At 42.6% G+C, this 212,010-nt stretch overlaps 2 protein-coding genes across 2 annotated transcripts; one reads left to right on the forward strand and one right to left on the reverse strand.

Moving 5' to 3' along the window:
- Nucleotides 1–36,702: 36,702 nt before the first annotated feature.
- Nucleotides 36,703–98,419, forward strand: ERO1B (endoplasmic reticulum oxidoreductase 1 beta). The gene is made up of 16 exons (XM_065893812.1): nt 36,703–36,804; nt 49,200–49,319; nt 56,964–57,047; nt 62,210–62,251; nt 64,063–64,145; nt 69,362–69,435; nt 75,091–75,211; nt 75,344–75,390; nt 82,765–82,776; nt 84,645–84,671; nt 88,229–88,321; nt 88,433–88,679; nt 89,718–89,787; nt 91,999–92,085; nt 93,073–93,206; nt 97,904–98,419. Exons 1-16 carry the CDS (start codon nt 36,703–36,705, stop codon nt 97,962–97,964), a joined length of 1,404 nt encoding a protein of 467 aa, XP_065749884.1. The 3' UTR covers nt 97,965–98,419.
- Nucleotides 98,420–107,842: 9,423 nt separating this feature from the next.
- On the reverse strand, nt 107,843–158,396 carry GPR137B (G protein-coupled receptor 137B). Its single transcript, XM_065894256.1, has 7 exons — nt 157,904–158,396; nt 130,804–130,853; nt 121,932–122,154; nt 118,988–119,137; nt 116,446–116,574; nt 110,728–110,852; nt 107,843–108,713 (listed from the first exon to the last, which is right to left on the reverse strand). Exons 1-7 carry the CDS (start codon nt 158,270–158,272, stop codon nt 108,602–108,604), a joined length of 1,158 nt encoding a protein of 385 aa, XP_065750328.1. The 5' UTR covers nt 158,273–158,396; the 3' UTR covers nt 107,843–108,601.
- Between the last annotated feature and the right edge of the window lie 53,614 nt (nt 158,397–212,010).

The following is a 212,010-nucleotide window of genomic DNA, read 5'->3' on the forward strand; positions in this document are numbered from 1 at the left end:
GTTTCCGATTCTATTATTGTGAGGCCAGTGGAATCACCATATTTGAATAGACTAAACAGGACGCCTCTCTGTGGCTGGGAATGGGATTATTACCTCTGAAATCACATGAGTCATAAGGGGCATAAATGGAGGATGGATGGAAATTGGGGTTCTGATGCAAAGGAGGAAAGGAGAAATAGATGCTAGGGAAAGAGTGTCCACGAGGAGTGAAACTCTCCTTCCCTTGTAGAGAGAGTCAAGGTCACATCCCCTCCAACACTTACACCTCCCTTCTCGTCTGTTTTCTGGGTTGTGCAAAAAGCCGAACACAGCCAAATGACAGTGTCAACTTCTGTTTCAGCAACAAACTTATTATGTCTTGGAGATGGGGTGGGAAGGAGGGAGAACAGTAAAACCTTCAGATCTACAGAACCAAGAGTCCGGGGAAAGAAAGCAAGTGGTTCATGAGCTGTAATGTTGTGAAGAATCCTCTTATCCATCACTCAGCTCTACTCTTGGGTTCCTGTATCTGTGCATTCTGCTGTGGGAAATATAATATATGCCACTAATTCAAAGCATATATTGCATCTGAAAGGCAGCAGCCAATCCCCATTGCATTGCTTTTGTTAGCACAGATAAACCTGACCCACGGAGGAGGGCAGAGCCGAGAGAAGATGTGAGAAATTAAGCAGGACCTTTGATCAAAATGTGCCTGAAACCCAAACTACCTTCTGACTTCATGTTCCTGAGAAAATAAAGTTCATTGGTTTTGATTCCGTTTTTTTTAATTTTATTTTTTTATTGAAGTAGAGTTGATTTACAGTGTTGTGTTAATTTCTGCTGTACAGCAAAGTGATTCAGTTATATACATATATATTTATATATACATTCCTTTCCATTATGGTTTATCATATGATATTGAATATAGTTCCCTGTGCTATACAGTAGGACCTTGTTGTTTATCCATTCTGTGTATAAAAACTTACATCTGCTGATCCCAGCCTCCCACTCCATCCCTCCCCCAGCCCCTCCCCCTTGGCCACCAGTCTGTTCTCTGTCCCTGATTCTGTTTCTGTTTCCTAGATAGGTTCATTTGTGTCATATTTTAGATTCCATATATAAGTGATACCATATGGTATTTGTCTTTCTCTCTCTGAGTTACTTCACTTAGTAGGATAATCTCTAGGTTCATCCATGTTGCTGCAAATGGCATTATTTCATTCTTTTTTATGGCTGACTAATATTCCATTGTACATACGTACCACATCTTCTTTATCCATTCATCTGTCGATGGACATTTAGGTTGTTTCCATGTCTCGGCCATTGTGAATAGTGCTGCTATGAATATAGGGGTGCATGTGTCTTTTTGAATTATAGTTTTGTCTGGATATATGCCCAGGAGTGGGATTGCTGGATCATATGGTAACTCTATTTTTAGTTTTCTGAGGAACATCCGTGCTGTTTACAACAGTGGCTGCACCAACTTACATTTCCACCAACAGTACAGGAGGGTTCCCTGTTCTCCACACCCTGTCCAGCATTTGTTATTTGTAGACTTTTTAACGATGGCCATTCTGACCGGTGTGAGGTGATACCTGACTGTAGTTTTGATGTGTATTTCTCTAATAATCAGTGATGTTGAGCGGTTTTGATTCAATTTTAAATGGAGTTTGTGTTATTTATTTTCCCCCCAAAGCATCCAAATAGATACACTCTGATACAGTGGAGGCCATGAGGAGAGTGATGAGAATCTGAGGTTCACTCTGGGCTCTTCCTTAATTACTATTTCTAATGGCAAAGGTGCATGAAGACCACTCTCCCCCTACACTGGCAGGACCGTGGAATATGATGGTGCTGGAAGAGAAGTGTATTTTTCCTGCCCAGCACCCATTATTTGGAGATCTGTCTTCACCTACTCTACATGGTACTTGGTATTTTAATCCAGTTTCTTCAAGATTAGATGGCAAGATGGAATTAAATGTGCAAGAAATTTATTGGGAAAGTGCTTATCAGGGAAAATGAGGAGGGGGGCTGGAGAGGCTGGGAGCGTGGTCAGACTTGGATGCAGGTCTGATTAAAGAAGAGGGAAGATGGGAAGGAGATGGAGGCGTATGGGGTCTGTGCTAACCTACTGATGGCCTTCAGAGCACAGTATCAGGGACCTGCAGTTGGAGACCTGAGCGGTGCCTTCCCCTTGGCTGCGCAACCAGCGATAGGAGGGAGCATGCTGGACTACGCACGCCCACTGCAAGGGCAGTGGGACTAGGCTGGGTCAATGACATACCCTTTCAGGAATTTTAATATGAGGGAGAAAACCCACAAAGGACTTAAGGTGTCAGAAGCAGAGTCACACAATGGCAGGGACCACAGGGAAGCGTCTTCTGCTGACGACTTCAGTGCTGCCTTGATTGCATTTCAAGGTTTTATGGTTCAGCATTTTCTTTGACTGCATGGATTGTTCAGTATAATTGCAATACATCCTTTTGTTTTGAATTTAGAGTTGTTTTCTATTGCTTGTAGACGTCAAAGAACCCTAGCTGAGGTGGGAGGAATATTATTATTTTAGTTTTAAAAACTAAAATAATAATAACTAAATAATAACTAAATATTAATAACTAAATATTAATAATATTTTATATTAAATATTAATATTTAATATAAAATATTAAATATTATATTTAATGGGAGGAATATTATTATTTTAGTTTTAAAAACTAAAATAATAATAACTAAATAATAACTAAATATTAATAACTAAATATTAATAATATTTTATATTAAATATTAATAACTAAATAACTAAATAAATAAACTAAATAAATAAACTAAATAAACTAAATAAACTAAAATAAACTAAATAAACTAAATAAACTAAATAAATAAATAAATAAACTAAATAACTAAATAACTAAATAAATATTAATAACTAAATAATAACTAAATAATAATAACTAAATTATTTTAGTTTTTAAAATAAGTAAATGTGGGGACTTCTCTGGTGGCACAGTGGTTAAGAATCTGCCTGCCAATGAAGGGGACACGGGTTTGAGCCCTGGTTCTAGAGGATCCCACATACCGCGGAGCAACTAAGCCCGTGTGCCACAACTACTGAGCCTGTGCTCTAGAGCCCACAAGCCACAACTACTGAGCCCATGTGCCACAACTACTGAAGCTCGCACACCTAGAGTCCGTGCTCCACAACAAGAGAAGCCACCACCATGAGAAGCCCGTGCACCGCAACGAAGAGTAGCCCCCACTTGCCACAACTAGAGAAAGCCCGCGTGCAGCAACAAGGACCCAACACAGCCAAAAATAAATAAATTAATTAATTAAAAATAAGTAAATGCTTTTAGAGAAATAAAAGTAGGTATTAGTATTGTTTAAAATTTTTTAAAGTACATACATGATTTTATATTGAATATGTTCTGGAAAGTTGCTTTTTTGTTTAAAATTATGTCTAAAATTTCATCCATGGCTACAGTTCAGTATGGAACATTCCATTAAATGAATATGGTTATTCCATTGAAAGATTACAGTATTTTGCAGTTACATAGGTGAATGTATGTGTATGTGTCTCTTGTGCACCTCTGAAAGCATTTCTACAGAATACGTACCTAAGAGTATAATTGCTGTGTCCTGAGGTAACCACTTCTTTAACTATGATCATATTGCCAATTGCTCTTCATAGTGGTGGTAACAATTTACTCCCCTGTCAGGAATACCGAAGATTTCTCATTGCTTCACATCACTGAAATACTTGGTATCTTTAGATTCTTTTTTTTTTAAGCAAGAAGTAGATTTATTAATATAGGATGCTTGCTTGTGAAGGTTACAAGCGGGAAGGCAAGAGGACTCTGCCTTCTAGATTCTTAAGTGTGGTATAGCCATAAAATATTACTTGGCAGTAAGAAATAGTGAAGTACTGATACATACTACAACATGGATGAACCTTGAAAATATGCTAAGGGAAAGATTCCATTCATATAAAATGTCCAGGAGAGGCAAAGCTACAGAGACAGAAAGCAGATTAGTGATTGCCAGGGGCTGAGTAGGCTGGAGGGAAATGCAGGATGAATGCCAGAAAGTATACAGTTTCTTTGGGGGGAAATGGAAATATTCTAAAATTTATTGTGGTGATGGTTTCACAGTTTTGCAAATATGCTAAAGCCATTGAATTGTACACTTTAAATGGGTGAAGCAGATGATATGTAAGTTATATCTCAATAAAGCTATTGCCAAAAAAAAAGTTTGGAGACCACTGGTCTAAACAGAGTAGAAAATATTAGTAGTAGTTAACAAAGTGGATGATGGAGTAATATGAAGTAAAGAAGCCACATTTTTTGATTGCTTATTGGAGATGGCATAAAATTAGAGGTGACAGATTGCAACCCAGGTAGACTTGCAGACATGTTGTATTATGAATTGAGATGATACCAACATAGAGAGGGTGTAGACAGCACCATGTGTCTCCAACGGCTGTGATTTCGGAGACTGTCAGAGCCTAGTGATGTTGCAGAGAGCTTTGGGGCTCCTATAACATATAATAAGTGCATGGCTGCCTTCTATCTTTCTGATGTACTGCGATTAAAGTATTATGTGAAAATTCAAGGTAAACAAAGACCATGAGTTGCTATGTAAATATTTTAAAAGACAGAAAGTTACTTTTTTTTTTTTGCGGTACGCGGGCCTCTTACTGTGGCAGCCTCTCCCATTGCGGAGCACAGGCTCCAGACGCGCAGGCTCAGCGGCCATGGCTCACGGGCTCAGCCGCTCCACGGCATGTGGGATCTTCCCGGACTAGGGCACAAACCCGTGTCCCCTGCATCGGCAAGCGGACTCTCAACCACTGCGCCACCAGGGAAGCCCGACAGAAAGTAATTTTAATTGTGTCAATGTGGTACAGCAAGGACTGGGATTGCACATATAAGACTTCAAACTACCATGTATACTTATTGTTCTTTTGGATAGCACACCTGCTTGTCAGCAATGCTTTCTCATTCCCAGTAGAAAAATGATGAATACTTATATGGTACAGTACATGCCCTAAGAGATGCTAAATATAACATAAATCTGTAATTACTGATTATACTCAATTCTGGCTTTGATGATACTGCTGTCTTCGTTCACATCCACTTATATCTAAATGGACTTTCCTTATAGATGGGGCTATAGTTCTAGATTTTCCAGAGATCTTGATTTAGTATGGTTTAACTATTGTCAAGAATAATGAGTTGTGAAGTATATCTAAAAATAATCCAGAGTAGGATATACTCTGAGAAGGTATCAAAACATAAAAAAAAAAAAATCTCAGACCACATGTCCCAATGTGGAGGATTGAAAAACTTTTCATAAAGAATTATCATGAAGGGACTTTCTGACTCCACGCTTCCACTGCGGGGGGCATGGGTTCGGTCCCTGGCAGGGGAGAGAAGATCCCACATGCCACAGGGCACAGCCAATAAACAAACAAACAAATAAATAAATAAAAAGACACAAACCGAAAAAAAAAATCACATTAAAAAAAAGAATTATCATGAAGAAAATTCCCTCTATGAAGGGTTTTCTTATTCACTTATGCATATTCTATTTCAAGAGTTTTCAAGTAATAGTCCCTTCCTAAGTTAGCTATACGTTGATCATCATCACAGCTTTCTGCAGGTATGACATTTGGAGCTAATTATCTATATAATTCTGGTACTTTGTGAAATGAAAACTTAAAAAAAAACTAAGTCTTAAAATGTATATATTTTATGCTCTGAAAATGCTTTATCATCAAGCAAGTCCTGACAAAAGGCTTTTTGATAAAATGGATTTTCTGCATGTCTGAAATCCTCATTATTAACACCATTCCCTTAATGGCTTCTAAGGAGATGTTTGCATTTTAGCAAGGCTAAGTTTTTGTTTGTTTTTTTAACCTGGAAATAGCCCCTAATTGAGTAAATGACCTGAACTGACTTCAACCAGAAAAGTGCTAGACATCTGGTGAAAGGGACTGACATCAGGGAAAAGCCCTAAGAGGCTAGAATAGGGGTGGCCACTTTGGTTGCTATTAGGAGTGCGGGAGGTATGAACATTAGTGAAATGGGCTGCTGGGGGTGGAAAGTGGTGTTCAGGTGTGTTCCAATGGCAGCAGCATCCCCTGAGCTCCAGGTAATGGCTGACTGTGGGACTGTTGTCAGACCTTCAGATTTTTCAATAGGCCAGCAACTTGGATACAACTGTGAACTCTTCTTATTGCTAAATGTTGACAGCTAATTACATTTAAAAAAAAAAAAATCTGTAAGTCAGCCATTTGTAAGCCAGAAAGTTTAGTTCTGCAGGCTGTATGAGGCCACAGACCACCAATCTGAAATTTTCACAATAGAACATTTGCCAAAGGAAGCTGAGGAATATTGAGGACAAAAGTTGGCCACTTCTCAGTTGAACCTAGAGTTAGCAGCACCAGGAATTCTCACCTCTGCTCTTTGCACAGTAGGTGTCTCTATGGACTAGGCCAGCTCCCTCCCTGAAGATGGAGTTCAAAGGCGATTCTCAACTCTCTCAACATTTTTAGAACAAGCAGAGGCCCCATCCTTTCCCAAAAGTCACAAGCCAATCTTCTGAGTTGAATAAAATCATGGGGGATACTGCTGTTACTTCTACCAGGGATTTAAGAGCATAAACGTTCTTAGATATTTACCTTACTCCTCATTCCTCCCATATACTGGTTAGTACTTGGCCTCTTCAATGACAAATCACTGGGAGCTTAGAGTATGAAAGTCCGGCCAGGATGTTGGGAGTTGGTGTTCTATACATGACTAAGCCAATCAAGCTTCTGCTATGGTTAAGAGCATGAGTCTGCAACCAATTGCCTGGTCAAATTCTGACTCTACTACTGACTTAATAACTGAGCTTAACCTATCTGTAAAATGGGGATAATAAAATACCTGTACCTGAGGCTGTTGTGAGGATGAAGTACATTGATACTTAGTGCTCTATACAGTTGTTTGCAATTATAGGAAAAATATTATTTTGGAAATTTGGAGGAAACTGAGGCTCCAAGAAGCTAATTGATTTGTCCAAAGTCACACTACTTTTTAAAAAAGTAAGTGCTGGGATTTGAACTACAGTCTCTCTAATTCCAAATTCTGGTCTATTTAGCCCACCCCAGATTTTCTCAGAATAATGTGGGGTTTGTCTGTTCGCTCAATAGAAGTGATTTGTACAAAACCAGCTTTTGCTGCAAATCCTGGTTGCATTGGAATGCAATATTATAGAAATCAATGGTGGTATTTCTAGGCAAATCACCTTCTAAATGATTAAGTTTGAGTTCTTCAAAGAGGAAAACAGGTTCAGGCAATAAGAGAAAATTCACAAGGCAAAGCTGGTCCCAAAACCAGAGGGCAGTGGACAAAAGAAGTGTCCCTAGAAATAGTGGACTCCAGATTAAAAGATTTGTCCAAAAGCAGAGAAAACTAAAAATTTATCTTTTGGTGCTTGTTTTGGGACATAGTAGGTCGATTCAGGGTTGAGTAGTAAACTAGGCAGTAAAGCCTAGTGATCAAAAGAGGCCTCCTGGGGCTTCCCTGGTGGCGCAGTGGTTGAGAGTCCGCCTCCCGATGCGGGGGACGCGGGTTCGTGCCCCTGTCCGGGAAGATCCCACATGCCGCGGAGCGGCTGGGCCCGTGAGCCATGGCCGCTGAGCCTGCGCGTCCGGAGCCTGTGCTCCGCAACGGGAGAGGCCGCAGCAGTGAGAGGCCCGCGTACCGCAAAAAAAAAAAAAAAAAAAAAAAAAAAAAAAGAGGCCTCCTGAATTAAGTGGCCTTGCAAAATTCACCTATATCCAAAAGTTCATTCAGAAACATTTTTATTAATTCAATATCTATCTCACAAGCAGCTTGATGACCACTGACAGGTAAGGAAAGCAAGGCCTGACTTTAACGAATGAGTTACCCGAGGTCACATGGGGAGTTGCAGCAGAATGAGAACTAGACCCCAGGAACATGTATGTCGGTGGTGAGGCCAGGACCCTGGACTGGCACACAGCCCAGTCCTACACAGATGGCTTTATCTAGCTGAGACAGAAAGGTACTTTCAGACCTTTTCAGCCCTGCCCCGCATCAGCTCACAGCAGCAGAAGCCCCAGGCAACTCACACCTGCTAGATCTTGCCAGGCCTAAGATGAGGCTTCTCAGAAAACAGGCTCACTCAGGTACCCCGAATCCAGCAAAAATCGGTGGCAAGTAGGGTTTCTGTTGGGTAGTCAGTCTCTGTGGACACGTTAATCTGGGTGCCTTTGGGCTAACACGCTGCAACTCCTTTTGGAGGCTGAGGGGAGAAAAACCAGCCAAGAGGACCACCATTCAGCCTGCATCTTCCCCTTGCTTTGCAGGCCCCTTGACTCCCTCCCTTTTTTTGCCCCAGGTCATGGGCTCCCTGTGCTTACTACTCTCACAGCAAATCTCCTACTCTGCTGTGGGACCCTGAGACCCTGAGAAAAGATGCCAACTGCCCCCATGCAACTACCCTGGAAAGGCCTGGCTGGGAAAGAAGCGGGGAGGCCAGGGCTTCCCTGGTGGCACAGTGGTTGAGAGTCTGCCTGCCGATGCAGGGGACACGGGTTCTGTGCCCCGGTCCGGGAAGATCCCACATGCTACGGAGCGGCTGGGCCCGTGAGCCATGGCCGCTGAGCCTGCGCGTCCGGAGCCTGTGCTCCGCAACGGGAGAGGCCACAACAGTGAGAGGCCCGCATGCCGCAAAAAAAAAAAAAAAAAGAAGGGGGAGGCCAGGGCCCCGTGGAGGAAGAAGGGAGGGTGCTGGACTTTACGGCTTTCACCTAGGGCTACTGGAAGCTGGAGGAAGGTTTTTCTGGCCTTTCTGAATGATCGAATCACTGATTCTGCAGTCTCTCATCTTCTGAGACCGACGCTCTAGAAGGAGACAGCCTGGGCCATGGTTGCCAAGAGGCTGCTGGTGGCAGCGAGATCCCTGGGGAGCTCCTCCGAGGCACCCACTGGGAGGTGCAGGTGAGCACAGGTGTTGGCCAGGGTACAAGGCCAGGTGCCCAGAACAGCCAGTGCAGCCTAGCTGGGGCCTATGGGGTGGGTGGGAATGGGCTGGGCCACTTACAGTGATTTCTCTGCTAGAGAAGTTGATGAGGAATGATGATATATAAAATATATGTGGGTCAATATTAGAACTTTTAAATGTATCCACCATGCCTCTTTGGCTGAAATTCTTCATCAGCTGCTATCCTCATTAACCTATGTTACCCAAAGTGATTTTTTTTTTTTTTTTTTTTTTTTTTTTGCGGTACGCAGGCCTCTCACAGCTGTGGCCTCTCCCGTTGCGGAGCACAGGCTCCGGACGCACAGGCTCAGCGGCCATGGCTCACGGGCCCAGCCGCTCCGCAGCATGCGGGATCTTCCCGGACCGGGGCACAAACCCATGTCCTCTGCATTGGCAGGCGGACTCTCAACCACTGTGCCACCAGGGAAGCCCGATTTTTTTTTTATTGTGGTAAAATATATACAACATAAAAGTTACCTTTTTAACCATTTTTAAGTACACAATTCAGTGGCTTTAAGTACATCCATAATGTTGTCTAACCATTGTCACTATTCATTTCCAGAACTTTACATCATCCCAAACAGAAGCCCCACACCCATTAAATGATAACTCCCCATTTCCCGCCCCACCCCCCGCCCCAACCCCTGGAAATCTCTATTATACTTCCTGTCTCTATGTAATTGCCTATTCTAGGTACCTCATATAACAGGGGTCATAAAGTATTTGTCTTTTTGTGTCCGGCTTATTTTACTTAGCATAATGTTCTCAAAGTTCAGCCACGTTGTAGCATGTGTCAGAATTTCATTCCTTTCTAAGGCTGAAAAATATTCCATTGTATGTCTATACCACATTCAGTTAATCCATTCATCTGTTGATGGCCCCAGGGAATTTTTAAACAACTAGATATTTCATTTCTAACATCTCCAAAAATTTAAAAATATGTAATAATCTTTCATGTATATGATCTCTTCTTTTAAATGCTTGAAGACATTAATTATACTTTCAAAATATCCCTGCCCTGTAGGCTCTGCTACCTTCGTGTTCTCTCAAGTCAGTAAGTCCCTTTATTTTCTCTCTTCCATAGTGTCAGCTTGCCCCAGGTATCTGGTCATTTTAGATCACAGGCTCATCTTCCTAGATGAGACTCTCTGTAGAATATCTGTTGCCTTTATTTGTACATCTCTCGGGAGAGGGGGACTGGGAATCCAGAGGAGCATCACAGACTTTTATCCTGGCCAAATTCTAGTGGGAATAAGGGAGAAGCAGGGTGTATTACCCACACTCACACCTCCAACCTAGAGGCACATCCCCTCCCCTCTTAATGCCCCAAGCCAGAAGAGGGACAGGGGAGAGCCTAGGGGACGGGACTACCTTTGCTTCAGTCTCCCAGCTAATCAGCTTGGCTGTTGTCCCGGGTCCTCCTCCTGTGATGCTTTCTCCCACCTCCATTTCCACCTCTGTAAAATGGGTGTGAAAATAGAAAGAATTATTCTAGTAGATTAACATTAAATTTTTATCCTCTTTTCTTCAATATTTCCATTAGAGAGAATCTTTTCTGGCTATATCAAGGATGAATAATTAACTCTTTTAAAGAAACTACATTGCACCTACGCATGTGTGACTGTGTGTGTGATTTTAAGTAATGCCATGTAAAAAGGAAGCGCGATTTTTAAATTATGTTTAGAATGTGACATTACTTGAAAAGGAGGCATTAAAATATTTCCATAGGGGCTTCCCTGGTGGCGCAGTGGTTGAGAATTTGCCTGCTAATGCAGGGGACACGGGTTCGAGCCCTGGTCTGGGAGGATCCCACATGCCGCGGAGCAACTAGGCCCGTGAGCCACAACTACTGAGCCTGCGTGTCTGGAGCCTGTGCTCCACAACAAGAGAGGTCGCAATAGTGAGAGGCCCGTGCACCGCGATGAAGAGTGGCCCCCCACTTGCCACAACTAGAGAAAGCCCTTGCACAGAAATGAAGACCCAACACAGCAAAAATAAATAAATAAATATTTCCATAGTGCTAGGGACTGACGGGTCATATTGTAACTTAAACTAAAAATAAGACAATGATCCATTCTTAGGTAAAAATAATTTTCTTAAAGTGTGTAAAGAAGTTAACACCAGATACGTAACATAAATAAATAAGTAAATAAATATATATATATATATATATATATATATATATATAGAAGAGAGAGAGAGAACATTGGTCCAATATAATTATCAAAATTGTTCTTATCTGATACAATCACTATAATTTTAAAATGGAACCAATATCTTTAATAGAGAACTCTTATGTGGATAAAGATTTACTCCTAAGCAAGAAAAGGCAGGCAGAAAAGACAAATATGAAATTTCTAAACCTCATATACAATCTAATGAAAAATAAAAGTAACTGATGATGGAGGAGAAGGCTACAAACTAACAGGTTTTTAATACTGTATTCCTATTTTAAGTTACCATAATTTGGGGATGAATATATTGTTGTAAGACATTATAAAGTCCTGGCTGGGGGGGCTTCCCTGGTGGTGCAGTGGTTAAGAATCCGCCTGCCAGTGCAGGGGACACGGGTTCGAGCCCTTGTCGGGGAAGATCCCACATGCCGTGGAGCAACTAAGCCCGTGCGCCACAGCTACTGAGCCTGTGCTCTAGAGCCCGTGAGCCACAACTGCTGAGCCCACGTGCCACAACTACTGAAGCCCATGCGCCTAGAGCCCGTGCTCCGCAACAAGAGAAGCCACTGCAATGAGAAGCCCGCGCACCGCAACGAAGAGTAGCCCCCGCTCGCCGCAACTAGAGAAAGCCCGCGTGCAGTAGCAAAGACCCAACACAGTACCCCAAAATAAATGAATAAATAAATAAAATAAAAAGTCCTGGCTGTTTCTAAACCTGCCTTCAAGAAAGCAGGGATTCCTCAGTTCCCGGGCTCTCTGGCCAGGCTCAGCTCAGTACAACCAATGCCAGGATCAGATTTCGCTCAAATTATAAAATGTAATCTTTCTCTTCCCTATTTTCCCTCTTTCTTTTCAGGTGAAGGAAATGTTTGCTCCAAGGATCCTAAGTGTATTTGTCTGGTTCCTAAGATAGAGAGACACAGGACTTTTAACAAAATGACCCAGAAATGACAAAATTTAAATCATTCTAAGGAGGCACATTCAACCCGTCCTTTATTATACAACCATATAACCTGGTAAAAAGAATGGTTACTAGAACCAAAACTGAATGAACCATGAACAACAGTCCATCCAGCAAACACTCTAACTTGTACCAAACTACAGTCTACTACCTTCCTAATAAGGCTTGAAGAGCCAGTGATTTCCTTAACTCCATATAATACACCAAGTAATACGTTGCTATTTTGTATAATCTCTAACCGCACTGCTCATATCTACAGCTATACAATGTGTAGGGTTCAAAGTCAAACATAGAATACTGCTTAAGCAAGCAAGTAGAGAGCATTAGTATACATTTCCCCAATTCCTCTCTCTTTGGCTGCCTTCCATATCAGGTAGAACATTACTGTACTCAGACCCTACATATGGGCAACTTTCTCAATTGGCTTCTCCAAACGGATAATCACGAGGGCCAATCTTCATGGCCATTTGACTGACTCCTTTTTTTTTTTTTTTTTAATTTATTCTTGGCTGCGTTGGATCTTGGTTGCAGTGCACGGGCTTTCTCTAGTTGTGGCGAGCGGGGGCTACTCTTCATAGTGGTGCGCAGGCTTCTCATTGCAGTGGCTTCTCTTGTTGCAGAGCATGGGCTCTAAGCGTGCAGGCTTCAGTAGTAGTGGCACGCAGGCTTAGTTGCTCCGCAGCATGTGGGATCTTCCCAGACCTGGGATCGAACCTGTGTCCCCTGCATTGGCAGGCAGATTCTTAACCACTGAGCCACCAGGGAAGTCCCCTGACTGACTGCTTTTGAATTAGCCTCTTGGCCTGGGGCTGAGCATTTAGTTAGGATCAACACAGACCCCTGTTCCTGCCTTCATGAAGGTTAAAGTTTGGTGTCATTAGGAAAGTTTTGCCATTCTTACTTTTGCAATTCTGATAATCCAAAATATGGTTTTAGTTCTAAGCCCTTGTCTTGTAGTATGAAGTTGGAACCTCCAATGAAGCGTCATTGAAATTAAAGGAAAAGTGCCTGGAGATAGCAAGGAGGCAGCACCAACAAATCTTATTTTTTATTTCATTTTACTCTTGCAGCAGCCTTATCAGGCTTAAAGTAGGCACGTAATATTGACCTCACTTTCCAGGTGAGCGTATATAAAGGGAGGTTATAGATGACTTGATCAGAGTCATAAAAGCTACTAGGGGGTAGAAAACGGGACTGCAACTTTAGTTCCCTGCCAAGCAGGCTACCAGTGAGTGGCATTGCTATTCTTTGCTCCTTTTGAGTAAAACCTCCTTTGTACTTCCTCCAAAGTGTCCAGCTTTGCCTGAAAAAAAAAAAAAATTTTTTTTCGAGTGCATTACATCCCAATGAAAATTAGGCATTATCAGAATTAGTGTTCCTTAAGGCCCCTTTAGTCAGTTGTCTCATCAAATTCCCACTTTAAGACATCTTTTCCAGAGACTTGCACAAGTCCTGAAACTCTGGACTTAGGGCTGTTTCCTAGAGCTGGTAGTAAAACTTCAAGAACAGAAAAGGGCATATGGATACCTAGAAGTTTACCTAGGTTTGAAAGATCATAATCTTCATAAAAAGATTTGGTCAGAACTACCTACCTGCCCCCATCCAATCTTCCTCTCTAGCCAGTAGATCTTTAGTGTCATCCCTAACCTTAATATCTTTACAAATTTATTTCACATATAAGGTAGCTATATTAACATACATTTAACTAAAAATATTAAATATACCTACATTCTTGCAAGCATATCAAACTGCTTTCATTTGTCTGTATTTTCTGTCCAGATCTTATCTATGTGCATACAAATGCCATGTAGTTTTTAATCATGGCCCATCTTTTATTTTTTTAATGGATATAAATAATAATACCCTAGCTGACTTAAAACATTCATTTTATTCACTTAAAAGCTTTCGGATTGTTCTAAAGGAAGGAAAATCAAAGACCATCGCTCTATACTTGAACCCTCAACTGAAGAATAAAGTCTTTTTAAGATATTCTTTCCTTCATAGATTAGAGGGAATAGAAGAGAGAGGTGCATCAGTTTTTGCATTTAGCCATGGGAAGTACTTTAAGGTGAGATTACACGTGGAAGTAGAACAAGAAAAAAAAATCCTTGGGGAAGAAAGGGAATAAATGACTCATTAAAAATTATTCTAAAAAAATTTTTTTAAAAAGGAAAGATCAATTTAAATGCTCCCTTACAACACAGATAATCTTATAAAAATGACAAATGTAGTAGAGCATAATATTATTTTCATCAGAATATATACTTTTGAACATTTGTTGGCTTGTAATAAATTACCTATGTAGCTCCATGATGAAAATAGCCATTTAACAGAAAAAAAAGTCATGTTTGACATGAAAGGATACCAGAACACAGAACACAGGATGCTGATGACTTTTTCACAATCTTTTTTTTTTTTTGCGGCCCGCGGGCCTCTCACTGTTGTGGCCTCTCCCGTTGCGGAGCACAGGCTCCGGACGCGCAGGCTCAGCGGCCATGGCTCACGGGCCCAGCTGCTCCGCGGCATGTGGGATCCTCTCGGACCAGAGCACGAACCCGTGTTCCCTGCATTGGCAGGCGGACTCTCAACCACTGCGCCACCAAGGAAGCCCTCACAATCTATTTTTATCCCCTGAGGTTTCTCTCTCTTTTTAGTTGACCATTCTCCCCATTAAGAAACTTAGATAAGATGTAAATTCAAGAAGTAAATACGGTTAGCTCAGTGCTGCCAAAGCATATGTCTTGAATCTTCAGAGTCTAAAACCTTCCCCATAAAATGCCTAACATAATGGTGAGTAAAATGGAGAAGGCTCCCTGAGCTGTGGATGCTATGCTCATTCATTATATGTAACGCACTCCCACACTGTACTCTCAAGTGCACTAGATTTTAGATTTGTTCCTCCAAAAGACTGAATATGATTAACCTCTGAGGCTCTTCACAGCCCTTCAGGCCGCTCCAAACCACACCTGGTAAAATCAAGAACTGGAAGATTGACTGGGACCTTGCTATTCAAAGTGGAGTTCAGGGACTGGCAGCATCAGTAGCACCTGAGAGCCTGTTAGAAATGCAAAATCTTAGGCTCACTGCTGACCTCCTGAATCTGAATCTGCATTTTAACAAGATTCCTGGTGACTGATATGCTCAAGAGTTTGAGAAACATGTGGCTAAAACACGTCCCAATGTCTTAGGATTCGCACATCTGGAACCTGCTTCCACGCTCTGGCTGGAACTATGTAGGTAGTTCCTAGTCCTTATGGAAGGATTCTTCCTTGAGTTTCCCTATTGAATGGAGACAAAGGAGTGAGAGATTTCTTGAGACCTGGTACAATCTCATATTGGTCTGTATTTATAGCAAATTTAGGGGGCGCATGTTTACCTGACTTGACAACAAAGAACAAAATAATAACTGCTAATATAATAATAATTCAGAATTTCTAGGTAACAGTGTATTGGTCCAACAGTTTGGAGATGACTATTCACCATTCCAAATTTGTCCCTAATTTGTATATTTGCCTGGTGGTTTAAGTTTTTGTTGAGCAAGTGACACGGATGGTTTATTTTCAGAAGTCTGAACACTTCTGCCCACTGCGTCTTGGTGTGGGAGCTGCCAAGGAAAACAAAATACAGTCAAAGCACTGGATGGAACAACGCTTTACTCACATGAAGAGCAAGATGGGCTTCAGTAGAGGGCGTCGGTCTCCCATGGCCAGTGGTTGCCCCCTGGCAGCCTATGCAGGGCAGTTGGCTCTCATGCCCCGCTCCTGAGCTGTGTACCAGAAGGACCCCATGCCCTTCCCATATGGGATCGTAGAGCAGTGGGGTTGGCCAAGTGCCGTATGACACACATGCTGAAGCAGAACAAAGGAGTACATATTGAGTCTGAAACAGAGAAAGATGTTCCCACACAGGGTGACAAGGGCAGCACAGGCGGTAAGGACCCTACCTCTTTGGAAGGAAGTGTTCCAGGCTTACTGGGGCCGAGCGGGGTTGAGAAACTGCACACAGGAGACCCCTTTTAACAGTTTTAATTTTAGTATCCCTCCACCTTAGATTAAGTTTGTATAAAGCTATTTCATGTAACAGTAACCTAAATGGAGAAGGTTCACAAACTGAGATCAATCCCATTTTCCCTCATTACGTTGGCCTGGGAATACTATTCCTGTTTCTCTTGAATGCTGACCCAAGAACCACAGCCTCTGAAGATACTTTTTAGGAGATCAGAAAATGCCATTAATAACTGCCTGAGTACATACTGTGTGCCTTATGGTGGCACTAACAAGTGAATTACATCATACACATCATTCCTAGATCGACTGTTAGGTTTTGGTTTTGATCTTTTTTCCACTGAGTGGCTGCACTAGAACAGTACATGCTGTTGCTTGGCATCATGAAATATTTTTATAGAATTTCCAGTGAACAGGATCCCAGGGCTCCTGGGCTGTTGCTAATGAGCTGGACCCATGACAGCCTAACCATGTAACCACGGTGGTACTGAATGGCTACACCCTTAGTACACATGGTCAGGAAAAATAAAAACAAACTGACAATTTGTGATGCTTACATTTAGATGTAACAAATCTTGTCAGATTGCTCTTACTTTTCATACTCTATCGGGACTCTGAGGATAACGTGTTTTGTGATGTACCGCAACTTTGTTGATGGTATCCTTCATTGAACAGAAATCATTAATTTTGTTGTAATAAAATGTATCAGTTAAGTTTGTTTTGAAGTTGCGTTTAATAATTCCTTTTCCAAGGATGTTCCAAAGATGTTCTCCTGTATCATTTTCTGTTCACTTTAAAGTTTTGCCTTTCAAATTTATATATTTAATCCATCCAGAGCCCTTTTGTATGGTGTCATGTAGAAGTAATTTAATTTTCTTCATATAGTAAATTGTTTTTTTTCTAACAACCTGTAGTAAGTAATCTGTCCTTTCTCCATTGATTTGTGGTACTACTTTTATGGTATACTTGGTTCCCATCTACACACAAATCTATCTCAAAGCTCTCTCTTCTGCTCCATGGGGCTATTTATCTGTTCTTTGGCCACTATCACCATTTTAAAGTTTATTTAAATGACTTTGAGGTATGTCTTAATATCTGAAACTTTACTGAATAAAGGATGTTCCTTTCCTATTATTAATTTGCTAAGAGTTTTTTCCCCTTAATTATAGTTACTGAGTTTAATATTTTTCTGCATCCTTTGATGACTATATAGATTTTCCTCTCCTGATCTGTTGAATTGTATTGATTGTTTACTGTTATTCCACTCATATTCCTGGTATATACTCAACTTTGTTGTCTTCTTTGTATGCTGCTGGATTCAGTTTGCTAATATTTGGTTTGATGTTTTTGACATCTTATGCATGAGTAACACTGCCTGTCATTTTCCTTTCCTAAACTGTCTTTATCTGGTTTCACTTTTAAGCTTATACTAGTCTAATAGAATGAATTGGAGACTATTTCCAGAGGAGGTTTTATAAGTTTGAAATGATATATTCCTTTCAAATTCGGTAGAATTTGCTTTTAAATTGGCCCGATGTAGACATTTTTCTTTTCTTTTCTTTTCTTTTTGGCAGCCCCACGTGGCTTGTGGGATCTTAGTTCCCCCACCAGGGATTGAACCTGGGCCCTGGGCAGTGAAAGCATGGAGTCCTAACCACTGGACCACCAGAGAATTCCAACATTTTTCTTTCTTAAAAAAAAATGTGTATATATATATATATATTTCACATATAAATATATTTATATATTTCATATATATATGAAAATGTATATGTATATATACATATATATGTGTGTATGTTTACTGAACTATAACATACATCCCCAAAAGTGCAAATGACATAAATGTATACCTTGACTTTCACAAAGTAATTTTACTGTGTAATCACTACATTGATCAAGAAATAGAGTACTGGACTTCCCTGGTGGCACAGTGGTTAAGAATCCACCTGCCAATGCAGGGGACAGGGGTTCAATCCCTGGTCTGGGAAGATCCCAAATGTCATGGAGCAACTAAGCCAGTGTGCCACAACTACTGAGCCTGCGCTCTAGAGCCTGTGCGCCACGCCTACTGAAGTCCATGCTTCGCAACAAGAGAAGCCACTGCAATGAGAAGCCTGCGCACTGCAACAAAGAGTAGCCCCCGCTCACCACAACTAGAGAAAGCCTGTGCATGGCAATGAAGACCCAACGCAGCCAAAAATATTCATTAATTAATTTTTTTAAAAAGCTTTAAAAAAAAAGAGAGTACTGATTACCCATTTCCAGTTTACTTGCTATTACTATCTTTTAAAACTCTTGATTAGACATTAATGGTATTGGTTTTTTTAATGTACAGAATGTATTTATATTAATTTGTATTGATTTCTTTACTCATCAACCATTTTTTTTTAACTTTTATGGAGTATAGTTGATTTACAATATTGTGTTAGGTTCACGTGTACAGCTAAGTGAATCAGTTATACGTATACATATATCCACTTTTTTTTTTTTTTAAGATTCTTTTCCCATATAGGCCATTACAGAGTATTGAGTGGAGTTCCCTGTGCTATACAGCAGGTTCTTATTAGTTATCTATTTTATATATAGTAGTGCATATATGTCAATTCCACTCTCCCAATTTATCCCTCCCCCCCTTTTCCCCTGGTAACCATAAGTTTGTTTTCTACATCCGTGACTCTACTTCTGTTTTGTAAATAAGTTCACTTGTACCCATTTTTTTATCGCTTATCCACGTATAAGCGATATCATATGATATTTGTCTTTCTGTGTCTGACTTACTTCACTCAGTGTGACAATCTCCAGGCCCATCCATGTTACTGCAAATGGCATTATTTTGTTCTTTTTTATGGCTGAGTAATATATTGTATATATGTTCCACATCTTTATCCATTCCTCTGTTGATGGACATTTAGGTTGCTTCCATGTCTTGGCTCTTGTAAATAGTGCTGCAATGAACATTGGGGTGCATGTATCTTTTTTAATTATGGTTTTCTCCAGGTATATGCCCAGGAGTGGGATTGCTGGGTCATATGGTAGTTCTATTTTTAGGTTTCTAAGGAACCTCCATACTGTTCGCCATAGTGGTGGCACAAATTTACATTCCCACCAACAGTGTAGGAGGGTTCCTCATAAACCAGTTTTATATTTCAGACTTTCATTTTTAGAAGGTTTTTTCTTTTTTTTGAAAGTATATAGTCTATGGATTTTTTGTTGTTGTTGTTTTAGTATCTGTTACAGATAATCTCTGGCTTTAGTTAATATGAAAATGTTTTTATTTTGCCCTCATTTTTGAAAGATAAGTTTGATGGTACGTAATTCTTAGTTGGCACTTATTTTTCTCTCAGACTTTGAAGTTGTTTATTGTCATCCCTCTTAACATTGTTGCTTTGAGAAGTCTGCAGTATATTTAATTGTCTTTCCTTCAGAAGTGATCTGCCTTTTCTTCATGGTTGCTTTAGAGATTTTTTCTTTGACTTTCTATTCTGCAATTTCCCTACATGTGGATTTCTTTTTGTTCATCCTGTTTGAGATTCACTGTGGTTCTTAAATTTGTAAATAAAAGACTTTTATCATTCCTAGAAAATTGTTTCCCATTACCTACTTGAATACTGCCTTTCTTTCATTTTCTCTTTTCTCTCCTCTAGGGATTTTGATTCAGCGTCTGTTCTACCTCCTCATTCTAGATTTCATGTCTCTTATTTCTTTGTCATCTTTGGGTTTCTCCATCTTCTAGTTTCTATGCTGAAATCTGGGTAATTTTTGCAGAAATATTTTCCAGTTAACTAATTCTCTCACCTGCATCTAGTTAACTTTTTAATCTATCTTGAAATGTAGATTGAAATATCCGTGATTATATTTTTCATTTTTCAATGTTGTTTCTTATTCTTTTTTTACATCTACTTTAATACTCCCTTGCTATTTCTTCACTTTTAAAATTTGGCCTTCTTTCAATGTGATCATACTTTAACCATGTCTTACACAGTTATTTTAAACTCAGAATCTGATAATTCCCATACAGGCATACCTCATTTTATTGTGCTTTGCAGATATTGCTTTTTTTACAAATTGAAGGTTTGTGGCAACCCTGCATCCAGCAAGTCTATCAGTGTCATTTTTTCCAACAGCATTTGCTCACTTTGTGTTTCTGTGTCACATTTTGGTAAATTTTGCAATACTTCAAACTTTTTCACTATTATTCTGTTTGTTATGGTGATCTGTGATCAGTGATCCTTTTTTTTTTAATTTTTTTTTTTTTTGGCTGCATCGGGTCTTTGTTGCTGCGCGCGGGCTTTCTCTACTTGCAGTGAGTGGGGGCTACTCTTCGTCGCAATGCACAGGCTTCTTACTGTAGTGGCTTCTCTTGTTGCAGAGCATGGGCTCTAGGCGTGTGGGTTTCAGTAATTGTGGCTTGAGGGCTCAGTAGCTGTGGCTCGTGGGCTCTAGAGCGCAGGCTCAGTAGTTGTGGTGCAGGGGCTTAGTTGCTCTGTGGCATGTGGGATCCTCCAGGACCAGGGCTCGAACCCGTGTCCCCTGCATTGGCAGGCGGATTCTTACACCACGCCAGCAGGGAAGTCCCTGATCAGTGATCTTTGATGCTACTACTATGACTTGCTGAAACCTCAGATGATGGTTAGCATTTTTTTAGCAATAAAGTACTATTTAATTAAGGTATATACATTGTTGTTTTTTTAGATATAATGCTATTGCACACTTAATGGGCTACAGTATAGTGTAAACATAACTTTTATATGCACTGGGAAACCAAAAAATGGGTGTGACTTGCTTTATTGCGACATTCACTTTATTGTGGTGGTCCGGAACTGAACTCACAATATCTGGGGTATGCCTGGAGTTGGAATCCTCAGAGGCTTAAATCTGTTATTTACTGTTTCTGCTGACTCTTACTGAACAGGTGATTCCTGTATGCTTGGTGATTTTTTTCAAAATTGTGAGTTCACATTTGACTGAAGTTAACCTGTGGGAATCCAGAGTGCCTAATTTGGAGGGTTTTTTTTCCTCCTTGTCTGCGAGGAGCAGACAAGACTACCAGCATGAGATCCTTTTAGTCTGACTTGAGGGTGTTGGCTACATGGGAGCCTTAGACTAGACTGCTTCTTTATGCCAAGGGCCACAGGTTTAGCCTAATAATCATAGTAATGTTGTTTACAGTTGCCCTAAGGAAAGCACATGTTTTCCTTTGTTTTCTGCTCATCAATCAGCTTTCAACTCACTAGGCCTTTTAACATCTTTATTTTCCTTGGTTCCTAGTCTATTAGTTGAAATAACTTCTTCCCAGTATAAAGCATAGAACTGTTTCCTCTTCCTCACAGGATAAGACCTTGTTTTGTTTTGATTATATCAGAGCTCTCCAACCTTGGATTAAGAGAGGCTACTTTCCCTTTCCTCTGGAGAAGAGAAGTGGACTCACAGGGCAATGAAGCACTGAGGAAAGGTTAACCAAGGCCCTGAAAGGAGATGTTTGGAATAGTGTACCCTGATAGAAAAATCTCAAAGTGAAATTGAGACCAATCAGGGTTCTTGGCCTCCTTAATCAATAGAAATTAATGAGGCCAGACAAGAAATTCAGGCAAGGCTTTACTGGGGCCCCTGCCGCAGCAAGGGGGGAGTAAAAACAAGTAACAGGTTCCCCTGCTCACTCCCCAAGGGGAGTAAGCCTAATATGTTCCTTATATGGGGTGAGGGTAGAGGTGTGTCCAGGGGTCAGGCCTGAGGGGTGGCTTAGGTAGTGGTGCTGTGTGCAGGGGGCATGCACTGTTCCCTCCTTTTGCTCCCAGCTCCTCAGAAGTGGCAGTTGGGTTTCTGGTCCTTTTGTATCTTCTTGTCGATAATTTGCCCCACTTTACAGGCAAGCAGTTACTTATAGCCCCTTATAGTTTCTTTGTATTTTGTTGCTTGAGGAGGTGTTTGTCCAGGTGCAAGCACTGCAGCAAAGTGTCCCAGGTCCTTATAAGCCAAAAAGAAGCAGGTTTGAGAGAAAGATGGAGTGGTGCGGCTACAGCAACATTTACAGTGCTCATTTCTGGTAGGAGCTGCTGTCTTCCATCAAGTAAAACAAGCGTAGGTTGTTTTTGTTACTGTATTTTATTTAGTTATTTTTTGCCACACCACAGGGCTTGCAGGATCTTAGTTCCCTGATCGGGTATCAAACCCAGGCCACGCGGGCCACAGCAGTGAAAGTGCTGAGTCCCAACCACTGGACTGCTAGGGAATTCCCATGTTACTGTTTCTGTTGATGAGCCAAATGTGAGAGGGAAATTAAGCCAAGGGTAATCACTAATGATATTTGATCTTTTGTTTCAGACGTCTGTTTATTGTGATAAGCATGCATACAAGAATGAAAAGGAAAATCCTATCCCAGACTGCAAACACAGCTTGAAAGAATGTAGAGAGATTGACACCCTAGCCATCTCTGGAGAGACTGACTTGATGGACACAAGAGACTGGTAGTTGACAAGTCTATTTAGGATCGTTGAAATATACCAGGGCTTAGGTAATACAGATCTTCTTTAGCTATTTATTCATTCTGTGGCAGTGGTCCCTACTAATGTCAGATCCTCCTGGGTATTGTCAGTTGCTACCACTACAACATGTTTTGGTTCTGTAACAAGGTCAGAGAAACTAAAATATCTGTGCCCTTTAAGGCTTTTACTGAGGTCAGCAGTATTCAATGAGTTTTGTTGGGTCCTTATTGTAACAGTAACAACTGACATTAACAGTCCTTATCCCAGGCTTAATAGGAAATGGGGATTTAGTAGTGAACAAGCCAAGCATGATCCTTGACTCAAAGTGCTCAAGGTAAAAATGGTTGCCCCAATCTTGCCATAAAATACTTACTACTTTTGAGAAATCAGACTGAACCTTAGCGGAGGGGTAAGAGAAAAGTTAGTATGGTAAATATAACACTTTATCAGGAACTTCCAAGAAACCTAAGTAAAGTAGAGATCTGCTGGGTTGCCTCAATCAATCTGCGCCCACTCCTAAGTATTCTTGCAATGGGCCACTTTCATCTATACAGTTCAAATAGCATACATGTTTATACAAATCTGGTGCATCTGTGGGGGGGTACCCCGCTCAAGCAGTTTCTGAGAATTTGGAATTGGGACCAAGAGATTATATTCTCATTCTAGAAAGGAAGAGAAGTAAATCTTAGAGAAAATGGCTGCCATGTTCTGCTTATGTGGACAGATAAGCAGAGAAAGCTGCTATGCAGTGAAAAGGAAAAGTTGACACCCAGAAAAGGCAGAGATGAGATTCGCTGAGATTCCTGAGGAATCTGAGCCCCTAATTCCAGTTTATTCCTACAGCTGTAATAGGGAAGAACAAATATGACTCCATATTGGACCTGTTTCTTTTACTTTAACCTGTGCATTCTATTGCTTTTGCTTTGAGTTGAGAATGTTGCCTATAGCCTGAAAAATACAGAATAGCGCATTCTCAAGGCTCTGACCTTTAAGGGTGTAACACATTTCTTTTCATATAGAGATAAAAAGTTGCAGAGCAGAGACTAACATCCTGTTGGAGGTTTACAGGAACATGGTGACCTAACCTACCTGGACAGTTTCAAGAACAAAGGATTGCAACACCAAGAAGTTTGCAGCAACCAACCATGCCCCTCCCTCATCTTTGCCTTTAAAAATGCTTTGCTGAAACCGTTTGGGGAGTTCGGAGTTTTGGGGGCATGAGCCACCTGTTCTCCTTGCATGGCCCTGCAGTAAACCTTTCTCTGCTCCAAACTCTGTCATTTCGGTATCATTTGGCCTCAACTATGCATCAGACGCATGAACTTGTGTTCGGTAACACAGCCTGGCTGCTTCCTTGCTCCTGTGGCCCCCGAGTCACTCCTGCTTATAGCTATATCCTTATAGCACATTGCTCCTTTCTGTTTAAATTAGTCCAGGTGGATTTCTATTAATTTTTCACTAAGTTATAAATTTGCAATAGATCCGTACAACTATAGGGAATGTTTTTCTGTTTGCTAAAGGCTGGAAATAAAGATGAAAACTAGAAACATTTGCTTTTTGATCAACTCTGGGCTTTCTAAGAACCATCAGCAGGGTAAGTAATTTTGGCAAAACTTACTGTGCTTCATGGGTCAATCTGACCTTTGCAACTGTTCCTTTTCTGCCTCAATCCATTTGTTTGCCCACCAGATGAGTCCCTATTCTGAGAGAACCTGAAGAAGTACAGCAGGGAGGCACTAATCATTTATTGGTTAACAAACGATGCACTTTGGGTTAATTATACTTATGCTGTGATTTTACCTTTTACTTCTTGAATCTGAACCAGCAATAGTATAGAATACTTTTCCCTAGTACTTTCCTGGTGCCTGGAGCACCAGAAAAATCATTCATGGGTTACTTTCACTGTTTGTCTCTGATACATTGTTTTAATTATGCTGAACAGGAACTATGGTCTTATCCTCAGCCAGGGCAATTGTATTATCCTTACTGATCACAAGGTTACTGTAAGGAATGGCACCAAAAACCGAGGAGAGCTTAAACAAGCTTTATTTGGGAACGCTCCAGGGCAAGGTTCACTGGTCCGAGAGAAAGGGGCCAGAGAAGTCGCGCTCGGGCCAGGGTTTGGGCAGAATTTATAGGGGAAGAAGGGAAAGGGGTGTGGTGAATCTGGGAGGGCGCAGGGTATTCCTTATTTGGTGGTCTTTTCGGGTATCGTGCGGGACCGTTAGTCCCGCCCCTCGAAAGGCGGGAAGGCTGGGCTGGGTGGAAAGTCCCCAGGTCAGTTCCTGGAACTGGGTGGTCCGGAAAGTCTCCAGGTCAGTTTCAACCTGTGAGTCTGATTGCGTTCCCCTGACTCGGGCCAGTTGGCCTTACAGTTACTTTTGTAACTGAGGATTGTAGGACATTTATTCAGCATGGATTAGAAAGTACTTGACATAAAGTCTACAGTGTTATTCATTCATTCAACAAATATTTATTGAGTGACTACTAGGGGTGCAGAGGAGGAATCAAATAAATATTCCCACCCCCATGGAGCTTACACTCCAGCTGAAAAGGAAAGAAATAAGCAAGATAAGTAAAATTGTATTTTCAAATAGTGCTAAGGAGAAAATAAAACAGAGGAAAGACAGGAAATACCAGGGAAAGGGGGATTACAATTCTAGATATGGAAAGCTCACCAAGAAGTTGAATTTTGAGTGCAGATCTGGAGCAGGTGAAGGAGTGAGTTACATAGATATTTGGAGGAGAGTATGCCAGGCAGAGACCAACGGTTGCAAAGGCCCTTAGTGGAAGCTTGCTCACTATGTCTGAAGAAAGCAAGGAGGCAAATATGGCTGAAGATGAATGAGCCAAGGAGAAAGTAAGTGGAGATGAGGTTAAAGAAATAATGCAAACACACCATTGTAAAGCAATTATACTCCAATAAAGATGTAAAAAAATAAAAATAAAAAAATAAAATGACAAGGAATGCGGGTTAGATGCTCTAGGGTCTTGTCGTACTCTGCAATTTACTAATAAACCATTATGTGCTCCAAAAAAAAAAAAAAAAGAAAAAAGAAAGAAATAACGCAGGCAGATTACATAGGGCCTCACAGGTCACTGTGAAAACTTGGGCTTTTATGAGAAGTGAAAAGGGAGCCGTTGAAGGTTGAGGAATGACATGATTGACGTATGCTTTAACATGAGTACTACAGTTGTTTTGTTGAAAAAAATAAAGCTGGGCAAGGAAAGAAGTAAGAACAATTTGGAGGCTGTTACAGTAAAATCCACACGAGAGATGGTGGTGGTGTAGTGGAAACGGTGACAAGTGATCAGATTCTGGATGTATTTTGACGAGAGAGCCAGCAGGATTTGCTATTGGATCAGCTTGGAGTGGGCGAGAAAAAAAACAATGAAACGCCAAGGATTTTGGCCTGAATAACGGGAAGAAGGGAGTTGCCATTTACTGAGATGGGGACCATGGCAAGAGGAGCATCCCAGGGCAGGGATGCTTGTCAGACATCAAAGTGAATGTGTCAAGTAGGCAGGTGGACGTGAGTCTGGAGCTGAATGCAGAGATCCGGGCTGGAGACAGAAATTTGGGAGTCACTCTCATTTGATGGCATGTAAAGTGACGAGGAAATCTCCAAGGGAGTGAAAATAAATAATAAAAAAGAAGAGCATATTAGGAGGTTGTGGAGATGAGGAAGAACCAGCAAAGGAGACAGAGGGAGGAAAACCAGGGCTGTGGTATTCCGGAAGTCAAGGGAGGAATGTGTTTCAAGGGGAGAGCGATCAACTGTACTGCTTTAGGTCACGTACGTGAGAACTGAGATGTGACCTCTGGATACAGCAATCTAGAGGTCTGTGGTGAGCTCTGATAAGGGCAGTTTTGGTGGAGTAGTGAGGACAAAAACTTAATGGGTGTGGGTCAATGAGAAAATAGAATGAGCAGAATTGGACACAAGTGAATATAGAGAACTATTTCATGGAGTGTTCTGTAAAAAGAAAGGTGTGGCAGAAATAGGGTCAAGAAAGTGTTCTTAAAGGCTGGGCATAATTACAACACGTTTTTATATACTGATGGAGGAAGGCTGCAGAGTGGCAAGTTGGCACGCCGGAAACAGAGGAGAGAACTGTTAGGGCAACGCTCTTAAATTGGCCAAAGGAATAGGGCTAGTGTGTAAGGGGAGGGTGGGCAATGAGGAAAGGTAGATGCAGGCCAGGTACATGTGGTCGTAGGAGATATATGCCTCCCCTTTGGTTTCTGTATGCTTTTTGCAAATGAAACAATTTTTTTTTTTATTTTTTTTTTTGCGGTACGCAGCCCTCTCACTGCTGTGGCCTCTCCCGTTGCGGAGCACAGGCTCTGGACGCGCAGGCTCAGCGGCCATGGCTCACGGGTCCAGCTGCTCCGCGGCATGTGGGATCTTCCCGGACCGGGGCACGAACCCGTGTTCCCTGCATCGGCAGGCGGACTGTCAACCACTGTGCCACCAGGGAAGCCCCCGAAACAAAATTTTTGGTTATCATACTTACATATAATGATAGTGATGGGTGACATACTCACTTTGGGATGACAAGGTTATTTTTAAAATCTGAAAAGTCCAAATGTTGCTAATGCTGTTGCTGTGAACATTGAGGGAAATGGTACGCTAATATTCCAAGACAGTCTGGTGTCCTTTCTCCCAAATAGTTCTTTCTGACACGGCTATGTGGATGTTTTAAAGTGTTTCCTAAATAATCAGCTCTATTAAAATAACCCCACAATAATTAGCCCCCTTCCTCTAAACACCAGCTATTGTTTTAGTTTGGATCTTTGAATCATGAGGCTTTTCTTGTTATTTTTTTTTTCCTCAAAGTATCCTACATTCCTGTTTCCTGGGCATTATTATAGATAGTCTAGTATCGACATACATACACTACCGAATGTAAAATAGTTAGCTAGTGGGAAGCAGCAGCATAGCACAGGGAGATCAGCTCCGTGCTTTGTGACCGCCTAGAGGGGTGGGGTAGGGAGGGTGGGAGGGAGGGAGGCTCAAGAGGGAGGGGATATGGGAACATACGTATACATGTGGCTGATTCACTTTGTTGTACAACAGAAACTAACACAGTATTGTGAATCAATTATACTCCAATAAAGATCTATTTTAAAAAATCAGGAAAATATGGCTGCTGACTGCTCTATTCACTGAATTTGCAACTTATAGCTACTTTCCAGTTCAAACTATTAAATGTGGGTACATGGGATAATGGGTCATTTATTGAGTTGCTCATACTGAAAATCAGAGGGATCATTCTAAAATGTTTAAAATATGTTAGAAGAAGCTTTTTGCTGGTTGGTTAGTTGGTTGGTTGGTGACAAAAGGCTTGGCAGAGCTCTCTGTTTTCTAGGTGGGATCACTGAAAGTGAAGATTGAAAAACTCTTAAAAATCATCTGGCCCAATCATTCATTTGATGCTTAAACTCCCCTATAACACCTCTGCTGAATGTGTGTCCACACTTTCCTGAGCTCTAGTGCCAGGGGACTGACCACTTCACTCCTCTGTGTCGTAGACATTAACAAGCAAGGACGCATTCGTAAGTTTCTACTTAAAATGATGATGAATTGTATGAAACTTTTCAGGACAGGCAAGAGATTTTTCAGTTGTTACTCAAAGAATTATAAGTCAGAATTATGCTTTTACATAGATACAGAATGGGGAAATGCAGGTGGCATAAGAACCTTATGCAACAGGCTGAGCTGCAAAGGATCCTAAGCTAATTCTTGTCTGAAGCACCAGTCGCTTCACAGGTGAGGGCAGAGGATAATATCGGAAGTCTGAGCTGGAGGCTGCTATCCCAAAGCTATCCTGTATCTTAATTTTCTTCCCTAACCTTGACAGCGTGGCAGATGCTTTTCTTGTCTCTGACTTAGCTCTGGGTACCTGGTTTTACTGCAAGATTTAAGATCCCACCCTTCTGGTCATCGTTTTGGTCAGAAGATCGAGTTCATAATCATTAATGTTTAATAAGATAACTGAACACAACTATGCATTTTGTTTTCTCTTAAAAGCACACAATGCAGACAGAGTGAAATCATTACAGGTTAATGATTCTGATGTTTCACTTTTGTTTTAATCTACCTGTTAGAATTAATTCCAGCTGAAGTAGACTTGGCCATTTTTGACATAAACCTCAGGATAGTAAGTTTACTAAAAAACTGATTTCACTGGGGAGAGAGGAATGAATAGGTGGAGAATAGGGGATTTTTAAGGGCCACCAAATGATGGATACATGTCATTATACGTTTATCAAAACTCATAGAATGTGCAACACCGAGTGAAGCCTAATATAAATTATGGACCTTGGGTAAGTCCGATGTGTCGGTGTTGGTTCATTGTTGGTTCATTGATTGTAACAAATGTACCACTGTGGTGGGTGATGTTGACAGCAGGGTGGGCTGTGCTTTTAAGGGGCGGGGGTATAAGGGAACTCTACTTGCTGCTCAGTTTTGCTGTAAACCTAAAACTATTCTAAAAAAATTAAGTCTATTAAAAAATGATTTCACAAAGCCTTCAGGTATAAACACAAGTTTTTGAATAAGCGCAACTACTCATTTCCAAAATGTTCTTTTGTTATTAGAAAACTTGGAACCATTTTTGATAAATTGTTACCCATTGCAATGAAAAAAACTACAGTGGGGACTTCCCCGGTGGTCCAGTGGTTAAGACTCCATGCTTCCACGGCAGGGGGACACAGGTTAGATCCCTGGTTGGGGAGCTAAGTTCCCGCATGCAGTGTGGCTCGGCCAAAGAAACAAACAAACGCCGACAGTGAAGACATTTACTTCTTCGGTAAATTATTTTGTACACTGAAGCATCACTCTAATTCAGTTGTATGATAAATCCAGGGATGTCTGAAAAAAGTACCACAGGCTAGGAACATCAGATTTTCAGACATTTTTTAAAGCAGAACCTGAAAACTGGGGGGAAAGGTTCTCTCAAGTAATTGTAAAGTAATCTCTGAGATAACTGGATATTTTCTCCGGGTTTTCTGATGGTTTTATAACCTGGTGGCAACTTCAGACTGATAAAAATAGGTAGTATTTTCTAAGAAATAGTTAGTTGATTTTATTGTTTAGCACAATGGAAAGTGAATCCCTGGGATTATGGAAGAAAAGAGAGGCATAAATGACCTGTTTCATTCTTGGGGTACTGGAATCCCGAGAATGCAGTTTAGTATGGTGGTTCATCCTGCTTCTGTGGGTGACCATGGACAACTGTCACAGACAATAAGAATTCCACTCGGATTCCAACCCTACGAGATATTAGGTAAGGGGCACTTACAGTGTCCTGCAGAGTATGTGTTATGCTCATCTTTTCTCCAGAAAAGAGCACAGGATTTTTATGTAACATCTCAAATGCAAGATCATCCTGCTCCAGTAGAAGGAGAAGGTCCTTGAAGAATGTGTATCTATGAGAGATTATCAAAAATAAATAAGCTACAAGGACAGCACTGTACGAGCTACATTGTACAGCACAGGGAATGTAGCCAACATTTTACAATAACGTTACTTTCTTAAATAAATAAATTAGTTAATTTTTATTTTTGGCTGCACTGTTGGGCATACGGGATCTTAGTTCCCCAACCAGGGATCAAACCTGCTGCACCTGCAGTGGATGCACAGAGTCTTAACCACTAGACTGCCAGGGAAGTCCCTACAACAACTTTAAATGGAGTATAATCTATAAAAAAAAAAAAAAAAAGAATAACTATGTTGTACACTTGAAACTGATACAATATCGTAAATCAACTATACCTCATGAAAAAACAAAAAGATTTCCTAAATAGAAGAAAGGAAATCATATGAAGTGGAAACAAGCAAGTATGTGATTCTGTTAAGGCCAAATGAAATCTGTATCTGAGTCAAGATGTTGGCAAGTGAGAGAGAGTGATGCACAGGTGGTCAAGCTTCTTCCCAACTGATACTGGACAATCAAAACCAGATTCTGGGCTTCCCTGGTGGCGCAGTGGTTGAGAGTCTGCCTGCCGATGCAGGGGACACGGGTTCGTGCCCTGGTCCGGGAAGATCCCACATGTCGCGGAGCGGCTGGGCCCGTGAGCCATGGCCGCTGAGCCTGCGCGTCCGGAGCCTGTGCTCCGCAACGGGAGAGGCCACAGCGGTGAGATGCCCGCGTACCGCAAAAAAAAAAAAAAAGAAAAAAAAAAAAAAAACCAGATTCTACTGGGGGAAGGGGTTGGAGAAGGGGGACAGTAGGGCAGTAGTGGGGGAGGAATGGGGAATGTGCCCATTGGAGAAGCAGCAGGAACACAAAAGATGAAGCAGCTGACTGAACTCCATATATGGAGCAACTGAATTTGGAGAAACTAAACTTCTTGAGGTTCCCAACGGCTGGGGGTCCATATTGACAGGAGGGAAGAACTCAGTCGTTGCCGACACAGAAACACCTCCAACAGGCATTGAATGACCGTCTGTGACCTTCTCTGCCTTTCCCTGTCTGCAATCACCATCTCCACGACCTTGTCCCTCTCTCCTTCCTCGCATGTTTGTTTTTATGTCATGCAAACATTCTTTCTCGGTGTTAGCACTCACTGTCGTGTACCCTGGACACTTTGTGGAACGGACTGGAGTAGGAAAGTGGATAGAAGTCAGACAGTCCCAATGTGTAGGAAGCGGTTAAGAACTTCATGATTATGTGAAATCTTTTGCCTTCTAGAAATTAGGTAGGAGGATGAAATTGGCAGAATCATAATTATGACTATGTGAAATCTTTTGCCTTCTAGAAATTAGGTAGGAGGATGAAATTGGCAGAATTATGATTCTAGGTTTTCCAATTATTTACATTTAATAGGTGTTTCCCCTGATCACATGATATATGAACTTCTAGCACAATACCATAATATGTTTGTTATATAAAATAAAGTTTTATCCAAACTGCATGTATCACTATGTAAACTCCTTTAGAAATGGAAATAATTCTAACTTAAGTTTATCAGCTTTAATGCTGTTAAGTGAAAATACTTGAGTGTCACAGCTGAGTAAATATTCAAGAAAAAGCAATGAATACTTTAGGTAGGTAACTAACAAGCCACAGGCCAGCCAAATTCTTTTGTTTTGATTGCATTTCATCCCTATTGTGAAAAGAAAAGGGGAAGAAGTGCCCCCAGTAAAATTCAGAAATCCTATCATCAAGCAAAAATTCCCTTTATAACTAGTTACAAGTAGAAATCCACTTAAAAAAATGCCATGGCCGGTTGTTAACACACCAGTGCTGTCTACAAATACAGTTGTTTAAACACACCAGATTGCTGTCATTATTCAGCAGGTGCATTAATCACAATTCAGCTTGCTATCAGGAGTGAAAATTACTGGTGTGTAAATTTCCACCCCATTCCCTTGACTTTTACAGGCTCCGGACACGCAGGCTCAGCGGCCATGGCTCACTGGCCCAGCCGCTCCATGGCATGTGGGACCCTCCTGGACCAGGGCACAAACCCACATCCCCTGCATCGGCATGCGGACTCTCAACCACTGCGCCACCAGGGAAGCCCTTCCCTTGACTTTTATTTTGAGCCATTCGTCAACAATTTCCTCCTTCATTAGAAGTCACAAGTTAACCAAGCTATAAAAAAAAAAATCAAAGAAACACAATTTGATGATATCTCAGAAATGTAAATACTTAGTGCAATTTGGTTAATTCACAAAATCTCTTAAGCATTACAGTCATCTACTAAGAAAATTCTCAAGCCTTTGTTTCAACCATTAGCTATGGACATATCAAGAAGTGCTTGAGAAAAAAACAGAACTCTTGAAGTAGTAAATTTCCAGTAACTGGTTTCAACCAGTCCTCTGACAAGTGTGTTACTCCCTCAGTTTTTTTGCCAATCCCCCAATACACTTCTAAAGAACTGTCATCCATTGCCTTAAAGAAAGGCTGCCAGTTACATCTTACTGCCTTCACCAGAAATGTTCCGGCCCAAGGAAGCCAGGTCCCAGCTGTCCATAGGAAATGTTCAGAGGGCACCATACCCAGGATTGGTTGTGAGATAGATGTCTTCCAAGATAAATTAAGATCCTAGATAATATTAACCAGTCAATCAACAAATATTTATCAATTACTGTTCATAGGAACTGAGATAGTTATTAAAGAGAACATAGAATAAGAAGAGCTAGTCCTCTATAACGTTACACACTAGATGTCAATAATACACGTATTCACAGGAAAAGCCAGCTTCTAATACAGAGCAGCAGATTGTTGGTGCTAAATGAATGTGGTGATAGGAACCGCCATAGACTCTGGATGACTCACTCCAGACTACAGGGATGAGATAATTCGGCCATCGACTCAGAGAAGAAGAGAGATGTGGAGTGGAAAGTAGGGGAGGTGAAACAAAGGGACGAGAGATGGGGGAATCATTTGTACTTGAGAGCAAAACGGAATCTGCAACAAATATAAATCTGTCTTTGCGCATGGTGTCAGTGTGACTACATTTCAAATATGACTATTATTCATCTTGACTTAAGCACATTTTGACACTATTCGTTCGAAAAGCCGAAGCACACTGAGGTCATCCATGGCTGATTCTGATTTTGGTTCCATTAAGAATCACGGGAAATACAGTCATAGCTGGCCCTAGTGGAATTACTATCTATACTAAGATTGTTCCTCCAGGTTAACCCTCTCCAATAATCTGTCCCAACCAAATCAATTATAAATTGTCATTGTTTGCAATGAGAGAGTTGTACTGATTGACTTCCTAGCCGGCCCTTCTCAGATTAATAGATCTGGAAGGTCTATAAATTCTTCCATTTGAGCAATGTGGTCAACTTTTCTATACCTTAGTTCCAGGTAATTAGGTTCATCTAATCCAGGTGATGTTAAGTAAATCAAAAATTACATAAACTACAGGATGCATATTGTTGCTATTTCTGGGCTGCCAGTGTCCAGAGGTGTGCTTCTTGGTTTTCTGCACTCAGGACATCTGGGACAATTTAATGAATGTGTGAATATATGCTGAGGTTAAAAAAAGAAGTATGTGCAAAGGGAGTACTCGAATAAAAGCATGACTTCCTGAAGGGGACATCTGTCACTTTTGTCTGACCAGCGTCTTTTTCCCTTCTTTTAATGATTGAAGGCAGTAGCACTCACTGTTCATCTGTGTAATTACGTCTTGCTCATTTTGTGTGGTATTGTGTGGTTGTCAATCAAAGAGCTTGCTCCCTCCCCTGAAGCTAAACTCTAGAAGAAATCTGAATTTTGATAGGAGAGACAATGACTAAAATGATTGGAACTGATCAGTCCAATGGCAGTGTCCTAGGTAAGACTCTCCTTGGAGTCCCTGAATGCTGTCCTGATGGACTTGCATTTCCGGAGGTGTGAGTGGTGAAATCTTCCTCAGTACTATAAGCTATTCCACACTTTTAAAATCTGCTATTATTAAAAAAAAATTTTTTTTTAGCTAGAGCTGATTTTTGTGGGTTGCAACCAAAGGGAATTAGCGCATACACTTTACTTCTGTTACAACTTCCAACCATAGCATTAGGGATGGAAAGGTTCAAACTGCGCATCCAAGAGAGGACCCAAGAATAAAGATTTATTCAAGGACCTGAGATTTTATAACAAGTAAATTTATAATCCACTCTTTTTAACAACAACAAAAATTTCCCAGCATTTTTTTATAACATCATCCCAGGATGTATGTGTTACCAGTAACATAAAACGCTGAACAGAGACAAGGACTCTTGAGGAAAGTCCACTGGACTTGATAAGAGCAAAGCTTTAGCAGACTGATGGGGACAGAGTACGTTTATATGAGGGAAAGAAGGAAACGGGAGGATAGAAAATATAGGTTTGGCAAAGAAAAAAAGAGGAGGGATGGAAAAGTAGTTGGAAGAATCAAGTAAAAATTCTTTTTGTTTTTAAGTTAGGGATGAGCTAGACATGTATGGAGGCAGGAGAAAGAGGTGCTGAAAAGGAATAGGACAGCAGGGCTGGCTTCTGGGCATGTGACCTGTGCTCAGAAGGGCCCTTGGCCTTAATGCTCTGCTGTCGCTCTCTTGAAATTCTTACTATTTTTTGAGCCAGGACCCTGCATTTTCATTTTGCACTATGAAAGTGCTTCATAAGATATATGTAGGCTGATTAATGCCCCCCAAAGGTGCTCACGCCCTAATCCCCAGATCCTGAAAGTATGTTACCCTATGTGGCGAAAAGGACTTAGCAGATGTGATTATGTTAAGGATTTTGAGTTGGGAAGATTATTTTTGATTGTCTGGTGGGCCCAATGGAATCACAGGGATCTTTACAAGAGGGAGGCGGTAGAGTTAGGTTTAGAAAGAGAAGGCATGTGACAACAGAAGCAGAGGGAGTGAGTGACAACAGAAGCAGAGGGAGTGAAACGTGACAATATGATGCACGGTCATGAGCTAAGGAATGCCTGGCCTCTAGAAGCTGGAAAATGCAAGAAAACATATTGTCCCCTAGAGAAAGCCTCTAGAAAGAATGTAGCTCTGCTGATCCAGTTTGGACTCTTGACCTCCAGAACTGTAAGATGATACATTTGTTTTAAGCCACTAAATCTGTGGTAATTTGTTATACAAACGGTGGGAAACTAATACACACTGCATAAATGTAAGGTGATGTATTACTAGTTTACTAGAAATCAAGAATATTAATAAAGCTAATAGCAGCTGTCATTTATTGAACATTTTTTTTTTTTTCCCGTACACGGGCCTCTCACTGTTGTGGCCTCTCCCATTGCGGAGCACAGGCTCCGGACGTGCAGGCTCAGCAGCCATGGCTCACGGGCCCAGCCACTCCGCGGCATGTGGGATCTTCCTGGACCAGGGCACGAACCCGTGTCCCCTGTATCGGTAGAGGGACTCTCAACCACTGCGCCACCAGGGAGGCCCTGAACATTTCTTTTATACTAGGCACCATACTAAGTCCTTTATGTTTATAATCTTATGCAATGCTAGAACCATGTTTCAGGTGGGTATTAGTGTGTTTACTTTATAGACGGACAAACTGAGGCTCAGAGAGGTTAAGTAACTTGTCTAAAGCCACATAACAAACTAGGATGTTTTAGAGGTGGGAGCTGAACCCAGTTATCACTCCAAAATTTTCTGTGTGTTCATCCCCATTCCCAGATTTTATTATGAACTTGGGTTACGCCCCATCCTTTGTGTTTGTAATTATGTAGTTATGTATGTAATTATGTATATAATTATGTTTGTACGTGTCAGCATAGGAGTGGGAGCTGGACGAGGCAGAGGACGACATCCACTTCTGGGGCGTATAAGATGAAGGAGGAGCCGAAGCCATCTCCACAAGTCGCAGGTGGCTCATCCAGGCACCCGCGGTAGATGTGAGGCTACAGAAAAGTGGGTGAGACAAAGAAAGCGCCCGACACTTAAAGTCGAAGAGCCCTCGTTTCTCATTTGCGTAGATCCTGGAGCCTCGCGGCCGTGCGGTGTCAGGGGGCGAAGACACAGGGTGGGGCCCCTTCGCTCCGTTTCCAGGAGCAACTGCCAAGGGAAGGGGCGCAGCGGGCGGCCGGCTGCGAATGAGGACGCTCCTCCGCCCGCACCGCCCGCACCTCCCGCACCTCCCGCACCTCCCGCACAGCCTCTTGTTTTGGAGGCCCGCGTGGTCCCCAGTCATTGGCCGCCTTGGACTCCGAAGCCCCGGGGAGGCGGAGCGGTCTCCGCAGTTGTAGTTCCCGGGTTCCCCTGCCGCCGGCCCCGCCTTCCGGCCTGAGGCGCCCTCCCGGCCGCGCGGGACCACAACTCCCAAAAGGCCTCGCGGTCGGAGGGGGCGGGGCCGGCGCAGGGGAGGCCGGGGGCGGGGCCGCCTGGGGGATGAAGTCGGGGGCACTCGACTCATCAGCCTCGCTCACAGCTGCCGGGCGCCAGGCAGAGCGTCCCCTACCTCCCGACGGGCGTGCAGACCTCTGACCCTGGAGTCTCTCGACCGCCAGGAGTCGTCCCCTTGGGTCGTCGCCCGGGCCGCCCGCCGTTCTCCGGCCCCGAGGGGCCCGGCCGGCCGCGGCGAGGGGAGAGGTCAGCATGAGCCGTGGGGTCGGGCGGGCCGGCGCAGGGCAGGGGGCGGCGGCCGCGTTGCAGCTGCTGGTCACCCTGAGCTTCCTCCCGAGCGTCGTCGAGGCCCAGGTGAGCCCGAGTGATGGCGGCGCGGGGACCCCCGGCCGAAAGCCGGCGGCTGCAGCGGCGGCGACCGGGCCGCGGCTGAGGCGCGGGAGGGCCGGAGCCGGAGCCCGGCGTGGTTTCTGGCGAGCGGAAAAGATGGGGGGGGCGGGGAGGGGGGCTGAAACCGTGATCGTTGAACCCAGGAAACGCCTGCGAGCCGCTCGCGGCGTACGGGGCTGGCGACACTCCTGGGGTGATGGCAGGAGAATGAGGAAGATGGTGACGGTCCCCGGAGGTGTTTTCGTTTCTGTTTTTCTGATGTTTAAGCGGCTGAGAGTGTGGCGGGAGATGGGACGGGAATGAAAACCTCCGCGGCTGTTTTGGGAAGAGAGCACCTAGAGAAATGGGAAAGCCCTCCCCGCGGCGAGCTCAGGGGGTCGGCGGGCAGGTGGAGAGGAGGTGACAGACCCCGCGGGCCTGCAACAGCCGTGTGGATCGCGAGGGGGACGAGACTTAACTTCCTCGACTTTCGGACTAGAGAACCCCTCGCATCTTCCCTCGTTCAGGACCGCCGTATTTTTACCCAGCTTGTACTTGGTCTGCTAAGTGGCGTCGCCAGGTGAGCCCAAGTACGAGACCGGAGGTCTGTGTCTGATCTTGTGGCTCCAGCAGCAGTGAGGTGCTGGCTGGTTAAATTAGGGTTTGGGGGTTGTCTTTGTGAGGCGTATCTTAAGGAAGGGTTCTCAATATGCTGGAAATCAGAGCGTTAGCTTCCCGCAGCCTTTTGCCTTAAGAAAGGTGTTTGCTTCTTTTTCATACAGGAGAATTTGAGTAGACCTCTGCCAGGTGCTCTCTTGCCTGCACCTGCTCCAAAGTGGCAAAACTGCTAAAAGCAAAAAACACAAAAGGTGTCTCAGGTGGCCCGATAATGAGGGAGACGTTGATTGAAGCAATTAACAAGCTTGCTGATTGTTAAGTAAAATTGAAGATAACTGAGGGTAACCGTGTAAACATGTTTTTCTCACTTTTTATTCAGACAGTGTCATAGTGTTATGGTGTTCTGAATCCCGAATGCCCGAATATTCAGTTTCTGTCCCTGTTTGAAGTTTTTTTTTAAGATTTTTTTTTTTGGATGTGGACCATTTTTTAAGTCTTTATTGAATTTCTTACAATGTTGCTTCTGTTATGTTGTGGTTTTTCAGCTGCGAGGCGTGTGGGATCTTAGCTCCCCGACCAGGGATCAAACCCGCACCCCCTGCCCTGGAAGGTGAGGTCTTAACCACTGGACCTCCAGGGAGGTCCCTGAATATTTTTTAAATGAAAGATTTGACAAAAATAAAAGGGGCAAAAAATAAATAAATAAATAAAAGGGGCAGACTTTTGGTTTGGGTGGGGAGGAAGGATGTTAAAAATGCAGATTCTCTGGGTCCATTACCAGATGTTCTGATTTAAGGGATCTGGATGTGAACCAGGAATCAGCATTTTAAACCAGCCTTGCAAGTAACTAATGCAGTTACCCTTGTAACTATCTTTTAACCCCACTTGGAAACACTGAAATAGATAGTGGCCATCTGGGCATATCTACCAGACTTACGAAAAGTATATTTTCCGAATTGTCTTTGGCAAAATTATTTTCTAGTTATTAGTGGGTCGTTTCTTTTTGAGTAGAATTTACATTTAGCTATTTTTAAAATTTTTGATTTTTCTCATTTTCTCTTTATATAGCATATATTAATTGTATACTTTATTACCAATGTAGAAGTTTTGTTTTCGGTTCCTATCACTAATTATGTGTATTAATGCTTTATAATTCCATGTGTACTTTAAGTTTTATTATATCCAAGTGAATATATGTAATTTAAGTTTCATTATGTCCAAATGAATATATATAGTTCAATAGTTAAAGATTTGCACATATTCAAGGTAGCATTGTACCAAACAGTCCTCAAAAATGAATATATGTTTTTTGTTTCCAGTGGTACTTTCTAATATAGTGTTGGATCATATTTTAGATAGTACTTTAATCTGTAACATGTTTAAATATACATTATCTCATTTTATTTGACATATCTGTGGGCCCATTGAGGTAACTGATGTTAAGAGAGCTTACTTGATAAATATCACACTTGTTAAGTGAACAAGATTAGACTGGAGCCCCAGTATGCTTCTTTCTGGTTTATCCAGTGCATCTCAGCGTGCTTGCTTCTTTGCGGTATAGAAATAGAGCAGAGGGAGACCCAGGAAAATAAAAAGATGGAACCAAGCCAGTTCTTTCTCTTCTCTTTCATACACTAAATTGGAAGAAAAATGGTAAAGAATAAAGGGAAGAATTAGATTTTTTAAAAAGTACTTCTATTCAGAAGAACTTAGTTAAGGAGATGAATATTTTGAATATTATCTCCTTACATTAAAAGCATAAAATTATTTTTAAGCACACGAAATGATAGGCATTTGTACACCACATACCCCATGTTTTATAAATGAAATGCAAATGTGCTTTGTATTATGGCAAAACATAGGAACTAAAAACATAGTGCATACAAGTGATATAACAAGTTAATCTTCCTGTAAAGAAATAACTTCAGTCAGATATATTTTTAAATTTTTTAAAATGCATTTCTGAGGTGGCAGGAAATCAAGGAATACATAAAGCCGCCCCGTACCCCCCCAGGTTGGAAAGCCAGAACCTTGAGACTCAAACAGTGCTGCTTCAGTCCCATTACCTTGAGGACTTCCCCCGAACTCTGAACACCTTGAGCCTTCTGCTTTAACAACTGCATGGAGTGGAGTGAACAAATAAAGCGTGTGTCTGCCCAAAGAGAGGGAAATAAAAGGAGGCCCCACCATAAAGATTGGGCTCCACAGAGCTACATCTTCAATACAAGGGTAAATGAGAAATGAAACCCACCACAAGTAAGGGGAAAGTGAAGAAACTCGCTAGGGGAAGGGAAAAAAAAACTGCCTTGAGAATTTGTAACCATGAACCAGCCCTTATACAGGGCAAATTCATGCCACCTGTACTGGGAAAAGCTTTAAGTGGGAAATTTAATTTGTAGCAGCCTCAGGTTGGTACGCTCCCAGTTTACTGGTAAAAGCAAATATCCAAATATACTGGGATTTATTTTCAACCCAGGCCCTAAAGAATTCTTGAAGATAAAGTGTCAGGAAGAATAAGCTAATAGTCAAAACACACAAAGGCACCATGAATGAGATGTTAGAAATATAGATTATAGAAATAGACCTATAATGACCTTAGATTTTGAAAATATCAGACATAATTTAAAATCACTGTTTAATGTGTTTAAATAAAAAGCCTTGAAAGTATGAAAAAGAACAAGAAATTTTAAAGAATTACCCAAAAGATTAAAACATAATGAAATAGAAGTTCTAGAAATGAAATTAAGAAATCAATGGATGGATTAAATAGCTGATTATACCTAGCAGAAAAAAATGATTATTGAATCAGACATCCATTTAATGTACTTTTCTTTCTACTTGACCCTCCAACACCTCCTTTTCCATCATTTTTAGCTTCATACTTCACTAACAAAGTTGGAGTAATCAGAATAATCCACATCTGTCCACCTACTAGTCTCTGACACACATAATTTGACTTCCTGTAGATTACCATGGATGAACTGTTTGTGCTCTTATCAAAGGTCAATCCGTCTACTTGTATTTTAGTCCCATTCTTTCCAATTCAAGGACATGGCTTGAGCAAATCTTCCCTTTCTCTCCTGGATCATTGATTTTTCCTGCTCTAATGGACTGTTACTGTCATCATAAAACATGCTGTTAATTCTATTTTAAATTTCTCTCTTGAGCCACCCATCTCTTCTGACTCTGCTCAGTTTTTCTTTTCCCCTCTATAGAAAAACTCCTCAAAAGAGTTACCTTTATCTTTCCTCTTCTGATCATTCAGCCCATTCCAGCCTGACTTTTGGCTCTACCACTTCTTTAAAACTGCTCTTGTCAAGGTCACTAATGTCTTCCTTGCTGCTAAAGCCAGTAGTTTAAAAAGCTAAGGTTTAAAAACTATCGGCAGGGTTTCCCTGGTGGCACAGTGGTTGGGAGTCCGCCTGCTGATGCAGGGGACGCGGGTTCATGCCCCGGTCCGGGAGGATCCCACATGCCGTGGAGCGGCTGGGCCCGTGAGCCATGGCTGCTGAGCCTGCATGTCTGGAGCCTGTGCTCCGCAATGGGAGAGGCCACCGCCCCCCCCAAAAAAAACAAAAACAATCGGCAGACTTTTTCACAGCTCACCACTCACTGTCCTTGAAATATGTTTCTTGGTTTTTTTTTTTCTTTTTTTGGTTTCCAGGATAGTATACTTTTCTGATTTTTTTCCCTGTCATTCTGCAGGCCAGTCTTTCTTAGAATCCTTTGCTTGTTCCTCCTCTGTCCCTAACCGCTAATGTTGAACCTCAGGGTTCAAATCTTGTAGTCTTTCTTCTCTCCACCTTTGTCATCTCATTTAGTCTCTTGATTTTAAATACCATCTATATAACTGACTTTCAGAATCTCCAGACTAGGATTCTCAGCTCTAGAACCATACATCCAACTACCTTTTCAACCTCTCCACTTGGATAATTAATAGGTATCACGAACTTGATGTATCAGGAACCAAATTCCTGATTTTTTTTTCCCCCTCAAATCTGTTCTTCCTACAGTCTACTCCCACTTAAACCTATGCTGCAGCCAAGCTGACTTCCCAGCTGTTCCTCAAACACGGCAAATGTGTTCTTGCATTGAGACTCTTGGACTAGCAGTTTCCTCTGCCGAGCTAACACTCTTCTCATATATTCATGGGGTTCACTCGCTCACTTTCTTAGGTTTCTGCTAAAGCGTCACCTTATCTGCCATGTCCACTTACCTAAATTGTCACCTTCCCTGACCATACAATATAAAAGAGAAACCCTTCATCCTTGCCTTGTACTCCATGTTCCTTTTAGGCTTTGCTTAAAGCTCTTCCAGTGGCTTCCTGCCTCACTCAGTGTTGTGCACGGTACAAAAACATACTTGCTCTTTATCCCGTATTCCTGGCACGAAGCTCCTAAAAGCCTTGGAATTTCCTGAGAAATAGGGGTGCCCCTTTCAGTCGTAGCTGAGTTTATGCTAATGAGGTGACTTAGGTGGGAACCCCTAGAGAGCTTCAGGATGAGCCTGGTGCAGAAAGGCCAAGTGCTTAGAGGACTGGAACTTTCGGCCCTACCCACTGATCTCCAGGTTCGGGCAAGGGGTGCTGTAGATTGAGCTCTGTAAAAACTCATAGAACAGTGAGATTCGATGAGCTCCCAGGTTGATGAACGCATAGACTTGCTGGGAGAGCAGTGCAGAGGCACAGAACTTCTGCATGCTGCCCCCTCCCCCCATACGCCAATCAGTACCTTGCCCTGTGCATCTCTTCCGTTTGGCTGTTTCTGAGTTGTACCCTTTGCAGTAAACCAGTAAACGTAAGTAAAGTGTTTTCCTGAGTTCTATAGGCCATTCTAGCAAATTATCAAACCTGAGAAGGAAGTTGTGGGAACCCCTCTCTATAGCCGGTCTGTCAGTTACAGGTGGCTTGGGGCTGGCATCTTAAGTCTGGGCAGTCCTGTGTGTCTACACCCTTAATCTTTGGGGTCTGCTCTAATTCCATGTGATATCAGAATTGAATTGGGCACCCAGTTAATGTTGGAGAGGTGGAGAATTGGTTGGTGTGAGAAAACACCAGACTCAGAAAAGCCACAATCTTAATAAAGGTCCTCTAATTCTCCTTTTACCTACTATGTAGTCCTCCTTATTGTTTCTCTGAGCCGATGGGCAAGCTTACTGCCTCAGGGCCTTCGCATTTAGTATTCCCAATGCCTGGAATGCTTCTTCCTCTCCCGGCCCCCCTCACCACCACCCCCCCACCAAAAAAGCATTGGTTTGCTCCTTCCCTTCTAAGTTTTGCTGAAATTTCAGTTGGACCTTCTATAATTATCCCTGTTTAAAAATTTAGCAGCCCCGATTCTGTAACACCTGTCTCAATTCTCTAGTTTTCCTCCATATCACTTTATTACTATCTGACAGACTCTATACTTCGGTCATTCATTTGTTTTTCTCTTCTATGAGAATTCTTTCTTCTAATATTACATTCCCAGTAATTAGAACAGTGCAGGGCTTATGTTAGGCTCTCAATAAATATGTTGGATAAATGAATAAATGAATGGAAGAGAAGTGCAAGTAAGTTATTCAGAATGAACCCCAGAAAGATAACAGGATGGTAAATGTTTAAGAGAGCTTAAGAGATGTGAAGAATAGAGTAAGAAGGTCTGATATGATAACTGGAGTTCCAGAAGGTTAAAACAGAATAGGGAAAAAGCAGTATTTTTACTGCATGTCAATATGAAAAAGACAACCCAATAGAAAAATGAACAAAAGGTATAAACAGACATTTTACACAAGAATAGAAATGTTTTATAAAACATTAGAACTTTGTACCTCATTAGTGCAAAAAAAAATCAGAGACCCTTTCATGCTTACTAGATTGGCAAAAATGAAAACAGATTAATATAAAATACTGGTGAGGATATGATTCAACAATAACTCCCATCCGCTGTTGGTAGGGTTGTAAACTGGTACAACTGTTTTGGAAATAAGCCTGTCATTCCCTAGTAAAACTGAACACGTACTTCTAGTAATTCTACTCCTAAGCATATAACCTGGAGGAAGTCTTACACACACATAACAGGAGATATGTACAAAAATGTTTGTATGACATTGTTCTTTAGCTGATTCTGGAAATAACCTAAATATGAATTGTATTAGTTTCCTATTGCTGCTGTAACAAATTACAAACTTGGTGGCTTAATATAACACAAAGTTATTATCTTATAATTCTATGCCCAGAAGTCTGAAAATTGGTCTTAAAGGTGTGATAAAGGTGTGAACAAGTCTTCTTTCTCCCTTTCTCTAGGGGAGAACTGTTCCTTCCCTTTTCCAGGCTTCTAAAAGCTGCTGTGTTCCTTGGCTTGTGGCCTCTTCCTCCGTCTTCAAAGCCAGCAGTGTAGAATTTTCCAATCTTCCTCTGACACACCTGTCTCCCTCTTATAAAGAACTTTGTATTGGTTCCACCTGAATAATCCAGTGTACTCTCACCATCTTAAATTCCTTAACTTAATCACATCTGCTAAGTCCCTTTTAACATAGTCACAGGTTTCAGAAATTAGAGCATGGACATCTGGGGGGCCATCTCTCTGCTTACCGTATACAATAGATCAACAATAGAACAAATAAATTGTGACATTTTCAGATAATGTAACATTTACAGCAGTGAAAATAAATGAGCTACTATAAAATTCATCATCTTGGATAAATGCCAAAGTAAAATGTTAGCAAAAGAAGCACATCACAGAAGAAGTCACACATTAGATTACGTTCATGTTAAAGTTCAAAAACAGGAAAGAATAACCTAAGTACATTGTTTAGGGATACATATGTGATGAAATTATAAAGAAAAGAAACGAAAGTAAAATTTTTACCTCTAAGAGGAGGGAGATGGATATAATTAAAAAGGGACTTCAAAGATACTGGTGGTATTCCATTTCTATTTATTTATAAATTTTATTTAGATATGATTGACATAATACTGTATCAATGTTAGATGTACAACATAATGATTTGGTATCTCTATATATTGTGAAATGATCACCAGAATAAGTCTAGTTAAAACCCATCACCATACATTATTAGAATATCTTTTTCTTGTGATAAAAACTTTTAAGATTTACTTTGTTAGGAAGTTTCAAATATATAATACAGTCTTATTAACTGTAGTCACTGTGCTGTACATTACATCCCCCTGACTTTATAGCTGGAAGCTTATACTTTTTAACCCCCTTCCCACATTTCCCTGAACCTCCTACCCCAGCGCCTCTGACAGCACTAATCTGTTCTCTGTATGCATACGCTTAGATTTCTTTTTGGTTTTTGTTGTTGTTGTGTTTTGTTTAGACTCCACGTGCAAGTGAGACTGGTATTTATCTTTCTCTCCCTTAGTTCAGTAAGCATTATGTCCTCAAGTTCCATCCATGTTGCAAATGGCCAGGTTTTATTCATTTTCATGAATGGATATATTGTGTATATATACCACATTTTCTTTATTCATCCATCAATGGATACTTGGATCGCTTCCGTACTTGGTTATTGTAAATAATGCTCCAGTGAACATGGAGCTACATATATCTTTTCAAGTTAGTATATTTGTTTTCTTCAGTTAAATACCAAGAAGTGAAATTGTTGGATCTTGTGGTAGTTCCATTTTTAATTTTTTTCTGGGCCCTCCATACAGTTCTCCATGGTGGCTGCACCAATTTACATTCCCACCAACAGTGCCCAAGGGTTTTCTTTTCTCCACATCCTCACCAACACTTGTTACTTCTTGTCTTTTTGATAATAGCCATGCTGACAGGTGTGGTTTTGATTTTCATTTCCCTGATGATTGGTGATACTGAGCACCTTTTCGTGTACCTGTTGGCCATCCATATGTCTTCTTTGGAAAAAGGTCTATTCAGATTCTCTGTTCATATTTTAATCAGATTATTCTTTGCTGTTAAGTTGTGTGAATTCTTTATATATTTTGGGTATTAACCCCTTACTGCATATGATTTGCAAATATTTTCTTCCATTCCATAGGTTGTCTCTTCATTTTGTTAGTGGTTTTGCTGTGCTGTGCAGAAGCTTTTTTTTTTGAAGTTTTTCTTTTTTTTAATTAATTAATTAACTTATTTTTGGCTGTGTTGGGTCTTCGTTTCTGTGCGAGGGCTTTCTCTAGTTGTGGCAAGTGGGGGCCACTCTTCATCGCGGTGCACGGGCCTCTCACTATCGCGGCCTCTCTTGTTGCGGAGCACAGGCTCCAGACGCGCAGGCTCAGTAGTTGTGGCTCACGGGCCTAGTTGCTCCACGGCATGTGGGATCTTCCTGGACCAGGGCTTGAACCCGTGTCCCCTGCATTGGCAGGCAGATTTTTAACCACTGTGCCACCAAGGAAGCCCTGTGCAGAAGCTTTTTAGTTTGATGTAGTCCCACTAGTTTGTTTTTACTTTTGTTGCCTTTGCTTTTGGTGTCAAATCCAAAAAATCATCACTAAGACTGATGTCAAGGAGCTTAACACTTGTGTTTTCTTGTAGCAGTTTTAGGGTATCAGGTCTTATGTTCAAATCTTTAATCCACTTGAGTTAAGTTTTGTGTATGCTGTAAGATAATGGTCCACTTTTCATTCTTGTGCATGTGGCTGTATGTCTGGTTTTCCCAACACTGTTTATTGAAAAGACTATCCTTTCCCCATTGTGTATTCTTGGCTCTGTTGTCATAAATTAATTGTATATTTATGGGTTTCTTTCTGGGCTTCTTATTCTGTTTTGTTGGTCTGTGTGTTTTTGTTTTTCTAGGTTTGTAATATAGTTTGAAATTGGGGCATATGATGCCTCCAGCTTTGTTTTTTCTCAAGATTGCTTTGGCTGTTCTGGGTCTTTTATGATTCCACACAAATTTTTAGGACTCTTCTATTTCTGTGAAAAATGCTGTTGGGATTTTGATAGGGATTGTATTGAACCTTTATACTGCTTTGAGTACTATGGACATTTTAACAATATTCTTCTAATCCATGAGTATGGAATAGCCTTCCATTTATTGTGTCTTCTTTCATATTTTCCATAATAAATTATAGTTTCTAGGTCTTAAACCTCTTGGTTAAATTTTTTCCTAGGTGTTATTTTATTCTTTTTGTTGCAATGGTAAATGAATTGTTTCTTAATTTCTCTTTCTGATAGTTTGTTATTAGTGTATGGAAGCACTACACATGATTTTTGTGTATTGATTTTGTATCCTGGAACTTGTTTATTAGTTCTAACAGTGTTTAGTCTAAAATTCTTTAGGATTTTCTGTGTATAATATCATATCATCTACAAATAGTGAAAATTTTACTTCTTCCTCTTCAACTTGGGTGCCTTTTATTTCTTCCTGTCTAATTTCTATTTTTTAAAATTTGGTTATATACAGTGTTTGTCTTAGTAGCAGCCTTTAGCAGTTGGAAATAAGCTCACGGTAATTTTGTATGCCTTACTCCAGCCCCTACGCAATTAAAATTTTTAAAAATACTGTGGTTTACTAACTAAAAGTTAACAATTTAAGAAGAATTTGTAAGAATGAGCAGTCAGTGGGTATAATATTTTTAAAGCCTAGAAAGATTTTTGGTGTGTATTTTGTTTCCTCTTTTCCCCACTTTTATTATTTAGGGGCCTAGAATTTGAAGTTTTGTAAGCAGTAAGCTCAGAGCAATGGAATGAAATTTGGTGGAGTTAGTGACAGGATCTTAGTAAGTGCGATAGCAAAGCATAGTAGAACTTCAGAGCCACAATTATTGATAATGATTCTTTTTCTTTATCTCAAGATAATATAGCTCTAACTCTTCATGTTGTAGGGAGTTTGGTGACACAGTTATACTCCTAGGGAAAAAGCGTGAGACAGCAACAACTGGGAAGTTTCCATTTTTTGATCGTTGTTCGCATATATTCCTCTTGTGGATCACATGAATAACCTTTAACAGGCTGAGTCCCATTTTTTTTTAATTTTAATTGCGATAATTGTAGGTTCCATGCAGTTGTGAGAAATAATACGTAAAAATGTCATTTACCCTTTATCTAGTTTTTTAGAATGGTAACATTTTGTAAACATATAGTATAATATTATAAATAGGACATAGACATTGATACAATCATATGTATCTGTTTTACTTGTTTCATTTGTGTACCTATGGATTAGTTCTGTACTCTTTTATCACATGTATAGGTTTGTGTGTCCACCACCAGTCAAGATACTGAAAAATTTCATCACTGCAAGGATCCTTTCTGTTGCCCTTTTATAACCACACCTACCTCCTTCCTACCTTACTCCCCCCATCAAGCTCCCATCCCCTTCTCCAGTCTCTAAGCGCTGGCAACCAGTAAGCTGTTCTCCATTTCTAAACTTTTGTCATTTCAAAAATGTTCTATCGGGCTTCCCTGATGGCTCAGTGGTTAAGAATCTTCCTGCCAATGCAGGGGACATCTATTCAAGCCCTGGTCTGGGAAGATCCCACATGCCATGGAGCAATTAAGCCCGTGCACCACAACTACTGAGCCTGCGCTCTAGAGCCCACGAGCCACAACTCCTGAGCCCGCGTGCCTAGAGCCCATGCTCCACAACGAGAGAAGCCGCCGCAGTGAGAAGCCTGCGCACCGCAACGAAGAGTAGCCCCCTCTCAACGCAACTAGAGGAAGCCCATGCATGGCAACGAAGACACAACATGGCCAAAAATAAAATAGATAAAATAAAATAGTTATTAAAAAAATGTTACATGAATGAAATCATATGGTATGTAACCTTTTGGGATTGGTGCTTTTTCACTCAGCTTAATTCCATAAAGATTCATCCAAGTTGTGCATATTAATGAGCCCCGTTTTTAAATTTAGCTGAAGAATGTTTTATGGAATTTTTAGACTCAACTCACTTTGTAAATATCAGTTTCTCTTCGATTAATGTATACTTTGAGTAGTGGATAAAAGCATAGCTTTTAAAGTGCAATAGACTTGTGACTTAAGTCTCATGTCTACTTTGGAAAAATTATTTTAACCTTGCTAAGCCTTAATATCCTTACATGTAAAATGAGGATAATAATACCATTTCTTAGGGTATTTAAAGAATAAATGAGTTAACATATGTAGTGGTCTTAGCATCATGCCTGTCACGTAAGTGTTCCATAAATGGCAGTCTAAAAGAAAGAGTTACTACAGCAATATTATTATAGCCTGTGATTTCTATGTTAATCTTGGAAGAAGTTGCCTTAGCATTCCAATGACTGTTTGGATTTTATATATGTTTAGTCAAGGGAGAAAGCATTCAATAGCTTTCTTTTTGACCGCTGAACAAAATGTTTAGTTCTTCAGAATGGGTATATCTAATCCTTCTATTGCATTGTATCAATTGACCATTGTAAAAAAGTGACTGATTGGGCTTCCCTGGTGGCGCAGTGGTTGAGAATCTGCCTGCTAATGCAGGGGACACGGGTTCGAGCCCTGGTCTGGGAGGATCCCACATGCCGTGGAGCAACTAGGCCCGTGAGCCACAACTACTGAGCCTGCGCTCCGCAACGAGAGAGGCCGTGATAGTGAGAGGCCCGCGCACCGCGATGAAGAGTGGCCCCCTGCTTGCCACAACTAGAGAAAGCCCTCGCACAGAAACTCAGACCCAACACAGCAAAAAAAAAAAAGTGACTGATTTAAATGTTATATATCTTAATCAGCAAATACTAACTAAGTTGAATGCATAATTTAGCTTTTTATGTAATACTACAGATTTGTTAAGATTGAAACATCAGTAGTTTACATCTTTTCAATTATATACATGTTTCCCCCTAGGTCACCGGTGTCCTGGATGACTGCTTGTGTGATGTTGATAGCATCGATAACTTCAACACCTTCAAAATCTTCCCCAAAATAAAAAAGCTGCAAGAACGAGACTATTTCCGTTATTACAAGGTATGGTTATAATTTCAGATTCCGTTGGTACTAAAGATTTTTTTTTTTTTTTTTTTTTTTTAAATTTATGTATGTATGTATGTATGTATTTATTATTGGTTGCGTTGGGTCTTCGTTGCTGTGCGCGGGCATTCTGTAGTTGCGCCGAGCGGGGGCTACTCTTCATTGCGGTGCACGTGCTTCTCACTGCGGTGGCTTCTCTTGTTGCGGGGCATGGGCTCTAGGCGTGCAGCCTTCAGTAGTTGTGGCTGGCGGGCTCTAGAGCGCAGGCTCAGTAGTTGTGGTGCACAGGCTCAGTTGCTCCGCGGCATGTGGGATCTTCCTGGACCAGGGCTCGAACCCGTGTCTCCTGCATTGGCAGGCGGATTCTTAACCACTGCGCCACCAGGGAAGCCCGGTACTAAAGATTTTTATATAGCTCTCTGCAGGTGCGACTCTTGCGACTCTTTTGGAGACCCATTTCTACTCAGCACCCTGTGTGTATCCTTTATCATTGGAATGTATTAAGTATTGCAGTGAAAATCTATTAGTCTTTTTGAACCCTAAGAATCTGAACTCCCTTCTTATGTTTGGGAAATTTCTCATTGTTCAATTTGGGTTTTGAGGGAGAGACTCCTTCCTCTAAAGAAGTTGAAAATGCCCAGGACTTATTTTATCAGTCTCCCTTGTAACTTAGGTTCTGTTATCTAGACACATCTACCCAGGCTCTGAGTTGTGCTGATGGCATTGTCGTGTGCTGTCGTTGTTAGTGGTACACGGTTCCACAGCAGCATTTGTTGGGTAGCTCACTGTGACAGGTGGCAAAGCGGCCTGAGGATAGAAGCAGAACACCATCCATAGTAAGACTGCAGAATTGGTTCTTAAGTCTAACAATAGTCCACGCTGGACCGTTTCAGAATAACCAATGGTAGTTTAAAGGCAGTAGCAATAACACAAATTCAAAAGAACAGTGGTTTAAAAGCTGCTGTTGTGTTCTTGCTCTCAGTATTTGGTTGGGTTTATAATTTCTTTGATTTTCATTTTTAGTTTATTTTAAAAAGTAAGCATGATTTCCTTTTTTATCCTGTTACTGTATAGGTTATCTTAGTCCTTTAAATATATTTTATACATTTATTTATGTATTTATTTTTGGCTGTGTTGGGTCTTCGTTGCTGTGTGCGGGCTTTCTCTAGTTGCTGTGAGCAGGGGCTACTCTTCGTTGCGGTGCACAGGCTTCTTATTGCGGTGGCTTCTCTCTGCGGAGCATGGACTCTAGACGCAGGGCTTCACTAGTTGGGGCACTTGGGCTCAGTAGTTGTGGCTTGCGGGCTCAGTAGTTGTGGCTCACGGGCTCTAGAGCACAGGCTCAGTAGTTGTGGCGCATGGGCTTAGTTGCTCCTCGGCATGTGGGATCTTCCCAGGTCAGGGATCAAATCCATGTCCCCTGCATTGGCAGGTGGATTCTTAACCACTGTGCCACCAGGGAAGTCCCCAGTCCTTTAAATATTTTTGAAGGTTAAAAAATAAAACTTCCCAAATAATGTAAGTTGTGCAGAAAGATAACAAAGTCAAGACCTAAAGATTTGGGAACCCATCCCCTTTTCCCATCAGCCCCAAGAATATACAAAAAAGTGAATGTTTCTCCTCTATACAAAATCCTTTAGGAATACAGTTGCCATAAACTTACTTCAAAAAGAAATCTATATCTAAGCAAACTATTGTCTAACATTCTAGACAGTTTACATACAAACAACACAGGTTCCAGTAGCTTCTTCAGATTCCCACTCCTATGTCTCTTAAGTCTGTCTGCATTTGTAACTGCTTTCTCTTGCTTCCTTTCTACTGCTAGGCTTAACCATATGAAATTGTTGCTTTTAGAGATCAGAATGGTTGAATGTTGCCAGTTTCATATGGTTCAGTCTAATACAGAGAAGGAAGTGTTCCTTCTATCAAAGACCATCCCTTCACAGAACGTCCAGATCACATGTCCACTCAATATGTCATGGCCCTCACTCTTTCACACTTACCTTTTGGGATTATATCTTCTGTTTCTGTATCCCCATAGATCTGGTCAATAGTAGGCACTCAAATATTTGAATAAATGAATGAATATCTCATTGAATCTTTATACTGAAATCCTGTTAGGTCAACATTATCCACATTTTCCAGAGAGTAAACAATGGTTTAGGTATCCTAAGGTAGGGTAGTTTTGTTGGCTTACAAACGAAAGAGAAGTTTTATTAAGAAAAGGTGTGGAGCAGCTCACAAAATTGAAAAATAAGCTGAAGAAGCATATTTCAGAAAAGACAGAAATTATAGCAGGAACTAATGGCCATTCTCTTTATGATACTGCCAAAATTTTGGATCAAATTAACCATTTCCCCATATTTTAATATTACACAAGAGTCAGGTTTCTGGGAGAGAGGGTCTAAATTGGTCTAGGCAGGGTCATATAACCCCACCACTTGACCAAAGGACAATTTGGTTAATAGTCCTATTTGCATTTGCATATTGTTTCTCCAAGAGAAATTAGGGGATGTTACAGAAGGAGGAAAAATGAAAGTTGAGTAGGCAAAAATAACAATGTGGTCATTGGCTAGCCAACATACAATTCATCGTCATACATGCAATTTAAAAAATGTTCCAACCAACATAATGAAATTACTGTGTATGTAACCGGAATATATTCGTACCCTTTCCCAAAGGAGGGTAATGCAATGATCTAGTTAATCCAGTTATCTTCAAGTCTAGGATATGTGGGTACTATCTACTCGTCTTGTAGTTCTGTCAACCTGTGAATTCAAAAAAAAAAAAAGGAAATTTGACGTGGAGTACATTAGTGGTGGAAGAGGAAAGATAAGAGAAGAGGTTAATTTTAAACACACATACATGCTTATGATTCAGCAAGCAAGGAAATACAGGTAGAAGTAACAGTCTACCTCTATCAACCGGTCACTTTGCTGCTGTAGCTTGTATTTATATTTTCTCTCTTCTATCCGTTACATTCCTTTATTTGCCAAGTATTTATCGAATAATTACTCTGTAGCAGAGTGTATTCTAGGTGCTGTGGATACAATAGTGAATAAAAGAAAGCCTCTCACCTTATGAAACTTTTTATATGATTAGGGAGACAGACAATAAACAAGGAAACAATAAAATAGCATTTACTTTATAATCATAGGAAATTACATGGAGAAAAATAAAATTGGAGTTAGAGGATAATGGGAATGGCGAAGGTAGGTAGCCCTATTTTAAAGAAGGTGGTCAGGAAAGGAAGACATTCCTGCTGTGCCATTTGAGCAAAGAGCTGCCTAATGTGAAAGAGTCACCCGTGACAATCTGGAGAAAGAACATTCCAGGGAAGGGGAGTTGAACTGCAGGTATAAAGGCACAGAGTGTTTGAAGACCAGTATAGCTGGAGGAAAGTGAATGAGAGGGAGAGTTGGAGAGGTAGGTAGAGGCCAGATTAAAAAAAAAAAAAAGAATTCCCTGGTGGTCCAGTGGTTTGGACTCCACACTCTCCCTGCCAAGGGCTGGGTTTGATCCCTGGTCGGGGAACTAAGATCCCACAAGCCACTTGGGGTGGCCAAAAACAAACAAACAAGAAAACCCCTATGCTTTCATCTAAGCATTTAAATCAAAATTTGAGAATTAAACAATGACTTAATAAGGCCCTGTAGTTTTTGGGTTTTTTTTTTTTTTTTTAAACCACAGTAAGGCTTTTGGATCCAAAGTGTGATAAGAAGCTATTGGAGGAATTTGTACAAAAGAGACTGTATGGGTGTGAGGCAGGAAAAAGAGAAAGCACTTCTGAGGCTATTGCAGTAGTCCAGCTGAAAGATGATACAGATTTGAAATAGGCTGGTAGAGTTGGAAAAGGTGAAAATGATCGAATTAGTGCCATATATGAAAGGTAACACAGCAAGCTCTTCTGATGGATTGAATGTAAGGTGTGAGGGTAAAAGTGAACTCAAAGATGATGCCTAAGTTTTGAGCATGTTACCAAAAGTAAAATATATATATCATGGCCAAGTGGATTTCATTCCAAGAATGTAAAGATGAGGGCTTCCCTGGTGGCGCAGTGGTTGAGAATCTGCCTGCTAATGCAGGGGACACGGGTTCGAGCCCTGGTCTGGGAGGATCCCACATGCCGCGGAGCACCTGAGCCCGTGAGCCACAGCTCCTGAGCCTGCGCGTCTGGAGCCTGTGCTCCGCGGCAGGAGGGGCCGCGATAGTGAGAGGCCCGCGCACCGCGATGGTGCGCGATGAGGAGTGGCTCCCGCTCACCGCAGCTGGAGGAAGCCCTCACGCAGAAACAAAGACCCAACACAGCATAAATAAATAAATTTATAAAAAAAAAAAAATGTAAAGATGAGGCTTTTAGGTCTTCAATAAGATTCAGTACACATTCCTGATTTTTTAAAACGTTGACCAAGTGAGATTGACGGATACTTCCTTAACATGATAATTTCAACCCTAACATCAGCACTGCCAGCACCTTACTTCTGGGGAAACACTAGAGCAATTCTCCCTTAGGTCAGGAACCATGAGGAGGGGGTACCTACTGTCTCCTTTACTGTTGGACCAAATTGGCCAGTATAGTCAAACAAGAAAAAGCAACTAGAAGCATAAAAATTTTAAAAGAATAAATAAAGCTATCTCCATTTATAAATGACAAAGTAGACCTAGAAAACTCTAAATTATTAAATGAACACAAATAATAAAAAATGCATTAAGATAGCAGGTTATAAATTTAATATTGAAAAATCAATATCTGCATAAATATAAACAATAACAAGTTAGAAGATATAATGGAGAAGAAATCCCCATTTCCATTAGCAAAAAGATAAAATATATAGGAATAAATGTATCAAGAAATGTGCAAAATCTAAAGGAAGAACGCTTCTAAACACTCCTGAAAGACATAAAACTAGGCTCGAACAAATGGACAGATGTCTTTCGTAGCATAAAGATGTTAATTCTCCCCCAAGTTAATATATAAATTTAATGTGAACCCAATAAAAATACATGTAGTTTTTTTCTGGAGCCGGACAAGTTGTCACAGGTTAAGTTCCCTGGGAAGCTGACTCTGAGACAGTGATTAGTGTCCAAGAGGTTAATTAGGGACAACTCCTGGAACCAACAACATAGGGAAGGAAAAGGAAGGGAGAACATCAGGACTGGGCAAAGGGAGAAGTAAAGCTGTGATGCAGCCTCAGAGAAACCTCAGGTGACCCTTTGGGGCGGGTAGTTCTTAAGATGGAATAACCCCCCAGAGCTGTCCCTACTTCAGGGGGATGTCTAGGCCTTTATATCCTTACACCAGTCATTGAATGAAGGGCATTGTAGGAAGGGGTGGTGCCACCTTGGGCAAAGTGGCTCTCTTTGGCTGCAGTGTTTCCAGGGCTGGGGTTGAGCCTTTCCTTCCTGAAGGGTGACCTGAGTAGTGTGTTGCAGCGTCTATCACAACCCACTCCTTAACACTGTGTATTAGTTATCTATTGCTACGTAACAAATTAGCCTAAAATTTAGCAACCTAAGCAAACCGAGAAGGTGACATTTGAGGAAGACCTAAAGGGAATGAGAAAGCAAGCCATGTGGATATCTGGAGAAAGAACATTCTAGGCAGAGGGAACAGCAAGAGCAAAGGCCCCGAGACCATGGTGTGCCTCATGTATTTGAGGAACAACAGAAGGGGCAGGAAACTAGGGAACCAGCCCACGGAAGGGGTTCTCAGCCATTGAATTGGATTTTGAACTGAGCTGATTTTCAGAGGTATCGTATGTGGGGTGACAAAGAGAAGAGTCAAGGATGATGCCATGATTTTGGCCTGAAGAACTAGAATAATGGAGTTGCTGTTTACTGAGATGGCAAGAATTACTAGAGGGTAGAGCACTGTTTGGGAGGTGATAATAAGTTTGAGGTGCCTGTGTGTGTCCTGTGGAGATGCCAGGGAGGAGGTGGATTTACAAGCCAGGAGCTCAGGGGAACCTGCAATTCCCAAGCGTGCCAGGCTATCTTAAGCTTCTTTGCCTTTAGGCATCCGGATCCCTGTGCCTAGAAATCTCTTCCTCTAGGAAACTTCTAGTCATACCCATTTTACGTGCTACCAAGAAGGCCTTCCTGAGACCCCGCAGGCACAGTTGACCATTCTCTCCTCATGTTGCCAGTCTCTACCTCTTTTTGCCTCTTCCTTGTAATGTGCTTATTCTTTACTTCACCTAGCATGTATTTACTGAGGTGTCTATTATGTGTGCTAGGCACTGCGATAAAATAATGAATCAGGCAAAATGCCCATCCTTACAGTCAGGGGTGCAGACAATAAATAATATTCAAGTAGTGATAAGTGCTATAAAAGCATGTGAAACAGCGTGTGGGGTGCGTATCGAGCACTACTTGAGAGAGTCTGGTCAGAAATGTCTCTCTGCTGAGGTGATATTTGAGAGAGCCCTGGAGGAGGTGAGGGGATTGAGCCATAAAAGACCTGGAGGAGCCACCAGCACAGGCACAGAGAACAGCCACCGTAAAGCCCTGAGACAGGAAGGAGCTGATGTGTCTCCAGCAAGGCCGTTGTGCCTGGAGGGCTTTGGGAGGAGATAGGTCAGACAGGTGGACCAGGCAATGGAGTGCCTGTGGATTTACTCTAAAGGTGAGAGGAAGCCACGGGATGGTTTTGAGCAGGGATTGGTATGCTCTGAGTTGGTTCAAAGAGATGATTATGGCTACTGTGTAGAGAATAGATGGTGGTAGGAGTAGGGAGACTCGCAGTAGTCGGGGCAGGGGCAGGTGGTGACAGAAGAGGTGGTGAGAAGTGAGTAATGAATTGTTTGCAGGGGATAAAAAAGGGAGGAAACAAGAATAAAACTTTTATTTTTGGCTTGGGCAATGCATGTGGATGTCCTATTGAATTACCGTCTTGCTGTTAGGTTTAGAATATGAAAATCCAGAGTTTGTAGTGTGGTAAAATGTCCTGCATGATCTTGTCTATCTCTACCCTCATTCCCTGTCACCCTCCGCCTTCCCTACTAAAAGTCAGCTAAACTAAGTCAGCGCCTTGTCACCTTTCCGCATACACGCTTCCACCAGCTAAAACACTACCTCCTCAGAGACCTGCATCCACCAGCCCCGTTATTTTCCATCACAGAACTCTGATTTTCCTTTGTAGCACTTGCAACAATTTGTAATTAAATGAACATGCAAATATATAATCCCTGTTCCCTCCAGGAAACTGTAAGTTGCAGGGGAAAAGTGCTTTTTCTGCCTCTTTTTCCCCTAGAGCTTACACAGTGCCTGATGCATGGTGGGTGCTCTGGGCACATCTGTTAGGTGAGTGGGTGCCTGGGAGAACTCAGTCAGTGAGGTGATGGTAGGGGCTAGGAGACATTAGAGTGTCCCGAGATGCTTTCCAGGCTCTGAGCAGTGTGCCTGGACTTGATTCCCTTTTGAAGCGTCCGAGGACTAATAGCAGTCATTTATTTTAAAAAATAAGTATTATACCTGGGGTGTCTGAAAGACTTCAGTCATTTTAACTTCTGAGCTATATAGATGCCTCAGGATAGGATGCTTTTCCTTCACCACTGGGTCCCTGGAGCCCAGCACAGTGATACTTAGCAGTGTAGGACTGTGACACACACTGACTAATGCTCATTCATTCTTTCTCTCAAGGTCAACCTGAAGCGACCGTGTCCTTTCTGGGCAGAAGATGGCCATTGTTCAATAAAAGACTGTCATGTAGAGCCTTGTCCAGAGGTAAAATCAAATTTTTAAAAAATGAGAGAAGAAATGCTTTCTCTTAGACTTTTAGATAAGCACGAACTGTGCATTTTAGGCTAATGTCAAAGCATTTGGACTTGTCATCAAGTTCATATGCTCAGCTCTCTTCTTTTTAACCAGGTTACAGAAGATTTATTCTGTACTTGCCACCAAAATGGGTTTGTAGGCAGTCTTGTATCCAGTGGTGTTGGTGACTGGATGTGGAAACATAGTCTGATTCTAAAATGGAGGCCTGTTCTAGGACTGGATCTGCAGTTGGCTCTTATTTCATGCTTCACTGAATCTGCATCTTGTTTCATGGGCAAAGAAAATGCTACTGCACCTTAAGTTTCAAATTTAGAGTGGGAAATAGAGTGCAAAAACTTGGGAAATTCAAGGCTTGGAGTTAGATCTTGCGTTGGTCTTGTTACATTGGGGGGGGAAGGGCTGTACTTGTTAGTAAGGGAAAGCTACATTTTAGACTTCGTTTTTTGACATCTAGCATAATTAATTATATCCCTCTTCAACAGTAATTAGCTATTTCCATTTTACTTTTTGCTTTTCTCACCTAACCAGTAAGTCTAGTTTTTTGCCTTTAAAAACAGGAAAAAAAATCTGAACCAATATTGTTTCTAAACGGAAAATTAAAAAAAAAAAAATTTACGTTTTCCTTTAAGAATAAAATGTTTTAACTTTTTAGTTTGAAATAATTTGAGACATACAGAAAAGTTGCAAGAATAGTACAAACGATTCCCATATACTTTTTATCCAGATTCCCCAAATGTTAATGTTTATCAAGTTTGTTTTATTATTCCCTCTATATGTATATATTAATATTATTATTTTTTGAACCATTTAGGTATGTAACCAACATGATGATCTTTTACCCCTAAATACTCCAGTGTGTATTTCTTTAGAAACAAGATTATTAACCACAGCATAATTAGCAAAATCAGGAAATTAACATTTCTGCAATACCAAAGTCTACTCTGTAGACCTTAAGCACCCATTGCCAGTTGACTTAATAAGGTGTTTTCAGAGCAGCAGCAGCAGCAACAAACCTTCTGATCCAGAATCGTGCCTTGCATTTGGATGTCACATCTCTTTAGTCTTCTTTTAATCTGGAAGAGTCCCTCAGTATTTCTTTGTCTTTCGTTGTCTTGACTTTAATGAACTCCCTCCCGCCCTTCCTTCCTTTTTTCCTCCCTCCTTTCCTTAAAATACACCAGTTATTTTGTAGAATCCCCCTTATTTGGGGTTTTCCTGGTCTTTCCTAATTATTAGATTAAGGTCATGCACTTTGGGCAGGTACACCATAGAAGTGATGTGTCCTTCTCAGTGCCATATCAGGAGGCACGTGATGTCGTCTTGATCATGTGGTTGTGGTGGTGTTTGCCATATTTCTTCATGGTAAAGTGGGAAAATTTTTTGAGACTATGAACTATGAAAATATCTCATTTTTTATCATATTTTTGCCATCATAAGTTTTAGCATCCATTGATGATTCTTGCCTGAATTAATTATATGATAGTTGTCAAATAGTGATTTTCTGATTCCATTTCTTCTACATTTATTAGTTGGCATTCTACTGCAAGTGAGAGCTTTTTATTTATTGTATGTTTATGTCAATATATATCGTTACCATCATTTTTTTAATAACAGCTTTATTGAGACATACTTCATTCACATACCGTAAAATTCACTCATTCTAAAGTGCACAATTCAGTGTTTTAGTATATTACAGAATTGTGCAACCATCACCACTATCTAGTTGTAATGCATTTTCATCACCCCAAAATAGAAACCCCTGCCCATTAGCAGTCACCCTGTTTCCTACTCCCTCCTCCTGCTGGAAACCACTAATCCACTCTCTGTCTCTACGAATTTGCCTGTTATGGACACTTCATGTGAATAAAATCGTACAATATATGATCATTTGTGACTGACTTCTTTTGCTTTGCATAATGTCTTGAAGGTCCATCCATGTTGTAGCATGTATCAGTACTTCATTCTATTGCTGAATAATATTCCATTGTATGGATATACCTCATCTTGTTTATTCATCAGTTGATGGACATTTGGGTTGTTTCTACTTTTTGGCTACTATGAATAATGAGTAAATATCCAGGCACAAATATTTGTGTGGACATATGTTTTCAATTCTCAAATATACTTTGGAGTGAAATTGCTAGATCATATAGTAACTTTAACTCTTGAGGAACTGCCAAACTCTTACCATTGTGCTGTACAATTTTACATTGCCTCTAGCAATGTATGTATCATGGTTCCAGTTTCTCTACATACTTGTCAACACTTACACTGTCTTGTCTTTTATTTTAGCCATGCTTACAAATGGCATCTCATTTTGGTTTTGATTTGCATTTCCCTGATATCAAGCATCTTTTCAGGTGCTTATTGGCCATTTGTATATATTTGTCAGAAAAATGTCTATTCAGATCCTTTGCCCATTTTTGAATTTGAGTTGCCTTTTTATTGCTCAGTTGTGAGAGTTACTTGGTTTTGCACAATATGTGTTTCTAAGTTGTTTTTTTTGCGGTACGCGGGCCTCTCACTGTTGTGGCCTCTCCCGTTGCGGAGCACAGGCTCCGGACGCGCAGGTTCAGCGGCCATGGCTCACGGGCCCATCCACTCTGCGGCATGTGGGATCTTCCCGGACCGGGGCACGAACCTGTGTCCCCTGCATCGGCAGGCGGACTCTCAACTACTGCACCACCAGGGAAGCCCCTCTAAGTTGTTTTTATGTTAAAATAATCAGTTATTTATTGTCTACAGTGGATTATCCTCTGTAGTCTTAAATTTCTAATAAGAATAAATGAAGGTGTTTATTTGCATGTGAATCCCCAACATAAGAAATCTAACGTAAGTATTTAAAAATTTCTGTCTATTCCCTTCCCAGTGTCGTTCTCTTTCCTTTCTTTCCAGAGATGAAAACTATCCCTTTATGTTGGTTCTTTGAACTAATGTGAGGATATTTGTATTTCTCTCTCTGGGGAAAATTCAGTAGGCGTTTCATATTGAACCCAAACTTGTCATGATACAGAGTTACAATTTGCATTCTATAACTTGAAGTCTAATTTAATCGTGAGGCTCACTTAATTTTATAATTTGCAGATTGCTTCATATTGTTAGTGGCAACAACTAGGTTTATTTCATGTTTGATTTTAGTTATTAACTTTACATTTATCATTACTTTTTAAAAAATATTTATTTACTTGGCTGCGTCGGGTCTTAGTTGGGGCATGCAGGCTCAGTAACTGTGGCTTGCGGGCTCTAGAGCGCAGGCTGCGTAGCTGTGGCACACAGGCTTAGTTGCCCTGTGGCGTGTGGGATCTTAGTTCCCCAACCAGGGATCGAACCGGCATCCCCTGCATTGCAAGGCAGATTCTTAACTATTGGACCGCCAGGAAAGTCCCCTATCATTACTTTTAATAATTCTTTTTTGTGATTTTTATGTTATTCATGATGATCATCTGTGGTGCCTATCCCCATATTTCTCAATAGCCTGTATTAAGATTTACTTAAGTCAGGTTACTGCATTCAGCATCAAACCTTTTAAAAAGCTGCTAGTACTTTAGTTTTAGCATATTATACTTGTTAGAGGACAACAGTAATGAGAGGGCATTTTAATAAGTATTCCATATTTTAAGTTCAGGGTCTGATAACTATAACTGCTACATTTGACTTGAGTTTTATACTTTTCTCTCTTCTGCCTTCTGTTAGTGGTGCTAAAAAACACTGAGATGATAAAATATTGGCAGCAAGTAACGTTTTAGCTATATGTTATTGGGGGAAATTTCTTATCATTATTATTTACATTCTTCAACCTGACAGAAAAATATTTATTCTGAATATTTGACTAAACTTTATCTATGAAACATGAAAAAGTTTTAATGGGTAATTTGCAATTAATTTGATAGCCCATAGATTCAGATGTTGGAAATCAGTTCCCTGGGTTGATCAGAGGATCAACCTGGGATTGCCTCTTTCAGATATGATTTTTGCTCGATTGTGTTTGATAAACCAGCTGTAATAATTCATAGATTTATTTAAGCCTGAAACTAATTATTGGTTTTACAGAAAAGAAAGACCTACGTGAATTTCTTACATTGGTAAACCCTAGATTACCTAGATTGGTAAGCCCTAGGTTAATCATATGAGCCAAGGAAACTTTTTTAAAAATCTTATTGAAGTGTGGCTGATCTACAATGTTGTTAATTTCTGCTGCACAGCAAAGTGGCTCAGTTATACGTATATATACTTTTTCATATTCTTTTCCACTTTGTTTATTTTATTTTATTTTCTATTTGTTTTTGTGGTACGCGGGCCTCTCCCTGCTGTGGCCTCTCCCGTTGCGGAGCACAGGCTCCGGACGCGCAGGCTCAGCGGCCATGGCTCACAGGCCCAGCCGCTCCGCGGCATGTGGGATCTTCCCGGACCGGGGCACGAACCCGTGTCCCCTGCATTGGCAGGCGGACTCTCAACCACTGCGCCACCAGGGAAGCCCCCATTTTGTTTTTTCGCAGGATATTGAATATAGTTCCCTGTGCTGTACAGTAGGACCTTGTTGTTTATCCATCCTATATATAATCATTTGCATCTGCTAATCCCAAACTCCCAGTCCATCCCTCCCCCACCCCCCCTTCCCCTTGGCAACCACAGGTCTGGCAAAGAACTTACTCTTGCTTTCTAGTATTAATTCAAAAGTATGTAAATTTCAGATGTCTACTTAGAGCGGAAATTTAAATTAAGCATAATATATTTCAAATAATTTTTAATTTTTAAAAAGTTGTTTCTGTGGAAAGAAAATTTATGGAAAAAGTGGTTTTGCTAGGTTTTTTTTTAAACCTAAAAATTATGTAACCTATTAATTACTGCATTGAGAGTTATTAGAGCTGATTTTGACACTCTTTGTTTCAGTTTTCTATACTGTGATTTACAAGCCTGTAAATTGGGATAGTTGTTTACCTTTCATCTCAGGAGGTAGTATGAAAACAGAATTTGAATGAATGTATATTTTCTCCTCATGGACTAAAATAAAATAGCCTTTGAATTAGAACAGTGGCATTAATAATTCATGAAGAAATCTCAAAAAATGAAAATATCATTTTCTAAATTTTTGTTTTTGTTCTTCTTTTAAGAGTAAAATTCCAGTTGGAATTAAAGCTGGGAGTTCTAATAAGGTGAGTCACTTTTCTTCATTAAATACTTCTGCTTTACATAGTGAAACTTGCCCCTTACTGCTTGTTGTAGTTGCTGAAGAGAACCATGATATGGTTAGTTAGGAATGGACACATTTTTGTCTGAGAATCCCAAATCCTTAATTTTGTAGCAAGCAGTGAGGTGTAGTGTATTCTTTACAATTAAACTATGTAGCTTCTTTTGAAATACTTTAGTTGTTTTTAGAACTTCTAGAATAACTATAAAGTACTGTAGTCAGTGTCAGTTTACCTAATCAACAGGCATTTTGTCAGGCATGTATTTTTACTCTTCTGTTTCAGCTGTTTTCAACTATTTCAGTCATATTCAGGATTATATTGTATAAGAGTAAACAATTATCAAGATATTTTGAGCATAGTACTTTTCAATGGCATTAAAAGGTTATCCTTTTCCTTTTATGGGGTATGTCATAATCTACTTGGCCATTCATATGTTTTTTTTTTTTTTTTTTTTTTTTTTTTTGCGGTACACGGGGCTCTCACTGCTGTGGTCCCTCCCGCTGTGGAGCACAGGCTCCGGACGCCAGCGGCCATGGCTCACGGGCCCAGCCGCTCCTGCGGCATGTGGGATCTTCCCGCACCGGGGCACGAACCCAGGTCCCCCGCATCAGCAGGCGGACTCTCAACCACTGCGCCACCAGGGAAGCCCCATTCATATGTTTTTAAATAACAGTGTGTTTCTAGCTTTTCACTATCATACATATGTAATAAAGATCATCCTACCCTCTCTCTCTGCTTCCCTATGCATCCTCTCTCCATTTTCTTGTGTTCTCTACCTTTGCAGTCTTTGGTTTACACTCCCTCTTTTATTTATTTTTGTTTCAGATCTACAATAAATAGTATAAAGACAATTGAAATCCCTTCTGAACTCCTTCCCAATCCCATTATATTTCCTTCCTCCCTAGAGCTAGCCACTTTGCTGAAGTTGATGTCTATCCTTCTGTGATACTTTTTCTTTTTATATTGTATTATACATGTATCCCCAAGTAATATATAGATCTGTTATACAAAATTTAAAACAATTTTTAATATTATATTTTGTATTTCTTCAAGTTAAAAACATTTTTTTTTACTTTACATTTTTACGTGGTATTGTGCTTTTGAAATTTTGTCTCTGCTAATATATGTAGATTTTGTTATTTTTAATAGCTGCAAAATATTCAGTTGTATAGATATTTCTATAATTGTGTGAATAGCCATTCCTCTGTTGATGGACATTTCAATTGTTTTCAGGTTTTTGCTATCACAAACAATGACGCACTGGCATCTTTGTCTTTCGTCGAATTGTGCACATATGTAAGAGTTTCTCTAGGTCTATATTTAGAAGTAAGATTGCTGGGCCAAAGGGGATGCCTATCTCAACATTACAGGAGAGTACCAAATAACTTTCTAAAGTGGTTTTGGTTTTTGTTTTTAAATGTTGCTCTGGATATGGATTCAGCAGTGGGACTGCTGGCTCAAGGGTTTATTCATATTTACAGCTCTCCATAAATATTGTTAAATTACTTTCCCAAGAGGGTCTTCTCAGTTCACATCATCACCAACATACCAATGCAAATTGCTACATTTTTAATGTCTTTGCTTATTTATTAGGTGGAAATTTGTGACACATTTTCATTTGCATTTCTTCCATGTGTTAGGGATTCTGATAATAGGATGTATCTATATTTAGTATACATCATCATTGACAAACTGACTCTTCTGCCAATGGAACCTGAAATAAAGACAAAGGTAATAATTGATACTAAACTTACATATTATGAATTTCTTTTCAGTACTTGAAAGTGGCAAACAATACCAAAGAATTAGAAGATTGTGAACAAGCTAGTAAACTGGGAGCAATTAACAGCACATTAAGGTAAATTTCATTTTAGTAGTATTAAGAAAATATTCCCTTGTTTAATTTATTTATGATAGAAATCTTTGGTTTTTCTTGTGATTTAGATTAAACATTAAAGTTTCAACTAATCTTTGAAAGGAAAAAGTTACTCTTTATCCTAAATTTCATGATAGCTTTGCTTCCTCTTAGCTTATTCTGAAATTTCTAAGTCATCAATAATGACTATTAAAAAGGAAAAATTTAGGTGATTTCTCATTTAGCAGGGTTTATGGGTCCATTCTTCCTGATTATTACGGGAAAAGGAACTTGAATCTCTTAGTCTTTTTAAAATAGTAATTCAATCTATATGTTACATTTTGAACGGTAAAGGTTTCTATTAACATAACTGTTAATGTTTCATAGATTTTTTTTTCCTGTTGACTTTATTTGCTCTAAGTACAAACCTGCTTTTGAATGCCAACATGAGTAATTTGTAAGTGGTCTCAGATTATGCAGTGTAAAATGAGCAGATCTGTAGTTGTGAGTGGGGAAGGGAATATTACAGAAATTCTTTTTAATTTCCCTGTTAAGATTTGTAATTATGTACTATAATTGTTAAAGACAATAAAGTTAGTAGTTTTATGTATCTTATTTATTGATGAAAAATTCTAATATATAAAAGTAGAAAGGATAATATAATAAACACCCATATATCCTCTACTCCAAATGAATAAATGTTAACATTTTCTACCATGTTTATGAGAAAAGAGAAATGCCAAAGATGAATTTGAAATCCCCCATGTTTATTCCCCAATCCTGTTTTCTTCCCTCTTTCCTTTGAGATAACTGAATTTGGTATGTATCCAAGTCCATGTTTTTGTTTTTAATTTATATATATATAGTTTGTGTATATGATTTTATTTTTCCTTTATGTAAATGATGTAATGTGATCATTAACATTCTGCAACTCTTTTTACACTGCACATTTTGCTTTCTAGATACATCCATGTTAGAATGAGACAAATCTCTATGATTTTTTAGCTGATAAATGGTTTTCATCATATAAATATGCCATATTTTGCTTATCTATTCCCCTACTGATGGCCATTTAGGTTGTTTCAAATTTCTTACTTCTACAGATGATGCCACCTTGAGCGTCCTTGCTAATGTTTTTTGTATACACTGGAAATAAAATTGCTGAACCCTAAGCTTGCCCTCTTGCCGCTGTTCTTCATATGGCCTGGTGGCTTTTCTAAAACACTTGTGTGGCTAGGTATGGCCTCCAGCACTGAGAACTTGCTCTGTTCTCCACATCCTTGCCAAAAATTGGTAATGTTTGATAAGTGTGGAATAGCATCTCATTTTTCCTTAATTATATTTTGTTGATTATTAGTGAGTTTGGGCATTGTTTCCTCTTGTTTATTCGGCATTCCGGTTTCTTATTCATTCAACAAACGAATGCCTACAATATGCCAGGTGCTATTCTAGGATTATAGCGGTGTAAGTGGGAAACAAATTCCAGCGCTCCTGCAGCTTAATCCTAGGCAGAGATGTGCAAGAAACAGGTAAAGTTAGTGCTAAGTAATAAAATGATGATGAGTGCCGGGCAGAAAAATGATGCAGGGAAGAGTGAGAGAGAGGGCTGGGGTGAAGGTGGTTGCACTGTTTTAAATTGTTGGTCCAAGAAGGCCAGAGTGATAACAGGCAAAGCGCTCATGAAGGCCTGAGTCATAATATGGCTGCCTGGGCATGTAGCAGGTGGGGAACAGTATTCCAGGCATGCACAATGGTTAGTAAAAGGCCCAGAGGCCAGAGCTTGCCTAGACTGCTTGAGGAAGCACAAGGCCAGTGTGGCTGGAGTATAGTGAACAAGGACAAAGGAATGGAAGACAAAATCAGAAGATGCTAGGGATGGGAGGGGGCAGGAGTAAGGTGAGGTGGAGATCTTGTAGCATCTTGAAGACACTTATTATGAATATTGCTTTTAAAACTGAGTGGAATGAAAAGTCACTGGAGGATTTTGAGAGTGTGTGGGGAGCCAGGTGTTATGTCGTGGAAGCCTGCTTTATGTGGTTATTGTAGTAATCCTTGTAAGACATGACGGTGGTTTAGTTTAGGCTGGGGTGATGGCAGTGGAAATGATGAGAGGTGGTCAGATTCTGGATAGATTTTGGAGGTAGAGCTGAGAGTATTTGCTGAAGGATTGGATGTAGGGTATGAAAACAGAGAGGAGCTAAGAATGATTACAAGATTTGGTTGTAAAAAAAAAAGGAGCTGCCATTTATTGAACTGGGGGCACCTACCAGAGGAGCAAGTTTGATGGGAAATTTTAGTTCAGCCTTGGACTTGTTAAGTTTGAGCTGCCTGTGAAATGTCCAGCAGGCAGTTGGATATACAAGTCTCAATTTCAGGGGAGGGGTCTGGGCTATAGATAAAATGTGGGAGTCATTCAGTGAATGTGTGATATTTAAAAACCATAAACCTGAGTGAGATTACCAAGGAGAGAATATAAATAGAGAAGTGATCCAGGGACTGGGCCTTAAGTTATCATAAGATTTTGAGGTAGATTGCCTGTTAATAGTCTTTGCTATCTTTTCCTCCATTGGAGAAGGGGTGCATTTTAAAATCATTCTGTAGGCATTCTTCATATAATCTGATAATAATTCTTTGTTGCCTGTATGGGTTGTTAGGGCTTGTCTTTTAATTTTGCTTATGGATTTTTGTTGTTAAACTGAAGTTATTAATTTTTTAAACTTTTAAGTTTAACACACACATAATAAAGTATACACATCTTAAGTATAAAGGCCAATTTAATTTTACAAAGTAAACCAGCTCTATTATTCACCATCCAGAACAATATACTTGCTACCCAGAAGATCACATTATGTACTTTCCTAGCCATTACCACCTTCCAGAGTTAATCATGATTTTGAGTTATGTTAGTAAAGATTAGTTTTGCCCATTTATATACATGGAATAATATAGTGTGTATTCTTTTGTATCTGGCTTATTTTATTTAACATTATGTTGAATAATATTATGCTGGATGTCTTGGCCATTTCACAAAATACTTAGGTGGATATTTGCTGGTACATTTGGCATGCATTTCTGTGGCGAATATACCTAGGAGTGGAATTAAGAACTGCCAAATGGTTTTCCAAAATGACTGTACCAAAATGCATTGCTGCTAGTAGTAGTGTACAGGAGTTCCTCATTCCACAGCTTCTCGGACAATTGGTAGTGTAATTTTTAAACAGCTTTATGGAAGTGTAATTGACACACAGTAAACAGTATTCAAAATGTACAATGTGGTGTTTTGACATGTGTACGTTCACAAAAATCAGCACAGTCAAGATGGTTATGTCTGCACTCCCCAAAGCTCTCATGCCCTAGTGTGATCCCTCCATCCCACCCCTTCCTGTCCCTGTCTCCCACTTCAAAGATGACTACTTTAACTCACGGCACTGTCTTGATAGAAAACCCTAGGTTAAGCCCAAGAGATTCTTCTTTAAGTACCGTGGCATCTATCTTCATACTGACTTTTTTTTTTTTTTTCCATACTGACTTTTAGAAAAGCTGGACTAGATGACCTCTAAGGTTCCTTATAACTTGTTTATAAACCAAACTGGGCCAGCTCTATTAGCATTAGATTAACATTCCATATCTTTTCTGCTACCATGGCTTTAGGCAAGGGTTAGATGAAACAATCCAGAAAACTTCATCAAATAAGTGTGCTGAAAGTTCCTCTAAGTTAGTCATATTGCTCATAAGAAAATAGGCATTTATATCAAAATCGCTTTGTTCTTTACTATTTTCAGCAGAAGACTTACCTGATTAACGTAACTGTAGTTATCATTTTAGCTCTAACTAGAGCTTAGGCATTCTTGTTTTATGGCATCATATATTTCAGCTGAGTCACCTATGATATAAAATTTTCCATTAACTTTTATGAAGTTAGTTATATATTCCCATAGGAGAAAAAAAGTCCCATGGTAAATTGAATCGGAAATTTTTATTGGTAAAGTTGTCGTGGTGCGGCCAGCCTTATATACTTCCTGTAGTCGTTATGCTATGCAGCAGCTTCTCAAATACAAAATAAGTTATTGGCTGTGACAGTACCACATTTATGAATACCTGATTTATACTTGGTACATCTTTTTTTTTTGCCTCATTTTTTTTCCTTTAGGAAATAAAGATGGTATATATGCTACCATCATGTATTTAAGACAGAGAAGGTCTGAATATAGGTTAAAGTGAATATAGGTCAAAGTTTATTTGAATGAGTGTAGTTGTTCCTTTATCAGTCCTCCAGGTCAGAAATCTTGATCATAGGACTTCCCTGGTAGTGCAGTGGTTAAGCATCTGCCTGCCAATGCAGGGGACACAGGTTTGAGCTCTGGTCCAGGAAGATCCCACATGCCGCGGAGCAGCTAAGCCCGTGCGCACAACTACTGAGCCTGTACTCTAGAACCCACGAGCCACAACTACTGAGCCCGCAAGGCACAACTACTGAAGCCCACGCACCTAGAGCCTGTGCTCTGCAACAAGAGAAGCCACCGCATTGAGAAGCCCAGGCACCACAACGAAGAGTAGCCCCCGCTTGCCGCAACTAGAGAAAGCCCGCGCACAGCAATGAAGGCCCAATGCAGCCAAAAATAAATAAATACATCTATTTATTAAAAAAAAGAAATCTTGAACATAGATTTTGTTAAATGTGACATAATGTGTAAAATGAATGATATACTGTGATGAAAGTGACATTGGTGTTTCTAGGGAATAGCACATTGGATGGAAGATCCTAGAAATGCATTTTTTAGTATTTTGGGTTGTATAAGTAGAGAAGCAATTTAAATTAAAAGAATTATGAAAGTCAATTTAATTCCTACTTTAGGAAAAAATAATACATAGTTAACTACAATTTCTAAGTCAGTTAAAAAGACCAGCCTGAATTTCGTGTTTAACTACGTCTTATATATATTTGTAAGTTAGTTTTCTGGTCAAAGTAGTTATCATTGAACTAGGGCTAAAATAGTTTTAATATAGTTAAGAAATATAAATCACTCACAGAAATAAATATGTCTTTCATATAACTTGTTTTAATCATTCCTTCATGTGACTGCTAACTGAATTTGTAACACCATCTAATTAATAAAGATGTGATCTCAGATTATCTATTTTTAGTACACTAGAATACAGTGTTAAAGTTTTCAACTCCAGATTTAATCCTTTTTCTTTTTTATTCCTCCTTCCCATAGTAATCAAAGCAGAGAAGCTTTCATTGACTGGGCAAGATATGATGATTCACAGGATCACTTTTGTGAACTTGATGGTAATAAAAGAAACTATTGTAATTACATTATTTTAACTTTAACCCTTTTAAGACCCTTAAATCAGTGAAGTTACAGTCAGAGTTATAGCTTAAAGACACAGGATGTTGTATGTGGATCTTATTATTCATAATGGTGTTTATTGAGAACCGATGTTCCAGGCCCCGTGCTAAGTGCCTTAAGTACATTATTTCTTAGCTTTACAACTACCCTAATAGGTGTGTATTATTTTATATCTGGGGAAACTGTCTCAAAAAGACAAAGTAACTTGCCCAAGATCACACAGTAGCAAGAGGCTGAGACAGGATTTAATCCCAGATCTGACTGAATCCCAAACCTGTCTTCTTTCCATTGTGACACCCCACCTCCTATGGACCTCTAATTCAAGCCACTTAGTTATAGGTCTGTGACCATGTTATAGAAACGTTCACACTCGAATTAGTTGGAGGTCTCAACAAACTAACATAAAGACACCTTCCAACATCGTGGAGGACTCTAATTTGACTTCCCCACAGCCCTCTTTCCAAGAGTCCCCTGGAATGGAATAAATGGCAGTTCAGTAGTAACTACCACTTCTTTTAACAGAAAATAATTGACGTGACTCAAAATTTTTTATCTATAGGAGAATACTCCCAATAATTGTGTTGAGTAGGCTTAAATCATTCATTTGACCTCTCTTTACCTTTTACCTTGGTATTGTTATTTTCTGGTGGTAGAAAAGAATTTGGGGTTCAACCATGCATAGCTGAAAACAGGCAGCAGAAGTTCTTCTGAATTTTTAAAGCATCTGGCATGGTTTGCTTTCTAAAGACTTGTTTTAAAGATTCTTATGTAGAATTGTGTTTTTAATGCTGTCTGTAATGGAATAAATTACAGGGCGCTTCTACAATAGTATGGTAAATTGAGAAGATGCTGGGAGAGGGAGTGTTATTACCATGTTTTGTATGGTTTCAGCAAGGAAATTGTTAAGAAATCTGAACAAAGTTTTTTTGATATGATAATGGGCAATTCATAAATACCCCTATTATGATATTTGGAATTGGCAACGGTTTTATCAGAGCAAACAGTTGTTCCTGGGTAAGCACTCACGTGACTGACTGCTCTCATTTGCTTTTTGGTTGTCAATCTAATTATATTTGAGTGTTTAACACTCATAGTCACTTCTTTCCAACTTCTCATGTATTCTTTTATTAAAATATTCTGGATAGTGCTTATTTAACAGGTTTTCAGATTAAAAAATCATTTCTGTGAGTATATATTTCTCTTTAGGTATTTAGTAAAAAATACTACTCAATTGTAGAGATTGCTTGCTATGATTAAATTGATGTGTTCTATTATCTGTCATCAGTATAAATAGTGTTAATTAATTTTTCAGTAGTAGCTTCTTAAATCGTAAAAGTGGAAGAGGTGTCCTATAAAAATTTCCATAAAATCATCCTTTAAAAATTTTAGGATTACATATTAAAATAACTAGTTGTTTTTATATTTTTTAAATTAATTAATTTTTGGCTGTGTTGGGTCTTCATTGCTGTGCGTGGGCTTTCTCTAGTTGTGGCGAGCTGGGGCTACTCTTCGTTGTGGTATGCAGGCTTCTCACTGTGGTGGCTTCTCTTGTTGCGGAGCATGGGTTCTAGGCGCATGGGCTTCAGTAGTTGTGGCACGTGGGCTCAGTAGTTGTGGCTCGTGGGCTCTAGAGCGCAGGCTCAGTAGTTGTGGCGCACGGGCTTAGTTGCTCCGCAGCATGTAGGATCTTCCCGGACCAGGGCTCAAACCTGTGTCCCCTGCACTGGCAGGCAGATTCCTAACCGCTGTGCCACCTGTTTTTATATTTTATGTAATTCTTAAACACGTGAAACCATGCTACTAGTTGGATTACCACGATTCTCCTGGGTAGTAATGTTCATGTGCGTCCCAAAGATTTTTACCTACAGTTGAAAAAAAATACTATCAGAGTAGCTTTGGAGTCATTGTTTAGTTATTTCAGTAATCTAAAATCGTTAGATTAGGGACTTCCCTGGTGGTCCAGTGGCTAGGACTCTGTGCTCCCAGTGCAGGGGGCCTGGGTTCGATCACTGGTCAGGGAACTAGATCCTGCATGCCGCAACTAAGACCCGACGCAGCTAAATAAATAAATAAATACTTAAAAAGAAAATAAAATCATTGGATTAAAACAAAAAGTCTGAAGAATATTCACCCCAGTTATTGGAATATAGTCAAACACCCTTGCTCTCTGCTGTTTTGTTTTTGGTTTTATCATTATTTGAAAGGAAAGATGATCCTCATAGATCAAATAATAGGTTTTTAAATAATTCAGTGGTTTAAGGTAAGCCGCTCTCCCTACCTCTATTCTTTTTTTTTTTTGATATTTTTATGCATGGCTTGCTGCTTCCTTTGCTTCAGGTTTCTGCTCAAATGTCACCTCCTCAGAGAAGCCTGCTGTCATAAAAGAGTAACCACTTTCACTTTCTATCTCTTTGCACTGCTGCCTGCTCCCAGAGTACTAAGAACTATGTGAGAAGCACTATTTAGTTTATCTGTATGTTGTCTGTCTTCATCTAGATTGTGAGCGACTTGAGAGCAAGGACCGTGTCTTTTTCTTCACGACTGTATCCCTAGTGCCTAGAACACTGCCTGGCCATGGTTCATGCCCAGTAAATATTTGCTCAATGAAGTAGTTAGTTCATAAATAACCTGAACAGTGTGATAGATTTTTACTTTTTCCCCTTAAAACAGGTTCATTGATACATTAAAAATATTGCTTAAAACACTGGTTTCTAAATCTGCCTGTGTATCAGAATTACTTGGATGCTTTATAAACTATAGATTCTCCTTGACTGAGGAAATTATGTTTTAATAGTGCGTTAGTGGCAGTTTGGGGTAGCGTTGGAGATGGAGGCTTGAAGACTCAATCCTGAGTCTGTAACCTTATATTTTTTGTCTGTGTCCGTAAGCAAAAAGCTTACACGCCAAGTTGTCCTATGCAACCATTACGTATTAAGAGATATATGGGTTAGAAGGTGGGAAGGATGCCTGGCACCATAGAGCATGCAGTGTGGCCTCGTAACTCTAACACTAAATTAGGACAGTGAAAAGAAAATTCAACTGGGGAAAAAAGGTGTACTTGAGGAGGAGGAAAAAATATTGGTTCGAGGTGATGAATTCCCAGAATTAGGTATTTTGATTCAGTAGTAATTCTTTGAATCCTTAGGTATTGGTTAGCATGGTCAAAAAGAAAGAATAGCTTTGGAGCAGGTTTGTAGAGGGAGGAAAAAGAGAAAACTTTTTGAGGGGAGGACTTAATAGGGATCCAAGAGCATTACCTGAACGTATGATACAGCTGTACAAATGGAAAGAAGTTATAGTTTGGGAACAATTTAATTATGATCATGTCACAGGTGGCCCTGGGACTAAGGATGGATGTGTTTATAGGGAACCTCAGCCTGTGTATGCTTTCTCCCACATACGTTCCTCACTGTGGATGTCATGAAATTCTTGTCAGTATAGGTCAGGGGTTGACAAACTTTTTCTTCTGTAAATGGGCAGACAGTAAATATTTTAGGCTTTGTGAACCATATGGTCTCTCTTACAACTGCTCAACTCTGCCATAATAATGTGAAAGTGGCACATAAGCAAATGAACATGACTTGTGTTCCCATAAAACTTTCTTTACAAAAATACACAGCAGACCAGACTTGGCCTGTGGGCCATAGTTTGCTGATACCTTCTGTAGGGTTAACAAAACACCTTTTTCATGATTTGAAAAAGTATTAAATTTTTTAAAACAACTTTTGATTTGGGAATTAAGGGAATACACACTAAAAACATTAAGAACGTAAGTTTACTTAAGTACTTTAAAAACTGATATAATTGATTTTACTCATGTGACTTTCTACTCCCTTAGAGTATATTTTAAATCCATATACTTTAATATTTGAATCCAGGGTTTTTTTTTTTCTTTGTTGGTTGTTTAATTGGGCGAAGAGGTTGATACTAATTCAATCTTCACATTCATAGATGACTGTACGTAGTGTAGGCTTATGTTTGTGCACATACGTTCTTTATACATGTGTGTATACATGTATATGTCAATGGGTATATATTTACGATATTAATATTTCTAAAGCTTATATATATAACTGAGTCAATTTTGCAAGGGAACTTGAGAACAGCTCAAAGAAATTTGAAATATATAACAGAAATTAGTGAATTGTAAAACTTAAAATTTTACTGTAAAATCCATATTTTATTAACTAAATGATTTGAATTTTTATTTTTCAATTAAGATTTTTTAAATTATTGTTTTAAGTCCTGATCAATAAATGTCCTTCAACAGTTTCTGTTCATCCATCTGTAAGTTAGCGTTTTCTGTGCTTTAACTTATTTAGTGGAATATCTATATAATGTTAGTACTGGAAATAGAGCCAGTATTCTTCAAAATCATGTTTTCATTGTAAGTTAGACACCACTCATTTAGTAATGATAAGTTATGATTATCTTCATACTCTTTATACATCACAAAAGTATCAGGTAGTTTTTGAAAGGTATGGATCAGGATGCTGCTTTTTTTTCCCTTAAGATTATGGATCATCTCAATCTACGGTCATTGAATGGCCAATGAATATTTTTGACTGATAGGTAATGAAAGCAAGAGGGCCCATATTTTAATGACCATGTTTGTCCCTGTTTCAAGTCAGGTGTCCATATACCATTGATTTAATACCGTGACACCAAAAATTACGACACATATACATAAAAGAATACATCCATGCCAACATACATAGCATTTCAGCTTATAGGTGGTATTAGCATAGATGTGTGAGGCACAGTCATTATAATTTTTCTGTAGATCGCAGAGCTTGTGCTTCTTTTCTACCCAGAATGTGACCATTAAGACCATTTTTCTTCATCTTTTGTATCCCCCAGAGATCTCTATCAAAATGTTGTCCAAATAGTGGGGATCTAGTAAATACTAATTTGAGTTTCAACACAGAAAATGGTTATTTAATTTTAAATGTGTTAATAAATTCTTGAAGTTGTGCCTACTCACCAATATGTTAACCAATTAATATGTTAACCAATATATTAACATTGGTAAAAATAAATTTGTAACTTTTTTTTTTACTACAACATTATGTAACTCTATGAATGATCGAATTTGAATCACAAAGTTACTACACCATTTACTTCCTAAGTCCAAGTAGAAAGTATCAGGGAAATCTTTTCTTTTTTTTTTAGATACAATATATGCAAACAAAATAAACGTTTCAAGTATGTGTTTAGGTAGATATATACATAGGGAGGCAATCACATAAAATATTAAGAACAGGTTATGATTCTGTTAGGTCTTTTCAGTCCTAGTGGTTAAAACTTAAGAAATGATTAATGCCTCTAATAAGGTAAAGCCTGTTACATTCCGTAAGAGGGCATTGAGCGTCCAAAAGAAAGGGAGCAGTTATATTTCCTCTCTCAAGTTCAAGTTATTTTAAGTCCTGGGTCAAGGACAGTCACAAGTGTGCTAACCACTCTACCATTTAAGTTGGAGATGACTTGAAAGCGTAGCATTTCTCTAACCTTTGGATAGTCCTGTTTGCTTTGTAATGGTAAATTTTAGATAAATAGTGAAATGTGGATGGTTTCATGAATTGTTTCTTGTTCAGATGAGAGATCTCCAGCTGCTCAGTATGTAGACCTTTTGCTGAATCCTGAACGTTACACTGGCTATAAAGGGCCCTCTGCGTGGAGAGTGTGGAACAGCATCTACGAAGAAAACTGTTTCAAGTAACTGGAGGGGGTAGGGGAAAGAGGAGGATTGACTAGAGGGAGGGTGGAAGAAGGGGAATACTTGTTTCTCTTGGAAAAAATTACATCAAAATGTCAAACCATTTTACGTTTGAGTTTTGTATTTTTCAGGCCTCGATCTGTTTATCGTCCTTTAAATCCTCTGGCACCCAGCCGAGGTGGGTTTTTGATACATTTTCATGCTTTTAGAAATTGTTTACACGATACCTTTGTAATTATATGTTGAGAAAATTTTCAGCTATTTATATTTTTGCTTAATTTGAATGATCAAAAGTATAAGATTAGTTCATAGTTAGGTCTCAAGATTTCCACATTTTATACAATTACTGTCATTTATTGACTGCCTGATACGTGCCAGGCCCTAAACTAGGAGCTGTATATAAAATAAATTAGAATATATGAGTAATCCATATATATTAGAGGTTCCTGGGGAACTGGTAAAAATCTGAATGCCCAGGCCCTGTCCCATACCAGTTGTCACAGTCTGTGGAATTCGGACCCAGGCGTTGGTCTTTTTTAAGCTCTCCAGATGATTCCAGTTTGCAGCTGCTTTCAGAACCAGTGACTCATAGCATGCTTCTCTGACTTCAGTACGCATACAGATCACCTAGGAGCCTTGTTGAATACAGGTTCTGATTCTGTAAGTCGTGGGTGAGACTCCCAGGTGATGCCCAAGTGCTGATCAATGCATGACTCTGATTCAGAAGGCTGCAGAGGAGCATCAGAAAGCTAGGTGGCCACTCTGCCACATCAGGCTGTTGAGCACATGAAATGTGGCGGGTGTGAAACTACATTTACGTCATTTTAGTTCATTTCAATTTAAAAACTGAAGCGCAGTATAAAATATTTTTGCCATTGAACGGAACCTGATTGTCTTGGTAGAACTACTTTAACTCTTGCATCACAAAACAAATTGTTGATGTACTGCAGTGCGTGTATACCTTTTACTTTTTAAAATGTGGATATTAGAAAACATTACAAATTTTTATTAGAAAAAAATTTAAATTACATATATGGCTGTTGTTATGGTTCCGTGGGACAGCATTGTCTCACATAGTTGGAGTTTATTCAATATAAAATTATTAGGCGTATCCTCAATCTATTCTCAGCGAGGACTCAAACCCTGGGAGCAGCCCTGTGATTGACGTGCCATTCTAATGCTTTCTTTAGACCAGGATTGATTTAGGAACTTGTATTTCCTGGCCTAGATTCATCTCTTTAGGCATTTCTCAGAACCAGAGTGACTTAGGAAGTTTGATGAATGGACTGCTCTCAGATGTGCACTCACAGTGTGGCCAGTAGTTTTCCCAAATTCATCCTGAAACTGCTTAGGCAAGATAATCGGAGTGTGAAGAAGGTGTGCATGGCTTCTTATCCTTTGTCTCTTTTACTACTTTAACCTCATAACTTTTCCATTTTCAACTTAAATGTTTTTATTATACAAGATTTTGTAAAAATTGAAACAATGCAAAAGTTACATAAAGTAAAAAGGGAATGCTTCCCCCACCCCTACCTCCACACACTTTTTCTTTTCCATAGTACAGAGTTTGGAAGGTATCCTTTCAGACCTTTTCTGTGATCACTTACTCTTTTTTTGGGGGGGGGGGGCGGTACGCGGGCCTCTCACTGTTGTGGCCTCTCCTGTTGCGGAGCACAGGCTCCAGACGCGCAGGCCCAGCGGCCATGGCTCGCGGGCGCAGCTGCTCTGCAGCATGTGGGATCTTCCCGGACCGGGGCATGAACCCGTGTGCCCTGCATCGGCAGGCGGACTTCAACCACTGCACCACCAGGGAAGCCCTCTTTTTTTTTTGGCTGTGCTGGGTCATCATTACTGTGCGCAGGCCTTCTCTAGTTGTGGCGAATGGGGGCTACTGTTCGTTGCAATGCACAGGCTTGTCATTGTGGTGGCCTCTGGTTGCGGAGCACGGGCTCTAGGTGTGCAGGCTTCAGTAGTTGTGGCTCGCGGGTTCTAGAGCGCAGGCTCAGTTGTGGCGCACGGGCTTTGTTGCTCCGCGGCATGTGGGATCTTACCAACCAGGGCTTGAACCCGTGTCCCCTGCACTGGCAGGCGGATTCCTAACCACTACATCACCAGGGAAGCCCTTTTTTTTATCTTTATTGGAGTATAATTGCTTTATAGTGTTGTGTTAGTTTCTGCTGTATAACAAAGTGAATCAGCTATATGTATACATATCTCCCCATATCCCCTCCCTCTTGTGTCTCCCTCCCACCCTCCCTATCCCACCCCTTTAGGTGGGCACAAAGCATGGAGCTGATCTCCCTGTGCTATGCTGCTGCTTCCCACTAGCTAGCTATTTTACATTTGGCAGTGTATATATGTCCAGGCTACTCTCTCACTTCGTCCCAGCTTACCCTTCTCCCTACCTGTAGCCTCAAGTCCATTCTCTACGTCTGCATCTTTATTTCTGTCCTGCCCCTAGGACAGGACCAGTTTTTTTTTTTTAGATTCCGTATATATGGATCACTTACTCTTAAAGCAGAAAATGTAATTGTTCATTTAATAAAAGCATCAAGTCCTAAGAAATACTTCACTTCTATATTATGATAAACTAGAGACATGAGGCTGTAGGAAAGCTGAAGAAAGGAAGGAAAGTGCATAGAGAAAAGGATAGAGGGAGGAAAGAGGAGCAGAGAAAAAACAAGTGTAGAAGAGGGAGACAAAAGACTAGGTAAGGGAGAGAATGGTTCCTGGGTGATAAGTGGGTACCCCAGGAAGTAATGCAACAGTTCTCACTAATGCTGTTTATATGCTTTCTCCACTGAAACTGCCAATTGTCGATTAACAGCTGTTTAATATTTTTTTTTAATTTTACTTTTTTATACAGCATGTTCTTATTAGTCATCCATTTTATACACATCAGTGTATACATGTCAGTCCCAGTCTCCCAATTCATCACACACACCCCCCACCCCCTGCTGCTTTCCTCCCTTGGTGTCCATACATTTGTTCTCTACATCTGTGTCTCACTTTCTGCCCTGCAAACTGGTTCATCTGTACCATTTTTCTAGGTTCCACATATATGCGTTAATATACGATACTTGTTTTTTTTCTTTCTGTCTTACTTCACTCTGTATGACAGTCTCTAGATCCATCCACGTCTCTACAAATGACCCAATTTCGTTCCTTTTTATGGCTGAGTAATATTCCTTTGTATATATGTACCACATCTTCTTTATCCATTCGTCTGTCGACGGGCATTTAGGTTGCTTCCATGACCTGGCTATTGTAAATAGTGCTGCAATGAACATTGGGGTGTATGTCTCTTTCTGAATTATGGTTTTCTCTGGGTTTAGGCCCAGTAGTGAGATTGCTGGGTAATATGGTAATTCTATTTTTAGTTTTTTGAGGAACCTCCATACTGTTCTCCACAGTGGCTGTTATCAATTTACATTTCCACCAAGAGTGCAAGAGGGTTCCCTTTTATCCACACTCTCCAGCATTTGTTGTTTGTAGATTTTCTGATGATGCCCATTCTAACTGGTGTGAGGTGATACCTCACTGTAGTTTTGATTTGCATTTCTCTAATAATTAGTGATGTTGAGCAGCTTTTCATGTGCTTCTTGGCCATCTGTATGTCTTCTTTGGAGAAATGTCTGTTTAGGTCTTCTGCCCATTTTTGGATTGGGTTGTTTTTTTAATATTGAGCTGCATGAGCTGTTTATATATTTTGGAGATTAATCCTTTGTCCGTTGATTTGTTTGCAAATATTTTATCCCATTCTGAGGGTTGTCTTCTCATCTTGTTTATGGTTTCCTTTGCTGTGCAGAAGGTTTTAAGTTTCATTAGGTCCCATTTGTTTATTTTTGTTTTTATTTCCATTACTCTGGGAGGCAATCAAAAAAGATATTGCTGTGATTTACATCAAAGAGTGTTCTTCCTGTGTTATCCTCTTAAGAGTTTTATAGTGTCCGGTCTTACATTTAGGTCTCTCATCCATTTTGAGTTTATTTTTGTGTATGGTGTTAGGGAGTGTTCTAATTTCATTCTTTTACATGTAGCTGTCCAGTTTTCCCAGCACCACTTATTGAAGAGACTGTCTTTTCTCCATTGTATATCCTTGCTTCCCTTGTCATAGATTAGTTGACCATAGGTGCATGGGTTTATCTCTGGGCTTTCTGTCTTGTTCCATAGATCTATATTTCTGTTTTTGTGCCAGTACCATATTGTCTCGATTACTGTAGCTTTGTAGTATAGTCTGAAGTCAGGGAGTCTGATTCCTCCAGCTCCACTTTTTTCCCCTCAAGACTGGTTTGGCTATTCGGGGTCTTTGTGTCTCCATACAAATTTTAAGATTTTTTTGTTCTAGTTCTATAAAAAATGCCATTGGTAATTTGATAGGGATTGCATTGAATCTGTAGGTTGTTTTGGGTGGTATAGTCATTTTCACAATATTGATTCTTCTAGTCCAAGAATATGGTGTATATTTCCATCTGTTGGTATTATCTTTAATTTCTTTCATCAGTGTCTTATAGTTTTCTGCATACAAGTCTTTTGTCTCCCTAGGTAGATTTATTCCTAGGTATTTTATTCTTTTTGTTGCAGTGGTAAATGGGAGTGTTTCCTTAATTTCTCTTTCAGATTTTTCATCGTTAGCGTATAGGAATGCAAGAGATTTCTGTGCATTAATTTTCTATCCTGCAACTTTACCAAATCATTGATTAGCTCTAGTAGTTTTCTGGTGGCATCTTTAGGATTCTCTGTATGTAGTATCATGTCATCTGCAAACAGTGACAGTTTTACTTCTTCTTTTCCAATTTGTATTCCTTTTATTTCTTTTTCTTCTCTGATGCTGTGGCTAGGACTTCCAAAACTATGTTCAATAATAGTGGTGAGAGTGGGCAGCCTTGTCTTGTTCCTGATCTTAGAGGAAATGCTTTCAGGTTTTCACTGTTGCAAATGATGTTTGCTGTGGGTTTGTCATATATGGCCTTTATTATGTTGAGGTAGGTTCCCTCTGTGCTCACTTTCTGGAGAGTTTTTATCATAAAAGGGTGTTGAATTTTGTCAAAAGCTTTTTCTGCATCTGTTGAGATGATCATATGGTTTTTACTCTTCAGTTTGTTAATATGGTGTATCACATTGATTGATTTGCGTATATTGAAGAATCCTTGCATCCCTGGGATAAATCCCACTTGATCATGGTGTTTCATCCTTTTAATGTATTGTTGGATTGTGTTATTTTTGTTGAGGATTTTTGCATCTATATTCATCAGTTATATTGGTCTGTAATTTTCTTTTTTTGTAGTATCTTTGTTTGATTTTTGTGTCAGGGTGATGGTGGCCTCATAGAATGAGTTTGGGAGTGTTCCTTCCTCTGCAGTTTTTTGGAAGAGATTGAGAAGGATGGGTGTTAGCTCTTCTCTAAATTTTTGATAGAATTCACCTGTGATGGCATCTTCTCCTGGATTTTTGTTTCTTGGAAGATTTTTAATCACAGTTTCAATTTTATTACTTGTGGTTGGTCTGTTCATACTTTCTATTTCTTCCTGATTCCATCTTGGAAGGTTATACCTTTTTAAGAATTTGTCCATTTCTTCCAGGTTGTCCATATTATTGGCATAGAGTTGCTTGTAGTAGTCTCTTAGGATGCTTTGTATTTCTGCAGTGTCTGTTGTAACTTCTCCTTTTTCATTTCTAATTTTGATTTGAGTCCTCTCCCTCTTTTTCTTGATGAGGCTGGCTAATGGTTTATTAATTTTGTTTATCTTCTCAAAGAACCAGCTTTTAGTTTTATTGATCTTTGCTATTGTTTTCTTTGTTTCGATTTCATTGATTTCTGCTCTGATCTTTATGATTTTTTTCTTTCTGTTAACTTAGGGTTTTGTTTGTTCTTTTTTCTCTAGTTCCTTTAGGTGTAAGGTTAGATTGTTTATTGGAGATTTTTCTTGTTTCTTGAGGTAGGCTTGTATAGCTATAAACTTCCCTCTTAGAACTGCTTTTGCCACATCCCGTAGGTTTTAGATCATCGTGTTTTCATTGTCGTTTGTCTCTAGGTATATTTTGATTTCCTCTTTGATTTCTTCAGTGATCTCTTGGTTATTTAGTAACATATTGTTTAGCCTCCATGTGATTGTGTTTTTTTCCCTGTAATTCATTTCTAATCTCATAGCTTTGTGGTCAGAAAAGATGCTTGATATGATTTCAGTTTTCTTAAATTTACTGAGACTTGATTTGTGACCCAAGATGTGATCTTTCCTGGAGAATGTTCCATGCGCACTTGAGAAGAAAGTGTAATCTGCTGTTTTGGATGGAATGTCCTATAAATATCAATTAAATCTATCTGGTCTATTGTGTCATTTAAAGCTTGTGTTTCCTTATTAATTTTCCGTTTGGAAGATCTGTCCGTTGGTGTAGGTGAGGTGTTATCTGTCCGTTGGTGTAAGTGAGGTGTTAAAGTCCCCCACTATTATTGTGTTACTGTCGATTTCCTCTTTTATAGCTGTTAGCAGTTGCCTTATGTATTGCGGTGCTCCGATGTTGGGTGTCAATCTTCTTGGATTGACACTACATTATGTAGTGTCCTTCCTTGTCTCTTGTAACATTCTTTATTTTAAAGTCTGTTTTATATGAGTATTGCTACTCCAGCTTTCTTTTGATTTTCATTTGCATAGAATATCTTTTTGTATCCCCTCACTTTTAGTCTTAATGTGTCCCTAGGTCTGAAGTGGGTCCCTTGTTGACAGCATGTATATGGGTCTTGTTTTTGTATCCATTCAGCAAGCCCGTGTCATTTGGTTGGAGCATTTAATCTATTCACGTTTAATGTAATTATCAATATGTATGTTCTTAGTACCATTTTCTTAACTGTTTTGGGTTTGTTTTTGTAGGTCCTTTTCTTCTCTGTGTTTCCCACTTACAGAAGTTCCTTTAGCATTTGTTGTAGAGCTGGTTTGGTGGTTAATATTCTTAACTGTGTTTCTTCCACACTATTCCTGGCTTCCACAGCTAGCTTTCCAACAGCTTTTTTCCAAAAATGAAATTTTCTGTCAGAATTCCACATGTAAAGTTAATCAAGACAGCGCTGCTGTGGAGCCTGAAAGCCCAGCCTTCTGGCCTCTCCCCCACATCTAGGCAGCCCCATAACCCCTGCAGGGCTGTTTTCACTGACTAGAGTTTGGGAAGTGCTTTTATTAAGGTGACTATGTGCTGAGGAGCAGTAGCTTAAAAAAGAAAAGTACTCCAGTCTGGAAACACAGGTTCAGAGAGTTGTGTGCATAATGATTAAAGGAGTGACTGTATATTTGTTAATTATTGAAGCGAGTGGTCTTTATGATTGTTCAGTTACTCTCTGATACTGATTATTGCATAAAACATATGTGAAAATCTTGTACTCTTTGGCCTATATTCTTATTAAGAAGTCTTATTTACAGGGTAACTATACACTGAGCAAGGTTCATGGTATAATTAATAGTTTAACACATAGTAAGTTTTAATCCCATAAATAAATAGGATTGGAATCTGAAATGTGTAAGACATTTTCTAAAATCCTGTCTATTATTTTCTCTTTCAGGAGAAGATGATGGTAAGTTAAAAGTCTCATGTTTGTTTAAAATGTAGAAGAAATGCCTTTAATGATCAAAATTTGATTTTTTTCCTGTTTTTAATTCAAAAGAAAGTATCCTATTTTTTTTTTTCCAGAAAATAGCTACCAATCAATGGTGACCAAAAAAAGAAGAGTGTTTTTTATAATTTAAAGTTACCCTATGTTAGGGACTTCCCTGGTGGCGCAGTGGTTAAGAACCTGCCTGCCAGTGCAGGGAACATGGGTTCGATCTCTGATCCACGAAAATCCCACGTGCTGTGGAGCAGCTAAGCCTGTGCGCCACAGCTATTGAGCCTGTGCTCTAGAGCCCACGAGGCACAACTACTGAAGCCTGCGTGCCTGGAGCCCGTGCTCCACAACAAGAGCAGGCACCGCAATGAGAAGCCCGTGTACTGCAACAAAGAGTAGCCCCTGCTCGCCGCAACTAGGGAAAGCCCGCGCACAGCAACAAAGACCCAACACAGTCAAAAATAAATAAATAAATGTATTTATTAAAAAAAATAAAGTTACCCTATGTGTCAAGGGCACTGTGATGGGCATTGTAAAGGATAGAAAGATGTATAAAACATGCCTTCCCTCTAGGAGCTAAAAATATGTATAGTGGGAATGATCAGCACTGTACATAAGTGATAATAAAGAAGTATTACGTACATAGTACAACAGTAGGTGGTGTAGCTCTTCAGAGGTAGAACAGATCCTGCCTCACTGGGAAAATTTACTGGAGGAGGTCGCATTTGAGATGGAGTTGAATGATGGACTGATTTACAGCCTGAAGAATTGGATAGTGTGTGCTACTTGGATGACAGCATGGACCAAGGGGTTGAGAAAGGAAAAACAAGGCATGTTTGGGGAGAGTGGGAAAGACTTCATATATGGGGTAATTTAAAATTCGATGAGTAGAGGCCAGATTATTGAGGACCTTAGGAGCTAGACTTTTCCTGTTAGCAGCTGGGGCTTTTTGAGTAAACAAGTGAGATAATGAATGATGTTTTGTGTAAGAGTATCATCTAAGTAAGAGTATGTTGAATGAATGATTCTCTAGGAAGATGTTTGTGTTGTTTTGCTAAGGATGAAGACTCTCAGGAGACAAAGTAATTCCCCACCATCTAATTTATCCCCTGGACTCCTTGCTCAACTCACCTATGTGTTGAGTTTTTATCATCATGCTTTGCTTTTCACAATTAAAATAAGGATGAGTATAGGAACTATATTAACTTTTTTTATCTTTACTGACTGCCATTTTTCTTTTCACTCAGAACAATATTGGGCTAGAAATAGTTCTTTTAGCATAGTACACAAGGGGAAGGCCCCTTCATATTCTGGTCGTTAACTTTTCTGAAGAATTATTTTGAAAATTTAGGGAACTTTTTTATTATCTCTTAAAACTTAGTAGTTTTAGATAATTGAGGAAATATACTTAGGTTTATTGCTCAGGAAAAATGGAATTAATAATTTTCATACTCACTTTTTTCTGGAAGTTTTGAATAATGCTGTGGTTATCAAAAGCAAATTTAAGATTGTTTCTCCTCATACTTATGGATATTTAAGCCTTCAAGTGAATAAGGTTTACATAATATTTTGACTGGAAGTTTTCTCAAAAATTTTACAAGTCAAAATGTCATTTATAAGAACTTTTTCCCAAAACTACTTCAGTAACTTTTGGACTTTATTTTCTAGAACCATATGCCTGTTTTTCCATTACACATGAGCAGTAGACATATTCCTTAATCTGTCATGAGGAACGTTTTATAGACTTAATTTATTCTTATTTATGAATGACCATTTAAACATTTTAACCCAGTTCTGTGTGTGTGTATAATTTTGATTGTTTTTGTTTTGTTTTTTAGGAGAATCATTCTACACGTGGCTAGAAGGTAAATTTAATGTCTGCATTTTAAATTTATTGGCATCTTGCAAAAAATGAATTGATTTATTTAATATATATTTGTAAGTTTTAGGATTCATTAAATCTTGACAGTGTTTGAAAGAAAATAACATGTTTTAGGTTATTATAGTTTAGGATAAAATTATTTGAAAATTTTGAGGATATTGGTCAGCTAAAAACCAGTGTTATGGAAATATACAGGGCAGATGCGGTCATCAGGGTTCCAGAACTGGTTCCCAGTCTTATTTCCATTCTGTATGTAATACTCATCCAAACTACTTTTCTAGTAACCACTATGCAAGTCTGTTTTTTTAAGTAGAGGCATTCTTTTTGGAAGGAAGTACTTTTTTATATATATGAAATTAAGGGAAGATGAATTTTAATTCAGAAGGTTTTAAACATGTTTACACATATAGTCTAAACTTGTCTAACTGAAGGATAAAGTAATGTAGATCCCAATATATCACATACCTTCACATTCTTATATTTTCTAGTGTTGAAATTATGAAACGTTATTAATGGAAAGCTGAAACATTCTAGGATTTTAACAACTTTGGTTAATAACTGGATATATGCTGCTTTTAAAAAATTTACCAAATTGCCATTAATTTATGAAACCAAAAGTTCAAATGTATTAATGAAAGATAAGCAAGTTGAATGACACTGGAAAATGGATATTTCATAGCCATAACCTTATAGGAACTCTACTGAGTTAAACTAAGCACTTAATTCCATTTTATCTTTGTTAATCAGTCGTGTTAACTTATGAACGTGATTTCTCTTTGTTTTTTAATGAGCTATTTTTTTTTTTTTGGCTGTGTTGGGCCTTCGTTGCTGCACACAGGCTTTCTCTAGTTGTGGAGCGTGGGCTTCTCATTGCGGTGGCTTCTCTTGTGGAGCACGGGCTCTAGGCACGTGGGCTTCAGGTAGTTGTGGCACGTGGGCTCAGTAGTTGTGGCTCGCGGGCTCTAGAGCTCAGGCTCAGTAGTTGTGGCACCCGGGCTTAGTTGTTCCATGACATGTGGGCTCTTCCTGGACCAGGGATCGAACCTGTGTCCCCCGCATTGGCAGGCAGATTCCTATCTACTGCGCCACCAGGGAAGCCCAATGAACTATTTTTGATGTGCAGATACTGCTAGGAATTATATTGATAAATGGCCAATGTGGGAAGAGATGGTTATCTTTGTTTAATTAACTTTATTTTACGAGCACAAATTGTGGAAAGTAGTATTTAGGTTAAAAGAGGTGGTCAGAGACTCTGCATATTGATAATGGAGGATGAGAATGAAATTTATGGGCAGTATCAGATTCTAGGGTATACTATATCAACCACTCTCCTTGTATCCTATTGATGAGAGTCTCTGAATATTGATACACAGTCCAGCGATAACTCCTATTTGTAGGCAACTTTTCTGAAATTCAGTTTCCTGATCTGGGGCACGAGAGTGGCACTAGCCACCCAGCTTACCTACACTGTGAGTGTAGATGATGCCTGTGAAAACTGCTTCGAAAATCACTAAACGGTGTACAAATGCCAAATAATAGTGTTAACAATATATCTAGCCCTTTTGTGAGAGAAAAAGTTATATATTGGTGTCCTGTAGTTCAGTTGATGAAAATGAATTTGAATGAAATTAAATCCAGAAGAGGAAGAGGAGAACCACTTTCTAAATTGAATAGTTGGATTTGCCAGGCATTAGGGCTGGCAGCAGACCGCAGGCAGGGAGCACCTCTCCAGCACTTTCTGCTAAGAGTGTTGTGTGTCTTCTTGGTGCATTCACTTGGCTCATCTTTTATTATTAAGATTTTGCTTGAAGTTACCTAATTTTCACAGTTTACAGAAGTACATATCTACTCCTTCCTTCCCTCTTACAACCCATCCCCTTTTAGGTAAGGGGCTTTGTGGGCTTTGCAAATTAGAATTCCCTCCTAGTTTTCATTTTCTCATTTTTAGGCATATGAATTTTCATGAGCTTTGCTTTGCCTGTTTTCCCTTCCCTTGGCTTTAGATATTTTACTGCTTAGAGAAGTAGATTGGAAGGAAGAGGAAGTGAACTTCAAATCTGATCATTTTGGTACTTGATAACAGATTTGATTAAAAGTTTTACTAGAGAAGTTAATACCTAATGTTTTATCAAAGTTGTTCATATTGTTTATATTCCTTGTTTACCATAAACATTCAAATTTGGCCATATACTTTTATGAAGAAGCCACAAAATAGAACTGAATTTCTACCTTTTGGTCTCTATCCGTGGTGATGAGAATGTTCTAGGAAGAATTCTGAATTAGGGAATGAGATCTCAAAATAATTATTTTTTCCTATTAGAAGCTACTTGCTTCAGAGCCATCTGTGGTAGAACATAAAGGGAAAGTAAGTTGAAGATCTAAAAGATCCTGAAAGGATGCAAAGTAAGCCACATACATACTCTTAAAAAATCCTTCAGCATATAAATGAGATTGTTTCTTAGTTTCCACTGTTGAAGCCCATTTTTCCCCATAGGGAGAGTAAAAAAACCAAAAAGCAAAAAAGACAAAAACAAACTCTGTTGGGTGGTAGGAAAGGGGAAAAACTAATTGTTCTGCATCTAGTGTAGATTCTTAAAACTTTTTGCATTTTTATCTATTTTTAAATTTTTCTATGAAGAATATTTTCTAAAAATGTTTCTCTTTTTTCGTTGTGGTTAAATATACACAGTATAAAATTTACCTTAAGCACTTCAGAATTTAATAGCATTAAGTTCATTCACAATGTGTATTACTCTTATAATAGAAAATATTTTTAAATGGAGGCAGGGGTTGGATAGGATGGCGAAATTATCTTGACCTCTGTTCTGAGCAAAAGCCTGTGTGGCTTAAGAAGGCTACATAAAATAAATTTCCATCACATTACTGAACTCCATCTTGATATGGTTTTACTCACATAGTAAATAATCAGCACACATTTTTTTTTTTAATTGGCTGAAACTCCTGGATGTCTGTTTTCCAAGTTTTTGCTCCTTACCTGTGGAACATACAGTTAAGTAGAATTAGAGAATTCCAGGGCAAAGGATTAATAAGAACCACTAAAGAATCTGGAGGAAGGAAAGAAACAGAATTCAGTCTCTTCTTCCTCCACTAACAAGTAGGTTCAAATAAAGAACATCTATAGGGAAGGGAAAAGACGAAACAGCTATTGTTACGCCAAAGCAGTGACTTTATATGTGCTTTAGTTTAGCCTAAACCACAAAAAATCTGTGCTGTTGCCATCTGGGTAACATGAGGACTTTTCCAAGTGCATCCATAGTGTTTGGACCTCCAGTAGCCCAGACATTTGTATCTTATTCTGCACTAAGTTATCATACTCAGTTAACTCCATTCTGAAGTCAGAATCTTATTTTATCTTCTAGTGATAGTAACTCAATCTAATTATTTTATATTAGTCCTTGATTTGTTTTTAATGTCCTCGAATGTTAACTTTAAAAATAAGCCCATGTACCTAATCCTCTTGATTCAGTATTTTTGTTATCTAAATGGATGTGATTTCTTTTTCAATATTTTTCTGAATAGGTTTGTGTTTGGAGAAAAGAGTCTTCTATAAGCTTATATCGGGACTTCATGCTAGTATCAATTTACATCTATGCGCAAATTATCTTTTGGAAGGTAATCAGATTTTTTCTATTAGTATAAGAATTGTTGGGGAAAATACATATTCTCAATAGAGCAAAAATCCTGTTTATTAAGAGTGTATAATATATTTCCCTTTCTCTTTAGAAACCTGGGGTAAACCTACCTGGGGACCTAATATGAAAGAATTTAAACGCCGCTTCGACCCTGTGGAAACCAAGGGAGAAGGCCCAAGAAGGCTAAAGAATCTGTACTTTTTATATTTAATTGAGCTTCGAGCTTTATCAAAGGTGGCCCCTTACTTTGAGCGCTCAATTGTCGATCTTTACACTGGAAATGTAAAAGAGGATGCTGACACAAAAACCCTTCTACTGAATATCTTTCAAGATACAAAGTAAGAATTGAATTGTCAGTGATCTGAAATTCTCCACTCTGTAGTTGAGTGAGGTAGTTCTTGAAATATTGATAAAACAAAAACTGACTCCTGAAAGTTAGGAAAAGGGAGAATTAGAACTGAGAAGAAAGTGTTCCATAGAATGGCAGCATTTTAAAAATATTTCTAAAAATGTTGACTGAAAAGCGTCTATAAAGCTTTGTTGCATAAACTTTCACACTTGAGAATAGGCTGTATTTTTTTTTTTTTTTTTTTGCGGTACGCGGGCCTCTCACGGTTGTGGCCTCTCCCATTGCGGAGCAGAGGCTCCGGACGCGCAGGCTCGGCGGCCATGGCTCACGGGCCTAGCCGCTCCGCGGCATGTGGGATCTTCCCAGACCGGGGCATGAACCTGTGTCCCCTGCAATGGCAGGCGGACTCTCAACCACTGCGCCACCAGGGAAGCCTCTAGGCTGTATTTTTAAATATAACTTTAAATTTTATGTAGTACCAAAATTTAATGCTACTTTAATGTTCTTTCTACCAATATTGTATTCTTCCAGTTGCTACTTAAATTCAGATGGTAATAGGTGCTAGCATAAGGATAGATTACCTAAGAGGACATTAGCCTTACGTTCTACAATATAACCTTTAAAAAAAATCCTGGGTGTATAAAACTGCACTTTACTGATTGTTAAAAATGAGCACAGAGGAGAGTTGGGTTAAGAAATGTCTAAGGTAAATTATGCATTAAATTTTAAAAAATGTTTTAAAATGTTAAAGAGTTTTGTACATTTTTTCACACAAAATTGTTTTTAGTTAATTTTTTAGGTTATTTTTGTCACGTAATTTCTTCAAAACATTACACTCTCATAAATTACAAAGCCCTCTTTATCTTGCTTTACTCTTTGATTGAATAGTTTAAACTCTTTGCCACCTTCCCATGTTACCAAACCTTACACATGAGTAAATTCTGAATTTTAAATATTTGTAGGGATAGAAAATTCTACCAGAGCTTGAATTTTTCATCTGTAGCTTATAATATTTTCATTTCATTAGGTCCTTTCCCATGCACTTTGACGAGAAATCCATGTTTGCAGGTGACAAAAAGGGGGCCAAATCGTTAAAGGTAAAAAGTTCTTGACTGGGGGACCGGGTGGGGAACAGTTTACTGGTTGTATTTTAATCCTGTTCATCTAAACTTTCTTTCCCAGTTCACCACCTTGTTGGTCTGATTGGATTTTACTATACATGATACAAAAAGCTCTTTCTCAATTCCTTTCTCCTTTCTAGTTTGCCCAGCTGCTTAGTGAATCCTCAGTCATACCTCTGACTAATGACACCTTTGTAAATGTCTTTTCAAAAGGCTTTATTTTGAAAGTTTTCTTACTTTCTTTTCTTTCATTTACTTATTGCTGTTTTGATGCGTCTTAAAAAAAATCATGCACTATTAGCCACTTTGAAGGCAGTAAATAGTATATTTTCTAATGTTTACTTTACAAAATGTTACAGTTTTGAAACTATTATGTTTTTGTCCTAATGGACTAACATATAAGACAAAAATTACCTGTTGACCTGTGATGTCACAAGGAGACTATATTTTAGGAACATTATGCAACTTGATGTTACAAGCACTTGGTTTTCATTTGCTTACAGTAATTAAGGAATACGTTGTACCCTTACAGTGTTCATAAAAGTATTTGAAATTGACTGGCAAATAGTCTTGTACCACAGCTCCACAATTTTTTATATGCGATTCTGAAATCCAAAAAGCTCCAAAAACTTGAACATTTTTCTTATGTTTGGTACAAATTAATTTGTTAGCAAAACCTAACCTGAACTGGTGTAAGGATATTTGTAGTGTTTTTAAAAAAATTCTGCTTGGTATGAATATTCTTACATTTTGTTGCAAAAACAATCATGTATTTGATTACAGGGTGTTGCCATACACTCTGGTGGGGTGTTACATAATATATAGTGTGTGTACTATATTTCTAAAATCTCAAAAATTCTGAATTCTGAAACACATTTGGCCCCGAGATGTTTTAGATGTGGATATGCTACAAGAATGAATACATTAGTAAGAGTTCCTTGGTATTTCTGAAATGAAGTAATTTAGCCACAACTATATTTTAGTTTTGGAAGGTCGTTTTGTTTTATGGTTGTTTTAGAGGTATATTAGTATTACAGTATTTAACATAATGCTAATTCATTTTTGTAATGCTTCCTATTTTCTTAGTGTTTATACAAATATTATACTTCCGATCAAGACAACTATAATTACGTATCTTTTTATAGATGAGGAAGGTAAGACTGAGAGCAGAGTAGGGTTTCACAGCTAGCTTTCAAGTTATAAAATGCTGGAAATTTGGTTTCCCATTTTTCAAAGGTGTAGAAAGGGGAATATAAGTCCATTTTTCCATCTGCTCCAAAGAACATGAATTACATGAGAATGGAGAGCAAAGGAGTTTTTCTGTTCTATTTATGTTGTCTTTCTTTTGGCCAAGGTATTGATTCCTCCAAACGCTTCAAGTTTTCGGGTGACTCACTCCAGCTCTTTGCAATAAAATGTTTACCTCAGTGCAATAAAATGATTTTTATTTTCTATGTTTACCCTGTGGAAAAGATGAGGAAACTTCCTCTTAGCTAGTTTTGTCCTCAGAGAAGGTGAGACTGACCTTAGAGTCACAGAAACCCATGCACAGATGCTCACAGGCATCTAACTGTGTGGGAAACGAATACAGCAAAACTCAAGGATCCAGTAAGCAAGCGTCCCTGGAGAAGCTGCATTAGCAAATGTGGGGGACTGTGAGATCACAGACCCCTTGTATAGCCCTGTGATCATCGGTGCTGATGGGGAATACATGTTATAAACATGGTGTGGTCCTAAGGAGAGATACGGACACTGATTATTGTTCTAGGACTAGCTTTCTGATTTAGACTCACACAAAACAATGTATCAAAAATAAATGAAACATAATATAGATGTATTTACCACTGGTTGTACACAGATATCAAATGGAAGCAGCAGTTAAGCTCCTTCAAAGTAAAAACCGTGTATTATTTACTTTGGTGTCCCCTGTAGGGTACATGTTGGTGCTTTGTGTGGAGTGGCCCCTCAATCAAAAGTTTGTTGAATTAATATATAGAATGAATTTTATAAACTGCCATTAATGTTAGCTGTTTTTATGTGCCGTGTTGTGCTATACAAATTCAAATACTTCATTGTTGAAAAAAACAACTCATTCATTAATAAGCTTTGAAACTTTTATTATAATTCAGACAAATGCAGTTTAATTTTAAATGTCTGATTAGAATGAACATGTGTTCTGCTTGTTAGGAGGAATTCCGGTTACATTTCAAGAATATCTCCCGTATAATGGACTGTGTTGGATGTGACAAATGCAGGTTATGGGGGAAATTACAGGTTTGTGTGTTGTCTTCTGTTTTGAAACTATTACTAACCTTAAATTTCTCCACTGAGAAGTTGAAAGTTTTTACTAAAATGTCCTCATTGTTCATTGAATTAGAAATCCAAAGTGTGGTTTTTCTGTTTTATTTATAAAAACAATATTAGACTCTGTGTGTTATATGTGTATGTATTAAGATGTTTTTCCTATTGTAGGTTAATGATTTTAGTTTTATTGTATCTGTTTCTGTTGGTACAATCTCAGATTCATTTTTGGAGTTGGTTATAAATAGAGTATATTGGTATTTTATATACCTATATAAAAGGTAAAATATAATTATATAAGAAATTTAATTATCAAATTTTGGTCACTGAGTTTGTATCAATGATCAAAAGAAGGAGGCCCCCTAGTCACAAAATGGGAAAGTTCTGCCCAGCAGGCCCATTTACCTAAATATTTCAGTGTAAAAAGGATTGTGTGACTGTTTTATCTTTTACGAAGATGATATTAAGTCATAGAAAGTCAAGAGACAGAATTTTTTTAATGGAGGCTACACTGAAATCAGATTTTTCTTTTACTCTGTTGCTAATAATTGAGAAATTATTAAGTGTAGGTATCACTATACCTATAAACTGATACTTATTTCTAAGTTTTGAATTGTTAGGGGCTATAAAGAATGCTTTCAGAGTTACATACTGAACACTGTAATCCTAATGTGATATTTTCTACGTTAAAAAAAGGCATTTTAGTAATTTGGAATAGTAGGATATGTATCCAAAAAGTGTTAAACTATTCAGATTTCCTTAACAGCTTAGATAAATTTATCATATGCATAATCTGTGAGGAAGTAGAAACTGTGTTTTACCTAGTTGAACATCTTGGTGAAAAGTTCAGTTCATGTGAATTTCCTGACTTCTCATCACAGTGACTGAGTATTCCTTTAAACCTTTATAGCAGTTATTATTATATGAATTTAATTAAAAGTTTATCACTATTTTCTTTAGACTCAGGGTTTAGGAACTGCCCTGAAGATATTATTCTCAGAAAAAGAAATCCAAAAGCTTCCAGAGAACAGCCCATCTAAAGGCTTCCAACTCACTCGACAGGAAATAGTTGCTCTTTTAAATGCTTTTGGAAGGTAAGAACTGTTTTCATAGTGAAGACTTTTGATTCCCCTGCTGGTTTCAACAAACTGCAAAGATCATCTTCTTTGCTAAAGTAGTCTGTTTTGCTTTGTTTTGTTGACAAAGAGGGAGCATTATTGTCATATAGCATCGTACCTGCACTCACAAGCCAGTTTCTCTACAGGTTGCAGGAAAAAGTAATAGTTTCAAATTGCCGGCATTTCCCAGTTTGCCTTCTCAATTTTGTGGGGAAATATTCTCCTAATAAAATTCTCTTTAGCTGGTTTTAACTCATTCAAGTACAATAGCAGGAGTAAGGAGAGTTTGGCTCAGAAGGTGAGGAAAGAAAAAGACATTAAACCTTTCAGCTGCTCTGTGTCTTAATCTGAGGAGGCATTTTTCTTTCACTCATGCTTCCCCCATTGTTTCCTGTGTACATACATACAGTTTGCTTTTTGTTTATACCACAGATGGTTTCAAAAATAATTTGAATTTGCCTACAGAGATACATGCAGTACCAACTAAGTGAAGAATACAGGAGAGAAGGAAAAGAATCATAGAAAATCAGAGAAAACAATACTATACTGCCCTGGGAAAAAAGGCAAAGTCAAATCAAGGAAGAATTAAAAAAAGAAAGAAAGAACAAAGTAATACAGAGATTATAATGTTTTCTTAACGTGCATTTTTAAGTTAAAAAGAGGCAGTTAAATTAAAAATAAATTAATTGCCCCTTCCCCATCTTAATAGCAAAGATTTCACCTGTTGTTCCCCTGTATTTAAAGATGACCATGTAGGTTGAGATTTCAAACACAAGATAAACATAGCATGACCACTAGTAATTGGTGTTTCGTGAAAAATTCAGTCCACCCACTTATGAGGCTTTGTAGTAAGATAAAATAGGAGAAGCTGAATTAAAATTAAATTATTTGAAATTTAAATGAAAAAATATTTTAATCAATTTAAACACTTTGAACTGAAGAATAGTTGATGTACAGTATTATGTTACAGGTGTACAGTATAGTGATTCAGTTTTTAAAGGTTATACTCCTTTTATAGTTATTATAAAATGTTGGCTATATCCCCTGTGTTGTACAATGTATCCTTGTAGCTTATTTTATACATAGTAGTTTGTACCTCTTAACCCCCTTACCCCTATTTTGCCTCTCCCCAGTGGTAACCACTAGTTCTCTATATCTGGGACTCTCCTTCTTAAAACGTATTTAAATCTAAATAAAATTAAATTGAGAAAGAAGCAGATGTTAACTTCCTCAAAATTTCTCTGCCTCTCACAAGGAATTATTCACAAATGCAACCCTTCCAGCTAAGTTCTCTAACTAGAGCCTGCTAGTACCTTTTATTGCTCCCTAGAGAGTACTGGACTCAGAATCAGGTCCTAGCGTTCTGCAATCCTGGCCCTGCCATTTACTGGCCGCATGAGCTCAGGTACATCACTCCTTTCTCCCAGTTTGTTTCCTTTCTCTGTATAATGAAGAGGAGTAAAAACCTTTCTCACAGAGTTAACATGAGGATAAAACGAGGTCCTGTGTGACACTTTTAAATCACAAGACGCTACCTGAAGTCCATGGCAGTGGTGGGCGTGGGGATGGTGATTTACAAACACCATTGGATGTTTAGTGCCCCAGTATTTTCAGTACTTAAAAAATTGTCTTATTGTTTTTATGGCTAGACTAGATGTGGGAAACCTTTCTTTTCTTAAGGGTAATGACACTCAGGGTGGGATGGTTACACAAACAAGGTACAGCCTAATTTAATCTCCCTTTTCCTCCCCACGGAAAACAAATGGCAGCCATCTGCTTTTCAAATTTCTTTTAAAATATTCATCTTTCTTTCCCCCTAATATTAAAGTAATTCATAGTCATTATAGAAAATCTGGAAAAACATGTGAAAGTGTTATTTAGAAAATAAATTTTAAAATCACTCATAACCCTACCACCTAGGACGATTTCAACATTTGGCGTATTTTTTTTTATTAATTAATTAATTAATTTATGGCTGTGTTGGGTCTTTGTTTCTGTGCAAGGGCTTTCTCTAGTTTGTGGCAAGCGGGGGCCACTCTTCATCACGGTGCGCGGGCTTCTCGCTATCGCGGCCTCTGTTGTTGCGGAGCACAGGCTCCAGACGTGCAGGCTCAGTAGCTGTGGCTCATGGACCTAGTTGCTCTGCGGCATGTGGGATCCTCCCAGACCAGGGCTCAAACCTGTGTCCCCTGCATTAGCAGGCAGATTCTCAACCACTGCGCCACCAGGGAAGCCCTTGGCCTATTTTTAATGTGTATTTTCCCACTACTTATACGTAAAAAATTTACGTACGTGTGTGTGTGTGTACATATTTACAGAGTTGAAACCATACATTTTGTATGCTTTCTTATCCTGTTTTACTTGGCATTACATTTAATCATTTCCCAATATTATTAAAATTTTTTTGTGTTATTTTTTTCGTTTTTATTGAGGTATAATTGACATACAGCATTGTATTAGTTTCAGGTGTCCAACATAATGACTCACTATTTGTATATGTTGCAAAATGATCACCACAGTAAGTCTAGGTAGCATCCATCACCACACGTACAGAGTTTTTCTTCTTGTGATGAGAACTTTTGAGATTTACTCTTTTAGCAACTTTTAAATACATAAGCACTATTTTTAATATAGGCCAATATTCTATTACATGGACATACCACAATTTAGTCATTCTGTTATTTCTTAGTCGAATTTAACTGTTTCCTTCATATGTATTCTATACATTTCTTACTTTTTCCTTAAAAAATATTACAGTTCTTAATAATTGTTAATGAGATGTTCATTGTATCTTCCACCTGATTATCAGTCCATTTAAATAATAAATGATTTTGGCTGCACTAACACAAAAAATTATTGTGTTACACTTTGGGAGGGTTTGTGCATTTGTTCTTGTTAAGTGAATTGGTAGTTTTCTTGGTCTGACAACCTATGTAATACAATTCTGCCTCAATTAGGGCAGCTAGGACAGCATTGCTTTGTCATGTGATGCTAGTGGGCAGAGACATACAGTGAGCATTGTCTTTGGTTCTGGCCAAGGAAGGCTGGGAAATGTGGTTTCTTTATCTTGAATACTCTGCAAATGTCTTTCCTACACTAACAGCCATTTTTTGATGGTTTCAACATTTATATCAAAGGGCTTATTTTCCAGGGAACAAATTAATATACCTGTTGGCTATTAAAATATATTTTAGTATCCCTCTAAAAGTATCAGTAAAGCAGTAGGTAAATGCAGGTACACTCTGTGCCTTCCTGTGTCTGTCTTAGAATAATAATAGGGAATGTGGAAAATCTCTCTTGTGTAATAAATTGTGAGGTCTGGAATGCATCTTTACAGAGATTCTGGTCCCATATAGTGCTGGCGAGTTTGTACTCCCCACGTAAAAGGTAACCTACAGTTAATTTGTATCATAACCTTTGAGTTTTCTGACACTCTCCATTCTGTATCTAAATCAGACTTTGAGCATACGTTTTTCATTGTTTTTTTCAGCTGCTGCTCTTTACTAAGCTCTCTTTTCTTTAGTTATATGGACCTTGGTTTCTACCGTATCTTCATATGTATTTTGATAGGTTTTTTTAAAAACAGGTACTTTGAGGTACAGCATATGATTTTACACATTTATTTTGTTTAATAATCATAATGTTTTTTCGTAATAAGTAAACACTGTTTCAGTCCTCTAATATTCTGAGGATTAGAGTAAGAATTCATTTTCTGTTAATCCTACAGCTTGTAAGAATATAAAGAAAATGTTTTTGAGACCATACGGACATAGATTTTTTTTTGAGAGGACATATGGTCTTGGGATCTGATGAACTGGTTAGAACCCACCTACTCTACTAGCTGAGCAGCCCTGGGAAAATTACTTGATTTATTTGAGGCTCAGTTTTCCTAAAATGTAAAATCAGGGTTAATTTTATCTACCTTGTGGAATTTTTTTAAGCAATTAATGAGATTATATCTGTGATGAGCTTAGAACGTTGCCTACCATACTTTAAGCTCTCAATATAAGAAAAGCTATTATTTATTAAGTTCTTAAAGAAATGAGCTCAGTACTGCATTCTACATTATCTTAAGCTATAGAAAGAAAAACATTAGATTTTTATTGTATCAACCCTGAATTGCACCTAAGGATAATTGAGCTTACAGAATTTTTTTTTTATGATTTCCATTCTAGAGTTTTACTTCTGGGTCTGGGCTCAGAAGCATTTCATTCATTTATTCACTCAATAATAATTTATTGAACACTATAAATATGGGTGGATGGAGGGCACAGGGATTCATCAATAGAATAAACAGAACCTGTACCTTTGTGTTAAAACAAATCCGTGTTTGGGGAACAACAAAAAAGAAGCGGATTTGGAGAGTAGTGTGCAAAATGAATTTATAAGGCTAATGTAAATGATTTGAGATTCTTTATTGTAATGAATTATCATACCACTGTTCCCGTCATTAATCTAGAATCTGTTGATAATATGAAGTAACTGGCTTCCTTTGCCCCTTTAATAATAATAGCATACGCATTTAAAAATGGAAGCTTCACTGCTTAGTGTTGTTTACGTCATTTTATTTTCGATTTTGCTTTCAAATTGTAGCCCATATAACAGCATCAATAATTTGAAATGTGTACACATCATATTAGCTGTGCTAATATGCTTCCTTTTTTCTCTTGTAGGCTTTCTACAAGTATAAAAGAGTTACAGAATTTCAAAGTCTTATTACAACACAGTAGGTAATAGAGGCTTTTATATGTCTAATTAGAGACATAAAGTGACTGTGTGAAGCCTTTTTAGTCTTGGACATTTCAGCAGAAGGAGACTAATCTTCAGACTTCAAGAATTCTGAACTCTTAAAGAGAAAATTCAAATGTTCACTTGAATATTTATACTTCTTAATAGATTATCAATTAGAGGTATTTGTAAAGGAAGTATATACTTTTAAAACATGTAAACTATACTAATTCTGTATTTAATTCCATGTGTTTCCATCTGTTGAATATTCTGCTATTCCATTTGTTTAGAATTGGCTTTGTGCTTATTCTGTTCTTTATTTCCAGCTGTCAAACTTAAATGACTATGTCTCCATCTGAATAGTACTGTTAACTAGTCTATTATGGAAAAGGAGAGCTAGGGAGCAAATGTTGCTTAGGGCAGGTATCAGTGACAAAAATTCGTCAGTTATCTTTAAATGTATTTTTAGCCTTGCCTAGCTCTGTGTAACCTTCTGTAATATGGATGTGTCAGCGTGATCAATGACCCTTTCAATGTATAGTTATAACTTAGAATCCCCAAGGCTTCGGTTTCATTGGTTTTTATTGAAGATTTTAGGTGGTGGTGGTTGTGTTTTGCTTTGGTCTAAAGGACCTGCTTCAGCAAAGGTGAATAAGTAATATCCCCATGCTACCCAGCCAGATTTCATGCGCCTGCGGTGGGCTGGCTCAAGAGGATTCTTTACTTAGAACCTGTAAATCAGTTTCTATTGATTGTGTGTTTCTTTGCCCCACTCCAATTTTAGAAATTTTTGTTTAATAAGCCAAAAAAAAATCACATAAATACTTATTTAACAGTTTCCATCTTGATAAAATTTGAATGGAATTGTATGGATTTATAACACCAAATGAAAACATTATATACACAAAACTTACTATTTTAAAGTAAGCATTTTTAAAGGACTTTATTTCAGAATACAGTCTATGCAATGCTCTTTCAATCTGATTTTCTTTGGTAGGGTATTTAAGTAGATAAATTAATTCATACCTTCTCTAAGCTTCCCCTTTCCCCACCTTTTCTTTTTTAGTTCTTTGTATATAAATAGTACTTCATGTGACTTGTACCAACAGATGACTTCATAAGTCCTAAACTGTCATTTTTTAAACCTAGGATTTAAATATCCTTAATATTTAAAATATTATTTTAAAAGGTGTTAGTATATATAATGTGATTAATTCGGAAGGTTGCATCTGTGTAGAAGTCACGCGGGTATCAGTCTTTCATGAAGTAAATAAGTGCTCTTAAACCCATATATTATCCTGCCAAAGTCTGAATGTGTTCACTGATGATTTTTAGTGACATATTTTAACTTGTATTTAGTTGGCTTATCCCTTTTAAAAATACTTAGCCGTCCCTTGGAGGGCTATGGTTTGAGGGAGTAAGATCTCACTATTTAATTATTTTCTTACCCCATTTCTAACCTTTATAGACCTGGAGTTTTCATGTTGTTGTTGACAGTGGTGGCATTTTTTTTAAGTTGAATAAAACAGGCTGACTTGGTTGGAGGCTCCTCTACTTTTTCTTTTCATTTTTAGGGATGCAAGTTATTGTCTGGTGGGAGAGGGGGACCTTCAGGTAAATTTATCTAAAAAGTGAATATCTAAGTAATCTTGCCGGTAAATTAATAAGAATTATACTTAGTGTTTTTCAGAGTCTAAGAAAATGTGAATGTTTTGCACTTTGTCTATTATTACTGTAAGTTTAAAAACCTTTTTGGTAGTGTCACTTCGTCGTTCCCTCAGTTAAAGATAAAGGCTATTATTTAAGCTCTGTTTCCTGGAGAAGATCTTTGGTCATTTCCATTTCTTGCTTCTTTCCTTTACTGTGATTTGTTTCCAGATTAGTTACAATTGTGTATTAGAGTGAGTTCTAGGAATTAAAAGATCTAGTTAGGGTAAAAAGTTCTTTTAAAGGTTTTAACAGATCTTTCACTACCAAGAAAATAAACAAATGAAGTATTCTTAAGCTGAAATCTATTTGATTAACTTTATTTTACCATAAATTAGATTGTGGCAGGCAGCCTACATTTTTGTGTATGTGTGTGCTTTTCAAATGAATGTGTATGTGATAGGAATCTTTGTTTTGCAAGCCTGGTGATGTTTTATGGTCCTTGTGATATAAACTTTTTTCCAACTCACATACCTTTTTGTTGTCAAGTGATACTAGAGTACCGACTGCATTGTGAAAATGCTTGCCTGGCAATAATACCTCTTGGCATTTTGTCTTTATCTCATCACCTAATTTAAAAGTCCAACACTTGATAATGTAACTTGACAGAAATGATTGTGCCAGCTGATAAAGTAATGAAAAGGAAGAAAAGGAAAATATTCCTTCCTTCAATGGCATGAGTTTATTTTTTTTCTTAAGTGGCATCTATGTAAGTTAGAAATACTGTATATTAAAACTGGTAAATTTAAATGTTTCTCTTCTGTTGATTCTTAGATTATGAGGAGGATCAGACAATATTAGTAATAGTTTTTACAGTTTTGAAATCTGATAAACCCAGCGTTTTATTTTGACATTTTAACATTGTGAGTTACTCAGTACTTATAATCTCTGTACGTATATGAAACACTGTGCCATGTTTTACAGCTTTATCTAGGTGCCACTGTATGTAAAAAAGGACAGCTGTTTTGATCTCCGTCAGCATTGCCTTCATCTGGAAATTTGGGAACAGTTCACAGTAAACCTCTCAGTTTGCAAACTGAAGTACCTGCAGAAACCATAGCTATTCACCAAAATACAGACTGGGTGCATGGTACCATGGAAATTATTTGGTAAAACAAAACAGCATAGACACACACCAAATTTACGTGTACTCTAAGTAACATCTACAGGCGCAGCTTTGATTTTGAACAGAATTCCAAATAATTGGCTGTTGTACCCACCAGATTATAGAAAATGTGAATTAAATGTTTCTGCCATCTTCCTATCTTGTTCTTTTTTTTTTTTAACCCCCTTTTAAATGTTTCCTTTTATGAGATGAAAACTTGGTTATAATTTGGGTGAAGGGAAAAACTAAGTAGTCTGTGGTTGTTTCTTTTTAAAATCATAATTGCACTCATTGGCAGCCACTGTTGAAGGGCTTTGCATGGATTTATCTTCTCAGTAACGCTAGCAGGTAAGTACAATTACTTCTCTGTTTTTAAATACGAAAACTGAGGATAAGAGAGGCTAAGTAACTTATCCATAGTCAGAAATTCTAGGTTGTAGAGTCTCGGCTCAGAAGTTGGTGTATTTGTGTCAGTTTATAAATTGGCTTATTACCATTCAACTAAACACTGGGGACTTCTGGCGTCTTTTGATTGGTATTGAGTCATAAAGCTTTTTAAATATACTTACTTTATTTTTTGAAAAGGTAATAACATTCACATGGTTCAAAAACCAAAAAATATACAAAGCTCTACAGTGGAACGTTGTCTTTCTTGGGCCCAACTTTCCGTACTGGGCATCCTTCCCCTGCCCTCACCATCAGTAACCTCTGTGCTTGGCTTCTTATGTTTCCATCCATACATCTTTAAGGCATATACCAACAAATACAAAAAGTCTTATTTTTTCTCTCATTTTTACCCAAAGAGTGGCATCATATACGTACTGTTTGCTTTTTATTCCCCCCACTTAGGTTTTCTTGGCAGTCTTCCCATGTCAGTAGATAGCTTAATCACTTTTTTTTTTTTTTAGTAACTGCTTGGTATCCCATTATATGACTATGCAATCGTTTAATTAGCTAATCTCCTATTAATGGGCATTTGGATTGTTTCCAGACATTGTATTTATGCCATTTTACACATATGTAAATATGTACTTGTAAGTCTAAATTCCCCCAAATGGAATTTTTGGGTCAAAGACCATGTGCAATCATAATTTTGAAAGATATTAGAATATTGCTCTCCACAGGGGACGGCTGCCAATTCACATGCCCACCTTCAGTTGAAGGCAGTATCTGTTCCTCCACCAATACCAGTGTTATTAAAAACCTGGATTCTTGCTCTCCTGATAAGGTGCAAAATTATGTATCTGTGTATTTTAGCTTGTATTTTTCCTATCATGAGTAAGGCTGACTACCTTTAATATGTTCAAGAGCCATATTTCCTTTTGTGTTCATAACTTTTACCCATCTTTCTACTGCACTGTTGATCTTATCAATTTATAGGAGTGCTTTATTTATTAGAGATGTTCATACTTTGACTGTAATAAGCTGTACTTTTTTTTTTTTTTCCATTCTGTCTTTTGACTTTGCTCATGGTGCTTTAGCCATGGAGATTTGTCTTTATGCAGTCTAATTTATTGTTTTAGTGGCTTCCGGACTTTTTGATAATTAAGAAGGCCCTCTTCACAGCAATAATTCACCTGTATTTTCTTCTAAAACTTTTATGATTTTATTTTTTTAGATCTAAATTTTGACTCCTTGGAGTGTATCCTGGCATAAAGTGCAAGGATCCAACCTAATTTTTTCCCAGACGATTACCCAGTTAATCCAGTACCATTTATCGAACAGCTCATCTTTTTTCCTCACTAGTTTGAGATGCTATGTGTATCTCATCTAAAATCCTGGGTTCTCTATTTCATGGATCTCTTCACTCCTGTACCTGTACCACATTGTTTTAACTACTCGGGGCCTATGTTTTAATACCTGGTACATTGGCCCCCTCTTATCTCCCCTGTCCCCTTTCAAAATTTTTAAATGATTTTTTTAGCTGTTCTTGTTTGTTCCGTAGGAGCTTTAAAAAAAAAAAAAGTCCTTTAACATAAGAATCATGCTAAAAACTCTGCCCACCTCAGTGTTTTCTCTGGAGGGTTGCCCTTTTAGCAACATAATGTGTCACTGTTCTTTTAATTTGATACTTCACCTGATAAAAATCTACTTTTTATTATCTGTTGTGTTAATCATTTCAGTATTCTACTTGCCAGCGCCCAAACAGGTGAGAGCAAAGAGACAGAACGTGAGGTGCCTGTGTAGACAGAATTTCATCTCAGTGCTTCCGTTTTAAGACTTAGTTCTCAAATCATTCTTAGAAGCTGTCTTGCTATACAATCCTCATTTCCTTTTTTACTCCATTATGCATTCTTTGTCCAAAAGTTGGATGTCTGTCAAAGATTCATAACAAAACAGGGAGGGGCCCTTAAATGAGTATTAATCTTCTAAAATTAATATGCAGTGGATAAAAGTGCAAGTGCAGGAAGTCACCTTAAAAAAGCCCCGGTGATATATACCAGAAGAAACGGGATTTGAATATTCACTCACTGTTCTAGGAGCTGGGCATATAGCAGTGAACGAAACAGACATATCCCTGCCATCGTGTGACTTATGAATTCTGTAACCTCACTAGGTTATATCTAGTTGACAGCGAGAATGCACCCAGAGGAAGAATACAGTTGACCCTTGAACAACATGGGTTTGAACTGCACAGGTCTACTTAACATGCAGATTTTCTTCAATATATACATATTACAGTACTACGTGATGCGTGGTTGGTTGAATCTGCAGATTTAGAACCGGAGATACGGAGAGCTGATTACAAAGTTACATGTGGATTTCTGACTGCCTGGGGGTCAGCCCCCCTAACCTTCACGATGTTCAGTAATCAACTGTGTATCAGTCGAAGAGGAATAGGTAACACAGAAACCTGTCTAGTGGAGAAGGTCCCCTCGATGTGAATGAATCTTATTTGCTTGACAGTGCCATCAAGTCGTCACAGGCTGATTAAAATCATCTACCTACCACCCCTTGGTCAGGGCAGAGTCTGCGTTCACCATGCATCGTTCTGATATCATTTAACTTTTCCGTGCGGATTTCCTTCACAGAATATATCTCCAAATGGGTAAGTGTTCTGCTGTCCTTTAACAGGTTTTCAGTCTTCAGACCTGAAGCCCAGACTCTAGGCTAGTGAACGCACCAAGGGAATAGCACACCAAGGATATACAGTAGCACAAATTGAATGGCGCTGGTAAAGCATTATTTGGTTATCCTAAACTCACCCTTTCTATACCTCAATCAGTGCCTTCAAGGAGCACGTATGACTTGGGACTGCAAAGAAACGGGAGGGACTGTTGGAGGTTAGCAAGGGTCATGGGAAATTGAGGGTCAGAGTCAAGAAAGGTCAGAGTGACAGGGATCAGCAGAGAAAAGAGAGATTTTGAAGCTCATACAGGCTGAAAAGAAACAGGTCATGGATCCAGCTGAAGAGAGCAGGCAGCTCATCTCTAGTTCTGACTAGGCTCTTAAAGTTCAGAGACAGAAAACATATTCTGGAGATAAAAGACTCTAATATTCTGAGTGGTAGGGCACCAAGCTCCAAAAGGACAGATCAGGTTTGGAGGCTAAAGAATGAATGCTGGCAAGGTATGATTAGTCTCTAGGTAAACGGGGTAGGTCCCAGCGACAGGTCAAGGGATAGAGATAGAGGTACGAATCCAGCTTTAGAGGAACCAGGTAGATACCATTAGGAGCTGCTGAGTCAACAGGTTTGGATCTGAGGACTTTGAAACCCCTGCTTGATGACCTGACAGCCAAGTCTCAGAACCCCACACTGAATGAACCCACATCAGTGCCCAGGCCCAGAGGAGCTGAGTGACAGGTACGGGGAATGAACCCAGAGATCTAGGTTGGAGGCACACGAACATCAGCTGACTTTTAAGGTATTTTGACCCTTTGGTGCAAGGGCTCTTCATAAATACATACCTGCTAAGCGCCAAGAGTAGGGTTAACGTAAGGGTGGTGGTGTGTCCACAGACTGGGCCCACAGACACAAGTACTGAGCCCAGGGTCTAGCACATAGTAGGTGCTCAATAAACACTGACTGAATTCCACTTCCTTATCCTCATGGTCCCTTTAAAAAAATGTTTCCTCACTTTAATCAGTTTGTTTATAGTCTTTGAGAAGAACTCCACTATTTAGCTTGATCCTTTCCAAAAGCTCCTCCATCTGGACTATATAGTCTTAAGTAGCATTATGCATAGTTAGAAATGCTTCCAATTAAAAAAAATTCTCACCTATATGGAATAAAAATTAGAAATGCATATTAGATGTGTCTTTGATCAGCCCTATACTTTATCATGCAGTAATCTAAAGACACGAGAGCAAGTTGTTTTTTTTAAAAAAAACAAAGTTTCTTTATTTGGAAATCTTGATAGTTTCAAATATTTAGGCCCATTTAGTTCTAATATAAGTTCATCTTTATGGTTAAAAAATAAAAGCAATATTCTTGTAATACTATGTAAATGTAAATGAGGACCTTTTTCTCAAAGCACTTCTCACACTCTAGGATTTACTAACACATTCCTTTCCTCTTAATAGGGGTTAATTGTTCAAGGCCAACAGAGAGCAGTTCTTCTGGATTTTGGTAAGAGAGAAAATTGGGGGGTGCATCAGCAAGTGTGCCTGATGTAAGCAGCTAGACACAATAACCAGCAGTCACTAGCAGTGTGCCCGACACATTCAAGACGGAACCGGCCTAGCTAAATGTGACTGGTGTGTGTATACGTTAAGAATCAAAACCTCTTAGAGCCCACAGCTCTGTGTGTGACTCTCCGGGGGTTTTAATCATCAGCCCAGTTAAATGGGTTAATTGCAGAAAGGAAAAAGAGCCACTGAAGGACATCTTACAGGCAGACCTCGTTTTACTGTGCTTTACTGCACCTCAGATGCTGCATCTTCTACAAATTGAAGGTCTGGGGCAACCCTGCATTGCACAAGTCTGTCGGCACCGTTTTTTCAACAGCATGTGCTCACTTTGTGACTCTGGCACATTTTGGTAATTCTCCCACTATTTCAAACTTTTTTCATTATTACTATATTTGTTAAGGGGATCCATGATCTTTGATGTTACTTCTATGACTTGAAGGCTCAGCTAATGGTTAACACTTTTTAGCAATATTTTTAAATTAAGGTATGTACATTGCTTTGTAAGATAGAACGCTACTGCACACTTCACAGACTACAGTGCACTGGGAAACCAGAACACGTCATGTGATTCAGTTCATTGCAATGTTTTGCTTTATTGCAGTGATCTGGAACCAAACTGCAGTTATCTCCAAGGTCTGCCTGTACACAAATCAGTTGGAATTCTTTAGAAAATTAACTCCATAATTAACTCCGTTACGCATATTTCCAGTGGATGCACAGGGACATTCACATGCAGCCTTTTAGTGTTGAATCGGACTTAGCTAAGTGATGGCACAAAACTGTCAGTGATACTGCCATACTTCCCCATACTTCTTTAACGTTCAAATTATGGGAGTTTTAATTTCGTCATGTTGCCTTGAAACAAGAGGACAGTTGGGCATTTTAGAACCAGTAATCACATTCCTTGCCTTCTCTTGGCCTTTAGTATTTCACCCAGGAGTAGCTTTGTTAGTGTACTTGGCAAGACAAGTAAATTAGGACGTTAAAGGAAATTTTAATTTTCCTTTCCACACCATACACACCACATTTCAGAATATACGTGCTCATTTACTATGAGAGTTTGTTACAATCATAGTTTTTCACATTCTAGATGTGTTTACATTACTTGTACTTTAAGGCATTACTTTTCAAAAAGGGAAGAAGAGAAAAATAGGCACTTAAAACATTTTCATCGTTTCTGATAAAAAAATAATAGTTCAAATAATACTAGCAGCTTAATCATAAAAATAGATTACGGCTTTTATCAGTTAATGCTGAGTATTTCAATTTTCTTGCCAATAATAATAATAAGATATTTGTATGTCATAGGATGAGTATAATAATTGCATGATGTTTTGACCTAATATTGAAGAACTGCAGTACTTCCTGAAAGCATGATTTAAAGGATTTTTAAGCATTTGCTGAGTCTGCCTTTAAATTCTTCTAAGTATCACTAACAAAGATAGTATGACAAGTAGGGTGTTCTTAGAGCTATTTAGAATAACAGCTTATAATATTTTAAGGTAACCTGAATAATCAGTGCAAATTTTGCTTCAGTGTAGAATTTTCCCTGGCAGTAACTGTTTTAAATATGTGACCCAAATTCTTCCATATACTGAAAAGCAAGAATGTTGTTGTGTGTGATTATGCAGGGTGAAGGTGTTGGTACACATGAAAAACCCAATCATGACCCACTGAAAACTTGAGATCCTGATTTTTAAATACCATCAAGATAAGAGAAGCAGACTTGATCACTGTGAAATCAGTGCCCAGAGACAAGTTATTCCTGAAGGCCAAACTGGGAAGGAAGACATCAGAAATGGGTTTCATCACGTGGGCAGAACTTGCTAATATAAGTTCCTTTTCATCTGCCCCTCCCTCTGTCCCTAGATGTGAGATTTCCTAGGCAGAGCAGAAAGATACTTTCTCTCTGGTAACAATACTTCCTCTAGTACTCCAGCCTTCCTGACAGAGCCATGTACAGTCTCCTATTATAGGCAGTTTTACAACTGCAGGCCACATATATATGTATATATATAGACTTGGAGATTTTAGAATGGCATTTATGGTTGGGGAACTAGTATTTCATGACGTGTTTCACTTAAATGAAATACTACTTACAAGCAGCTGTCTGGAATGCCCTTTTACATGGCCGAGAGGCAGGACTCATGCTATAGGATACGGCAGTGCTACTACCATTTTAAACATGCAGCTTCCAGTGGGCTGCTTTCAGAGCTACTTAAAAAGTATTATTTTAAATATGGTTGGAAACTGTAAGAAAACTGTTAGGATTCCACATAGTCTTTTGGCTCAAGGACTCAGGGTTACCTGTTATTAAACCCCTTTTGAGAACCTCTTCGTTGTTCAGTAATGAATGTTCAGTGAGCTGGGAAAGGTGCAGTCTTGAAGTCCTGAGGTAATGGGTATTAGATTCACTGGGCTAACAAACTGTGCAAAAATCTCTGAACACAGCAGAGGAAGTTTAATAGTGTAAGTCAATTCTATCAGTGTTTTTATTAACTTTATCAACTTATCACTGATGGTATACATTAGTGCCCTGTTAACAGGAGTACTAAATTTTGGCAAAATTTAGGAGATTCTCTGAGGAACCAACCATCTATGCCTCCAACAACTCTTAAGGAGCCAATTTACGTACTATGCGGTCTGTTGATGTTCTGCTACATTGTAACTTTCAACACTGGAGCTGCAATCGGCTTTCTAGATGTCAACTGTACTTAGAGTCTACCAGAATCTGAGCGATCTGAAGAGGTAAGGATTTGAGGAATACTTTAGTCCAAAAGCCTTTAAAACAAAACAACAAAACAAAAAACCATCAGACCATATACTGTATACTTCTAAAGTGAATTATGCATAAAAGTCTGTGCAAATTACAACATATATTGCAGTAACATTCTCAAAAAATCCTAGTATATTTTAGCATTAAGTTATATAAAATACATCTTTATAAAAGTACAGATTTTTTTTGAAGTTTAAATTATACTCACTGAAACAGGCAGCCAGGCTCACTTTTTAGTACTAAAATAAGGTTTTTATCAATCTAAATTATTGCTTAGTCCTATGGAGCCATCAGAAACCTGTAACAAAGAAAAATCAAGTCCTATTTCTTAAGGAAACGTGCCCTAAAAATTCAGCTGTCATTAAATTAGTCTTTCTGAAGATTTTCAACAGGCATCGTCCATACAACTGTTAACTGATACCGCTACCCATGGCTTGGTTTGTCAGGATCCAAAATTGAGTCTGGTTGTAAAGTCCCTACTTGAGCCAGGAAGCTGTTAGTTTGTTGTCCCCAGTCATAGCAGTCCGGAGCAAAACTTGAAAAGAGAGAGAGAGATTTCAGTGGCGTGAAACATTATGCTGACTGTGGACGACATGCCAATTTTAGGTGGACAGAACTAGGGTTTTGTATAAACCAGACAATCCCGAAGCTGTTGAAAGCTTCTTGAAGCCCGTTTTCCCACTGAACAGCGCTGTGCACAGTGGCTAGAAGACCACCCACAACACCTGAACGCTGTACAGCCCAGAAGTGTAGTGATACTGCAGCCAATCACTGTGTATAACAAGACGCTTTAGCAACAAATTGTATCTGAATCCTAATGGAGAGTATAGCTCACTACCTGTGTTTTTGTTTTTTTTTAACATCCTTACTGGAGTATAATTGCTTTACAGTGGTGTGTTAGTTTCTGCTTTTTAACAAAGTGAATCAGTTATACATATGTTCCCATATCTCTTCCCTCTTGCGCCTCCCTCCCTATCCGACCCCTCTAGGTGGTCACAAAGCACCGAGCTGATCTCCCCGTGCTATGCGGCTGCTTCCCACTAGCTATCTGTTTTACGTTTGGTAGTGTATATATGTCCGTGCCAGTCTCTCACTTTGTCCCAGCTTACCCTTCCCCCTCCCCGTGTCCTCAAGTCCATGCTCTAGTAGGTGTCTTTATTCCCGTCTTGCCCCTAGGTTCTTCATGACCTTTTTTTTCCCCCTTAGATTCCATATATATGTGTTAGCATACGGTATTTGTTTTTCTCTTTCTGACTTACTTCACTCTGTATGTCAGACTCTAGGGCCATCCTACCTGTGTGTCTTTGGACAAATAACTTCTGTGCCTTGATTTAAAAAAATTTTTTTTTTCCTGTACCTCAATTTTATTATGTTAGAATGGGAGTAATATTGGTAACTACCTTGTTGGGCTTTTGTGAGTTAATACCTGTAAAATGTTTATAACAGAATATTACTATATAATTAGCTCTCAATAATGTACATTATTGTTGTTTTATCATTATTTTCCTGTGTAATGGAAAGGGGATCTTTTCTTCTTCCACAGAGGCAGTGAGGGCACCCTTAGCTGTGTCTCTTCCGGCACGTGAGAGGTTAGGGCTGCTCCAGCAGGTTACAGAGGGACATACATAGCGAACAGGCAATGCCGTGGGGACTGGAGAAGAGAACAGTTTTAGGGAAGAGAGATGGGACACCTTTTGACCTCAAAGGCCTGGAGTTCACTGACTACTTTCCCAATTATCTGTGTTCTTTACACCTGCTGGCTGAGTGGACTGTTCTCTCTTTTTCCCCCAGCACTATATTTTATTCTATCATCTGACCAGGATTTCTCTGCTCCCTGATCCACTGAAAAAGCAGGTATTCTCCCAGCTTTTTATGACCCTATAACAAGGACTCCTTTCAGACCTCTTTTAAGGTTTTCTAAGGATTTTACTGTAGTAGTAAAGAGCAGAAAAGCAAGCATATCTTTATCATTTTGCCCCAGGGGGAAAAAGAATTTACCTTAATATGTAACGGTAGGTCTTTAAATTCACAAAGGGTTTCATAAGATAAGCTTTCACTTCTAAAAAACAGCCTGAAGCTACCCTTTCACAGGAACAGTCCAGGGGTCCTGGGAGGATGGGCAGAGTGAAGAGAGGAGCCTGGCAAGCACTAGGTCATCCCTTTCTGCCCCTCTCGCCCCTGCTGGCCTTGAGGGTCCCAGATTCACAGGTTGAAAGAAGGGACAGGATGATCGCTGAGCAGTGGAGTGTGGCTGAAGCGTCCCTGGGCTGAAGAGTGGGAAGGGAATCCAGTAGCTACCCCACCTCCTGTTTGCAGACCACGACCGTGGCCTTGGCAGAGGTCGCGAAGCGCATATCTCAGGAGGTGGGTCTCGACTCTGGCTGCAGTTAGTCTTACTACTCAGATGCTTCCCCTACTTTTTCTGTTGGCCTCACCCTACCTCCAGCTCCGGGGTTTGATGCAGGCATTTCCGTTTAGTTTGAATCCATTTCATTGGCTCGGCCCTCAGCCTCCTAACCACGCCCCTCCAGCATGAACTAGGGTCTTACCTTCCCTGAAGTCCCTGAGGGGTAATGTTCCAGGCAAGGTCATCATCACTGTCGTATCTTCGAGGGTTGTCAAAGAAATAAGATCTGGGACCAAATCCATGGCTGGGGACCATTCCAGGGTTGGTCTACAAAGACAGTGTAATGGTTCAGTGTATTTTCAGACACTGTGCCTTGCACGAGGCAAAGATAAATAACATCTCTTTCTTGCAAGAGACTAAAGATGCTCTATCCACCTGGATGGAGGCACTTGTTCAGCTGGAGTGTTCATTTCAGTTACTTTTTTTTTTTTTTTTTTTTTTTTTTTGCGGTACGCGGGCCTCTCACTGTTGTGGCCTCTCCTGTTGCGGAGCACAGGCTCCGGACGCGTAAACTCAGCGGCCATGGCTCACAGGCCCAGCCTCTCCGCGGCATGTGGGATCTTCCCGGACCGGGGCACGAACCCGTGTCCCCTGCATCGGCAGGCGGACTCTCAACCACTGCGCCACCAGGGAAGCCCTCAGTTACTTTTTAATTTAAGAGGTATTAACTTTTTCTCATCAGTATGGACAAAATCTTCTTTCAGAGTTCTGCTTGCAGCAGTGAATGATCACCGTTTTAATCTCTTACAGAAAAATTAGACAATACCCAAATCAGCCAAACTAGACAGTCCCAAATTAGATATAAACCTGTATAATGATGTGGGCATTCACAACAAATTAAAATAATGAAATGATGAAATTTTGAGAGTTTCTTATCCAGTTTCTATAATCTGCCTCTCCTGTTTCTGTCCCCAAGCTGAGTTCACCTCTCAAAAAAAATTACAGCTGTCCACAGGGGACTGGTTCTAGGACCCCCCCCCCCAACAGATACCAAAATCCGAGGATGCTCAAGTCCCTAATATAAAATGATACAGTACAGTCAGTCCTCTGTATATGCGGATTTCGCGTTTGTGGATTCAACCTGGCATAAAATCCCACGTTTGTTTGACATCTTTGTACATATCATTAGTGGTCTTTTTTTTTTTTTTGGCCACAGGGTGCAGCATGTGGGATCTTAGTTCCCCGATCAGGAACTGAACCCGCACTCCCTTCAGTGGAAGCACGGAGTCTTAACCACTGGACCACCAGGGAAGTCTCTAGTGGTCTATTTAAAAGTTAACCAATAGAGTATGAAAAAAGGTTATTATAGGATGGATATCTATATGTGAATTTCTGCTTTTCTAAGACTCACCTAGCCAAACATAGGAAGCAAAGCGGAACTTGTACAAGGTGGGACACCTTCAAGTTTACTGTTTATAGCAGTTCAAGAATGTCTATACAAAGAATGAAGTTGGACCCTTACCTCACACATAAACAAAAAGTAAGTCAAAATAGATCAAAGACCTAAAGGGAAGAGTAAAAATTATAAAACTCTTAAAATATAGGGGCAAATCTTCATGACCTACAATTTAGCAAAGGATTCTTAGATATGACACCAAAAACATGAGCAGCAAACCAAAAAAACAGATAAACTGGACTTCAAAATTAAAAACGTTTTTCCGTCAAAAGATACCATCAAGTGAAAAGACAGCCACAGAATGAAAAAATATTTGCAAATCATATATCTTTACAAGGGACATATCTAAAATATATAAAGGACTCATAACTCAATGGTAAAAAGACAACTCAATTTAAAAGTGGGCAGGGAATTCCCTGGTGGTCCAGTGGTTAGGACTCTGCACTCACTGCTAAGCACCCAGGTTCAATCCCTGGTTGGGGAACGAAGATCCCACAAGCCATGCACTGCAGCCAAAGAAAAATAAATTTTTTAAAAAGTGGGCAAAATATCTGAATAGACATTTTTCCAAGGAAGATATACAAATGGCCCATAAGTACATAAGAAATGCTTGACATCATTAGTCATCAGGGAAATACAAATCAAAAGCCACAGTGAGATCTCTATCAGGGCATCCTGAATCAAAAAGATAGATAACAGGGGCTTCCCTGGTGGCGCAGTGGTTGAGAGTCCGCCTGCCGATGCAGGGGACACGGGTTCATGCCCCGGTCCGGAAGGGTCCCACATGCTGTGGAGCAGCTGGGCCCGTGAGCCATGGCCGCTGAGCCTGTGCGTCTGGAGCCTGTGCTCCGCAACGGGAGAGGCCACAACAGTGAGAGGCCCGCGTACTGCAAAAAAAAAAAAAAAAAAGAATCCGCCTGCCAGTGCAGGGGACATGGGTTCGAGCCCTGGTCTGGGAAGATCCCACATGCCGCAGAGCAACTAAGCCCGTGTGCCACAACTACTGAGCCTGTGCGCCACAACTACTGAAGCCCATGCGCCTAGAGCCCGTGCTCCGCAACAAGAGAAGCCACTGCAATGAGAAGCCCGTGCACCGCAACGAAGAGTAGCCTCTGCTCACAACTAGAGAAAGCCCACGCGCAGCAACAAAGACCCAACGCAGCCAAAAATAAATAATTTTTTTTAAAGGGATGAAAGACTTGAAACCATAAAACTCCTAGAAAAAACATAGGCAATAACGTCCTTGACATCAGTCTTGACGATTTTTGGATCTGACTCCAAAAGCAAAGGAAATAAAAGCAAAAATATACAAGTGGGACTACATGAAACTAAAAAGCTTCTGCACACCAGAGGAAACCATCAACAAAATGAAAAGGCTACCTACTGAATGGTAGAAAATACTGGCAAATCCTAGATCTGATAAGGGGTTGATATACAAAATATATAAAGAACTCATACAACTCAATAGCAAAACAAAAAACAAAAAAACCCACCACAATCTGATTTTAAAATGGGCAGAGGATCTGAACATTCTTCCAAAGAAGATGGCCAACTGGTTACATGAAAAGATGCTCAATGTCATTAATGATCAGGGAAATAAAAATCAAAACCACAATCAGTATCTCTGCATACCTGTCAGAATGGCTATAATCAAAAAAAAAGTGTTGGCAAGGACGTGGAGGAAAGGGAATCCTTGAATCCACGTGCACTGCTGGTGGGAATGTAAATTGGTGCAGCCACTATGGAGGTTCCTCAAAAAATTAAAAACATTACTACCACGATCCAGCAATTTCTCTTCTGTATATTTATCTGAAGAAAACGAAAACACTAATTCAAAAAGATATATATACCCCCATGTTCACTGCAGCATTATTTACAATAGCCAAGCTATGGGAACAACCCAAGTGTCCACCAATGCATGGATGGATAAAGAAAATGTGGTAACACACACACAATATTCAGCCATAAAAAGAATGAAATCTCCTGGTAAACCATAATGGAAAAGAATATGAAAAAGAATACATATATGTATAACTGAGTCACTGCTGTACAGCAGAAATTAACACAACATTGTAAATCAACTATACTTCAATAAAATTTTAAAAAAAGAAAAAAGAATGAAATCTCGCCATTTGCAAAAATATGGTTGGACCTTGAGGGCATTATGTTGTGAAATAAGTCAACTAGAAAAAGAAAAAGGTCAATACCATATGATCTCACTTATATGTGGAATCTAAAAACAAAGAAACCCCAAGCTCACAAATACAGAGAACAGACTAGTGGTTGCCTGAGGTTGGAGGTGGGTGAAATGGGTGAAGAAAGTCAAAAGATACAAACTCCCAGTTATAAAATGAATAAGTCATGGGGATCCATGTACAACATGGTGACTATAGTTAATACTGTATTGCATATTTGAAATTAGTTATAAGAATGGATCTTGAAAGTTCCTACTGCAAGAAAAATAATTGATAAGCTATGTGTGGTGACACATTAGTTGGACGTATTGTGGTGATTTTGCAATATATATAAACATCAAATCGTTACACTGTAAACTAAAACGAATATAATGTTATATCAGTTATACCTCAATAAAAACAAACAAAACAGCAAATAATAATGCAACTGTAAAGTGTCCTGACGCCAAAATGTTTGGGAACCACTGCTCTAGATAATACCCTAAACAGTAAATATATTCAAACACAATAGCCAAGTAACTCTATACACATACACACAGAGTGTGTTAAGGCTGACACGTTTCCCTGGACAATGAGACCTAAGAGTACAAATGAGACTATCCCTATTATTCTGTATTCACTTAATAAAATAGTACTTTGCTATTTTGTGCTTTTTTTTTTGTTTTCTTTTTTGCTGTACGCGGGCCTCTCACTGCTGTGGCCTCTCCCGTTGCGGAGCACAGGCTCCAGATGCGCAGGCCCAGTGGCCATGGCTCACGGGCCCAGCCGCTCCGCGGCACATGGGATCTTCCCGGACCGGGGCATGAACCCGTGTCCCCTGCATTGGCAGGTGGACTCCAACCACTGCGCCACCGGGGAAGCCCAATAAAATAGTACTTTGAAACCCAACCAGGATGATTCTTTATACTATTTTTTTTTCTTTCATTTTAATCAACAGAGATGTGATGGAAAGAACACTAAATATCAAGAGAACAAAAAATAGTACTTTGAACAACAGTCTTTCACCCCTTAGGACTCAGATGTGCACTCTCTCCTTCAGGCTGCCTTGGGTTTAGGGAGTGTAGTTCCTAAGCCTCTGTCACACTAGGAAGTGGTGAGAAGGCCCACGGAGCCGAGGAGAAGCACAGTGAGCACAGGGATGTTAAGAGGCTCTTTCCAGAAAGCTTCAACTGTCTGTCTTCAGAGAAGGAAAGAAAACAAGGCACTAGACTCTGGCCTGGAGTCCCTTGCCCACCTTCCCCATGTTTCTCTGCCACTGATGGGGAAGCATTTGGGTCTGACTTTACAGAAGCCTCCAGGTGTTCCCAATGCCAGTAAAGGTCAGACAGAGCACAGAACTGCTGTCCTGAAGCTAAAAATAATAAAAGGCGAGGAAACTGACTCTCAGATCTAGAAAACAGTGCCCACACACTCTGTCTTCAAGGGCCCATTGGTCAGGCTGTGCTTCTCCACTACCCACCCTGCTCCAGTATGACTTTTTTTTTTTTTTTCCTATTCCTGGCTCACTAGTGACTATCCAGAGATGAATAAGAAAACAAAAGACAAGATAAAACACAAAACAGGTTAGTTACTGTATCTATGCTTTCCCTGCCACCCACACTTTGCTTCCATTGGCCAAAAACCGTTCACTATATTTTTCTGTGGGCTTCACAGATGAGTGATTCAAAATCCTACCACTAGTTCCTATGGATGGGCTAATTCAGGGAGCAAAGCTTCCAGGAGCCTCCCCACTCCACCGGGTTTGGCATTTTTCTGCCCCGCCCCCATAAAGACATTTATATGAAGCTGGTTGAGCAGAAACGTGACCAAATTGGGGGAGTGACTTTAGCATTCTTCACAATAAGGCTGTATCTCCCCATCACTCCACCCCCTAATCACCATCCAGCACAACACAGGGGTGAAGAGCTGAATTACCATTCTCTATTTTCCTTTGCTAAAATAAAGTTTCCACCTTTGGTTCACAGCAAGTCAAGTCTCAAATACTAGTGAGGTGGCTGTTTCATTAGAATAAAAAGTTAATCGCTATCTCCAGGCCTCAAGATGCAACTTAAATTTTTTTTTTTTTGTAAAATAAAGCTAAACCGAAAAACAAATTTCCCTCAAACGATAATTAAGGGAAAAGAAAGTCTCAATTAAATAGACAAGAAACTTTTCATATCAGAATAGGATGGAAGAGGCTCTCTATTGAAAAATCTAAGAAAAACTTCCAACTGTATGCTTTGTGATTAGAATTAGGACGTTTTCTGCAAATACAAAGTGGTTTACTTACAAGGTCCTTCGTAGAATTTCTAACTCGAAAGAAGTAGACCACTAAGGTGGTAGGTAAGAGTTCCCACACAAAGAGGACCACTCCGAATACTATGTATCCGGCATCTCCCAGCTGATTCTTCAAGTCTGCCTGTTGAAAAGAGAAGAAAATAAGAGAGTCGCTAGCTTGAGAGCAGAGCAAATAAGTTTGATGCGATTCTTTCTAACATGACAGAGACTAATAAATCTAATACAGTGTAATTCTTTCCCCCAAAAATGTGCATGTTGAAATCAGATACTACTAATGGTCCAGACCTCAGGTGGGGAGTTATTTGAATCAGACAGGATAGATAATTATCTTCTCCAAAATATTCAAAGACAGATACTGCCAATCTCTGAGGTTTTATTCCTATACCCTCCAAGAACCTTCCTTACATCCAAATTAAGTCTCTAAGCTGATTTTCTTTTCTTCAACAACTGAGTAATGAGAATGTTCTGTTGCCTTCTCGTGATTCTTAAGAGCAGCGTATTGTGTGTTACCCTTGGTCTCATCCTTGGGATGAACGTGTCAGTTTTTAAACTTCTCTTCACATTAACCACATCCTATGATTTACCCTTTAAAGCTTTACTGCAGGCTAGATTGTCTAGAAAAAAATTCTCGAGTCCAGGATGTTAACCTGCCGGACCCGTGAGATGGCTGAGTGGATGTGGCGTAGCAGTGCTCTCCTCTCTGTAGGGCAGAGGGAAGGTGTGTGAGGTTGTCTCTGGGCAAGTCGATCAGAAAGGCCATCATTTCAAAGGAAGACTGCACCAACATCAAACCATAAAGGGCCAGTCCCGTGAACGGAATCCTTTCGCCTTCTCTACTACATCGCGTGTAAAGTACAGTAACCGAACCAATCAGGCTCTCCTTCGGAAAGATCACTCACACTCTGCATCTCAAATTCTACTTACATGTCTCAAAAGTGTGTTGTGTGTGCTTCTTCCATTCTACATAAATAACCCGCAACTCGGGGCCGTCTGTTTTGCTTGCTCCTAGATCATTTTGGTTGCAACACATAGATCTAGATGTGTATAAATAAATAGATATCCCCAAAACAACAGAATTTTTTAAATTGTGATATTTTAAGTTCGTTATAATTATAAGCTCTTAATTGAAAGAAACGTTGAAATAATTATTTTGTTTTAAAACCAAATCTCTGTTGCTTAATGGGGACAGAGTCTCAGTTTGAGAAGATGAAGAAGTTCTGGAGATGGATGGTGGTGATGGCTGTACGACAGTGTCAATGTACTGAATGCCTCTGAACTGGACACTTACAAATGATTAAAACGGTCGATTGTGCTGTATATTTTACCACAATAAAAATCCTCGATGTATTATGAGTAAGTTTCTAGTTTATCATTGTTGAACGTTTAGATCTTTATGTGTTTGATTTCTCACAACAGGACAGAGCTTCAGCAGTGCTTCGCCCACCTTCCCCCCATCCTATATTTGTGCTGTTCATTTGGGTGAGGGGCGGCGGTGTTCATTGTAGCGGTTTGTATCCTTTCTAATTATAACATCTTGCATGTGCCTCTTCTGGATTTCATCTTGTCCTCACAGTTTTAACTTATCATGGTCATTTTATTCTTTCCTCCAGAGTCACAATTCAGTGCAAAGTTTGAGCACTGTTGGGATTTTAGAAGTGGATTTGTCTAGAGTTGGGTATTCAGTGTTTTTCCAGGAACATCTCAAGGAGCGTTTGCCATTCAATCCAATAGACTCCTACTACAGACGTTTCTATTTCTTTGTTGTAATGGCTTATCTGCGTGGCTGTTTTCCTCAGCAGACAAACTCCTACTGGGAGGCTTAGGTCTGTTCTTTTTTGTGTCCCCAGCACTTTGCCCAGGGCTGGAGACAAAGAATCGATATTTCTCTAATGAGAGAACACTAATTCTCATTCTTTTTTATTTTGAGCTTTTGCGAAGATGGATGCCATATTATATTTCACTACCTTTGTTCATTTGTTTTATAATTTATGAATTTCTAGAATACATTATAAAAAACAGAGTTTCATATTGAGATATAAAATGGGCTCTTACTAACACCTTAATATTCTTGGTCACGTTTGTCTAGATTTCCTCAAATGCTATTAGTTTACATGCTCCATTAAAAAAAACTTCATAATTTTATGTATTTGCTGAAACCTGGATACAATGTTTTTACCTTTGCAAATTTCACCCTTTAATAACATATTACATTTATATGAAAGCACTTAAAAAATTTACGTACTACTTGACAAAAGCCCCAGAAAGTCAAAAGGAGAAGTGTGTGTGTGTGTGTGTGTGTGTGTGTGTGTGTGTGTGTGTGTTTCCTAGTTTTCTCAGAAGACATGTGAGCTGGAATAAGGCAGGAACTATGATCCCACTTTACAGGTGAGGGTGCAGACACCACCCAGGTAAGTGATTCTCAAGGTCACCCAGCTATTTAGCGGCAGAATCAAGGAGCTTACACCTCTCTGCCACGTGGGATGCTGCAAAGCAAAGAGCCACCGATCAGGTGGCCCTCGTCGGCGCCCACTGACCTGGTCTGACACATTGTACCAGTCGTAATCAAAGGAATGGACATTCTTGCTCTGAGAAAACGACAGGATGAACAGGTTGTAGCAGGCTCGGGAGGCGTAGAGCAGGATGACGGTCACACCGACGGCAGTCACCTGACACACGGAGGAGCCCTGGAAGAGAACGAGCCATGAAGGGGGCGCCTGTTCCGGGCCCTGGACCCCAGCCCCCTCCCAGAACACGGGCTGTGTTCGGACCTGCTAAAGCTTCGATCTCAGAGGCACTGCCGTCTCCTCCAAGCTTCTCCTCCACCCTCAGACCTTAAACCCAACTGCAAACCTCACCTCACACCACACCCATCCCAAACTTCAAATTATCTTCATAGAGATGCTTCAAAATCTGGGACTTGATCTGGAGATGCCTGAAAACAGGAGCCATTTGCCTAAGGCCTGGGTTTGGAAGAACAAGAAAGTCAGATGGCTTATTTGGTTAAATCTCTAAACGCCGCTGGCTCAGCTCCAAGGGCCCTCTCAGCTTGTGAGCCCAGCGCCCGGCCCCTGGCTTGAGGACAACAAAACCACCTCAGAGGGATGGCGGCTGGCAGACAGCGCTGCTGTGGACAGTGGCTCTGGGCGGTGAGCACTTTCTCAAGACCCAGCATCCTCTAGGCAGGAGTGCTGGAGTCCCCACGTGACTCAGGGCTTGCAATTCTGTGAAAATGCGTCATCTGTGCCCCCATTTACGAAGCTATCAATTTCCAAAAGTCAGTTAGATGACCCCTGGCTAGAAACAGTTAACTAAAAACCTGACATCGATTTTTGAGTTTTGTGTTTGAAAGTCATTAACTAAATCTAAGCTAGTGTTTTATTTTGCCAGTGGTAGTTTATTATTAGCTTGTTTGCCATAGGGGTCATCTGAATGGTACTTTGACAATCTAAACTGTGACCCCTCCTATAAAAATCATAATCCTGTCTTTAAAAAGCCTTCGCTAGCCCTTATACACAAGACACTATAAATAATAAAGTCAGGCAAAGTGACGTTTAAAATTTGCCGACTTTTCTCAATCAGAAAACAACGCTGCCACAGTAACTTCTGGGATTCGGCAAGAGTTCAGTCACATCACAGGACGCCCTGATGAAGGCTTTGTATTTTTGAAGTTGGAGGCACAGACTTTAATCTACTGATCACTCCTGAAGACACAGGATCGTGGAAGGCACGGCTGCTCAAGTCTTCAGACCAAAGATGTTAACAGCCACACGGGCTGCGAGGCAAGGAAGGCAGGGGGGTGCCCCGGGGCACAGCGTCACTGAATTTCCGAAGCAGAGGAGCTGTGAAATCACTCAACTGCTTTACACATGAGAAAACCCAGGCTCCGTGGGGCGACACGCTGGTGGGCCTGGGGTCCTGCGGCCAGCCAGAGACCAGGGCGTCTCTCCTGACCTCCACTCGCCACCAGGCTTCTCAGTGAGGGAGAGTCGGGGACCAGGCTGGTGAGGGGCACCTCAGAATCCCTGCTCCAGGTAGTGGACCTGCCCCTCTTTGTTTTTGGGTTTTTTTGCAGTACACGGGCCTCTCACTGTTGTGGCCTCTCCTGTTGTGGAGCACAGGCTCCGGAGGCGCAGGCTCAGCGGCCATGGCTCACGGGCCCAGTGGGATCTTCCCGGACTGGGGCACGAACCCACGTCCCCTGCATCGGCAGGCGGACTCTCAACCACTGCGCCACCAGGGAAGCCCCCCTCTTTGTAACTCTGGGGGAAGAAAAGGAGAAGACAGGAACCCTAGGGTGGGGGGCACAGCAGCTAAACAAGAGGACGGGCAGGAGCTGCCCTCTCCCAGTGTACGGTCAGCCCACTCAGGGTGGCTGTTCTCTTGCCCTCTGTCCATCCCCTGCCTGACCAGGGCCCGCTCACCTACACCTACTCACAGGACTGACCTGCCTACATACTTGCTCCCAGGGCCCAGCTGGTGATTGTTCTTATCAAGGGGGCGGTGAGGGGCAGGCCCCTCTGCTGGTTTCCCTGGTAACTAAGGAGCCCACCGGATGTCAATCCCCCCACCTTAACTGGTAATCTCCCCTTCCCCCGCCTCGGGAGCGAAGACCACCACCAAGTCCTGCCTGCGGTCCACAGCACTCGGTGGGATGTTTCTGCAGGACCTTGCTTCACACGTGTAAGCTCCCCCATCTATTAAACCACTGCTGACTCCGGGCTCTTTCTTTGGTCTTGAAGCTGGTTATGCACAGGGATTGTAGGTCTGTGGGCTGCAGCCCAACACACAGCCTGTCTGGCTCCATCTCTGAACTGTCACCATGAGAGGCCTGATGTCCTGAACCCCAGGAGCAGTTCCCTCTCTTAAGGGGGACCCTCTCATGGACACAGCCAAGGCAGGGGTGAGCCTGGATCTGAGTCTCCCTGCACTACGACAGGGTGGTGGAGAGGAGAGACCCCAGACCCCGGAGCCAGGCTGCAGAGACCAAATCTTGGCTCTGCATCTCCTGGCTGTGTAACCCGGGGTGAGCCTCTGACCTCTTTTTGCCTCAGTTTCAAGTGAGTGATACCTACTCCCATAGAGTTGTGAGGGTTACGGTCGTTTCCACATGCAGAGTGCTTATAAAAGTGCTGGGAACGCAGGGAACACTAGATGTGTGTTTCTGTTAATATTAGTGGCACAATCAATGCCACTGGTCCTTTAAGATGTCACTTAAACCGCTGTATCCATAAACCAGAGTCTTAGCTCTCTGCCAGTAACTCTGCACACCCCCATACGCCGCAAGCCACCCAGAGCCAACTCTTCTCACATACATAATTCAAGGAACTACAAGGCTTCCTGTTTTGGCAACCACAACCCGGCTCACCATTTGCAGGGGGTCAGGTGTGAGAGGCATTGGTTGAGTTCTGTTCGCAAACCAGGGAACTCTTCTGAGAACCAGGGGGAACCAGCGGGATCTCGACCACATGTCCACCTTACCTTAGACTCCAAGTAAATGTTGGCTAAGGACATCTTGGAGATTTTGTAGAGACAGATGGACAGGGAGACGGCACACAGCACGAAGAGCGAGTCGTTGATGGCCACACGCACGGAGACGATCCCTTTCCTCTCCCAGGTGCCCGTTTTCACCAGCACTGCACAGGTTAAATTCACCAGCAGGAAAACGAGGCTGATGAAGAGCGAGGCCAGGTAGAGGGGTAACCTAGGAAGGACCAGAGAAGAGACTGAAGGCACCCTTCCACGCATGCTGCCAGTACATTCTAGATCAATCCACAGGAAACTGTGATTTTTTCTTTTTTCTTTTTTTTGGTTAAATGCTAGAAGCAGAACATGCCAAAGTTAACACTTAAGAGCTCAGAGTTTGGGGCTGGTAGATGCAAACGATTACATTTAGAATGGATAAACAACAAAGTCCTACTGTAGAGCACAGGGAACTATATTCAATATCCTGTGATAAATCATAATGGGAAAGAATATAAAAAGAATGTGTATATGTGTATAACTGACCCACTTTGCTGTACAGCTGAGACCGGCACAACATTGTACATCAACTATATTTCAATCAAAAAAATCAAAAAAAAGAAAAAAAAAAAGAAGAGCTCGGTCTTTGGAGGGTTCCCAATCTAAAAGATGAATCAACTACAAACTGTGCTCTCAGGAAGGTCCTTTACCCGAGCCCCGCTTCCCCTGTCCCTGGGAGGCTGTGAGGATCAGAGGGGCTGTATGTACATGGGCTGATGCACCTGCTACTCACAAGGATGCAGAGAGCAGAGCCGGGCTCAGAGGCAGGGCTGGGTGTCGGGGAGAGTGGGAAGCATCCTGCACTCTGAGGACCTGGGCAAGATCGCCCTGGGTGAGCCTCAGTGTCACCATCCGAACGCAGACTAAATAATACCCACCTTGCTGGCTCTTTTTGCAGATCAAGTGAGATAATGCTTAAAAAGGATTTTAGGGAATTTCCTGGTGGTCCAGTGGTTAGGGCTCTGCGCTTTCACTGCCGAGGGCCAGGGTTCCACCCCTGGTAGGGGAAGTAAGATCCTGCAAGTGGCGCAGCCGAAAAAGAAAGGGTTTTACCACCCCCCCAAAGTCATCGAGTCTGGGCAGCACCCCCTTTTGCGTGGGAACACTCACTAGTGGACAGTCTGCAGTGAGTAAGCCTCAGCCTCAGCACTTTCCCTGGGCCGGAAGGGGACAGGCCACGCCACTGGCCGTTTTTTGTGTTTTTTTTTTCGGTACGCGGGCCTTTCACTGTTGTGGCCTCTCCCGTTGCGGAGCACAGGCTCCAGACGCACAGGCTCAGCGGCCATGGCTCACGGGCCTCTCACTGTTGTGGCCTCTCCCGCTGCGGAGCACAGGCTCCGGACACACAGGCTCAGCGGCCATGGCTCACGGGCCCAGCCGCTCCGCGGCATGTGGGATCTTCCCGGACCGGGGCACGAACCCGCGTCCCCTGCATCGGCAGGTGGACTCCCAACCACTGCGCCACCAGGGAAGCCCCCACTGGCCGTTTTTGACTTGTGGTTTCTCAGAGCTACACGCCGCCTGCGTGACCTGTGCAAGGTCTAGAGAGAGGTTTCTCAGATTTACCAAAACCGAAATCAGTTCAAGTTTCCCTCTAGGACTGTCCATATCGTGTTTACTTCAGGTAAATATCACTCAAGAGGCAAATAAGGAACAGACTGGTTTGGCTCAAAAATAGACCATTTAAGTTGAATATGTCCGCAAGTCCCAAAGCAGAAAACCAGCAACTAAAAGCGGGCTTGAAGCTAGAAGATAGTGTTGGGGTCTTCCAAAGCCATCACAGACTGGGTCCTGGTCCCAGCTCCAGCCATCAGCCACTGACAGTAGCCGGTGCAGTGACTGCTGGGAGGCGAAGCACAGCGATGGGGCAGCTGCAGTTTGCTTTCCTGCCATCAGATGTCAGGGTGATGGAATAAACCCCCCACTTACCCAAGCTAATCTGAATGGGATTTTATGTCTTGCAATGAATGATTTACTATCCACTGGCAAAGGCTCTCACGTACTTTTTCTACCAAAGGAACTTGGCCTACCCCACCCCTCCTCAGCCTTCAGATCTTAGCTCAAACATCACTGCTTCCAAGAAGCCTTTCCTGACACCTCCTGCACCCCCAGCCCTCATCAGACGCACACGATCAGGTCTCCCTGAGGTCCGCTTCCCGGTCCCCCCCACTTGAACTTCGCAGACTTATCACCAGTTTATATTGAAGCATACGGACAGTGATCTGACCACATGCTGCTTCTACCCAGGCAGTTCGCTCCACGAGGGTCGAGATTTCGGCTCTTTCCTTCCCCCGTCTATCCACACTGTATACCGCAGGAGCTCAATAAATGTCAAGGAGGAAGAGAGGGAAGGAGTCAGCCAGATGAAATGTGCACTCTGAATCCAGGAAGCGGCAGCTGACTAAACGAGGGCTGCCCTTTCTCTCCTACACACGCTACTGCAGCAGATACTAGATCCTCCCCCTTCTTGTGGAGACAATCTAAACTTGAGGGACTGACTCAAAGTTAGAGAGAAAGAACCGCGGTTCTTCCCACCCGAGCCCTGTGCTGGGGGGCCGAGGTAACAAGATGGACAAGAGGTGGCCCGGGTCCCCTGCTCAGGGTGGCCGGGAAGACACTGGAGGGACGGACAAAGCACACGGAAGACAGAGTATGATCGGTACAAAGTCAGAGATGCAGGAAAGAGTATGCTTCGTTTGGGCTGAAGGGTGTTTGTAGGACTGAGCACCAGCCCTGCAGGGGAGACAGACGGGGGTGGGAGAGAGACCGGAGGGGTGGGCAGGACAGCCGGGGAACACTCGAGGTTGATAAGCAAAGGAGTGACCGACGTGGCCATGTCTGTCTTTGAGAAAGACGGGCTGGCAGAGCAGGGAAGGGGTGAAGAGCCCGCAGTCGGCAGACAACGGCCCAGGGGAGATGAGCAGGGAGGCGTGCCAGAAGCAGGGGGGCGGGGGGGCCGTGGGGATGGACACAGGGTGATGCCATTAAAGGAGATGAGAGATGTGCACAGGGGTGGTGAGAGCTGCCGCCCACCGGCCCAGGGCAAGGTCCAGCGTGACCCTCGCCCCTGGAGTTGTGCCACGTGAGGCTGGCGGTGGGCAGCTCTTTGAAAGCTCAGAGATCCATCTTCACGTGTAGTCACGCATTCAAAGCTTTTCACACAGAAACAGGTTTGGGGCAGGGGGGATGCACGTGAATTAGTTGCCAAGGACAGGTTCCTTTATAGGACGTGATCACTAATCCAGGCCCTTGCAATCCACCTCATCTGCTCTGTACCATGTTCTCACGGTGATGGGGGAAATCAGGGGCATGGAGAGAGAGACAAAGGCAGGACCAATGGGGAGTCACCAAAAATCTGCATTCTGGTTCCTCGAAAGCCCTATTTTTTTATTGTTTTATTATTATCTGCTGTGCTTTTGTGAAGAACACAATTTAGAAACATCCAGAACACTCTGGAATCAGCCCTACCGTTCCCAGCCCCTTGGTGGTATGTGCGCACACTCTGTATACACGTGACGGCGACGAGCCTCCGGAAAAAGCACCATCTGGACATTCAGCTTTTCCAGAGGACTCCTCCTGGGTATTGTTTTAAATACTATGGTGGATATAAATTCTTACTACTCTTTACTACAGTAAATAATACAGGACCCCTAGAGGACACTGGGGACAGGGAAAGCAAAAGCCAACCAGGCCCAGCTCACCACCCAGACACACTGCTGGTGTGTGCCCCCGGCCACCCTCTCTGTCTTGAATGGTCACACGACAGCCACCGAGCCTCCGCTCCCCCCATACCCTCCCCAGCTCTGCTCTCATCTGCTGGGCGTGACCCAGAGAGCTTGGGTCACAGAGCCACGACACCAGACGGGTCCTTGGCCGCTCGGGGCTGCCATGTCCTCCTCCTCTGTAAAACGGAGCTGATCCTTCCTTCCTGCCTCAAAGAGACGCCGTGAGAATTCAAGGGACCCTGAGCTTCTCCTCTGACATCACCCAGGGAGTAGTGAGGCCTCACCCTCGTCAAGAGCAACTTTTGGAAAAAGGCGTCACCTCCTGCTCCATCACCTCCTCCGCAGGTACCCCTGCTGCCTCAAGTCCTCCCACCACCTACTCACCGACCTCAAAGACGTGACCCTCGCCCCATCCTTCCCCCGTCTGAGCCTGTCCCTGGAGGCCCCTGGTCCCTCTTCCCCCTCTTCTTCCCCCAGGGTGACAGCACCTATGGCTCCTGCTCTGCACCCTATTCCTCGGGAAACACGTTCCCTCCTCCGGCCTCAGTTACAGCTCCTGTACGACCATGTTCAAAAGCGCTTTTCTCACCAACCGGACCATCCCCTCAGTGGACGACGCTTAGAATTACCTCCGGCCTGCATTCCAAGATGTCAACAGTGGCTGCGCGGGAAAGACCCTCCTCCTGAGGCCTGATGTCACCACGGAGGACGTGTGTCGGCTCTGTGCCGAGAAGTTCCAGGGGGCCGACCCCGAGGAGTACAGGGCAGAAGAGCCCACCGCCTCCTAGGAGACACGTGAGGCTTCCCAGTGGTGCATCCAAAGAGAGGAGGTAGGAACCTGGCCTCTGGCTTCCACGTGCTCGTGCTTGAAAAGCAGTCACCTCCTTGGGGACCGCTCGGTTCAGTGATGGAGCCATCCACAGGCCGACGTGGCCAAGGGCACCTTTAGCCACGACGCCCAAGCAGGGTAGCTGAGGTTCATGTAACAGTAGGATCCATCCTTCGGAGCTGGAGAATTGCATCTGATGGTTCAGGTGCCCCAAGATCGTTTGCTGCCTATGCCCAGCCAGGTTCTGGGTTGGCTCACGTGTATGTATACGTACTAAATAAACATTTAAGGGACAAGTTCTTGAGTCCAACAGCAGGCTTCTGAGAAGCCTGTCCGACGCGGCGCATGAAAGACCTCTCAGTTCAGTGTCTCCATCCATTCCTCCCTCCCTCCCTTCCTTCCTTCTTTTTTTAATGAAGAGCCTTTGTGTTTTTATATCTTTCATAGAAATTTTTATAGCAGTTGCAGGTAAACTGTCAGGATTGGTTTTTAAAATATTTTTGTAACTTTAAGATATTCTATAATTATGCAGGTGCTTTTAACATTTAATATGCATGTGATTTTAACATTTAATATGCAAAAAGAAATCTCTTGCTGGATTTGAGAGTACTGCATTTTAAAAGTCTCTCTTCTGTAACCGGATGTTTGGGCAACTTTGTGGGGAGAGACTGCTGGGTTTCTTACAGCCATGTATTACTGACACTGGCCACAGAATGCCTTTGGAAATCTGACGTACTGTTATCACCTTATTCACGCTCAGTGGTATCGCATTGTTTTGTGTTTTCACCAAGTGATGCTGAGGATGAGGAAAGAAATGAATGTAGAGAGAGGTCGAGAGGGAAATACAGACGCTAACAGAGGACTGAGGGGTGGAGTCTGCTGGTTCAGGCTCCTTGAAGGAAGTGGGAAAAGGAGATAGAAGGAACCACCTATGCTGAAAATACTGTGAATATGCAGTGAGATTTGCAGAATCTGTCCCATGTTATTTGCTTTCGGAAGCAATTTTGAAAACCCCACGAGGAAGAAAACATAAGAACAATGCTTTTTTTTTTCCTTTTCCACATAAAACAAACGACATCAAATTATTTTCGGCAGAAACCACATAATGTGAGTTTCATTGAGTTAAATAAACTCAATGAAACTCACATTACGTGAGTTTGGAAAGGAGTTTGCAAATGCACCAAAAAGCCCACCTGTGTTGTAGAATGTGTGGTGAAGTTAAATTTCTGTTTTACGAAACCTCCTTGGGCGGGGGGCAGTTTGCACAGAGGATGAGGGTCTCGTATCAACGTAACACAGGTAGTTACAAAAACATGTTATTGTACTGTGTAAAGATGCATAGTCATCTTATTTGGTTGGCTTTGTACCTTGTCCCTTTCTAAGCTTTTGCTGTACATCTAGAACCCTCAATACATACCGTGTCGTACTTCCTTTTGTAAATGATTTTTTAATGGAATTTTGCACATAATACATTATAATACTGTATGATAATCATCTGTGAAAATAATCCTTGAAATATTTTTTTTTTAAAAGCGCTTGTCGGGCTTCCCTGGTGGCGCAGAGGATGAGCCTCTGCACATCCGGAGCCTGTGCTCTGCAGCAGGAGAGGCCACAAAAAAAAAAAAGAAAGAAAGCGCTTGTCTCGAGCCACTGCCTCTGTCCAAGTCGACTCATGTTCCAAACAGCCTCCACTGAGGCCCGTGTGCAAGCTTAATTTCTAATGTTCCTGCTGCTGCACGTCCCCAAGTTTTCCTAATATAGCTGTCCCCCGGTATCTGCAAGGGACAGCTTCCAGGATCACCAGCCAATACCAAAATCCAAGGATGCTCAAGTCCACTACAGAGAATAGTGTAGTACATGTCACATAAGGGACTGTCCGCCCCCTCCCACCCTCCAGATCTGCAGGTGCGGAATCTGTGGATACGGAGGGCTGACTGTAAAGTATTGCTACTTTAAACTGTCCTTCTTAGAAGCAACATCATTTCATGGTAGACTCTGAAGTCCCAGACAAACAGTCTGGCAGAAACATGAACTGAACTCCTCAAAAGTAGTGAAGGGACAGACACAGAGAACAGACTTGTGATTGTCAAGGTGGGTTGGGGGAGGGATGGATCGGGAGTTTGGGACTAGCAGATGCAAGCTATTACATACAGAACGGATAAACAAGGTCCTACTGTATAGTACAAGGAACTATTTTCAATATCCTGTGATAAACCATAATGGAGACGAATATGAAAAAGAATGTGTATATGTATAACGGAGTCACTTTGCTGTACAGCAGAAATTAACACATCATAAATCAAATATACCTCAATAAAATTTTTTTAAAAAGCAGTGAAGGGCTTCCCTGGTGACGCAGTGGTTAAAAAGCCGCCTGCCAATGCAGGGGACGTGGGTTCGAGCCCTGGTCTGGGAAGATCCCACATGCCGCGGAGCAACTAAGCCCGTGCGCCACAACTACTGAACCTGCACTCTAGAGCCCACAAGTGACAACTACTGAGCCCACGTGCCACAACTGCTGAAGTCCGTGCTCCGCAACAAGAGAAGCCACCACAATGAGAAGCCCGCGCACCGCAATGAAGAGTAGCCCCCGCTCGCCGCAACTAGAGAAAACCCGCGCGCAGCAACGAGAACCCAACGCAGCCAAAAATAAATAAGTAAATTTTTTTTAAAAAGCATTGAAGGGAAACATCAAGATCAGATGAAAAACAAACACACAGCACACAAGTCTCATCACTTGTATCTTGGCCCATGTACTATCACCTAACTTTCTGAACTTCAGCTTCCTGGGATACAAAAGGAGGATCAAAACATACACTTCCAGGGCTTCCCTGGTGGCGCAGTAGTTGAGGGTCCACCTGCCGATGCAGGGGACACAGGCTCGTGCCCCAGTCTGGGAGGATCCCGCATGCCGCGGAGCGGCTGGGCCTGTGGGCCATGGCTGCTGAGCCTGTGCGTCCGGAGCCTGTGCTCCGCAGCGGGAGAGGCCACAGCAGTGAGAGGCCCGCGTACCGCAAAAAAAAAAGGAAAGAAAAACATATACTTTCAGAATTTTAAATAAAAGTCTTTGTAAATTTAAGATGATACATGTTTAAATAAAATATGTATACATTTTTACATGTTTGTAAAGTAACAAAATAACTAAAATTTCACTTTGACTCTAGAAGGTAAGTGGCCAAAGCCACCTTTCCAGAAATGTTTACCTAGGCAGCCGAGCTCTCCCAGGCAGGGAAATCAGGACACCTTGGCTCAGGTGGTGCCCATCTCACACCTTCTGAACACCTTGTCTCCCTTCCCCCTCTGCCCAAGGTTGACCATTCTTGAATTTTCTTTTATGTTTTTTCCTATACAGCAGGTTCTTATTAGTTCTCTATTTTATACATATTAGTGTATACATGTCAATCCCAATCTCCCAATTCATCCCACCACCACCACCCTGCCCCCAGGGAAGTCCCCCAAGGCTGACCATTCTTGAAGCCACTGGGGTTCTTTGCTGCTGGGAAGTCAATAGGCCTCTTTGAAAACTTGGGGAAAGCGATGGACCCGCGCCCGCACCCCCAGGAAAAACATGCATATCTACCTCCTGCCATCAATTCGGCATGTGATTTAAAGCCTCCCCTTCCAGATTATAAGCCTCTCCTGCTCAGCCCTGCATGGGCCTCACTGGTGAGTTCCAGAAACAGAGCCCGCCAGCAGTCGGCAGCCAGGGACTAGGGGTCAGGCCACCAGGGGGAGGGGGCAGGGCCTGGGGACAAGGCTCTACCAGAGCTGCACCTGCACCCAGAGGGTAGGAAGGGGGATGTCTGGCCCCGTGGGCATCTTTAGGGAGCTCGCCTTCCTTCTGCTGAGGCCCTTGACCTTGCAAGCGCCTCGCAAAGGTTTAGATGCAGCATGCACGACTTAGACTTATTTCCCCTCTCCGTTCTCCCTGGTTAGGAAAGGCACCAGACTCTTGTTTCTCTTTTTTTTTTTGGCCGTGCCACGCGGCATGTGGGATCTTAGTTCCCCGACCACGGATCAAACCCACGCTCCCTGCAGTGGAAGCTGGGAGTCTTAACCACTGGACCGCCAGGGAAGTCCCTACCAGACTCTTGTTTCTTCTAATCATGGCCAATATGCTGCAAGGCCTGCTAAGCGGTGATTCAGTGAGCAGTGAACGCAACACCCGGCAAGCAGGCCGGTTTCGGGCAGCTCACAGAGGAGTGATGTGTGCAAACCTTGAGGTCACCTGCTGTCACACAGAGAAATGTCCCGGGGGGTGGGGGGGTGAACTTACCGGTATTTGAGTAATTCTGGAGAATATTTTGACTTGGCTTTAAAAATCACCTGCAATGACAAAAAAACATGGCAAGTTGGGTACACAATCTGCTGACACTGACAAACTGATATCATTGCTTAGAACTCCCCTTTCCCGTGGTGCCTGGGCGCTGGGGCACGGCCTCTGAAATTGAGACGTCTGCTTTGTGAGAAAGTTTGTGAAGCTAAACATTGTTTAAGCTGTGCATACAATTTAAATTTAATTTGAAACTTAAAAGGAAAAGTATTTACAAATGGTTAAAATGTTTTGTTTTTTTAAGGTATTACTGGTCTACCACTAGCCGGTACGTCCCTTATTTTAAGATTTATATTTGAGGGACTTCCCTGGTGGTCCAGTGGTTAAGACTCCACGCTTCCAATGCAGGGGGCGTGGGCTCAATCCCTGGTCGGGGAACTAAGATCCCACATGCTGCACAGTGTGGCCAAAAAAAAAAAAAAAAATTTGTATTTCAGTCCATACTTCCCCCAGAGATAAACAGTTCACTCTCACTTTATTAGGACTTTCACTGGCACCAAAAGAATGTGGTTTGAATGTACGTGTGTCCATCGACCCAGGCCTCAAACTCTGCAGCCCACTGGACTACAGGAGTGTCAAACTCGATGACATGCTGCCTGTTGGAATTTCCCCAGATTTTCGCAGCCTGCAGTCTGTTAACAGGCCCATGTGGGGGGCAGAGGCTAGCCTGGCAGAGCCTGTGAGAAGGCGAAGGGGAGACGGAAAGCAGGTGTCAGCACAGGCTCCAGCCCCACGAGACACGCGGCTCTTCCCACGGGGTGGGTGTGTGCTCGTGGGAGCCCTGAGGGCGGTCACCGGTCAGGGTCTGGCTCGGGGTGCATTGGAGCAGCCGTGCAGGTGCCCACACGCTTGCTCTCCTGACCCCCGGTGTCTGCGAGCGGGTGGCGGCAGCACGGGCAGGAGGAAAGGAAGGGTGTGGAAGAGGAGAGGAGTGAGGACATTTTTTCAGAGATGCTCCTGCCGTGGACAGCGAGGGTCAGACGACCTGCGCTCCCTGCATCCAGGCTCTCCCTCTGCATGGAGCTCCCAAACACGCCCTGGGCACCCCACCTTTCCTCCTGCTGGCCCTGAGGGCTGCGATGTCCCGCTGGGAGCCCACCATCCTCCGCCACGCGCTGTTCCTCTCTCCTCAGCCCTCTGGGCCCTTGGTACTTGCCTTGGGATTTACTCAGCCCCCAGACACCTGTCTAAGGGGGAGAAACCCTGCCTGAGTGGTAAGGAGGGAAGGACAAGGGGAAAACAGGGTGGGGAGTGAGAGCACGGTCCTGGCGACAGGGGAGGAGGGGACAGGCAGCCCTGGAACCCATGGGGGCTCACGGGGTTTCCATACTGTCGCCCTCCTGTCTGAGGAGCAAGCAGTGAGAAATCAGTCTGCTGGAGGGTTATGCGAACATAATGCTGGGAAAGCCTTCAGTGGATCCAAGTGCCCTGCCGTGTCTGCAGATGTAGACAGATGTCACGAGGGGCAGCGAGCCTCCAAGTGACCCTAGGGGCCGATTCCCACAAAACAAACCACGTGCAATAGAAGCAGCCATTCCCCCGGGAACCTTTTCAAAGACACTCTTCTGAGGACCCTCAGTAGTAATTCTCAGACTTATCCGTGCATAGGAATCACCCAGGGAACCTGCTAAAGATGCAAATCCCAGAGCTCCACCCTCCGAGGTGCCAAGGTGATGGGTCTGGGCCAGGGCCCAGGAATCTGCATTTTAATAGACTGCCCAACCCGAGCGAGTGATTTGGATTCGGGTTTGGCTAGCACAAAGACCGCCTCGTAGGAAATACGAAAGAGATGAAAACTGCCTGACCTATTATTCTTGAGAAGCTTTGCAATCATTCATTTCAAACGCACTGAAATAGCTGATCACAGCAATGAGATGACACCACAAGAGTCCACGTACAGTGCCAAGAACAGAGATCAGGGGACGCTCCAAGTCCACGGACAGCACCCCACGACGTTCACGCTCACGCCTGCCTCAAACTTACAACGTGCCACCAACTGAGGACTCTAATCCTCAGAATCAACATCTGGGTGAGAGGGGAACCGTAGACATTCCTACAGACTTTACAATAAGCAAACCCATGCCCCGCTTTTTAAAAACACATTTTCAGGGCTTCACAGAGGAGCATTCCAAACTTATGGAGGAAATTATTTTGTTTGTGACATGAGTTTTGTCTCTGTCCTAAATCCCTTTGGGAAGGAGGTAAGAAGTAGGGGTTCACATCACAAATAAAGTACCTGGTAAAAACACAAAGAGATGGCGTGAGTACACTGCCCTTACGTCAAAGGGGCCCTGAGCTCAGCTTTCTCTGACAAGCTCCCGTGGGATTTTAGGCAAGTCACGTCACCTTTGGTAGTTCTCTGCAGTCCATGAGAAGGAGAAAAGTTATAAAACAACCTCCCTTAGGAATAAGACATAGATTAATACATCACTCCAAAGTTCTGTTACTGATAATACTGAATAATACTGATTCATACAACCTATAACAATGCTCTCAGAAAAACGCTCTTATGATACATAGTACTTGAGGATCTTGCTTTTAAATAATCAAGAGAATTCTTGGGGCTTCCCTGGTGGCACAGTGGTTAAGAATCCTCCTGCCAGTGCAGGGGACACAGGTTCAAGTCCTGGTCCAGGAAGATTCCACATGCCGTGGCGCAACCAAGCCCGTGCACCACAACTACTGAGCCTGCGCTCTAGAGCCTGCGAGCCACAACTACTGAGCCCGCATGCCACAACTACTGAAGCCCGTGCTCCGCAACAAGAGAAGTCACCACAATGAGAAGCCGGTGCACAGCAACGAAGACCCAACGCAGCCAAAAATAAATAACTTTAAAAAAAGAAAAAAGAGAATTCTTCACAGATATCAAAGTAAGGAGACGGGCGGGAGAGGGGGAAAATGGTGTTAGAGTAAGACGCAGAGATCACCATCCTCCCCACAGATACATCAGAAATACATCTACACGTGGAACAACTCCTACAGAACACCCACTGAACGCTGGCAGAAGACCTCAGACCTCCCAAAAGGCAAGAAACTCCCCACGTACCTGGGTAGGGCAAAAGAAAAAAGAATAAACAGAGACAAAAGAATAGGGACGGGACCTGCGCCAGTGGGAGGGAGCTGTGAAGGAGGAAAGATTTCCACATTCTAGGAAGCCCCTTCGCGGGCGGAGACTGCGGGTGGCGGAGGGGGGAAGCTTCGGAACTGCGGAGGAGAGCCCAAGAACAGGGGTGCGGAGGGCAAAGCGGGGAGATTCCCGCACCGAAGGTCAGTGCCGACCATCACTCACCAGCCCGAGAGGCTTGTCTGCTCCCCCGCCGGGGCGGGCGGGGCTGGAAGCTGAGGGTCGGGCTTCGGTCTGTCCACCGCAGGGAGAGGACTGGGGTTGGCGGCGTGAACACAGCCTGAAGGGGGCTAGTGCACCACAGCTAGACGGGAGGGAGTCCGCGGAGATGTCTGGACCTGCCGAAGGGGCAAGAGACTTTTTCTTCCCTCTTTGTTTCCTGGGGCGCGAGGAGAGGGGATTAAGAGCGCTGCTTAAAGGAGCTCCAGAGACGGGCGCGAGCGCGGCTAACAGCGCGGACCCCAGAGACGGGCATGAGACGCTAAGGCTGCTTCTACGGCCACCAGGAAGCCTGTGTGCGAGCACAGGTCGCTATCCACACCCCCCTCCCGGGAGCCTGTGCAGCCCGCCACCGCCAGTGTCCCGGGATCCAGGGACAACTCCCCCGGGGAGAACGCACAGCGCGCCTCGGGCTGGTGCAACATCACATGGGCCTCTGCCGCCGCAGGCTCGCCCCGCACTCCGTGACCCTCCCTACCCCAGGCCTGAGTGAGCCAGAGCCCCCGAAGCAGCTGCTCCTTTAACCCCGTCCTGTTTGAGAGAACAGATGCCCTCAGGTGACCTACACGCAGAGGCGGGTCCAAATCCAAAGCTGAACACCTGGAGCTGTGTGAACAAAGAAGAGAAAGGGAAATTTCTCCCAGCAGCCTCAGGAGCAGCGGATTAAATCTCCACAATCAACCTGATGTGCCCTGCATCTGTGGAATACCTGAATAGACAACGAGTCATCCTGAATTGAGGAGGTGGACATTGAGAGCAAGATTTATTATTTTTTCCCCTTTTCCTCTTTTTGTGAGTGTGTCTGTATATGCTTCTGTGTGAGATTTTGTCTGTATAGCTTTGCTTCCACCATTTGTCCTAGGGTCCTGTCCGTTCGTTTTTGTTTAGTTTTGTTTTTAATTAAAAACAATTTTTTTCTTAATAATTATTTTTTATTTTAATAACTATTTTATTTTGTTACTTTATTTTATTTTATCCTCTTTCTTTTTTTCTACTTTTTCTCCCTTTTATTCTGAGCCGTGTGGATGAAAGGCTCTTGGTGATGCTGCCAGGAGTCAGTGCTGTGCCTCTGAGGTGGGAGAGCCAACTTCAGGACACTGGTCCACAAGAGACCTCCCAGCTGCACATAATATTAAACGGTGGAAATATCCCAGAGATCTCCATCTTAACACCAGCACCCAGCTTCACTCAACGACCAGCAAGCCACAGTGCTGGACAACCTATGCCAAACAACTAGCAAAACAGGAACACAACCCCACCCATTAGCAGAGAGGCTGCCTAAAATCATAATAAGGCCACAGACACCCCAAAACACACCACCAGACGTGAACCTGCCCACTAGAGAGACAAGATCCAGCCTCATCCAGCACAACACAGGCACTAGTCCCCTCCACCAGGAAGCCTACACAACCCACTGAAACAACCTTAGCCACTGGAGACAGACATCAAAAACAACGGGAACTACGAACCTGCAGCCTGCAAAAAGGAGACCCCAAACACAGTAAGATAAGCAAAATGAGAAGACAGAAAAACACACAGCAGATGAAGGAGCAAGATAAAAACCCACCAGACCTAACAAATGAAGAGGAAATAGGCAATCTACCTGAAAAAGAATTCAGAATAATGATAGTAAGGATGATCCAAAATCTTGGAAGTAGAATGGACAAAATGCAAGAAACAGTTAACAAGGACCTACAAGAACTAAAGATGAAACAAGCAACGATGAACAATGTAATAAATGAAATTAAAATCACTCTAGATAGGATCAATAGCAGAATAACTGAGGCAGAAGAACGGATAAGTGACCTGGAAGATAAAGTAGTGGAAATAACTACTGCAGAGCAGAATAAAGAAAAAAGAATGAAAAGAACTGAGGACAGTCTCAGAGACCTCTGGGACAACATGAAACGCACCAACATTCGAATTATAGGGGTTCCAGAAGAAGAAGAGAAAAAGAAGGGAATGAGAAAATATTTGAAGAGATTATAGTTGAAATTTTCCCTAATATGGAAAAGGAAATAGTTACTCAAGTCCAGGAAGCACAGAGAGTCCCATACAGGATAAATCCAAGGAGAAACACACCAAGACACATATTAATCAAACTGTCAAAAATTAAATACACAGTGTTCCCTGGTGGCACAGTGGTTGAGAGTCTGCCTGCCGATGCAGGGGACATGGTTTTGTGTCCCGGTCCGGGAAGATCCCACATGCTGCGGAGTGGCTGGGCCCGTGAGCCATGGCCGCTGAGCCTGCGTGTCCGGAGCCTGTGCTCCGCAACGGGAGAGGCCACAACAGTAAGAGGCCCACATACCACAAAAAAAAAAAAAAAAAAAAAAGTTAAATACACAGAAAATATATTAAAAGCAGCAAGGGAAAAACAACAAATAACACACAAGGGAATCCCCATAAGGTTAACAGCTGATCTTTCAGCAGAAACTCTGCAAGCCAGAAGGGACTGGCAGGACATATTTAAAGTGATGAAGGAGGAAAACCTGCAACCAAGATTACTCTACCCAGCAAGGATCTCATTCAGATTTGATGGAGAAATTAAAACCTTTACAGACAAGCAAAAGCTGAGAGAGTTCAGCACTACCAAACCAGCTCTACAAAAACTGCTAAAGGAACTTCTCTAGGCAAGAAACACAAGAGAAGGAAAAGACGTACAATAACGAACGCAAAACAATTAAGAAAATGGGAATAGGAACATACATATCAATAATTATCTTAAATGTAAATGGATTAAATGCTCCCACCAAAAGCCACAGACTGGCTGAATGGATACAAAAAAAAAAGACCCATATATACGCTGCCTACAAGAGACCCACTTCAGACCTAGAGACACATACAGACTGAAAGTAAGGGGATGGCAAAAGATATTCCATGCAAATGGAAATCAAAAAAAAGCTGGAAAAAAAAAAAAAGAAAGCTGGAGTAGCAATTCTCGTATCAGACAAAATACACTTTAAAATAAAAACTATTAGAAGAGACAAAGAAGGACACTACATAATGATCAAGGGATTGATCCAAGAAGAAGATATAACAATTGTAAATATTTATGCACCCAACATAGGAGCACCTCAATACATAAGGCAAATACTAACAGCCATAAAAGGGGAAATTGACAGTAACACATTCATATTAGGGGACTTTAACACCCCACTTTCACCAATGGACAGATCATCCAAAATGAAAATAAATAAGGAAACACAAGCTTTAAAGGATACATTAAACAAGATGGACTTAATTGATATTTATAGGACATTCCATCCAAAAACAATAGAATACACATTTTTCTCAAGTGCTCATGGAACATTCTCCAGGATAGATCATATCTTGGGTCACAAATCAAGCCTTGGTAAATTTAAGAAAATTGAAATTGTATCAAGTATCTTTTCCGACCACAACACTATGAGACTAGATATCAATTACAGGAAAAGATCTGTAAAAAATACAAACACATGGAGGCTAAACAATACACTACTTAATAACGAAGTGATCACTGAAGAAATCAAAGAGGAAATCAAAAAATACCTAGAAACAAATGACAATGGAGACACGACGACCCAAAACCTATGGGATGCAGCAAAAGCAGTTCTAAGAGGGGAGTTTATAGCAATACAATCCTACCTTAAGAAACAGGAAACATCTCAAATAAACAACCTAACCTTGCACCTAAAGCAATTAGAGAAAGAAGAACAAAAAAACCCCAAAGTTAGCAGAAGGAAAGAAATCATAAAAATCAGATCAGAAATAAATGAAAAAGAAATGAAGGAAACGATAGCAAAGATCAATAACACTAAAAGCTGGATCCTTGAGAAGATAAAAAAAATTGATAAACCATTAGCCAGACTCATCAAGAAAAAAAGGGAGAAGACCAAATCAATAGAATTAGAAATGAAAAAGGAGAAGTAACAAATGACACTGCAGAAATACAAAAGATCATGAGAGATTACTACAAGCAACTCTATGCCAATAAAATTAACAACCTGGAAGAAATGGACAAATTCTTAGAAATGCACAACGTGCCAAGACTGAATCAGGAAGAAATAGAAAATATGAACAGACCAATCACAAGCACTGAAATTGAAACTGTGATTAAAAATCTTCCAACAAACAAAAGCCCAGGACCAGATGGCTTCACAGGCGAATTCTATCAAACATTTAGAGAAGAGCTAACACCTATCCTTCTCAAACTCTTCCAAAATGTAGCAGAGGGAGGAACACTCCCAAACTCATTCTACAAGGCCACCATCACCCTGATACCAAAACCAGACAAGGATGTCACAAAGAAAGAAAACTACAGACCAATATCACTGATGAACATAGATGCAAAAATCCTCAACAAAATACTTGCAGACAGAATCCAGCAGCACATTAAGAGGATCATACACCATGATCAAGTGGGGTTTATTCCAGGAATGCAAGGATTCTTCAATATATGCAAATCAATCAATGTGATACACCATATTAACATACTGAAGGAGAAAAACCATATGGTCATCTCAATAGATGCAGAGAAAGCTTTCGACAAAATTCAACACCGATTTATGATAAAAACCCTGCAGAAACTAGGCATAGAGGGAACTTTCCTCAACATAATAAAGGCCATATATGACAAACCCACAGCCACCATCATCCTCAGTGGTGAAAAACTGAAACCATTTCCACTAAGATCAGGAAAAAGACAAGGTTGTCCACTCTCACCACTATTATTCAACATAGTTTTGGAATTTTTAGCCACAGCAATCAGAGAAGAAAAAGAAATAAACGAAATCCAAATTGGAAAAGAAGTAAAGCTGTCACTGTTTGCAGATGACATGATACTATACATAGAGAATCCTAAAGATGCTACCAGAAAACTTCTAGAGCTAATCAATGAATTTGGTAAAGTAGCAGGACACAAAATTAATGCACAGAAATCTCTTGCATTCCTATACACTAATGATGAAAAATCTGAAAGTGAAATCAAGAAAACACTCCCATTTACCACTGCAACAAAAAGAATAAAATATCTAGGAATAAACCTACCTAAGGAGACAAAAGACCTGTATGCAGAAAATTATCAGACACTGATGAAGGAAATTAAAGATGATACAAATAGATGAAGAGATATACCATGTTCTTGGAATGGAAGAATCAACATTGTGAAAATGACTCTACTACCCAAAGCAATCTACAGATTCAATGCAATCCCTATCAAACTATCACTGGCATTTTTCACAGAATTAGAACAAAAAATTTCACAATTTGTATGGAAACACAAAAGACCCCGAATAGCCAAAGCAATCTTGAGAACGAAAAATGGAGCTGGAGGAATCAGGCTCCCTGACTTCAGACTATACTACAAAGCTACAGTAATCAAGACAGTATGGTACTGGCACAAAAACAGAAAGATAGATCAATGGAACAGGGTAGAAAGCCCAGAGATAAACCCACACACACATGGTCACATATGGTCACCTTATATTTGATAAAGGAGGCAGGAATGTACAATGGAGAAAGGACAGCCTCTTCAATAAGTGGTGCTGGGAAAACTGGACAGCTACATGTAAAAGTATGAGATTAGAACACTCCCTAACACCATACAGAAAAATAAGCTCAAAATGGATTAAAGACCTAAATGTAAGGCCAGACACTATCAAACTCTTAGAGGAAAACATAGGCAGAACACTCTATGACATAAATCACAGCAAGATCCTTTTTGACCCACCTCCTAGAGAAATGGAAATAAAAACAAAAATAAACAAATGGGACCTAATGAAACTTCAAAGCTTTTGCACAGCAAAGGAAACCATAAACAAGACCAAAAGACAACCCTCAGAATGGGAGAAAATATTTGCAAATGAAGCAACTGACAAAGGATCAATCTCCAAAATTTACAAGCAGCTCATGCAGCTCAATAACAAAAAAATAAACAACCCAATCCAAAAACGGGCAGCTCTAAACAGACATTTCTCCACAGAAGATATACAGATTGCCAACAAACACATGAAAGAATGCTCAACATCATTAATCATTAGAGAAATGCAAATCAAAACTACAATGAGATATCATCTCACACCAGTCAGAATGGCCATCATTAAAAAATCTAGAAACAATAAATGCTGGAGAGAGTGTGGAGAAAAGGGAACTCTCTTGCACTGCTGGTGGGAATGTGAATTGGTACAGCCACTATGGAGAACAGTATGGAGGTTCCTTATAAAACTACAAATAGAACTACCATATGACCCAGCAATCCCATTACTGGGCATATACCCTGAGAAAACCATAATTCAAAAAGAGTCATGTACCAAAATGTTCATTGTAGCTCTGTTTACAATAGCCAGGACATGGAAGCAACCTAAGTGCCCATGATCGGATGAACTGATAAAGAAGATGTGGCAAAAAAAAAAAAAAAAAAAAAAAAAAAAAGATGTGGCACATATATACAATGGAATATTACTCAGCCATAAAAAGATACGAAATTGAGTTATTTGTAGTGAGGTGCATGGACCTAGACTCTGTCATACAGAGTGAAGTAAGTCAGAAAGAGAAAGACAAATACCATATGCTAACACATATATATGGAATCTAAGAAAAATAAAATGTCATGAAGAACCTAGGGGTAAGATGGGAATAAAGACACAGACCTACTAGAGAAGGGACTTGAGGATACGGGGAGGGGGAAGGGTAAGCTTGACAAAGTGAGAGAGTGGCATGGACATATATACACTACCAAACATAAAATAGCTAGTGGGAAGCAGCCGCGTAGCACAGGGAGATCAGCTCAGTGCTTTGTTACCACCTAGAGGGGTGGAATAGGGAGGGTGGAAGGGAGGGAGATGCAAGAGGGAAGAGATATGGGAACATATGTATATGTATAACTGATTCACTTTGTTATAAAGCAGAAACTAACACACAATTGTAATGCAATTATACTCCAATAAAGATGTAAAAAATAAATAAATAAATAAATAAAAATTCAAATTTCATCAGGAAGTTAAAAAAAAGGGAGGAGAAGAAACTATAGTATTTTTTAAACCATATTTAAATTGAAGTATAGTTAATTTACAATGTTGTATTAGTTTCAGGTGTACAGCAAAGTGATTAAGTTACACATACACATACGTGTGTGTGTGTATATATATATATATATATATATATATATATATATATCCATTATAGGTTTTTATAAGATGTGAATATAGTTCCCTGTGCTATACTGTATGTCCTTGTTGTTTATCTGTTTTACATATAGTAGCTTGTATGTGTTAATTCCAAACTCCTAATTTATCCCCCCGCTTTCCTCTTCAGTAACCATGTTTGTGTTCTATGTCTGTGAGTGTATTTATGTTTTGTAAATAAGTTAAATTGTCCCATTTTTTTAGACTCCACACATAAGTGATATCATATGATATTGAAACTACAGTATTTTTTAAAAAGTGTTTGAAATTGTCAACGAAATATACAAATATCGTTTTACTATTTCGCCACCCTTGGGAGACTTACTCGGTGGCAGGTAACTCAGTTGATTCTCATACGCCAGGGCCATCGCTGGGCTCCCAGAAACCACCCACAGGTCGTACCGTCCTATGGACTCAGCTCGGTGCAAAGTGCTGTCACGGATGCGAGAAAAATTTGACCCGTTCTGCCTTCAACAGGGTTATGGTCCCTACTGGTGAGGGAAAACCTGGACTGGGCAAATGACAAGAGGAGATGCAACCCAGAAAGGCCATGGGCTCAGGTGGTCTGGGCACAGGGGGCTGATCTGCAGGTCAGGGGCTCGGCCGCGTGATGAGCACATCAACTCTTCCTGTTCCTTGGCCACATCCTGCCTTGTCTCACCCAGGCGGCTCCTGGTCCCACCAGGACGGCACGAGAGCACATGCACGGATCAGGGTCAACCCGTGGCCCATGGGGCACCCAGCTCACTAACACCACTCGGCCAGCGCTGGGTCTTCAGGGCCTGGGACCTGCAGATCCACACCCCCAGCCAAGAGTTGCAAAAGCAGTGAACCCTCCCAAGTGGAAGCATAGCCCACCTGTGCACCATCCTCCTCCATAAATAAAATAAGAGACGTTTCTTTACTCCCCATGGTCCCTGCAGCCCCGAATGTACATGCCATATGGACGATGAACTGAAAGGAGTCAGGGATGGGAGGCCAGCCTGGACCCCAGAAGCCCCTTCCTGGAACACAGCGAAGGTCAGGGTTCCCAGCCATGAGTATCAAATATCTGGTCCAGGACTCGAGCTTTATAAACAATCACATGCTTTGCCCCCATAATTCTCCTTGTAAGAACTGATTCTGAGGCTGGGTTTCTCAAGGTGCGCCCACAGAACTGGGAATTCATAAAGGTGACTGGAAATAGGCGTTAGGTCAGCGAACAAATTTAGAAACTGCTAGGCTACCTAGATTTTCCCTGCAAGAATTCCCAGAGCCTTTAAAAAGCTAATTACTCTATGTTGTAAATCTTCAAGGGAAACGCAAGGTATGCAGCAATTTTCCAAACTTATTTGGCCGCTGAAGGTGTACCTAATGAGTATTCCAGGGAACAGTTTGGGAAACACTGCCCTTAAAGGAGCTAAGCACAGGTAGGATGTTCACTGCAGCCTTAATAACAGCAATAATAATAATAATAATCACAACAAGAAAAAATGACAACTTTAAAATCATACTCAGCCTTCACCCCCGTGAACACCAATCAAGGGGTTCCCCAGGTCAAAGCATTCTACCCCAAAAGGAACCCAAAGCCCCATCCTGTAAAAGATGGGGAGACCCCGCAAAACTTAGATCCTCATTAAGTCCACCTCGCAGCCTGGAGGAGAAAAGTCATCACCAGGTAAGGGGACAGTCTGATACGAAATAAACCATTTGATCCTCTCTAAGCTGAAAGCCACGGTGACAGATAACGACATCAAAATCAAAGCCTCAACCATGATTTGTAAAAGCTCTGTCCACTCTTTATAATTTGTGGCAATTACGGTTGACCCCTGAACGACGAGGGGGTCAGGGACTCCCTGACCCTCCATGCAGGTGAAAATCCAAGTAGAATTTATCATGGGCCTACAGCATAAAGGCGGCTTCCTTGTAACCACAGATTCAACCAACCGCAGATCATGTAGTTCTGTAGTATCCACTGTGGAAAAAAAATCCACATCTAGGCGGACCCATGTTGTTCAAGGGTCAACTGCTTATGTCTTGAATTCACCTGGGCCTTTGCAAGTTGTGCTTAGAAACTCTGCCCTGTCCTCAAGTTAATCCTTAAACCTAAGTTGCTCAAAGTTGCATTTAAATTCCTGGCATTTTAAACTGACACAGTATACATTTAATTGCAGCGTCATTTTTGCCCTCATTAAATACAGGACATAAATGTCTGGACCAAGTTTTCAAAAAAAGAAAATTCTAAACTCTCCTACTCACCCCTCCCCCACTCCTGTCTGTGTTCCAGGGAAATTCACTGAAGATTGATTAGTGCCCAGAAGTGGAGCTAACCCTCCGGGGCTGACTCCTGCTCTCTTATCGGGCTGCCCATCTCCTAGAGTCTGCGTTGGCTCCCACTGACCTCAGCAGGAATCCGGCTGGGAGGAGGACAGGGCTCCTGAGGGGGAGGCAGACAAGGACGAATTACTCCTTCATATCTTACAGCCCCTGCTACGGACAGTGCGGGCTCCGCCGGCTCCCTGCAAAACCAGACCTGCCAGATGGGAGGGCAGGACGACAGGGACCTGTGAGTGGCTGGGGAACAAGTGAGGTCAGACAAAAATTCATATTCTCCCCACATTCAGACTGGTGGTATTGGTGACGGGTCAGCTGACACTGAGCGCCAGATCTGGAACCGAGAATTGTGAAAATAAGGAAACGTTGGTCCTGACCTCCAGAAACTACAACCAGATACAGACATGGTGTGAGGGTGGTGTGAGTTGTGAGGAAGTGAGACAGCCTGAGGGGAAGCTGGACCCCCTGGGGTGGGCCAGGTGGGCAGCAGGCTAGGCTAGGATACAAGTCCAGGCAGCAGCCTTTAGTCAGGAAAGGCACATGCACTTCCCTGTAAGAGAATCAGAAAGCTTTCAGTAGAAGCCACACAATCTGAAATCAGAGCTGTGCTTTTTAGAGGGGGGCAGGGGTGGGGGACCAGAGACAAAGGGCCTGGACTAGGGGTTCAGAGAGAAGGTGAGAACAGAGGTGTATGCTTACAGGGAAAACAAAGGCAGAATGTAGCTTAGCGGTTGCCTGGGTCTGGGGGGTTGGGGAGAAGTGTGGGTGACTGCTAAGGGCTCCAGGGTTCCTTCTGGGGGTGACAAAAAAATGTTCTGAACTTTTATGAACCAGAAACAGACTCACAGACATAGAGAACAGACCTGTGGTTGCCAAGCGGGGGTGAGGGTGAGGGAGGGATGGATTGGGAGTCTGGGGTTAGCAGATGCAAACTATTATCTGTAGGATGGATAAACAACAGGTCCTACTGTAGAGCACAGGGAACTATAGTCAATATCCTGTGATAAACCATAATGGAAAAGAATATGAAAAAGAATGTGTATATATGCATAACTGAATCACTGTGCTGTACAGCAGAAATGAACACAACCTTGTAAATCAATTATACTTCAATAAAAAAAATGTTCTGAAATTGATGGTGGTGATGGTTGGGCAAGTCTGTGGATGTAGAGCTTTAAATGGAGAACAGTACAGAGTGCGAACTGGTCTCAGTCAACATAAAGGAGCAGAACAGCAGGCAAGGAGCTGGCCCGGGGGTGCCAGTGGCACGTAGGCGGGCAAAGGGGGAGAGAGAGGCCTGGGTGCGGGACCATCAGGGTGCCAGACGCTGCTCATAAGTAGGACTGTATAACCGTGGGGAGCTGGGCAGATGGGGAGGGGCCTGGAGGGGAAGTGGGGGGAGGCAGGAGGAAGTGGCAGCGGGGAGTCTATTCTAGAGCATCAGCTACTCTTTAAAAATGTGTTTGTGAAATGCGAGAGAGATTATTCAAGGGCACTAGGACCTGGTTTAAGATCAGGAGCCTGGGCCCCGGGACCCCCTCCCCCCCCCCCCCATGGCAGAGCAGAGGGAGGGAGAGGCAGGAGGCAGGGGTGCGGCCAAGAGAGAGGGGCAGAGCAGCAGTTTCCATGGAAACTCCCATCCTGTTGTGGGACTAAAGCATCTTCCCCGCACCCATTCCTGTCGGTCTCAGCATCATTTCCACGGCCTTGCGGAGTCCTACCTAGAACTGACGCCCAGGACAGGAAAGCCAAGTGACTTTCTGAAGGTTTAATTCCAGTTTGGGGAAGCGGGAGGACGTCCCCACCCCCAAGCTGGCCCCAGGGAGGGAGGCTGGGGTGGGGAGAGCCCGCCTCTGTTCCCAGCCCCCCTCCCGCCCACCCGTGGGGCTCTGTGCCCTCTGGGCAACCCCAGGCCCTTCCCGCCACCTCCGGATGACGCAGGAGGGCCCAGAGAGCCGCCTATGACGTACACGGGTGACAGAAGTACAAAGGTTCTAGAAGCAGCTGCTGCCCTCGGCCTCCCTCCCCTCATAAATTACAGCCCCTGAATGGCTCACCCCTTCTGTTCCCACCCTTTGAAGTCCTGCTTGCCTGTGTTTTCCTCCTACCAACCCCGGCTGGTCTTTGCTGCTTTACAACCATTCTTCCTAATGAAGCATGCTGGCTGCTTCTGGCAGAAACGTCCCAGGCTCTTCCTCGTGGGGATGACAGTGACCCTTGTGCATTCAGAGAAACTAAACAAAAGTAACCTCTTCTGTCCCCAGAGGCAGCGTCCGTGACAGCTCAATGAAGCACTATGCCTCCAGACCTGCACTTTATTCACAATTTCTCTATGTGGCCATTTTGCTTTATAAATTCCACACCCCACCCCCACCCCCCCAGAGCACGACCCGTGTCACCGAGTCTCCGCTTCGGTGCCACCTCTTCCTGAAGCGCTGCCCCTTTAGAAGAAAACAGGCAGGTGGACACTTCACAACCCTCCCATCCTGAACAGGCTCCAGACCCCAGGCCCAGGCTGCACACCTGCTTCTGTGTCTGTGGTCCCGCCCGGGGGGCTGAGGCCCCTGGAGACCCTCACAGTAACCAAGAAGGTCTGTAACTCTGTGTGCACCAAGCACAGACGCATGTCTAAACCAGTCTCTGCCTCCTCCTCCTCTCTCTCTCACATACTATTTTTAAATGTATATATGCAAATTTGTTTGAAAATGTTACACATTTATAGTAGGTTTAAACTTTACTATAAACTATGTCACATATACGCAAAGAAATAAAGTAACCAAAATTCACTACCCACCATGCAGTCAGTCACCTTTGACACTGCCCTGTTTGCTCCAGTTCATTTTATTTCTAATAAAGAAAAAGACACCATTGAAGCCCCCAGTGTCTCTCTCCTTGGTTCTGATCCCTCCCTCCTCTGCAGAGGGAATGGCCACCTGACTTTGGTGTTCTGATAGCCAGCAGGCTTCTACTTTTACGAGGATAAACAATATATAGTCCCATCTTGCATGGTTTCTCACTTTGTTCGAATCAATGCCTTCCATATGCTTCTGCAACTTGTCTGTTCACCTGTCACAAGGTATTTACAATGTATCGATGCTGAGACACTTGGCTCTCATTCATGCGTTCTCACTAAGGCTGGGTATTCCACCGTCTGCAGGTCACAGCTGTGTGTCCATCTCCAGCAGAGAGACGCCTAAAGATGGTTAAGAGTGTGGACTCTGGGGAATTCCCTGGCGGTCCAGTGGTTAGGACTCCGTTCATGGAGGAGCTGCCATGGCCCTGGTTTGATCCCTGGTCAGGAAACTAAGATCCTGCAACCCATGCTGGGCGGGTTATAAATACATAAATAAATAAATAAATAAATAAATAAATAAATAAATGTATGTATATGTATATATTATAAAAACTTGGAGGAAAAAAAAGAGTGTGGACTCCGGAGCTGGCTCTCCTGGGCTTGAATCTTGGCTCCACCAATAATCAGCTGTGTGACTTTAGAAAAGTTACCTAACCTCTCTGTGCTTCAAGTACCTCATCTGTAAAATGAGACTAATAATAGTGCCCATCTCATAGGTTTTTGTGAAAATTAGGTGAATTTCCACAGATAAGAGTACTCAGCCAAATGCCTGCCACCTACCAGACACTATCTCAGCATTTATGTGTTTGCTGCCCCTCCTGCTGCTATATTATTACTACCAGTCCCTGCAAACGCTCTCAAACCACGATTCTAAATGCACAGCTACTGAACTGTGATCATAAATGCTCTCTTTTTTTTTTTTTTTTTTTTTTTCGGTACGTGGGCCTCTCACTGTTGTGGCCTCTCCCGTCGCGGAGCGCAGGCTCCGGACGCGCAGGCTCAGCGGCCATGGCTCACAGGCATAGCCGCTCCGCGGCACATGGGATCCTCCTGGACCGGGGCACGAACCTGTGTCCCCTGCATTGGCAAGCAGACTCGCAACCACTGCACCACCAGGGAAGCCCCATAAATGCTCTCTTGACCATAAAAGGAACTTTCGTACTCAAGAAGTTTAGGAACCACTGACACATTCACGATTTGTGCTTGTGATCCCTCTCTGTTGGCCACTTCCTGATATATTGGGGAAATTATGCAAACCCTGAGGCCCTGGTCGCCCTGGGTGACAGTCATTAGTCTGTGTTTCCACAGGCTAAGCATCCTCATTCACCAGAGCAGGGTGACTCAACCTGCAGTTTTTAAATTTTTGGAGCCCGCTGAATTCAAATGCAGGACGTCTCCCTTTGCATAGCAATCCCCCGCAAGGTCAACTCTCTAAGACAGCGAGGGCGGCGATGTCTCTACGTCTGCAGACACTGACCCTGTTTTTAAAGCCACAGAATACGTAAAATAGATAACCAACAAGGACCAACTGTACAGCTCAGGGAACTCTACTCCCCATAAGGGAAAGGAAGCTGAAAAAGAATAGATTTATGTATATGTATAACTGAATCACTTGGCTGGATACCTGAAACTAACACAACACCGTGAATCAACTATGCTTCAATGAAAAGTAAAATTTCCTCAAAAAAAGCCACGGAACCCCATGATAGAAAAAGGAGTATGCTGTCCATGCCAAGTCATTCTGGGTGCAGCAGCCTGGAGCCAAGGCATGCTCTGTGTCCCCACCTGGGCAGGTGTGACAGGCCCCCAGGGAGGTGACTGGCTCCCAAGGTCAGGTCTTCACCCTGTCATCTCCTGTCTTTGAACTTGGCAAGTGCGTGGTTCAGGGAGCAAGTCCTACTCACTGCCTGGCCTCACGCTGACCGTCGGGACAGAGGCCCCCCAGCACTTAGGCGAGCTGCTTTCATTTATGATCTCGGGACCAACAATGATGCTGCCTCTCCTCTGAACTTCTGTAAAGCCCAGAACTCCCTGGAAGCATCCTCAGCCTTCTCCCGCTCTCCTGAGAGCTCTGGTGCTCTGCCCTGTAGTCTCAGGATCCCTTTGCAAATGAAGGGATGAGCTCTCGCGGGATACAGGCGTCTCCACCTGCCCCCTCCTTTCCTGAAGGCTCCTCTCCTGCTCCAGTTCCCAGGGGTCCAGCCCAGCCCCTCTCTCCTCCACCCGCCCCGGCGGCTCACCAGAGCCTCTCTGTCCCTATCAACTGAACTGCACCTCCATCCAACATCCCCAGCACCCGCCAGGCCACCCCGCAGGCTCTGGGCTCCACACTGGTCAAGTCAGGCCCACGGGTACCACCCACGACGGGCAGCAGCACCCTGGAGGGCACGCCTGTCCAAAGGCCCTCAAGGCCACCTGACGACACACTGAACGCTGGCCTTCAGGCGCCCTGATTTTTCCTGTGTCATCTCTTGCTACCCGAGCATCTGGGTTCAGGGGCGCACAGCTGGCCAGACTGCCATGAACCTGCCTTTTCTTTTTTTTCGGCCGCGCTCGGCTGGTGGGATCTTAGTTCCCGGACCAGGGACTGAATCCAGGCCCACGGCAGTGAAAGCACCAAGCCCTGACCACTGGACCACCAGGGAACTCCCTGAACCTGCTTCTTTGCTCACCCCTGATAAACTCTCTTTACACTCCTGGGCCTCAGGGTCCCCCTGTAAGATAAGAGGGTCAGTACAAATGTTCATCACGGTAACTTCTCCTTTCAAAACGATGACACGAAGTTCCCAGAGGGATCCCAGCCCCACAGGGATCGCTGCAGCCTTGCTTCTAAGTGGGGGTGGGCCTGACTTGTAGGGGAGGGACGTGGGCCCAGCCGCCCCCCCAGGGCAGCCCGGGTCACCTCACTGGTGCAGGTGGAGGTGAACAACGCCCATCAGCCTCCCCGGCAGGCGCCTCCCTCTGCGGGAGAGAGGGCTGTGGCCACACAAGGTACCATGTTCGGTATGATGTTTCTGAACTGCTCCTGCCACGATGGCAGTTCACAGTTTACCTGCCAGGGCCCTGCCCATAATTGTTCTAAACGCTTAAATAAGGTAAAGGCTTAAATAAGGTAACACACCATAGCACGGAAGATATATTTCTCCACCTAGGAAGCTTTGCTGGGTTACCAGCCAGCTGGGCCCCAAGGCTTCAGGCTTTCGTGTGGCTGCAGCAGCATCGGGCCATGGCTCGCCACTGGACCCCAATGCTCTTGGCAAATGATGTACGAACTACAGAATAGGTAGTGAAGATGCCTCAGGGTTTTTTTTCCCTCCAGAAAATAACTTTCTGCCTCGGAAGGAAGGACAATTCTGAGGTTTCCTGGAACTCTTGCCCTTGCTGGGAGCAGTGTGGTATTTTTTATGAACTACATGTTTGTGTCCGCCCCAAATTCACAGGTTGAAATCCTAACCCCCACTGTGATGGTATTAGGAGGTGAGGCCTCTGAACACTTAGGTCAAGAGGGTGGAGTCCTCGTGGGTGGGATTGATGCTCTTATCAAAGGGACCCCAAGGAGCCTCCCTCTGTTCCCTACCACGTGAGGACGCAAGGGGAAGCCGGCTGTCTGCAAGCAGGAAGAGGCCCTTGCCAGAGCCCGACCCTACCGACACCCTGCCCTCAGGCGACCAGCCTCCTGAGAGAGCGAAGTGTCTAGTGTTAGTCAGAACAGCCATCATCAAAAAGTCTACAAACAATAAATGCTGGAGAGGGTGTGGAGAAAAGGGAACCCTCCTACACTGTTGGTGGGAATGTAAACTGGTGCAGCCACTATGGAGAACAGTATGGAGGTTCCTTAAAAAACTACAAATAGAGCTACCACACAATCCAGCAATCCCACTCCTGGGCATATATCCAGAGAAAACTATAATTCGAAAAGGTACACGCACCCCAATGTTCATAGCAGCACTATTTACAATAGCCAAGACATAGAAGTAACCTAAATGTCCATCAACAGATGAATGGATAAAGAAGATGTAGTACATATATACAATGGAATAGTACTCAGCCATAAAAAAGAATGAAATAATGCCATTTGCAGCAACATGGATGGACCCAGAGATTATCATACTAAGCGAAGTAAGTCAGACAGAGAAAGACAAATATATCACTCATATGTGAAATCTAAAAAAAATGATACAGAAGAACTTATTTACAAAAGAGAAACAGACTCACAGGCATAGAAAACAAACTTATGGTTACCAAAGGGGAGAGGTGGAGCGGGGGGATAAATTAGGAGTTTGGGACTGACAAATACACACCACTATAGATAAAACAGACAACCAACAAGGACCTACTGTATAGCACAGGGGACTCAATATCTTGTAATAATCCTAAATGTGAAAAGAATTTGAAAAAGAACCGATATCTGTATAACTGAATTACTCCGCTGCATACCTGAAATTAACAACACTGTAAATCAACTAGACTCCAATATAAAATAAAAATTTTTTAAAGAAAGAAAAGAAAGCAATGGATTGTTAAAAAGAAAAAAAGAAAGAAAGAAAAGGAAAAAGAAATTCCTGGTGTCGAAGCTGCCCAGTCTGTCGTGTTCCATTGTAGCAGCCACAGACTCAGACAAGGTCAGAGGACGCTCCTGTATCCTGCCCAAGAGGACTGCCGGCGGTACCTCCTCCAGGGGAAGGAACGTGGTGACAGAAACTGCTCTCGGGGAGCGAGACGCGTGTCTGCTGCTGCGCTGCCCCCAACTCACTGAAGGACACTGGATGGAGACACCTGGGATAATGACCAGGATGGTGAGGGACAAACCCGCATCCCATCAGAAGCAATGAAGGGAACTGAGAATGTCCCATCCCGAGCAGGGAGAACCCAAGAGGAAGCAACATATGCCACCAAGTCTGTCGTGGGAGGGGTGACACAGCTCCGCATGGCCCCAAGGGTCGGGGCCAGCCCTCCCCCAGCTTCACTTTTCCACCCTGGTGGTGGCCTGGACCCCAAGAGGCTGCCGTGAACAAAGCAGGGCGAAAGGATTTGACTTACACTTAAATACTAGCAAAGCCATTGGTTCTGTTTAAAGCATGTGTCCTAGAGGGAGAATTACAGAGATGACGGAGTGAATTAAGCCCCCAATCTTCTATCAGAAACATCTCGCACCTGGTGTCACCACTGTAAGGGCTGTCACTAAGTCACATGGGCCACTGGCACCATGGAGATGGAATTTACGTGGTCTCTTCTTCTCCCTGTTCAACGCCAAGTTCCCTGAAAGCAGGAACTACGTGTGACCTTCACCCAATCTGCACAGCCTCCAGGGAATAACAGACACTCAGAAACACGTGCTGAAGCAACCTTAGTGTCCCTCTGCAGATGAGTGGGTAAGCGAACTGTGGAACACACCTGTGATGGAACGTCAGCCAGCCTTAAAAAGGAATGGGCTAGTGACACACCCTACGACACGGATGAACCTCGAAAACGTCATGCTGAGTGAAAGAAGCCAGACACGAAAGGCCACTTAGTGTATGATTCTTTTGATGTGAAGTATCCAGGACAGGCCAGTCCACAGAAAGTAGATCAGTGTCCGCCAGGGACTGGGGTGAGCGGGGGAAAGGGAGTGACTGCTCAATGGGCGTGGAGGGTCTTTTTGGAGGGATGAAAATGTTCTGGAACTGAACAGAGGTGATCGTTGCATAATAACGTGAATGTACTAAATGCCACTACGTCATACATATTAAAATGGTTAACTTTACGGGACGTGAATTTCACCCCAATTTTAAGGACATACTTGTCGAGTGAGTGAAATGTGTCTCCAAGTTCATGTCAGTAGACTGTGCGACTGAAAGTTGGGAGGACCAGGGCCTCTGTGCAGACAGTGATGCCGTCTCATCAGGACAGGGCTGTGGTCCTGCTGGGGCTGGGCCCACAGGAGCCAGCCGGGCTCACATTCGGCCCACGTCCCTCCCTGTCTGCCCCCAGTCACACACAACCAACAGACCGTCACATGGCCTGATGGGCAACGTGACCTCTGACGGCTCTTAGGTCTGGGGAGCGAGGAGAGCAGTGTGTGCACACGTTTACCCTGTGCTTTACACACTATGTAGCCTGACCGGTGTGTCTGTCATTAAAGGTGACATCACAAGATGTCCAGCCCAAGGCCCCTTGCCTGTGTCTCCCCAGCTCCCCCGCGCCTCGCAGGCCGGACAGGTACCCCCTCCCCCCCCCCCCCCCCCCCCCCCCCCCCCCCCCGGTGCTGTGGGTGGCATGTGGCTCCCGGCAGTGCCGCCTCAGTTTGTCTGTCTTTCCCTAGAGTCTGTGGCCCCTCAGGGCACAAATTCCAGCTTACTGTCTCTGAGCCCAGACACCTGTGTGCAGGTGATTGCTGAGATCTGTTCGCGGAGTGAAGGACACTCTAACCACAAGCTGAGACGCCACGGCCTGTTTCCAACGTGCCCGAAGGACCTGTCCCAGTAAAAATAACAGCAAGGTGGGAGGGAGCTTGGTGACACACGCCAGCTTTGTCCTAACCTTGTGCTGAGGACCAAGTTCAGCCTGCAGCCTGTTACCGTATGGCCTGTGAGCTAAGAATCGTTTTTATGTTTTTAAAGAGATGTCTAAAAAAGAAAAAAACAACATGCAACAGAGACCATATGTGACACACAAGGTTTAAAATACTGACTCGGGCACTGTCTGGACTTCCTTTCCCGTGTCCTCCACGCCCAAGTTTGAGGAAATAACCCACTCAAGAGTAAAACCACTCGGACCTCCTCTGTCCTCAGAGGTTAACAGGCTCTAAACTTTAGCCACAGGATGAATCAAAAGTAAAATATTTACAAGCCTCTGCGGACCTCTGGGGGTGCCTACGTGCCAGGTATGGTCACCTGTGTGCTGAGGCCATTTCCGTCCTGAGATAACAGACGCGCCAGACCTAGAACAGGGAAGAGGCTTCTCTCCTCTCCCTGGAACTGCAAGGCGATCAGGAATCAGTGGATGAAAACAGATCCTGGGATCACACATTATGATGCTTCCAAAAACCTGACACTCTTAGGGATGTCATTCGGATGAGTGGCATCAATTTCATCAACGCTCTTATCCAATCAGACCAGTCCTCACTGCTCCACCCGGAACCTCCGAGCTGAAGTCTCTGGGGGCTGGAAGATGGGGGCGCATCACAGCCCTCTGGCGGGAAGGGCACTGCCGCACACGACCCACCTGAGCAATGAAAAGGGCCTTACGATGATGCTCTCTTTCTGCCTCCCTGCTAGTCCCTGCTCGTCTGACCCAGGGAAAGGCAGGGGAGCAAAAGGATGCAGCAAAAACCTACAGGCGTGAGGGTGTGTGGGACCAAACCCAGGCTCCAATGGGAATGGGAGCCACAGGTCTGGGCTCACAGCACAGGGACAACACAGGGAAAACGCTGACCGTTCTCAGCTCAGCCTCTGCTGTTGAGAATTCACGGCTTCCTGGTCAATGGGCTGGAGCTCAGATACGCTGAGAAGAGGCTAACTGTTCCCACGAGTGCGGAGGCCGTGAAGGAAATTTGGTTCCCCTGACGTTGGCAGGTGAGCCCTTCGGCATTGAAGCTACAAGAGTGGGGGACAGAGAGAACAAAGAGCTAGTGCTTGGAGGACAGATCTTGCGAAATCGGGCTGTTAAAATTGGAAAGCTTCTTCTTGGGGGGCAGTTTTTAGAAGTAAAATCAGGAAGTGACTTCCTGGGGAGTGCTGGTGGTAGATGGTAGACTGAACGTTAATAAAGAAACTTCTCCTGGTCCTGCATGTGTGTGTGTGTGTACACACACACACACAGCTTTGGCAGCTGTGAGTCCACTGAGTGACCACGAGGAGCCGCTGCCAGGGGCCGGGCAGCCACGGTTGGTGCAGAGGTGAGGATTCCCGGCCCCTGTGCAACTGTGTGCTCCTAGCTTTGAAATAAGGTACTTGGGGACCAGCAAAGGCTTCCTAAGTGTGTGTTCCTAAGCTTCTTACTTCTTCATAATCATCAAGAGGCCTAGAAGCTTCCCTCTTCACAACTCCTAGCTTAGGACCTGGCACACAACAGATTCGGTAAACATTTCTTGATTAACTTGACTGCCAAGAGCCATAGCGAGATCCACTTATGCCTGAGGTCACCACCTCCCTTTTCCCGGTGGGGTGGAGAAGACAGGGTCCCTGGATTAGCCTTCCAGCTGCCTCCTCGTTCCCGGACCAGGATGCATTGAGTTGCAGGGTGTTGTGTGCAGCAAGCACTCTTCCTGGCTCTGTGTGCCTGGCTGGGGGACCCAGCACAAGTCACCAGAATCCCCGAGGCCTCGGCTGCCTCATCTGCAGAATGAAGGGCTGGACCCCCCAGTCCCTTCGACTCTCAGCGTTGCGAGCTACAGCTGTGAGGAACTGGTGACTTCTATCCTCCCCGCAATGGGAGGCCCAGGGCCACTGCCATTTGACAAACATAAAAGCTGCAGGTTGGTGGGAAAAATTATTTCAATGACACAGTGGGTTGATAAAGGGCCGAGCCAGTGCTGGGGCCTGACGTTCAGGACTGTGGTTTGGCCAGAGCCTGGGCTCCGGCTATTAGGAGATGCAGAAAGAGCACCTTAACTGAGAGCGAGGAGGGGCGGAAGGACACAGCACAGAGGGCACCTCCTTTAACCCGCTCCAACCCTGGGGAGAGCACTAGGGCTGCCCTTGTCCTGCAGGAGGTCGGTAACTGGCCCTGGGAGACACGCCAGGTGCTGCCCGGATTCACAGGCCTTTGCTGGCCCACCCTGAGCCCCAGGCGCCCACAGTAACCCCCCTGCAGCTTCCTCACCGCACTCTGAGGCGCAGTAGGTGCTGGCTCCTGCCTCAGTGTCCAGTAATCACGCCACCTCTTCCCCACTGAGAGGCCTCACTTCTTTTCCTTCCTCACACCAGCCTGTAATGGCAGGAATCTGCCCCAGGGCTCAAGACAAGGCCGAACCAGGGCACAGCTTAGCCCGCCACATTCAGTCACACCCAGGAACCCCAGGAGTCTGAGGGCCAGACCCCAAATTAGGAGAGAGAACAGCTGGGGGAGACGGCTGCCCAGACGCCACTGAACTCACCCCCCAATCCGGCCCTTCCCGCCCCCAGACCCTCCACCCCAGCTCTGGAGACAGACCTGCCTCGTGCAGGGCTGCCCTGGCCCAGAAGCTGGCAGCCTTGGCCTCGGAGCCTCTGCTGTACAGCCTGGTCTGGAGGCGGGGGTGGGGGTGGCTCCAGGGCTCACTGGTCGCGTGACCTTGAGTGAGTCATACAACCTCCCTGACCCGCCTCTGAAAAATGGGGACACCATCCGTACTTCCTTCAGAGGGTTGTTGGGAAGAATAAATAAGACAAACCGCTTAGCACCATGCCTAGCACACAGCACATGCTTCTTCATTGTTAGCCACTACCCGCCACCCTCCGAAATCCGATTTATGTGCTCTAAGAAGGGCCCCAGACCGCAGTAATCCTTAAAGGTCCCCCAGCCATTCCAGTGGTTGAGAACCCTGCCTAAGAGAAGGCATGTGGGAGGGGAGGGGGGAGAGGGGCGTCTGAGCAGGGAGTCAAAGGGCAACCCCTTTATAACACCCCAGAAGTATCAGAGTATTTGCCAGGAAGCCAGAGAATGGCTTCTCTGCCAGGGTCTGAGATGCCACCAGTTAGTACCACTTTCCCCTGCCAGCCACCCTGGAGATATAAAGAAAACAAGTCCTGACAGTTACAAAGAAGCTAGAGTGGTGGCTTGCAGCCTCTTGGCTTGCAAGGCTGTCGGCCTGGTCACTCTTTCCCTCGCTCAGCATTTACTCACCAGCCAGCAGATGGTGCAGAAAATGTGAAGCCCTGCCCCTAATCCAGCTCTGAGTGCAGAATTTGCATGTGAGTGCCAGAGATCCATGGCAGTGCTCTACGCTGTCCTTTTTTTTCTCAGAAAGGGACCAGAATAAAGATCTCAATATGCAATCAGATCATCGTCACAGTTCTTGAAGGAACATCAACCTACCTGACTTATCTATCTTGCTGGAATCAGCCCTTTCTATCCAATGAACAAGCCAGAGTGTCTGCAACGTAGCTGACTGCCTGAACTGGTTTTCGGGTTTAAAAGTTGTATTTGGACAGATGATACACATTACTTGTGGACTGGAAAATATGCTGATACACTGGACTGAGGAGAAGGCTTTGAGTATAGATCCCTTTTGATAAGATTATAATAGCTAGTTTTTAGCCAAAAGTATTTCCTCCAAATTTTCAGTCAGGGGCTCCCACTACACCAGGGCAATCCGTTTTCTAACTTTTCTTTTTTTCCTTTTTTTTTAAATCAACAGCATTTTCTTTTAATAAATAAGGACACTATTAAAAGGAATGGAATGCTTGCTGGCACAAATTCCCCTTACCAGGTGATGTGGTTGGTGCCTTACCCCTGGGCAGGGTCCTAGTGAAAACGGACATTTTAGTGCTTGGAAAGCTAATGAGAAGCAGAGATGACAATGATGATGACGACGGTATTGTGCTATTACACCTTTATGCAATGCTTTACACAGTATTTGCAAAGTACTTTCCAATTACTGTACTTCATTAAGTCAACCGTCACAGCAGCCAAGTCAATTCGCACGTTCTCCCATTAGCTTATTAACAATCTGCCTCCTAAAACGACTCCCGTGTGCCTGTAAATGGGCCCCAGCAAACTTTTACGGCTTTTTCTCGGGGCCTCTCAGATGAGCTCAGACAGCAACCCTGACTTCCCGCCGCATCAGCTCAGGAGCTGGGTGTTGCCCCGACTGCTGTTTAGCAATCCTGTGGAATGAGTTAGCAAGCTGCACTTCAGCAGGGCTCCCACTCTGGAGGCTCAAAACATCCCATCCAAACCAGGGCAGTCCCACCCTGCCTCACAAAGCCAGTGTCTGGCCCCAACCTGGAGGCCAACGTGCAGGTGATCTTTCCGGGCTGGGGGGTTAGATCCTTTGGGATGAGGGGATAGAGGGAAAACTCTAGGGTTCGAGTGTCCCTGGGGGGCACACCTCCCATCAATACCGATTCTCCTGTGTGCACGGAGATGCTGCTCCCCGCGCACGGAGGACCATACCCACTGGGTGATGCTGAGCTGAGGGCAGAGGCTGCGGGTGGCCTCCAGCCCTCACTTTCCTGTCCCTTCTCCTTCGCCTCCCTTGGGAATGGGAGGGCGTTACCTGGGACAACGGCCTGCAGGTAGGACAGGGCTCGGACCACCCCAGAACCAATGCTTCTTCCCCGGACCCTCTCAGGCCGGTGGCTCTGTGACCCGCCCCGGCGGCTGCCATCGCCCCCTCCAGGTGAGCGCCCTCCAGGTGAGCGCCCTCCAGGTGCCTCCCGCCCGCGGGGGCGGCCTCCCGAGACTCACCTGCGTGAAATACAAGTTCATCAGCGTGAGGGTGAAGAACTGGAGGCACACGGGGAAGCAGTAGAGCAGCCAGAAGACGAAGGGGCTGAGGGCATTGGCCGCCACGAAGTCTTTGAAGTAGAAGGAGAAGAGAACCGTCCGCAGGGAGGCCCAGAAGAGGCAGAGGAAGAGGAAGACGCTCTGGTAGCTGAGCCGCTTGTGGCGGTAGCGCAGCACGAGCCAGAGCTGCACGTAGATGAACAAGAAGAGCAGCGAATAGAACACGGTGTAGACGATAGTGAGGCCGAGCTTCACGTAGGGGGGTACGGCCGGGGTCAGCGTAGGCGGCAGCGAGTCGTTGCGTAGGGGGTCCCACGGCTGGGCCTCCATCGGGCCGGAGGCGCTACGGCACGGCCTGGGCGCTCGGGCTTCATCTGGGCTCGCGGCCGCCGCCGCCCCCGCGGGGGTCTCCGAGCATCGCGCTCCACCCAGAGCCCGGCGACTGGAGGAAAGAAAATAAGCCGCACTTCCTCCCCCGACACCACATGATTCACCGGGGCGGCCTTTGTCTGCGATTGGCAGCGCCGCGCCCGCCGCCCCCGCGCGCCCGCCAGCCCCGCGCGCCCGGGCTGTGCACCGAGCGCCCCTAGGAGTCCCGCCCCCCGCGCCGCGCCGCGCGCCCCCACGTCGCCCGCTGCCCCGCGCCGCGCGCCCCCGGAGCCCCGCCCCCTGCCGCGCGCCCCCGCCCGCCCCGCCCGCCCCGCCCCCCGCACTGCGCGGCCTCCGCGCCGCAAGACCCCACCCCGCCCCCTGCCCCGCGCCGCAAGCCCCCCGGAGCCCCGCCCCCTGCACTGCGCGGCCCCCGCGCCGCAAGCCCCCACCCCGACCCCTGCCCCGCGCCGCAAGACCCCCGGAGTCCCGCCCCCTGCCGCGCGACCCCGCGCCGCTCAGCCCCCCGACGCCCCCCGAGCCTCCTGACTGGTTCCGCGTCGCCCCCTTCTCCTGGGACGCAGCCCCACACCTCTCGCTCTCTGCTGATGATTACTTGTTGTTTTGCAGAAGTTAGTTATTTTATTTCAACAGCGACAAACGTTGCAATCTTTTCAAACATTAAAAATAAACTTTACGACTCTGGGGCTATGAACTAATTGGCGTTTTTCCTTGAAAATGTCATGCTGGAGTGATGCTTATTTCTAAATCCAGAAATGCCGAAGACAGGGTTTGTGTTTTTGAGGTTAAGTTTGCGTACGCAGAGTGAGGGGAAAGAATGGTCCCTATGGCTGCCGCCTGGTCTCGGTGGTAAGCGGGGCTGTTTTCTCCCGGAAATCCTCATAGTGCGCCCCACACGGTGCTCCCTCGGTGGGCTGGGGGATGCTCGCCCCTCACCTCCCAGGCAAGCACCTGGTGCGGCGGGCAGCGCGGGGTCGGGGCAGCGGAGGGAGCCCGCGGGACCTCAGAGAGCTGGTGGCCGCTCTCGGCGTGCTGCCTCCCATTCCAATCCGGCCCATCCAGTAGGACTGCCTGCCCATCAGACAGACAAACTCTCTCGTTTGCTGTGGCTGAGGGGTCGCTCTTCAGAGGCTTTGACTGAGTTTACGCCCCAGGGAGCCTCTCTAGCATCACCTTGGCGGGCGGGGGGTGTGGGAGGGAATTGTAGAGTGCTGTGGGCAGAGAGGGCTGGCCAAGCTGCCGTCTGGGAGCACTTCTAGACAAGCAGTTCGGGTAAACAAAAGAAAGGGACCCGAAATCTCCAAGACTCCAGTAGTATCTTGTTATTTATTTTTTCATCTCAAGTTAATAGTCAACTTCGTGCCTAATTGTGTGTTCTCTTTCCTTAAACGAACCCGTCCTCCCCCACGGTGGAGCCTGGACCAGCGCTGCTTTTCCAACAAATTATTTAGTGCTTACACCCTCCTAATACATTTCAGGTGCTTCATCAGGGCCAGGTGTGCCTTTGGTGTCACGCTCCTTTCTAGTTCCTCTATCCTTTCCCTCTCTCACTTGCCCCTCATTGTTCTGAGGATAAAGTCCAAACTCCTACCCTAGCTGACCTCCCAGACTTGTCTCTTGAGGTGTTAATGAGTGTTAACACCCCTTAACTCCTGTTGCCAAGGAAACTCTTTCAACCCCTTCTTCCAACAATTGGCCAAATCCCGTTCATTTGTAAGGGGGTTACTTCCTCCAGAAAGACTTCCCAGACCACACCATCATCCACTCAGTATTAGTTTAGGTGCACCACCTGTGTGCTTACAGAGCATCCTTGCATAATTGTCACTCACCCCACTTGTTTATAAGTTTCCTTAGTATAGAAACATGCCTTGCTTATATTTGTCTTCCCTGTGCTTGCCTGGACAATCAAAAAAAATCTGTTTACATTTTATTTTACTGAAAGAATACAGTGTCATCAAAGGCCCGTGCTCTGATATTTCTCCACCATGCAAGACCTCTAGCCACAAGACAACCTTATGATCCAGGATGGCTGCTGGCTCTGCAACCATTGCATCCACTTAATGCCAGGATGGCATTAGGAGGAAGAGAGAAGGACTAAAGGGCACCTGTTCTCTCTAGTTCAAGGAGCCTTCCCAGAAATAGCACACAATGCATCTGCTACTGATTGGTAGAACTTAGTTACCTTAATAAGATAGCTACAAGAGAGACTGGGAAATGTAATTTTTATTCCGTATGGCAATATGCACAGCTAAAAGGGTTCTGTTATTATGGATGAAGGGGAGATGGATTTGGGGAGGAACTAGCAGTCTTCACCATACTTCCAAAGCAGCCCCCCAAAATGACAATGTCAACAATAGTCTGTCCCTTGACCACCCAGCATCAAATGTGCTTCTCACTATTCTTACAATTCTGAAAATAAAAACTATATAAAATAAAAATGCTCCCACTTAATATAATGCAATATTCCTTATACAATTGAAAAATACCTTCACTCCTTCCTCCAAAGAGGTCACACTGAAGGATCATTTTCTGTGTCCAGCTTGAAGTCCAAGATCTCTGGGTGATAGTAATTCCTCCTTTGATTCTGCCACGGTCCCATCTCAATATTCTGATCACAAAGATTAAATTGTTTTGATATCTTTCACTAATTTATCCTACATAAAATAGAAGAAAGTTAAAAGTAAAGGATAATTAGTTAAAATAGATATATATATAACACAGCAAGGAAGAAAATATAAGTAGAAGTTAGAGTTCTTATTTTTGCAGTTGGTCGCAAGGCTTTAATTGATATATCATTATATCAGTTTATGACTCCGCACTTTAATGCACATTACAAATCCCCTTTTCCCTTTATCAAGAATCTTAGCTAATCAGGGGATAACCCTTAGGTCTGAGGGATCTGAGTATGTTAATTTTTTTAACAAAAAATTGTTTTTCACTGGACATGCCAGTAACATGAGGCACCACCATGGCTGGATTCTATCTATTGGCCTCTTTTATTTTTTTTAATAAATTTATTTATTTATTTAGTTTTGGCTGTATTGGGTCTTCATTGCTGCGCACGGGCTTTCTCTAGTTTCAGTGAGCGGGGGCTACTCTTCGATGTGGTGCACAGGCTTCTCATTTCGGTGGCTTCTCTTGTTGCGGAGCGTGGGCTCTAGGTGCAAGGGCTTCAGTAGTTGTGTCACTTGGGCTCAGTAGTTGTGGTGCACGGGCTTTGTTGCTCCGCGGCATGTGGGATCTTCCTGGACCAGGGCTCGAACCCATGTCCCCTGCATTGGCAGGAGGATTCTTAACCACTGCGCCACCAGGGAAGTCCCATATTGGCCTCTTTTGCCCATCATATAACAGCAACCTTGCATCCCCTGATTGTCACTACCATCACGCTCTTTTTGTGCTCTTACCCACTGGCGCAGGGAGTCTGAAATAGCCCGGGTCTCAGTTTCAATCTTAAGGGAACTATGATTGACTTCCCCTGGTGGAAAAATTCCTTGCTGATTGCTAAGACCTTCAAACTAGCAAAGCCCAGGGGTAAAGGGAACAGAAACAAAAAAATTTGCAAGTGGGTCATTGGGTGTATTCATGAGAGATGCCATCCTCTTGGATCTATAGCCATGTATCCTGGCTTCAGGAGAAGCAACACCATACACTGGCCTTGAGTTCAGAAGATACTCTATGTGCTATAGGACAGTCATACTGTCTTTACAGATGTGTCTTTCAGCAGGCGCTATAACTAAGTCAACAATTAATCATTCCACTATTCTAGAAGCCCAGCTGCTACTGAGGGACAGAAATTAACCCACTGCATTTCTTTTTCTGGTGTAAAGTGAGACCTTGGTCAGCAGTGATACTGTATAGGATACCATGATGATGAACAAGGCATTTGGAAAGCCCAAGGATGATAGCTGGGCAAAAAAAGTAAATCCAAGTTCCGGAGCATTGTCTATTCCAGTGAGGACAAATTGCTGATCCCCTCCATGAATAAAGAAGTCCAACCTATATAATCTGCTTCCAGGTGGCTTAATCTGGTACCTTTAGGGAGAACTCATAATTGGTTAGTAAATGCTGGTAAGGAGCCAGGTTAGCCTCGATAGGGGAAGTCTGGATTGTTAAAAATATGGGCGGTCTCAGTCTCTGCCTGCACGGTCACTGTGTCCATAAATCCATTGAATAAGCAGTGGGCCAGCTGGGGAGAGAAGTTGACTTACATCCATGGGGCATGTTAACCTGTCCTCCTGAATACTGAGACTCTCCAGTGTAGTTGGGTCTTTTGCTGAACCTGACTTGGTGGCTTAACAGATCAAAATAACATCCAGCTCAAGAGGGACAGCTCAGACTGCATGGATCACGCATTCAATCTCTTCAATGGTGCAGTAGCGAGCCAAGGAAAGTAGCTGTTTGACAAAGAAGGTGTGTGTTTGCTCCAAACGCTAATAGCTGACACTGTGATTCTCCTAACACGGCTTGTCACAAGCACCATACATCTCTCCAATCTGCCGTTGGAGCACCAACTGGATCCACGGAGCCGTAGGTGGCAGGACAGATTGCACCACAGCCTGAGCCACATGGAAAGTCTCTTCTGCCTCTGGGCCTCTCCTCAAAATTAGCACCCATTGAGCCACCCAGTCTGAGAAGCACAGGCGAACGGGACAAATGTTGCTTCCATAAAGAGGGCCATCAAGCATTGTATCCCTCTTTCTTGTAGGAAGTGGCATAAGGTGCAACAGTTCATCCTTCACTTTGGAGGAGACATCTCAACCTAGACCACTGGACCTTCCGAAAAGCTTCCCTAAGGTCACAAGCCTCTGTAGATTAGTGAGAGATATTTCCCACACGACAATTTGCATGTTTCTTACTAACGTTATCTAGAATAGCTACTATTCCTGCTCTTCAGATTGTCAAAACATATCATCAGTGTAGTAGTCACTGTGTCCTAAAGATGATGGAGGTGATTAAGATTTCTAAAAACCACATTGGCATAATCAAGTTGCCGTCAAAAGCAAGATGGGTAGTCATCCTTGCCAGATGAGATAAAGCAGCATTTGGAGGTTTTTTTGCTCACTGGGAATGAGAAAAAAGCACTTTCCTCCAGGGGCTGTATGGTTTGCTGTATTGACGTCACCAACTTATGAAGTTTATGATAACCCATTGTCACTATCCCGGACCCGTCCAACTTCTAGATCAGTCGGACAGTACAATTGGGATGTTGCAGGAATTTGCCACTTCTGTAGCATTCAAGTTCAGGTCTAAGCATTGGATATAGGTATAATGTTGTCTGTTGATGACTTAAATCAGACCCAGAGAGTTTTGGTTTGCTTCTGTCATATGAATCATATAGGGCCATAGAGCGCTGCTCATCTATTTGGTTCTAGGGGCCCATGATCAATTTGTTTCTGCCAAAGACATCTGACGCGCAGACAGTTCTGAGTCCCAGGCTGACCCTGTGAATGGTCATGGTCACCATGTCTTCTACCAAGATGACCTTGCCTCTTCTGTTGGTTGTGCCACTGCTGGCCTCTGGCGCCTGGGATCCTGGCAAACATGACAGAGTCTGTTTAACTCCAGCAGCTCCCAACAGCATCCCTGATGTACATAAAATAGCCATGACAGTGCTTTTGAGAGGTGGTGGCCTTTCCTTCACCAAACGTATTTCTCAATGCCTTGATGAAGGGAGTATCTTCCGGTCCCTTTCAGGGGACACAGTTAGGGGATTGGTGGGTGGGTCATACACAGTATATTCACACCAACCTTCCCACTTCCTTGGATCCCTGCTCTTACATGATGCCAAAGAAATGCAGGCATCTCAACTACTCTTGGTACGGATTACCAGGTTTCATAGCAAGAAGCAAACAGTTAGGGGGCTTCCCTGGTGGCGCAGTGGTTAAGAATCCGCCTGCCAATGCAGGGGACACAAGTTCGATCCCTGGTCCGGGAAGATCCCACAGGCTGCGGAGCAACTAAGCCTGTATGTCACAACTGCTGATCCTGTGCTCTAGAGCCCACAAGCCACAACTACTGAAGCCTGTGTGCCTAGAGCCCGTGCTCCGCAACAAGAGAAGCCACCACAATGAGAAGCCCGCGCACCGCAACGAAGAGTAGCCCCCGCTCGCCGCAACTAGAGAAAGCCCGCACGCAGCAGCGAAGACCCAATGCAGCCAAAAATAAATATACAAATTAAAAAAAAAAAAAAAAAAAGAAGCAAACAGAACCACTCTTCCCGCTCCAGGAAGCCCATTGAGCTGGAATCTCTTGGAAAGGAAACATTCTGTTCTTCCCTCCCTGGTTTAGCACCCTCAGAATTAATTCCTATGTGTTTTACCGATAAAAAGAGCAAAACTGTGCAATTACTTTGGTGTATCAACCTCCTCCAGCCAGGTCTGGCTTTACAACATGAGGGATATGTCGGTACCTAGCTCTGGTTTTGGTCTGAAGACACTGAGAAAAGGGGAGGTCCAAAGGGCCTAGAATTCCGTTTACAAAATGACTTCCTCAGGCTAGATTATACTAGGTCATCAAGGAAGTGAGGAAGAGCCTCTTTGTACAGAGGAAGGGTTACTTCGGAAGCTGTGTGTTCTGAGTCCTCAGGCCACCCGTCCCCATTCAGAATCTCCCAGTTCGCACCCTTTCCAGTCGGTCCCCTAACTATCCGTGAGAGAAAAGAGGAGGTGGTGACTTTAACAGATATTGTAAATCAGGAACCGAGAGAATCTCCCTTTTGGTTTAGTTGTGGTTGCAAAAGACAAGATATGCTTTTAGCATAGTCAGTGAAAGTCCCTGGTTTTCAGACTGCCTTGAACTAGAATTTAAGACTCTGCCAATCACTTCTTAAGCTTCCCTGCCTTAGCATCAACCACTCCACCCCACAGCTTTTGAATCCATTGTGCCTTTCATGCTGTTCTCTGGCAGTAACCACTTGGTTTCTCAATGCCTTAACTTCAGTGGGACCGTCACTGTGCTGGGTGGCCTTCATGCAAGCCACTACAAGTGACAGTGTGCCGTGAATTTTCTTAATACTACTTGAATTTTCACTGTCCTTGGATCCAACCAGACCAGACAATCAATCTCAAATACTCCCCTATTCCCTGAGGGTATTTGGCTGCCACCTCTCCTGATTGTCAGTTTCTGTATTTCTCGGGATTCTTGATTGCAAGCAAAGGAAATAAATTTTGTTTAATTTCTTTTACCCCAGTCTCTGCCTTCGACTTCACATGGTGTTCTCTGTGCCCAAATTTCCTCTTTTTATACAGACTCTGTCATATTGGATTAGGACCCCCCAATGACCTCATCTTTTATTATTATTATTAAACTTTGGTAAATTTAAGCAGAAAAAGAATGTATTAAAAGGTACTTTATGGGCTTCCCTGGTGGCGCAGTGGTTGGGAGCCCGCCTGCCGATGCAGGGGACACGGGTTTGTGCCCCGGTCCGGGAGGATCTCACGTGCCGCGGAGCGGCTGGGCCCGTGGGCCATGGCCGCTGGGCCTGCGCGTCCAGAGCCTGTGCTCCGCAATGGGAGAGGCCACAACGGTGAGAGGCCCGCGTACCGCAAAAAAAAAAAAAAAAAAAAAGGTACTTTATGTAGCTCACGAAATCCTCAGGCGTTCTGGAGGAGTTTGGAGGCTAAGAAAGAATGACACCCAAAATAGTGCTGCAGAACTGGTTCTGTAACAACACTCCTGCTGCCACCCCTGGCTCGGATGTGGTAGTTTTGTAGCACAGACCTCCCCAATGCTGGACACTGGAAATTGCCTATATCAGTTAGTTAGGAGTGAAGACAGTTGCAAACAATAGAAATCCTGGCTAATAATAGGTTAAACATAAGTACTTATTTTTCTCATTTATCTAGGAATTAGTAGTTGCAAACATAGATTCAGCTATCTAAAAAATCTGCCAGGGATCCTGGCTCTTTCGGTGTGCTTCACCACCCTTAGTGTACTGGCTTTAATCTTCAGAGTTGTTCCCTTGTGGTTGCAAGATGGCTGCTGCAGCCCTAGATATTGCATATACATTCAAGGCAGAAATTGAGAGAAGACAGAAAGGGTGATTCCTGTATCAGGAAGGCAAAAGTTTTCCAGAAATCTCAAGACAAACCTCCATCTGTATCTTTCCAGCCAGAAGTGTGCCACATAACCATCTAGAGATACAAAAGAAGTTAGGAATGCATGACCAGCCTGGATGGTAGAGGCAGGCTAGGAAAAGGTAAAGGGTGGTAAAGGGTGTTGGGTGAGTGAATCTCTCTCTGCAATAGAGTCTGTAGTTCATGCTGCTTTGAATCAAGAGCTTCCAATTCAAAGTCTGGGGCAGAGCCATCTAATTGGCTGAGACTAGACCATGTGCCCACATCCCAGCAGCAATAGCGGCTGGGAATGTGAGAATCTAGCATCTTCAGCTTCCATGGTGGGTGCTTCTACTTCCTAGAGTAGGAAATTCCCCAATGTAGGAAGGGGGTTCAGATGCTGGGGAGACAAAATGGTGACTAATAGCTTCCCATACTGTTATAGATTTCCCCAGATGATTATATGCACATAGTTAAAAGTTTAGAGGTAAATTTTTGGAAAAGGGATATAACATTTGCAAGAAATTATCTTTTTTTAAGTTATCTGCCAGCTACCCTCAGAAATTCTTTCAAATATTTAAGGGATGAGAAGAAGGCAGGCCAAAGAAGGAATTTCTGTTTTGCCCCTTGGCTGGTCACTGAGATGCAGCTATCACTAGGCATCTCTCCCAGCTCTGAAATTCCTGTCCTGACTGAGCGCTCAGGTAGCCAGGAACCCCCAGCTGTGTGGCTGCCCCAAGCCTACTGACCCCAGCATGCCCAGCCTCCAGACCTTTACCACACCTCCACCCAGGCTCCACGCCAGGTTAAGCGTGTCTGTCTGTGTTCCACTTCAGAGAACTAGAATTTCCAAGGTGGCAAGTAGCTCATTTCGATAAACAAATCCTTGCTGGTATTTTCCTGGAAAAGAGCACTCCTGGGTACTGCTGATTCCAGCTAGAGAAATGTAGGATAGTTAGAAACAACAGAACTAACGACAGCCTGCTCAATCTAGGATACGAAAGGCCCCTAAAAGGGACACACAAACCAGGAGTCTCAGTCAACTAAGGAGGGCAAGCTCCCAGGACAACAGAAACTATGCTTATTTGCATGAATGGATGTACGTTGTGAGATGAAACTGTTCAGCTGTTACAGTAGCCACAGAATTATTGCTTCTTTACATTTTTTACATTCGACCCCTGAAAACTTTGTGTCATGTGGCTTTCAGCCTCCAGATTCCACTCCTAACAAGACTGGTTTTATTGGTTTGGTTTTGTTTTAGCTCCAAGTGATGTGTCCTGCTTTGCCAAATGTAAAGTGACAGAAAAACATGACAATCTCTTCATTTCCGTGATCAACACATATTTAGGGGTGTTTGATTCATTATTGAATGAGCAACTGATTCGCTGCCTATAGTTTTTGTTCTCAGCGATTCAGGACAAAGTCAACATCGCTTGTGGGTTTTTTTGTGTTTTTTTTTTTGTCTAAATTGCAATCTTAAACTTTGAAAGCTAAGGGTGTCAAAGGTTTCAGGAATGCTAAGAGATTCAAGGGGTGAGATAGTATAAGTGATAAGGGTTTTGCAAGCTAAGATGATTCTTGTGGGAAAGTTCCTGTTTCAACAAATACATCTTATGTTTTGTGAAATATGATTTACATATCTATTTTCATTGATCTCATTTTTGTAATTCCTAAATGTAGACCATGAAGCATATCAGAGTTTTAAAACAACTTTGTCGGATTATATAATTCACCCATTTCAAGTGTACAATTCAGTGATTTTTAGTAACTTCACCTTGTGGGGCAACTATCACCATAAATCTGTGTTGGATTTCAACACAGATTTCACCCCCCCACACACCCATAATAAACACATCAGATTTCAATTCGGTCAGGTATGGGATTATTTACAGCAAACTCTAAATCTACGACAATCCTTAATGCTGTCTAAGCAAACAGGCAGATGGCGCAGCCCTCCTAGGGTTGCTCAGATGTGCTCTTTTCATGATTCAATAACCTCATTAAAATTTTGGTATTAAGGGGATCTGGGGTAAAAAGAGAACTTAGTGTAAATTGAAGCCCGCAGTGGTCAAGAGCATGGAATATTACCTATTTACCCGAAAACAGAATGGAATGTTTCCTACCAACAAATCCCCCAAAGCACATTCACCTCATACTCTGCTCCAGGGAAAGTATTGTCAGTGGTTTGCTCAAGTTTCTGGGCAGGAAACTAGATCCAGTTCTTTCCAGGAGTTTTGTTTGTTTGTTTGTTTCATTTTGGCCACGAAGCATGTGGGATTTTAGTTCCCCAACCAGGGATCGAACCCCTGTCCCCTGCATTGCAAGAGTGGAGTCTTAACCACTGGACTGCCAGGGAAGTCCTTTCCAGGAATTCTTGAAAAAGCATTTAAGCTGCTGGCTATTGCTCCATGTTCTTCTTATAGGTTCCCATTTTCATCTCCAGAAATAGTACTTCAAGTAGCTAGAGCCCAAGAGAACATTGATTCTAGCCATGGAACTTCACTGTGTCTCAAGGTCTGAGAACGACCACATCTTATTTTCAGGGGTGTGTGCACCTCAGAGGAATGAGCCATTATGATGGCACCGTCGGTCTCCCTGGCACACACGTGGTCAGCCACTGAGAGTGGTCGGAACGTCTAGGTCCAGTGAACCATGAAGGTAGGCTGACTGATTACCCCCCAGAGCAGGACCAAAAGGATGAAGGTGAGAGGTGTGTTGAAAATCCTTCTGAGAAAGCAGTTCAAGGGGCTACACCACATCCAATTCTGTGAGTCCTGAAGCTTCTTCTTCATTGTTAGAGGCCCTCTTTAGGAAAAGAAAACCAGAACTACAAATACAAAACTAGGTACCAAAATGAATCATTTCTTTAGAATAACACATCACACATTTAAAGAAGCTGGCCAGTCCTACAAACACCACAAAATCCAGGAGAGTCGTGCGATATTTTTACTTATTCATTGTCTGAGGCATCTCTAAATTCCCTTTTCCCTACAATTCTTTGGTCTTCATACTTCTCTTCGTGTAAGAGTGATCCTGCAATTAATTTTCTGTAGAGAGAATAGACAGAGAAATCTTTTCTCCAGCACGACTGATCAAACACTTATTATTGAAGCTCAGGAGAGTTTCAGGCTCAGAACTCGTTATTGTTAGTCATGGGGATTTTTAGGATTGTTGTCAGCTTGGGAAAACCTCAGTGAGCTTTTTTTCACTTATGATCCATAGCTTTCAGGGCATCTCAAGTTTTCTTGTGAGGTGATCCATCTTAAGGAGTCTTTGAGTTGGTGACACTCCTTACCCAGTTTATTGTGAATTCCGGGTCGTGGTAGATTAAGAGTTTTGAGGTGCCTCCGTATTTCAGGCCAGTCTGCTGAAAGGGAAAACAAAGGCTTCCCTAAGAAAAAATGCCTACCAGCTCCTGCAGCCTGGACTCGCCACACCCAGAGCCTCATTTGCAGTTTTCCTCTGTGAGGCAGTGCATAGAGATTGCTTTGTGTTTAGAAAGGGAAGAACGAGTTCCCTGCCCACGGTGCCAGGGAGCAGCCTCCTGCATCCTCTGTCTGGAGGCCAGGGAAAGGGGAGGCAGGGAAAGCAGACCAGGTGGGAGGGCCAGGCTCTGGGGGTCCTGCTGGTCTGGACTGGTAGGATCTCAGAGATCCCTGGGAATGGACGTGTAGGCGAAAGTGGGGTCCTGGGTCTGGCTGCTCGCCAGTCAAAAGCTAATAAAGAGGCAAGGTTGGTGGAAAGGAAAGTTTGCTTTATTTTGGAGGCCGGCAACTGGCGGGGGGAGGGGCGGGGGGAGGGGACGCTTGTCCGGAAGGCCGACTTCCCACCCCCGCCAACTGGGGGGCAAGAGCTTGTATAGACAGAGGGAGGGGGCTCCATGCAGAACGGCACAGTCAGCTCTGACGCTCATCTTGAAGTTGGTCCTGCGGAGGTCCGCTCAGCATCATCTTGGCTGTTTTAGGTACAGTTAATCTTCAGTTCCAGGGTCGGTTTGCTCCCATTTCCTTGAGGCCAATTCTTGGAATTGTGGCAACTTATGTCATGGCTACAGTCTGGTCATCACGTAGTTAACTTCTTCCACCTGGTGGCGGTTTCAGTATCTATAAGACAGCTCACAGGATACGGCTCAGAATATTATCTGTAGCCCTTGAGGAGGGACTAAAAGTCCTTGACTTCGCTTACTGACTAAACTATTATTATTTTGTCCTGTCTGATTGCTTTTCTTTGCTTTTGCATTTTCTCACTTCTCTGATTAACCTTATTCTTTGGCTGAAGTTTTTCCACACACAAAAGGCAGGTGGGGGACATCGGGGGGCGGGGGGGGGGGAAGGACCATAATGTCCTGCTCCGTTTCAGCCAACCTTTCTAGAGTAGACAGAGAATTTAAACTTGGTCCCAGAGCATCCAGAAGCAGATCCATTACAAAGTGTTTGTTAATTGTGCTCTCGAAACGTGAAAACAGCACCTGGGATAATAGCTGCAACAGTAGTCACGTTTGATATCTTATCTCGGACTGAGAATAAGGAAACTAACGATATTAGTTTGTGAGGGCTGTCATAACAGGGTACCACAGACAGGAGGCTTAAATGACAGAAATTTATTGCTCAGTTCTGGAGGCTGGAAAGTCCAAGGTCAGGGTGTGCCAGCGTGGTGAGGTTCTGGAGAGGCTCTCCTTCTGGTTTCTACGTGGTCGTCTTCTCTGTGTCCTCACACGGTGGAGAGACAGTGAGCCCTCCACTGTCTCTTCTGATAAGGGCACTAATCCCATCAGGAGGGCCCCACCAGCCCAGGGCGCACAGTGAGCTGAGTAGGTGCCCAAGCTGGAGATGCGGGGCCCTTGAGCAGGAGGCAGGCCACTGGCACACCTGGTGCCAAGCTGCTGTGGCAAGAAATGGATCACTCTGGGCTCTGCCTGGGATGGCCACGTGCTGTCCCTCATTATTTAAACACAGCCTTGCTGATAACCATGGCTCTTTCCATCCAGACTAAGGCTGTTGTGAACGCGAAATGAAATAACGCATAGGAGCACTTAGACCTGGATCTGGAAGAGCCCACCCATTGGGAGTGGTGAGAGGTGCTGCTGGTGACCGTTTAGTGATGGTGGTGGTAGACCAGGAGCCATCTTCACCTTGGCAGTGAGGGGGGTTCGCTGGCCTGTCCGCCTTCTCTTGTCTGGTTTCCCGTTGTAACAAAAGTGGCTCAGCAGCGGGTGGCCCTGAGATGAGCAGTCACTTAGGAGATGTGTCATCCCCCTGCTCCAGGACTGAGAGTCACGAGGTCAGGATGGAAGAAGAAGGAAGTGTCTAGAGTTAGCTCAGGAAACAAGGGAACTAGGAGTGTGAACAGAAAAAGACAGGTTTGGTAGACAGCAGAGTAGAGGAGTCAGATATCACAGGTCGTGATGGCTGTAACAGGGGACAGCAGGCAGCTCTGGGATTATCCTGAGGAGGTCAGAACATGAGGAGGTGGGGTGGGGAGGGCTAAAGATGGAATTTCATAGGCTCGAGGAAAACCAAACCAACCAAACAACCACAAACACTTTTTTTTTTTTTAACTCCCTAAATTTTATTTATTTATTTATTTTATCCAGCAGGTTCTTATTAGTTCTCTATTTTATACATATTAGTGTATAAATGTCAATCCCAATCTCCCAATTCATCACACCACCACTACCGCCCCTCCCCCCTTGGTATCCATGCGCACAAACACTTTTAAGGTGTTCGAATGAAACACTTTCACGCCTAGTATTTCATGCATTCCTAAGCATGCCCCTATTAATTTGTAACATGGTTCTCTCTGGCTAATGAGTGATGAAAGGCTCAGAGAGGTTAGGGGGCTTCCTTAAAGGCACACAGCACACAGAGGGCAAAGCCAGCCCGGGAAGCCCCAGGTCTAGCTCTGAGCCACCACATAAGGCTGCCCAGAGAGCACACGGATGACCCACCCCCGCCAACCCAGGGTGAGACCACGGCCGATTCCACGGGCTGTGTGGCCACGGCATTGACCTCTGGAGTTGGTGACTTTATGAACTGTAACATCCCCTGTTCTTTAATGTACAGCCAGGAGCTGGACTCTGGTCAGCCCAGCAAGGGCAGCGAGCCCAGGTCAGCGGGCAGCCAGCTCGGTTCCGCTTCAGTACGAGCTGCCCAGTGACTGCTCTGCAAAGGCATCGTAACCACGAGCTTCTTTAGGGGCTTTGTCCAGGTCTGGATTCCACCTGATTCTGCCATTGCACAGAGACTCGATGCTGGCCCGGGGTTGCTGTCTGTAAGCTTGACCGGACTCCAGGGAGTGAGAGACAAACCACCAGGGACAGAAGAGAGCACGCAGACATCCCCACGGATGCTGATGCAACACGACACAGGCATAGGTCTCGAGGAACCCAAGACAGACACACTTACACACCCATGTGACACTGGGAGCCCAGCAGAGGGAGGCTTAGCTTCTGGTGGAGAATCTGAGCTGTGTCACTGGAGCGGGAGGCTTGTTGGCTGTCAGCAGGCACTGCGCAGTGAGGGCGGCTGTTCTGGTGGGAAGCCTGTCTGGGGCGCCTGGAGCATCTCTGCACCACCAGGGCTGCAGGGAGAGGGAGGCTGGAGCCCGGCCAGCAGCCACTGGCCAGGCAGCATGTGGGATCTTAGTTCCCCGACTAGGGATTGAACCCATGCCTCTGTAGTGGAAGTGTGGAGTCAACCCCTGGACTGCCAGGGAAAGTCCTGGGGATCTTATTCTTTAGAGACTGTGTTTGCCAGCACCCTCTGAGCTGTAAACTTTGCACACATCTCCGTTAACTTAAGCACAAGGAGGTGAGCTCAGGGAGTCAAAGCTCAGGGCAGGCAGCGGTGGGGCTGGTCTCAGAGGGGCTGGGTTGAAGGCAGGACTCCAGACAGGCATCTGCTCTGTCTCTCCTCCTGCAGGGTCTCTGCTTCTCAGGCAAGGCCATGGCTGTCATGCAGCTCTGTACACAGCCCTTCAAGGAGCTGGCCAGGAGGGCACTTCCACCCCCAGGCATGTCTCAGAGCTCCTGGAGCAGGTGCTGAGCGGCCTGCCCTGGTGTGCGCACTTCTTCTGCCCCACTTGTGGGTGGAAACGCCTTCACAGGTGTCTGGTGCACCTTTGTGTCCTCGTGATGGCAGAGGCCTGGCTCTAAAAACCAAACACAAGTCTTCTCTACTTTCATATGTTTGGGAAATGAAGGGCTAAACAAGGTGTCTTCATTTGTACGGGCTACCTCACAAAGTCCCACAGAGTTGGCGGCTTAAACAATAGAAATCCATTGTCCCACAGTTCTGGAGGCTGAAAGTACCAGATCAAGGTATTGGCGGGGTTGGTTTCTTCTGAGGCCTCTCTCCCTGGCTCTTTGACGGCCGTCTTCTCCCTGTGTCTTCACATGGTCCTCCCTCTGGGTGTCGGTGTCCTAACCTCCTCTTCTTATAGGGACACCAGCCAGACTGGATAATTTAATGACCTTCCTTTATCATAATTACCTGTCTAAAGACCATATCTCCAAATTAGTCACTTTCTGAGGTACGGGGGGTGGTTAGGGCCTCAACATCTGAATTTCAGGGAGACGAATTCAGCCGATGATGCAGAACTAACCGGTCATCTGAGGTGAGTTGTGGATAGGAGGTGAGAGTGATAATAATTTCTAGTGGTCCCTGGGTTTTGTCTTTGTGCCAAACTCTAAGACCTTTTCCGTGACGTCACACATTTTGTCCTTGTAACAACCCACGAGTTGAGATGTCCCAATAAACTGCTACCTCCATTAAAAAAAAAAAAAGCTGAACAAAACCAAGGCCCAGATGTCAGGGTTGGTATTGAATAGGAGCAGGAAAGATGCAGGCAGTGACCTGGAACAGTCCGGGTCAGCATGTGTGTCCATCTTTTTTTTTTTTAATTTGTTTATTTATTATCTTTGGCTGTGTTGGGTCTTCGTTTCTGTGCAAGGGCTTTCTCTAGTTGTGGCGAGCGGGGGCCACTCTTCATCGCGGTGCGCGGGCCTCTCACTGTCGCGGCTTCTCTTGTTGCGGAGCACAGGCTCCAGACACGCAGGCTCAGTAGTTGTGGCTCACGGGCCTAGTTACTCCGCGGCATGTGGGATCTTCCCAGACCAGGGCTCGAACCTGTGTCCCCTGCATTGGCAGGCAGATTCTCAACCACTGCGGCACCAGGGAAGCCCTGTCCATCCATCTTTAATGCATATCGTGAAGTCACGTTCCTTCTTGTCCAATTTTTCGTTACGATACCCATTAGTCAAATTCATCAACAGGTATTGATTGCAGAATTCACTCCGTATTGGGCCCAGAGCAAGGTAGTTGGGAAATTTGTAGGTGTAAGACTTGTTACTGTGGGGAAAATCTTTCCGTGTTTGCTCATATGTGGATAAAGAAGCTCTGGAACGCGACAAAAGAGACACATGGTAGCGTTAGCAGTGGGGGAACTAGGCGGGTGGGGACAGAGGAGTGAAGGTGGATTGTCACTTTATACCTTTTTGTATATTTTGATATTTTTTGAACCATGTATCTGTATGGCCTATTCACAAAAATGAAGTTTAAAAAAAAAGACAGTGAAACAAGTGCCCGGGGAATTCCCTGGTCGTCCAGTGCTTTCACTGCTGGGGGCCTGGGTTCAATTCCTGGTCAGAGAACTAAGATTCCCACAAGCCAGGCACAGTGTGACCAAAAAAAAACAATCAGGCTTTAACTTTGACAACACAGTAAGTCTAAAATTATCCCACTGTCTTCACTGAACAGCCTCTGAGAATAGGTAAGAGTAGACATTGCTAGCCTTGTTTTGCAAGTAAAACAATGAGGCCAGGAGAGGGTGTGGACATGACCACTCAGCCAGAGGGTCACTAAGCCTAAACCAGGGCCTAGTTCTCTGATTCCTAATTTGGGACCCTCTTCACTACACACATGGTTGGTCCTTAGAAAATGAGGACAGTGGACGTTACTATTATCAATCATTCAACAAATACGTTTTGAGTCTCTGGTGAATTAAATGCACATGGTCCCTGACTTTTGGGGGCTTACATTCTAGTGGAAAACAAGTAGATTCTCAAATGAGCATATAATTACACATTATAGTAAGTTTTATAAAAGAAAGTAAAGAAATGCCATAAGAAAACAACAGAATATACCTATGTCCAATGCCATTGTGTTAAATATTCATAAGTTACTAATAAGTACAAAATAAAACTGACTTTTTCTACCTGGAAAAAATATTCTCCCAGTAAACCTGTTTGGGCGTATTAAGTGTCACTGTCTATTGACACACTAAAAGCCCCTTCCTTAAAACCAGATTGTCACTGACCAGGATGTCCCCCCTCATTGACCCCTGGACACAGATCCCAGCCCCTCTGAGGTCGATAGGGGGACCCCGTGAGCTACTTGGGACAACCAGGAGCTTGTCAGGTAAACAGCCAAAGGGAAAAAACAATCAGGACATAACATAGGGCAGGAAAAAACCTTTCTTCTACCCTTCATAGGTCCGCAGATGATGCTGTGTAATACAAAGACAGATTAACAAGACAAAGCAAAACAAGTGTATTAGACCTATGGTTACCAGGGGGGAAAGGGGTTGCGGGGGGGCGGGATAAATTGCGAGATTGGGATTGACATATACACACTATTGTATATAAAATAGATGAATAACAAGGACCTGCTGTATAGCACAGGGAACTCTACTCAATACTCTGTAATGACCTATGTGGGAAAAGAATCTAAAAAAGAGTGGATATCTGTATAACTGATTCACTTTTCTGTGTAGCAGAAACTAACACAACATTGTAAATCAACTATACTCCAATAAAAATTAATTAAAAATAGTAAATGTGCATAGAGTTAAAAAATCATGTTTATTAACATGTTTGTCTCATATATGTATATGGGAAAATAACTCAAAAAGAGGTGGCTTAGAACTCTGGTTTATATAACACCTTCAACAAAAAACAATAAATTTATAGAGAAATGGAGAGAGAGAGAGAGAGACAGACAGAGAGAGAGAGAGAGAGAGAATAACCAGGGCTGACACTTGAGTCTGGGTGGCCAGGGAACAGAATGTCTTTGATGGGGGCTCTGCTGGCCCATCACCTACCCCACGTGTAGTACTGTGCTCAGCTTGGCACTGGGTAATTTGGGAGGAAAAACAAAGTAGGAAACATGTTCCTAGACCTCAAGAACCGTACCATCTGGCTGCAGAGGTGAAAGTAATCTGTGAAACAATCAGAGAGGTTTAGAGAGTAGGGGGGGACTGGGGAAGGAAGAATGAGGGAATTAGCCAATCACACTGGGTGTGATTTGTTCAGTGGATGGAGATGTGGGTAAGGCCTGAGGGGTGGGGAATTGAGGTGCGCGGATCTGGTTATGCAGAGAGGCAGGGCGAGGTCCTGGGGTCAGGAGCGACTTTGAATCCCGGATCCTCCCTGCGCCAGCTGGGTGACGTCGGAAAGTTAGTTTTTCTCTCTGAGCCTCAGTTTCCTAACCTGGAAACTAAATCTTATGGTTTTTACCCCTTATGTGGTTGTACTGTAAATGAAGTAAGATATATGCAGGACTTTGGAGAGTGAAACGCCCTTGACTCAGTCATCTAGGACCTGGAGGTGGACCCTCTCCACGGGCAGCACTTGGTGAATTTCCATTGTCTGCTGCAGCCACCAGCTCAGCCTCCTGGTGAAGAATCAGCTTGGGAGCTACAGGCATCGGTCCAGATCTGTGTCCCCTGATTTACGGCCTCGAGTAACTGATAGGTGGGGTTTGTGGAAACCGTGATCTGGGTTTGCAAAGGGAAATCAGTCTCTCTCTCTTTCTCCCCCTCCATCCCCCTCCCTTCTCCTCCCCTTCTTCCCCCTCCCCCTCCTTCTTCTTCCTCCTACTCTTCGTCTTCTTCCTCCCACTCTTCGTCTTCTTCCTCCCTCCTCCTCCCCCATCCTCCTTTCCTCCTGGGTAGTAGCTCAGGGCTACATCTCCTTCAGTACAGCCATCTTTCAGAGAACTCTGAGCAAGGTTTCTCTCACACAGATTAATCAAATATGTCATTTACTTCAACTCATAACGCATGAAAATAGTGAAAACCAAGAGTGCAACTACAGTTCTTTCTTCCAGGGAAGCTCCTCAAATGACTGGGGCATTTATATAAGGAGCAGTCATCTGGCAGCAGGTCATGGTCACGGGTGAGTGCAGGGGAGGCTGTGATTACTAGCCCAGTGAGAGGATTCAGCCATCGCTTTGATACCTTGGAAAATGTGGATCCACTGATCCTTAAAAGCCTGGAACAGCCTTTAAACGCAATGTTTCCTCTTTCTGAGCTTTTGAGTTGAAAGAGATCTAAATACCCTTCGTTTTACATATGAATAAGGCTCCTGGGCCTTACAGAGTCACATGGCCAGTTAGTGGTGGATCTAGAAAAAACACAGAACTAAGTATCCTGATGTAGACAAGATCTCTTTCAGCTCCACTGCTCTGCCTTTCTTGTGTGAGCTCATTATGAATTAGCAAGCTCTTGTGGGCTGAGATCCATCAGGAGGTGGACAGAGCCCCTCAGCCTGGGGAGGACAGAGCGACATGCCCCTGCCCCCTCCCCGCCTGCCTCTCCTCTGGGACACTCAGCAGGTGGCAGGAGAGGAGCCACTCCAGCAAGCCCAGAGGCAGCAAAAACCAGCTAGGCTGTTCTTGCAATGGCCTAGGGAGTAGGGATGAGTTCCTGAGCCAGGAGGAGGAGATGTCAGAAGACCCAAAAGGTGAGACGAAACCCCAGGGAGAGGGTGTTATAGAAAATCCGGAGGAGGAAATGTGCAGGACGGACTGGAAAACAGGATTGCCCAGTGATGCAGACCAGAAGCCAGACAGGATCAGGAGGCAGCCCGTGAGATTCGGCCACCAGGAAGGGCTGACAGCCTAATGGGACCAGTTTTAGGGCAGTTGTGGGCAGAAGCTAGGCTGCAAGTGTGACGGAGAAAAAGGGAAGGGAGATGAGGGGAGAGGAAGCAGGCCTTGGTTTCCTTACCTGACCAGTAACATGTGTTATGAGACTGTGGATTCACCAGCTTTCAGAGGAGATGATGAAAACTTTCTGGAGATGGATGATGGTGATGGTTGCATAACAATGTGAATGTACTGAACACCACGAAACCAAAAATGGTGAAAATGGTAAAGCTTATGTTATGTATATTTTACTACAATTTTTTAAAAGGTTAAAAAAACAGTTTACAGAAAACTATAGCATTCTGTGCAAATTTTGTTTATGTAAAATATCTCAGTAGTAAGTTGGACTATGGATTACATATGGAAATGATAATATTTAGGATATATTGGGTTAAATAAACTATATTCTTAAAATTATTGCCACATTTCTTTCTTACTTTTTAAAAATGAAGCTGCCCCAAAAAACTTTAAATTACATATGGGGTGAAACTTTGAGGCTTGAATTATATTTCTACTGGACTGCTTACTCTGGACTCTCAGAGAACGTGGAAACTTATGTGAATTCACTGTGTGTGTGTGTGTGTGTGTGTGTTATAAGCCTCATGATTGGCACTGCTCTAAGGGGCCACAGATAAGGGGCCAATCAAACTGTACCCATAGGGGTCCTGAGCAGGATAATTGAGTGTAGGACATCAGTCACAGAAAGGACTTCATTTAGAAAAAGAGTTAAATTAATACTACTCAGCCATAAAAAGATAATGAAATTTTGCCATTTGCATCGACATGGATGAACTTGAAGGGTATTATGGTAACTGAAATAAATCAGAGAAAGACAAATACTGTATGACATCACTTACATGTGGAATCTAAAAAATACAACATACTAGTGAATGTAACAAAAAAGCAACAGACTCACAGATACAGAGAGCAAACTAGTGGTGATCAGTGGGGAGCGGGGAGGCATAATATAGAGGCAGGGGAGTAGGAGGTACAAACTGTTAGGTACAAAATAGGCTGCAAGGATATAATATACAACACGGGGAATAGAGCCAATATTTTATAATAACTCCAAATGGAGTACAACCTTTTCAAATTCTGAATCACTATATGGTACACCTGTAACTTATACGATATTGTACATCAACTATACTTCAATTAAAAAAAAAAAGAGTCAAATTCACTTGATCTAACATTAGACTCTGCCTTGCTGGGCTTTCCCCTTGTACAGTCCAAAGCTCCACGTCTTGGGGGGCCGGCTCTGTTGCTCTGGCTTCTATCACAATTTCTGGCCCCAGATCCATTCACTCACATGCAATCTAAGGAGTCAAGTGTCTGTCTGCTGAGGCTGGAGGGGCTTCAGATTTTCCAAGATGTTTCCCATAAGTAATAGTCATCAAGTGAGGTGGGAAAACATCCATTTGGCAGATGGAAACACTGAGGCCCAGAAGGCAAAAGCCTTTGTGTTAAAGAATACTGTACACTCTGTCTGAAAGACTCTTACTTCAATCTACATCAAATTAAAAAAAAAAAATGTTCTGACTCCAGGACTGATGTCTTTGAGGAATTATGATTCACCCTTGGAAATTTCTGAGGAAATTAGTTGGTAGAGACCAAAAGGCAAATGTGAGAAGAATATGATTAAAGAGACCACTGATGGGGCTAAAATGCTTATTTACCTCAGGCATCTTTCAAAGAGAAAAGTCAAAGAAACCAAGCAGTGAGTTGAACGTTAAAAAAAAGAACAAGTCAAAGAAAAACTACCATGCTAGAGTAAGTAGATACATCAAAAAGTCAGAAATATAATTAAAGATGAGAATCTAATTACAGAGCATATGCGTTTAGACTAAAAATCAAAAGCTTTGCAAACACATTTGGAAAGAGAGGAAGGAAAAAAATGTCCAATTTAGAGAAGGAAGTCCCACCAGTCCATCTCCCTGAACCTCAATTTCCTCATCTATAATGCTCTCCATGGCCCCTTTCAAACCCACATTTAGGATTCTATAAGATGTAGCTAGGGACTTCCCTGGTGGCCCAGTGGTTAAGAATCCACCTGCCAGTGAAGGGGACACGAGTTCGATTCCTGGTCTGGGAAGATCCCACATGCCACAGAGCAACTAAGCCTGTGTGCCACAACTACTGAGCCTGCAAGCCACAACTACTGAAGCCTGTGCACCTAGAGCCCATGCTCCACAACAAGAGAAGCCACCGCAATGAGAAGCCGGCGCACTGGAACGAAGGGTAGCTCCTGCTCACCACAACTAGAGAAAGCCCGCGCAGCAATGAAGACCCAATGCAGCCAAAATAAATAAAATTTAAAAAAAAAAAAAAAAAGATAAATAGCTAAATTAAAATGTTTTATTTTTAACTTAAAAATTACATAGGTAATTTTTTGTAGAAGAAGTAAAACTTACGTTTGAGCAAGAAAGGAAAGTCAAAATCATCAATCTTACCACCCAGAGAAAGCTACTGTGACTATTTTAATGTATACTCTCCCAGATTCATATATGTATAGATAATTTTGTATGAATTTTGTTATTACTCTTTTTTCAGTCACCAAAATATTTTGAGGACATTTTCTTGTCATAGTTTTATTTCCATGCCATTGTCTGTGATGGCTGCCATGTATTATAGTTTAAACAAAGGCATCAGAGTATAATGTTAGTTGCAGGTGTGTTTTAGTGCAAATGTGGGTGTGTCCAGATTGGAAAAGATGAAGAAAGTTGAGGGGAAAAAAATGTATGTTGCCTTCTAATTTACAAAGGACTTTTTACATAAAAGCTTTATAATCTACAAAGGGTTTTTTGGGTTTCTTTTTTTTTTTGCTGTACGCGGGCCTCTCACTGCTGTGGCCTCTCCCGTTGCGGAGCACAGGCTCCGGATGCGCAGGCTCAGCGGCCATGGCTCACGGGCCCAGCCACTCCGCGGCATGTGGGATGTGGGATCCTCCGGGACCGGGGCACGAACCCATGTCCCCTCCATCGGCAGGCGGACCCCCAACCACTGCGCCACCAGGGAAGCCCTACAAAGGGTTTTTATAACTTCTCTATGACTGCCCAGCTAGTACAGTGTCTATTATATAGGAACCATCAATAAATATGATCAAATAACTGAAAAAATAAATATGCATTATTTTATGTATTCCTCATAAAACTGGGATGAGATAGGCACCATCATCATCATTTTACAGATTTTACAGGTTGCCTCTGTTAAGTTGGTAAACTCCATTATGATTTTTGTAGCATTCTGCACAAACCCAACTCATCTGAGCTTCATAACTGCTCTGTAACTAAGTAGGATTTTAGTCCCATTAAAGAAAGATGGAGGGGCCTCCCTGGTGGCGCAGTGGTTGAGAGTCCGCCTGCCGATGCAGGTGGACGCGGGTTCGTGCCCCGGTCTGGGAAGATCCCACATGCCGCAGAGCGGCTGGACCCGTGAGCCATGGCCGCTGAGGCTGCGCGTCCGGAGTCTGTGCTCCGCAGCGGGAGAGGCCATGGCAGTGAGAGGCCCGCGTACAGCAAAAAAAAAAAAAAAAAAAAAAGATGGAGAATGCAGCTCAAGTAGTCGGGGCCAGGTAGTCAATAAGTGAAAGAGCTTGACCTTGGCTCCAAACCCAAGACATTTTCCATTGTTTCCCACCTGTGAAATGTTCTACAGTTTGGAATACTGGAAGTTGCCAGATACACCAGCCAAGGCTACAACCCTTGGGACTATTTTCCCCCCTAAACGTCTTACGGAGGATTTTCTGCTGTGGACCTTCGCCAGAAATGGTCTGTGCTGATAAGGAAACTTCACTGTTTTGAGGGTGAACCCTGCCGACTGTGAAGCCGTGAAGCAGGGAAGCGCAGGAGGAAAGTGGAGAAAAGGCAGACTTTGGCGCCATCTTCTGGGAGCTGCTGTTCTTACATGCCATGCGTGAATTGAATAAAATTGACAAAATAGAAATTGTGTACTTTGTTCTCTGATACGCGGTCGATTTTGAAAATCTCTTGTAAGAAGAAACACGGAAAACATAAATCTAATAAAACATTAGTTAAATACTAACTTCTCCCCTACTAAAACATTGATCAAATCTGCAATCAGATCGAATTTTAACTCTACTGACTCTTCCCTCCCACCCTGCCCTAAAATACTAGTACCCAGTAGAATAGCAACGACTAGAGAAGGGAGAATGGGAAAAGCAAAGGCTGTGCAAAGCCACTGACCTGGAGAAACTGAGACCTGATTCTAGGTGCAAAGCCAGCACAGCTCGCTCTCTCAGGGGAAAGAAACGTACTTCCAGCAACTTCTAAAACCAGGTAACCGCAGCAGAACGGAATCAAGGAAAGAGGCGCCATCTGCATGCAGCAACGAGCCGCCCCCGGCAGCGACTTGGCTGGAGAGCTTCGCGCGCTGCTGTCCCGGGCCGGAGTTGGACCTGCCGGGTCCTTCCTTCGCGGCTGCTCTGGGCAAGTTACCTCTGCGGAGCCCGACCGGCCAACGCCTTGGGGGGGCCCGGGGGCTCACACGGTGTGGAGTGGAGACGGGGCCGCCTGCACAAAGCCTGGGTGACCTGCTCGCACTGCCCCCTCAACCGCGGGCAGCCTGAGCCGGCCCTCCGTGGAGCTGAACTGGGGGAGGGAGGGAGGGAAGGAAGGAGGGAGGAAACCATCCGAGGACCCGCTGAGAACACCTGAGCTGCGTGGGAGCGATTCACAGCCACGCGAGCACCTACCAGCTGCTGCTGCTGCCGGAACCCGAAGCAGGGCTGGGTCCCGTGCTGTCCGTTTGTCCAGGGGTACAAATGACCCCGATAGAAAGCAGGCAGCGGTCATTATCGTAAGACAGCACGTGCCAGGAGACCTCAGAGGTTCCCTTTTGCGGGGCCAGCGTTGGGGGGGGGGGGGTTGGACGGGGTGGGAGGGCGCCGGGGAGCGCTCAGGTGTCCAAACCGGGGCCTGAAAATGGGAGTGTAGGTGTGAGGGGTGGTGTGAGATCAGAAGCAGTCATGCCCACGTTAACAAAGGCGGCCCTCCAATCCCTGTCCACCCCTCAGGTTTCCCAGGGGATCCACATTAAATCTCCAGGAACAAATCACACAGGTACTGATAAGGCTGAAATTCATGAAGATTTTCTCCAAAACTGACGGTGGCAAAGGACCGGCTCTCTCCACTTTTCCACACTATGGGCTTGGTTTTGGCTTTGCTGGGACCAGGCTGTGCGAAGCCGGGGTGGGGAGGGGGGAGCTGTACAGTGTCATTGGCTTGGGCCAATGGGGCAGCTTTGCCTTGATTCTGGAACCAAGGGGCCTGGTGGTGAATTACAGGCCTGGTAGCTATTTCTATGTTTCCTGGGGTCTCCAGTCCTTCCTGGAGATGGGATGGTGGTCACTGAATTTGGTCCATGGTGGAGTTTGTACATCTGGGCTGCAGGAACTCTCGAACTAGGGGACACCCTGCCAGTGACCTCTGCTGTCACCCTCACGCCCCTTATCCCCCCTCCTCCCTCTGAGATGACTGTTAAGAACCTTGGCGGGAATTTCCCACAAACAACTGTGAGTAATTCCTTTTGAGTGTTTAGAACATGAGAAGCAAGGAAATGATTTCAGGTGTTCAAAAGTGAACTGCAGGTTCCATTTTGATGTTAAAGGCTTCACTCAGGTCAATAATAAAGGTTCTATCATTAGGAGGAAAGCAAAATCCTACCTTCTTCTGCCTGTAAAAGTTCTACCCATTGGCAGCACCATAACAATGATTTTATCTGGGCCTCAAGACAGGGGCCCTTAAACAGAGCATGTGGGGACCCATTGCTGCCAGTGCAGTGCTGTATGCTTTGGGGTTCTCTTGGAATCCTCTGTGGACGTTAGTTGGAGAACAGGAGGTCGGTCTCTCAACAGAGATTTTATTCTCTCCTCACTTCTGTTTTCAATCCATAAACTGGATCAGAAATAGAACTCAGGTTCGTTCATTCATCTGACATTTATTTAATACTTGCCCTGAGCACGCCTTATCTTAGGCATTGGAAATGCATGAGTGATTAGAACCTGGTCCCAGCCCTATGGGATAAGCTATATCCTGAAAGTGTATTTAACACGAACCCAGGGCTCCTCAATGCCCAGATCTCTCTCTCACTCATTTTCCATCACTTGCGCTTAGTACAGTGTCTGAGATTTAAGTGAAGGAGCTCAGGTAGGGTTTATTGAATGACTCATTGGCCAGTGATTAAGAATCTACTTGCAACAGTGGCAATGAATCCGCTTGAGAAGAGAAGTGGCAACTCTAGGGTAAGTAACACACAGATAAAGGAATGATTACTACTGCTTATTAAGAAATAAAATAAAATAACATGGGCACAGGGGAAACAACATTTAGTCCTGCCTAGGAGAACTGGGATATTGAAAGGGGAAAACTCACTGTGTTTCTCTCCTACTTACCACTCTCCTCTCAATACTTCTGGCTACCAAATATGAGGGGGATTTTCTTACACCAAATAATTCTCCAACACCTGCAGGGTGTCCTACAATTCAACTCAATTCTGACACTATCTCCGGGAGATGGCATCAGATCCCACAGTTTATGGGCTCAGTCCCATAAGACCGTACCCCTGCCTTCACTCCAGACACCAACCTCAAGTCCAGGTTGTTACCTGTGCTTCTGACCGACTATAAGTTGAGGGTTCCCACGACCCCCTCTTTGGGTTCAGTAATTGGCTAGAATGGCTCACAGAACCCAGGAAAGCAGTTTGCCTACTGGATTACTGGGGGTTGTTTTGTTTTGTTTTTTGCTTTTTTGTTTTCTGGTTTGTTTTGTTTTTAGATTACTGGTTTATAATTTAAAAAAATACAACTCAGGAACAGCCTGAAGGAAGAGATGCACAGGGCTAGGTATGGGGGAAGGGACGCAGAGCTTCCGTGCCCTCTCTGGGACCCTTCCCAGCACCTCTGTGAGTGCACCTACCCAGAAACTCTCTGAACACCATCCTTTAGGATTTTTTATGGAGACTTCATTACGTAGGCATGATTGATAAATCATTGGTCAGTCAGTGATTGAGTCAACCTCCAGCCCCTCTCCTCTCCCTGGAGGTTTGGGGGCTGAAAGTTCCAACTCTCTGATCACTGAGTGGTACCCTGGCAACCAGCCCTTATCCTGAGGGACTTTCCAAAAGTGACCTCATTAACATAAACGCAGTTGTGGTTGAAAGGGGCTTTTGCTGAATACAAAAGATACTTCTTTGAATTCTCTTATCACTTAAGAAATTCCAAGGTTTTAGGGGCTTTGTGCCAGGAACTGGATGGGGACGAAGACCAAACAGATATTTCTTATTATACATCACAGAATCACAGATGTCGTCACAACGAAGTTGCCAGCTGGGCTGAGTTTTAAGGGACAAGTAGAATTCACAGAAAGTAGAAAGAGGTCCCGGAGAGAAAATAACTTAGGCAAAGTCCCTAGAAAGTGAAAGATCATGACCCATCATGGAGCAGATGGAAGTACAGGATACGTGTGGGCAAGCAGAGAGACAATGCTGAGAATCTCGGCAAAGGAATGTGTTTTCTTCTGGCCATGCTTTAGAGGTCAGGCTTTCTCTTATAGGTGGTGGCAAACCCTTGAAAGGTTTTAGATCTCACTGTGCGAACAACACGGAGGTGCAGGCTCAAAGGTGGAGCATTAATAGGGGGCGACATTGGTCCATGTGAGACATGATGCAAGCACAAAAAAGGGCAGCCCAGGAGATGGAGAGAAGGATGCAGAGGTGAGAAGTGTTTAGGACGAGTGATCAAGGTGCGGGGTGGTGATGAAGAGCTCAAGCTTTGGAATTAAACAGATTCCAGTGTCAGCCCAGCTGTCTATTAGCCCTGTGACCTTGAGCAATCAATCTGTCCTTCAATCTCCTCATCTATAAAGCACTGCTAATAAGAGTACCTACCTCGTATAATTGGTGTATCAGATGAAAATGTTAGTATAATGTCTGGCACACAGAATGTGCCCATTAAATATTAGCTATAATGATTACTACTGATTTGACATGGGGTGGAGGGAGATGAAAATTGAGAAGTTGAAGGAGACAGGCTTCTAGACAGAGCAAGTAGGGCAAAAGTGGTGTCCTGGACCCAGGTGAGGAATCCAGGTAGAAGAGCACACTCGGGGGAGAGAATTTTGAGTTCCAGTTTTGGAAATGTTGAATTGCAGATGTCCATGGGACAGCAATGGAAATGTCCATCGGGCATTCAGTAGAGAGATTTGAGCTGGAGTTGGAAATCTGGGGGATGCACAGCATAGAAGAGGAAGTTTAAGCCAGTACAGGACATGAAATCATTTAGGAAAAGTCCTTCAAGTAGGAAGAGGAGAGAACTCAGAGGACACCAGCGTGCAGAGGGGGCGGAAGAAAGGCCCCCAGCAAGGATGCCGGGATAGCTGCAGATGGAAGAGAGAGGTCTCCCAGAAGCAGCACTGCCAGGGGAGAAGAGATCACCCAGAACCCACCCACTGGGCTCTTGCTTTCTGCTGGGCAGCTCACAAAGACAGGTAAGGCAGATACTTACAAGAAGAAACTTACAAAAAGGCTGCAGGAGCCCCCCAAACCTCACTTTAAGGGGCTGCAATTCGGTTTCAGTTGGCACTTTTCTTTCTTCTCCCTTCCTTATGAATAAAAAAATCTTCACTTGCCATTTCTCTGCCCATCTTTGTCTTTGCTTATAGGATGGAGGTTGTGCAAGGCCCCATGTAGAGGACCGGTCTGCTGAATGCATTACATGGGCAGGGCAGGCAGACCAGATGTCCCGTGCTGCCTTCCAGCCAGTCAGTACTTTGAGAAGCGAGTTAAATACTCTAGTCAGGAAGGAAGGAAGTATTGGAGGTCCGTGAGAATGTAATGCAGCTGCTTTACCATCTTTGGCATTGCAAAAGACACGTTAAAGCTTGTCTCGTTTTGTGACAATGCCATACATGTCTAGGGCAGGCAAGAAGCTCTATTTATGTATACTTAATCAGTATAACGACATGTTCGGAGTTTGACTGAGTGGGAACTCTTAATAGTTGCTCCCACTGTCAGGTTAGTGTGGAGCTCTACCTCTCCGGACCCACTGACAAATTCTCCCCTCACCGTGATGAAATGGCATCCCAGTGCAAATCTGCAAAAGATGTTCCTCAGAGCTCCCTCCATGGGTTAGAGAACTGTGTCCCAGAATCAAAGGCTGGGGTGCTTGCCCTAGGGTGGCTCGTGTCCCCCACTCTGCTGAGGGTACACAGACTCTGAGTATCAACTGAACAGTTATTTTGGGTACCGTGCAAGGAAATCTTGGGGTGCGAATCAAATCCAGTTTAGTTGACTTCTAGGTCCATAGTGACAAGGGATGAGGATGATGGGGAAAGAATAGCAAACCCATCCCTCATTCTTAAAATGGACCCAGACATTATTTTAAGTACTTTACATGTATTGATAATAGCTCCATCCTTGTGAAACAAGAGGGAAGGGTAGAGCAATCCACTTCTTACCTATCACTTTGTCTCTCACTGTATTCTTCTGCCACGAGACATAAAGAACCTGAGCTTCATTAAGTCCCGAGACCAGGTGTGTGATCTCAATAAAAGACAGTGGGTTCAAGTCTCAATCTGGGTTTTGGCTGGGTTCAAGTCCCATCCTGAGTTGTGCGGTTTCACTTTCAACAACCATGAGGTAGGTGCTATTTTTAGCCAATTAAAAAAATGAGGAGACAGAGAAGTTAAGTAACTTGCCCAAGGTGGCACAGCAAGCAAGTTGTGGAGCCAGGATTTGAACCTAGGCAGCCTGCCTCAGAGTCCGTGCTCTCAGACACTATCATTGCTATATCTCTGCATCATCTCACATAACTCAGCGTCACAACACTTTTTTTCAAAATGGAGCTCTCTTTTTAAAAAAATTTTTGGCCACACCCCATGGCACATGGGATCCTAGTTCCCCGACCAGGGATCGAACCTGCACCCCCTGCATTGGAAGCACTGAGTCTTAACCACTGGACTGCAAGGGAAGTCTCCAGAACTCTCTTTTATCCTGTCCCTATTCCCATTTTCACTTCTTTCTGATAATTAGCTCTCTCTAGCCCCTCCCCTTGCTAATTCACACGTATTTTCCCTTCTGGTCAGCCTCTTGGCCTTTGGTTCCCTAGCTTCCTGGTTCCTTCTTTCTAAAGTTCCCCCTTCCGGCAAGTAACTTTTCACTCACTTCACCTGGACTGTGCCTTCCAGCTCTGTCAGTGTGAGGGGGTTGTGTTCAACACCATCCTCCAGAGGAAAGGCAGAGAGGCCATACTTCCTGGGTCTGCAGGGAGTCAGGGGGGATCAAGGACAGGTTAGGAAGCCATTGAAATTGACTGAGAATGACTAAAATGAAAAAGACCAATAATATCAAGGACTGGTGAGGATGTGGAGCAACCGGAACTCTCATCCATTGCTGGCGGGAATGCACCATGATACACCCGCTTTGAAAAACAGTTTGGAAGTTTCTTCTTAAGTTCAATATACACCTACAAGCAGCCCAGGAATCCTACTCCTGGGTATTGTCCCAAGAGAAAGTAAAGCATATGTTCACGTAAAACTGGGAAGAAACATGCATAGTAGCTTTATTTGTAATAGCTAAAAACTGGAAACAACCCAGTTTTCCATCAACTGGTGAATGAACAAATTTTTGTATATCCATACGATAGAATGATACTCAACAGTTAAAAAAGAAGAAACTACGGATATTTGTAACAGCATGGATGAATCTAAAAAGCAGTAGGGGGCATCCCTGGTGACACAGTGGTTGAGAATCCACCTGCCAGTGCAGGGGACACGGGTTCGAGCCCTGGTCCGGGATGATCCCACATTTCACACAGCAACGAAGCCCATGTGCCACAACTACTGAGCTTGCACTCTAGAGCCCGCGCGCCGAGAGCCTGTGTTCCACAACAAGAGAAACCACCGCAGTGAGAAGCCTGCGCACCGCAACGAAGGGTGCCCCCCCCACCACCGCCACTCGCTGCAACTAGAGAAAACCCGAGTGCAGCAACAAAGACCCAACGCAGCCAAAAATAAAAAAATAAATTAAAAAAATAAAAAGCAGTAGGCTAAGTGAAAGATGCCAGACACAAAAGATCACATACTATATAGTTCCATTTTTATAAAATTCTAGCAACAGAAAGCAGACTGGTGGTTTCCAGGGCTGGGTGGAGGAAAGGGATTGACTGTAATGGAACACAACGGGGCTCTGGGGAGGGAGCCATCATGATTGTGATGGTGGTTACAATAGGATCCATTTGTTAAAACTTGCCAATTGTGGGGAGTTCCCTGGCGGCCCAGAGTTTAACACTCCACTGTGCTTCCAATGCCGGTGGGGACACAGGTTAAATCGCTGGTGGGGAGCTAAGAAACTGCATGCCTCGCGGCCAAAAAGAAAAACCAACAACAAACTTGCCAACTGTGTACTTAAAGTTGGTGAATTGTATTATATGTAAGTAGTACCTAAGAGAAGAATGAATGAGGAAAGCTTCCAAAAAGACAGAAAAGAGAAGGGAATAAGGTCTTGCCAGGTAAAGGAACTGGGCAAAGTATACAACTGCTCTCTGCCTCTATTTTCATACTTAGAAAGTAAGGATAATAATACCCAGTCTTCAATGAATGTCAAGTTTCTGCCTCCTGTCCTTCCTTTTTTCCTTTTTCCATACCACCAGACGGGACCAACTGTAAATCAAGATAATCATTTGATGGGTGGGGAGGGCCATTGTGGCTACATACCCTATCTCCAAGGTCTTTAGATGGAGATTGTTGTCTCTCCAAAGGGGAGATTTCCCCTCTGTAGATAGAATGACACAAAGACTCTCCTATATTGTTGGGGGAGCACAAAGAGATACAGTATTTCTAGAGTGGAATTTCACAGTATGGAAAAAATTTTAATTGCACATGCTCTTTTCCTTAGCAACCCACTTCTATAAACCTATGATACGGAAGTGCTAGCAAAAAAAATTGCAGGACTTCTCTGGTGGCGCAGTGGTTAAGAATCCGTCTGCCAATGCAGGGCACACGGGTTCGAGCCCTGGTCCGGGAAGATCCCAAATGCCACGGAGCAACTAAGCTTGTGCGCCACGACTACTGAGCCCGCATGCCACAACTACTGAGGCCTGTGCGCCTAGAGCCCGTGCTCTACAACAAGAAAAGCCACCACAATGAGAAACCTGCACACCTCAAGGAAGAGTAGCCCCCGCTTGCCACAACTAGAGAAAGCCCGCGTGCAGTAACGAAGACCCCACGTAGCAAAAAATAAATTAATTAATTAATTTTTTTTTTTAATTGCAAAAAATATCTATGTGGAAGGATGCACACTAGACCTTTGTTTGTAAGAGCAAAGATTGAAAATGACCTCAGTGCCCACCGCTAAGGCTTGGCTCAGTGAATTACAGGACTTCCATTCCTTGGAATACATGCGAGCTGACAGACAGCATAAACTAGATATGTTTATACTGACATAGGGGGACCAACCCAATATATTGCCTAATAGAAAATCTGTGTGTAAAGCAGTATGTCTGGAATGATACCATTAGAGAAAGAATGTGTGGGACAGAGATTGCTAGCTGTTTGTCAGTATCCCTTCTTTATTTCATTTAGTAATAGAATTCTGGTCTCCCCCCACTCCTGTCTATTTTAAGTGGGCAGCTAAAGACTGCATTATCTTGGGTGGGTATGAAGACGCCAGGGGGCAGTGTAGCCAACCCTACACTTAAGTGGGCGGCCAAAGCCTCCCTTTTAGCCAGGTTTAGCAGAGAGCCTAAATTCTGGCCAGTGGGATGTGAGCAGAAGTGATGTGTGCAACCAAATGGTCACATCCTTCTAGAGGAAGTTAGTGGTTCACTTCCTCTGTCCCCTTCCTGCAGCTGGACCCCAGAGATAAGGCTTTGATGCAGTCAAGGACCCCTGCTAGAGGATGAAACTTCATGGAACAGAGGCAACTACCTGCCCTGTCCCACTCCTCCAAACACTTCTAGAAAGAGAAAGAAACATCTGTCTTGTTTGAGCTACTGTAGTTTGGGGCCTCTGTTACAGCAGCTAATCCTATATTCTAAGTAATACGGTATGTGTTTATAGTATCACCACTACTAATAATGATAATTAATACACACCTAGTGCTTATTAAGTGCTAAGCTCTGCTCCAGCCACTTTGCATGTGATAACTTGTTTAATCCTCACAGTAGCCCTATGAGGTGAGTACCATAATTCTCCCCATTCTACAGATGAGAAGACTGAAGCACGAGGAGGTCGAGGAACTTCCCGAGGTCTTCCAAGGAGAGTGACAGAGTTGCACCCAGGTAGTCTGACTCCAGAGACCATGTCCTAATAGAAATCCCCAATGACCTCTGGAGTATGGGATGCAGGGAGGGGAAAGGAGAAACTTTCCTTTCGACACTGTACATGGCTGAACGTTTGAAGTTTTTCTAACAGTCATGCACTACTTTCATAATTTAGAAAAGGAAATTTTTTTAGGTCTAGACATTTAAGGGGAAAGTAAACACAATGGAGAGAGGTAACATTTGCTTAAAATAAAACTCAAAAAAGAAGATAATTCATTTCTGGGGCTAATGGTCCCCTCAGCCTCAGAGAGAGCAGGGATGCAGGTGGAAAGCCCTGATGCTGTAACAGGACAGTAGTAAAGGGTGGATTGGATGCTAAGACGAGCAGAATGGGACTGAATTGTCCCGTAGATGAGCCAAACAAGTCAGCTGGTGCGATGTTGTCCAAACAACCAGTTCAACACGCTTTTCATTTTTCATCATTTGTTTTGCCATAATCTATCTTCGGTGTAAACTTAGGAAGGAAAAAAACCCTCTCAGTCAAACACTCCTGCCCTGAGAGGGTCTCAGGAGCACTGTCTCTCTTTACGTTTGTAAATATTTAGCACTCGAGTTCCTGGAAGAAGAAAAGTACTTGACTTTCCTAAACCTCCCTGGGCTGCAGGACAGCCCCGTTGGGTATGTGTTCTGAACCAAAATGTCACCATATTTGGGCTGAAATGAGTAGATTACTGATGGTTTTAGTTTCAGATCTTCTAACTTGAACGAAAGCTATTAGGTCCACACAGTTACCAGACATAAATAAACCGTGTAAACTATATGGATAGTAGGTCTGTACACTCACCCAGGATAAATGGACTCAAGGGTTTCTGTCCATTTATTTATCTGCAGGGCTTCGTGGCAGAGAGGAAATTCTTGTGCATTACACAGAACCCTATGGGAGAGCCAAGCTAACAGGTTTTAGTTAAAAGGGTATTTTGCACCACAGTTAGACTACTTATAGAATATAATATTTGAACAAGTTTTAGGTTGAAAAAAAAATCCACCCACAGTACAATGTGTACCAAAGATGATGTATTAGTTACAGCTTCAAAATGGCTGTTTTATACATTTGCGCTTTTTTTTAAAAAACAATATAATAATCAGCTGTATTTTCTCCTCAACAGTATCTGTGGAATAAGGTTATCTGGACCAACGAAGACTCCATGCTGAAAGCTATCATTTTATTTTATTTTTTTAATTAAAAAATTTTTTTTAATCATTTTATTTTTTATTTTTGTTTTTTAAAATTTTTATTGGAGCATAGTTGATTTACAATATTGTGTTAGTTTCAGTTTTCAGCAGAAGTGAATCAGAGGATGGACATTTTAAATTATATTTGTTTTAAACCCATCTACACCTATCATTTTCCCCAGGACCTTCCTGGACACAGGGACCAATGACTCAGTCTCCCATGCAGTGTTTGATGTTTACACCCCCATGGAGGTGGTTTTGTTATCCAGCTGGCTCCTGTCTGAATTGTTCTCATTAAGGAAACTTTGCTTTGAACAACACAGTTTCTGCTCATAATCAGTTCAGTTTGGTGAGTATTTCATGAGCACCTACTATGTGTTTCCTCCTGTGAGAGGACCTAGAGGTGAACAAGGAATTCAGGGTCTGGTAAGGAAAAAAGACTAACAGTGACAGAAGTCTGAAAGTGATACTATTCTAAGGCATGAGTGATAGAGTCTATCTTCTAAAAGAGGGGAGAAGGAGTGAAGCTCAGGAAACTGCAAGGGGTGTGGAGTGGCCAGAGCATGAAGAATGAGGTGGGGCGTGAGGGGGCCAGGGAGGGCCTCAGGGGCCCCATCACTGATCCTGCACCTCCTGCATCGGCCGTGGCTCCCAAGCAGGGGCCTGGGGTCAGCTTTGTTCTGTGACAAAGCTTTCATTAGTCCATGGTAAAACTGTTAAAAATTACATGTATTATAATTACAAACTATATAATCACACATATGTAGTCACGTATACATTCCTATATTCTTTATATAAAATGGATGTTTCATAGTCAACCATATTCAATTAAAAAGACTCTTTTTGGGGACTTCCCTGGTGGCACAGTGGTTAAGAATCCGCCTGCCAATGCAAGGGACACAGGTTCGATCCCTGGCCCAGAAAGATCCCACATGCTGCAGAGCAACGAAGCCCATGCTCCACAACTACTGAGCCTGCATGCCACAACTACTGAAGCCCGTGTGTCCAGAGCCGGTGCTCCTCAACAAGGGAAGCCACTGCGATGAGAAGCCCGCGCACCGCAATGAAGAGTAGCCCCACTCACTGCAACTAGAGAAAGCCCGCAAGCAGCAACAAGACACAGTGCAGCCAAAAATAAATAAATTAATTAATTAAATTAAATAGATAACCAACAAGGACCTACTATATAGCACAGGGGACTCTGCTCAATATTCTGTAATAACCTAAATGGGAAAAGAATTTGAAAAAGAGTAACATCTCACAAGTGTTATGGTACCTTCCCTCACAAGGTTGTATTCAATCCAATTATTTTATCCCTTTCCCAAAACACTAACCTATCTTTTTTTTTTTTTTTTGGAGTATAATTGCGTTACAATGTTGTGTTAGTTTCTGCTGTACAATGAAGTGAATCAGCTGTATGTATACATATATTCCCCTCCCTCTTGGACCTTGGACCTCCCTCCCCACCCTATCCCACCCATCTAGCTCATCACAGAGTACCGAGCTGAGCTTCCAAAAAAAAAAAAAAAGAAAAAGAATAAGAATGGATACATGTATATGTATAACTGAATCACTTTTCTGTACACCTGAAATTAACACAACATTGTTGATCAACTATGCTCCAACATAAAATGAAATTAAAAAAAAAAAAGGTAATGAGGTCTCAGCTCCCAAAGTCCATTTCTGTTTGTATTTCATCGTAGAAAGCACCCTTTTCAGCCTGAATTCAGTCAATCCAAGTCCCAGCTGACCTGGATTTGCCAGGGGATGCCCTAAAACAGAGACAGCCACCTGCGTTCCCTTCCTCTTGGTACTTAGGCTGGGGGTGGGGTGTGTGGGAGTCTTTCCTTTCCCAGGAAGTGGTTCATTTTCCCTCCTCCATTACAGATCCTGAAAAACAACCACCCAGAACATCCCACCCCCTCCCATTCGGTCCTTTCATCTCTAATAGGAAATCCTTTAGTTTTTCCCTTCGTTTCCAATCTGAGAGGTTACCTGAATGTTCTAGTGAGTTTTCAACTCCCCCTTAAACTGGATGCCCTGCTGATCAGCGTATATCCCTACCTCTGGCTCTTCCCCACTGGCCAGGAGAAGTGGCAGGCCTGGGTCAAACCATGGCACAGACTGTAGAGGGTCAGGCAAATGACCCTGGGGAGGGGCTCATAGCAGATGCTTTCTGGTTTAATTGGGAAGATAGACTGGAATCAGGCTCAGGAAATGAGACAGAGTTCAGAGACCAGGTAGTGGCCCTTTCGGCAGCTTCTCCTCTCCTCATTCCGCAAACATCACACAAGCACCCCCCAAGTGCATGCACACACACAGCACGTGAGTCTACACACTGACCTCACCTACCACTCCCCTCTCTCACCCTGGCTCCAGCCAGGTCGACTGCCACACATACCAGGCTGGTTCCTGCTGCAGGACCTTTGCACTGACTGTTCCCTCTGCCTGGAACACTCATAGCTCCTTCCTTGGCTTCCTTGTAGTCTTTACTCAATTGCCACCTTTTCAGTGAGGCTTTCCCTGACCACCTTATTTAAAATTCACACTTCCCTTCCACCACCACATTCCCCAAACCCCAACTCATCTCTATTTTCTCCATAGCACTTGGCCCTTTTTACATATGGGATAATTTACTAATCATATTTGTTTTTCCTCCCTCAACTAGGATGTAAGTTCCATGACAGAAGGAACGTTCGTCGCTTTCATTCAATGCTGTATCGCCAATGCCTAAATCTAGGGGTCAACAAACAATAGCCACTAGGCCAAATCCCACCTACCCTCGTTTTAGTATAACCAGCAAGTTCAGAAATGTTTTATATTTTAAAATGTTTAAAAAAAAAACCCCAAAACAAAACAACAACAACAAAAACCCACTATTAGCTTTTCAGAGAGACAGTTGCTTCAAGATTTGAGGACATTATCTCTTGACCCACAAAGCCTAAAGTATCAATATTTACTATATGGCCCTTTACAGAAAATGTTCACCTACCCCAGCCTAAAACAATGCCCAGAACATAGTAGATGCTGAAAGAAGGAACGAATGAATGAATGAATAAATGACCACCGTTTTACTTTTAATTAAAGAACTGAATAGAGAACAGACTTGTGGTTGCCACAAGTTGGGGAGGGGGAGGGATGGAGTGGGAGTTTGGGATGAGCAGATGCAAACTATTATATATAGAGTGGATAAACCACAAGGTCCTACTGTATAGCACAGGGAACTATATTCAATATCCTGTCATAAACTATAATGGAAAAAATATTAAAAAATGTATATGTATAATGGAATCACTTTGCTGTGTAGCAGAAATTAACACAACAATGTAAATCAACTATACTTCAATTAAAAAGTAGGGCTTCCCTGGTGGCGCAGTGGTTAAGAATCTGCCTGCCAATGCAGGGGACACGGGTTCAAGCCCTGGTCCGGGAAGATCCCACATGCCATGGAGCAACTAAGCCTGCGCGCCTAGAGCCCATGCTCTGCAACGAGAAGCCACCGCAATGAGAAGCCCGTGTACCGCAACGAAGAGTAGCCCCCCGCTAGCTGCAACTAGAGAAAGCCTGCGCACAGCAACAAAGACCCAACGCAGCCAAAAATAAATAAAATTTTAAAAAAAGGTAAAAAGTAAAAAAATAAAGAACTCAAATAGGAACTACGTGGCTGTATTTAGGAGGAATTTGATTTTTGGAATTACGTGGATCGAAGGGGAGAACGTGGGTGTCTCTCTTGTTTGTTAGAGGATGTCAGAGGAAACAGAAGGTATATACAGGACAAAGTAAAGGGAAGAACAAAAAGGGAATAGTAGAAAGGGAAAGAAGTGGAAGGAGAGGGAGAAGAAGGGAAGAAAATGAGAAGAGTGTGAGACCAGGGCCTCACAGAAGGGTGGTACGTACCTCGCTTCTCCCCACAGGGTCTGGAGGCACAACCAGAGCGAAGAAAAGTGTCTGTTCCATTTGGTCCAAAGACATTCATGGACCAACTAATGGATGCGAGGCCTTACGCCAAGCTCTCTAATGAGAATTCAGAAACAATCATATAAATGCCAGCTGACCAGGATCTGACAGTCTTGTGCAGTGGGTCTCAAACTATCAGCACCAGAATCCCCTGGAGGGCTTGTTAAAACACAGATATGGGGCCCACCCCCCGGGTTTCTGACTCAGTAGGTCTTGGTGGGACCCTGAGAATGTGCATTTCAACAAGTTCCCAAATGCTACTGCTGGCCCCACATTTTGAGAACCACTGGGCTTGTATCTCTTCACCAGGGAGGAATGATTCAAAACACCAGAGTGGTGTGGAGAAAAGCTGCAACTTTGATTAAAGGCAACAAATCTATTTGCACATCAGATGGACTCCAATCCTTTGATAGAGGACCTGCTCAAGTTGTCACCTGACATCTATTTTCCATTCTACTCTCATGACCAAAAATCATTCCTTGGCCTTTGCACACACCCTTCAGGCTGACCTGTGCTTATGAATTACTTTTTCTTTCACGCCTACCCTTGAGTTTCATATTCATCTGATTTAATCTGTAGTCAGACATTGAAAAGTGGATCAGCTGGTATGTGTTGATCTCACACCCTCTTGTATCTTTCCGTAAAGGATTTGAGGGTATGTACAATTAAAATGACAACAAATTTTAAAAATTGAGAACAGATTAATATAGATGGAAGCAGAAGATCAAGATGGGAGAAATGAGGGACTTCCCTGGTGGTCCAGTGGTTAAGAATCTGTGCTTCCACTGCAGGGGACACGGGTTCAATCCCTGGTCAGGGAAATAAGATCTCACATGCCACACAGTGTGGCCAAAAAAAAAAAAAAAAAGAAAGTTGTGGAAATGATAAAGGAGTTAATACAGACCATAGGGTCTGCACAGCTAGTAAAGGTGAACCTTACATTTTACTCCGAGAGTTCCATGAGCAGACAAACCAAAAGAGAAAATCAGTCAGTTAACTCCTCAGGGGAAAACTCATAGCAGTCTTTTAGGGAGGGTGAAGTTTCTCCTGGCACTTGGATTTGAAGACAATCTAAGACTCTGGATAACATTACAAGCAAGGTCCTCAATAATCTACAAGTGATAAATGAGAGTATTTCCTGCAGCTGTCTCTTCTAGGATCCCCCTTTGTGAGCCAGGAGCAACTTTACATGAGCCAAGGCACAAGACAGTGTGAGCAACTCTATATGGGGCCAAATAACCTGATCAAGGTGTGCATCTTTCTGATGTTCCAGAATGTTCCAGGGTCATCAGAAGGATGAGTAGACTACATGTTTCAAACAACCAGCCTTAAAACTTTGACTTTCAACCAGGCTTTGCTGACGGTTAAACAGTAAACTAGTCTTCAGGAGAGACCATAAGCAGGCATTGAGTGCTACAGATCAAGGGCTGAGCCGCTTTCTTTAAGGATCACCTTATGGATTGAGGGTCAGCATCTGGAATTTTTATTCCTTTTTTTTTTGGCCATGCTGTGCAGCATGCGGGATCTTAGTTCCCTGACCAAGGGTCAAACCCCCTGCAGTGGAAGCTCAGCGTCTTAACCACTGGACCACCAGGGAAGCCCCTGCATCTGGAATTTTTAGGACTTTTTGCCTACAAGTCACTGAAACCCCTCAATATGGCTTGAGCCCAAAGGTAATTTACATTATCTCACAAGACCAGAAATCCAGGGGGCAGGGCTAGTTGATTCAGTGGCCCAACAATGTGGCTAGCTATGGGGGTCTTAGACCTCCAGTGAAGTGCCTTCCACTCACTTCATTGTCTCCAACAAATTAGTGACAACTAACCAGTGGTAACATTTCCAAATTACTTACCTATATTGTAGGACGGTGCGGCATAAAAATTACCTAATGTAGAATTATTCACTCTATCTAGACTAAACATTTCTATTAATGTACATATTATGCACACAATATCCCTTTTGGGTATAGGTTAAAAGGTCCATCCTACCCAGCGCTGGTCTGTGGATTGTTACCGGTCCCCAATGAGACAAGTACAGAACCTGAGAGCAACTGTGATTGGAAATTTTATAGCAATTTGACAGAGTAATTTTTTTTTTTTCCGTACGCGGGCCTCTCACTGTTGTGGCCTCTCCCGTTGCGGAGCACAGGCTCCGGACGCGCAGGCTCAGCGGCCATGGCTCACTGGCCCAGCCGCTCTGTGGCATGTGGAATCTTCCTGGACCGGGGCATGAACCCGTGTCCCCTGCATTGGCAGGCAGACTCTCATCCACTGCGCCACCAGGGAAGCCCTGACAGAGTAATTTTATGTCCATCCAATCTAATCATTACAAATGAAAGATTTATGTCTTTTTAGAATTTTCATTTTAATTGCAGACCCAGAAGCACTCCTCTGGGCAGGCTCCTGCACTAGATCATCAGTCACAGTATAGGTATGGATTCCTCTCTCCCCCGGGGCTCCCAGCCCTCACTCTGGACCAGATCCTGTAAAGAGTTCCTGTCACAGCCGAGTCCGGATTCAACGTGCAAGCACTGGAAAAGTGGAGAATCAGAATGGACCCTGCAGGGGAAGCTTGCACCATCTGCTGTGAGAGGTTGGGGTTCTTCTACCCTGTAGACAGGGCCTCTCTTTCTGTGATTGGTCCCCTAACGGTGTTGCACTTGGCCCTTCCCTGTGATTCCTTTCTCACATGATAGAAGTCCAGAGGCCAGCATTTCAGGCAGTGGGGCAGCTCCATGCATCCTCGGGGACCCTTGCAGCTCACTGCAGCCCCCTCCCTGGGTGGCCTCGTGATTCAAGTTGACTGCTGAGCTCCAGTCCACACATCTGCATCCCAGGCAGCAGATGAAGGAAGGAAGAAGAACTCCCCAGAAGCCTCTCACAAGGTAAATATGGAAGATACTTTTAACAAAACCATTCATATCACAGAAGCTGTTGGTTTTCAATTTCATTGGCATGCACAGTTTCTAGGCCAGGTCTTTTCCCACTGGGCCACTCAACCATTAGTAGGACATGGGTCAAACTGCTGTATGTTTCTTCCTAGCATTAGAATGAAGAGAGGGTTAAACAACCAAGTCCTACTGTATAGCACAGGGAACTATATTCAATATCCTGTGATAAACCATAATGGAAAAGAATATGAAAAAGAATGTGTATATATATATATATATATATATATAGTAAATCAACTATATTTCAATAAAGTAAATTTTAAAAAAAAGAAGGAAGAGAGGGTTGAAATGTTCCCTCTTGATCTGTTTCCATTGTCTGGGTTTAAATTTTCTTTTTTCTTATAACTTTGTGCATAAGGAGTGGATTGTTTGTAATGAGAATTAAATGGAGTGATGAGAATTTTCCTGAATGGAGGCTGGAGAGACGGCGCAATCGCGACAGTCAGCAGATCCTCAGCTTTGATCAATGTTTCTCCATCTCTCCAGCCCCTTCCCCCCACACCTTGCTGTCCCACGGCAACCTGGCAACCTCTTCGGACAAAGACAAAAAGTTCACTATTGATCTGAGTTGTTCTTTTACAGCTCTGTAAAGGGAAGAGCCCTGCCTTTGAAAATCTAGCATTGCCTTTTGCTAATTGAGTGTTCTTGAGCAAGGTATTTACTCTGACTCTCAGTTTCCTCATCTGTAAAATGAGAGTTAAAATACCCCTGCAGATTACATGAGATTGTAGATATACTTTGTAAATTAAAGAGTTCTCAGCCAAGAGGAGATGTTGCTACAATCATTGATCTAATAGGGTGCAGGAAAGGGAGAGATGGATTCTCTTGGGGAGGGGTCTGGGAAGGATTTTTGCAGGAGGTAGATTTGAGCTGATTCTGTAGAAAGGTTAAAAGACACACGTCTTGCTTCTCTAGTGTTGGTGGTGATCTTGTCCACATTCTACCTCTCAACTCGCCTTACCCCTCACTCCCAACAGCGGCAATACATTATCAAGGGCCATAAAAATGTTCTCATCCTTTGACCCAGTAATCCTATTTGGGGTAGAAGATTTGAAGAAATAATCCCCAGAGAGAAAGAGCAATATTCACTGCAGATGTTTTTTAACAGCAGCCAAAAAAAAAAAAAAAAAAAAATGGAAACAGCCTAAATGCTAACAGATGGGAGATGGTCAGATGAATTAAGCTCAAATAAATGCAATGTTTGTAAAGTAATAATTATGAAAGCTATGTCACAACATGGAAAATCATGACATTACCATGTTAACTGGAAAAAAGTGAATCTAAGTGTATGGGACTTCCCTGGCCGTCCAGTGGTTAAGACTCCACGCTTCCGCTGCAGGGGGTGTGGCTTCATTTGTGGTCGGGGAACTAAGACCCCACATGCTGTGGGACAAAGTGATGCATGTATACTCTAGTGGCAGCCCTGTGTAGAATACTGGCATATTTGAACAGATTCGAATCCAAAAAAAATACTTGTATTTGAGTCTTATGTTGCCTTAAAAATGTTTACACAAACACTTGAGTATCATTACATGGGTGGAAAGAGTATTGTGTTTGGAGTTAGAAGGAGGCACATTAGCCTCACCTATAATATTTATTAGCCGTTGAGACCTTGGGAAACCATTTAAATACTCTGAGTCCCAGTTTCCTCACAAGTAAAGTGGAACAGACACAAGGCTGCTGTAATGATTAGATGACATCACATATATGATACATACTTTGTAAATGGCACAGATGTAACCATCCTTTTTGCCCACCAGGTGGTGAGTGAGCCAGTCCCCAAACCTCATCCATTTTCTTCGGCCTGGGGAACCACCGTAGACTCAGTGCAGGTCTCACACCTGTGAAAGGAGAGGGAGAAAACAGGAGGATGAGTGGGAAGACACTCAGGCTGCAATGTGGCTCTTGGCCAAGTCACCTAAAGGAGGTGACTGCATCCCTCAGGAGTGGGGCTGCGTAGTACCCCGTCGGACTCAGTAAAGCGGGGCCACAGCGTGATGTGTCGGTGGGTGCGGAGGGCCAGCTCTACCTACCTTTAGCCGCTCGCTATTCTTTGATGAGAGGGGGCCCATTCTTGCTGAGGAACTTTCAATTTGCGGTCCCCTGCACCGCAGCACAACCCTGTCCAGACATTCGCCTGGAATGCTCCTTCACCCTGCACACATGTGGCTCACTCCCTCACTTCCTCAGGCCTCGGCTTCAAAGGTATTTCCTTGAAGAGGACTTCCCTGATCACCCTAAATAAAACTACCTCTGACACCCACCCATGTAAATACTTATCCTAATTTTTTTCCTAATTTATTTTTATTCACAGCACTGTTACAACAGTGTCAGGTACATAGTAGGTGCTCAGTAAATATTAATTGATGAATAAGTGATCAGTATAGTTTATTAAAAGTGTAACTATAAATGCTAGATAAAGTTACTTGGCATCAATGAACCCATCAAAAGGTATGCCCTGGGCTTCCCTGGTGGCGCAGTGGTTGAGAGTCCGCCTGCCGATGCAGGGGCCACGGGTTCATGCCCCGGTATGGGAAGATCCTACATGCTGCGGAGTGGCTAGGCCTGTGAGCCACGGCCGCTGAGCCTGCGCGTCCGGAGCCTGTGCTCCGCAACGGAAGAGGCCACAACAGTGAGAGGCCCGCGTACCACACACACAAAAAAAAGTAAGCCCTGTCCTCAGTACTTGAATGGATACACCTGGCTGATCTCAGTAGGCCTATGAAACAGGCCAACTGTGCCTTAAGCACTCTGGTTCTTCCAGACTATTATTTTTTGGTCCTCGATGGTGCCCTCTCATACCTCTTTTAGCCCCTTGAAATTCTGTTATGTCAAAACATGCTTTTCAAAACTCACAAACGGGGCTTCCCTGGTGGCGCAGTGGTTGGGAGCCTGCCTGCCGGTGCAGGGGACCGGGATTTGTGCCCCGGTCTGGGAGGATCCCGCGTGCCGCGGAGCGGCTGGGCCCGTGAGCCATGGCCGCTGAGCCTGCGCGTCCGGAGCCTGTGCTTCGCAACGGGAGAGGCCACAGCAGTGGGAGAGGCCACAACGGGAGAGGCCACAACAGTGAGAGGCCCGCGTAGCGCAAAAAAAAAAAAAAAAAACAAAAAAAACTTCACAAACGTAGGTGGTCTCTGATTTTATTTTTAACGTTTTTATTGGAGTATAATTGCTTTACAATGGTGTGTTACTTTCTGCTTTATAACAAAGTGAATCAGTTATACATATACATATATCTCCATATCTCTTCCCTCTTGCGTCTCCCTCCCTCCCACCCTCCCTATCCCACCCTTCTAGCTGGTCACAAAGCACCGAGCTGATCTCCCTGTGCTATGTGACTGCTTCCCACTAGCTATCAAATTTACATTTGGTAGTGTATATATGTCCATATATACACTACCACTCTCTCACTTTGTCCCAGATTACCCTCCCCCTCCCCGTGTCCTCAAGTCCATTCTCCAGTAGGTCTGCGTCTTTGTTCCCGTCTTGCCCCTAGGTTCTTCATGACCTTTTTTGTTTTTAGATTCCATATATATGTGTTCGCATACAGTATTTATTTCTCTTTTCTGACTTACTTCACTCTGTATGACAGACTCTAGGTCCATCCACCTCACTACAAATAACTCAATTTCGTTTCTTTTTATGGCTGAGTAGTATTCCATTGTATATATGTGCCACATCTTCTTTATCCATTCATCTATCGATGGACACTTAGGTTGCTTCCATGTCCTGGCTATTGTAAATAGTGCTGCAATAAACACTGTAGTACATGACTCTTTTTGAATTATGGTTTTCTCAGGGTGTATGCCCAGTAGTGGGATTGCTGGACCGTGTGGTAGTTCTACTTTTAGTTTTTTTAAGGAAACTCCATACTGTTCTCCATAGTGGCTGTATCAATTTACATTCCCACCAACAGTGTAAGAGGGTTCCCTTTTCTCCACACCCTTTCCAGCATTTATTGTTTGTAGATTTGTTGATGATGGCCATTCTGACTGGTGTGAGATGATATCGCATTGTAGTTTTGATTTGCCTTTCTCTAATGATTCATGATGTTGAGCATCCTTTCATGTGTTTGTTGGCAATCTGTATATCTTCTTTGGAGAAACGTCTATTTAGGTCTTCTGCCCATTTTTGGATTGGGTTGTTTGTTTTTTAAATATTGAGCTGCATGAGCTGCTTGTTTATTTTAGAGATTAGTTCTTTGTCAGTTGCTTCATTTGCAAATATTTTCTCCCATTCTGAGGGTTGTCCTTTGGTCTTGTTTATGGTTTCCTTTGCTGTGCAAAAGCTTTGAAGTTTCATTAGGTCCCATTTGTTTCTTTTTGTTTTTATTTCCATTCCTCTAGGAGGTGTCAGAAAGGATCAAAAAGGATCTTGCTGTGATTTATGTCATAGAGCGTTCTGCCTATGTTTTCCTCTAAGAGATTTTTAGTGTCTGGCCTTACATTTAGGTGTTTAATCCATTTTTAGTTTATTTTTGTGTATGGTGTTAGGGAGTGTTCTAATTTCATTCTTTTACATGTAGCTGTCCAGTTTTCCCAGCACCACTTGTTGAAGAGGCTGCCTTTTCTCCATTTGTATATTCTTGCCTCCTTTATCAAAGATGAGGTGACCATATGTGCGTAAGTTTATCTCTGGGCTTTCTATCCTGTTCCATTGATCTATATTTCTGTTTTTGTGCCAGTACCATATTGTCTTGATTACTGTAGCTTTGTAGTATAGTCTGAAGTCCAGGAGTCTGATTCCTCCAGCTCCGTTTTTTCTTTCTCAAGATTGCTTTGGTTATTCGGGGTCTTTTGTGTTTCCATACAAATTGTGAAATTTTTTGTTCTAGTTCTGTGAAAAATGCCAGTGGTAGCTTGATAGGGATTGCATTGAATCTGTAGGTTGCTTTGGGTAGTATAGTCATTTTCACAGTGTTGATTCTTCCGGTCCAAGAACATGGTATATCTCTCCATCTATTTGTATCATCTTTAATTTCTTTAATCAGTGTCTTATAATTTTCTGCATACAGGTCTTTTGTCTCCTGAGGTAGGTTTATTCCTAGATATTTTATTTTTTTGTTGCAATGGTAAATGGGAGTGTTTTCTTAATTTCACTTTCAGATTTTTCATCATTAGTGTATAGGAATGCAAGAGATTTCTGTGCATTAATTTTGTATCCTGCTACTTTACCAAATTCACAGACTAGCTCTAGGAGTTTTCTGGTAGCATCTGTGGGATTCTCTATGTATAGTATCATGTCACCTTCAAACAGTGACAGCTTTACTTCTTCTTTTCCAATTTGGATTCCGTTTATTTCTTTTTCTTCTCTGATTGCTGTGGCTAAAAATTCCAAAACTATGTTGATTAATAGTGGTGAGAGTGGACAACCTTGTCTTTTTCCTGATCTTAGTGGAAATGGTTTCAGTTTTTCACCATTGAGGATGATGTTGGCTGTGGGTTTGTCATATATGGCCTTTATTATGTTGAGGTAAGTTCCCTCTGTGCCTACTTTCTGGAGGGTTTTATCATAAATGGGTGTTGAATTTTGTCAAAAGCTTTCTCTGCATCTATTGAGATGATCATATGGTTTTTCTCCTTCAATTTGTTAATATGGTGTATCACATTGATTGATTTGCATATATTGAAGAATCCTTGCATTCCTGGAATAAGCCCCACTTGATCATGGTGTATGATCCTTTTAAAGTGCTGTTGGATTCTGTTTGCTAGTATCTTGTTGAGGATTTTTGCATCTATTTTCATCAGTGACATTGGTCTGTAGTTTTCTTTTTTTGTGACATCTTTGTCTGGTTTTGGTATCAGGGTGATGGTGGCCTTGTAGAATGAATTTGGGAGTGTTCCTCCCTGTGCTATATTTTGGAAGAGTTTGAGAAGGAAAAGTGTTAGCTCTTCTCTAAATGTTTGATAGAATTTGCCTGTGAAGCCATCTAGTCCTGGGCTTTTGTTTGTTGGAAGATTTTTAATCACAGTTTCAATTTCAGTGCTTGTGATTGGTCTGTTCATATTTTCTATTTCTCCCTGGTTCAGTCTCAGAAGGTTGTGCATTTCTAAGAATTTGTCCATTTCTTCCAGGTTGTCCATTCTATTGGCATAGAGTTGCTTTTAGTAATCTCTCATGATCCTTTGTATTTCTGCAGTGTCAGTTTTTACTTCTCCTTTTTCATTTCTAATTCTGTTGATTTGAGTCTTCTCCCTTTTTTTTCTTGATGAGTCTGGCTAATGGTTTATCAATTTTGTTTATCTTCTCAAAGAACCAGCTTTTAATGTTATTGATCTTTGCTATCATTTCCTTCATATCTTTTTCATTTATTTCTGATCTGATCTTTATGATTTCTATCCTTCTGCTAACTTTGGGGTTTTTTTGTTCTTCTTTCTCTAATTGCTTTAGGTGTAAGGTTAGGTTGTTTATTTGAGATGTTTCTTGTTTTTTAAAGTAGGATTGTATTGCTATAAACTTCCCTCTTAGAACTGCTTTTGCTGCATCCCATAGGTTTTGGGTCATCGTGTTTTCATTGTCATTTGTTTCTAGGTATTTTTTGATTTCCTCTTTGATTTCTTCAGTCATCTCTTGGTTATTAAGTATTGTATTGTTTAGCCTCCATGTGCTTGTATTTTTTAGAGATTTTTTCCTGTAATTGATATCTAGTCTCATAGCACTGTGGTCAGAAAAGATACTTGATACAATTTCAATTTCTTAAATTTACCAAGGCTTGACTTGTGACCCACGATATGATCTATCCTGGAGAGTGTTCCATGAGCACTGGAGAAGAAAGTATATTTTGTTGTTTTTGGATGGAATGTCCTCTAAATATTAATGAAGTCCACCTTGTTTAATGTATCATTTAAAGCTTGAGTTTCCTTATTTATTTTCATTTTGGATGATCTGTCTATTGGTGAAAGTGAGGTGTTAAAGTCCCCCTACTATGACTGTGTTACTGTCGATTTCCCCTTTTATGGCTGTTAGCATTTGCCTTATGTATTGAGGTGCTCCTATGCTGGGTGCATAAATATTTACAATTGTTATCTCTTCTTCTTGGATTGACCCCTTCATCATTATGTAGTGTCCTTGTTCGTCTCTTGTAATAGTCTTTGTTTTAAAGTCGATTTTGTCTGATATGAGAATTGCTACTCCAGCTTTCTTTTGATTTCCATTTGCATGGAATATCTTTTTCCATCCCCTCACTTTCAGTCTGTATGTGTCCCTAGGTCTGAAGTTCATATCTTGTAGACAGCATATATACAGGTCTTGTTTTTGTACCATTCAGCCAGTCTATGTCTTTTGGTTGGAGCATTTAATCCATTTACATTTAGGGTAATTATTGATATGTATGTTTCTATTACCATTTTCTTAATTGTTTTGGGTTTGTTATTGTAGGTCTTTTCCTTCTCTTGTGTTTCCTACCTAGAGAAGTTCCTTTAGCATTTGTTGTAAAGCTGGTTTGGTGGTGCTGAACTCTCTCAGCTTTTGCTTGTCTGTAAAGGTTTTAATTTCTCCATCAAATCTGAATGAGATCCTTGCTGGATAGTCATCTTGGTTGTAGGCTTTTCACTTTCATCACTTTAAATATGTCCTGCCGTTCTCTTCTGGCTTGCAGAGTTTCTGCTGAAAGATCAGCTGTTAACCTTATGGGAATCCCCTTGTGTGTTATTTGTTGTTTTTCCCTTGCTGCTTTTAATATGTTTTCTTTGTCTTTAATTTCTGATAGTTTGATTAATATGTGTCTTGGTATGTTTCTCCGATTAATTATTTCCTTACCCATATTAAGGAAGTTTTCAACTATAATCTCTTCAAATGTTCTCTCAGTCTCTTTCTTTTTCTTATTCTTCCGGGAATCCTATACTTCTAATGTTGGTGTGTTTAATGTTGTCCCAGAGGTCTCTGAGACTGTCCTCAATTCTTTCCATTCTTTTTTCTTTATTCTGCTCTGCAGTAGTTATTTCCACTATTTTATCTCCTAGGTCACTTATCCATTCTTCTGCCTCAGTTATTCTGCTATTGATCCCTTCTAGAGAATTTTTAATTTCATTTATTGTGTTGTTCATGATTGTTTGTTTGCTCTTTAGTTCTTCTAAGTCCTTGTTAAAGGTTTCTTGTATTTATTCTATTTCCAAGATTTTGCATCATCTTTACTATCATTATTCTGAATTCTTTTTCAGGTAGGCTGCCTATTTCCTCTTCATTTGTTAGGTCTGGTGGGTTTTTATCTTGCTCCTTCATTTGCTGTGTGTTTCTTTGTCTTCCCATTTCGCTTAACTTACTGTGTTTGGGGTCTCCTTTTCACAGGCTGCAGTTTGTAGTTCCCGTTGGTTTTGGTGTCTGCCCCCAGTGGCTAGGGTTGGTTCAGTGGGTTGTGTAGGCTTCCTGGTGGAGGGGACTAGTGCTTGTGTTCTGGTGGATGAGGCTGGATGTTGTCTTTCTGGTGGGCAGGTCCACGTCTGGTGGTGTGTTTTTGGGTGTCTGTGGCCTTATTATGATTTTAGGCAGCCTCTGTGCTAATGGGTGGGGTTGTGTTCGTGTTTGCTAGTTGTTTGGCATAGGGTATCCAGCACTGTAGCTTGCTGGTCATTGAGTGGAGCTGGGTCTTGGCGTTGAGATGGAGATCTCTGGGAGGTTTTCACCGTTTGATATTACATGGAGCTTGGAGGTCTCTGGTGGACCAATGTCCTGAACTTGGCTCTCCCACCTCAGAGGCACAGCCCTGATGCCTGGCTGGAGCACCAAGAGCCTGTCATCCACACAGCTCAGAATAAAAGGGAGAAAGAAAGAAAGAAAGAAAGAAAAGAAGGAAGGAAGGAAGGAAGGAAGAAAGAAAGAAGGAAGAAAGAAAGAAAGAAAGAAGGAAGGAAGAAAGAAAGAAAAAGATAAAATTAAATTAAAAAGTTATTAAAATAAAATACAAGAAATAATTACTAAAAAAATTTTTAGGGCTTCCCTGGTGGCGCAGTGGTTGGGAGTCCGCCTGCCGATGCAGGGGACGCGGGTTCGTGCCCCGGTCCGGGAGGATCCCACATGCCGCGGAGCGGCTGGGCCCGTGAGCCATGGCCGCTGGGCCTGCGCGTCCGGAGCCTGTGCTCCGCAACGGGAGAGGCCACAGCAGTGAGAGGCCCGCATACCACAATTAAAAAAAAAAAAAAAATTTTTAAAGTAATTTAAAGAAAAAGAAAGAAAGAAGAGAACCACCAAAACAAAAAACAAATCCACCAATGATAACAAGTGCTGAAAAGTATACTAAAACAAACAAACAAAAAAACGGACAGACAGAACCCTCGGACAAACGGTAAAAGCAAAGCTATACAGACAAAATCACACACAGAAGCATGTACATACACACTCACAAAAAGAGAAAAAGGGGGGAAAATATATATATCGTTGCTCCCAAAGTCCACCTCCTCAATTTGGGATGATTCGTTGTCTACTCAGGTATTCCAGAGATGCAGGGTACATCAAGTTGACTGTGGAGATTTAATCCGCTGCTCCTGAGGCTGCTGGGCGAAATTTCCCTTTCTCTTCTTTGTTCGCACAGCTCCGGGGGTTCAGCTTTGGATTTGGCCCCGCCTCTGCGTGTAGGTCACCTGAGGGCATGTGTTCTTCGCTCAGACAGGACGGGGTTAAAGGAGCAGCTGCTTCGGGGGCTCTGGCTCACTCAGGCCAGGGGGAGGGAGGGGTACGGAGTGCCGGGTGAGCCTGCGGCGGCAGAGGCCGGCGTGACGTTGCACCAGCCTGAGTGGCCTCTGATTTTAATTGGAAGGAAAACCTCAAGTTCAACAAACAAAATTAAAACCAGTGGGTAAATGGGAATTGGAGGAGTTTTTTGTACCCTCTAAAATAATTCCATGAAGGCAGTTGTCCATTTTGTAGAAAGATAAACTATCCAGAGAAGAAATTACAATGCCCAGGAGGTACCGATTCTAAGCACAGCATCTAAGCACTAAGGAAATGACATGTAGCCCATACCACAGAACTAGATTGTTCAAAGAACTTCTAGTTCAACGTATTTTTTTTTTTACTTTATTTCCGTAAGTATACTTGATGTCATATGGAAACATGTTACAGTTTTTTTTTTTTTAGAAAAATCTGTTCCCCACTCACTTTGTTCAGTGGTTAGCTTGTCTCAGCATCAAACGTAGAACCAGAGGCTGAATGGCGATGATTGCTTAATCCAATTCCAACAAGGACATTTTTCACAAACATACTTTTGTAATTATTTTTCATCTAATTAGCTAACACAAAGTAATGAGTCCTCGTGGTCTAACGACCTTCTTGCTGTGACTGAGTACAGTCAGCTACAGTGAACTACATTATAATCCGTCAATCCTCACAATTTATGCTGAATTTAGTTCATTATGCAAATTTCATGTTAATTTCGTTACAATAAAGTTTACCACAGGGAAATGGGCCCTTATGAAGATTTATTAACAAAAGAAAATTAAGAAGAACTAATACCTTTACTTGCACTTGACTCAGATTGATATTGATATTTAACAATCTTAGGCCATGAGTGTCATCTATCACAAGTCACTACTGTTTTCAATGAAACATACAATATTAAAAATATTTGCTATTCTCTCATAGAAACAGAGTGTAGAATGGTGGTTGCCAGGGGCTGGAAAGTGGAGGAAATGGGGTGACACATTTTCAGTTAAAAGATGAGTAAGTTCTGGGGATATAATGTACAGCATGGTGACTATCTATATTCAATACTGTGTTGTAGACCTGAAATTTGCTAAAACAGTTGATTTTAAGTGTTCTCACCACACACACACAAAATGCTAACTATGTGAAATGGCAGGTGTGTTAATTATGATAATTGTGATAGATGTGTTTATTACATGATTATGGTAATTATTTCACAATGTGTATGTATATCAAATCATCACATTGTACAGCTTAAATGTATACAGTTTTGTCAGTTATATCTCAATAAAGCTAGAAAAAATCATAAAGGTGATTAACATGAAAATCCATTATTGGAATATGAAAATTGTGAACTGCAGCTGAGAAGCCATAAATATAAGCTTTTTGGATTAATCTCCTAAGTTTTCTGTAGTACTATCTTGGGATGAACATTGTCTTGGAACATGACATAGTTATAAAAATACTCTGACAAATTATTTTGGAGGGATAAAAATATAGAAGCAAAATGGTATGAAGTGAAAAATTTGAAAAACAGTGATTGGAAATGGAATTAAATATATGCAGATGCTTTACAAACCCTGAAAATGGGAAAGATAATAAGTCTTTATTAATAATAAGAGTAATAATTCTGGTGCTTAAGGAAACATTACTAATTAATTTTACTTTAGGAAAAAAACAAGTGGAGAAATCTGGCAGACACCACTTTAATCAACTGATCAAAGTTAACTCCAGTGTTAATGTCCTTATTTTGACAACTGTATTGTGGCTATGTAAGAGAATGTTCCAGTTTTTAGGAAATATACACTAAAGTATTCAGAGGTAAAGAGACATCATGTTTAAAATGTATCCTCAAATAGTCTAGATAAAAAATGTGTGTGTGTATATCTATCTATTTATCTATAGAGAGAGAGAGAGAGAGAAAGGAGACAGAATTAAAGCAATTACGGTAAAACTTTAAGAAGAAATCTGGGTGAAGGGTATATGAGAACTTTTTGTATTTCTCTTGCAACATTTATGTAAGTCTGCAAATTACATAAATCAAAATAAAATATTAAAACAACAACAAAAGGCAGGTTATGCTGGAGGTCTGATGTTAATGAACCAGCAAACGATCCGGATGAAAACAGGATGTAGAAATAGGAGGATTAAACTTTATCCTGAAAACTCTGGTATCTTCCAAACCAAACACATCGATGGACATAATGTGTTTCCCCCGAGTACTTTTTATCCAAATCTCCTTTGAGAATACAATAAATTGAGCACCAAATCCTGCTTGATTCTCATCCTTTGGTAGGGATGGTCACTTAACTTAGGATATCCTTATAACAGTTGAGCTTAAGTTGTTTAAAATAGCAATCACCTTATTCATGAGTTAAGTGAATTCCCCTGGAATTGAAACAAACACTGATACGCTGAACTCTACATGACATCTGGTAAATAAAGGAATAAATATAGCCATATGTGGTCAGTAGCCAAACCTCACAGGAGAGTGAGATTATAACAGACGTCTCCTTCAGTGAAATAGACAACTGAGCTGTTCTTCCACTCAGTTGCCTGGACATTTGTCTGAAATAAGCCAAATAGAAAAGTTACCTTGGCTTCTTATAGGTATAGCCTGCTTCCTAAATTTTGTCTTCTTGCCTTATCCC

Source organism: Phocoena phocoena, chromosome 16 (assembly GCF_963924675.1).
Source record: "Phocoena phocoena chromosome 16, mPhoPho1.1, whole genome shotgun sequence".
Taxonomy (NCBI): Eukaryota; Metazoa; Chordata; class Mammalia; order Artiodactyla; family Phocoenidae; genus Phocoena; species Phocoena phocoena.

Bases quoted from the DNA above. Each gene is read 5' to 3' on its own strand.
- GPR137B (XM_065894256.1), bottom strand. From the start codon at position 158,272: ATGGAGGCCCAGCCGTGGGACCCCCTACGCAACGACTCGCTGCCGCCT. The intron at 130,854-157,903 runs GTGAGTCTCGGG...TTGTCATTGCAG, and splicing joins TGAACTTGTATTTCACGCAG to GTGATTTTTAAAGCCAAGTC. The intron at 122,155-130,803 runs GTAAGTTCACCC...GGTCCTTCCTAG, and splicing joins CCAGAATTACTCAAATACCG to GTTACCCCTCTACCTGGCCT.
- ERO1B (XM_065893812.1), top strand. From the start codon at position 36,703: ATGAGCCGTGGGGTCGGGCGGGCCGGCGCAGGGCAGGGGGCGGCGGCC. The intron at 88,680-89,717 runs GTAAGAATTGAA...TCATTTCATTAG, and splicing joins AATATCTTTCAAGATACAAA to GTCCTTTCCCATGCACTTTG. The intron at 93,207-97,903 runs GTAAGAACTGTT...TTTCTCTTGTAG, and splicing joins CTTTTAAATGCTTTTGGAAG to GCTTTCTACAAGTATAAAAG.